This window comes from Rana temporaria, chromosome 4 (genome assembly GCF_905171775.1).
Source record: "Rana temporaria chromosome 4, aRanTem1.1, whole genome shotgun sequence".
NCBI lineage: Eukaryota > Metazoa > Chordata > Amphibia > Anura > Ranidae > Rana > Rana temporaria.
Genome location: NC_053492.1, coordinates 232,580,222 through 232,868,579, shown reverse-complemented (window position 1 = coordinate 232,868,579; position 288,358 = coordinate 232,580,222). Strand labels below are relative to the sequence as shown.

The 288,358-nt window shown below is 43.7% G+C and overlaps 1 protein-coding gene across 1 annotated transcript; it reads right to left on the bottom strand.

The window, feature by feature from the left end:
- Positions 1 to 63,307: 63,307 nt before the first annotated feature.
- MEI4 (meiotic double-stranded break formation protein 4) lies at positions 63,308 to 209,772 on the bottom strand. The gene is made up of 5 exons (XM_040349994.1): positions 209,658 to 209,772; positions 204,168 to 204,416; positions 175,667 to 176,217; positions 144,923 to 145,051; positions 63,308 to 64,461 (listed from the first exon to the last, which is right to left on the bottom strand). The coding sequence occupies exons 2-5, from the start codon at positions 204,400 to 204,402 to the stop codon at positions 64,213 to 64,215; spliced, it is 1,164 nt and encodes a 387-aa protein (XP_040205928.1). The 5' UTR covers positions 204,403 to 204,416; positions 209,658 to 209,772; the 3' UTR covers positions 63,308 to 64,212.
- Positions 209,773 to 288,358: the final 78,586 nt, after the last annotated feature.

Genomic DNA, 288,358 nt, shown 5'->3' with positions numbered 1-288,358 from the left:
CGGGCCGAATTCCAGCAAACATTTGCCCGCCGGGCCTTTTCCCAGCGGGCAAAAATTCCTGGACGTGTTTTAAAACCGTCCGCTGGAATCCTGCCCGCTCGGACATGTACGGTCGTCAGTACAGACCTACCGCCTTTAAATGGCAGGCCCGCCCACGTCTCCGCGTCATCACCGTGTCATCGTCGCGGCGACGACGCGGACACGCCCTGCGTATTGTTTACGCGCGGACTTCTGTACGATGGTGTGTACAACCATCGTACAGAAGCCCTCTGGCAGACATGTACGGTGAAAACGGTCCGACGGACCGCTTTCACCGTACATGTTTGTTCGTGTGTACCCGGCCTAAGAAATCCGCTGGTCTGTACAGACTCACCGGATCAATCCGTCCGAATCCATCCCTCGCATGCGTCGTAATGATTCGACGCATGCGTGGAAGTCCTTATATCACAGCGTCGCGCACATCGCCGCGTCATCATCGCGGCGACGGCGCGACACGTCACCGTGGAGGGAATTCCACGGGGATTTTGATCTCATGGTTAGTACAACCATGAGATCAAAATCCGCCAGAGGATTTATCCGCGGAAACGGACCTCTGGACCGTTTCCGCGGATCGATCCTCTCGTGTGTACTAGGCATTGGATTGTATTTTTTTTTTTTTTAATCTAGGATATTAGTCCTGTGCATGGCTGAAAAGTTTGTGATTTACTTTATATTACCACAGGCAAAATTGAGATGATGATGAATTTTCTCTATTTAATATTTTTCTCTTCTTTTTGATGTCATCTTAACCTCTTTTTGGAGCCTGTGATCTCTCCATTCTTGATTTTTTAGAATCCATTTCTGAAAAAGAAATACAGTATCATTATCTTGGCATGAACAATTTGCATTGATCAGTGTGAACCCATGTTTTTTTTCTTGTTCACTGTTGTTGTTCATTGTTCTTCACTGAATTTAGAGGTCTTTGGACTGCATCATTATTCCTTGAGCATCCAAAATTTCAAATGGAGCTTTTCTATTACTTTGTCATGGTCTTCTTTTTCTGAAAGATTTTATCAACACCTGTCCTCTCCAACTTTGTGGAGTGTGGAGGAACCATTCTTTCCTGGCCAGCCTCACGTCTGCACACAATGGGTTAACCCCTTCCTCCTGTCTTCCAGTACCACCTTAATTTAGCTGATAAATAGGGGGCCCCTCCACCCTTGCCCTTGTTCCTTTTTTTTGGTCGGACTCCAGGCCACCAGACTCGTTGAAAGAAAGAAGCTGCAGACAAGAAAAGAAAACCCCTGCCGAACCAACCCACCCAGGTTCAAGCCTCTCCTGGGACTGGAAGGTCCAGAACAATAAAGGTAGTACCTTTTTCTTACACTGGACGCTCTATGTGCAGGAGATATGCAGGCAGATTAAGGCTTAAAGAGCTTACCATTTCCTGGGCTGTGGTGCTGCTGTATTATCATGCTCTCTAAATATCCGTGCCTTAGGAGCACACTGGCTGCCTTCCCTGTGTTTTTCTGTTGGGTGGGTGTCAAATATAGCCTGAATATAAAACTTAGAGAGCCAGAGGATTCAGTGCTGTTTGCCACAGCTAGTGAGAAGAGTTTTTCTGATGTGTCTCCTTCACAGAGAGGGAGGGGTGGCTGGGCTGTGTCAGTGTGCACTAGGCTGTCTCCACTAAATGATTAACCTCTTTTGTTCACAACTGCTCAGATATTCTCACAAATCCACTGCCACCCCGAGAGATTCCTTTACCAATGCAAGGTAAAATTACTCAAAAAGCTTATTGGCTATATCCTGTCTTTCATCAATACAGCATGAGCTCACCACAGCCTCAAAATGCATGAAGATCGTCGGAAAGGTAGGAGGGGTCGCGGGGGCCACAAAACAAAAGAGTGCAACACCAGGAGGTGTTTTGTCTTTATAGGAGCAGAAGCTCTAAAACAAGACATTTGCGGAAGAAAAAGTCCTGCCACCGTTCAAAATCTCTGCATGCGTCTGGGTCACGCACAGGACATAGATCCCAATCAATGACCAGTCCAGGCCGCAAAGCTGATCAGATTGCGGTGGCGGCAGAAGCTAACATGACAAGAGGCCGTCCTGACGAGGGCCGCTGCTGGGCATGTTTAGCGCCATCTGTCCCTGGAAAACTCCGATGCGCAGATCCACAGATGATTCTATGTTTCCGGCATCACTGTCATGATGGCCTTGTAGCAGTATGAAAATCTTGCAAACTTTTTTCTCCTCTAGAGATTTGGTGAACATAAAGTGGATGAATTAAGTGGTCAACTTTGGAATTTATTAATTGCTTTGTTCAGTGTTTGGCCAAACAATACCTTCCCATTATAGGAAATGTGGAAGGCTTGTGTAGAGGTTCAGCCTGCCCTCCAGTGGCATAACCATAATGCTCTCATAGCATTGACTGAGTGCGCCAGCACTTGTAACAGGCCAAAAGCATCAGCCAAAAGTCAGTTGCTAGATTCAACTCTTTCTGGAAACTATGCCAAATCTTGTAGTTTCCAGTGTTGAATGCAATACCACTCCTGAAGTTTATATATAGCGAATTTAACTCTGTTGCTGATTGGTAGGCAAAACCTGTCACTGCATAGGTTCTGTGCAAGTCTGATGGCCAGATTGCCACAATTACTATGTTCCAGATGTGTTTCTGCATGAGTGTTTTTGATGCATTCTCAATGCGTTTTTGCCACTTTCCAGATGTGTTCCATACAGAAACAATGCAACATTCTACTTTTGTTGACTGCACTAGAATGTGATGTATTGGTGCGAAATAAGTAATTGGAATCAAAGTTTGCCACTGTCTATGCGTTTCTTGATGCAGAATAAAAAACACACTGGACTGCATCCGGTCAGAACAAGTCAATTTTTTCATCCATAGGATCTTTGGAGACAGCCGAGTTATAAAAAAGGCAAAGGCACTTGCTGTCCCAGACACTAGAGGGCAGCATCCACTCTGGAAGTGCAATGCATAAACATACATCAGTCATCCTATTTGGATAAAGTTCAGAGAACTTGTTGCTGTAAATTGGTCTTCTGACGAGGTCTCAGTCATCCTTCCTCAACTAGTGATTTACGCTCTTGCATTATGGGAAAAGACAATCCTCCATCATGAGCGAATTTTGGGAACACAGTGGCGTCGGCACCTTTGCAAGCAAAATAAAATATTCACTAAAGCAGCATTTTCAGTTGTTGTTCGAGTTATGTTTTTTTCCCCCCACCCTATATCAGCTAAATTAGATCCCATTGTGTGCTGACGTGAGGCTGGCCAGGAAAACGGAAAATTGTTATCTATACTTACTGTAATTTTCCTTTCCTGGCCTGTCCTCACGTCAGCACGTCTCTTTTCCCTCCCTATAAGCCTGTTGTCCGCCAGTTAAGTGGAACAAGGGCAAGGGAGGATGGGCCCCCTATTTATCAGCTAAATTAAGGTGGTACTGGAAGACCGGAGGAAGGGGTTAACCCATTGTGTGCTGAAATTACAGTAAGTATTGATAAAAAAAATTTGTTTTCCATGCAAGAAGCTGCATGTGGTAAAATGTGTTGTAACATCTGTAACTATTTTGTTTTTTCTATTGCCTCTTTGCGGCATTGATGAAAAAATGTATGCGAGAACACAATCGGTTATTTTACTTCTTATCATTTATTTAAAAGGAGAATTCTGTGTGGCTGAAGCTGTCATACTTCTGACACTCATCAAAGCATAAGGTACAGCATCAGCTCATGTATTCACTCTGTCTAGTAGCATTTTTGTGATTATACAATTAATTGTCCTGGTTATCCACAATACCTGTTGACTGTGGATAATATGACACATAAAAACTCTGTTGTACTCCAAATATTTTACACATTCCCTGCATGATTTTACTTGTAAAGTGTGATCCTCTATCACTGCCGATGGTTTGTTGGCATAACCCAGACTGGAAAAACATGATTTATTAACATTTTAGCAGTTGTTCATGCATTATATTTATAAACAGGTACAATTAGAGCATGTCTAAATGCAATTTTACAGTAGGTAATGGCCCTATGTTGCAATGTTGAACACTGGCCATCAGCTAGAGGATTTCTCTGTAAAGGAGATTTTTGAGCATTAGATTTGGGGTTCATCTGAGCTCAAATAAGACACAATGGAATTACATACTGTTCTTTTAGGCAATATTTGCCTACTTAGATGGCCTAGGCTTTCATGGCTGAATCTTGTAAATTCTACTTGCAAATGTTTTAGCAGAACAGGATGCAGAACCCCATTTAAGTCATGCCATAAAATCCTGTTTTTGCAAAGGAAGATTTTGAATCACCCTGAAAATCAAAAAGAGACAGGTCTCTTTTCTATTCTTTAGCAAATGATGGGACCTGTGTCTTCCTAACTGTATTAATTGATATGGTTCAGTTTGAATCACTGGTACTTCATGGAACTCTGTCTCTTTTACTAAGAGTTTACCTGTTGTGTTTCCTATACTCAGTTCATCATTGTCCTTTCTATGGGATGAAAATTGAACAATATTATAGGTAAGTAAATTATTCTCTGAAAGTTCAAAAATTAATTCACGTGTTTCTCTGTGCACTACAGATTTATTGGGAGTATCTCCAAAACCTATTTCCAGACTGGCAGGTAATTAGTAAGAGAATGCAAAACATATGAGCGGTCTCTATAGATCACTAGTGGATTTTGGTTCTCTGCCTTTTACGGCTTCAAGATTTTCTCTTTGCACTGAAAAATGTCCTAGTCATCTGTGTTGTATGGCAATACCACACTCTGGATACCAGATTGAATACCCCCTGTAATATTTGCCAGAAATACAGTAATACAGACCCATAGACAAAAACGTTATCAATGTTTTCTGCCTCTCTGCTCAAAAGAGGAAGGTGAGTCTTTTAGACATCACTTTCTCTTGACATTAAGTTCAACCTGCATCTGCTTAGATGATAAAGCCAATAATCATTCAGGAAATCTCTGATTTGAAACTTCTGGAATGTTTTTTTTTTCTCAAGAAGAAACTTCAAAGTAATATGAAGAGTTTTTAAAATGATTTTGTTAAATCCCACAATGTGCTCAGTTGCTTTCACTGCATAATGCACTCCTACTGGTGAAAAGGGGGGGGGGGAAATATACATGGTAGTAAATTCAACAGATTATAGTTTCAGAACACTTTTACCTATGATACCAGGTACATCCAAATGAATTAAAACAAAAGTGAAGTTTACATAGCGCTTTACAACTGGAGGGTAGACAGTACAAATACAATACACTTTAATGTGTATCTCATAATCAGAGATCCCTGCTCATTAGAGCTTACAATCTAAGAATTTATAAAAAAGTCCAAAAAATGCAATGTAAAATGTACTAATCTGTGCACCTCCAAGGAGAGTAAAAAGAAGAAGAAGAAGAAGAAGAAAAAAAGTCCCAACAATATCTCTATATATGTGCTTGGAAAGGAATTCTGGAATTTTCAGGGCGACACCCAAAGGAAGGTCGACACCAGAGGCTTGCCAAAATGCTAAAGACCCCATTATTCAGGGTGGTCAAAGCTTGCACTGTCAAACAACAATGATGAGTTTCATGGATGGAACAAACATCAACACAGGAACCTCTTGGTAATAATGGAGATGCATACAGCGATCAAATGGGTCCCAACTTGTTCTCAGCAGTATAATAAATGTAAAAAGAAATGTACTTTTGCGCTAGTAAGTGCTATATATTAAATCTAAGAGGTTGCTGCTTAACACCAACTGTTATTAGCAGATCTGAGTAAAAAGAAAAATATGTGAAGCGCTTTTCCAAAAGAACACTATGGGGCTGATTTACCAAGCCTTTGCTCCATGATTCATGGAACAAAGGCTGGAGCAACAGTCGTTTTGGCATTTACTAAAGGAATGCGCTGCCAAAGCAGCACAATTCCTCATTTACTATAATGCAGAGTGCACCCAGGAGGGGGCGCATGGTGCGCCCCTATGGAGCTAGCGCACAGCATTTAGAAATGTAAAATTAAAGTGTTTGGGAGTGAGTTTATTAGGGGGGGATGTGGGATGATGTGGGGAAGTGTAGTGACATGTGTTTGTTTAACATTTACGGGCCGAATTGAAAGTGACTTTTGTGAAAATGAGCGGCTGCGCCCGCTAGTACATTTAAACCTGTGGGAGGTTTATTTGTGTACTGCGCATGCGCGAGCGGCAAATTCGGACAATCACGCACGCCGCTTCACTACGCCAGCAAAATATTGGTAAATATTAGGGTTGTCCCGATACCGATACTAGTATCGGTATCGGGACCGATTCCGAGTATTTGCGGGAGTACTCGTACTCCCGCAAATACCCCCGATACCGAAATAGAATACTTGCCGCCGCCGTTACGCCGCATCCCGCCGCCGTTACGTCGCATCCCGCCGAATCCGCGCTGCCGCCGACTGTTTAACACGCGCAGGGAGTGGAATGATTGGCGCCGCGCAGCGTACAAACACTCCCCCTTGCTCGGGTGAACTGTCCAATCCCGAGCAAGGGGGAGTGTCTGTACGCAGCTCGGCACGAATCATTACAGCTGTAATGATTGGCACCGCGCCGCGTATAGACACTCCCCCTTGCTCGGGTGAACTGTCCAATCCCGAGCAAGGGGGAGTGTCTGTACCCAGCTCGGCACAAATCATTACAGCTGTAATGATTGGCACCGCGCCGCGTATAGACACTCCCCCTTGCTCGGGTGAACTGTCCAATCCCGAGCAAGGGGGAGTGTCTGTACGCAGCGCGGCACCAATCATTACACTACCCGCGCGTGTTAAACAGTCGGCGGCAGCAGCGGATGCAGGTAAGGGGGATATGGGGGGAGACAATGTCTGCATATGGGAGACAATGGCTGGATATGGGAGACAATGACTGTATATGGGGGGAGACAAAGGCTGGATATGGGGGGAGACAATGGCTGTATATGGGGGGAGACAATGGCTGTATATGGGGGGAGACAATGGCTGTATATGGGGGGAGACAATGGCTGGATATGGTGGGAGACATTGCTGCATGGGGGGAGACAGTGGCTGGATAATGGGGGGAGACAGTGGCTGGATAATGGGGGGAGACAGTGGCTGGATAATGGGGGGAGACAATGGTTGCATATGGGGGGAGACAATACCTGGATATGGGGGGACATGGCTGCATATGGGGGGAGACAGTGGCTGGATAATGGGGGGAGACAGTGGCTGGATAATTGGGGGAGACAGTGGCTGGATAATGGGGGGAGACAATGGCTGGATATGGTGGGAGACATTGCTGCATGGGGGGAGACAGTGGCTGGATAATGGGGGGAGACAGTGGCTGGATAATGGGGGGAGACAATGGTTGCATATGGGGGGAGACAATACCTGGATATGGGGGACATGGCTGCATATGGGGGGAGACAGTGGCTGGATAATGGGGGGAGACAGTGGCTGGATAATGGGGGGAGACAGTGGCTGGATAATGGGGGGAGACAGTGGCTGGATAATGGGGGGAGACAGTGGCTGGATAATGGGGGGAGACAATGGCTGGATATGGTGGGAGACATTGCTGTATGGGGGGAGACAGTGGCTGGATAATGTGGGGAGACAGTGGCTGGATAATGGGGGGAGACAATGGTTGCATATGGGGGGAGACAATGGCTGGATATGGGGGACATGGCTGCATATGGGGGGAGACAGTGGCTGGATAATGGGGGGAGACAGTGGCTGGATAATGGGGGGAGACAATGGTTGCATATGGGGGGAGACAATGGCTGCATCTGTGGGGGGACATGGCTGCATATGGAGACACATTTAAAAAAAAGTATCGGTATTCGGTATCGGCGACTACTAAAAAAAAGTATCGGTACTCGTACTCAGTCCTAAAAAAGTGGTATCGGGACAACCCTAGTAAATATCAAGCGGCATAGCTGACTTTGCGTGGCTTGAAGCGGCGCACGTGAATGCCCGAATAGTTTTTAGCTTACGCTGATCATGAAGGGGAACTCTGCGCCAAATTAAAAAAAAAAAGGCGTGGGTTCCCCTTCAGGAGGATACCAGGCTCTTAGGTTTGGTATGGATTGTAAGGGGGAACACCTACGCCAAAAAAACGGCATGGGGGTTCCCCCAAATCCATACCAAGCCCTTATCCGAGCACGCCGCCTGGCCGGACAGGAATGGGGGTGGGGACGAGCTAGCGCCCCCCATCCTGAGCCGTACCAGACCGCATTCCCTCAACAATACCCCAAAGCACTATTGTCCCCATGTCCCTCTACCAGACAACCTGGTTGTCGGGTTCTGCAAGCGGGGGGCTTATCGGAATCTGGGAGCCCCCTTTTATAAGGGCGCCCCCAGATGCCGGCCCCCCACCCTATGTGAATGAGTATGGGGTATATCGTACCCCTACCCATTCACCTGGGGGAAAAATGTTAAGTTAAAAAAAAACACTACACATATTTTTGAAGTAATTTATTAGTCAGCTGCAGGGTTTTCTGCCGGACCCCTCCTTTCTTCTTTAAGCTCTTTTAAAAGGGGGGGTAGGCTCAGACTTTGCCGCCTTATGTGGGGGGGAGCAGGACTTTACCTCCGCCTTCTGCCGCCCCCCCTCTTTAAGCTCTTTTACATGGGGGGTAGGCCCGCTCTTCTCCGCTGTCTTCTGCCGGGAGGGCGGTCTTCTCTGTTCTCTCTTCTGCCGAGCTCCACCACGGGAGCCCATTCTTCTCCGCTGTCTTCTCTGTTCCCTCTTCTGCCGGGCTCCACCGCGGGGGCCCGTTTTTCTCCTCCCCTGTCTTCTCTGTTCCCTCTTCTGCCGGGCTCCACCACGGGGGCCCGGTCTTCTCCGCTGTCTTGTTCCGTCTTCGCGATGTTGACACGACGAGCTCTCCCGCTGTAATGCCGTGTGAGCATTGTGCAACGACTTATATAGGCATGGGGTGTGGTCACCGGGTGATGCCACCCGGCAACCCCACCCTTTGTTACATCACATTCCCGGGCATGATGGGAATGTGATGTAACAAAGGATGGGGCCCCGGCAGAAGGCGGTGAGGGGGCCCGGCAGAAGACCCCCCAGATGACTAATAAATTACTTAAAAAATCTGTGTGGTGTGTTTTTTTAACTTAACATTTCCCCCCCAGGTGAATGGGTAGGGGTACGATGTACCCCATACTCATTCACATAGGGTGGGGGCCAGTATCTGGGGGCCACCTTATTAAAGGGGGCTCCCAGATTCCAATAAGCCCCCCGCCCGCAGACCCCGACAACCAACGGCCAGGGTTGTCGGGAAGAGGCCCTTGTCCCCATCAACATGGGCACAAGAGTGCTTTGGGGTGGGGGGCGCAAAGCACCTACCCCCCCATGTTGAGGGCATGTGGTCTGGTACAGCTCAGAAGGGGGGGGCACTCGCTCATCCACACCCCCATTCCTGTCCTGTCAGGCGGCGTGCTCGGATAAGGGTTTGGTATGGATCTTGGGGGAACCCCCATGCCGTTTTTTCAGCGTAGGTGTTCCCCCTTACAATCCATACCAAACCTAAGGGCCTGGTATGCTCCTGAAGGGGAACCCATGCCGTTTTTTTTAATTTGGTGCAGAGTTGCCCTTCATGATCAGTGTAACAAAAAACCATGCCGGTGTTTTATTTAACCACTTCCATACCACGCCTATTCTGAAACTTCTCTCCATGTAAAAATCATATTTTTTTACTAGAAAATTACTCAGAACCCCAAACATTATATATATATATATTTTTTAGAAGACACCCTAGGGAATAAAGTGGCGGTCATTGCAACGTTTTATCTCCAATGGTATTTGCGAAATGATTCTTAAAACGCCTTTTTTTGCCCAAAAAAACGGATTCATTAATTAAAAAATAACAAAACAGTAAAGTTAGCCCAATTTTTTGGGATAATGTGAAAGATGATGTTACACCGAGTAAATAGTTACCTAACTTGTCACGCTTTAATATTGCACACACTCATGGAATGACGCCAAACTTCGGGACATAAAAATCTCCATAGGCGACACTTGCATTTTTTTTACAGGTTACCAGTTTAGAGTTACAGAGGAGGTCTAGTGCTAAAATTATTGCTCCCGCTCTCACGCACGCGTCAATACCTCACATGTGTGGTTTGAACGGCGTTTACATATGTGGGCAGGACTTACATGTGCGTTCGCTTCTGAGTGCGAGCTACTAGGGACAGGGGCATTTTCATTTTTTTTTTTTTTTTTTTTATGTAATTTTTTTTTTGCCTTTTTTTTATCACTTTATTTCCTATTACAAGGAACGTAAACATCCCTTGTAATAGGAATAGTGTGTGATAGGTACTCTTTATGGAGAGAGGCAGGGTCAATAAGACCCCACATCTGTCCTCCAGGCTGGAAAGCATGAGATCGGGAAAAAACAAAAACAACTGATCTCATGCTTTCAGCCGCGATTGCAGCTTTGTTTATGTTTATAAATGCTCCTCATTCGGCGGCGGACGATTCATTCTCCAGGCCTCCGATGGCACGGGAGAGCCCGGAGAAGCACCGGATGGCGGTGAGAGGGGGGATGTCCCCTCCCGTCGCCTGTAAGAAAGATCAAGTGGTGGAACTGCCGCTATGATCGTTCTTATGGTGTGAACAATCACTGCCTGTAAAAAAGGATATCTGAATGATGCCTGTAGCTGCCTGTAGCTGCACTCATCATTCAGATATCCCCCACTGAAGTCCAGGATGTCACATGACATCCTACGGTACGAAAGTGGTTAAAATTTGCCTTGGAGTCAGGGCCGTTGCTACCACTAGGCAGCCGCCTAGGGCGCACTGGAGAGAGGCGGTGGCACTACTACCCAGGGCGCCCGGCCACCAGTGATCATACTCCCCTTTCAGCAACTAACTAACTCAACAGGCAGCCGCTCCACTATAGAGTCCCTCCGTACAGTGTTAGAGGCGCTGGCACAGCAGCGGTGGAGGAATGGAGGAAGGAAAGAAAACATCCACTGCGTGCCCCTGATCATCACAGTGCCACTGGCAGTTAGTGTGACTTGTCTGCGTACCTGCAGTCACATGGTTACCGTCCACCACCAGTCTGCCTCTGATGTAACGTTCCGCCACCGCTACAGCCAGCCAGCTCTGCCTCTGAGCCTCTGCCTTTCTGCCCAGTGCTGCCTGTGCCCATATGTCGCATGTCCCCCCCCCCTCCATCACAGAGGCCGCTTTCTCTCTCTCCTGTGTTTGTCCTATTGCGGCAGCCAGCGCAAGATTTACAGTACTCTGTCGCCAAGAACCAGAGCAATGAGATCACGCTGAAAGTACAATAACAGCGGCAGGTACTGTATGTCCCTTAGGTTGTGACCTGGGCCGCCATACCCATTTTAAGGCCAATTAATAGAAGATAAGCCAGCCAAGTGGGGTCTAGCAAAATTGACAAGTCAATTCCCATAGACTGCAATGGTATTTATGGTATAACTTTTGCCCATGTTAGGCTCTTTGTTTGCCCACCCGGACCAGGGGGTGTTTGTCCCATCTCTAATTTTGTAGCATGCTGTATGATGTGATTCATTTTGGACAGGGCTTTGCCTTATTTTCTGCTAGCTGCATTTCTGTTGATCTGAGCATGCCCAGGGACTTAGATTTTTTGATGTTGCTTTTTGTGTGTGAACAGCACTTGGATATTTCTGGGCATGCTGATAGAGCTTGTTTTGGGTTAGTAATTTAAAGACATCCTTAACAGGTGTAGCCACTTTAAAATTCAGTCTCTACATTGGGTGAACTTGCGTTTTCTGTGTTTCATGGGCTGTACATGTGTTTTCAATTGTCTCATTAGCACATAAGCCTATGTTATATAAAGCTTGCAGAGAGCATTTGTTACCTTGCCCTGAAAAGAGCCAAGAGTGTTTGTGGGGCTGGCTGGCAAGATTATATTTGTGTGTCCTTATTGAATGCCTATTTTATTTATGTCTGCAAAACAGATATGTTTTTGATCAAGGGTTTTTTGACTGGTTTATTTATTTATTTTGGGTGGGGGCTATCTTCGCCTGAAATATTTGTGAGGTTGTCAATGTATGTTGTTTTTAGGGTGTTCACTTTGATGTAATTGTCTGTGCTGCATTATTTTGCTAAATATTTTTTAAGATGTTGTGACTAATTAATGTTTCAATCCTTAAAGGGGTTGTAAAGACAAAAATATTTTCCTCTTAAATTAAAGTCTGACAGTAGCTGATAAAGTAAAAAGTAATGTTTTGCATTATAACTAGTTTGATACCTGTTGAAATCGAGCTGTTTTATTCACCTCCAGCACTCCTGAATCGTTATTCTCACTGAGTTCCTGGTTTGCGGTGCGCATTCATTCTTGCTACATCACGGCCTAATGGGAACTACAGTTCCCATTAGGGTTAGCCTCCATGCCTGTGAGGGATAAGAGAGCATCTTCACGCAGGGCTGTAGTCATAGGGAGGGGGTGAGCACATTCTGCTTTCCACCATGCAAAACGTCTCAGATGCTGGTGGAAAGCAAGAAGAGGAGTGACAGGAAATAGCATTTTCAAACCTGGATTACTGTATTTTGGAGGTCAAAAGGAAAAAATGCTCTAGCTTACAGCAATCAAATGATCTAATAAAAAACAACCTTCAGTGTTCCTTTAATAGATGTATTATATATATTATATACTAATCTTCTATTAATTTCCAAAGCATAAACCATATTCTGTTTACTGTCTCAAATTAACCTATGTTTATTTTTATTTTTTTATATTATTTATTTATTTTTGTTTGATCTTTGTTTGTTTTTGATTTCCGAGCTCTTTTTTCAAAGTCCTGTTTTGTTGACCAATAAAATTACTTTCAAATTTTGAAGTTTGTTTTTGCTACTTTTTCATGCTACAGATTTTGACAGCTGCAGCTGAAATGGGCTGATTGGCCAAACAAAACAGGTGTGATTGTCTTGAAGCTCCTTTCCTGGTGCCTTCATGATAGCCTTCATGCATGGATTTTGTGCTGCCATGGATGGGGAATAGCCCCAATCCAATACCAATGTGAAACATAGGCTTATACTCTGCAGGTCAGGGGAAAAGAGACCGTAAGATAGGTCTAGGCAATAAGCCTCGCCATTGCCTTAAAAATTATGAAGAAAACCTTTAAATTAAGGAAAGAGGAGAATCCAAAGAGGGAAAAAAGTAAAAGGAAACATGGAGGGGGAGAAAAGAAGTGTGAGAGAGAGAGAGAAGAAAGAGAGAAAGAATGTCGGCGGGACCGCACTGATCCCCAGAGGATCATAGTATCAGACAAAGATATCTTCCCGGGAATTACGGTTCTAGCAGATTAGTGTCAAAATCTGAGGGGAGAAAATTCTCCACCCAAGGAGTCCAGGTGTTGCGGTGTTGGGGGATTCGATCTAAGATCGTTGCTTCAATTTTACTATGGATCATTGCCTGGATCACTCTATTTTTTACTTCTGCTACGTGTAGTTTCGGGGTCTTCCAGGCTCTGGCTATTGTCTGTTTAGCTTTCCATAGTGCGCGCCATGACTCAGAGACCATAGTGTCGCTTTTTTTCACCATATCCCGTTTTTTGCGGTTCATTATAGGAATATATGCATCATATTGAGGCTTGGAATGCACGCCGCTCCGCCATGTTTACACATGCCGGAAGTCGATGTTTCCATCGCCGGGATGTGACGGTAGGTTGGATTCTCATTTTATTGGGACCAATATTGTTTCTGTCTATAAATTGGAGGGGGCTACAGTGGAGCGACACCCCAGACGAAGTGTTGGTACATGAAACGCGTCGGGTTGACTCCACTGCCGCCTCACCTGTGTATACATGCGTGTTATTTCAGCCTACATGTGAGTGTAACTGCTGTTTAAATAAATTTTTTATTGAATCATACAAGATTACGCCACTTTTCTCTCCTATCTCTTTACACTATTGATACCATCCGAGAGATAAGATCCGGGATTCTCCCTCCCATCATATGTCTTCCTACTTTTGAAGTAATATCCATCAGAGATCAGGATGTGTACATCAACATGATTCCTTCTTCCACGATTGGGAACCTTATCTTACAAGCTTGATTCGACTTTTGGAGGCATACGTCCCCATAAGTCCATTGGCTCCGGTAAGCCTTCATTTCCACTGGTGGCGGGTTACTATTATACACGGAGGAAATTAGCATTCCATATTTTGATCAACTTTCACTTATTCACTTGGTGGAATTTATCCATATGGACTTTATTCACATTTAATATTTTGTTGCACTTTATTTTCACTTTATATGTATTGATCTACCATATACTACATATTCAATGTGTATTGTTAAGATATATATTGTATAAGCGCTACACTTTCCTTTATATATTGTCTGTTTAGCAGCTGTGGTTAATTGAACGGGGAAGACGAGTTTGGGCCCTTGTATAATCTTGTCGTACATAATTTAAGAGAGCCAGAGATGGGTCAGGAAGAAGATTATCGTGGAGTAATGTGGAAGCCATTTGGAATATTATCATCCAAAATTGTTGTGCAATAGGGCAGGACCACCAGATGTGGGCATGTGTACCCCTCTCCCCACAGCCTCGGAAACATACAGATGGGTAAGATGGCAGAAATTTAGAAATCCTTGCGGGGACAAGGTACCACTGCATGAGAACCTTACAATTAGCCTCCAGAGACACTACATTTTGCGTTAGAAGATTTTGTGCTGGCCCATATGTTTGCCCAATCGTCTACATCCAGCGTTATTTGGAAGTCTTTGGACCACTGTACAGCATAAAGGGGAAGATCAGCCGGAGGGGAGGTGAGGTGGTTGTAGATACGTGAAATAATACCTGGGGCATGTGGGTCCGAGTTACAGATACTTTCATAGAAAGATAAACCGTCTAGAGAGGAACAAGCACCTATCACTGTACGGACAAAGTAAACTATTTGGAGGTAGTGGAAGCATTTATTAGGGGGCAGCTTAGCCTGAGCTTGGAGAACTGGAAAAGTTTTGAGGGTGGTGTTAGTAACTAAATCGCAGATTCGATGTAACCCAGCCTGCGACCAAAGCAGAAAGGAACTAGGTTCGGTAAAGGCAGGGTAGAAAAGTGGGTGGCCTATAAGGGAAAGTAGAGGGGTATGAGGAGATACCAATTTAAAAGGGCCGCGTAGACTATCCCACATCTTCAGCGAATGGCGTGTGACCGGATTAATTATAGGGCCTCGGGCTGATGGGGGTATCCACAATAAATTAAAAACTAATAGGGGGGGAAGATCAATTGCTTCCAAGCTGACCCATATTGGAGTGGATGCGTGAAGTAAGGTGATTTGGGCCAACTGAGCCACATGGTAGTAACAATCAAATTTAGGGAGCCCCAGGCCTCCACTAAGTTTATTGCGAAGGAGAATGGATCTAGACACCCTAGGTTTTATGGGACCCTATATGTATTTAAAGACCCGGGTCTGGATGATTCAATGAAAATAGGAGGGGGCAGCGATCGGGAGGACTCTATAAAGATACAAAAGCTTAGGAAGTAAGGACATTTTAATGGCTGCAACTCGTCCCAGCCAAGAAACACACAATGGTCTCCAGGTATCTAGTAGAGAGGATAAGTGCGATAGCATAGGGAGGTAATTGGTTCTGTAAAGAGATGCTGTATCACTGGTTAATTTTATGCCTAAGTATGATAATGATGTTGTGGACCAGAGAAAGGGAAAGCAACTTTGTAGATGGACAAATTCTTGGTGTGAGAGAGACACATTGAGAGCCCTGGACTTGGATTGGTTAACTTCTAAGCCTGTAATATTTGCAAATTTCTCCAAGACCTGGATAAGGTTCGGAAGAGTGATGTGGGAGGAAGTTACGAACAGGAGTGCATCATCTGCTAAACAGGCATGCAATTTCCAAACCTTTGATATCTGGGCTTGCCCTAATCAGGGCTGCTAGAGGTTCGATCGCTAAAGAGAATGTAGCGCCTGTGTACTTTCAGTCCAGGTGCTATTCTAAATTTAGAGGGGGGTGAGAGAGCTAGTTAGCTCTCATCCAGGTGATTTGTGCAAATTGGGCCTCTGTTCTAGCTGGGCTGTGCTGTCTGTTCATTCTGTGTTCCTGGGGTGCCTTTCCACCCCAGGGCGGCAGGTGGCGGCAGTGGAGTTCAGGCTGGAGTGCCTCTTGCCAGCAGCCAATCAGGAGGGGTTTTCCCTCGCGGGGCATGCTGGGGGAGGGTACTTATTGAGCAGACGCCACCAGGCGGGGTCTTGTTCCGGGTGTGGCGCCCACCTTCAGGGTGACCACACATTACGGGCCCCGGCGATATGGCCTACCAGGCCGGGGCGCACGTTCTACACGGTGTTCTTGGTTCCGGGACCATGTTGGCCCGGGACAACTAAAGCTATGGCGGGGCCCCAGTGGACGCACTGTGTCCCTCAAGTTCTGAGGAGAGATCCCAAGCGAGATAGCTGTTCGGTGAGGAGTCAGCCTGAGGGGAGCCAAGAGAGGCAGGCAATCCAACAGGAACTCGACAATTCATCGGGGATCAGGGTGACCGGACACTGAGGTTGGATTCCAGCAACCTGTCAGTCGGTGACCCAAAACAAGGAAAACTACCTGCGGGGGATTCAGGCACCAATATCACTAAGTAAGACTTGCTTCATTGTCTACATTCTAGAGAAAGGGCTTGTGGCAGAGGTTCCACTCTAATTCTCATTCCTACCAAGTCTGTGGCAGAGACTTGTTTCTTCTCAAGGTTCCGAGTGATACCCTGGCTGCCAGGTCGGTGTGAGAGGCCTGTCCAGGTACACTATACCCACTCCGACTGGAGTGGCGACAAAGTTAAAGTGTCGTTGGAAGCAGGATTGTTTCCGTTGCTGTTAGGCCTGAATCTGCAATTCTCCTCCTCACCCATATTTACCTATCTACCTCAAGTTCACTGTTTGCCGTGTTGGGCAAGAATAAAAGCACAAGAAAGACACCTGCTGTTTGGACATTCCATCATTGCTGCTCTCATCTATCTACCCCTAGACGCACATAGAGGTAACACACCATCCCATAATCTCCCTCCGGGGGTAGCGCTACACGAAGATTAAGAGAGATAGGGGGCATCCCTGTCTAGTCCCCCTTTCTATCTGGAATCTGTCTGAATGGAACCCAGAATACTTGACATAAGCCTGCGGCTGGTTATACAGAGAGCTCACCCATTGCAAAAAATGTGGACATAAACCCCTGAAGTTAAGGTAGGGCCAGGAAACCGTATCAAACGCTTTCCTGATGTCAAGGGACAGTAGGTGCATTGGAATCTTACGGGTTCTGGCTATATGTTGGAGTAGGACAACCCATCGAATGTTATCGCTGGCTTGTTGACGTGGTATCAAACCCACCTGATCTTTATTTACTAACCCCCCAATAATGGGATTTAGGCATAGTGCCATAATTTTGGCCAGGAGCTTGATGTCCAGATTGAGTAAGGAAATGGGCCTAAAATTGGACCAGAGGGAATAATCCTTGTTGGGCTTAGGTATCATAGCTATTATAGTTGTTAACGTGTCTCGACCAAAGGAATGATGTTGGAGTAAAGCATTAAACGATTTGGAGAGAAGTGGGGCTAAAATAACAGCAAATTTCTTGAAGTAAGTACTGGAGGGCCCATCGGGACCTGGCCGCTTATGAGATTTAAGAGTTTTGATAGCTAAAATGACCTCTTCAGCCGTGATGGGCTTCTCCAGGGATTCACGATTAGAGTAATTTAATATGGGTAAGGGAATATCCCGAAACAATGCTTCGGCATTGGAGGGGGAATAAGAGGATTTAACTTTGTATAGTTCTTCCAGCCTCTTACGAAATTCAGACAAAACTTTAACAGGATTACAAGTGTAGGTATTTTTGTCTATTCAAAGCCTGATGGGAACGTGATTCCGTTCCGGACGATGAAGGTGCATTGCCAGAAAAGTATCCGGTTTGTTGGCCTTAGTGTAAATGGTATGGTTAGATCTGCAGGTGGCCTTATCAGCTGATTCAGCCAACAGCAAGTCCAACTTAGCTTTTGACTTTTCCAAAGCTATTGTATGAGATTCAGTAGGAGAGGACTGAAATTGAAGGAAACATTGGTGGAAATCCTGTTCTAGTTTGGCTAGCTGAAGTTTTTTGTCACGTTTCAAATGAGTGGAAGAACAGGAGAGATATCAGGGGTGGAGTTATGTTGTAAGTAATCCGTAAGGGCAACTTGGATGTCAAGACAATATGACTGATTAGTGAGGTGGGCTTCATTTATGCACCAGTTACGATCTCTAGATTGTGGGATCAAGGAAGAGACAGTGGTAAGTACTGCACAGTGGTCCGACCAGTAAATAGGTTGGATAATAAAATTAAGCAATATTGGGGATAATGCAACCGAAACAAAAATATGATCAATCCTGGAAAAGGATTTGTGAGGGTATGAGTAAAATGTATAATTTTTCTTAGTCGGGTAGCATTCTCGCATTCTCGCCAGGTATTGAGCAGAGAGGCTTGTTGGAGGAGTTTCCGAAAACGTATGGAAGGAGGGTATTGGTCAGGGGCATACGGGGATTTGTCCAGATGAGGTTGTATCACTAAGTTAGAGTCGCCACATAAAAGTCACAGTGAGTGCGCAAAACCTGGAATAAATGCGAGAAAAAAGGGTTTGGGTTGTTGTTCGGGGCATAGTAAGAGACAAGGGTAGTTTCCACATCTTGAAGTAAGCCCACAAGTATGATATAGCGGCCTTCAGGGTCCCTAATTTCAGATGTCACCGAAAAGGGGAGAGTATGATGTAGGGCAATTAAAACACCTTGCTGCTTCGTGGAGGCAGAAGCAGTGAATGTTTTGTTATTTTTTAATTCATGAAACCGTTTTTTTTGGCAAAAAAAAAGGCGTTTGAAATTTTTTTGCGCAAATACCGTTGGAAATAAAACATTTTAATGACCGCCACTTTATTCCCTAGGGTGTCTGCTAAAAATGATATATATATAATGTTTGGGGGTCCTGAGTAATTTTCCAGAAACAAAATATAATTTTTACATGAAGGAGAGAAGTGCCAGAATAGGCACGGTATGGAAGTGGTTAAAGTGAAACAATAAAAGTGAAATATTCCTTTAAATTTCATACGGGAAGGGAGGGGTATAGTATGCCTGTGAAGTAGTGCATGTTTCCTGTGCTTAGAACTGTCCCTGTACAAGATGTAATTTCTGAAGGAAAAATTAATTTAAAAGTACTCATGGCTATAAAGAATACAGAGAACAGTCATTGCTCATAAAAAAAACAACAACAACGTAGGGGTCCCCCCAAATTCAATTACCAGGCCCTTCATGTCTGGTATGGATATTAAGGGGAACCCCACCGTCAAATAAAAAAAAAATGACGTGGAGTTCCCCCCAAATATCCATACCAGGCCCTTCAGGTCTGATATGGATTTTAAGGGGAACTCCACCCCAAATTTTTAAAAAAATAGCGTGGAGTTCGCCCAAAAATCCACACCAGACCCCTTATCCGAGCACGCAACCTGGCCGGCCGCAGAAATGAGGGGGGACGAGAGAACGCCCCCCCTCTCCTGAATCATACCAGGTCACATGCCCTCAACATGGGGAGGATGCTTTGGGGTCCCCCCAAAGCACCTTGTCCCCATGTTGATGGGGACAAGGGCCTCATCCCCACAACGCTGGCCAGTGGTTGTGGGGGTCTGTGGGCGCGGGGCTTATTGGAATCTGTAAGACCCCTTTAACAAAGGGGACCCCCAGATCCCGGCCCCCCCTGTGTGAAATGGTAATGGGGTACATTGTACCTCTACCATTTCACCCAAAAAAGTGTAAAAAATTAAAAAAATACAATTGTTGTTTTTTGACAATTCCTTTATTATGTCTTCTTTCCGTGCTTCTTCTTCTCCCATCTTCTTCTTCTTCTTCTTCTTTTCTGCATTCGTTCCGGTTTCTTCCTCCATCTTCTTCTTCCTCTGCTTCTTTCTTGGGTCTTCTCGTCCGCATCTTGCACCGGCTTCTTCGTCCATCGTCTTCTCCTTCCTTCTGTCTGACCATCACCTCGTGTTTCAGCATGAGAATGCATGGCCCCATGTTGCAAGGATCTGTACATAATTCCTGGAAACTCAAAACATCCCAGTTCTTGCATTGCCAGCATATTCACCAGACATGTCACCCATTGAGCATGTTTGGGATGCTGTGTGTTCCAGTTCCTGTCAATATCCAGCAACTTCGCACAGCCATTGAAGAGGAATGGACCAACATTCCACAGGCCACAATCAACAACCTGATCATCTCTATGTGAAGGAGAAGTGCTGCACTGGATAAGGGCAAATGGTGGTCGGACCCCCCCAAAACCCCCAATACTGTAAAACTGCAAATTTTTGAGTGACCTTTTATTGTGGCCAGCCTAAGGCACACCCGTGCAATAATCATGCTGTCTAATCAGCATCTTGATATGCCACACCTGTGATGTGCATGGATTATCTCGGCAAAGGAGAAGTACCGTATTTAACGGCATATAACACGCACAGGCGTATAACACGCACCCCAATTTTAAGAAGGGAGTTTAAGGAAAAAATGATTTCACAGCCCTTTTTACAGTACAGAGCCCACCTCCCCAGTACACAGCCCCCCCCCCATTCATTATACAGCCCCCCATCCAGTACACACCCCCCATCCATTATACAGCCCCCCTACCCAGTATACAGCTCCCGTCCATTATGCATTCCCCCATGCAGTAAACATCCCCCTATCCAGTACTCATCCCCCCATCCATTATACATTCCCCCACCCAGTACACAGCCCCCCATCCATGATACATCCCCCATTCAATTTAAAACATATTGTGCAAGAGAGACTTTTGCTTGACTTTGACAGGCTCAAATCAATATTGCATCCCACTAACTGGATGTTCTAGATTTCTCTAATTAAAGCATACAATTCATGTACAATTTCTGACACATATACCTAGTCTCTGATAGCATTGAGAACTCAGAATATAGATTTATAGATCTTACATTCCTACACCATGTTGATACAAAGTGCCATAGATGCCAGTCTGAAACAGATCTCTTTATACATGTGGTTTTAACCTGCCCTGATGTTCATATCTCTCAATGCATTAATATTTTCCCAATCAATGCATTGGGAGGGCTGACATTTGGGTTAGACTCCCCATATTTGCCTTTCTACATTAAAGCGGTTCTAAACCTGAAAAGCAAACATTTATTATTTTGCAGCCTATCAATTCTTAGATGTGATGGCTGTTTTGTTAGGCTTTCCCCTATTTTCACATGGTGATACGGGGCCATATTCTCAGTAGAGTTATGACGGAGTATCTCAGGAAACTCCGTCGTATCTCTCTTTTTTGACCCGCATATCTTCTTATCTCTAGAATCATTTTCGCATAGATACGCTGAAGATCCGACATGTGTAAGTCACTTACACTGTCGGATCATAAATGTAATTCCCCGCCGGCCGCTAGTTGGCGTTTACGTTCAGGACTCATTTGTTTATGCAAATGAGCCTGATACGCCGATTCTCGAACGAAATCATGTCGCGTAACCGTCGCTTACGTCGTTTGCGTAAGCGTAAGGTTACCCCTGCTATATGAGGGGTAACCTTACGCCAGTCCCACGTATGCCATGTTAAGTATGGCGTCGGGTCCGCGTCGTCTTTTCCCGTCGGGTACGTCGTTTTCCTAAGTCGTTCTTGAATACGACTTTACGTCAATGATGTACACGTCGGCGTCATTGACGTTTTCCGCTGAGAACTGGAGCATGCGCACTGGGCTATTTTTAGCCCGGCGCATGCGCAGTTCGATCGAAACGGGGGCGCGCTTAATTTAAATATAAGCCGCCCCCTTTGAAATACGCGGGGATACGCCCGGGCCTTTTACACTACGCCTCCGCAAACTACGGAGCTTGAGGAATACGGCACTTGCTCCAGTAAGTTGCGGCGGCGTAGTGTAAATAGCTTACGCGAGGCCGCCGCAGATTATTGGAGAATATGGCCCACGGCCAGTAAGTCTTCTGTTTTTCAAAAGAACAAACTATTGTTCAGATGTATGTAGCAGTTACACATGGGACAAACCATTTGCCACTGACAGGGGTACAATTTTCCACTTACTTACAGGGGTACAATGATCAGCTTTTGTTTATTTATGTAAAAGCTTTATCCCAAAAGGAAAAAAAAACTGTTTGGTGTAACTGCTTATAAAGTGTGAGCTGGAGTTTGGGTTCAATTTGTTTGTATATCTAAATCTTCTAGTGCATATAAGACTGCCCTCCCCCAGACTGACAATGCTACTATCCCTATGCCCCTGTGCTTTCTCAACCAGAGTGGATGCACTCTAATACAGAAGATGTGTTACTTGCCAGCTCATCAGGCAACAGAGAGGAAACAAGCCTAAGGCCCCGTACAGACGACCGAACATGTCTGCTGAAACTGGTCCGCGGACCAGTTTCAGCAGACATGTTCGGTCGTGTGTAGGCCCGAGCGGGCAGGATTCCAGCAAACATTTGCCCGCCGGGCCTTTTCTCAGCGGGCAAATATTTCTGGACTTGTTTTAAAACAGCCCGCTGAAATCCTGCCCGCTCGGACATGTTCGGTCGTCTGTACAGACCTACCGTACATGTCCGAGCGCCCGCCATCCATCGCATGCGTCGAATGACTTCGACGCATGCGTGGAAGCATTTAACTGGCAAGGCCGCCCACGTCGCCGCGTCATCGTCGCGGACACACCCGGCGTATTGTTTACGCGCGGATTTCTGTATGATGGTGAGTACAGCCACCATACAGAAATCCCCGGTCATACATGTACGGTGAAAACGGTCCGGCGGACCGGTTTCATCGTACATGTATGCTCGTCTGTACGCGGCCTAAAAGAAAACAAATGCAGCCACCACATCTAATGATTGGTAAACTGTAATATATTAAATCTTTTGGGTTTAATACTACATTGCACATTGCAGAAAAAATACTGGACGTTTTCACCAATTTTGTTCACTCCCTTTTATATATATGCACAGTTTAAAATATTTTCTTATATTAGTTAAGTATATTACTGTCATACTATCCTGTAAAATTAAAGGGGTTTAAAACCCTTGTGTTTTTTCACCTTAATGCATCCTATGCTATGCAACCTGTATGTTGAAGCTTTTCAGGAGTACGAGTCCTCATATATGTGTGAAAAAGTAAACAATTAGCCATAGCCAATATAAGAGGGTTACCAACTAACTTAGGCCAGCCATACATGGTGTGAAACTCGCTCGATTACCCCATCAACACAGATGTGATGTGGGAATCTTTCCCGGGGGGGGGGGGGCAGAGGAAGAAGCCCATGCCGGGAGAACACAGTAATTATAAATAGGGATAATTGCAATAGGATCTGGCAGGCTGGTTGTACCCAAGTTGATCAATCAATCAACTGCCCATCAACGGTTTGAATCTCAGCCGGTTCCTGCTGAACTGGCTGACATTCGAACCGTGTATGACCAGCCTTAGATGCAAGCTCATTATTTGTGCACCAGACTAGTAGTATGTTTTCGCAAGACCAGAGTATTTGTACAAGATTACTAGGAAGGAGACAGCCTCCAAATCAGTTGGGTTGTTCCTCTAATAGTAAGAGTTTTTACGTTGACTTAAACATACTGGCCCAGATTCTCGTAGGAGATATGACGGCGTATCTCTGAATCTGAGCCGTCGTATCTTGGCGCCTGATTCAAAGAATCAGATACGCCCAAATTTCACTAAGATACAACCAGCGTAAGTTTCTTACGCCGTTGTATCTTAACTGCATATTTACGCTAGCCGCTAGAGGCGTGTACGCTGATTTACGCCTAGAAATATGTAAATCAGCTAGATACGCCAATTCACGAACGTACGCCCGGCCGACACAGTACAGATATGCGGTTTACGTTAGGCTATTCCCGGCGTAAAGTTACCCCTGCTATATGAGGCGTACCAATGTTAAGTATGGACGTCGGGCCAGCGTCAAATTTTTCACGTTTTACGTTGTTTGCGTAAGTCGTTCGCGAATAGGGCTGGGCGTCATTTACACTCACGTCGAAAGCATTGGCTTCTTGCGGGTTAATTTGGAGCATGCGCACTGGGATACTTTCACGGACGGCGCATGCGCCGTTCGTAAAAAGCGTCATTTACGTGGGGTCACATTAAATTTACATAACACACGCCCACATCTTCCACATTTGAATTAGGCTGGCTTACGCTGGCGTATTTACGCTACACCGCCGCAACTTTGGTTTGAGAATACGGCACTTGCCTGTCAAAGTTGCGGAGGCGTAACGTAAATAGGATACGTTACGCCCGCACAAAGATGCGCGCTTCTACGTGAATCCGGGCCACTGTTACTTTTTCTTTAAATGTGATTGGGTTTCCTTGGTAAAATAATTTTTCATTGTATTCATAAATACAAGGCAAATTCCATTGTGAAGCCCTGTACACACAGGACAGAATCTCATCAGGAAAAAACCCTTGTTTTTCCTGACGAGATTCTTGGCAAGAATCTCTTGCCACCCAAGTGTACAGACACTCCTTTCAAAAGAACAGCGTTTTTTTGGAAAGGCAAGAACACGGTGATGTCATCGCGTACGATGCCATCGTCGCCATCTTGCTGCACCCTACCTATGCCTAGGAAGCTACCGCGCATGCGTCAAAGTCATTTCGAGCATGCGTGGGTTTCCACGGCGACAAGTATACACGATCTCGGGTTTCTCGGCAGGAAAACACTGCAGAGAAAATAGAGAGCAGGTTCTCTATTTTTCTCGTTGAGATTTTAGGCAGTTTTCTTGTCGAGAAACCTAAAAAGCCTGTAGCGTGTACGAGGCTTGAAGCAATAATTTCATTGCAAAGTATTTGTTTTAGTAAGTCAAATCATGTTTAAATTTATTTTTGCAAGGTGACCTAAACTATTTGCTATATATGTTTGAGCCCATAATCAACTTTAATAACCTTAGCAGGCATTGTCAATGGAAAAGGCTGCATACAATTCAGTAAACTTATATAAACCATATTTTCCGAATTACCAAATATAGCGGTGATACACTATGAATATGCAACATGTCAAATAATCCAAAGTAGCCACCAATGCAGCTACAATTTGATTTTTCTTTATTTGTACTTTATGAAAACAATACAATCCCCATAATTTTCACTGTGAATTTATTTTATTTATTTTTGGATAAATATACAGGTATTTATCAATAAATAGGAATTGTCCTCTCATATTTTCAGAAAAAACTTAATGTTTAAGTTTGGCCCATTCAAGGTTTATAGTGGCTCTTTCCCTTGCAGTTTGAGAAGAAGCGGGGAAACTTTTGCATAAATCAGTTTCTATCAACAAAAAAACGAAATCAAGAATATTTAAAAAGAACATGTCCCACGCAGAAAATCTTACCAGAGTCCTAACGTACAGTAAATGTTTGCTGGAGAGTTAATGACTGCACTGTACCTTAGCACCTTGTATAATGTTTGAAAAAAAAAAAAAAAAACTGTTACATACTGCTTCACTAAGATCCTGCTGTGCTGCTTGACCTTTATTCTGAAAGAACATAACTTGGGACTATCTGTTTCACTTGTCCTATCATTTGCTGAACAGAAATGTCAGTGGTTAGTGAATAATTTCCCCTATTATTTCCTGTCCATAATGGACCCTGACATTTTAGTAAATTAGTAAATGGTGACATTATTGTGGAATACATGCATTGCACTTCACAACTGTTCAAACATGACAATACTCTTAAATATAAGAAGCTAAAAACCAATAGATTTTTTTTGTCAGTTTACAATTTTTTTTTTTTTTGCTGTATTAAATTTGTAAATATATGAATAACCGATCATCGCTTCAAAATGCATGAAATGTATTGCACAAAAAGACTCCAGAACAAAATATTGTGTTTTGAATAGCTTTAAAATTTAGTTAAACACGAGGCTGGTGGGCGGAGCCTAGCGGGTAGGCAATGCTGAGCTAGAGCTCCGCTCTGTGACAGAGATTGACCCGCAAATAACGGAGGAACACCGTGGGCATAATCACCCAGAATACTGGGCAAAGCTTCAGGAAGGGTGAGAGAACATTTTTATACGCTATGGTGCTGAAAGGAACGAGAGGAAAGGGGAAATTTCTTCACAGCAGCAGCGCGCAGCATCCCCAGTCTCCTCAGCATCTCAAAATCACCTCAGAGAGAAAGGCACCAGCCCCCTCTGAGGGATTTACCTCAGTGAAGCAGAAAAAGGCCAGCATTAAAAGCGCAAAACAAATGGCTTCTCTCAATACTACTGTCTCAGATAGTGAGGAGGATGACAATGTGACAAACCCCACAGCAATATGTCACAGCACAGCGGTACCCACAAGTCTCCTGAGGCAATTTGAAAAGATGCTGCACAAGGCGCTCCAGACCACTTCAGATCAGATAACAAATAGCCTGACTAAAGAAATTAGGGAGCTTGGGGGCCGCACAGAAGTACTTGAGACTAAAATGGATGATTTAGAAGCTTACACTCAGGACTGTGTATCTGAAATTGACACCTTAAAAGAGGAAAACTTCATATTGCAAAATAGATTGGAGGAATTCGAAAACAGAGCCAGGAGATCAAATTTGAGGTTCAGGGGACTACCGGAATCTATCATTGACCTAAATGGTACAATGTTGGCACTGTGTCAGGAAATATTACCTGGGATACCAGCTGACAGGCTGGAAATGGACAGAGTTCACCGAGCACTAACGTCCAGGAAGGCTGATGGTCCCCCTAGGGACATCATAGCTAAATTTCATTTCTATCGAACAAAGGAGCTGATTCTGCAGACCACCAGAGAGAAGAGCAAGCTAACTTTTCAGGGGAATGAATATCAAATCTTTGCGGACATTTCGCAAATGACAATCAACAAAAGGAGAGAAATGAGACCCCTCCTATACGAATTGCAGCAACGCCAAATCAAATATCAATGGGGCTTCCCTTTCTCCCTGCGATTCACCTGTCAAGGCACAAAAATTGTGTGTAGAACACCAGCTCAGCTTCAACAGGCCCTGCTGGACTTCAAAATAATTGACAGACCTCCGTCGGCAACTGCAGCCCGCAGAAGATCAGCTTCCACTTCGCCACGGGACAACTCACCGCTTCAGAACCACAACAATGGCATCCAGCAATTACATAAGAGAGGCAGATTTGTGGAACAAGCACAGGAGCAAGAAGACACGATGGACTGAGCTCTGCAAGCAAGTCAGTCTTACCTACCTTTAGACTTCTAGTCTTTCACCCAAACCTTGGTTGTATGACTCAATGAGTTTACAAGTTTAAGTAGAAGTTCATGAGTTTCTAAGTTAGCAAATTTATTAGAGCAGAAGCTCCTTATTATCATTTTTAATTGAGTTAGTGCTTTCCCTTTTCTCTTTATTATCAATCTCCCCAGACTTTCCAGGCTCAGGGGCTATATATCTTGCCTCATATTCACTCAGCAACTCCTAATCCCTTTGCCGCGTGATTGGCACACTACCCCACCTACTGGGTGGCCAAGCCACCCTGGTACCCTAGATGTACCTAAAGCAATTCTCCATCATCCTTTTTCCACAACACTTTGCATACCAACAGTAAATGGGAATGCCGGCACTTAGGCCATTCTTCACAATAGGCCATCTGTTCGATAGCATCAGTCCATCGCCCCAACCATAATGTTTCTGATGTAGGATTCCTCCAGTACCCTTTATTCAAACACAGACACTTCTTGATGCTCCCCTTTATCACCTTATCACCTTGACTTGCAAATTACCCTCCATAGATAGACTAGTAGCCCCTACTTTTCCACGGAATCTCCTATAACGTTGCACTCACGGTTTCCATTAGGGATGCTTACCGGAAATTTTTAGGACGCGGGTCTCCCTCGATCGGAACCCACATGCGCCACACACGGCTCCCCTCTGACCCCCGCAGTTATTTGCGAGGGTCTGACGTGGGCCCAATTCTCCCTGACCGGGCACCTCCCCCCCGTTCACGGACCAGACTTACAAGTTTGTTCTACGTATTGATGCACATATGTTTATTTTATTTTAATGTGCTGTCTTTTTCTTTGGAAATTTTCGTTTTTAGGTCTCCCCCCCTCCCCCCCCCCTTATCCTCAGTCTGCATGGATTAGATCGGGAGATCGATGTACAGGACACCAAGGTAAGAACATTGAGATGGTTTGGCTATCATGGCTCCTTTGAATGTATTAACCTTAAATGTACAGGGCCTCAACATACCACAGAAACGGGTTAAGGCGTTTAGACACTTCCAAGCTAAGAAAGCACATATCATATGTTTACAGGAGACGCACTTCACTCCCAGTACGACCCCTAAATTCTTTCATGCCTCCTATCCACAGGTCTTTACCGCATCAGCTAGTTCCAAAAAAAGGGGCACCCTCATAGCCTTTCATAGATCAACGCCATTCACAATTAAGTCTGAAATCATAGACCCTGAAGGTCGTTACAACATCCTGACTGGCCACATCTTGGATAAGGCGGTAACAATTGTATCGTATTATGCCCCAAATTTAAATCCCTTGCCATTCATGTCGCATCTGCTGCAAGTGATAAACTCGCATAAATTCGGATCCCTTATTATTTGTGGGGACACTAATCATGTCCTTCTCCCTTTTTTGGATAAAACACCATTCTCCCCCGCGAAACAAGTCAAAAGAACCCTATCCACCTTGCTGGCTAAATATAATTTAGTGGACTCCTGGAGGGAAACGAACCCCACTAAACGCAAGTACACGTACTATTCGAGCCCCCATAAGTCGTCCAGCCGCATAGACCACATACTCCTGACGATAGGCATGCTGCCGGAGGTGTTGGATTCCGACATCGTGCCTATTCCATGGTCGGATCATAACGCGGTTCTCACTACATTAGCCTCCATAATCCCCAAAAAACAGGACCCAACATGGTATCTACCAGACAAAATTCTCAAACACCCCATGTACAGGACTATAGTTGAGCAAGAGTTAAGTGAATATATAACATTAAATAAGACCCCTGACGTCTCCCCGTTAACTCTCTGGGAAGCCCACAAGCCAGTGCTAAGAGGGAAAATACAGAAGCACGCTGGGACTTTTAAAAGAGAACGAAAGCAACTTTCCTATAAATTAGAAAAAGAACACGATTTGGCCTTTGAGGCCTTCCAATTCGATCACTCACCTAAAGCAAAAGCCCGACTAGATAAAGCTCGTATGGAATATGACCTATTCCTCTCGGACTCGGCGGACAGGGCGATACTCCGGACCAAGCACTTTTTTTACAAAAACGCAAATAAATCAGGAACTCTTCTTGCGAAGTCGCTCAACTCCATTAACAAAGCATATAAGCCTATCCAACTTAAAACGGCAAACGGTATAATCTCTAGTAACCCAGTCAAAATAGTACAAAAATTCAGCTCTCACCTTAAAAAACTGTACGCAGAAACTAACACATTTAGCAAACAGGACACGGAAGACTTCTTTTCTGATTTACATTTGCCACAACTAAACACGTCTCAAAGTGCTCTAATGGATGAACCGATCACGCAAGAAGACGTCCTACAGGCTGTCGCTGAACTAAAATTAAATAAAAGACCGGGTCCGGACGGGTTCACTGCCCGTTATTATAGATCATACAAAGACCTACTTTCTCCCATGATGGTGGAAGCCTTTAATGATCTACTAAATCGGAGGTCCTTTAGACAAGAGTCTCTCACGGCCACTATCTGCATGATTCCCAAACCGCACTCCGATTCCACCTGCTGCGACAATTACCGCCCTATATCCATGATAAACACAGACGTAAAATTACTAGGTAAGATCTTAGCCAATAGATTGAACAAAATCATAGGAACCCTGATACACCGTGACCAAGTGGGCTTCATGCCCAATAGGCAGGCAGGGGACAATATCAGAAGGGCATGCTTACTGGCAAATATAGCTAAAAAGAGGAAAATTCCAGCCTGCTTTCTTTCCCTAGACGTCAGGCAGGCCTTCGACTCAGTCTCATGGTCATATATGGAATTTACGCTGAAGAAATGGGGCTTTGGCCCCAACTTTACAAATTGGGTCCTGCAATTATACCAGAACCCTAGAGCGTACGTGAAATATGCGGGCTACAAATCTGAAACCTTTAATATACAGAGGGGAACCAGACAAGGCTGCCCACTTTCCCCATTATTATTCGCCCTCCTGATAGAACCCTTAGCCCAAAAGATTAGAGTGGATCCTAAAGTACTCGGTATCGAGTTGGGCGGCGTTACTCACAAACTTTGCCTCTATGCTGACGATATACTGTTGTTCCTCTCCTCTCCACAAGTAACGGGTCCAAACTTACTCCCAATCTTACACCAATTTGCGTCCATATCAGGCTTGGCAATAAACCCCAGGAAATGCTCGGCATTGAACATTTCTCTTTCTAGTACGGAACTGTTGGCAGCAAAAGTGGGCCTCCCTTTTGAGTGGCCAACTAGAAGCATTTCATACCTGGGAATACATTTGACTGCAGACATTTCAGATCTCTATGCGCATAACTATCCAGTCCTCCTGAAACATTTGACGACTTTATTAAAATCCTGGGCCCTACTCCCTCTTTCCTGGTTTGGAAGAATCGCGGCTGTGAAAATGACCTTACTACCCAAGCTCCTATACCTTTATAGAGTGCTCCCTATATCCATACCGGCCCACTACTTCAGGATAATACAAAGGAGAGTTTCATCCTTCATATGGGGTACCTCCAGGCCAAGGATCAAACCACAAATATTACATCGGCCAAAGTCAGCAGGAGGGCTAGGATATCCTAGCTTCGTAAATTATTACCGAGCAGCACAAATGGCCACAATAGTCAAATACCATGCTAAGCAAGAGGCGCCATTATGGGTGTCTATCGAGGCGATGGAATGCGACCCAATTTCAATTTCGAACCTATTGTGGATCACCCCTAAACAAAGAAAGCACATAACTAATCCCATCATGAAACATTCACTCTCCCTGTGGGACAAAATTAAAAATAAACACCGCTTGATGTCTCCTTCAGCCCCCCTGCTGTCTTTTATTAAAAACCCTGCTTTTTACCCAGCCTGGGTCTATCCTAACTCCTTTAAGGAATGGACGGATCGAGGCTGCATACGAAAATATCAATTCTTCGATTCAACAGTAGTGACCCCTTTCCCAACCTTAAACAAAACTCATGGCATACCCCCGAAGGAAATTTTTCGATACCTCCAGATAAAAAACTTCTTTCAACCCTCAGCCGATACGACAATAGTGTCAAACCAATTGTCCGCCTTTGAAACTATTTGTAACGGTAATCCTCATGCCAGAAAAGTAATTTCTATCTTATACTCCCAGCTACTCACGCACCCGAGGTCAGGGAAGTTGTCTTACATGAGTAAATGGGAAGATGATTTAGGCATTGAACTGGCACAAACAGAATGGGATCAAATATGGAACAATACCAAAACGGTATCCACTAATATAATAGCAGCAGAAACAAACTACAAAGTACTCTCCAGATGGTACTTAGTCCCGACCAGGGTGGCAAAATTCTCGCAGACATATTCTGATTTATGCTTTAGAGAATGCTCAGACAAAGGAACTTACTTCCATACCTGGTGGTCGTGTCCAAAAGTGCACGAGTTTTGGCTGGAAATTTTCAAATTAATCAAAGTCCTCACGAATAAAACAATCCCCATGGACCCCAAAATTGCCCTGCTCAATTTTAAGCCAGACGGTATTTCACATGCTCGATTCACTTTGACAAGGCAGCTTTTAACAGCAGCAAAACAAACCATTGCGAAAGCTTGGAAGTCCCCAAATGTGAATCTAAACGAAACTATCAACAGAATGAACACAGCTATGATATACGCCAAGATAACTGCGATAGAGATGGACACGATCGCCAGGTTTGAGGATACATGGAAGCCCTGGTTGGAATATGTCACGAAAAAAACGTTTAATGGTGATGTTTTGATGCCATGGTAGCCCAGCCATTACACAGGTATCCTGTCAGAAACTTCTGCTTTACTGAAATGTCCCCGATCTAGTCCTGCAGACTCCCTGACCCCACCCTTCCCTCTCCTTCCTCCCCCTTTCAGTTCTCCTTCTCCCTTTTATTTTATTTACTTATTTGTTTTCTGTTACTTATATTACTTTCGAATGTGTTTCACCTTATTGTGTAGTCTTTCTCATAGCACTAAGTAGCTAAATAATAAGCCATACCTCTTTGATCGACCTGAGGCTTTGGTCAAGATGGAAGTTCCATGAGACGCATAGAACCGAACCACAAAGACTAGCAACAATTGCTAACAATAACCAGAACGTTTTTGGACTATAAACTGTACTGTTTGTTCCCTCTTGATCCCTGTTTAGTTAATAGTTAAGCCATTGATGCTAGAGAAATGTAATGAGCTAAGTAAAGACACCACTCTTTATTAGTTAATTCACTTGTAAAAGCAGGACTTTCTTTTCGCCTAAGGTCGATTTTGTTTGATAACATGCTTGTACAAATGTCAACTACACAATAAAGATCTTTTGACAGGAAAAACTCACCAAGAGGTACTGCAGCTGCCTACAAAATTGCATTTAAACATCGGATGAAAATGGCACTGCGCTATTGTGAACCAAGCCTAACAGATTTGATATAGATAATGCTGGTAAAACATATACTTAACAGACTTGTAAAAAAGGATACTTTGTCTTGCAGCATGCACATTTGTAACCTTGTGAAGCACATTAATAAATATGCCTCAAGGGAAAAAAAAAAAAAAAAAATTAGTTAAACACAATGGCTGGTATTTAACATCTTCAGCTCCAGGAGGTTTACCCCCCTTCATGACCAGGCCATTTTTTGTGATACGGCACTGCGCTACTTTAACTAACAATTGCGCGGTTGCGCAACACAGTATACAAATATAATTGATGTCCTTTTTCCCCCACAAATAGTGCTTTTATTTGGTGCTATTTCATTACCTCTGCCATTTTTATTTTTTGCGGTATAAACCAAAAAATGCAGACAATTGATTTTACTAGTATTGGTGGCGATTAGAGAATCATAGTGGGACTGCAACATTGTGGCGTACAAATCGAACACTTATGCCGCGTACACACGATCGTTTTTCGGCATGAAAAAAAAACAACGTTTTTTAAATGATTCATTTTTCGTGTTGTTAAAAATGATCGTGTGTGGGCAAAAACGACGTTTTAAACCTGTGCATGCCCAGAAGCAAGTTATGAGATGGGAGCGCTCGTTCTGGTAAAACTACCATTCATAATGGAGTAAGCATATTCATCACGCTGTAACAGACAAAAAAGCAAACCGCGCTTTGTTCATCATTTTTCAAAAACGATGGTGTGTGGGACAACATCGTTTTTTTAATGATGAAGTTGGAAAAACTTCGTTTTTTGGACATGCTGAAAAATGACGTTTTTTTTTCATGCCAAAAAACGATCGTGTGTACGCAGCATAAATGACACTTTTTACACCTTTTTGGGGACTAGTGAAACTAATACAGTGATCAGTGCTAAATAATATGCACTTTAACTGTACTAATGACACTGGCAAGGAAGGGGTTAACATCAGGGTTAAATGTGTTCACTGGGAGTGTTTTCTAACTGTGGGGGGTGCTTGTACTGTAAGAAAACAGAGATCTGTGTTCCTGCTTAGCATAAACGCAAGATCTACAGTGGGACAAAAAAAGTATTTAGCCAACCACCAATGTGTCTTCCTCTGTCACAGAACGTCAATCTGCCTATCTTTACACAGGCTGACCACCATTCTGTCTGCCTCGGGAATGATCGACGAGTCCTGGCAAACGTCAGGCCTGCCGGATCCACGGATTGGCTCCTGCCATGTCCAATCACAGCGGGAGATGGTCGCCAGCAGAGCGCGTGCGCGCCCCCCAGACCCAGGAAACAAACTCATGTACAGGTATGTTATTTTGCACTGAAGGGCAGCCCTGCTGCAGTATATATGCATGGGGTGCATGATTAAATAATCCTACAATATTAATATTTATATACAGATAAAAACAATGAGATTGGAGAGTTTTGCTGCATTGGGTTCCAATGAAAAATACCTAGAAAGACATATTTACATACATAGATACGTAATAAACAAATTTGCTAATAGAATAAAATATATTATTCAAAAAAATGAAACTGACAAGTTAGCAAATGAACTACTGTATACTGCCAAGTTACCACATGCCAGGAGCTGAGAAATTGAATATGTTTGTATGGCTACCCACATCCATATTACCCATATGTGGACAAAGAACACTCATTTGTAATGAAAGGCACAATTATCTTTATTATTTGAATTGGAAAAGTATCCTATTTGTAGAAGTAGTGCACAAATATTAACATGGTGGACTCCAACAAATGCAGTTTGCCTGCAATGTCAGAGTTTCATGCTTGAAGGAATATTCTCATTATACATGAATTTTTTGCCAAAGATATGAAACTTGCAATTCCTTATCCCCTTGCACAATAGCCATTTACCTTGTGCCTACATACCCACTGGGTTCACATCTCCTTCTTGATTTATTTCCTTTATCTACATCTGACTTCTTACCCACTTTTGCACACTTTATACCAGAATTTCAACAAAATTTGACAAACAATAAAAGTACCTTTCTTATTCCACAATATACTTACATTTTCATGAGAGCACTACAGTCATTAAATACAGAATGGAAAGATTTATCTAATGTTTTCCTTTAAGTTCTTTATACTTTTTGTATGAAACTTCAGTGAAATTTCTTGCAGAAAGTAAAAGTTCCCTATGCTCTTTGATCAATTGCTACTAACGACCATAATTAACAAAAATTAAAACCTTAATATTAGTCATGGTAAATAAGCAGAGCTTAGTCACGGTTTATATACATTATACTGATGATAAAAGCAGCTAATTTAAACACCTACTGATTATGCACCTCCTCCATTATTTAATCCTTGCCTATGTTCCAGTTTTAGCTGGTACCATGACCGCTGCCCTAGGGTTCCTGTTCCAGGATGGCTTCTTTCTCCTGCAGCATCCTGTGGAGCCACTCTTGCATGTATGGACTCAAGTTATGTGTCACTATACCATGAACAATAATAGAAGCATACAGTCATGTAACCTAGGATGGCAAGTCCCTCCCCTACTTTTCATTCCTCTTCCCCCTTCCTTCTCTAAGCTAACAGGCTGGCTCAAGACTAGACTGTCCACTGTTAACTTTTTCTTTTAAAAAACAGTTGTTATGGGAAGCAGCACCGAGAGAGCAGGAGTCTGCAGCAATGAAAGCTGTAAATAGGTATGGGTGAACAGTTCGGTCTGAGCATCACTTTGGGCTGAACAGTTGCCCATTCATGCATTCACTGAACACCCAAATTTGCAGAGTGTTCCCCCCAACGAACACACTGCAATGCACTGGCACAGTGCAGCTTGCGCCCCGATTTGCCCAATCAGGGCACAGAGTATGCTGGTTGCTAAGAAGCAGGGCCAAGAAGCTGGCCACAGTGTCCTTTACAACTGATGAATCATCAGCTGTCAATGAGTTTCCCTGCTGACAGCTGAATAATAAATAAAAAAAAGGATGGTTAAAAAATAAAGAAAAACATGCGGTATGGATTTGGAGGGTAACCCCACAGCAAAAAAAATGACAAGAAAAAAATGGGCTGTGGTTGTCGGGGACTGCAGTAGGGGGGTGCTTATCAGAATCTGTAAGCCCCCTTTAACAAGGGGGCCCCCAGAACCCACCCCCCAAGTGAATGACTATCGGGTACATAGTACCCCTACCCATTCATCAAAAAAGTGGCAAAAAGTAATAAAAAGAGACACGTTTCTGACAAATACTTTATTAAAAAATAAATAAAAAATAATGTCCCTCAATGTAACTCCATCGTCAATCACACCGCCTGCCAACCCCCAAAAAAAACAAAAAACGCTCCGCCTCGAAGGTGCGTGAGACAAACTAAACTGAAGGACTATAAACTGGTAGAATTGTGTGCCTATAGCAAAACATGGATAGCATTGCTGTACTGGAAAGATATGGGACATGCAAGTAAGCATCTTTGCTCTCCACATAGACTAAAAAGTCACTTTGGTGGATGGAGGCTATGGCAGATCCAGTCCTCTTTGGGATTGGAAATGGTGAACAGGTTTGAGTAAAATAGTGCATAAATATTGTCCTTTCCTAAGACTAAGCGCTCATGGGAACAGTCAAGGTATGGTGAAACTATACAGTGTGGAGGGCGGGACTACAGTACACCTCCCTCTACCTGATATCACTAATGCCAGTGACGGCTGAAGATGCTACCGTTCTCCTGTCAAAAGACATGTGCAAAACATATAACAGCTAGTGAGAATCGATCGGGAGATACCAGAGCGGTTGTCCACTAACGAGGCTCATATTTAACAGCACTAGCTGGGAACGGGGCTGTATATACTGTAAGTATGGCAGGTTGCCTTGTTTGGCCACACCCTCAGATGATGTAGTTGATGATGAAACGCATCAGAGTTCGGCCAAACGACTGCCAATGTTTGGGACAAGCGCTTGAAAATGAGGTCTGCAGAGCGAGGTAGGAGATGCCGCTCTGGTATCTTATCCTTCCTGCTCTGGTATCTTATCCTTCCCGGACGTTCACGGATGCCAATGTGTTTTATTGCCTAAGAATTTTTTTACATTGTAAGTGCAATTCTTAAGGGGGGTTTGGTTTCTTTTTTAAATTAACGGTTTTAAATGGTATCACACTATGGATGTTATTCCTTTTTCCTCTGCATGAGAGTGTCAGTGTGATATCCAACCCAGTGGCAGTGTGAGGAGAGTTCCATCCATTCATTTAGTGACACCTGTGAGTGTTTGAAGCCGTTTTCTCAGTAAGAGCATTTTAAACAGGGGTGGTGCTTCCCCCAGAATTTTTCACGAGTGGAGGTGTTGGTGGTAGTTTATCATGGAGAATGGACTGAATGAGAACTACAACCAGATGGGACTTTTTTACACTTGCTTTGATCACGGGATTCATCTCCTGTCTGTCTTTTGAATTTTAACATCAAGTTTGCACTTGTATATTGTTTTATGTTCATTGTTTGTAGCGCTGCCTATAAGCTTGTTTTTTTATAAGGTTTGAGTAAAAACCTTGATATGCCACAGTTGAAATAATTCAAAGAGATCTGCCAGAGCATCATTAAAATCTGCTAGCTTGTGAAGATATGTAGGCAGGTTGGATGACATTAAATAGGGCGTAGGTAAAGAAGTAAACTATCTTGGGGTCCCTGGATGCCACATCTTTTACCCAAGCATGTGAAAAAAATGCTAACCAGGTGTCCTTACAGGCTAACAGACATTCCCCTACTTTGAAAAGTGGAGGCATTCTTTCATAATGAAGAGGACTTGACTGCAGTCTAAAGCTTGGTACACACGATCGGATTTTCTGCGGACAAAGTGTAGGACTTTTGTCCGAAGGGCGTTGGCCATGAACTTGTCTTGCATACAAACGGCAAAGAATTATCGGCCAACAAACACGAAACAACTTGGTTTTTCAGCTCTTTAGCGCCACCCTTTGGGCAACTTCTGTTAATTTTGTGTTATGGTTAGCATTGCTATTTTTTTCCGAAGGACTTCTGTACACATGATGGGATAATCCGAAAATTTTAAAGCATGCTATCCAACATTTGTTGTTGGGAAATCCAACAACAATTGTCCGATGGAGCATACAAACGGTCGGATTTTCCGACAAAAGCCTGTCATCACACAATTCCCATTGGAAAATCCAATCGTGTGTACAGGCCTTTAGAGGATTTGAGAACCTCTGATCCACCAAGCCTTTGATACAGCCAGTTGAACCAGTCAGACAGCCCACCACTAACCTATTTACCCATGTCATTGTGCTCCTTGATGGGAATTCATTGAACTTCTTGAACTGGATAAACATACACTTTGATTTTTGACTGGAACATTTATCTAGCTATGGGTCAGTACAGCATATTATATGTTGGGACTTACAATGTATTTACCATGGGTGATACTCTACAATTTGATTTCTGTAAAATTTCTGCTTTGCACTTTCCAGTATTTCTTTGCTATAGGTTTAGATGTGGACCAGCTATAGTCTAAAACCTAATAACGTGTATTATATTGTGGCTTGTCATTTGTTAGATGAGGTGGCTGCATTTTTTTTCCTCTCCAAAGTGAGGGAAACCCTGGTTGTTGTCACAGGGTCGCCAGAGTCGCCATGTCCCAATTGGAAGATTTTCCCTCTTTTACTGTTTTGGGGACAACCCATAATTTGGGATTTTCTTTCACTTTTTATGATAACAGCAAAGGTGAAATGGAGAGAGTGAAGATGTGTGAACAGACAGCAAAAAAAAACCCTGATAGATGTTCTATTCCTCCTCCACTCTGTCCAAAACAAAACAAAAAAAGTTTTGCCTTTAGTTGTACTTTAATTTACCCTGGAAGTTCACTTCCTGCCCTAAGATGACAACACTCACCCACTGAACTGTATTGAATGAAGGAGCAGCGTTGTTATCCTTGTACAGAAAGTTTCTAGATAGGGGAGGTGTTCTGTAGTCCACAGCAAGAACTGAAAACAATGCCAGCTAATAAGAGTCAACAGCGGCAGGGAAATATTTTTTGCACTTATTAAACAGAACCGAAGCAAACACTTGGTATATTTAACAAATAACAGACATTCATTGTAAGGGTTTATATGCAGTTTAATTTCAAATGCCTACACTGTAATTTATACAAAAAGGCACGCAACCTAATCACATTATGAATCCGGTGCTAACAATTTGTAAAGTCCCTCTAATATTAGATTTTCCTCAAAGAACTTCATGATTTAAATTTTCAGGTCTGTTTACATGCTGATATATTCTTTTGAGCCCAAAGTATTACTCAGAGTATATAACTAAGAATATTGACAGTCCGTTCATGGCAATTATTCAACCATGTTTAGCAGCAACAATCAAATCAGTGTTCATCACGCTTCAATAGGTAAAGTTCTCCCAGTTTGCATTCCAGACCTCCAACGTTTATAAATGTTGATCGTTCTTATGGTCTGCAGGGAAGTCTGTTAAAATACAAAGTATATCTACCATAGATTTTTTTTTTTTTTTATATCACGAGCATATAAAGATAACCACTGACAAATCATAAATGGAAAAGTTTGTGATTAAGAAATAAAACTGTGGAATATAACAACAATGATCAAGCAATGCATTACAATAAATAAATGTGAACTGTATATAATTGTAATTATTGTAAAGACAGAAGGAGAGCAGCGACATTTAAATGCAACATTATTAAGACATTTTATTCAATAAAAGACAATTGGTAACTCACAAGATGTATGAGATGTCAGCGCATGTGGGAATAATAATGTGGTTCATCCGCTCGTGGGAAAGACGCTCTCCTCACTGGTGAAGAGGCAGCTAATGGGTCCAGGGGCGCTGGCGGTTCCCAGCGCTTCCAGACACTCAGTACGGCTCACAGACAGTTCCGTACATCACTTTTGGTTGGAGAAAGAGCGGAGAGGAGCGTGCGTTTGGAGCTCCTTTATCAACAAATGCAGTTGGTGCAGCTCTAAAAATAAATCTAAAAGTCCATATAAAGTGCAATACACCTCCAGTGAGTGGTCTAGTTGATGACGGACAGATAACAGTATCAGTGACTCCACAGGTGCATAACACAACTCCACCACCACACAAAATGGCCTCTCACCTAACCAAGTGCACCCTTTAGTTATGGAGGGTCACATGCGCTTTTCATTATGGATGACAGTAGATAGGTCCAGGAGCAATCAGATGTCAGGGAGAAATCGTAAGGAACAATCCCAGGTCATGTAATGAATAAAACACAAGGCATAGTGCTCTCCGTTTGGACTGGTAATTTAATTCGATAACAGTAAAAATGAAACACTCACAAGCAAACGATTGGTGCTGATATGTACAGCATTGTATAGCAGACAGTGTGATGGCTGTGGATGACGTCACAACGCTTCTTCCATACTCGTTACGTCCCAAGTAGGCGGCGACTTCTTCAGCAGATACAGAAGCGAAGAGATCACCCGCTCTTATGTGCATAATTTGCCATAGAAACCCGTCGCGATGCTTCACCAGTAATCCAGCACACAGGGGGTATATAGACACTCATGTTTGGGACTGTTACATTGCGGTATCCAGCATACAGGGAATATGTGAACACTCGTGTCTGGGACTAGTTACATTGCAGTATCAAATACTGCAAAAAGAAGCAAAAAACGCTTGGGCTAAATAATTATTATGATACTTGATATTTAAAAAAAAAGTGAAAATCCTGTAACTGTGCAAATTGCTAATGATATGGATAATAATTTTAAATCACCTTAAAAATGTATCAATAAAAACTCTCTATAAAAATATAATATAAAAACCAAAATTGATTATAAAGTCAATTTAAGTAAAAGAAAAACGCAACATCAACTGCGGCCATCAATACATAAAACAAATTAACGATCAGTAATAAATCAATTGATATCAAAATCAATATTTAATCCTCCGGGGGCAAGCACCTGGGTTTCATGTATCCAGTAGGATTCGCGTTTACTTAGCTGACATATAAAATTACCCCCCTTCCAATGGCTAGTAACCCTTTCAATCCCCCAAAATTGCAAACTCTTGTTTTTTTTTGTTGGTGAGCTGATTTAAAATGTCTAGATACATTATGTGTAATAGAACCTTTTTTAATATTTCTGACGTGCTCATCTAATCTCATATGCAAAGGTCTAGATGTCCTCCCAATATATTGCAACCCACAACCACATTGCAACATATACACAACATTGACTGTGTCGCATGTGATGAGTTGCTTAATCTCATATTCTCTATTTGTGGCAAATGATAAAATTTTTTTACGTTTCTTAAGATTAGTTTTGGAATGTTTACAAGAAACACACCGTCCACAAGCGTAAAAACCTCCTAAAAACGTAAACAACTTATTTTCCCTAGCAACAGGGGGATTAAGAACGCTAGGTGCTAAACGATCCCTCAAAGAGGGTGCTTTTTTATAAATAAACTGCAGACGTGTAGGCAACACAGGTCCCAACACTTTATCATTTTTTCAAGATCAATTTTTATTAATGATTCTCTCGAACGCCTTAAATTGCACATTATAATCAAGGATCATCCTAAAATTATGATTATCTGTGCTGGGTTCTCTAATATGATCAGCAACCAATGTGTTTCTATCCATTATATTGACCCTGGAGATCTCTCCTTCAAGGTCACATTTAGCATAACCTTTTTCCTCAAACCTGTATAAAAGCACTTTAGACTGGCTGATAAAATCACCGTCCTCAGTGCAATTATGACGCAACCTAATGAACTGACCCCTGAGGATATTGCACAACCATGAACGATGGTGGCAACTCCCCAGGGGTATATAGGAGTTGCGATCAGTAGGCTTGAAGTAAATAATCAATTTAAAATGATCATCTGACTTATTAATTACTAGGTCTAAAAATACCACTTTGTCCTCATTGACATTCCAAGTAAGGGAAATATTTTGATCATTACTATTCAATGAGTGTATGAATGATAGAAGCGAAGATCTTTCCCCTTCCCAAATCAAAATAAGGTCATCAATAAATCTATGGTAGAAGACTAGTTCGGGGGGGTGATGGGCAAAAATGGCTAAAAATGGCTTCCTCCTCCCAGTGGGCCATAAAAATATTAGCCACACTGGGAGCAAACCGGGCGTCCATCGCTACCCCCCTAGTCTGCAAGTAGAATTCCTTATTGTACCAGAAATAATTCCTAGTGAGACAAAAATTTTGACAATTCAATATGAATTCCTGGTGTCTACCTGATAACGTGGAAGATAACAAAGCCCACTCAACAGATGACACGGCATCACTATGACCTATAATTGTATACAGTGAACTTACGTCCGCTGTAACTAATATAGTGGACGATGAACATTTCAGGGATTCTAGGATCTGTATGATGTGTTTAGTGTCTTTTAAGAAAGCTGGAGTTTGAATGATGAGAGGCTGAAGGAAAGAGTCAATGTATTGACCTAGCCTAGCAGATATAGAATCAATCCCATCAACAATGGGCCTACCTGGGGGGGTAGTACCATTCTTATGGATTTTCGGCAGAAAGTATATTACGGGGGTCCTAGTGGTGGTGGAGTTGTGTTATGCACCTGTGGAGTCACTGATACTGTTATCTGTCCGTCATCAACTAGACCACTCACTGGAGGTGTATTGTACTTTATATGGACTTTTAGATTTATTTTTAGCGCTGCACCATCTCCATTTGTTTATCTATAGGGAGTTTATGATTATTGACCCTGGTGTTCAGCTGCTATAAAAAGGGTTTGTTTATATTTTTGCGATGATTTAATTTATTTTATTTTGTCTCTACACAATATTCATATAATCTAGCAGCAATTATGGATGTGTTTCAATATATAGAAAAGCGTGAAATTAAGATTAATGAGGTATTCTCTAGGAATTCATCCACGGATCCTATTAATGACCTTTCACAGTCTTTTAAAAAATTAGGCTATATATTCGAAAAAAAGATCAAAACGTGGTGGGATATCACCTCATTTGAGCAATATTTATCTGCCAAATTAGTCCTCAGACGTCTGCTTGGGAATTATAGGCCAGACAGCCTAAAATCAATAGTGGGTAAATTATTGAAGGGAATGATTAGGGACTATATCCAAAGTCTTACTGAGGAGAAGAATATCATTAGTGGTAATCAGCAGGGGTTTATGAGAGGACGTTCCTGCCAGACCAATCTGCTATCATTCTATGAGAAAGTGAGATGCCATCTAGATAGGGGGATGCCTGTGGATGTGGTGTATCTAGACTTTGCAAAAGCATTTGATACCGTCCTCCATGAACGCTTAATTTACAAGCTGAGGTCTGAGGGCTTGAACCATAGGGTTTGTGCTTAGGTAAGAAACTGGTTACAGGGGTGGGTCCAAAGTGTAGTGATAAATAACATGTACACAGACTGATCTGGACTGGTAAGTGGGGTAACCCAAGCTTCTGTCTTGGGACCAATTCTATTGAACATATTCATAAATGATATAGAGTATGGGATAACTAGTTCAGTCTTAGTTTTTGCAGGTGAAACAAATATAAGCAGAGCAATAAACTCTCATCAGGACATAGACATTTTGCAGAAGGACCTGAATAAAATAAAAGAATGGGCAGACAAATGGCAAATGAGGTTTAATGTGGAGAAATGTAAAGTAATATACTTGGGGTGAAAAAAAAATGAAAAATATTCATTAGATGGAGAACAGCTGGGAGAATCAAGGATGAAGAAGGATCTGAGGGTGCTTATAGATGAGAGATTGAGCAACACCATGCAGTGCCAAGCTGCGGCTAACAAAGCAGGCAGAATATTAGCATGCATAAAACAATGGATATACTCCAGGGACAAAACTATAACTATCCTGCCACTCTATAAGACTCTGGTTAGGCCTCATCTGGAGTTTTCCGTTCCACCAGTCCCCTGAAGGGATGTGCTGGAGGTGGAGAGAGTCCAAAGAAGGGCAACAAACTTATAAGGGGACTAGAGGACCTCAATTATGGGGAACGACTGTAAACACTACATTTAGAAATAAACTATTCGGTCATAGGGATTGTAAAAGGAAATGGGGGACACATAATGAGACTGGAGGAGAAGCGGTTTAACCTTAAACTGCGTAGGGGGTTCTTCACTGTTAGGGCAAAAAGGATGTGGAACTCTCTTCCACAGTTGGTGGTGGCTGTGGGGAGTATGGATTATTTTAAACGACTCTTAGATGTTCATTTTAAAGGACACAACATACAGGTTTATGGGAAATCATTATAGACACTGATACACATACACCTACATGGGTTGAACTGGAGGGACAAATGTATTTTTTAAGCCTTACCGACTATGTACCTATGTAACTATGGATTTGGTTCCCTGTATAATGTGTATATTTCTATGATTGCTGTCTACTTTATTTTTGTGTGGTTGGAGAGACTTTCCTTGGCAAGAGGCAGTTTCCTGATCCATTTCCGGCAATTGGAATGCACTCTGACCAAGCCGTCCCATATTTAAGGAGCGTAGTTGCACGGTGGCCATGCCCCTGATGATGTAATTTGTTGATGAAACACATAGAGAAGAGTTGGAGACATGTGACGTCATTGCATATCGGAATGTGGTGGCCATCTTGTAGTTGGCAACGCTGGCTGGTAACGCCAATGTTTACACAGACATGCGGTTATAAATGCTATTTCAAGTAAGTGCAATACTTTTTTAACAATACATTTTGTTGGAAGTACTACACCATGAGAAGTATTTTTTTTTTACTTTCTCCTATACCCTTGACAAATTCTTGGAAAAGTTGATTGGCAGAATTAGTGTGTGCTCTGAGTGAGGGGTGGTAAATCATTCCTATCAGAGACCCTTTTCCAGGAGGTGTATCATATTGTTCATTTGACCTTCCTTTATGGGGGGCCCATGTCGGATGATAAGAGGTGGTGTGATCGGGGGACAGTGGAGGTCTCTTCCTTTCTTTGGAGCATCTAAATGTGTGTTTGCACACCTGTTCCTACTGATCAAATGTACCGTATTTGCCGGTGTATAAGGCGACTGGGCGTATAAGACGACTCCCTAATTTTACTTTTTTTTAAAAGATTTTTTGCATGTACTCACCATATTAGACGTCCCCCCTTCCGAGGCTTCCAACGCTTCATATTTCTTCCTTCTAGAGCCATATTCTTCTCCATTCTTGCTGGAGCTGGAGCCAATCACGGCAAGCGATGTATTATATTAATGAATACAAAGCCTGCTCGGATTGGCAGAGGCTGTTACTCAATTTCAAGCAGGCTCTGTATTAATTAGAATACATCGCTCTCCGGGATTGGTTAAGCGGTATATACTGTATGTAGCCGAAGCTACATACACTATTACTGCACATCCAGCAGGCATCCGAGCAGCTGACCCGGTGTATAAGACGACCCCTGCTTTTTGGACATTTTTTTTAAGTGTAAAAGGTAGTCTTATACGCCAGCAAATACAGTACATCTTTCTGGAATGGACTTTTTTTTATGAAAGACTTTTTATTGTCTGAATTTCATATTTTTAGTGCTGCGCTTATGATGTATGGTATCAGTACATTTATATTGTCGGCTAACAATATTGTGCTAGCAGCTGTTATTTGGTTATTTTATTGACTATTCTTTGTAGTGTAGCTGATTGTGTTTATTTTTACACATCAATTTTGCCGTTAAGAAAGTTTTGCTGATGGTTATGTCAGCTAGCACTTAAACATTTACCCGCTCCAGCATCAGCAGCTGTAATGATCAATCCTCTTTTGAAACTGTGCTATTTTTAATCAGGCTTGGAGTTCGGTGCACTGGTGCCTTTATCTTGGTGGTGTGTGCAGGCATAATCTTTCAGACAGTTGGTGTTGTCAGCAAGCATTGGCAGCAATCCACAGCCAAATACGAGCAGGGTAGGTCAAAATTAAGACTTCAAGAAGACTAAAGGTATAGTGGGTGGTCAGAATAAATCAGGATGCTATAGGCTTAGGTGGATGCTCTTTGAGGTGCAACCAACAGATACCCCCCCCCCCTCAATGCATTTGTTTCATGGAAAAAGTAAGTATCAAAGGGCCTTGAAATGGTGGCACATCAAGAATGATAGAATAAGCTAATAATGGTGGTAATGGTAGCAGGCCAGCAGTGGAGGAAGGAGATGGTAATGGCATCAAGAGAAGGTTATGGTGGTAAACCAACAGGGTGGAAGGAGCTGTTCTGTTTAATATTAGCAAAGATAGCAAAGGCAGCAGGCAACAGAGTTGGCAGGAGATGGTTATAGGAGCTAGCCAACTGTGGTGTTAGGAGATGGCCAGCAGTGATAGAAGGTGCTGGTAAGGGTGACAGGGGATAGTAATGGTGGCAGGCAAGTAGCGATGGCAGGAGATGGTGACATTTGAAGCCCAGATGCTGTGGCAGGAGCTGGTAATGGTGGCAGGCCAGCAGCAGTTAAAGGAGTTGGTAATAGTTGCAGACCAGTAGAAGTGACAAGAACTGGTAATGGTGGCAGCCCAACAGCAGTGGAAAGAACTGGTAATGGTGGCAGCCCAACATCAGTGGAAAGAACTGGTAATGGTGGCAGGTAAAGAGCAGTGAAAGGAGCAGAATTGGCAAGCCAGCAGAAGTGACAGAAGATAATGGTGAAGGGCCAGCTGTGGTGGAAAGAGATATTGGCAGGCCTAAAGTGCTGGAAATATATGGTGGCAGTGGAAGAAGCTAATAATCGTGGCACAAGATTATAATTGTGGCAGGCCAGAAGAGGTAGAAAGATAGATAGATAGATAGATGGATAGATAGATAGATAGAAAGATAGATAGATAGATAGATAGATAAAGGTAAAAGAGAATTGGGGGGGGGGACACCACTCCCTCTGAGGTGCTGGGATTTTAATTGGATGTATTAGCTGTGTCTCCCCCCCAATTCTTTAATTATTTCAATAGGGATTTGATTGTATTGGTCTGTTTTTAGACAGTATCCAACAATACATATAGATAGATAGAGGTAGTAGATAGTTATGGTTGCAAGATATTGTTATGCTGCCAGCAGCAGTTATTCGATTTGGTAATGGTGGCAAGCCAGCAATGGTGGAAGAAGCTGGCAATGGTGGCAAGTCAGCAGAGCTAACATGAGTTAGTAATGGTTTCAAGCCAACAGCGGTGGCAAGAAATGGTAATGCTGTATAGTATATTCATTTTTTTGTAGCTTAATTTAGCAAAATTTAGTTGTTGGCATCAGATTCAGGGGTTTTGTAACCATTGTTTATCCGGCATTCCTAGCTCCTCCTCTATAGCCAGTGCCCTCATGGAAAGCAGCTTTGTATGGGGGCACTGGTGCGGGCTCGCTGTCTGCAACTATAAAAACAGACAGTGTGACTCAAGAAATGCATTAAGGTAATAAATATTTAGGCTTTATAACCACTTTAAGAATGTGGTGCTTTGGTGTACAAAACCGTAACACTCTGATATATGGGGATGTGCTGCAAATAAAGGGTGGCTTTGCCTATAACAGGCTCAAGTTCACACTACTAACTGAGAAAAATTCGAACAAAATATGCCTCCCTCTACAAAATAAGACATATAATTCCAAACCACAACCCTAAAACACTAAATCACAACTTTTTAATTACAACTTTTAACGTTTAAAAAAAAACGTAATTGAAAGTAAAAACAAATTAAGACAATGTGAATCACTGACCTTCTAAGCCACCCAACCACAGTTCCAAGGGCAGGAGGTGCATGATTAGTAAATGGTTGCAATAGCGGTGAATGATCATATTAGTTTGACATTTTCTTGCACTGCAAATTACTTAAAATTTGGTAAACCCAAAGTTAAACCCTACTGGTCACAGAAGTTAGGAATAACACATCTATAAAGTTCTAGAATAAGAAATGAGTTAGCATCCTAGTTGTTTCTCTGTTCTGATTATGCTTTCAAAAACAAGACAAGATTATCTACCCAGTTAAGAAGGGACATCTGTCTTTCACGAGTGCTTGTATATTGATGCACTAATTGAGAAAAACAGGAACAGGAAAACAATGATTTCTATGTAAGGCTTCATTAAACAACTACATCACATCCACAATGAAAAGCAACAACAGAAGTGTGATTAGCAAGGGAGAGACAGAAAATATGTTCACATACCTTACTGTCACAGATGGCATTTATAAAACGTATGCATGCAATTTCTGCTCCCTGTCAAAATATCAAATGTCACTATTTCCCTAGAAAAACTGTACATAACATGCATTTGTATAATATAAATCATATTGCATTTATGTTCCAATGTTTTTATTAGAAAAGATAAAATGATATTAACAGACAAGAAGCGTATCTAGTCATTGTACAATCATAATAGCAAATGGGATTTCAATACCAGGGGCCCTGACGTCTAAAACTCCTAGTTGGAATATCATGAAAACATCGGTAAAAGAAAAACAAAAATAGAATACATAATCCAATAGAGATCACATAGACTAGCAACAAACAATTCTTTCCCTCGACTTCGGATTGATCATTGACCGACAATGATCGCACAATGCGGATAAGGCAGGAAAGAGGACGTCAAAGCCCAGCAAACCCTGCATGGGCTGAATCCGGTCATGTTAATAACAATATACAAAGGCAATAAGGACAAAGAAGTCCGAGAAAGAGAATAAGATATAAAGAAAAGAATTAGAAAGGAAAGAGAAAAAGAAGAGAAAAGTAAGAAGTGAAGGGGGAGGGGGGGGGAGGAACCACGGATCGGCATTTCCAAGCTACAGAACTGAAAATTATAACTAAGTCCCACGCACACTGGTATCATTAGTGAGGTAACCAATCCAAGGATCCCACACCTGATGAAAAAATTTAATTTCATCTTGTGTTAGGGCCGACAACCTCTCATTTAACATCAGCCAGGATAATTTGCCCTTAAGCTGTTCAAATGGGAGAGCAGCTGACCTCCAGTTTCTGGCAATGGTGATTTTGGCCGAAATAAAAATAAATGTCAGTAGTCGCCTGCCAGATTTAGGGGCCTCGACCCCCCCACTTCCCAGCAGCGCCTGCTTCGCTGACTTGGGCAGGTTTATCCGGGTGAGGGAGTAAATAAAGTTGTACACCCTGATCCAGAACCTCCTCACCTTGGGGCATGTCCACCAGATGTGATAAATAGTACCAAGCTGACCACATCCCCTAAAGCAGTACGGAGTAGCTCCTGGCACGAAAGTTGCCAGCCCAGCTGGCACCATGTACCAACGCAGCAAAACCTTATAATTGGCTTCTATTATAGAAGTATTGATGAGGGAACGGGAAGCCATCTCTGCCATTTCACACCAGTCTTCTAGTTCAATGGTTTCCTGCAAATCGGTTTCCCACTGGACCATATAGCTCAACTTACATACGACAATATAGAATATACAACAGATATGTGACCTTTAATCTTGTCGTACTGTCTACATAATTGTTCCATGGGTGTAGAGGTAGATAAATCGCCCTTACGGGCTAAAGTCCGTATGTAGTGGGTAAGCTGGGTGAACCTATAACCTTCTGTTGGAGGCATATGGTATTTGTCAATCATGGCCCTCTCGGACAACATACCCTTATGATCGTACAAGTCTGCTATCCGCATAAGACCTTTATTAGTCCACCAATTAAATGCTTGGGGGGTGAAAGTTTTGTTCTGCAAAAAAGGCGCCAACGGGGTATGGGGTGACCTAAATTTGTGAGTTCTGGAAAGTCTATCCCAGATGTCTAAAGACAATGACAAAGTAGGGCACAGGATGGCCGGCCTCTCCTTAGTTGGGAGCCACATAAGGTGAGAAATTGGACTGGGGCGACATGAGTGAGATTCCATGATCATCCAGATAGCCTGTGGCCTCTGGGAATGGAATCTCGATAATTGTGCCACCTGTGCGGCGTAAAAATATTTAAGCAAATCCGGTAGTCCGAGACCACCTTTTCGCCTCGGCGTATATAGAGTGCCCCTGTTCACCCTAGGTCTCTTGTCTCCGCAAATAAACTGTAAGACTCTGCGTTGGAACTGCTTGAGATCGTTACGGGGCAATGATATAGGTAATGTGCGGTAAAAGTACAATAATCGAGGTAGAACGTTCATCTTTGTAGAGTGTAATCTGCCAAACCACGATGGGGGGTGTAACTGCCACCTTGCTAAATCGTCTGTCAATCGTTTAAAGAGGCCTGGGTAGTTGCTTTTATATAGCTGGCTAATGGAGGAAGTCAAATGTAGGCCTAAATAGGGGAGAGCGTGCGGTTCCCATTTAAATTGAAAGTATTGTTCGAGTGTCGCCTGGATATTACTAGGTAACGATAAATTCAGAGCCCTAGATTTACCGTGGTTGATTTCTAATCCCGATATTTCAGAAAATGGTTGTAAAATAGCTAATAAATTGGGGAGGGAGGTAATCGGTGAGGACAAGGTCAGCAATAAATCGTCCGCGAAAAGCAAACACTTATGTTCATAGTCGCAACAGTTGATGCCCCGAATGTCGTCACTAGCACGTATTTTAATCGCTAACTGCTCGATCGCCAACGCGAATAACAGCGGCGACAGCGGACACCCCTGTCTCGTTCCTCGCCTAATCATCTGAGGTTGGGAAGAATATCGCTTAAGCATAAGTGAAGCACTCAGGGAATCATATAATGTACGGAGAAGATCCAAAAAGCGCCGTCCAAAACCAAAACGTTCTAAAACATTAAACAAATAGTCCCAGGAGATGGAATCAAATGCTTTACGGATATCTAATGAAAGCAACATCCCTCTCCTGACTCCCCCATTATCCCAATCAGATTGAAGCGCTGAAATAAGATTAATCAACCGTCGGGTTTGGTCAGAAGCCTGCCTATTAGGGATGAAACCTGCTTGGTCGGGGTGAATGTAGTTCTGAATCATCGTATTCAGTCTCTGGGCCAAATTTTTGGTGAGGATCTTTAAGTCCGTATTGATCAGGGAAATCGGGCGGTAATTGGCACAGTCTCCATGGTCCTTCCCTGGTTTTGGAATCATATGTATATATGCAGCGTTCTCATGGCAGGGGAGCTTAGTACCATTTCTCAAGGCGTTAAAATAAGAGCAAAGGTGGGGTGCTAAGACATCTAAATATTTCCTATAGTAGTGACCCGGGAAGCCGTCCGGCCCCGGTGCCTTAGTAGGATGTGTAGATTTTATTGCAGCTCGGATTTCAGGTTCCGTAAAGGCCCCATCCATCAGGTCCGCATGGGCTGGTGTCAATTTTGGCAACCGCAAGTCGTTAAAGAATGCCCCTTCTCTAGAACAGTCTGGAGCTTTTGGTGAGTCGTATAGCTTAGTATAAAATTCATAAAATTCACTAATTATTTTTTCGGGATTTTGGGTCGAAAGACCTGTAGACAATCTCAACTTCGGCAGTGTCGGTGAAAATGGCCGGGGAACCAGTTTTCTGGCTAACATAGTGGTCGGCTTATCCCCCATAGTATAGAACCTATTTTTCGACCAACTTATATGCTTTTCAGCCTGCGTAGTCAAACCGAGGTTGAGTTCCGGGGGTTCCTACGTTGTTCTTCCAGTAGTTCTTCTAATTGTGTTTCCAGCTGCTCAATCGTTCGTTCTCTGTCCCGCTTCGCCCTGGCCGCTACTTGAATACGTTTCCCCCGTATTGTAGCCTTATGGGCAACCCAGGTAATCGCAGGGGATGTGTCTGGTGTCTTATTAATCTTAAAATACTCTTCTATTTCTTTCCCGATTTCGGCATAGGTTATAGGATCATTCAATAGGCTCACGTTAAGTCGCCATGGGGAGGGCTTAGATTTAGCCCACAACCCAGTGGTGGAGATCTGAAGTGGGGAGTGGTCCGACCAGCATATTGCATTTATACAAAGTATACATGTATACTGAAAAAAAATATCACAGTTGAGAATCTGCTACACATCAAACACTACTAGCATCAGATATAAATTTAAACAAACAACTTGTCTGTTCAGAAAATTATTAGAAAGGAAATAAACAACTGTTTTATTGAAAACTCTTCAAAGTTTTTGATGACTAATTAGCAAGCCTCTTCTTAGACCCCATTCACACCTCCGCGACAAAACGCCTGACGCCGGACACTCGTGCCGCTGGAGGGGAGAATTCCCATTGCTGTCTATGAGATGGTTCACATCTCATAGACGCCGTACGCCTGCCGCCTGAAAAAAAGTCCTGGACCCTTTTTTTCAGGCGGCATTGGCGTTCGGCCATACAAAGCAATGGGAAGGCTTTGTTAAAAAAAAAAAGTTACACACTCGCGGCAAAATACGCCGCGTACGCGGCGTATCTTGTCGCGGAGGTGTGAATGCAGCCTAACTAAAGGAATGTTGTCTTACCAGGAGGTAAAACTGCTCTTTATTCTTTTAGCTATTTTTCCAAGTATATATACAGACATCACTTATAAATAAACAAGTCTGTTAAACGTTTACTAGGATTGTGCTATGACTAAGTTGTGATTCTTTTTCCCCAGTGACTGTCAAGAGCAATGATAATTAGTTTTTATTACTCATTAAGTTTAATCTTATCAAAGAGACTGCTAGACAACATATGCCTGTGGCACATACTTATATATGTATGATATAACTGAAGATATTGCTATCATCTTATTAATATAAGGGTTTACCGTGGGTTTGCAATTATCACCCATCTGTTGCTGCAGCTAAATAAGTGAGGTTCTTGTGTGATCTGTAAAGAGTCAGCAAGAGGCTACTTGGTTGTAATATTCATCAAGTGGCCATTAAAATAATTCTAACAATTCTTATCAACAGATGTAGCAGCCTATGCTGGCACAGTTCCACAACAGATCCTTCACATTAAATGTAATGGCACCAAATGTAACATTGTCTGCTTTTGGTAATGTTTTACATATTATAGCCCTATTGTAAAATTTTGAGATACAGAGTTACTCACAGGCAAGCCACTGATCTATGCTACCCTGGTCAGTAGTGTATTTAGGATTTGTGCTGCCCTAGGCCTGACTAAACTTGTGCACCCCCTAATTTAAATATAACCCACCCCGTCCTGTCAAGGTCACACCCCTTGCTGTTTAAGACCCGGCGTGAACATTTTGAGTGAGGACACTAGCTCTGAGGGCCTGGGGTGGCAATGAAGTCCCTTCATTTGCATAAATTTCCTCTCACTTCTTGTTTGGCTATGGGGCAGGAAGTAAAGGGAAATCTCTGCAATGGATGGTAAAAAAATAAACTGACCGGGCTATAACCCTCCCTTACTCTATCCAAAATGAAGAAAAAAAGTGTTCCTATAGTTCTACTACTTTGATAATTTTATGGAGAGGACTAAGAAGATATAACAAAGGCAACGGTGCAGCAGAAAATACATATCACAGTGAGGAAGGTTTGTGGTCCAGGATGATAGGACAGTCAAAATTAGAAGCAACCCCCCCCCCCCCACAGTTGCGGAATGCTGGCCACCCACCCCCTTTATGGGAATAATCTGCCCAGTCCGCCCCATAAGACTGGTGCTACACTAAAAATGTAGCACAAGCCGGCGGGGACTCTTTCCGTGCTGCCCCCCTGCAAAGTGCTGCCCTAGGCCTGGGCCTTGTTGGCCTAGGCCAGGATACAGCATTGACCCTGGTATGTTACTGTATATACTGAACATTTATAATGGGTAAGCTTTACAAAGCATAGGTGATGCAGCATTTTTGGCAGGGTTTGAGTACAACCTGAGATCAAAATATCATGCTTTGATACATAGATTGCTGGTAGCTATAAATATTTAATATCTTGGAAAAGAAAGATAAATGAGTGAATCTAAGGAAGTCTTATTATAGTTTAATCTTGGGGGCTTCTGAAAATTACAACATAATCTACAGCGTAGATTACTAAAATTATTTTAGCATTTTAAGCATTCTTCATAGCTTTTACAGTGGTGTTTCAGTAATTCAGATCTCAATGACCGGGTCACTTTTTGCGATTCGACACTGCGTCACTTTAACTGACAATTGCGCGGTCGTGCGACGTGTCTCCCAAACAAAATTGGCGTCCTTTTTTCCCCACAAATAGAGCTTTCTTTTGGTGGTATTTGATCACCTCTGCGGTTTTTATTTTTTGCGCTATAAACAAAAATAGAGCGACAATTTTGAAAGAAAATTTATATTTTTTACTTTTTGCTGTAATAAATATCCCCAAAAATATATAAAAAAAATATTTTTTTCCTCAGTTTAGGCCGATACGTATTCTTCTACATATTTAAAAAAAAAAAAAAAAAATCGCAATAAGCGTTTATTGATTGGTTTGCGCAAAAGTTATAGCGTCTACAAAATAGGGCATAGTTTTATGGCATTTTTATTAATATTTTTTTTTTACTAGTAATGGCGGCGATCAGTGATTTTTATCGGTACTGCGACCTTATTGCAGACACTTCGGACACTTTTGACCCATTTTTGGCATTTTTATAGCGATCAGTGCTATAAAAATGCATTGATTACTATAAAAATGATACTGGCAGGAATGGGGTTAACACTAGGGGGCGAGGAAGGGGTTAAGTATGTTCCCTGGGTGTGTTCTAACTGAAGGGGGGGTGGACTGACCTGGGGAAATTAGTGATCGCTGTTCATACATTGCATGAACAGACAATCAGGCATTTCTCCCCCTGACAGGACCGGGAGCTGTGTGTTTACACACACAGCTCCCGGTTCTCGCTCTGTAACGAGCGATCGCAGGTGCCTGGCGATGATCGTGCCCGCTGGGCACACGCGTCGGGACCGGGGGCGAGCACGCGCCCCTATTGGCTGATTCGCGAAATGACATAATATTACGTGATCTTGCGCAGCCGAGCCGACCTGCTGCCGTAAAACTGCGGCGGCTGGTCGGCAAGCGGTTAATGGATTCAATAAACAAACGACTTTCAGAATCACAATTCGTTATCACAAATATGTATACATAAATAACAAATTATCTGAAAATTAACCAATTAAACAATACAACAAATCGATTCCTTATAACGAATAGCTATTCTCTACAGAAATAACGAGTAACTTGAAAACAAATTATGTAAAATAACAAATATAACAGAACAAAACTATGTATTTTACATTGTTTCTGGAGGACCTATTAGTATGTCTTTTGGGAACACCACTCCCGTGTGCGTACAAGCTGTGATAGGACACAGAGGATCACTGGCAAAAAAATTCTGAGACAATCTGAGAGGCGTTTGTACCACGATTGCTGTGACCAATCACATTGCATCCTAAATGTAAACAATCTTTGTGATTTGCAGCCAGCTTTCCTGTTTTATGCACTGAACACAGAATTGAACACACAGTATAACAGTGCCCTGATTGTAAGCCAGCACCAGTACGTTGTCATCTTGTACCAGTGTCAGCCAGCACCAGGGTCCTGATCACCAGCCAGCACCAGTGCAACATCAACTAGTACCAGTGTTAACCAAAGAGAGTATTATTATTATTGTACAGGATTTATATAGCGCCAACAGTTTACGCAATGCTTTACAATATAAAAGGGAGACAATACAGTTATAATACAAAAAAATACAAGAGGATTAGGAGGGCCCTGCTCAGAAGAGCTTACAATCTAATAGGGTGGGGCAGGTGGTACAAAAGGTTGTAACTGTGGAGAATGAGCTGATGGAAGTGGTAAAAGATTAGTTGGAGACGTGATAAGCTTCCCTGAAGAGATGTGTTTTCAGGGATTGCCTGAAGGTAGCAAGAGTAGGGGATAGACGGACAGGTTGAGGTAGCAAGTTACAGAGTATCCCGTTTTCCAGCCAGCACCAGTACAGTGTTGAACACCAGTGTAAGCCAGCAAAAGTGTCCTGATCACCAGCCAGCACTAGTACAAGTGTCAGTCAAAACCAGTGTCTTGGCTTCAAGCCAGCACCTGTACCAGTGTTATCAGGTACTAGAACAGCCATTGCCAATATTGTACACTAGTAAAGAGGTGTTTAACTACTTAAGACCCGGACCAAAATGCAGCTAAAGGACCTTGCCCCTTTTTGCGATTCGGCACTGCGTCGCTTTAACTGACAATTGCGCGGTCGTGCTACGTGGCTCCCAAACAAAATTGGCATCATTTTTTCCCCACAAATAGAGCTTTCTTTTGGTGGTATTTGATCACCTCTGCGGTTTTTATTTTTTTGCGCTATAAACAAAAATAGAGCGACAATTTTGAAAAAAATTCAATATTTTTTACTTTTTGCTATAATAAATATCCCCCAAAAATATATAAAAAAAAATGTTCTCAGTTTAGGCCGATACGTATTCTTCTACCTATTTTTGGTAAAAAAAATCACAATAAGCGTTTATCGGTTGGTTTGCACAAAATTTATAGTGTTTACAAAATAGGGGATAGTTTTATTGCATTTTTATTAATTTTTTTTTTTTTACTACTAATGGCGGCGATCAGCGTTTTTTTTTTCGTGACTGCAACATTATGGCGGACACTTCGGACAATTTTGACACATTTTTGGGACCATTGTCATTTTCACAGCAAAAAATGCATTGTTTATTGTGAAAATTACAGTTGCAGTTTGGGAGTTAACCACAAGGGGGCGCTGATGGGGTTATGTGTTCCCTGAAGTGTGTTTACAACTGTAGGGGGGTGTGGCTGTAGGTGTGACGTCATCTATTGTGTCCCCCTATAAAAGGGATGACACGATCGATGCAGCCGCCACAGTAAAGAACGGGGAAGCCATGTTTACACACGGCTCTCCCCGTTCTTCAGCTCCGGGGACCGATTGCGGGTCTCCAGCGGCGATCGGGTCCGCTGGTCCCACGGCCCCGGTCACGGAGCTTCGGACCGGGTCACGGGCGCACGCCCCACAGCTGGGTACTAGTACAGGACGTACCTGTACGTGCATGTGCCCAGTCGTGCCATTCTGCCGACGTATATGTGCAGGAGGCGGTCCTTAAGTGGTTAACTGTCTCTGTATGATTAATGAGAGTAGCTGGGCCAGTCAGATTCTAAATTTGAACCAGTAGAAAGCAGCAATTCAGTCACAGCCACCTGTGATTCAGAGGATGAAGAGTTCAGAGTTATCTTGTGAGTGTAAGTGATGCAATTTTCATGCATGAGGGGAATTGATGTAACACATATCCACAACATGATGCATTAATATGTTTGCAAATCCCAAGTATACTACAGTATCTCATAAAAGTGAGTACACTCCTCACATTTTTGTAAATATTTTATTATATCTTTTCATGTGACAACACTGAAGAAATTACACTTTGCTACAAGGTAAAGTAGTGAGTGTACAGCTTGTATAACAGTGTAAAATTGCTGCCCCCTCAAAATAACTCAACACACAGCCATTAATGTCTAAATCGCTGGCAACAAAAGTGAGTACACCCCTAAGTAAAAATTTCCAAATTGGACCCAACGTGTCAATATTTTCAGCACTGCCTTAACCCTTTCCTTGCCATATAGTTCACCATGGCTTCACAGGTTGCCACTGGAATCCTCTTCCACTCCTCCATGACAACATCACAGAGCTGGTGGATGTTAGAGACCTTGTGCTCCTTCTGTTTGAGTATGCCCCTTAGATGCTCAATAGGGCTTAGATCTGGAGCCATATTTGGACTCCTTTAGCAAGGCAGTGGACATCTTTGAGGTGTGTCTGTTATCATGTTGGAATACTGCCTTGCGGCCCAGTCTCTGAAGGGAAGGGATCACGCTCTGCTTCAGTATGTCACAGTACATGTTGGCATTCATGGTTCCCTCAATGAACTGTAGCTCCCCAATGCCGGCAGCACTCATGCAGCCCCCAGACCATGACACTCACACCACCATGCTTGACAATAGGCAAGACACACTTGTCTTTTTACTCCTCACCTGGTTCCTGCCACACACGCTTGACACCATCTGAACCAAATACGTTTATCTTGGTCTCATCAGTCTACAGGACATAATTGCAGTAATCCATGTTCTTAGTCTGCTGGTCTTCAGCAAGCTGTTTGCTGGCTTTCTTGTGCATTATCTTTAGAAGAGACTTCCTTCTGGGACAACAGCAATGCAGACCAATTTGATGCAGTGTGCGGCATATAGACTGAGCACTGACAGGCTGGCCACCCACCCCTTCAACCTCTGCAGCGTTGCTGGCAGCACTCATATGTCTATTTCCCAAAGAATACCTCTGGATATGATGCTGAGCATGCCACTCAACTTCTTTGGTCAACCATGGCGAGGCCTGTTCTGGGTGAAACCTGTCAAGTTAAACTACTGTATGGTGTTGGCATATATGCTGCAGCTCAGTTTAAGGGTCTTGGCAATCATTTTATAGCCTAGGCCATCTTTATGTAGACTAAAGAGTGCTTGCCACACCTATAAATAATTAAATTAAATGAATCCATTTGTGATTACTCTGTGTCTGTGCCTAGACCTATAATTAATAGTTTGTGAACCTTTTCCAAAAAATATTAAATAAATATTAAATATATAACCCTGTTAACATGTGACTGATAAAACCCATAAATACCAATTGATGACTAAATTATTAAATAGTGACTTATAACTAATAAATTACTTTTAGTCACTAACAGTGACTTTTAATCCTCCTCTTGTGTGGCTATATGGTTCTGCACACACCAGATAGGTTGGACTCCTCTACCTTGTGGTAAGGTAGAGTCAACTGCACTTTTAGGTCTCTTGGGGGGACCTATCCCACCATGGCATCCACTGGGTAATCCCACTGTGATGTCTTGCCGCCTATTATGGTGTTCATGGACCAGAGTGTGCACGTATGTAATATATGAAAAGAGGATTCCTCATCGTGTAAGATCCTTAAGACTTTTGTTGAACATTTGCATCTTACTATTGAAAAGGTTATTGTTAAAATGCTGTAAAAAGCGACTCAAATAATTGTCCCCCATGCGACTATCAGCTAATGTAGGATAACCCTATCTGCAGATCAGCGTGTATTCCAACATCTGTCCTTGAAGTGACGTGTTAGGCTTGATGCGTTTTGTCATCTCTGTGCGACGTTATCAAAAGCAGGAAGTTCCCTGGCGTTCCAGTTGCTTAAATAGGATGGTCATAACAAGTTGCTTTCCTCCCGTTCTTCACCATTGGGCTCAGAACAACACCAGGGAGTTCATCCCATTGGATGGGTTTTCCAAGACTAACTTAATGACCCCCTTCTGTATTGTTATTCACTTGTGTTATGTCCCACAAGGAAATGGGCCCTAAAGAGGTCATCAGAGTTGGAGGGCCTACAACAAGAATTTATTGTTGAGGCCCTAGAACTTGCTATGAAAAGTAACTACTTCTGGCATGACAAATCTTACTATCGTCAACATAGTGTGGCAAACATATTTTTAAGCACGTGGGAGCATGAAGAAATCTATGTTAAACAAAGGCCAAATATAGCATTGTACAAAGGTATATTGATGATGTCATCATCCTGTGGAGGGGAACAGAGGAAGCCCTAAAAAAGTTTTTAGAGGAGATCAACCATAATTGTTACCACATTACCTTTTCTGGGGGATAGAATAAATAGTGGGTCTATTACCTAGATCTAGAAGTATATAAACATGAGAAACAATTATACAGTCGTACAGATCACAATGGGCATATACCTATACATAGCTGCCACCATCCCAGATGGCTAGGTGGTATACCCAAGGGCCAACTGATGTGAATACACAGAAACTGTAAGGATATAAATGAACATAAGAAACAGGCAGAAGTATTAATAAAGAGATTTGTGGACAAAGGCTACAAGGAAAATACAGTTAAATAAGTAGAAACGCTAGTTGAAGCAATGGATAGTAAGGATTTGCTAAAGGATAAACCAAAGAAAGCTAATTAATTCAGCATGGTGCTGGTAGCGGATTACCACAGGCAATATAAAGCATTTGAAAAAATAATATTCAAGCATTGGCCTATTCTCATTCAAGAGAAAGCTCTGGACAAAATATTAAATATAGAAGAGCACCCAATCTTAGGGACAAATTAGTAAAACAATTACCAGATCCTCCTAAAAGATTGTGTACTTTTCTGGACCATAAAGGGTTTTGCACTTGGGGAGATGTAAAATGCGTAGAACCATCAAAGACAGACAAAAAAAGAGCACACCGTTTACGTCATTTGTCACCAACACAGAGTACAAGATAAACAAGCTGATCAAATGTCAAAGCACACACGGTACCTACCTGTTGACCTGCCCATGTGGTTTGCAATATGTGGGCAGGACCACCAGGCAACTAAATGTAAGGATAAGGGAACATTTGAACAACATTAGAAAAGACTAAATACCACAGTTTGTCTCAACATTATAGAACTCATCATAATAAGGATCCCAGCTTAATTAAAGTTTGTGGGATAGACAAAATAGATGGATACACAAACTGGGTGGCCTGAATCCATCAGGTCTCAATATTGATATTGATATCAGTTGTTTGGTTTCTAATTTGTAATTGTATCATTGTAAAGAAGAGACCACAATGGAGGATTCAACCCCAGAGAGAGGGAGGGGGAAGGGGGGATCATCCAATATCCCCACCATATCTAAATGAACATCATCAGACACGCCTTAATCACAATTATATGCATACCACTTTATGTTTTTATTTTTATTATTTATTTTGTATTGATATTTTATTTTCATTTTATTTATTATTTATTTTCATCTTTATTATTTGTATTAATTATTATTTTCATTCTTATTTCCTTATTTTTTTATTATTATTATTTATTATTATTCATTTTTATTCAATTTTTTTTTAATTTTGTAATTTTATAATTTTTTATGCATAGTCTCATCCACAATATGTATTTCACTATAATTACATTTCACTAATTCAACTTTCACAATATACTGCAAAATATATATTAATCTAACCTCCTGCCGACTGCCCAAGTTTGATGGTGGCAGAATGGCTACCTTTGCGCGAATTGCCGTAGCTGTACGGTGGCCGCTTTAGGGGCAAAGGGGGTGCGCATGCCTGCCGGGTCACTAAGGAGCCGATGCGCGTGCCCGGCAACCGTGATGTCTGCTGGACACCCGCAATTTCTCCTGACAGAGCCAGAACGGGGATGTGTGTGTGTAAACACACACATCCCCATTCTGGCAGGGGAGAGGAGATAGATTGTGTGTTCCTAGTATATAGGAACAATGATTGGTCTCCTCCCCCAGGAAGTCCCTTCCCCCCACAGTTAGAACACACTGAAGGAACACATTTAGCCCCTTGATCGCTCCCTAGTGTTAACCCCTTCCCTGCCAGTGACATTTATACAATACTCAGTGTCTAATTTTAGCTCTGATCGCTGTAAAAATGTCAATGGTCCAAAAAAAGTGTCAAAAGTGTCCGATCTGCAGACAGCGTTATCCTACACTAGCCGATAGTCGCACGGGGGACGATTATTTGAGTCACTTTTTACAGCATGTTAACAAGGACATTTTTAATAGTAAGATGCCAATGTTCAATAAAATGTTTAAGGATCCTACATGATAAGGAGTCCTCTATTCATATCTTACATGCCTGCACACCCTGGTCCATGAACGCCATAGTAGGAGGCAAGACATCACAGCGGGATTACCCAGTGGATACCGTGGTGGGATAGGCCCCCCCCAAGACACCTAAAAGCGCAGTTTTTCTAAAAGGTAGAGGAGTCCACCCTCTCCGGTGAGTGCAGAACCATATAGCCTCACAAGAGGAGGATTAAAAGTCACGGAGCGCAAAAGCACATTAAGGCCCCTTTCACACTGGGAAACGCTGCTGTTCACGCTGCTGTAGCTCCAAAAATGCTGCTTGCAGGAATTTTTTTAACGCCCTGCCAGCGCATCGCCTCAGTGTGAAAGCCCTCGGGCTTTCACACTGAGACTGCAGGGGAGTCGTTTTTTAGGCACTTTACAGGTGGTATTTTTAGCCCAAAAGCACCTGGAAAACGCCCCAGTGTGAAAGGAGTCTTAAAGATTTAATTTGCACATGTAAAAACTCATGTCACTTTATCATTGCATCTAATGCCGCGTACACACGGTCGTTTTCGGCATGAAAAAAAATGGCATTTTTAAAAAAAAGCCGTCTGTCGGGTGCTGCTACCCAATCAGTGCTCAAGTCCCGACGCGTGTTCGTCACATCACGTGACTTCATCAGGGGATGTGATGAAGTCACGTGATGTGACGAACACGCGTCGGGACTTGAGCACTGATTAGGTAGCAGCACCCGACAGACGGCAGACGAGTGCGGTGCTCGTGGATATGAGACCGTGACAAGACTGCTTAATGTGAGTTTTTTAGCAGATGGTTTTATTCTCTTTTAATAAAAAGTTTGTTGTACGGAATTACGCGATGTGCCCCCTTTCTTCTCCCTCCCCCGCCCCTTACATTTTCGTCTGAGTGGTTGTTCCCACGGACATTGAAGGGAGTAAGCTGTGGCAGTGAGAAGTTCAGGGTCACGAGCTCGGCGCTCGTGGAGATAGGCACCTTTTTTCCATACACCGTGTAAGTTGTGTAAGTGTACATCTACTTACCCATTACAGAGACCCCTCTTTGTGTGGTATCAGGACTACGCTTCAGTATCTTTATTGTATCCCTTACATGTATGGTCCACTACGGAGACCCAGTAGGAAGACACCCATCCATTGAGAGGTTGAAGCATTGGTAATTGATTTGGCTTTATGTGACAGCCGTGAGGTAAGCTGCTAGGATCACTAACGGTGTGGGCTGCACGCTTTTGGATTTGTTTTTGATGCACATCTTCACCTACTTTGGCTTTGGAACTTTTCACTCTAGACCATTCAATCATTTATTTTTCATCAGCTTCACCTGGAACCCTGGTCTTCTGTTTGTATTAATCCGGGACTGTTATGTTTTATCACTGAAGAAATTTCTTTCACTTTGTTTATTTTAGTACAGCCCTGCTCAGGCTGTATGTTCACTTAATCACTGTTTCTAAGTTGCAATTTCACTGTGTTTGTACCATTACATTATCTTCCCGCTCCACGGGTTCATTTGTACCCCCACCCCTATATCCCCACTTATCCCTCCCCCTTCTCTCTTTCACAGCGCAGACATCACCACTTTTTGCATTATTACTTTTTGTCTAAACAGGATAGACACTTTTTTGTTTGCTGCAGTGTACACATTCACTTTGACCCCTCTCCCTCCGCTTCCACTCCCACTTATCCTACACAGCGCAGGAGTTTTCACTTATTATTGCACACCTGAGACCTTGTAACACTAATGAGTTACATGACACTGAGAGGGAAAATGGCTAATTGGGCCCAATTTGGACATTTTCACTTAGTGGTGTACTCACTTTTGTTGCCAGCGGTTTAGACATTAATGGCTGTGTGTTGAGTTATTTTGAGGGGACAGCAAATTTACACTGTTATACAAGCTGTACACTCACTTATTTACATTGTAGAAAAGTGTCATTTCCTCAGTGTTGTCACATAAAAAGATATAATAAAATAAATACAAAAATGTGATAAGTGTACTCACTTTTGTGAGATAATGTATATCCAAAGCCACTACCTTATCTAAGTTTTTGCTTAAAGTGGAACCCCAGTCAAAATTGAAATTTTACCCATGATTAGTACATTAAATATGTTTACCGTTGATATTACGAATTTCCAGGCTAGCTGATTATCAGATTAGATTTTCGAAGCTAGACATAGACAATCAGCTGCCGTCTATTCTTTACTAACAACAGTTTGTCTATTCAGCTGAATTTACCAGTTGTCATGCACTTCCTGAAACCATTGTCAGTCTTTCTTAGAGAAATCAAGACTAGCTTTTATTAAACCCACCCCTCACCTTCCCGCCCCCATCTATCCCAGCCTTCGACAGAGTGTGCAAAAGCACCTCCATTCTTCCTAGCAACCTTTTGGCTTGTTTGGCTTGGACCTTCAAGAGAAAGAGGGCAGGCATTGTAAGTCTTCAATGTCATACACACTACAAGATGTAATACAGTGCATTATACTCCAGACTTTGTGTTAGACATTACAAAATGTGATGCAATGCATTATACTGCTGACCTTGTGTTAGAACTACAAGATGTAATACAGGGGTTGATTTAATAAAACTGGAGTGCAAAATCTAGTGTAGCGCTGCATAGAAACCAATTGGCTTCCAGGTTTTTTTTTTATTGTCAAGTGCATTCAAAGAATGAATCATGCATAATTTTCTGTTTACTGCATGTTACATGCACAGTCAAAGGTAGAATCATGTGGTGTTAGAAATTACAGTCAAAGGAGGAATTATGTGGGTCTTTTTGTGTGTTATACGCACGGTAAAATAATTATGTGAGGTTTTATGCTTACTGTGCATTACACACACACAGTAAAAGGAAGAATCATGCGGTGTTTGGAATCATGTTGTTTTCTGCTTACTGTGCATTGCAAGTGCAGGCAAAGGGTCCTCTAGATCTCTACCAAGCGTGAATGAGTAGGGGGTATGTAGTACCCCTTGATGTTAACATGTTCAGCTTGCCTGCTGAACTGGCCTAGCCATGGGCAGCTTTACAAAAAACTATTCTGAGAAAGAAGAGACAGTTAAAAAAAAAATAGGAATGCTGAAAATAATTTTGAAGGTTTAGTGTATAGATTACATTTTTGGCGTGCATTTTTGTAAATGCCTTTTTTATTTTGGGAAAAAAAGATCAAATTGTGGTTTCTCTCAAAAAAAAAAGACAATACATAAAACATCCTATTCTTCAAATGGAAATTAAAATCATATAAAAAATACAGTATTTAAAAGTGGAGACTATATCACTTTTATAAATAACTTCTTCCAACAAATGGTGGACACAAAAATTAGCTGTCTTCAGTGCCTCTACATGAAAATAGAGTTGTTAGCCTCCACAGGATAATACTTAGCAATGGAAAACTATCAGAAATCTGAAGTACTGTGTGGTAAAGGCTATTTACAACCAGTTTTGTTCCATCATTAAAGGTTTCAGAATGCAGTATTTCCTGTTCTTTTATATGCTGAAGAAGATTTTCCAACAAAGAACATACCAATGGGATGTTCTCATACTTGGTAATGTCGTAATTTTCCTGACCCTGTATCAATAAAGTAAAAAGAAAAATTAATAAGTTAGAAAACATAAAAGAGATCTAAACTCAATAACTAAAATTCCATGTAAGTTTTAACATGTTAATGTAATTTCAAAAGTGTTTTTTAGACTTATTTAGTCTGTAACATTCCATTACTGTAAATGGTGATAATGCGTTAAAGGTCCTTGTTTAGGCACTCTCCGTTATGGGTTGACAACTGTCCCACAAATGTTTTCCTCCATTGTCACCCTGTTACAAGTATTTTAGATAGAAACTAAAGTGACCAAAGCTACACACATTAAACCAGCATGTTCCACCAATGTCACCTTCAGGAAGTGAGTACTGAGCAACAATGCGCAGCCACTGATGAAAAGCGTGCACGTGGACAGGAAGTAGCTGCAATGAGGCTGGAAGAAAACAGCAGTGCTGAGATGCAAATAAACAAAGGTTAAAAAAGATTCAATATACTAAAGATTAATTCCAAATTCCAAGTCCACTCAGTACTCCATACTCTATGTCCTTTATTAGCAACTCACCAAAGAGATACATGCCTCTCTAACTAAAGATCAGCATTACACAAATGTTCTTTTTCCCCAGGTCACTGTGCAGATTCTCACCCAGACATTAAAGTAATGTCTGGATGACAATTATCATTGAAAGTGAACGTAAATGAAAATCCCACCTTTTTGGTTGTCCCCAGATAAGTAATACAGGGGAAATCTTCCAATGGGGATGGGTCGCTCCAATGGTTCCCCTTATTTTGCAAGGTTTTCCTCTTACTTTCTGTTTGTCTATGGGCCAGGAAGTGAAGGTATATCTCCACAAGAGTACACAGATGGTGAAAGAAAATCTAACAGGGGTTATAATCCTCCCCTACTCTATCAAAAAAAAGTTTTAGTTCTACTTTAACCATACAAAAGATGTTTATTGTCCACAAAATATACTACTCGCAAGATCAAAATATAAAGTAGTCATGTAAACCACTCTCTGAATTCCTCCACACACCACAGCATTGTAGAGCCAGCACCTATCGCTGGCTCTGCAATATCGCTGTATCTAATACAATACTCATGATCAATGAGCTTAATGAGAATCTGTACATGTCCACCACCAGGCCATGCATCAATGACTTTCATCCAATCAGGGACTTTTTCAAGTGTTTTGTGGGCAATAAAAGTGTTATATCTTACTGAATTACACTATTGAGCTGCTTCTTTTCTTTTGTATGTTTAATGTCTGAATGAGAATCTGCACTGTGACCTGGGGTAAAGGAAAATTTGCTACCAAGGAGAGCTGACAGCTTATATTTAAGTGTGTAATGCCAATCTTTAATTAAAGAGGCATGCATCTCTGGTACAGTAAGTTGCTAATAAAGGTTATGGAGCAGTGCGGACACTGACAAATGTAAAGATTGTACTTTGAAGAAATCACAAGGAACATTTTATTTATTGAATTGAACATTATCAATGTTGTTTTGTAGAATAAATGTTTATTAATTTCACTTGAATTTATTGCACAAGTTCGCTAGTATGAAAGCACTGGTGATTTGTAATTAATTTTTAGCATATTGAATCTTAGTGTTTTTGAATTTATATAGTGCTGCAAATAATTGCTTGATATATGATGTATGGGGTTGCTGGTGTTTATTGCAGCTGCAGCGAATCTGTGAATATTGTTTGCACAGTTTGGTATATTGATCCATAAGAGTAAGGAAAGAGTATTTAAAAAAAGGTGTACACTACCTATTGAAAAAAAGTTGCAATTGTTTGAGATAAAAATGTCAAGCAAGGCAAATTACTTCTAGATAGAGTCTAGATCAGTGGTTTTCAACCTTCCTCGTGCCCTGACCCCTTGATAAATCTTCTCAACTCGTGGGAACCCCTAACAGTAAAATTACTTTTATAGTGTGGGTCGTCGGCACCCAAGGCAAGACAAGTAATTTGCGCCCCTAACCCACAGACATTTAGAGCTCCCTGAGTCCCTTCCACTCGTACAGTATTAAAACCCCTTATGGTACATTTTAGGATGTACCACTCTTTCTCTTTGTTCTCCTTTTGTTCCCTTTTATCTCTCTCTATGCAAACTTCTTATATTTTTCCCCCCATCCCTCCATTTAGCCGTCTTTCTTGTTCTTTCTCTTATTCTTTCTCTCCCTTTTTTCTTTGTTCCTCTCCTTCTTTTCCTCTCCCTTCCATGTATTCTCTATTTTAATTCTTCTCTTACTCCTTGGTGGGGGTGGGGGGAGTTGGGATCAGTGGCAGTGCTGGGGGTAGTTCTGATCAGCCAACTTCGGTGCTCTTGATGAAGGTCATCTGCTGATCTGGGAACTGTAGTGGGGACGTTTAATGGCAACTTTAATCACAGGTAGTATTACTCACTGTGTCTCCGACTTTGTGGAGTCTCGTAGCAGTGCCACCTATGCCGAAATCAGGAGATGGGGTCTCCTCCAACCCCTCCTACTTCACATTCCTCTCCAGCCTCTGTCCCACAGCCATGCCGTGTACTGAATGGGCGGCTGCGAAGAGGCCGAGTGGGCAGCCGGGGGCTCCAAGGACAGCCCTGCTGGACAACTGCAAAAATGCTGGGAGAGCGGTGGGGATTCAGGAACAGCCCAGGATTCGGTGACCCCTGGCAAATTGTCATTCGACCCCCGAGGGGGTCCCGACCCCAGGTTCAGAACCACTGGTCTAGATCTACTTTATGCTATAACAAAATAAATAACTTATTATTAAGTACAAATCACATAAAAGACCACAGAGGTACAGGTGTAGCATGGTAATACACATATCTGATACACATTGAGGGTCATTTACTAAAGAAACAGAGCATGTTCTCTTTTCAAGGTAAAAGTTTACTTAGTTTAGTAAATGAGATGAGCTCACATCAATCACCCAATCATGCGCAAGCAGAAAATGTAATTTTTGTACTTCGGGTTTAATATTTCTGATCCATGAATATACTGCTGCCTTCAGGAGAATTGGACACTAGGACAGTAGTCCCTAATGGCCATAACCCCTCTTTTAAATATCCTGCTCAGTTGCTGCTAACCAGCCCAATGCACAATGCCAATGACCAGCATAAGAGGAAAGGAAGCTGTGTCTCTTAACAGACTTCAAGAAAAGGATTTTATGGTAAGAAAAAAAAAAATTATTCACTAAGGCACTTAAAAGTGTTTAACCGGTTAAAGATCAGGTCCTGTAGATTAACCTCGGCAGAATGGCACCGAAAGGCAAATCAACGTATATTTACGTCAGTTTGATTTTGCCACTGTGCGCGAGCTCCGTGACTGTGTCCGCGGACTCAATGTCCGCCGGTGTCCCGCAAACGGGTTACAGAGCTGAAGAACAGGGAGATGCCAGTATAAACACAGTTCTCAGTACTGCCTCTCATCGGGAGCAGTGATCAGTGATGTGTCACTCGTAGCCATGCCCCCTAACAGTTAGAATCACTCCCTAGGACACACTTAACCTCTTCTTAGCCCCCTAGTAGTTAACCCATTCAGTGCATTTTTATAGCCCTGATCACTGTATAAATGTGAATGGTCCCAAAATAGTGCCAAGTGTCCGATGTGTCCCCATAATGTTGCAGTCATGATAAAAATCACTAATCACCGCCATTACCAGTAAAAAAAAAAATATTAATAAAAATGCCATAAAACTATCGCCTATTTTGTAGACGCTATAACTTCTGCGCAAACCAATAAACGCTTATTGCGATTTTTTTACTAAAAAAAGTAGAAGAATATGTATCGTCGTAAATTGAGGAAAAACTGCAGAGGTGATCAAATACCACCAAAAGAAAGCTCTATTTGTGGGAAAAAATGACGTCAATTTTGCTTGGGAGCCACGTAAGCAATTGTCAGTTAAAACTATGCAGTGTCGAATTGCAAAAAGTGGCCTGGTCATTTGGCAGCCAAATAGTCTGGGGCTGAAGTGGTTAAAGTAAGCATTAAAGCAAACCCTGACTGCCCCATACACATGCACACAGGATGCTTAGGAGCTGGGCATAAGAAAGACCAAAATCCAAACTTAAGTAGCAGGTAGAAACCACCTTGGGCAAAAAGGAAATTCTTGGTCTTTGAACTACAGTACCTTATTCCTGTGAAACACCAACAAGGGTTCCTTACAGACAACAGGTTTTTGAGACAACACAAAAACCCACCTTGTGGGATAGGGAAAATATATCAATAATACTGATGGCCATAACAGGAGGTTTGTGCAGTGCTGACAAAACCAAACTCTGATCCCAAGGCTAAAGTTGCGATAACTAGAGGACCTATCTGACTTATTGTACATATCAACAAATGTATAGTTGGAAAGAAATAATTAAGGGAGACAACTGGCCCTTGATAGTTTTTTGATCCATACCTGAAGAAATTAAATAATTATGCCAATAGAAAAGGAGTGAGGGTGGAAACCCCTGGTCTCACACAAGTAAGTAGGGGATCTCAGAATTGAGATTCCCCTGTGCTTCAGCATCTAGGCTTCAACAATCATACCATTAAATTTAGCAGTCAATAAGTAGCTTGTGAAATCGGTCCTTGGGACAAAATATCGGTCCAGCAAGGGGAATAGAAGGTGAGTAGAAAAATCATGTCAGTATACCAAATCCTCCTAGTACAATCTGGGACTATGATAAACTACCAGCATGCCCTCTACTACCACTCAATGAAGTAGCTGATGGTGGAGTCTCAAAAGGAAGGACGTTACAAATAAGGGAGAACTGATCCCATAACATCACTGTGCACTGTCACTGCCAGCTGATCTACTGATCCACTGACCTGTTCACTGCTTGTCCAGCTTTCTGCACAGATAGAATGCCAGAAGATCTGTATTCAGTGTATCAACAACAAATCTCTAGATATACCTCCTAATGGAGGAAACACTCTTCAGAATCCAGGCATTGGTGGCTTTGGAAATCTACTTTCCAATTTTCCACACTGGGAAAATGCACCACTAATAGAATTGGTAGGTTTAGTTTTGCTTGATACCTAATGTATGGCACTACTACCTCCATCTCTCCAAATGCTTCATGATGTATGTGCATTGAATGATCTCATGGATTTAGCCAGAGAATCCAATCCTTGCTCGGATGACCACACATCAGAGGGTCGGGTGACTCCATTTAAATCTAAATCAGATTTTTAGCCAGTGGGGTCGAGGGGCAAGGATTTGGATTTGTTTCAGAAGCTTGTGGGGAGGGATTTGACTAACCTGGTATGTAGTCACCGTAAAAGTCACACACAAGATAATCTAACAGACACTGAAAAAACTTTGAATGAAGACACTAATATCATAAGTAAAAATGAGGATAAAATTGTGCTCTTGGTCATTTTTGATTCTACCACCTATAAAGAGGAAGCTGTACGTCAACTGTCTGATACAGTTACTTATTTCAAGCTAAGGGGTGATCTTGATCCCACTATGTCTTTAGAACAGGGACTTTTTGGACAGAGCAGTGGCAATAGGCATTTTTTCACAAAAAGAGAGAGATACATTCATTCCCGATTTCCCCATTATGCCTGTGTTTCATTTTCTCCCAAAAGTGCATAAAGGGCTAAATCTATTAACAGGGAGACCTATAGTAGCTGGTATCAATTCTTTGATCGATCAACAGCTACAGCCACTAGTTGTCGAATTACCAGGTTTTCTTAGGGACACCAATCAGCTTTTGAATAAACTACAAAACTTTCAATGGAATCAGGGATATCAATGCATCACATGTCATGTCAGCAGCCTTTATTCATCCATTCCTCATGCCTTAGGGCTACAAGCGTTTTCCTTTTGTTTGTCCCGATCAGGTCGGTTTTCCCTTGCTCTCCATGATTTCATTCTTATGTGTCTTAAATATCTACTCACCCACATTTTTTTTTTTCGTTTAACAGGGACTAATATTTCCAAAGATGCAGGGCCTCTATGGGAGCCAAGTTTTCCCCATCCTTAGCCAACCTGTATATGGGATGGTGGGAGAAGTCTTGCATTTTTGGACATGATAGCCCCCGCAGGAAAGATACCATTGTTTACAGTCGCTATATAGACGACTTTCTCTTTATGGTGTCAGGACATGAGATTGAATTAGCGAGACGTATATGCAGTAGAGATTAAAACTTTAGAAATGAGGCATTGGACATGGCATCGACATTTAAAGAAAGGGGTTATCCTACATCAGTCATTATTAGAGCTTTTCACATTGCAGAGAACACTCCTCCAAACAATTTACTCATTGAAAAAGTTTCAAAGGGTGGTTCAAATGGGTCAAGGTGTTCTTGTTTTTCCAATTCTCCTGTCTTCTCAACCCCATACAGCATGGAGTTTGAGAAGATTAGGGGGACTGTTAAAAAGTATCTTCCCATTTTGTCCAATCATCCTGTGTACTCTAAGATCCTGTCCAATGGTATTAGAGCTGTCTCCAGGAGAGCGCCCACTTTAGGCCAATTTCTGTCCCCAAGTCTGTATACTAGCCAGAAATCTACCACACATTGGTTACAGTTCAAGGGCACTTTTGCCTGTAGTGTCAAGAGTTGTTGTTCTTATTGTTTATTCATGAAGAGAGGCGAGGAGGTACTCTCAGTTAGTACAGGCAAATCTTTAAAAATGTCATCTTTTGTCAATTGCAATACACGTTTTGTAGTTTATGTCATTACATGTACATCCTGTCCTACAATACAATATGTAGGCCGTATGACACGTAGATTGAGGGACTGTCTCCATGACCATCTATATGACATCGAGAAAAATCACTCCACAAATATAGCCAGACATTGGAATGACCACCATCATAAAGATACTTCCAGTCTGGCCATTCAGGGCATGGAGAAGATCACTATGCCATTACGCAAAGACATATTCAGATTACTATGTCTATTACTATTACGTCCCGCCCACATATGAAAATAGTGTTCAAACCACACATATGAGGCATCCCCGTGAACGTTCGAACGAACATGTTACCAGTAAAAAAATTGAAATCGCTGCCTATGGGGATTTTTAAGTAGCGAAGTTTGGCGCCATTCAACAAGTGAGTGAGTGAGTGAGAGACTTGTAAAGCGCAACACATGCGAACTGAATTGCCTCTGGGCGCTGTATCCATTTCATGGGTAAGGAACCCCTTGACCTCAGAAGAGATGGGTTTTAATCTTTCTCCTGAAGGCCAAGTGGTCCGACTCCAGTCGGATGGTGGTTGGTAGTGCATTCCACAGGCGGGGTCCTTGGACTGCAAAACAAGAGTGTGCAATTTTGAAGCGTGACATGTTAGGTATCTATTTACTCTGCATAACTTTGTCTTTCACATTATGCAAAAAAATTGGGCTAACGTTACTGTTTTTTTTTTCTAAAGCATGAAACGTTTTAAAAATTGCTGCGCTAATACTGTGTTAGATAAAAAGTTCCAACAACTGCCATTGTATACTCTAGGGTCTCTGCTAAAAAAAACATATACCGTATATACTCGAGTATAAGCCGAGGCACCTAATTTTACCACAAAAAATGGGAAAACTTATTGACTCGAGTATAAGCCTAGGGTGTCCATCTGCATGGACACCCTAGCGTAAGAATGTCTAATCTGTAATTTGATGCCTTTTGGAGATTTTTTCATCTTTCCTTGGCTGCGTTATGCACATTAATACAAATTTTTACCTGGGGTGCCCAAACTTTCAATCCCCACTGTGTATATATATATAAATATATTTCAATTCATTATGGCACTACCATGGCATTGACCAATTGGGTCAAGACTGGGAGACCTTACAGCTGTAGCAGAAGGAAAGGAGAACAGATTGAAGTTCCAGAAAGTTGATTGAAAGCTACATTTCCTCTGGTTTCCAATAGCCCTGCATCATTAGAACTCTTCCCCAGCCCAGTATGTTTGTCATGACTATTTTCCAATTAATAGGAATCATGAATTACAAGTGGTTGTCCTCTATGTAAGGCTCCATTCGTGCTTGTACAACTCCAAAGTTGCGCCGACTTTGGAGTGCAACTTTAATGAACTTTAGATAGATGCAACTTTGATACGACTTTGGCTTTGACCGGTGATAATGGACAGCTGTTGCATTATAGAACACTCAGGTGCGACTTTCATGCAACCTCCATGGCCTTCAAGTTGCATGAAAGTTGGACCAAAGTTGTGCATGAACTACTTTGAAGTAGCTGAAACTTTAAGTTGCAGATATATGAATGGTTATCATTGGAAAACATGGGGAATGTGTATATGTGTTTAATAAGTGAAAAATAATTGTCTCGTGTCTTCTATACACTTCATGTGGTAATCTCAAAAAACCCTCCTAGTTCTTATAGTAAACTACAGAATAATTAGACTTTATGTTGCAGAGATTTGGGAGCAGGACCTAACAAAAATGTTAGGTGTTTTCAGACCAAAATAGGACTGAGTTGAGTACAGATCATTGGGTACTTTTCTGTCGTACTTGTAGATTCTCTAAAAAGATAAAAAATATGTGCCCTTATGGCAGAGATGTACTGCATTTGTTTTGTTTTTTTTTGTTTTAACTTACAATACGCTTTAAAGGGTTTGTAAAGGTAAAAGTTTTTTCACCTTAATGAATTCTATGCATTAAGGTGAAAAAACTTCTGACCTTACCGGCCTCCCCAGCCCCCCAGTTTACTTACCTGACCCCTCGAAAGTCCCGCGCCATGAACGCGCTGGCATCTTGGCCGGCTTCCCGGCTCATTCATTGGTCGATTGAAGCAGCGCAGACATTGGCTTGCGCTGCTGTCAATCTCAACTAATAACGCGGTGCGCCGGGGGGCGGGGCCGAGTGATACAGTCGGCGGCTATGGCCGTCGGCTGTATCACGGAAGCGCGCCCGCAAGGACTCCACGCAATGCAAGCTCCCAGTTCTTGCGGGTACGATCAGAGACAGCCGCCGAGGGACCCCAGAAGACATGGACCGGGGGCCACTCTGTGCAAAACGAGCTGCGCTGCACAGTGGAGGTTTAAAAAATAAAAAACTTTCCTTTTAGTGTTCCTTTAAATTGAGAAATATGTGAATCCACTGTAGGAAAAGAAGACCACTCCTTTGGGAAGTCCTCGTGTGTGTGCGGCATTAGAGACCATTCCCTTTTGTATGGGCAGGTTAGCCACCTATTGGAGATTGCCCAGAGTCCACTAATCACTAAGCAATGGCAGAGCAGAGATTCTGCCCCAAAGGCTTACTCTGTAGAAAGGTCTTTTTGGATTTTGTGAGGTTCTGCATTCCTGAGTCCAACTTTAAAGGGAAATAAAGCACGTGTGACACCTGCAAACAGATTGTGACACAAATTATTATTATAGTCACAACATAAAACCTCCATTTCAGAGGGGAAGGCATCTGTCGTGAGCCAATTAGTCTCTGGCACTCCACAAGGTTCAAGGGAAGCCTTGAACACTGGTGAAGTGGTGGTCAGATTGGTAACAGATGTGCAGTTTTCACAAAACAAGCTTTTTATGTCATAGTTAAGCCTAAGGCCCCTTTCACACGGGGCGGATCAGTAATGATCCGCCTCCGTATGTCCGTAAGCTCAGCGGGGATCGCTCCATTGATCCCCGCTGAGCCGGCGGATGACAGGGCGGTCTCCGCACACTGTGCAGGGACCGCCCTATCTTTTCTCCGCTCTCCCCTATGGGGGGAGCAGATGAACACGGACCGTATGTCCGTGTTCATTCGATCCGATTCGCAAGAAAAAATAGGATCTTCTTCCGTCTGCAAAATCGGATGTTTGCGTAGGCGGACGATTAAGGGTGTCAGCGGATGTTCATCCGCTGACACCCGCAATCACATAGGGACCAATGTATGTCCCTTTTTCATCCGCAAACGGATAGATGAAAAAGCAGACATATGGTCTGCACGTGTGAAAGGGGCCTTACACAGTAGCAAGGATTCAGCAAGGAAGGGTTGCTCACAAGGTTCACCTTGGTCCCTAGGGGCTGAGTTTCAGTTTTTTCTTCGGCATAGTGTCTCATGCTCCTGTAGGTGGCTGTAATACCCATGGTTAATGAATATGTCTCCAAATGGACCATAAAGAATACCCTCTTTTCAATTATCCCTACACATGATTGGATATTCCAAATGAATACAGCCTCAAGTTATTTACTAAGCTAAATGAACAGTTTCCACTCCTTATAAGTAAAACAACCCCACCTGCATGCACTAAAGACCTAATTTTCAATGGACATATTGATTATACTTTTTGCTTTTTTGGTTTGCTAAAATCAAAAAGTGCAGGGAGAATGTTATTTTGTTAACAATAAAACCCAAATGTGTAGGTAGGAATCAAAGGTTAGGCACTTTGGGCCAGATTCAGGTACAATTACGTTGCTCCCGAGCGGCGTAACGTATCTGATTTACGTTACACCGCCGCAGATTTACAGCGTAAGTGCCTGATTCACAAAGCTCTTACCTGTAAACTTGCGGCGGTGTAACGTAAATCCGCTCGGCGCAAGCCCGCCTAATTCTAATGGGGCGGGCACCATTTAAATTAGGCGCGTTCCCGCGCCGAACGTTCTGCGCATGCTCCGTGTTAAAATTTCCCGACGTGCTTTGTGCAAAATTACGGCGCCCCGACATTTTTTTTGAACACCGACGTGTGTTACAGCGTTTCGTATTCCCGGATGTCTTACGCAAAAAAAAAAAAATTCGAAATTCGACGCGGGAACGACGGCCATACTTTAACATGGCTGATCTAAAGATAAGCCATGTTAAAGCAGGTGTAACTTTGCGACGAGAAAAACCGACTAGCGACGACGTACGAGATTGCGACGAACGCGCGGATCTTCGTGGATCGCCGTAACTAGTCATTTGCATATTCTACGCCGACCACAATGGAATCGCCACCTATCGTCCGGCCTAGAATTGCATCCTAAGATCCGACGGTGTAAGTCAATTACACCTGTCGGATCAGCCGCATAGTTAGGACGGGCGGATCACAGAGATACGACGGCGTATCAGGAGATACGCCGTCGTATCTCTTCTGTGAATCTGGCCCTTTGTGCTGTAAGATGAGTAAGCAAACTGAACAAGAAAGGATGAATATCAAATTGCATCTTCAGATGTACACAAGAATACTATTTCTGAAAGACTTATAAAAGAGGATATGAGAAAGTCAACATGGCAGTTTTCAATCATACTATGTTCAAGAGCAAAATGTTTCCATGTTATCAGTCTCAGATCATTAAAAACGGAAATTAGAACATTATAAGGTTAAAAAAAATCCACAATGGCTGCAGAACAATGCAGAATTATTAAATTAGAACTTGATGAATGCTGTGTTATAAGAGGCACAATCCTCTAGCACGTTTTCATGGTAATTTACGCAGAAAATTAAGACCGTCAGAACACAAGTGAAGGGTGATATTTCATTTACACCAATAGCTAAATTACAAGGTTCCTAACACCAAGACAGTAGTTTCTAACAGACCAAACACAGAACATGCTTCTATACAGTAGCTGTAGATACATACTTGATAAACAATTATATACAGACTTTTGCATATATATTTATTATACATACAGTATAAATAACATTGGTGTGGAATGTGCTAGAATTTATAAAAGTACAACCTAAAATTAAATAAAGTACTAGAATACCCAGCTGTGCCAAAATGTATTTATATTACCAATGTTCAATATAGGAACTTCAAGATTGCTAAAGTTAAAATTAGGCATATAAGGTCAATACTATTTTAAATTGCTGAAAAACAATGATACTCAATAACTATGGTGTCCATAGATGACACTTTAAAACTCTTTACAGACCATCAATTTAAAAAGCCACCTATGAATGAAAGCCCAAGAATTATTGATCTCCCTTGGTCAATGCCTAATACATGTGGCAAAATTACTGTTTTTTTATGAGCACCTGATGCATGTTGTATGTTGTATAGGCCCCATTCATATCTATGCGACTTGTCATGCGACTTTGGATCCCAACAAAGCGACGACAAGCGAGCACCCCCTCCTGAACCATACCAAGCTACATGCCCTCAACATGAGGGAGGTGCTTTGGGGGGCTCTTCCCCACAACCCTCGGTGGTAGTTGTAGGGGTCTGGAGGTGGAGGGGGCCCGGATCCTGCCCCCCCATGTAACAGTCTTGGGTACAAACCCCTACCCATTCACCAATTCCTTCATTAAAAAAAATTATCCCCAGAAGTAGACTCAACGTCAATCAAGCCGCCCATCGCACTCTCACATCTGAAGAAAGGCTGCCTGCTCTGCCGTGTGACAGCATTGTGGGGGGACACCACAACGTTTTTTTCCATTGCCGGCATTCTTTTTTCTACATTCAGCTGTCAGTGGGGAAACCCGCTGACAGTTAATGAGTCATCAGCTGTTAAGGACGCGGCAGCCGGATTCCCATAACCAGCTTTTCTTCACAGAAAATTAAAATCGGCCAATCAATTTTCGACCGATTCGAATTCCAAACGCTCTGAAAATTTTGAATTTGTTAGGAAATGAAGAAACTAAACAAAACATTTTCCTGTTCTACACAAGTCACACTCATCCAAAGTCGCAAGAAAATTACATTGAAGTTGCATCAAAGTCCCATTAGGTTGCACTGTAAAGTCACAATGGAAATCACACGATTTTTAAGCCTCACAAATGTGAATGGAGCCTTAATGAATTTTTTTTTAATTCTTTATATTTGAAGCAGGGTTAAGATTAAAGAAAACTTGTATAATCTTATTAATAAACAATTTATGGGAGATAGTACAAGTGTACATTCCTCAGTAACATGTCTTGAATTGCCAAATACAGTATGAGCATCTCTTGGAACTGACTACCATGTTTTCTATTTTTACTTTCAATGATTTTTATTGCTAAGGTGATACAGATACTAACTGTACCATGGAGAAGAGAGTGGTAAACAAAGAAAGAAAACAAGAAAAAGGAAAAAAAGAGTAGAGAGAAAGTGACAGAAACCCAGAGAGAAGGGTACAGCGTGAAGCGTACACTTCTATATTTCCGGCAGTAAGCCGTCAGTACCTGAGGCCTTCCCATGAGGAGATTCCGAAACTGCCTTAATTAAATCCTCTAGAGCTAGTGGGGAAATAAATATTTTTCTGTCATCTAGAAATTGAGGATATTTTTAGGGGGGTTACAAAATCTCTAAGCTGGTCCATTTTATAGGAGACTTTGCTCTAATATAAATCACCATAAAAGGCGCAAAAAGAGGATGCAATATCCTCTTGGTTATGGGGGAGGTCTCCTGTTGACATAGGTACAGGTGTGACATAATTAGGATGAGTCTGATGCCACGTACACACGACCGTTTTTCTGGTTGTAAAAAATTATGTTTTTAATGGTCTAGAAAAAAACGCTAGTTAAAACGGCCTTGCCTACACACGATCGTGAACAAAAAATGCTCTAGCAATGCGCAGTGATGTACAATACATACAACGGCACTATAAAGGGGAAGTTCCATTCAGATGGCGACACCCTTGGGGCTGCTTTTGCTGATTTAGTGTAAGTAAAAGACGATTTGCGCTGTTCAGTCTGTTACAGCGTGATGAATGTGCTTACTCCATTACGAACGCTAGTTTTACCAGAACGAGCGCTCCCATCTCATAAAAATACTCTGGAGCCCACACACGATCGTTTTTAATGACAAAAAAAAACTTAATTTTTTATAACCTGAAAAACGATCATGTGTACGCGGCATGAGATTTAGCAATTACTGCCAGCATTTTCACATTCCTTTCTCCTTCCTCATAATACCTAAACTTTGTACAAAATTTAGCTTATTTAGCTTTTTCCAAAATTGTCCTTTTATATAATAATTGTGTGTCTTTTCAGACAGAGTGATTTTTTGGCGTAGGGTTCTGAATAAATTATTTTTGTTGCACCTCTCCTGCAAGACGAGTCTCCCACTCCACACTAGATTTTTTTAAACCTACTACTAATAGCTTGTATCAGTAATCCTCTTAGGAAGTCATAGTAGCCCATAGCACTTGAGAGGTGGCAGATTCGGCATTATAAAAGGAAAAAAAAAATCAACAAGAGACTGATGTATAGAGTCATCCTGTGGCAGCACATGCAGCCATAAGGCATTCACACACCAATTAGATTTAGTACGTGGCTGAATTTTTATTAGAGACAGTAAAATCAGTGAGTGGTCTGAAATATTCCTTGCAAGGTATTGGATATCGGAAACAATTGGTAGGATTAGAGCCGTACCCAGAACTAAAGCAAACCTGGATAATGATCTAAAAGTAGAAGAACAATATGAATAGGCATTGGTCATGAGATTAAAAACCTTCCATATATCATATACACCTAATTCCTGCAAGAAGTGTCTAGCAAAGGGAGTCTCCACCCATGAGCCTGTGGAAAAATGTCATGAAAGGATTCCCCCCTTTGGTGGCGCCTTTCGGTCCCGTGGATCGCAGTACCAGTGTACGCCAGCAGGTGTCCTTTGACACTCAGGATCTATAGTGAGAGGACTCATCTGCTGGTGGCACTGTTGGATCCTTGGGCTGTAGTACCAGTGTCCACCAGCGGGTGTATCCCAGCAGTGTGGAGCAAACAGCACCTCCTGCAGTCAGGTGTCACCTGAGCCTAATTACAGGCATACACATAAATACCCGGCAAGCCCTCACATGCTTGCCTTGGTACCGTCCTCGTGCCCTGACCTGCGATCCTGCTATCTGATCCTGTACCTACCTGAGCCTGTATCTGATCCCGATCCCGAGCCTATCCTGGACCTGTCCCTCCTGTTACCATGCATCCCTGCCTTGCCGTCTGATCCGTCCATCCTCTCCCTGTCCTGTGTTCCTTACCCATCTGCTGACCCTGGCCTGGCTTACATCTGCGATTCTGTCTGTCTGCTGGTCCTCTGTCCATGACCCTGGCATTGCTAACGTGTATGATTCTGGTACTCCCCTTTTGCTGTATATAACTATTTGTTGTCTGTGGGTTTCGTGGCCCGATTTTTTACTTCTGGGGTCCCTCAGCGGCTCTTGCGGTTCCTCCCCACATCAGATATCCCCCTAGGAGAGGCACTCTCAAGGGGGGGTTACCTTGTGGGAGCGCTCCCGAGACCAGTATTTGCATCCATAGACACGAATGCTGGACTCGGCCCCGGTGCCCGCATCATTGGATTTGATTGAAAGCCGTGGGAGCCAATGGCTGCATCAAGAGCCGGGATCCCATGCAGAGAGGGACCGCACGTCTCCGCCGAGTGAATTCCAGGGCACAGGGGGCACAGGTAAGTAAAAACGGGGGGGGGGGGGTATGCTGGGAGGCCGGTGACTGTCAGAAGTTTTTTCACCTTAATGCATAGGATGCATTAAGGTGAAAAAACACAATGGTTTACAACCCCTTTAAAGGCACAAGAAGACTGAAGCACAAATTGCACAAAGAACATGCTCTAAATTTTCTCGCCTTTTTTCACATTGACGTTTTTCCCGCTGTAAAAAACGGTCGTGTGTAGGCTCTAATGACGGGAAAAAAACGTGCATGTTATGAGACGGGAGCACTCGTTCTGGTAAAACTAGCGTTTGTAATGGAGATAGCACACTCGTCACGCTGTAACAGACTGAAAAGCGTGAATCGTCTCTCACCAAAATTTTACTTACGCAAAAGCAGCCCAAAGGGATCGTGTGTAAGGCAGGCTTGACAAGAATGACATTGAGAAAAACGCTGTTTTTCTAAGACATTACAAATGGTCGTGTGTACGTGGCTTTAGATGTTGCCATAGTGTTTGACAAGGGTTAACCCCTGCTAATAAATGCTCTCTTTTGACCTCCCATTACTATTGAGGTTGTTGCCCTGAGGTGAGCAGATTAAGGGGTCACCGGGTTAAGCCTACAGTAGAGAGGATCACAAGTTATTCACTTTCATTGGGATCTGATCACTTTGGACTTGCTTACATATTATATATAATGCTTACCTGTTATTGGATAAGGACATGCACTGTTTAGGACTGGAGATTAACTGTTTATTGCTTGATGCACATTCCTCCACTTTACACAACTTGGATTGTTGGTATTTTCATTTTACACTTGTCTTATATTAGTGATTTTTACACAATTCGTTTTGTGGGTAGCACTGTACTTTTTTTGTTATTTGTACCATTCAGAGTATGAACCAATCACAATTACAAAAATGTGAGTGGTGTACTCGCTTTTGTGAGACCCTGTATATATCAATTTATACAGGGAGTGCAGAATTATTAGGCAAATGAGTATTTTGACCACATCATCCTCTTTATGCATGTTGTCTTACTCCAAGCTGTATAGGCTCGAAAGCCTACTACCAATTAAGCATATTAGGTGATGTGCATCTCTGTAATGAGAAGGGGTGTGGTCTAATGACATCAACACCCTATATCAGGTGTGCATAATTATTAGGCAACTTCCTTTCCTTTGGCAAAATGGGTCAAAAGAAGGACTTGACAGGCTCAGAAAAGTCAAAAATAGTGAGATATCTTGCAGAGGGATGCAGCACTCTTAAAATTGCAAAGCTTCTGAAGCGTGATCATCGAACAATCAAGCGTTTCATTCAAAATAGTCAACAGGGTCGCAAAGAAGCGTGTGGAAAAACCAAGGCGCAAAATAACTGCCCATGAACTGAGAAAAGTCAAGCGTGCAGCTGCCAAGATGCCACTTGCCACCAGTTTGGCCATATTTCAGAGCTGCAACATCACTGGAGTGCCCAAAAGCACAAGGTGTGCAATACTCAGAGACATGGCCAAGGTAAGAAAGGCTGAAAGACGACCACCACTGAACAAGACACACAAGCTGAAATGTCAAGACTGGGCCAAGAAATATCTCAAGACTGATTTTTCTAAGGTTTTATGGACTGATGAAATGAGAGTGAGTCTTGATGGGCCAGATGGATGGGCCCGTGGCTGGATTGGTAAAGGGCAAAGAGCTCCAGTCCGACTCAGACGCCAGCAAGGTGGAGGTGGAGTACTGGTTTGGGCTGGTATCATCAAAGATGAGCTTGTGGGGCCTTTTCGGGTTGAGGATGGAGTCAAGCTCAACTCCCAGTCCTACTGCCAGTTTCTGGAAGACACCTTCTTCAAGCAGTGGTACAGGAAGAAGTCTGCATCCTTCAAGAAAAACATGATTTTCATGCAGGACAATGCTCCAGCACACGCGTCCAAGTACTCCACAGCGTGGCTGGCAAGAAAGGGTATAAAAGAAGAAAAACTAATGACATGGCCTCCTTGTTCACCTGATCTGAACCCCATTGAGAACCTGTGGTCCATCATCAAATGTGAGATTTACAAGGAGGGAAAACAGTACACCTCTCTGAACAGTGTCTGGGAGGCTGTGGTTGCTGCTGCACGCAATGTTGATGGTGAACAGATCAAAACACTGACAGAATCCATGGATGGCAGGCTTTTGGAGTGTCCTTCCAAAGAAAGGTGGCTATATTGGTCACTGATTTGTTTTTGTATGTCAGAAATGTATATTTGTGAACGTTGAGATGTTATATTGGTTTCACTGGTAAAAATAAATAATTGAAATGGGTATATATTTGTTTTTTGTTAAGTTGCCTAATAATTATGCACAGTAATAGTCACCTGCACACACAGATATCCCCCTAAAATAGCTAAAACTAAAAACAAACTAAAAACTACTTCCAAAAATATTCAGCTTTGATATTAACCACTAGCCGACTAGTGTTGAGCAGAATATGCCATATTCGATTTCGCGATATATCTCGAATATATATTCGAATATTCGAGATATATTCGCTAAATTCGAATATTCGTGATATTTTATCGAAATTAATTGAATGCGATTTTTCGCTATTGCGAATGCGAAAATAATTGCGATTTTTTAATAACTGCGGTAGGAGCGCTCTGATTGGCTTAGAATATTCGTGATATTTTATCGAAATATCGCAACATGCGAATGCGATATTTATTGCGCAATTTCGAGATATGCTGGAGGAGCGCTCTGATTGGCTCAGAATATTCGTGATATTTTATCGAAATATCGCAACATGCGAATGCGATATTTATTGCGCAATTTCGAGATATGCTGGAGGAGCGCTCTGATTGGCTCAGAATATTCGTGATATTTTATCGAAATATCGCAACATGCGAATGCGATATTTATTGCGCAATTTCGAGATATGCTGGAGGAGCGCTCTGATTGGCTCAGAATATTCCTGATATTTTATCGAAATATCGCAACATGCGAATGCGATATTTATTGCGCAATTTCGAGATATGCTGGAGGAGCGCTCTGATTGGCTCAGAATATTCCTGATATTTTATCGAAATATCGCAACATGCGAATGCGAAATTTATTGCAGATATTTTGAAAACTGCTGTAGCAGCACTCTGAAATCGAATATGTATGATATTTTAACCAAAATACATATTGCGATTGCGATTTTTCGATCGCGCATGCGCAATTGCGCGAACAACACGCGACCATTTCCTGGAGCCTTGCCAGTTTCCCAATATTACAGCAACATGGTGGGAAGCAATTTCTCAAAGTCTGAGGAAAAGTTGCTGATTTGTGTAAGTATTTTGACCACTGTTATTTCATCATCTTCAACTGCATTTAAGTCTAGTTTAAAAGTTAGTATATATGATCAGATATTAGTATTTAACCAAAAATGTGTCTCCTGCTTTTACAAAACTACAAGTCCCAGCATGCCTGGACAGCTGCAGACACCCTGGTTGTCAAATGTGTATTTAGGCACTTTTCCTTGTTATTTAGCATAATGAATTTAAAATTTTTTTGGACATAGGACGTATGCGAACGTCCTGACTTCAGTGTCCTCAAGGCCCAAGGACGTTCGAATACATATTGCCCTTTAGATGTTGCAGAACTACAACTTCCAGCATGCCTGGGAATGCTGGCACTTCTAGTATTGTAAGTTCTGCAGGCCCACATTTTTCAGGCCTTTATGCACGGGTCTCTAAACTGTGGCACCCTAGATGCAGCAAAAGTAAAATTCTTAGCATGCACTGAAAGACCGTGGCTGATGGGAGTAGTAGTTTTGCAACAGCTGGAGGTGGACTGGTCTTGAAACCCAGAGTTAGGTAACAAACCCGTAGTGTTTTGCAACCATTCTGCCTCCAGCTGGTTATTTTCTGTTGAAAAGCCTGTGGCGTGCAAAACACAACCCAAAAACTCCACCCGGTGCAAGGAAAAATTTGCACACACCTAAAGAGTGACATCACAAAAAACTGCGACGGTTGCATACGTCAGTGGTCCTCCGAAAAGGTCCCGTCTCTGACCCCCCGGGGCGTTAGGCTCCTAGGCTTCTGACAGGGAAAAGAGTTACTGTGGTCCATACAGCAGAAGCCATATGGACCCATCTCGGTCCAAGCAGCGCAATCAACACGCGAACAACACGCGACCATTTCCTGGAGCCTTGCCAGTTTCCAACTTATGATCGCAGCGCAATCACACAGCAACATGGTTGGAAGCAATTTCACTAAGTCTGAGGAAAAGTTGCTGATTTGTGTAAGTATTTTGACCACTGTTATTTCATCATCTTCAACTGCATTTAAGTCTAGTTTAAAAGTTAGTATATATGATCAGATATTAGTATTTAACCAAAAATGTGTCTCCTGCTTTTACAAAACTACAAGTCCCAGCCCAGCCCAGCATTTAAGTCTAGTTTAAAAGTTAGTATATATGATCATATATTAGTATTTCACAAAAAATGTGTCTCCTGCTTTTACAAAACTACAAGTCCCAGCATGCCTGGACAGCTGCAGACACCCTGGTTGGCAAATGTGTATATTGGCACTTTTCCTTGTTATTTAGCATAATGAATTTAAAATTTTTTTGGACATAGGACGTATGCGAACGTCCTGACTTCAGTGTCCTCAAGGCCCAAGGACGTTCGAATACATATTGCCCTTTAGATGTTGCAGAACTACAACTTCCAGCATGCCTGGGAATGCTGGCACTTCTAGTATTGTAAGTTCTGCAGGCCCCCATTTTTCAGGCCTTTATGCACGGGTCTCTAAACTGTGGCACCCTAAATGCAGCAAAAGTAAAATTCTTAGCATGCACTGACAGACCGTGGCTGATGGGAGTAGTAGTTTTGCAACAGCTGGAGGTGGACTGGTCTTGAAACCCAGAGTTAGGTAACAAACCCGTAGTGTTTTGCAACCATTCTGCCTCCAGCTGGTTATTTTCTGTTGAAAAGCCTGTGGCGTGCAAAACACAACCCAAAAACTCCACCCGGTGCAAGGAAAAATTTGCACACACCTAAAGAGTGACATCACAAAAAACTGCGACGGTTGCATACGTCAGTGGTCCTCCGAAAAGGTCCCGTCTCTGACCCCCCGGGGCGTTAGGCTCCTAGGCTTCTGACAGGGAAAAGAGTTACTGTGGTCCATACAGCAGAAGCCATATGGACCCATCTCGGTCCAAGCAGCGCAATCAACACGCGAACAACACGCGACCATTTCCTGGAGCCTTGCCAGTTTCCAACTTATGATCGCAGCGCAATCACACAGCAACATGGTTGGAAGCAATTTCACTAAGTCTGAGGAAAAGTTGCTGATTTGTGTAAGTATTTTGACCACTGTTATTTCATCATCTTCAACTGCATTTAAGTCTAGTTTAAAAGTTAGTATATATGATCAGATATTAGTATTTAACCAAAAATGTGTCTCCTGCTTTTACAAAACTACAAGTCCCAGCCCAGCCCAGCATTTAAGTCTAGTTTAAAAGTTAGTATATATGATCATATATTAGTATTTCACAAAAAATGTGTCTCCTGCTTTTACAAAACTACAAGTCCCAGCATGCCTGGACAGCTGCAGACACCCTGGTTGGCAAATGTGTATATTGGCACTTTTCCTTGTTATTTAGCATAATGAATTTAAAATTTTTTTGGACATAGGACGTATGCGAACGTCCTGACTTCAGTGTCCTCAAGGCCCAAGGACGTTCGAATACATATTGCCCTTTAGATGTTGCAGAACTACAACTTCCAGCATGCCTGGGAATGCTGGCACTTCTAGTATTGTAAGTTCTGCAGGCCCCCATTTTTCAGGCCTTTATGCACGGGTCTCTAAACTGTGGCACCCTAAATGCAGCAAAAGTAAAATTCTTAGCATGCACTGACAGACCGTGGCTGATGGGAGTAGTAGTTTTGCAACAGCTGGAGGTGGACTGGTCTTGAAACCCAGAGTTAAGTAACAAACACGTAGTGTTTTGCAACCATTCTGCCTCCAGCTGTTTTTTTCCTGTTGAAAAGCCTGTGGCGTGCAAAACACAACCCAAAAACTCCACCCGGATGCAGTGAAAAATGTGCACACACCTAAAGAGTGACATCACAAAAAACTGCGACTGGTACATACGTCAGTGGTCCTCCGAAAAAGGTCCCGTCTCTGACCCCCCGGGGCGTTAGGCTCCTGACAGGGAAAAGAGTTAGCAACGCATATCTCCCCTATACGTGTATCCTGTGTTGTTAATAATATATTCATAATTATGCAAATGATAATGGCTGCTATATTTATGCAAAAAAGGTGGCGACCGAAATGGCAGGATATAAAATCTTTCATGTTACCCCTGTCATTGATTAATAAGGCGAGAATGCTTCCAATTGTTGAATAGCATACATTTACGTCATATATCCATAAGGCTGTCAACAGAAGTATTACAATATACTTTGTTCTTCATCTTGCAGAAGTTCCTGGAAACAGGATATGATGACCTGCGGCGGCAGCCACAGAAAAGGGCTGTGGTCAGCGCCCTAATCGCTGACTTTGGCGGCCAACATGACCACAAGGCCATTGTTAAGAAGTGGTCTGACCTCAAGAGGCGCCAAATGGGTAATGTCAGACGTCTTCGGGCTAAATATCATCCAGGTAAGTTATTGTTGACAGTTATGTTTTTTTTTAAAAAAGTGTATTTTGTGCGTGAACTCGAAAGAGAGAGGAGCCGGCCTGCAGGAGTTGGGAGGCCTCCCCCAGAGGCAATCTGTCACCTTTCTCCATGCCCCGGTTGGCAATGGCGGGTGTGAGGGGGTCCTCCCAACCCAACCTCGCATAGCACACCCACCAGTGGCGGGGCTGAGACCACCAAACTCAATTCACAGGTAGCCGAGAGCGGGATCCGAACCCCTAGCTGCAGAGGTGAATCAGTTGTCAGTGCAGTGGCAATCGCGTGGAGCCACCGCAGCTCCTTTGGTGACAGTTATGTAAGGTCATATGTAATTCATGTAAGGTCAGATGTTGTTAACCAAGATGCCATGTTGTGCTAACATATATCACCACCGGCCAAGGTATTCATAGTACTGTTGAAAAAAGACATGGGGCAGCAGACAGGAACACAGAAGTTATGTGGGAACATAATTTTCCCATTGCTTTGCATGGGACTTTAAAGAAAAACCCCGACCATGGCAAGTGGGGGTGGGTAAGGTTTAAACCACCTATCCTATGTTTGTGGCTGACATATAAGTAACCTGTGTGCCAAGTTTCATATAAATATCTTTAGCCGTTTGTACGTGATGCTGGAACATACATACATACATACATACATACATACATTTATGCACACACACACGTTGAGTTTTATATATATAGATTACCACTAAATTCCTGTGTTAGGAGTGGGGTTGTTATAGTAATCCCGTGTGCTCCATCAGGCCCTTTTTTTAACATGAGATGGTCTGAACAAAACAAAGGAGACAAAAACAGCTCATTTTAACATGGTTGCATCCCAGCTCACGCTCAGTCCCCTGTAGTGCCCACAAGACCCTTTAATATAACATTGTCCCATTGGTTAACTGTCTATATAAATCAATTTGTATTCATATACAATACAGCACAGTACACAGAATTTGCATACGTCATTAGAAAACATTTTTATAATATATGAACATTGTGTTATTATAGGAGCTCCAATGCCAGTTGTCCGCGCCAAGCGCAGAAGGCGCCAGGCCGATGAGGAGGAGGAGGAGGATGCGGCAGAGGAGGATGCGGCAGAGGAGGACATGGATGAGGAGGAGCAGCCAGGGCCCTCCCACTCCCCAACCCCAGCTCCTGTTGAGGAGCAAGCTGAGGAGCTTCCCCCCCCCACCACCCCAACTTCTCAAGCAGAAGAGCAGGAGGAAGAGAGCGGTCCTGTGAGCCTCATTCAGGAAGGTAAATATGTGCACAATGATTAATAACATTTCAACAACAAAATGTAGATATAAAAATGGACAACATATAAAGCGCACCTGTCAGATTGTATAACCATAATATGGTATTGATGCTAGAAGTATACAGGTAGTGCATAATTATTAGGCAAGTTGTATTTTTTGAGGATTCATTTTATTATTGAACAACAACCATGTTCTCAATGAACCCCAAAAACTCATTAATATCAAAGCTGAATTTTTTTGGAAGTAGTTTTTAGTTTGTTTTTAGTGTTAGTTATTTTCGGGGGATATCTGTGTGTGCAGGTGACTACTATTACTGTGCAGAATTATTAGGCAACTTAACCAAAAAATAAATAGATAGCCATTTCAATGATTTATTTTTAACAGTGAAACCAATATAACATCTCAACATTCACAAATACACATTTCTGACATTTAAAAACAAAACAAAAACAAATCAGTGACCAATATAGCCACCTTTCTTTGCAAGGACACTCAAAAGCCTGACATCCATGGATTCTGTCAGTGTTTTGATCTGTTCACCATCAACATTGCGTGCAGCAGCAACCACAGCCTGCCAGACACTGTTCAGAGAGGTGTACTGTTTTCCCTCCTTGTAAATCCCACATTTGATGATGGACCACAGGTTCTCAATGGGGTTCAGATCAGGTGAACAAGGAGGCCATGTCATTACTTTTTTTTATTTAATACCCTTTCTTGCCAGCCACGCTGTGGAGTACTTTGACACGTGTGATGGAGCATTGTCCTGCATGAAAATCATGTTTTTCTTGAAGGATGGTGACTTTTTCCTGTACCACTGCTTGAAGAAGGTCTCTTCCATAATCTGGCAGTAGGACTGGGAGTTGAGCTTGACTCCATCCTCAATCCGAAAAGGCCCCACAAGCTCATCTTTGATGATACCAGCCCAAACCAGTACTCCACCACCACCTTGCTGGCGTCTGAGTCGGACTGGAGCTCCCTGCCCTTTACCAATCCAGCCACGGGCTCTTCCATCTGGCCCATCAAGACTCACTCTCATTTCAGCAGTCCATAAAACCTTAGAAAAATCTTTCTTGAGATATTTATTGGCACAGTCTTGACGTTGCAGCTTGTGTGTCTTGTTCAGTGGTCATCGTCTTTCAGCCTTTCTTACCTTGGCCATGTCTCTGGGTATTGCACACCTTGTGCTTTTGGGCACCCCAGTGATGTTGCAGCTCTGAAATATGGCCAATCTTGTGGCAAGTGGCATCTTGGCAGCTGCACGCTTAACTTTTCTCAGTTCATGGGCAGTTATTTTGCACCTTTGTTTTTCCACACGCTTCTTTTGTTTGATGATCACGCTTCAGAAGCTTTGCAACTTTAAGAGTGCTGCATCCCTCTGCTAGATATCTCTCTATTTTGGACTTTTCAGAGTCTGTCAAATCCTTCTTTTGGCCAATTTTGCCAAAGAAAAGGAAATTGACTAATAATTATGCACACCTGATATAGAGTGTTGATGTCATTAGACCACACACCTTCTCATTACAGAGATGTACATTACCTAATATGCCTAATCTGTAGTAGGCTTTCGAGCCTATACAGCTTGGAGTAAGACAACATGCATAAAGAGGATGATGTGGTCCAAATACTCATTTGCCTAATAATTCTGCACTCCCGGGATGTGTTAGACACATAACAAGTGTATACACATGATAATGATTGATTAATAAGCAAAAAAAAATATTTATTTATTTGGTAACGTTATTTGAAATCCAAATGTTTTTTTATTATATCCTAAAAGCATCAAGAGATCTGAAGAGGCAAAATATACTCATTGAAAAGACGCACCAGAAGATCCTTCAGAACCAGCGTAAGATGAGCTACCTCAACCAACAAAATGCTCTGCTAGAGCAGCAGCTATCGGGTCAGATTGCGGAAATGCACCGCATTCAAAAACGGATTGAGAGCTATATTTAAATTTATTTTTGTATTAAAAAAACTTATTTTTTGGAAATGTTTCATTTCTTTTTGAGATAGAGTTGTAGGTTTTTCAACACATCTAACTTCACATCAAACAAATCAACATCAACACATTTAACTTCATAATAAGCAAAAACATTTTATACTATTATTTTATTTAACATTAACCTAGGACAAACTAAAGCACACGACACAGACACGACGAACACAAAATAAACTGTTGAAAAATGAACATAACAAAAGCAACAATATATATATATATATATATACAAAGAGAGAGAGAGGGAGAGCAAGAAAGAGAGAGAATGCAGATGAGCTCTTGCAGTCAGCCCAATGGTTGCAGTATAAATGCCGCAAAACAGGGTTTAACATAAGGTTCATTGTTATAGTTACACTTGCTGTTTAGATCCGGTCTGGTAGTCCGGTCTGGTAGCTTGTAGCGGAGGCTGTTGGTGGATCCGCTGTGCCAGAAAGGTCATGAAGCTTTACTCAGCATGGAGGCAGCAGCAGGAGTATTAAAATATAATATAACTAGACAATGCATTTCCTGAGGAAAATGCGAGTGGGAATGCTGAATAGCTTAATTGGTGAGCCCCTTGCCAAAGACATTCACCATAACCACTACACTATCTTTAGGACACACAGCTTCTTTCTCTATCTGCAAAGTATAGAGTATGCTGACTTCCTGGTCGCCCCTCCCCCCTCAATAGGTTTCCCCTCCCCCCCAGGTCAGTGAGGAGGAATATTGCACTGAGGTCAGGAAAGTTATTTATGGAAAGAAATAACATTACAAACGCTTTTAATTCACAGATCTAATACATGATTTAAGCCTCCAAACAAAGCTTAATAAATCCTCAAACGTACATGCAATTGATACAACGACTACACCGTTTGAAATACACGGCCCTTGTAAACGCATCGATATGAAATTTATGTAGATAAACTTAAAAATGTGGCCATTTCTGCGATTTAGAAAAGAGCGTCTTTGTGAGTTCTGCAGCAACATTTTTTAGATAATTTCACATGAGAGTCTATGAGACATAATTTCTGGCTGTTGCTCCAATAATTAAAACTAAAATACGTATCGCAGAATTGGTCACATTGCCATAAACCAGACAAGCATAGCTACGTTTTGATCTAAAAATTGTGTATGAAAAGTAGATCTTGTGGGCGTGAGACCAATTTGTTTCCCCTTTTTGTAAAGATATTTTTAATTACAAAGATCTCCAATGTTAAGGTCACCTGACAGACTCTAAATCCCCTCCATAGGATTACATTATAACCTATTGCATTTTTGTGAAAAATTCGCAAAACGTAAATTGCGTTTTCACCAAAAAATTGTAAACGATAACGATTTGAAAAGTCATAGCCGGATAGCTAAATATTTTGTGACCGCTTTAAAGTTTTTTCAGTGTCTGTAAGTGAAAGTATGAAGTAGCTGAAACTTTTGGCATGGCATGTGAATTCAAAGGGGAAAAGGATGTTCTCATTGACTTCAATGTTTAAAAAAAGGGTCTAAAAGCTTAAAATTTATAAAAGTGTAAAAAGTAGAAAAAAACTTGAAGAAGTCCCATCATTAGCTGAACGAGACGAACATTTTTACAGTTGAATGGTCTCAATAGTTGAAAGTATGCCGAAGTTACGCAGAACCAAAAAACTTAAGGAATAATAAGATTACTAAATTTACGGATATCAATACTGGAAATGTTTATTAAAGCATTCACACTAATTAAGATTAATACATTTACGGGTATCCATACTAGGAATGCTTATTAAAGCATTCCCACTAAGTATCACACAGGCATGATTTACAAGCAGTAGTGGTAATAGTAATACATAGCATAAAAACACTTGGGGAATACTTTACAGCATCAGTAGTGGTCATAGTAGTCAATAGTGTACCAAAAAATTGGGACACAGGTGTCTTGACTGAGCTGTAATAGTAGTAGTAGACATTGACAATACAGTGTCAAATCACTCGGGCAAGAGGTGCCATGATGAACAGCAGTCTTAATAAGAGTATATAGGGTGTGAAATAACTGCTGACATAGGTGTCTTGACTGGGCAGCAGAAGCAGCAGTAGTAGTATTAACAGTAGTAGTTGATACAGAGTCATATCACATGGGCAGGAGGTGCCATCATGAACAGCAGTAGGAATAGGAGTATATAGAGTGTCAAATAACTGCTGACATAGGTGTATTGACTGGGCAGCAGCAGCAGAAGCAGCAGTAGTATTAACAGTAGTAGTTGATACAGAGTCATATCACATGGGCAGGAGGTGCCATGATGAACAGCAGTAGGAATAGGAGTATATAGAGTGTCAAATAACTGCTGACATAGGTGTCTTGACTGGGCAGCAGCAGCAGAAGCAGCAGTAGTATTAACAGTAGTAGTTGATACAGAGTCATATCACATGGGCAGGAGGTGCCATCATGAACAGCAGTAGGAATAGGAGTATATAGAGTGTCAAATAACTGCTGACATAGGTGTCTTGACTGGGCAGCAGCAGCAGCAGAAGCAGCAGCAGTAGTATTAACAGTAGTAGTTGATACAGAGTCATATCACATGGGCAGGAGGTGCCATGATGAACAGCAGTAGGAATAGGAGTATATAGAGTGTCAAATAACTGCTGACATAGGTGTCTTGACTGGGCAGCAGCAGCAGAAGCAGCAGTAGTATTAACAGTAGTAGTTGATACAGAGTCATATCACATGGGCAGGAGGTGCCATCATGAACAGCAGTAGGAATAGGAGTATATAGAGTGTCAAATAACTGCTGACATAGGTGTATTGACTGGGCAGCAGCAGCAGAAGCAGCAGTAGTATTAACAGTAGTAGTTGATACAGAGTCATATCACATGGGCAGGAGGTGCCATGATGAACAGCAGTAGGAATAGGAGTATATAGAGTGTCAAATAACTGCTGACATAGGTGTCTTGACTGGGCAGCAGCAGCAGAAGCAGCAGTAGTATTAACAGTAGTAGTTGATACAGAGTCATATCACATGGGCAGGAGGTGCCATCATGAACAGCAGTAGGAATAGGAGTATATAGAGTGTCAAATAACTGCTGACATAGGTGTCTTGACTGGGCAGCAGCAGCAGAAGCAGCAGTAGTATTAACAGTAGTAGTTGATACAGAGTCATATCACATGGGCAGGAGGTGCCATGATGAACAGCAGTAGGAATAGGAGTATATAGAGTGTCAAATAACTGCTGACATAGGTGTCTTGACTGGGCAGCAGCAGCAGAAGCAGCAGTAGTATTAACAGTAGTAGTTGATACAGAGTCATATCACATGGGCAGGAGGTGCCATCATGAACAGCAGTAGGAATAGGAGTATATAGAGTGTCAAATAACTGCTGACATAGGTGTATTGACTGGGCAGCAGCAGCAGAAGCAGCAGTAGTATTAACAGTAGTAGTTGATACAGAGTCATATCACATGGGCAGGAGGTGCCATGATGAACAGCAGTAGGAATAGGAGTATATAGAGTGTCAAATAACTGCTGACATAGGTGTCTTGACTGGGCAGCAGCAGCAGAAGCAGCAGTAGTATTAACAGTAGTAGTTGATACAGAGTCATATCACATGGGCAGGAGGTGCCATCATGAACAGCAGTAGGAATAGGAGTATATAGAGTGTCAAATAACTGCTGACATAGGTGTCTTGACTGGGCAGCAGCAGCAGAAGCAGCAGTAGTATTAACAGTAGTAGTTGATACAGAGTCATATCACATGGGCAGGAGGTGCCATGATGAACAGCAGTAGGAATAGGAGTATATAGAGTGTCAAATAACTGCTGACATAGGTGTCTTGACTGGGCAGCAGCAGCAGAAGCAGCAGTAGTATTAACAGTAGTAGTTGATACAGAGTCATATCACATGGGCAGGAGGTGCCATCATGAACAGCAGTAGGAATAGGAGTATATAGAGTGTCAAATAACTGCTGACATAGGTGTATTGACTGGGCAGCAGCAGCAGAAGCAGCAGTAGTATTAACAGTAGTAGTTGATACAGAGTCATATCACATGGGCAGGAGGTGCCATGATGAACAGCAGTAGGAATAGGAGTATATAGAGTGTCAAATAACTGCTGACATAGGTGTCTTGACTGGGCAGCAGCAGCAGCAGAAGCAGCAGTAGTAGTATTAACAGTAGTAGTTGATACAGAGTCATATCACATGGGCAGGAGTTGCCATGATGTACAGCAGTCTTAATAAGAGTATATAGGGTGTGAAATAACTGCTGACATAATTGTCTTGACTGATCCAAAGGAGTCATGGGAGAAAATCATGTGGTCAGATGAGACTATAATATAATTTTTTGATCATAATTTCACTAACCGTGTTCGGAGGAAGAATAATGATGAGTACCATGCCAAGAACGCCATCCCTAATGTGAAGCATGGGGGTGGTAGCATCATGCTTTGGTGGTGTTTTTCTGCACATGGGACAGGGTGACTGCACTGTATTAAGGAGAGGATGACCGGGGCCATGTATTGCAAGATTTTGGGCAACAACCTCCTTCCCTGAGTTAGAGCTTTGAAGATGGGTCGAGGCTGGGTCTTCCAACATGAGAATGACCCAAAGCACACAGCCAGGATAACCAAGGATTGGCTCTGTAAGGAGCATATCAAGGTTCTGGCGTGGCCTAGCCAGTCTCCAGACCTAAACCCAATAGAGAATCTTTTGAGGGAGCTCAAACTCCGTGTTTCTCAGCGATAGCCCAGAAACATGACTGATGTAGAGAAGATCTGTGTGGAGGAGTGGGCCAAAATCCCTCCTCCAGTGTGTGCAAAGCTGGTGTAAAACTACAAGAAATTTTTGACCGCTGTAATTGCAAAGAAAGCCTACTGTACCAAATATTAACATTGATTTTCTCTGATGTTGAAATAGTTATATTCAGCACTGTAAATACATCAGGTCCGGGGCTTCATCAGGGAATGCATGGCAAGGGACCCTTCAGCGCCCTGAACCGACGACGGGTGCCAGAAAGTCACCGCCGATCCAGGACTCATTCATCTTTATGAATGTGAGTCTGTCCACGGACTCTGTGGACAGACGGGTCCTCTTGTCCGTGACCACCCCACCTGCCGCGCTGAATGTCCGCTCAGATAGTACGCTGGAGGGGGGGCAAGACAATAACTCCAGCGCATACTGAGCGAGCTCGCGGCAGGTGTCCAATCTGGCAACCCAGTACTCCATGGGGTCGTCGGTGCTCATACTGTCAGAAGCACCGACGGACGCCATGTAGTCTGCCACCATGTGGGCCAGCCGCTGGTGGTGACTGCTGCTGCTGCTGCTGGTGGTGGTACTGGGTTGCTCGGTTTGGAAGAACATCCTCATCTCTTCCATTAGGTCCCCTGCTCGGCTGCAGCTGGGTGCAGCCACCTGCTGGGTGAGATGAGGGGGGACAACTGGAGGCCGGGGAGTTGCCTGCTCCAACCGTCTGACAATGGCTGCCTGCAGTTCCTCCATCCGGTGCTGCCTCCGGCTGGCTGGGATGAACTGCTCCAGTTTCCCCTTGCACCTGGGATCCAAAAGGGTGGCCATCCAGAAATCATCCCTCGTCTTGATGGTCTTAACCCGGGGGTCCCTCCTGAGGCATCTGAGCATGTGGGCAGCCATGGGGAAGAGCACAGCCCGCTGTGACTCCTCAATGCTGGCCAGGTGAATGAGGTGCGACTCTTCTTCCCTGAGGCGCTGCTGGTCAAACTCAGACATGCCCAACCCCCGGACTATCGGTGCCCCCAACACCGGCTCTCCCTCCTGACCAGGCCCTGACTCCGGGACGACACCAGCAACCACCTCCTCCTCCTCTTCATCATCATCCTCCTCCTCCTCCTCCTCCTCCTGGTCCTGGCCCTGGTCTCGGTGGAGCATTGCTGACTCCTCCTGCTCCACCAAGGCACTCTCCCCAGCCTCGAGCAGGCGATCTAGTGTCCTCTCCAGCATGAACAGTATTGGCAGCACGCTATTGAGGCCAATTTGCTCACTGCTGACCATCTTGGTCGCCTGCTCGAAGGAGGACAACACTTGGCAGACCTGGTTTATCTGCCCCCACTGCGCACAGGCGATGAAAGGGAGTTGTGGTGAAGCCCTCTGAGTGCCTAGTTCCATCAGGTACTCCCTCACCGCCCTTTGCTGCTCCCACAACCTCTTCAGCATGTGGAGGGTGGAGTTCCACCGCGTCACACTGTCCACAATCAGCCTGTGAAGGGGCAGATTGTACTTCCGCTGCAATTTGGACAGGGACGCGGTAGCGGTTGGGGAGCGCCTGAAGTGGCTGGCAATCCTACGCGCCTTTGCCACAATGTCACTCAACCCTGGATAAGTGCGCAGGAACTTCTGCACCACCAGGTTGAGGACATGTGCCAGACAGGGCACGTGCGTCAGACTGCCAGCATGGAGGGCGGCGAGTAGGTTGCTGCCGTTATCGCAGACAACCATACCTGGCTGGAGCCTTCGGGGTGTCAGCCACTTCTGGACCTGAGCTTGAAGTGCTTTCAGCACTTCTTCTGCAGTGTGTCTCCGGTCCCCTAAACTAACAAGCTGGAGCACGGCCTGACAGCGCACGTGCCCCACACTTGAGTAGCTACGGGGGCGCTTGCTGGGAGGCTCAGCAGCTGCGGAGACAGTGGCTTGAGGGAGACCAGCAGTTCTCCCCTGGACACCCCGGGGCGGCACCACAAGATCGGTTGCCGACGATCCCTCACCGACGCCTCGGAGGGAAACCCAATGGGCCGTGAAGCTGATGTAGCGTCCCTGCCCATGCCTGCTGGTCCAGCCATCCATTGTCAGATGAACCCTGTCGCTGACAGCGTGATCCAGCGACAGGGTTACATTCTGAACAATGTGCTGGTGTAGGGCAGGGACACCAGTCCTGGCAAAGAAATGGCGGCTGGGGACACGCCATTGGGGTTGGGCCTGCTCCAACATCTGCCTGAAGGGGTTGCTGTCAACTATGTTGAAGGGCAGCAGATGTTGGGCAATAACCCTTGCCAGGAGCCCATTGAGGGAACGCACACGTCGGTCTCCAGGGGGGAAGGGAGTGGTGCGGTCAAAGGCGTCTGAAATCGACGCCTGGCGCCGGACGGCAGTGCGGGACACAGACGTGGAGGGTGCTGTGGAAGTAGAGGTCTGGCTGCCGGTACCAGTACCTCTACTAGAGGGAGCGGGGGGGCATGACCTGCTGGAAACAGATGAAGATGTGGCAGGGGCTGCTGTACCCTGCTCACTTGTGGTGGTGGCGCTGCTACCACCACCACGCTTCATCTCCTCATACAACGCCCAGTGGTTTATCCTGAGGTGCTGGTTCAGGGCTGTGGTACCCACCCGAGCCAAACACTTCCCTCTCTTCACCCTCACTTTACAAATCCGGCAGATGGCCACGGTAGGGTTGTCTGCCACCAGGGTAAAGAAATTCCAGACAGGTGACTTCAGCACCGCCCTCCTGTCAGATGGGGTGACGCTTACTTGCACCTGCTGGGATTCGGTGCGCACAGGTGGAGCTGCCTGCTGCTGCTGCTGCTGCTGCTGCTCCTCCTCCTGACACCTCCTGCTGCCATCACCAGTGGAGACCCTGACGATGGTCTCCCTGGTGGTGACCTGGCGCACCGTTTCACCAGGGTGCCTACCTTCCCCGTCGTCACTGACGTAGTGAGCCGACGCGTCAGATGGCAACCATGATGGGTCACCCTCTTCGCCCCCAGAGATGTCAGACCAAGGGCTGAGATGTGTTGGTCTGAGGGAACCACGTGACATGGAGCCTCTAGCCTGGCTCCGCTGTCCCCTCACCCACGCCTGGGTCTGACTAGGTGCTGCTGTTTCCTGCACCAAAACAGCAGCACCAGTTTGAAGGGATGTCTCTGGGATACTGCCAGCAGGTATCCCATCCTCCTCATCCATCCCTTCAAAAAGGTCCTGACCATCAGGACAGAGCTGGAGGTCTGCCTGATGCATGGCCTCCCCCAAGAGATCCCTATCACTGTCGCTGTCGAACAGTAAGATGCTGGACTCTTGGGGGCTGGGGGGGGGTAGTACAGGCAACGGTGTAATGGTGGTACTACTGTGAGTCGGGACCGACGACTCAGTGGCACTGCTGTGCCCCATGTAGTCCACCACTACTTGAGCCTGAGATGGCAATATCGGGCGGCTGCCCGATGGGAAGAACTCCCGGATCAGGCGTACTCCCCTTGCACCCGATCCTCTACCACTAGTAGGGGCACGAGAGGTACCCCGTGCTGGCAGCGATCCAGCACTGGGAGTAACTCCCCTACCCCTACTGCCACGGCCACGGATGCCGCTCATAATTGCTGATATGTGTGTGGGGGGGTTAAACTTTATTGGGGGGGAAAATGTGAACAAAATGTGTTTTTGTGTTTTTTTTACAAGACAGGCACGCAGACAAAGACGTACACAGACAGCTACTAAACTATAAGAAAAGTAGTACACCAGACAAGGACTACAAAATTAAAGAAAAAAAAAAAAAGCACAAAACAAACACTAACTTTTTTTTTTTTTTTTTTTTTAAACACAAAACACAGACACTAAACACACACTAAGCTAAGCTAGATGAAATAAATGTACACTAACAGTGTGTACACTTACTACACAAAATTTAACTAAACTGAACACAAAACTTAGCTTTTATAAAAGCTCTTTAGGGAAAACTAAACAAAATTTGAACTGAGATGCCTATCAAATATCACTGAACAGTGAACCTGCAAGATCTGACAGTAACACAAGATGAACAAAACTTAGCTTTTAGAAAAGCTCTTTTATAAAGCTCAGATCAATATGTGTTCTGAAATCTCTTGCAAATATAACTGAACAGGGAGGATTGCAGGATCAAACAGTAACACAAATGAAAAAAACAGCACAAAACAGCACAAAACGTAGCTTTGAAAAAAGCTCTTGGGTCTATTGCTTTGAAAAAAGCAGTTGATATACTGGAAAAGATCCACTGGAATCACTAAATAGCAATGCTGGTGATGATCTAAATCAATCAAGAACAAAGACACAGGAAACCAGGAAACCAGGAACACAGAAACAGCCTCCACACTCTATAGCAAGCTTCTGAATCTGCAATGAAATGGTGCTGGGAGTGAGCTTATATAATGTCCATGCAGGCAGGTTCCTATTGGTTGCTAACCTGTGACGAGTGTGGAAGGAGAACTCTGATTGGCTCTGATGCAAAAGGGCGGAGCAAATAATCGCGCAATATTCCTATTGCCGAATATTCGCATTGCGAATATTCGGCAATATAAAATGATCGCTTCAGCTACTCGGCCCAATGGCTCTAATCATACCAGCAATGCTTTCAGACGTCTATGGAGATCACTAGGATGTGATCTGTTTTAAAAATGAAACTGTAAAAATCGCTCTGATGCGGAAGATCGGGGCGAGGAAAATAATCGCGCGATATTGCGTTTGCCGAATAATCGCATTGCGATCTTTCTGGAAAATTCAATGAACGCTTCAGCTACTCGGCCCAGGGTCTCTAATGATACCAGCAATGCTTTTAGACGTCGATGGAGATATCTAGGATGTGATCTGATTCAAAAAAAAAATTGTAAAAAATCGAATATTCGGAATTGCGAATATTCACCGCGAATTTCGAAATATAGCGCGATTTCTCGAATATGCTATATTCGAGTCGAATATTCGCAATGCGAATATTCGTGAGCAACACTATAGCCGACCAGCCACCGTCATTATACGGCGGCAGGTCAGCTCTCCTAGGCGAAAGCCCGTAGCTATACGTCCTATCGTATAGCCGCCACTAGGGGGCGCGTGCGCGCCGCCGGAGGCGCGCGCCCCCCGCTCGCCCCCGACTCCCGTGCGTGTGCCCGGCGGGCGCGATCGCCGCCGGGCACACGCGATCGCTCGTTACAGAGTGGGGACCGGGAGCTGTGTGTGTAAACACACAGCTCTCGGTCCTGTCAGTGGGGGAAATGCTGATTTTCTGTTCATACAATGTATGAACAGAAGATCAGTGTTTCCCCTAGTGAGGCCACCCCCCACCCCACAGTAAGAACACACAAGGGACATACTTAACCCCTTCCCCGCCCCCTAGTGTTAACCCCTTCACTGCCAGTGGCATTTTTATAGTAATCTAATGCATTTTTATAGCACTGATCGCTATAAAAATGCCAATGGTCCCAAAAATTTGTCAAAGGTGTCCGAAGTGTCCGCCATAATGTCGCAGTAACGAAAAAAAATCGCCGATCACCGCCATTACTAGTAAAAAAAATATATTATTAAAAATGCCATAAAAATACCCCCTATTTTGTAAACGCTATAACTTTTGCGCAAACCAATCAATAAACGCTTATTGCGATTTTTTTTACGAAAAATATGTAGAAGAATACGTATCGGCCTAAACTAAGGAAAAATTTTTTTTTTATATATTTTTGGGGGATATTTATTACAGCAAAATGTAAAAAATATTATTTTTTTTTCAAAATTGTCGCTCTATTTTTGTTTATGGCGCAAAAAATAAAAACCGCAGAGGTGATCAAATACCACCAAAAGAAAGCTCTATTTGTGGGAAAAAAAGGACGCCAATTTTGTTTGGGAGCCACGTCGCACAACCGCGCAATTGTCAGTTAAAGCGTCGCAGTCCCGAATCGCAAAAAGTGCTCTGGTCTTTGACCAGCAATATGGTCCGGGGGTTAAGTAGTTAATGAGTTTTTTGGGTTCATTGAGAACATGGTTGTTGTTCAATAATAAAATTAATCCTCAAAAATACAACTTGCCTAATAATTCTGCACTCCCTGTATACACAGATGTTATTATGTTATTTGCATAGAGTAAGAATATGTAGGTTTGTATAGACATTTCTCACAGACAGCTGGGTTCACGTACAGTGGAACCTTGGATTACGAGCATAATCCGTTCCAGGAGAATGCCTGTAATCCAAAGCACTCGCATATCGGCGAGGTTCCCAATAGAAGTCAATAAAAACAAAGATAATTTGTTCCACATTGACTTCTATTGCATGCAATACCGCATGTGGCCAGAGGTGGGGGGTGCCAGAGAGACTCGGAAATACTCGGAGACCGTTCTGCTGCACTCAGAAACCATCAGAATGGCTCGGAAACACTCAGGAACAGAGTATTTCTGAGTATTTCCACGTGATTCAGAGTATTTACGAACGTCTCCGAGTATCACGGGCGCCTCTGGCCAAATGCGATACTGGACACCGCAGAGGCTTGAATCCTGCTAGTTTTGCGAGACAGCACTCTCAAACCAAGGTAGGATTTAAAAAAATATAGTTCATATTGTGAAACGCTCTTTACCGCATCACTCGCAATCCGAGGTTCCACTGTATTTTATAATCCAAGTATACAATTTTACAGTCACTCCTTTGTCTAAGTTTGTGTTTACTTCCTTATATAAATAAATCAGATTTATTTGACAACTTTGATCTTTCATGAATTTACGCTGACTATTGCTTAAAGGGGTTGTAAAGGTTTGTTTTTTATTTTCTAAATAGGTTCCTTTAAGCTAGTGCATTGTTGATCTACTTACCTTTTCCTTCGATTTCCCTTCTAAATGTTTTTTTTCTTTGTTTCCTTTGTCTGAATTTCTCACTTCCTGTTCCTCCTTACTGAGGAGAAACAGGAAGTGAAAAATTCAGACAAAGAAAAAAAACATTTAGAAGGGAAATCGACGGAAAAAGTAAGTGAACCAACAATGCACTAGCTTAAAGGAACCTATTTAGAAAATAAAAAACAAACCTTTCCAACCCTTAAAGGCTATAGGTTCACACCTATGCGTTTTTTCAGTCCCTTTAACATGGTTTTCTATGGTATAGTTTCACATCTATGCGCTTTTCGTCTGGTGGATTTTAGGGAAGGGCCAGGGACTTTTTTTCCCACAGCAGATTGCGTTTTGCATGTGATAGACTTCAATGGATCCACACCAAAAAGTGTTGCATTTTTGATGCGTTTATACATGTGCTTTGCATTTTTTTTCTCCATAACAAACGGTGAATAGCCGGTTGTTAAGGAACAGGCGCCTGCCGCATCCTGAACGACCGATGAGTTATCAGCTGTCAGCAGGGTTCTTGTAGTATGTGAATAGTAACATTCGACAGGTGGCTATCTTGCTACTGAAAAAAAAGAAGAATTAAAACTTGTTAATAAAAATACTTTCTTAACCCGATTTTACTTTTCTGTACTAACTTAGAACAAGCTGCCAATTTACAAACTGTGCACATCACTTGAAGGCGGGCCCTCAATCTGGCTTCCTCTGGTCAAGAGTACCCAATTCCAATACTAATCCAAAATATGTTTTTTTTTTTTTTAATCTGTGTAAATAAAACTTGTGAAAAATCCCCTATAATTTAAAGCTTTGCACAAATCCATATAAAACACTGACACTCCATATCACAACCAAAGACTGCATTCCGCTTTACTAGTGTCGCATCAGAGATTCTTTGAAATGTCAACATACTTTTATTTTCAAACATCAAATCCAGAGAGATAAAGAACCCATCTCTGATTAAATGAAAAAAGATAATTTGGAATGACAGTCACTTTATTCATTATGCAAATATATTGTATAAAACTTTGGAAAGTTTAGCCAAAAGGGTATTAGGAAATTGGAGAGGCAGTTTAGTATGCAGCACCTGTTTAAGAGCTTACATACTGAGTAAAAGTGTATAATCCCATTACAAGTTTGGAGATTTTAATTTAAACAAAAATCATTACTGAAGCCTAAGTTTACTAAAACTTAATATGATGGAAATTGGAAATTATTTAAGGTAAACACAAAATCTTTTCTAATTATGTCAGAATGATATGCAATGGTTTAATTTTGCATCATACACATCCCATATATTGTCATAGTTTCATAGTTGGTAAGGATGAATAAAGACATCAGTCCAACCTGTGAGAGTGAGGCCTCGTACACACGACTGAGGAACTCGTCGTAAATGAAACATTGTTTTTCTCGACGAGTTCCTTGTTAGGCTTGTCGAGAATCTTGACAAGCTTTCTTTGCGTACACACTGTCAAGACAAAATCTCGTCATTCTCAAACGCGGTGATGTTCAACGCGTACGACGGCACTATAAAGGGGAAGTTCCATTACATTGGCACCACCCTTGGGGCTGCTTTTACTAATCTCGTGTTGCCGCGTGTTAGTAAAAGTTTGGCGAGTGACGATTCGCGCTTTTCAGTCTTTGTGCTTTCAGATCATTTTCTGCGGTTCAGTTTGTGCTTGTGGGTTTGTATCTTGTCTTTCAGGGCTTGTGGTCAGGTCGTATTTGTTTTACAGTGCGTTCCTGTCCCCTCGTTTCTGGTTTTCAGGTCGTTCTTCATAGGACTTGCTGTTCTTCAGTGCGTTCTGTTTAGTTTGTTCGTTCTGATTAGTCGTTCGTTTCTAGCCATGTTGCAGGCACCTGCTCGTCGTCGAGTTTGTGTTATGCAGTCAGTGTGTGTTGGTCTTATTGTTTTAGACCTAGACGAGGCCATGAACAGGGTGAGGAGGCGTTCATGGACCAAGAATTGATTGCTCCGTTGGAACCAATTCTCTCATATGCCTCTGCTGCGGGAGATCCAGGAGAATAATCCTGATGATTACAGGAATTTCCTTAGGATGTCTCACCCCGTTTTCCAGCACCTCTTGGCTTTGGTGTCGCCATATATCACCAGGCAAGACACCGTTAAGCGGGAAGCCATCAGCGCTGAGCAGAGGCTAGTTGCCACGTTACGCTATCTGGCAACTGGGAGAAGCCTTCAGGAGTTGAAGTTCACGACGGGCATCTCAATCCAGGCTCTGGGCCTCATAATTCCAGATACCTGTTCTGCTATCATACAGGTGCTGCAGGACGACTATATGAGGGTAAGTTTTCTCCTTTGATATCACATTTAATGTACCATAAATGAAGGTGAGAAAGTAAAAAACAGACTGCAGCACTCACTGATATTCACAGATAAATATAAAAAAATGGAAAAAAAGTATTGCGCTTTCAGGAAATGTTCTAACACTGTTATACTATAATAGTGTATAACAAACAAAATAAAGAAATAAATAACGTTCTATAAACGAAAAATATCAAAGTCCACCAAAAGTGTGCAAAATCTTCATGCAGCCGCTGTGCACCAAACACCAAGTGATTATAAAAGCGCTTACCAAATGCTTAGACCCCACAACTCAAGAGGTTAAAAAGGGGCGTATTTTGGAAATGTTGGGGAGGCTAAGGTGGCATGATTTGGACAGGGATTGGATGTGGGCCTGAAAGGACAGTTCAGAGTCTAAGGTTACCCATAGCACTCTGGCATGTGAGGACGGACTGATAGATGTGCCATTGATCTTGACAGAGAAGTCAGGGGAAGGGGCACATGTGGGAGGAATTATTAAGAGCTCAGTTTTAGATGATATGTCTGTTAGTAAATCAGTGATGCGTGAGGAGATTGATGGGGTGAGCTGAGGGGCAGAGAGATAGATTTGGGTGTCATCAGCATATAAATTGTAGTGGAAGCCATTGTAGGCCTTAAGTTGACCCATGGAGGACGTGTAGATCGAAATAGTAGAGGTCCAAGGACAGAACCTTGGGGGACCACAACAGTGAGAGGGGGAAGTGGAGTTGTAAGTGACACTGAAGGTGCGATGAAATAGGTAAGATTCGAACCAACGGAAAGCGCAGCCATGAAGACCAAGCAAACTGAGTTTTTTGAGGAGGAGCGGGTGGTCAACTGTATCAAAGGCATCATAAAGGTCCAAGAGAAAGACAATGGAATAATGACCACTGGTTTTGGCTATTACCAAGTCTTTTGTGAGTTTCAGGATGGCAGTTTCTGTGGAGTAGGGATGAACTTCGTATTCGAGTCGAACTCATGTTCGACTCGAACATCGTATGTTCGATCGTTCGTCGTATTACGTTTTGGGCCGTTCGCGCCAAATTCGAGTGGCGTGTCACGGCCCATAATTCACTGCAGCATCGCAGTGCATTGCTGGCTGATGATTGACCAAGCATGCACTATGACCCGCATGCTTGGCCAATCACAGCGCACAAAAAACGGAGAGCCATAATTGGTCAAAGCCAGGGTGGCTTTGGCCAATTATGGCTCAGGGGGTTTAGTACAGGCCCCACACTATATAATGCTGCCTGGAAGTCGGCCTTGTGTAGTGTGTTGGTGGATTACAGAGAGAGACAGAGAGAGAATGTCATTTTTTGGAGTTAGACAGAGCAGGCAGGCAGGCAGGCTAGTCAGTTAGAGTTACAGTGTGTAGAGGATATATATGTATCCCAGGTTTTGTATATATATTTATACACTGTATTGAGTTTAGCTAGATCCGCTCTTCCTAATTTACTGACAGGCAGGCAGGTGATTGTGCTAGCTGCAGTATTTTCACGTGGTGTACTGTCTGTGTCCTCTGTACAGTGTGCACCTAAAGCTACATCAATAGATTTGCTGGTGTTTCTCATATTAACTCCTAAAGGCAGTAGAGCTGCACAATTCTGGGAAAAATAAGAATCACAATTATTTTGCTTAGAATGAAGATCACGATTCTCAAAAAAATGCATGGTGCTTTTGTTAGCATGCATTTTTGTGATTTATTTTTTATTTTCATTTACATGCACAGAGTATGTGCCTTGCTGCAGAACAGCCTATCAATTTTAGAATGAACTTCCTGCCACCCCTCAATAGCACCAAAGTGCATGGGCCTTTTTTTATTTTATTTTTTAATGTCGCTGCATCAAAATGCATGGTGCTTTTGTTGGCATGCATTTTTATTTTTTGTGATATTTTTTTTATTTACACGCATTATATATATATATATATATATATATATATATATATATATATATATATATATATATATATATATATATATATATATATATATACATACATATATATACATATACACACACACACAGTATATATATATATTTATATAATGTGTGTAAATAAAAAAAAATCCCAAAAATAAAAAACACAGGGCCATATTCTCAAAGAATTTACGCCGGCGTATCAGCAGATACGCCGACGTAAGTCCGATTCTAAGGCCGTCCTATGTTTAAGTGTATTCTCAAACTGAGATACACTTAAACATGCCTAAGATACAACGGCCTGCGCTGTTGTATCTTAGGCTGCAATATCTATGCTGACCGCTAGGTGGCGTTTCCTTTGCGGTCAGCGTAGAATATGCAAATGACTAGTCACGCCGATTCTCTAACGTGCGCTTGCCCGTCGTAGTGATTTTACGTTGTTTCTGTAAGCGATACGCGGCGTAAAGATAAACATGCCCCCTATGTGACGCCATTTACGTTACCGTCAAAACAAATGACGTCCGTGAGACGTCATTTAGCGCAATGCACGTTGGGTAATTTACCCAACGAAGCATGCGCATTACGATCGGCGCGGGAGCGCGCCTAATTTAAATGATCCACGCCCCCTACCAGGATCATTTGAATTAGGAGTGCTTGCGCGGGTGGACTTTACGCTACGCCGCCGCAAGTTTACAGGTAAGTGGTTTGGGAATCAGGCACTTGCCAGTTAAACTTGCGGCGGAGTAACGTAAAGGACATACGTTACGCCGCCGGAGATCTCTAAGAATATGGCCCACAGTCAGGAGGCCGAGGGGCACCAAAAAAAACAAATTTTCAAAAAATCATTGTCATTGGGACAGAAAGTCAGGTGCAATCTTCTGAACAGATGTGCACAGACAGCAAAACAAATGTTACAGGGGTGATAACCGCTCTCTATGTTTTCCAAAAAGCTTAAAAAATTTATTTTTTGGCTGAGGTTACACTTTAAAAAAGTACCAGTTCAAAATTACAAACAGATTATACTTGTGACGGTATCGGTATGATATCCCCGTCAACGTTCCCTTCTTCCCATAACGAAAATCACCCCAATATTCCACGAGGAGGGATATCCCTGGAATCGCCCAGAAAGCCACACATGCCAAGCTTACTGCTAGAACAAGACACTTTAATCACACAAAAACTCAGCTTATATGTGGTTACAACTGTTACAATGACAAATCTCCGCCCCCCCTTACACAGTGGGGGGTCTTCAATACAGCTCCTTTGAAATAAAGATATTTCTTTGAACTAGTCAGTATCTTGCCGGTTCGGCACCGCATATAGAGAGATAATTATCACAATGAAGCAATCAGCATAATTAACATGAGCCACTTATCTAATCACAGTAACCAGTAAACACAGGGCTAGAACAATTAACATTTGAAACAGGGCTAGCTGCAGAAGAGTAAATACAATTAACAGCCTTAAACAAGCAGGGAGGATTAAACTGAAGCATATAGGTAAAAAGTCCATCACAATGGCCCCCCTTCTTCTCCCTGCTCCGGAAAACCCGGTTGGACCTTTCCTGGTCTAGTAGGGTTGACGGGTTCAGAGCTTTTAGTCCGAGGTTAACTCCCTTGACAACCGCTTCAGACTCAGGTATGTCACCGGGTCGTCGGATCACACGCCGGTCAGTCCAAGTCTGTGTGTGATCTGCAAAGTCACCAGAAGTCAGTGTGAAGACAGCGAATAGGTCTGTGCGCCGCCGTCTAGGTGTCCCGCTATGGGAGGGGGCAGGGTATGGCTCTGAAGTGACAATCACAGGAGATTCATAAAAAGAAAAAAGTTATATTTGTTGAAATGCTGTAGCACTGGTGCTCAGAGTTCGGGGGGAGGGGAATCAGAGCCCCATAAGATCAGCCACCCCCTGCTCCCTCCGCAGCCGCCGGTTCTCCTCTTGGAGCTTCTCCAGCTCCATCTCCAGTTCATGGAGCCTGGGGGGGTCAGCCTGCTGTGACCTCAGGTGGTTGTTCTCCTCCTCCATGCGGCTTATGCATTCCTCCAGCTCTATGTACTCACGGATCAGCTCCTGCTTGCTCATGTCCTGCAGGCTCTCCACGTGGTCCTTCATCATCAGGAACTGGGTGGTGGTGTAAGGGGCCACCGGTGGGCCCTTGGCGAACATCTCGGCCCGCATCTGGGACGCCCGCTGCGACTCCCTCTCCTCCAGTCGCTTCTTCTCCTCCCAGGTCAGCTTGTTATACGGCTTCCAGGACCTCTTCTTCTTGGGGGGTAGCTGGCGGTGCCTCTTTCTGCCCAGCTCCCTCCAGGGCCCCTCCGTCTCATGGCTGTCGCCCATGACCAGCTGACAATGGTGTTCCCTGTTGTCCGTAATACCCGATTGTACCGTGAGGACTTCGTAAACGGTGTCCGATGGTTCTTCCGGACCCAGCTCCTGGAGATCCCAAGCCGAATCTACACAATGGGCTGCTGCTGGTGGGCGGTACCCAGGTTGAGACCAATTTGACCTGGTGTTGTCGTTCATGGGGCAATTCTGCTTGAAGTGACCCAGCTGTTTGCACCGGAAGCAGCGTTGTTCGTTGTCCTCCTGGCGTGGGTAGCGAGGGCTAGATGTCACCGGTCTGTTAGGAGGTTGGTATCTAGCGGCTGGTGGGTGTGAGGGCGCCGTTGGTCGTGGAGGTTGTACCCGTGGTGTGACCTGGTTCGTCTTGCGAGTATCCGCATATTCATCCGCCAACTTCGCGGCCTCTGGTAGAGTCATGGGCCTGCGATCTCTCACCCAATCTTTGACATCCGTCTGGATGTGATTGTAAAATTGCTCCAGGAGCATTAGTTGCAAAATGTCCTCTGCGGTGGTGGCCTGGCTGCTGTTAACCCAGTTAGAGGCCGACCGAGATAACTGGCATGCCCATTCTGCGTAAGAGTCTTTCGTGGTTTTGCGTGAGTCCCTGAACTTCTGTCGGTGGGACTCTGGGGTTACTGCATAACGAGCTAGGAGCACTTCTTTAACCCGTGCGTAGCTATGGATATCCTGATCTGGCACGGTCCGGAAAGCATCAGAAGCTTTGCCTGACAGTTTGCCTGACAATATTGCAACCCAGTCTCCTCTAGCTATTCGGTGCAGGTTACATTGTCGCTCAAAGTCTGCCAGGTAGTTATCAATCTCACAGTCCTTTTCATCAAAAGCTTTAAAAGCGCTAAACGGGATCTTCCTTGTGTCTGCTGTGCTGTACTCACTGTTCGGAGGATGTGCGGCTGCTTGTTGGACTGCTGCCAGTTTTAACTGTAGCTCTGCGTCTCTTATTTGTTTATCCTTCTGTAGCTCTGCGTTTACTAACAGGTCCATCACTTTCAGCACCACATCCGGCGTTGGGTTCGTGCCGAACCACGCTAGCTTCTCTCTCATTAGCTTGTTGGCTGGCGATTCCTCCTCCTGAATCACTGGTGTCTCCATCTCTTGTACTGCTGGCGTTGCTGCAATCCCGTCCTCCTGGTCTATCTCCATTGATTCTGCTATGATGACCCGCTTGGTTTTGTTGCTAGCAATCCTTCCACGAACTTCCAGTAGTTCTTCCAGTGTCTGCTTGGAATCCGGGTGTAAAGGAGAGTAGAAGGGAAAATCCCACTGCTACCAACCAATTGTGACGGTATCGGTATGATATCCCCGTCAACGTTCCCTTCTTCCCATAACGAAAATCACCCCAATATTCCACGAGGAGGGATATCCCTGGAATCGCCCAGAAAGCCACACATGCCAAGCTTACTGCTAGAACAAGACACTTTAATCACACAAAAACTCAGCTTATATGTGGTTACAACTGTTACAATGACAAATCTCCGCCCCCCCTTACACAGTGGGGGGTCTTCAATACAGCTCCTTTGAAATAAAGATATTTCTTTGAACTAGTCAGTATCTAGCCGGTTCGGCACCGCATATAGAGAGATAATTATCACAATGAAGCAATCAGCATAATTAACATGAGCCACTTATCTAATCACAGTAACCAGTAAACACAGGGCTAGAACAATTAACATTTGAAACAGGGCTAGCTGCAGAAGAGTAAATACAATTAACAGCCTTAAACAAGCAGGGAGGATTAAACTGAAGCATATAGGTAAAAAGTCCATCACAATACTTAACAACAAACCTACAGTCCCTGTCTTATTTGCACCGCCTGTATACTGCTGTTAAAAGTATATAGGGCCAAAGGGGCTGGTAATGACCTGGGGGGAGGGGGGCGGGGAAACCCATGCTATTTTTCTCAATGATTTGAACCGAACAGGGGGGGGGTGTTCGGCTCATCCCTACTGTGGAGTGCTGTGGGCGAAATCCAGACTGAAGGGGATCAAGAAGGTTATTGTCAATGAGGTAGTCTCAGTCGGTTCAAGGAGTTTGGAGGCAAAAGGGAGTAAAGAGATAGGTTGTTAAGATTGGTGGGTTCTAGTGAGGGCTATTTTGGTATGGGAGTGACTAGCGCATGTTTTAGAGGGTTGGGGAAGATGCCAGTAAAGAGTGAGAGGTTGAAGATATGAATTAAAGAGTGTAGGAAAGAGCCAGATGGTGACCGTAGTATTTCAGAAGGAACAGGGTTACAGGAACAGCAGGAGGTTAAGTGGGCGGTAGAAAAAAGTTTAGTTACTTCCTCTATAGTAGCTGGGTTAAAAGAAGGAAGTATTGATTGTGCAGAAGGACAGGGAGTGTAAAGTGGGGAGATATATGTAGCTCACAATCTTATTTTTGAAGTGATTGTGAATCCCCTGGGCAGTGAGTAAGTTAGTGGGTGGAGGTAATGGAGGACGAAGTAGAGTGTCAGGCCCCGTACTCACGACCGAACATGTCTGCTGAAACTGGTCCGCAGACCAGTTTCAGCAGACATGTTTGGCCGTGTGTAGGCCCGAGCGGACCATTTTCGGGCGGATCGGACAGGTTTCCAGCGGACAACTGTTTCCTGGACTTGCTTTAAAACAGTCCGCTGGAAACCTGTCCCCCCGACATGTACGGTCGTCTGTACAGACCTACCGTACATGTCCGGCCGCCCGCCATCCCTCGCATGCGTCGAATGACTTTGACGCATGCGTGGAAGCTTTTTAAAGGCAGGCCGCCCACGTCGCCGCGTCATTGTCGCGGCGACACCGCGTCATCGACGCGGCGACACCGCGGACACGCCCCGCGTATTGTTTACGCGCGGACCTCTGTTCGATGGTGTGTACAGCCATCGAACAGAAGTCCCCGGGCAGACATGTCCGATGAAAACGGTCCGCGGACCGGTTTCATCGGACATGTCTGCTCGTGAGTACTCGGCCGTAAAGGTAGAAAAGAGTTGACGGGGACTTTGTGAGAGGGTGTTAATGAGATTAAAAAAGTAGGTCTGTTTGGCAGTGTGAAGGCAGGAATGGTATTTTTGGAGGGCAGATTTATATTGGCTGAAATCTTGATGTGACTTAGTCTCACGCCACAGACGCTCAAGAGCGCAGCTACGTTTTTTGAGGCTTCTGGTATTGTCTGTCTGCCAGGGTTGTAGCAGTTGGCCTGATTCTGTGTGTAGTGTGGGGGGCGAAGGTATCCGGGGTGGATGACAGTGAACTATTGTAGACAGAAGTGGCCAAGTTGGGGCAGGACAAGGATGAGATTTTGTCGTAGAGACAATCTGTAGCAGAAAAAAAGAAGAGAAGGGTTAAAATGGCAAATATTTCTACAGATAATAGTTTGGTAGTTGGAAGACAAGGAGGAAAAAGATAAGGAGAGCATGAAACTAATAAGGTGGTGATCAGAGAGAGGAAATTAATATTGGAGAGGTTGTGCGGAGTGCATAGGTAGGAGAATATGAGGTCAAGGCAGTTGCCAACAGAGTGAGTAGAAGCGTGTGTCAATTGTTTTAGGTCAAAAGAGGAGGTTAGGCTCAGCAGCTTAGAAGTAACAGGAGTGTTAAGATTAACAGGGATATTGAAGTCACCAAGAGTGATTGTTGGAAATTCAGAAGAGAGAAAGTAGGGTAGTCGGGCAGAGAAGCTGTCAAGGAAGCTTGATACCGGTCCAGGGGCCAATAGATCACAGCAATTCTCAATGAAATTGGAGAAAGTAGACGAATACAGTGGGCTTCAAATGAGGAGAGGGAGAGAGAGAGAGGGGTGGATGAAGAACCTGAAAAGTGCATTGAGGGGATAGGCGGATAGGAGAATATGGGCCTGTGTATTTCAAGTCTGTTTTAATCCATGCCATGAAAAAAAAATAAAGTGTAAAACTGACAAATATATCTTGAGTTTGTTTTAATTTTAGCCCAAAGAGAAATCTATTTACTGTGTGCTGCTAATCCATTTGTTTTTTCTTTTTGAAAAAATGTTTGAACATTACAAATACAGCTCCAAGGATCAGGCAATCAAAGAGAACATATAAAGAAAAAGAAGGCATTGATTCATTTTTCAACCTCATCAGCTGAGGTTCACTAGCTAAATTTCTTGTGGGATGCAGAAATTAGAATAACAGTATTCCTTCTCTTGTAACACATTCAAGAACTGAACAGTATAAAGAACTACGCAACCTCTACAACAAACTACAATCACTAACTAGCTTCTGTATCAAATGCTGAGAGGCAACAGATAAATTTCATTTCAATAACAGGGACATCCATTATTCATTTAATACCCTAGCTGAAAGCTAGTTTCAACCCTAGGGGAGGAGAGAAAAAACTACAGAATAAAATGGGCAAACTCCATTCTTACTTCACAGCATTTTCAAAGGAGAGCAAATTTTTATTTTAAGAGTAGTGGTTATTAAAGCCATCTGTGGGGAACAGAACTGCCCGCAGCTATACTAAAGCACAAAAAGCACAGATGGAATAACAGGTTTTGAAAATACATCTAATTTAGACTATAAGCATCTGAACTGGACCACTGGAGGTTAGTACACTTTTAATGATGAAAGGTGTCTCAGTTTATGCATTTTTAGTGAAATCAACCAATTTTAAATTACGTGTCAAATAGGAGTGAGTAAAATGCACTCCAGTCTGTATAGTAATGCACGCAATGCTTTTGATACTTTTGACTACACAATAGTTCAAACAAGAATTTATATGAAAGTAAATTTGATCAAGTAATTAGTGGGCTGGGGAATTTACATTACTCCCCTCAGTAAGCATATTCCTAGAGGAACTTCTTGGGACAACCTAAGCAAAGATATGATCTGGCACTCTAGTTAATCATCAAAGTTGCCTAAAGTTAGTACAGTATACTGAACAACAGCATAAGAAGTATCATTCATAGGCTGTATACAAAGATAAAACAAAATCCATCACTTACACGCTTTTTTGTCATTCCACAGGAAAATAAATTTATAGCTAGATTCACATAGAGTTAGGTCGGCGTATCTATACGCCGACCTAAGTTTAAGTGAATTCTCAAACAGAGATACACTTAAACCTATCTAAGATACGACGGCTTGCGCCGTCATATCTTGGGGTGCAATATTTAGGCTGGCCACTAGGTGGCGCTTCCATTGCGGTCGGCGTAGAATATGTAAATCACTAGATACGCCTATTCACGAACGTACGCCCGGCCGACGCAGTACAGATACGCCGTTTACGTAACGCATTATCAGGCCTAAAGTTATTCCATCAAATAGTTGGAATAGTAATGTTAAAGTATAGCCGCTGTTCCTGCATCGAAATTAGAAAATTTTACGTTGTTTGCGCAAGTCGTCCGTGAATAGGGATTTATGTCATTTACGTCCACGTCTAAACCAATAGGCCCGTGCGGCGTACGTTGCCGCAATGCACACTGGGATATGTAGGTGGACAGCGCATGCGCCGTTCCAAAAAAACGTCAATCATGTCAGGTCAAGCCCCCTTAACATAAAACACGCCCCCTCAGCTAAATTTGAATTAGGCGCCATTACGCCCGCCCGATTTACGCTACGCCGCCGTAACTTAGCAGGCAAGTACTTTGTGAATCATGTACTTGCCTCGCTAACTTACGGCGGCGTAGTGTAAACACGATACGCTACGCCGCCGCAAAGTTAGGACACCCTCTCTGAATCTAGCTAATAATATTTATGTTTTATGTTAGTATTCACTATTCACTGGTTTACACATCAGATGGCACTTGTTTTACTGAGCTTTATGAAGTGGTGCTTTTTTGATCCCCTTTGAACAAAAAGAAAAAAGGGTAAAATCACAGCAAACCAAAAAGTGCATTGAGGTACAGCTAATTGTCCATCCTCTAAAGAGGAAGGATCTCAATCCCTGAACCCCCTATGCGCAAGGCTCCTGACAGGTGCAAGAGACACTTTGGTCTACCTGGGCCAAAGCTACATAGACCCTGCCTTTTAGGAACCAGTTGAAGTCAGTCCATCAAGTACTTGTCCCTCCTGGAGAAAGACCCCCCCCCCAGTTGGGAAGAGGAAGAAGACCCAAAGGCTACAGATCTTCTCCCCGACATGAGGGCAGGGCCTGATATCCTGCACCATCCATCTCTCTCTAAAAAAAAAAAAAAACACACACACACACATGAAATGCAACTGCCCGTGGATAAATAAGTGCAAAACAATTTAGCAAATGTGCAAAGTGCAGATACACAAGGCAGGCCTTAATGCTGACACCCCTTGGACTAGCCATAAGGCCTGTCTAAAAGGCATATCCAAAAAAATCAGTTAGTGACATATCTGAGAACCAGTAAAAACTCAGTGGGGTCCCATACATAATCATTTTCTGGCACCCCTGGAAGGCCAGCCGCAGAAAGCACATCACCCAGAGCTCCTTGTGCTTCATTGCCAGACAAATGCAGCCCCATTAGCAAAAGCATTAGCACTTGAGACCTGCCTTCAACCGAGGACAAGTCTGGTGCACTAGGCCACATTCAACCCAGGAGGATATGGATTCCTCCCTCTGTTCCCACCTCATTACATCGGGAAAAAAATAGCCGGTGCCTCCATCCAACAAGGGGTACCAGATTTCTTCACACTTGATCTTAGCCAAAAAGCAATGAAAGACAAAAAGTAAAAATAAATAACCCTATGAAGAGTTGGGAAAATGTATAGATTACGGGACATTTTCAAAATTAATTTAAAAAAATCTATTTACATTTAGCCAGAAATTGACCAATGGGTCACTGAGTAACCAGTGCACAACTTTGTACAATACATCCTGGCACGTAGCAGAAAAAATAAATGTAGACAGTTCAGGTACTATCAACCAACCTACTTCAGTGGCTCTAGTTCCCATTTTTTTTTTGACAGATAAGTCCCTGTAATTGCTGCTATCTTCATCTTTTGAATGGTGAAAAGTTTACCATGTGTTGGTAAAGTTTTGATTGATTTTCTGTTTCACAAATACATATGTAGCACTACCCCCGTAGGAGCTGCTGGTTTAAATTTGGGCCTTGGTTCCTCGTCGTCTAGGGGTTTAGAGTCTGTAAAAAAAGTTCAATGTCCACAAGTTATAGCTCCCTTTCTTTCACTTTATTTTCAACCAACTTGTAGAAGTAGAGGGAAGAAGGATCAGGCGCACAAGGCAGATCACTGGGGAATTTCTAAACTTCAAAGTCACACTCACCACTTTCTCTTGAGTTGGTATTGCTCCCCACTACTTGTACTATGGGTGCCAGCATTTTGCTTGAATGTTAGTATCCTAACATACTTTTTCTTACATCTTTCCAGAATACAAATCCCCCTGAAGAAGACCAATTTGTGGTCGAAACGCGTTGGGGTATTCTTATGGAAGCTACTTTATCAATGGCACTATATATTATTCCATTGTATCATTTAATATTTAATTATTGTTGAGATAGGTCTCAAACTGTCTGTAACCTGAATGTATTTAATATTACAACTATCTGCATCTGCATTACCCGTGATACAGAAACCTAGTAAAGATCTCTTTCATACATTTCCATGTCTTTGAATTTAATATACTTTACACAGTATGTCGCTTAAAAGCCCCCAGGGGGAATTTCTCAATTTTTGTCACTTTATTTTCAACCAACTTGTAGAAGTAGAGGGATGAAGGATCAGAGGAAGGTTCAGGCGCACAAGGCAGATCACTGGGACATTTCTAAACTTCAAAGTCACACTCACCACTTTCTCTTGAGTTGGTATTGCTCACCCGGATAGGCCCCTCTCACCTGGCCTAGCAGCTGGGATGATGCACGGACAAGAATAATCTCAGTCTCTGCCACAGACTGGTTGTAAGTTCAGATGAGGGATTCCAGAATCCTCTGCCACATGATTTGGTACCGGGAGATCCAGCTTTACAGTTCTAGAGCCTTTAAGCCAACCCGGCACACTGTAAGGTATTGTAGGCTACGGTGCATTCTTCAATAAGTTACCAGGCCTCTCCCAAAGTACCAACCTTCCGCTTGGTCCTTTCTGGGACAGGTCCTCCCCTGGCTTCCTCCCTCCATTGAGTGGCTTCCTCCCGCAGGACAGACAGCACAGGATCACCTCCAAAGCGAAAGACCCAGTCAGGATAACTGGGCCTACCAGGCAGAAATGCAGCCTCGGGCTAGCATGGCCCCAAGGCTAAATAATCACACAACACATACCTCATGCCAGGAGGGCCATAAGCGAAGAACGCCCCCGTAAAATGGTGTCTGCCCCTTAAGTATCCTTCCCCAGCATGCCCAGTGGGGAGACCACTACCACTGGGCTGTTCCTGAGGAAAGACACCCAATATACCATGGCTTGCTTTAGTTCCAACATTGGCCTGTGGTGGTATCGCCACCTACAGGCAAACAAAGGGAAATCCCTCCAGCACAGCCATAGCCGGAACAGAGGCTGATTTAGCCTTAATTAACAAAGTCTGAGCCAAACTATCATCTCAGACACCCTTTAAATTTGACATAGAGCCTGTCATCAGGAGCAGGATGCTACATATACAAGGACTTTTCAGAGTTTTGGACAATTGTGCGGTTGTCTGCCAATAACAGGCTAAGAGACTCAACGGTCAAGAGACTGTGGAATGCAATGATAATGACACATGCTGAGATCAGTAGTGGTAGCTGATCAGACCCACTTGTGACTAGCTATATTGCATCATGGTGTCAGTGACACTAAAGCAGCTGTAATTTGACATTTGTAAACAGTTACTAATGCAGTAGGCTTTGTATGATAGCTTTGTGATGTCTGTTAAGGAGCATAGGCTCTCCCCACCATTAGGAGGCACAGTTCTAAGGGACTAAGGGCCAAAAAATAATATTTGCTGAGATATTGTCAATGCTGATTGGAGGGAAAAAGTATACTTTTATTTGCAATAACATTGATTACAAATCTTATACTCTACGCTGAAAGCTAGATATAACCCCAGGATAAAGAGCAAAACTACAGATTAAAATGGTCAAACTCCATTTTCATTTCTCTTGAGAATAAAATACTCCAGCACTAGCTATTGGAATATTAGAGCGGGGTTCCACCCAAAAGCGGAACTTCCGCTCATCTTATCCCCCCCCCCCCCGGTGCCACAATTGGCACCTTTCAGGGGGAGGGAGGACAGGATACCTTTTTTGACAGGTATCCTTTCCCCACTTCCGGGAGTCCGTGTCGACAGATGATGGAAACATCAGCTGCAGGTGCCGTCATCGATGGTCTCCAGGACAGGTAAGTGGCCTATTATTTTTTTGGGATTAGAGGAAGATTACTGAGCAAATCTCTGATTCCAGAGGCATTGCCATTGGGGTCCTGATGGCATAAGAGTGGTGAACCTGTCAGGTAATCTCAGAATAGATTTTACATACTGTAGGTGGAAAGTGAACTGGTAAATGTATTTTACCAGTTCATTAGGGAATCCATAATCTGTGTCACATATCTGATTGCCTCAGAAAGGCCTATTTGCTGTTTATTCAACTGGTTCACTAATCACAAACTACGATGACATGTACAGAACATATAAAAATGTACTGGTATTCTTGCTACCTTCCATGTTCTACTATATTGGCCTCTTTTAATGTTGCCTCCAAATCATCTCTTTTCATTTTTGCAGTTGTTTGGCTCTTTCCAAAACATGACTTCAAGCCAGTGTATATTTTGCATTGAACAGGTTATGAATACCAAGAATGTGGTTTATTAGTTATAATGACTCATTCTTATGTACACTGGCCCAGATTCACAAAGCAGATGCGCCGACTTAACTCGAGATGCGCGGCGCAATTGAAAAATGCGCCGCGCGTATCTTTGCGCCGTATCCACAAAACGAGATACGCCTGAAATCCATTTTTTTCTGTCCTACCTAATAGAATTACACCGGCGCTTCTTCGCGCGCAAAATACGCTAGACACGCCGCTGTTTTGCTAGGCAAAGATGCAAATGAGGGAGATAAGGCGATCCACAAAATTAAGTGTGTGCGGCGTAGATTACACCCTGTGCGCTTCTGCTAGTTTCATTGTGTAAAATTACACTTTATAAAAGCAGCCCTAACTTTGCACCAGCCGTGTAAAGGTCAGCTAAAGCAACACCATTAAGGAAGAGCTGAGCACACACACTTGCAAGACAACAATCTGTATGCCAAAATGCCAGGGGCATCCATGCTCATAACTATACTAGTGACTTTAGTAACCGAGGGTACCCCCTCTTCTGAGGGAACAGCAGCCAGGAGACGCCTTGCAGAATGCATCTTTGCACAGTAAACACACACATTAATCATGTCACAATGAGAATGCACACATGCACACCCACTGTGGTCCCTAGCACAGACACATCACATGCACATCTAATTGGATTAGATCCAAGTACCCCCAATGGTACTTGGGAGCAGTAACGCCACGCCACGGCTCCAATTATGTCACTGTGCATTCATACACCATTCACATGGACCTGGGATCATTTCTCCCTGGTCCTGGGGATCCCTACTCCACCAAAACTGAGGGTGACACCCCTTATTTAATCAGGAATGCCACCCCCACATTCATACATCATTCACACACATAAAACAAATCATAAGTACAGTATAATAAAAAAAAAAAATACAAAAGTACCCCAAAAAATAACGGTGGCGGCGAGAGCTACGCCTGGGCCGCCCACGGCCACGGCCACGGCCAACCAGGGGAGACTCCTGGGGGGGGTGAGCAGGGGAAGGAGGAGACTCATGGGGGGGTGAGCAGGGGAAGGAGGAGCCTCCCCTGGTGACTGTCCTCCTGCTGGCCTGCCCTCCAAGGCCACTGCTATCCTGTTCAGACTGATTGTGAGGGCAGCCGTATTGGCCTGGACAGCCCGGGTATTGTCCTGGACAGCCTGGGTCAGGGCACTCACCTCCTGGGCCACGCCTGTTGTTGCGGTCTGCAGCTCACAAATGCATGTGATGACCGCCAAGGAGTTTGTGGCCACATCAGTGAGTGACTCCTTAATTGAGCCCAGGCTGTCCTCCATCTGGGTCAAAGTCCGGTTGATCTGACCCAGATGGCGTGTCTGAAGGGCATTGTACCTCTGCAGATTGGCCGGCAGACACTCGGCCACCCCCCTGGTCTTCTGGGTAGCCCTCCTGCCTGCAGCTGAGTCTTGTGGCCTGGGAGGTGGGGAGAGAGAGACCATTGTGGGGAGGCCTGTTGGGGGAGGAGTGGGAGGGGCTACCCCTGATGGTGGCCTGACTGCTGCCAGCCTCAGGGGTAGCCTCAGGGGGAAACACATCCAAGGCCAAAAGGACTTCCCTGGCAATGTCCATATCTTCATCCTCAGCCTCCCCCCCCTCATCCTCCTCCCCCTCAACCTCCTCATGAGGGGAGAGGTGTGGCCACTCCCCTCCCCTGGGGACTCCTGCCCTTCTTGGGGCTCTTCTGCAGCCTGTTGTACTGGGGATGGTGCAGCCTGGCCTGATGGCCCAGAAACCTCCTGGCCTGATGGCCCAGCAATCTCCTGGCCATCTGTGGAGGACACAAAACAATCACAGGTTGGAAGATCCACACACTTGGCACATCTTCCCTTCCCCCACCCACACATGCTAATCACCAGATAGAAAAACCCAAAAATTACCTGTCCTCACAGGAGAATCAGATTGAAAGCCAGGCAGGCCCACCACCTGCTGGCTATGGAAACACCGGGCCACTGCCCATTCCTCCTCGGTCAGCCTGACGGAGCAGGGTGGGCCTCCTCCAGTGCCCGTGGCATGGACATTTATTTTGGCCATCTTGTCCCGGACCAGGCTCCTAAGTTTGTTGATCTTCTTTTGAATCCCTTCGGGGGTCCTCGTCTCCCCCCCCCCCCCTGCCGCATTGATCTGATCAGTAATTTTTTTAATGATCTCCTTCCTCCTGGCCGGGGGGTGTTCCGGCTCTCAGGGCCATGCAAATAACGCCCGTAACGGGTGATGGCCCTAGCAAGTATCTGCTTCTCTGTGTTGGAAAAATTAAGCTTCCTGCGCTTCGGTGCCATAACACCCAACACTCAGCACCAACAACAAACAAACACAAATACTCACACAACAAACACACACAAAAATCAAACCACACAAGCAGACAGCTAATACAAATTCAAAAACAAACACCGAAAAAACAAACAGAAAATACACTCAGAAAAAAACAATCAGAAAAAACAAACAGAAAATACACTTAGAAAAAAAACACAGCTACTACACTCTACTACTCCTCCAAATCTTTTAACTAACACTAAACTCACCAACACACACCAACAGACGACAGAGCAGAAGCAACTTGCTCTAGGAAAGGGGAACACAGGGATGTAGTTTTGCAAGGGAAGTGTGTTTGTCTGGGGCTATTTATACACAGGGCGATTCTCAAACTAAGTACGCTTGGCCTTTTACCTATCTCACTGATTGCGTCGAGCCGAGTTCTGCACATGCCCAGTGAGGTGCAGATTCGTGCGCGCATGCGCAGTACGGCCGGCCCTTCATTTGCATGGGGTCACGGCTCATTACAATGGAGCACGCCCACTTCCTTCCCACTTGCAATAACCCCGCCTTACGCCTCGGGATTTAAGTTACGCTTGCGCAATTTTGGGCGCAAATGCGCTGTGGATACGGCACTTACGACACAAAATTAAGCGCCGTAACTTAAATGACATACGCTTGGAGTAACTTAATTTGCGCCGCTCTACGTGAATCTGGGCCACTGTTCCCATATATTGCTATACTTTTAAAACACATCTTAATAAATCTACAGTTTGTAAATGGCTTTGTTTTTTCTCTAATATGACAGCAAACAAGCAGAAAAATTGTATTAAATTTGACCTGACAGTTATACCTATAGATTAGAAATCAAATAAAGAAAAGGGAAAATGTATGCATGAGTGGATACATGATACATTTCTTCAAACTTGCAAAGCTTATCAGGAATGAACACAAGGATTTTTAATGAACACAATCCACAAAGGAGCTTACTCCAGTATTTTGAATGAAGGCATTAGTATTACATCAAATTACACTATTACTGAATTTCGTTTGACCAATTTATGATATTCCTATGCATTACAGACTTGAATCTGCCAAATTTGTCTGATGCAGTATTTCTACCCCCTTTAGACACTGCAATAAAATTTGTTATAAACAGAATGACCAAAGCAATTTCCCTAAGCTAAAGTAGTCACCTGTCAGCTTTTGTTCACAGCTGTATAACCATAATTACTTGGTTCAGTAAAAAACAACACTGAATTTATATTTTCACTAATGAGCTTCACTGAAGGCAGGTGAAATTGCATGCTGCAGTAAAAGTAATGAATTATGAATTCCTTTAACCTGCTAGTCACAGCATTTACCATTTCGGTTCAGGAGGAACTTGCACCTGTGCATTGTATACTTTTCCACATTGCCCGGAAACCTCAAAGTAAGTGGATTGGGGCCTTGAATACAATGGATTTTGTTATGTGTGGACCTGACGCATACACATATGTGCCGCAGGGAATTCTGTGTACCAGATACTTGCGGCACATCTTTGGATGTGCAGAGGGGCGGGGAGCAGTTCTCACCTAGGGGAGAATTGCAAAGTTGCAGCAAAAATAAAGTGGTTTAAAAATAAACCATGTGTAATAGAAGAAAGGGGTAGGAGACAGGTAAGCCCAACATGCCATTTAAGGTGAAGATCCGCTTTAGGTAGTTTAGGAAGCTTTTAGCCCCCGGTCACAATGGTGCGACGTGTCATGCAATTTGACTGTTTCAAATCACATGACAAGTCACACCCTGTTGTCTGCATTGAAAGCAGTTAAATTGGTGCAACTCCAACTGCACTACTTTTTGGAAGTTCATGTGCAACTTGCATAGACATCTGTACATTAAGTGCTTCTACTTATTAAATCACAGTGTTGCAGTCTTCCTTGATTTAGATATCCGCAAATCAAAGACACCTCCTCCATATAGTTTTCAAATGGCCATGTGTTTTGTTTGTAAATATAACATCAGATACTGTATCGGTGCTGAATTAGTTAAAGCTGGGGTTCCACAGCAGATCGTTTTATTTTTTATTTTTTGGCTGCATTCAATGTATTTGTAGATCACCAATTAGTACTCACGTGTTTGGTGACTTCAAACCTCCCCTGTCTGTTTTCAGGCAAAAGATGTACTTTTAAAATCAGCTCTAGAAAGTTTCCATTTTGCTTGTGGGCATTGTGAAGCCCACAAGCACTGAGTTCCTGGAAGTCCAGATAAGGACCCCCCCTGTACTGCGCAGGCGCGTCACGAACCTCAACGGAGTTTCCAAAAGTTGCCGAACATGTGGAGCTGCGAGTTAGCTCTACACGGCGCCTGCGCACCGACTAGGAGCTGTGTAGAGCTGACTCGCAGCTCTACGTGTTCGGCTACTTTCGGAAACTCTGTTGAGGGGTGCCTTTTTCGGAAGGACATAATACATCTGGGCGAACTCCCAGATTACATTGTGCCTCAGGCTAGAAACACCTACTCCCGCGGGAGTGAGTACCCGGAAGCCGAATCTGAACCAGCCAAAATACGGTATGTACAACATAAAAAAAAAAGAAAAAGTAGCTACTGTAGATGTTAGTAGTGTAAGGAGTGTGCTCCTATATAGATGTTATTTTGGGTGAACCTCCGCTTTAATCTCAGCCACTTCCAACGCGTTTCATCACTTCTGACTTTGTCACAGGGGGATTTTATACTTACAACCAGAACGCATGAATTGTTTTAATATATGTGAGTGGCTTTTCAGCTTTTAAATGAATATTGTGGCATGGTTATTGTACCATTGGATTTTTTTTATCTTCTTATATTGTTTCTGACCATTTAATAACATCTATAAGGAGGCAAGAGCTAGTGTATCAAGTTGTTTTGCCAACCATGACAATGGGAGGCATGTACATTTAGTGAGTTCTTGTCTGATGGGAATAGGGATCAGCTGTACACTTTAGGAGACTTCTTTAATTTGAGGATATCTAAGCCCAGGTTTACACTGGGCTGTGGGAGTGAAGCCATGCGAGTTCAGCTGAACTCGCACAATTTCAGCCCTGGTTCACACTGGGTACGTTTTGGAACGATTTGAGATGCGATTTGACATGTCAAATCGCATCTCAAATCGGCGGCAATTGTCGGCAATGGCACTGTCCTAATCAGTGCGACGCCGCATCTGCGATTTCAAAAAGTAGTTCCTGTACTACTTTTTGCGATTTCGGGCCGCGATTTACATTAAATTGCGGCCGAAATCACGGCAAAATCGCGGCAAAATCGCAGCCGCGAAATCGTGGTAAAATCGTGCATTTTACCGCGATTTTGAATTCGCAGCAGTGCGAACCTAGGCTCACTCCCATTTGTCAGTCCCGATTTCCGACGCAATTTCAGAGACATCTGTGCAGGTTTCAATGTAATTTGCGGCCTAAAATCGCAAAAAAGTAGTACAGGAACTACTTTTTGAAATCGGTGCAGCGCCGCAGATGCGGCGTAACACCGATTAGGACGGTGCCATTGCCGACAATTTCCGGCAAATGCCGCGATTTGCAATGCGATTTGACATGACAAATCGCATCTCAAATCGTACCAATGTGAACCAGAGCTAAATCAAGGAAGACTGCATCACTGTGATTTAATAAGTAGAAGCACTTTGTGAGTTTCACTAGCATCCAGTTTAGTTTAGTTTATTTAGTTTGTGAATTTAGTTTATGGACGTTATGTTTGGATTTTTGTGATCATGTTTAAATTACAATTTTGGGGAAAATCATTATTTGATACCGTGCAGATTTTGTAAGTTTGTCCACCTACAAAGAAATTAAGGCCCAGATTCACAGCAGAGATACGACGGAGTATCTCAGATACTCCGTCGTATCTCTCAGAGTATCTATGCGACTGATTCATAGAATCAGTTACGCATAGATAGCCCTTAGATCCGACAGGTGTAATTGTTTTACACTGTCGGATCTTAGGATGCAATACCGCGACCGCCGCTGGGGGGAGTTTGCGTCGTAAACCAGCGTCAGGTATGCAAATTAGTAGTTACGGCGATCCACGACGGTTTTTCACGTTCGCTACGTCGCTGCTAGTCTAGTTTCCCGTCGCAAAGTTAGTCGTCGTTTTTGCTGCCCTAACTTTACACAGCACACGTATGTGCTGTATAAAGTATGGCCGTCGTTCCCGCGTCGAAATTTTAAATTTTTTTGCCCTTGCGTAAGACGTCCAGGAGTACGCTACGCACGTCGCCGTTCGAAAAAATTATGTCACATCGCGCAAAGCACGGCGGGAATTTCAAAAAAGGAGCATACGCAGTAGGTCTGGGACGGGAGCGCGCCTAATTTAAATGGCACACTCCCCTTTGAATTACGCGGGCTTATGCCGGAGGCCGTCAGCGTAAGTTTTCATGCAAGTGCTTTGAGAATCAGGCACTTGCGATGAAAACTTGCGGCGGTGTAACGTATCTACGATACGTTACGCTCCCGCGATTCTACGTGAATCTGGGCCTAAGGGTCTATAATTGTTATCATATGTGTATTTTAAATGATTGAGACGGAATATCAACCAAAAATCAAGAAAAAACACAGGATACAAATATTGTAAATTGAGTTGCAGTTCTGTGAGTTAAATAAGTATTTGATTTCCAAGCAAAACCTGACTTGGTACTTGGTAGAAAAACCCTTGTTGGCAAGCACAGAGCTAAGACATTTCTTGTAGTTGATTACCAGGTTTGCACACATTTCAGGAGGGATTTTGGTCCACTCTTCTTTACAGATCATCTTTAAATCCTTAAAGCGAAGTTTCACCCAAAAATGGAACTTTCCGCTTTTTGGAATCCTCCCCCCGTTCGGTGTCACATTTGGCACCTTTCAGGGGGGAGGAGGGAGAATATACCTTTGTAATACAGGTACAGTATTTTCTCCCACTTCTGGGCATAGATCACCACAGTGATCTACGCCACGTCCGGCGCCTACTCTGCCCCACCCCCCCCACTTCTGCCCGGGACAGGTAAGTGTCCATATATTAAAAGCCAGCAGGTGCAGTATTTGTAACTGCTGACTTTTAATGATTTTTTTTTTTGTGGCACTCCGCTTTAAGGTTTCTTGGCTGTCTCTTGGCAACTCAAAGCGGAAGATTTCCACCTCCAAGTTTGACTGTAGGGATGGTGTTCTAAGGGTCATAGTCAGCATTTTTCCCCTCCAAACATGGCGAGTCTAGTTAATACCAAAGAGCTCAATTTTGGTCTCATCTGACCACAGCACTTTCGCACAATTCTTCTCTGAATCATTTAGATGTTCAGTGGCAAACTTCAGAAGGGCCTGTACATGTGCCTTCTTGAGGATGTAGACCTTGCGGGAGCTGCAGGATTTCAATCCATGGTGTTGTATTGTGTTATTAATGGTTTGTTTAACCCTCCTGGCGGTATCCCCGAGCGTGACTCTGGGTTGATTTTTTTGGCTAAAATCGGTAACCCCGAGTCACGCTCGGGGTAGCTGTGCAGAGCCTGCAGCGCGCGCTGGCTTACATTCTTCTGGAACCAGCGATGTCACCGCGCTGTGTGAGCGAGCGGGACCTCGCTCGATTCACACAGCGTCCTCCTGTGCCGCCGATCTCCGTTCACTGCGACGTTACGATGCACGGGAGCGGAGATCGGCGCCAAATTCAAAAAAGTAAACAAACACTATACATACAGTATACTGTAATCTTATAGATTACAGTACTGTATGTAAAAAAAACACACCCCCTTTGTCCCTAGTGGTCTGTCCTGTGTCATGCATGTTCTTTTATATACTGTAGATTGTCCATAGCAACCAAAAGTGTCCCTTTATGTCAAAAATGGTTTTAGATCAGCTAGAAAACAGCGATAATAAATTATAATCACTTGCAGAATTGTGCGATAGCGATTTGTGGGGAAATTCATCATAAAAAAAAAAAAAAATGACAGCAACAATTCTGCAACTGAGCAAATTTCAGTGATTTTGAGTTGATTACATTATTGAATCATTTTTATTAGAATTATATTATTATTTGTTATAATTATTTATAATTATTTATTATATTATAATTTTGTTTTTAAAAAAATGTCATACCCGGGATGCCTATTAAACTCTGGTTTGGTCAGATTTAAGTGAGTTATTCCTAAGAATTACAGGCCTACAGTACAAATCACCTTTTTTCCTTGCAAATAATGGTACCGCTTTCAGCATGTTTTTTCTGAAAGAATCATACCGCCAGGGAGGTTAATGACTGTGATCCCAACTGCCTTGAGTTTATTCACAAGCTCCCTCTGTGTATTTCTGAGGTGATCCCCCACTTTTCTTATGATCATCCTTACCCCATGAGACACAATTTTGCATTGTCTCCTTCTCACCAAGCTTCTTGCTGATGGTCTTGTAGCCCTGATGGCCTTTTTCAGTTAAACAGTCTTGTCTCAACATCCTTTGACAGCCCTTTGGTCTTGCCCATGATGTCAAGGTTTAAGCCCAGGTTCATACTGGGCTACGGGAGTGAAGCCGTGGGAGTTCAGCTGAACTCGCACGATTTCACTCCCGTTTGTCAGTCCCGATTTTGGCCACGATTATAGAGACATCTGTGCAGGGTTTGAGTTATCATTAGGAGGACCTTCTTAAATTGCCAGGACTGATCTGTGTACCACATGAGCATATATTGTAGCCAGTCTGTGGGAGCCAGAAATATTGTTGGTTGGGGGGGGGGGGATCAAATACTTATTTTACTCACTGAACTGCAAACTAAAGTGGAGTTCCACCCACATTTTTCACTCCTCACCATGCAGTACTAATGCACATCCTAAAAAATTATTGGCAATTTATTTATATTTTTTTTCTGTTCACTTACCTCATTTATGCCTATATCTAATTTCACTTCCTCCTTTAGCCGCTACGGTGTGGTACGTAATTTCTGGTTTTGCATTGGCTCCTGTGAGATCTTGGTCAGCTTGGCATGGCACTGCTCCCGAAACATTTAACATTGGCATCTATGGAGAATCTTGGTCAGCTTGGCATGGCACGGCTCCAGTAACATATAACATTGGTGTCTATGGAAAATCTTGGTGAGTTTGGCATGGCAGGCTGACCAAGATTGCACCGCACTACAAATGCACGAGATCAGCAGATGCATGCTGGGTAGCCAGCATGCACAGAATCCAGGAAGAAGTACACTGTGGCTTCAGATGCCCACACTGGAGATGGATGCAGTGTGCAGGGAATTCACAAAGTAAGAAAACTAAGCTGCACAAATAGAAAACTGGGCAGCGTTTACAGCATACCTTTGTTACATTGCACAAGGCATGAGTATTCTAGGGATATTTTTATCTTAAAAGTCATATTTCATCCGAAACTCCGCTTTAATTTATAACATTTGTATCAGGTTTTTTTTTGTCTGGATTTTTGGTTGATATTCGGTCTCCATAATTTAAAATACATGAAAACAATTATAGACCCTTCATTTCTTTGTAAGTGGGCAAACGCATACAATCTGCAGAGGATCAACCAATTATTTTCCCCACTGTATGTATGTACAGTATATATCACAGCACTACTTTCAAAGTGAATCATTTAAAATTGAGATTTTTTTTTGTATATGTTTGTATTGTGGCAGCAGTGAAAATAATATTAATTTTATTTAAAATTTTATTTCGAATTTTAGAACACATGGATAAAATTAAGATATAATATAACAGATTGGTAATATGTTTCTCTATAACGTGAAGTTTCATTCTTCACATTTACTGTATATCTTTTAACCTATTTTGGCACTTCTCTCCTTCATGTAAAAATCTATTTTTTTTTGCTAGAAAATTAATCAGAACCCCCAAACATTATATATATTTTTTTTAGCAGACACCCTATGGAATAAAATGGCGGTCATTGCAACTTTTTTTCTCGCACGGTATTTGCGCAAACATTTTTCAAACGCCTTTTTTGGGGGGAAAAAAACGGTTTCATGAATTAAAAAAATAGCAAAACAGTAAAGTTAGCCCAATTTTTTTGTATAATGTGAAAAATGATGTTACGCCGAGTAAATAGATACCTAACATGTCACGCTTTAAAATTGTGCACACTCATGGAATGGCGCCAAACTTCAGTACTTAAAAATTTCCATAGGTGACGTTTTAATTTTTTTTACAGGTTACTATTTTTGAGTTACAGAGGAGGTCTAGTGCTAGAATTGTTGCACACGCTCTAACGCACGCGACGATACCTCACATGTGGGGTTTGAACGGCGTTTACTTATGTGGGCGGGACTTGCATGCGTGTTCGCTTCTGCATGCGAGATAACGGGGACAACGTTTTGAATTTTTTTTTTTACACTTTTTTTTATTTTTATTTTTTTATCACTTTTATTCCTATTACAAGGAATGTAAACATCCCTTGTAATAGGAATCAGTGTGACAGGTCCTCTTTATGGAGAGATGTGGGGTCAATAAGACCCCACATCTCTCCTCCAGGCTTACAAGCATGAAAGCGGTAAAAAAAAAAAAATCACTGATCACATGCTGACAGCCGTGATTGCGGCTTTTTTTACTTCCGGGTACCGGGCGTGACCTCATAACGTCTTTCCCTGGGTCTCCGACGGTCATAGACATGACTGGTGACTATCTGGTCACTAGTCATCTCTATGCTTTCCAGCAGCGCCGACCGATTCGCTCTCAGGGCCCCCGATGGCACGGGAGAGCCCGGAGAAGCACCGAATAGCGGCGGGAGGGGGGACGTTCCCTCCCGTTGCCTATAAGAACGATCAAGCGGCGGAAACGCCGCTTTGATTATTCTTATTGTGCACAGAATCGGCAGCTGAAGACGGCAATATCTGAAGGATGCCTGTAGCGGCAGGCATCATTCAGATATCACCACACAAAGCCGAGGACGTCCCAGGGACGTCCTCGGTCGTCAAGAGGTTAGTGACTGTCTAGCAATAGATAGACAATTTGAGCATTATTCAACATGTGAATCAGCATCTTTTCCCACACACTATAGTGTCAAAAGTATTGGGACGCCTGCCTTTACATGTACTTGAACTTTAATGGCGTCTTAGTCCATAGGGTTAAATATTGAGTTGGCCCACCCTTAGCAGATTTAACAGCTTCAATTCTTCTGGGAAGGCAGTCCATAAGGTTTAGGAGTGTGTTAATGGGAATGTTTGATCATTCTCCAAGAAGCATATTAGCAAGGTCAGGCACTGATGTGGAGGCCTGGCTCGCATTCTTTGCTCTAATTCATACCAAATGTGTTCTATTGGGTTGAGAGCAGCCCTGCACCCCAAACTCGCTTATCCATGTCTTTATGGACCTTGGTTTGTGCACTGGTCCAAATCATTTGGTGGTGGTGGTGGTGGTGGTGGGGGGTTATAGTGTGGGGTTTGTTTTTTAGAGTTTAAGCTTGGCCCCTTAGTTCCAGTGAAGGGAACTCTCAGGCCCCATACACACGGGAGGATTTATCCGCGGATACGGTCCAGCGGACCGTTTCCGCGGATAAATCCTCTCGAGGATTTCAGCAGATTTCTCTGCGATGGAGTGTACTCACCATCGCATTGAAATCCGCGCCGAAATCCTCTGGCGATGACGTGTCGCGCCGTCGCCGCGATTATGACGCGGCGACGTGCGCGACGCTGTCATATAAGGAATTCCACGCATGCGTCGAATCATTACGACGCATGCGGGGGATCCCTTCAGACGGATGGATCCGGTGAGTCTGTACAGACCAGCGGATCCATCTGTTGGGATGGACTCCAGCAGATGGATATGTTCTGCATGTCAGCAAATATCCGATCTGCTGGAATCCATCCCAGGGGAGATATATCCGCGGAAAAAGATCCGCTGGCGTGTACACACCATAGGATCTATCCGCTGAAACCCATTTGCTGGGATTTATCTGCGGATGGATTCTATGGTGTGTACGGGGCCTTAGGCCTCGTACACACGACCGAACATGTCCGCTGAAATTGGTCCGCGGACCAGTTTCAGCGGACATGTTCGGTCGTGTGTACGGCCTATCCGACCGTTTTCCAGCGGACATTTGTCCAGCCGACCGTTTTCCAGCGGACAAAAATTTCTTAGCATGCTAAGAAACATGTCCGCTGGAAACCTGTCCGTCGGACATGTTCGGTCGTCTGTACGACTCACCGGACATGTCCGCTCGGCCGAAAGCCCTCGCATGCGTCGAAGTGATTAGACGCATGCGTGGAAGCATTGACCTTCCAGGGTCTCGCACGTCGCCGCGTCATCGTCGCGGCGACGGCACGGCTACGTCACCGCGTATCCTGTCCGCGCGGATTTCTGTTTGATGGTGTGTACAACCATCAGACAGAAATCTCCGAGCGGACATGTCCAATGAAAACGGTCCGGCGGACCGTTTTCATCGGACTGTCCGCTCGTCTGTACGGGGCCTTAAGGTGTAGGTATACCAAGACATTTTGGGAAATTTCATGCTCCCAACTTTGTTGGAACAGTTTGGGGATTGCCCCTTTCTGTTCCAACATGACTGCGCACCAAGCAAAGTCCATAAAGACATGGATGAGCGAGTTTGCTAGCGGAAGAACTCCCATAGACACACTCCTAAACCTTGTGGACAGTCTTCCAAGAAGAGCTGAAGCTATTATACCTGCAACGGGTGTGCAAACTCAATATTGAACCCCACGGACTAATGCCACGTACAGACGATCGAACATTCCGACAACAAAACCGTGGATTTTTTTCCGACGAATGTTAGCTCAAACTTGTCTTGCATATACACGGTCACACAAATGTTGTCAGAAATTCCAAACGTCAAGAACGCGGTGACGTACAAGACGTACAACGAGCCAAGAAAAATTAAGTTCAATAGCCAGTGCGGCTCTTCAGCTCGATTCCGACCATGCGTGGAATTTTGTGCGTCAGAATGTGTACACACGGTCAGAAAATTTGAGAACCAGCTCTAAAACATTTGTTGTCGGAAATTCCGACAGTAAATGTCCGATGGAGCATACACACGGTCGGATTTTCTGACAACAAGCTCACATCGAACATTTGTTGTCGGAAATTCCAACTGTGTATGTAGCATAAGACTGGAATGCCATTAAAGTTTATGTGCTTGTAAAGGCAGGTGTCCCAATACTTTTGACAATATAGAGTATTTTACAGAATTGCAGTGATCTGTACAAAATATGCACTTAATCCCTGAGTTTACAATTTGCAAAAAAAAAAAAATCATTCTAATGATTGTTAAATTCTGATACTACTATCACTAGACTGGTCCTCCATTTTTTTTTTTTACAGCTGAACCACTCCATCAGCAGTGTGACAAACACTAGAGTATCATCAGACTGGATGCTAACTTCCCATCCCCCCAATTTATCAAATCGGTAACAGAAGTTACAATGACCCCAATAGTCAGAAAGCCTAATCTCTCAGTACGCTGTGTGGTTATTAAAATACAGGTTAGCAGCACAAGTTACACAACTGTGTATTAAAAAAACGTGTTAAAACCTGCATATATTTGCTCCAAACTTTCACAGGTATTTTTAGTTTATCATTCTGCATGCTGCCCTCTATGTTTTCTATTGGACACTGCGTCATTCACAATGCTATGCTGTACGTTTTCTAAAACACACTTTTTCATTCTGCACTTTGCACTACACTTTTAATAAACCGACACTTACCTGCCCCACAGTCCAGCGATGTGGCCACCCGGAGGTTCGCTCCTCTCCCCCTCCTCTCCTTGGCACTGACATAGTAACTGTGGGCACCCGGCCGTGACAGCTTTCAGCTTCATGGCTGGGCGCACGCATGCGTGAATTGCTCTATTGGCCAGCCAATCTTCTGGGACCTGTGTTGTGTCCCAGAAGATCGCTGGCAAGGAGGGGCCGCCTAGGGTGAAAGGAGGAGTTGCCTAGGCGGCCAAAAAGAGGAAGAAGGAAGTGGGACCCACTAAAAATAGAGTACACCCCCCTCAAAAAAATTACATTCCAAATGTGGAAAGTCAGGGGGTGAGGAGTGCTTAAAGCGGAAGTTCCACTTTTGGGTGGAACTCCGCTTTAAGTAATGTCCAACTGTAATGTTAGGTAACTAGTAAAAGGAGGTGCAGAAGTTAGCAGTGGTGGAAGAGGGGTGCAAAGGTGAGTGTTGGATGAGGAATGCAGAGTCAAAGGCCTGTACAGATCAGTTAAAAAAAATCGGAGAAGAGTACTAATCATATCAAAAGATCATAAAGATCATATAAAAAAAATAGCTCATGCCATGCAATTACAAGAAATACTGCAGTTTTTACAAACAGAAATAATACAAGCTGCCATTTTTCCAACATCAATCTATCCTTTTAGGCCCCGTACACACGAGAGGATATCCGCTGGAAACGGTCCGCCGGACCGTTTCCAGCGGATAAATCCTTTGGCGGATTTGGATCTGATGGCTGTACACACCATCAGATCGAAATCCGCGCGGAATACATCCGCGGTGACGTGTCGCGCCGTCGCCGCGACGCTGGAAGGTAAATACTTCCACGCATGCGTCGAATCATTACGACGCATGCGAGGGAGGGGAGCGGACGGACTGATCCGGTGAGTCTGTACAGACGACCGGATCAGTCCGCTGGACTGGATTCCAGCGGATAGATTTTGTAGCATGCTACAAAATTTGTATCCGCTGGGAATCCGTTGGCTGGATTTTTATCCGCCGGGAAATGTCCGCTCGGACGTACACACGACCGGATCTATCTGCTGGAACTGATCCGCGGATCAATCCCAGCGGATAGATCCGGTCGTCTGTACGAGGCCTTAAAGTGTATCAATATCTGTTCTTGGTGCAGCATTTTTCCTGCCGTGCTAATGCTATTACTAATGCCGTGTACACACGATCATTTTTCGGCTTGTAAAAAACAAAGCTTTTCAAAAATGTAATTTAAAATGATCGTGTGTGGGCTTTACATCATTTTTCGGGTTCTGAAAAACGACCCAAAAAAAATTCGAACATGCTCTATTTTTTAACGACGTTTTGAACTGTGTCGTTTTTCGGGTTGTAAAAAATGATCGTGTGTGGGCTTTAACGACGTGAAAAACCCACGCATGCTCAGAAGCAAGTTATGAGACGGGAGCGCTCGTTCTGGTAAAACTACCGTTCGTAATGGAGTAAGCACATTCATCACGCTGTAACAAACAGAAAAGCGCGAATCGTCTTTTACCAACACAAAATCAGCTAAAGCAGCCCAAAGGGTGGCGTCATCCGAATGGAACTTCCCCTTTATAGTGCCTTCCTACGTGTTGTACGTCACCGCGCTTTGCTAGAGAATTTTTTTCAAACGATCGTGTATGGGCAACGTTGTTTTTTCTAGAGGCTGAAAAACATTGTTTTTTACAAGCCGAAAAATTATCGTGTGTACGCGGCATAAGGCTTTAGTGTGACCTAAAGATAGAATAACCCCTTCATGACCAGGCCATTTTTTTTTTTGCTACGCAGCACTGCGTTATTTACACTGACAATTGTGTGGTCATGCAATGCTATACATACAGTAAATTACCATATTTTTCGGACTATAAGACGCACTTTTTTCCCCAAAAAATATGGTGGAAAATGTGTCTGCGTCTTATAGACCGGATTTGCACCAGGCACCGCCCCCTGCCGCCACTGTCAACGCCCCCACCACTGCCAGCAACTCCCCCAGCTCAGTGCTGTGTTATGGGCTATAGAAAAAGCCCCCCACCCGCACAAATGCAGCCCCCGTCGGCCGGCTCGATATAGCGGACCTTGCAGGGGTGGACTGACACAAGCCCAGCGACGAGCGCCCTGTGATCGGCCGGGCGGCCGACATGGGCGTCTGTGTTTGGCTCCAGCGGCGAATGTGGAGGCGAGGTTGGTCTGTGTGGTCTGTGAGTAATCAAGCTGCATGCTGCACGTGTGAGTACCGCTTCTCTGCCTGGCGTGCTGTGTCTCCTGAGGGCTCCCTCTGTCACTGTCAGCCCCTCTCCCATTATGGTATATCAGTCAGCCCACCTCTGTCTGCTGCTCTCCCACTCTGTCAGTCAGACCCCTTCTCTTTCAGCCCACCTCCCCCTGTCTGTCAGTGCCCCCCTCTTTATCAGCCCCCCTTTCTATGAGCCCACCCCTTTCTGTCAGTGCCCCCCATTTCTATCAGCCCCCCCCCTTATTATCAGCGCTCCCTCCCTGTCAGTCAGCCCCCTTTCTCTACCTCCCTCTCTGTCAGCACCCCCTCCCCCTCTATCAGCACCCACTCCCCCTCTGTTAGCCCCCCTCTCTATCAGCACCCCTCCTTCAGCCCACCCCTCTCTGTCAGCCACAGTAGGGTGCATGGTGCCAGCCAACCACTGACCCACAGCAGGGTGCCAGCCAGCTACCTACAGCGACATACCCACAGCAGGGCCAGGGTGCCAGCCAGCCACCCAGGGTGACCCATCCACACCAGCAAACCAGCCAGCCACACACAGGAGCCAGCCCGACATATCCTGACACTTGCTGAGAAGATAGAGCAGCATGAGCGATGGCACAGGTAAGGCTGCAATATTGGCACAGGTTGGGCTGCATTATTGACAATGGTCTGGCTGCATTTCTTTGGCAATGGTCTGGCTGCATTTCCTTGGCAATGGTCTGGCTGCATTTCTTTGGCAATGGTCTGGCTGCATTTCTTTGGCAGTGGTCTGGCTGCATTTCATGGGCACTGGTAAATATTTTGGTACACCATTTGGTTAAGAATATTATTATTTTCTTGTTTTCCTCCTCTAAAACCTAGGTGCATCTTATGGTCAGGTGTGTCTTATAGAGCGAAAAATACTGTACATTTGTCAGTTTTTTTTCCCACAAATAGAGCTTTGTTTAGGTTATGTTTAATCACCTCTGGGTTTTAAATTTTTTGCGCTATAAACAAAAAATTGTGACAATTTTGAAAAAAAAATATATTTTTTCATTTCTGCTATACAACATGTCCAAAAAAAATATTTTAAAAATCGAATTATGGTACATATTTTTATTTTTTATACTAGTAATAGCACTAGTAATGGCAGCAATCTATAGCAAGACTGCGATATTGCAGTGGAAAATCTGACACAGATACTTTTACACTTTGTGTGAACCAGTGATTCTAATACAGTGATCAGTGCTAAAAAAAATGCGCCGTCACTGTACTAAAGACACTGGCTGGGCAGGGGTTAAACATCCAGGTGATCAAAGGGTCAACTGTGTGCTTAATCAGTGTTTTTGTCTGTACTATGTGCTGCTTTCACTAAGGGATGCGTTAGATTTTTTTTTCTTTGCAGTGAAACAAAATCCAGCACACCTCCATTGACAGGACAGAGTTCTGCCTTGTTTACATAGACAGAGCCTCATCCAGTCTGTCTCCTCGCCGATCAACGGGTGATGACAGGCATCCATTGACCGTCACCCGCTGATCGGCTACTGCTGTGGATAATCACTGTAAAAGCGGCACCTCCCCCCCACTCGAAAGAGCAGAATCGCATATATATATATATATATATATATATATACAGTACAGACCAAAAGTTTGGACACACCTTCTCATTCAAAGAGTTTTCTTTATTTTCATGACTATGAAAATTGTAGATTCACACTGAAGGCATCGAAACTATGAATTAACACATGTGGACTTATACATAACAAAAAAGTGTGGAACAACTGAAAATATATTTCATATTCTAGGTTCTTCAAAGTAGCCACCTTTTGCTTTGATTACTGCTTTGCACACTCTTAGCATTCTCAAGAGGTAGTCATCTGGCGCAGCACCCCATCCTTCTTGGTCAAATAGCCCTTACACAGCCTGGAGGTGTGTTTGGGGTCATTGTCCTGTTGAAAAATAAATGATGGTTCAACTAAACGCAAACTGGATGGAATAGCATGCCGCTGCAAGATGCTGTGGTAGCCATGCTGGTTCAATATGCCTTCAATTTTGAATAAATCCCCAACAGTGTCACCAGCAAAGCACCCCCACACCATCACACCTCCTCCTCCATGCTTCACGGTGGGAACCATGCATGTAGAGTCCATTCGTTCACCTTTTCTGTGTCGCACAAAGACACGGGGGTTGGAACAAAAGATCTCAAGTTTGGACTCATCAGACCAAAGCACAGATTTCCACTGGTCTAATGTCTATTCCTTGTGTTCTTTAGCCCAAACAAGTCTCTTCTGCTTGTTGCCTTTCTTTAGCAGTGGTTTCCTAGCAGATATTCTACCATGAAGGCCTGATTCACACAGTCTCCTCTTAACAGTTTTAGAGATGTGTCTGCTGCAAAAGGTGGCTACTTTAAAGAACCTAGAATATGAAATATATTTTCAGTTGTTTCACACTTTTTTGTTATGTATAATTCCACATGTGTTAATTCATAGTTTTGATGCCTTCAGTGTGAATCTACAATTTTCATAGTCATGAAAATAAAGAAAACTCTTTGAATGAGAAGGTGTGTCCAAACTTTTGGTCTGTACTGTATATTGTGTAAGCGGTTAGCTCGGTAGCGGGGTGTGTGGCCCCCTGGACGGGTTCACTACACACGGAACGATACAGAGAAACAGCCGAAGATGGATGAAAACAAAGAATTTGGTTTATTCTTCCATCTTGCTGGAAACAAGTGCAATCATCCAAACAGCATAAACAAAATCAAACATAAAATAAACCCTGGTCACTTGGGGCGTCTACCTTCACCACACAGGAACCTATGTATGGAGTCTGGCACAGCCTACTGCTGAGCAGACACTGCTGATCATACAGCAGAAAACAAAAGTCTTTTTGATTTTTATCACACAGGAAAATCAATAGCACCTCACCTCTTCAGAAGTATTTCTGGTCACTGCTCTCCTTCACTCAGAAAGCCTCAGGATGCAGCCATCAGTAGTTATCCTCTGGATTACTTATATAGGCCTTAATTGCCTCATTCTGAACAGCTGAAGTTTTCCAACGCCCTTAAACCTTTCTGGCTACTTCTGCAGCCGACACCCGATAATAATTGGTGTATTGTCTAAACAGGGCAGAAATGTATCTCCCATCTGTGACAACACCCACAGATTTACCTGCCTTTCTGTCACAATATATAATATATATATATATATATAATTTATTAGAAGGCCAATATGGTGGCCTGAGCTTATGGGAGGAGCCCGGAGGGTATTTAAGCAGCCCACTCACACATGCTCTTTTTTGGCCGACTCTTCCCAGCTCACCTCATGTCCGTGAGTCTGCGCATTCAATCGCAAGTGCATTGCGGCTTTTCCCTTCATGGTCTTCGTCGGCGGTTCCCGCTTACTATCATGTGCAATCTTGCAATTTGTTATGCTTTCTATCCTGCATCCCTTTTGTAAAAAAACTGCCTCTGAGTTATTGTTGCTCATGTTCCAATATCATTCGGCACAGGCTTGGTACATTTGTAACTTCCTCCTGCCAAACATACGATTCATTTGTAAATCCAAGCCTCCGAGCCACTGTCGGTCGTTGTCTGATATAACTTGCCATAGGCTTCGCTGGTTATAAAATTCACTGTCCATGGAGTTGCTGTCTCATCCATTTGTAAATTAGCATGTATTGTTTGTATGTGTTCTTTGGCAGATTGAGGTGGTAATTAGACCCACCTGGTGCCTTGTCTGCACTTGATTAGCCTGGGGGGATGGGTGGTTGGTAGGTGTTCGGTTTCAATGCAAGGGGTAGCATACACTCTACAACCAATTCGTATCAGATTCGTTCAATATTCCTTACTACCGATTCGTATCGGATTCATTTCCTGCATTTTATAACCGATTTGTATGAGATACATTGCAAACTTTTTACCGTTGCCATTTATTGTTTCCCCCATGCCGTGTGTTTTAGTTCCCGCAGCGGAACTTACAAATTGTTTGTACAAAGTTATTTTCTCTCATTTATTTACCAAAGTTATTGTCTGTGCGTCATGCATGGTGCCACACCACACTCTTCGGATGTGTTGCACACCCGCTTCAGTCCAAAGCATACCCAGTCACACGTTCACTGTCCCAGGCAGGATTCGTTACCTTGTTTGTCATGTCAAATTTGTGGCCACTCGTGGTGTCACCCGTACCATATGTTCGGTTCCCGCAGTGGAGCTTACAAATTATTTGTACGCACTTCTCGCGTTCTATTTTCTACACCAAACCTCAATGTTTTGCCTCATGCACGGCATCACGCTACACCCTCCCGATATGTTTCACTCCAGCCACAGTCCGTTGCAAACTCGCTCACATGGCCCACTGTCGTAAGTAAGATTTGTTATTACATTCATTATGTCCTATCAATTTTCTACTATTCGGTGTCTCCCATATCGTTCGTCAGTGGCCCCTACGGAGCCTACAAATCTAACGGACGTTGTCCTTCTACCTTATACTGCTCGCTTAAAGGTACAAACAAACCAGGTGTTTCTATCCTTTCTCAGTAACCCAGCTCTTATTAATTGAGACCTTGCAACCATGCAAATCATCTCAGCAGCCTACATTATTATTGAGTTACTCCTGTTAGAGCAGTGGTTCTCAACCTGGGGGTCGGGACCCCCTTGGGGGTCGAATGACAATTTGCCAGGTGTCACGATTCTTGGGCTGTTCCTGAAGCCCACACTACTCTCCCAGACTTTTCACGTCCATCCAGCAGGGCTGTCTCCCTGGAGCTTATGGAAGCCCAGCTGGGCTGTTACTGGAGCCTGTGGCCACCCACTCGGCCTCGTCACAATCTGTTCCCGGCATGGGTGGGGGGCAGAGACGAGTGGTCAGCTGACTGGTGAGGAATGTGAAGTGGAAAGGGCTGGAGGAGACCCCATCTTCTGATTTCGGAATAGGTGTCACTGCTGTGAGACACCACAGAGCTGGAGACACAGTGAAGCCGGAGACACAGTGAGTACCACTACCTATGATTAGAGTTGCCATTAAAAGTCCCCACTACAGTTCTCAGATTACCTTGATCAAGAGCACCTAAGTTGGCTGATCAGAAATCCCCCTAGCACTGCCACTCATCCCAACTCCCTGCCAGCGCTGCCACTTATCCCAACTCTCCGCCAGCACTGCCACTCATCCCAACTCCCCGCCAGCGCTGCCACTAATACCATACCACCCATCAAGGAGTAATAGAAGGAATAAAAATAAAGAATACATGGAAGGGAGAGTAAAAGAGGGGGAGGAACAAAGAAAAAGGGAGAGAAAGAATAAGAGAAAGAACAAGAACAAGAACAAGAAAGACGGTTAGAGAGGGATGGAAAAAAAAACAAGAAATTTAGATAGAGATAAAGTGAAAGAAAAGAGAACAAAGAGAGTGGTACACCCTAAAATGTACCATAAGGAGTTTTAATACTGTATGAGTAGTATGGACTCGGGTAGCACTAAATGTCCATGGGGTAGGGGCGCAAATTGCTTGTCTTGCCTTGGGTGCTGACAACCCACGCTATGAAAATATTTTTACTGTTAGGGGTCCCCACAACTTGGGAAATTTTATGAAGGGGTCACAGGACTAGAAAGGTTGAGAAACGCTGTGTTAGAGGGTCACTGGTTGTTCCCAATACTGCATTGTATTGTTTTTCTTAATAATTTTCTCTTTCTATTTTATATGTATTTAGATGTTATTTCTTTGTGAAACACAACATTTTGTACTTTTATATTAAGTTGCCTACAAAGTCCATTTTTCCCTCAATTCCCCCGGAATTGTTTTCTATTCACATAATACTGGGACGCGGCATATTGGTCTATTAAGGATGTTGATTACCATCCAAGGGCAACATTAATCAATCTCTTTATAGAAAATTTACAGTCAGCGGCTCTGGCAGTCAGACACTGCTCCGACGCCACCCGACTCGCTTTCGAACCACTACACTCTCACAGTCTGCAAACGCAACAAGCCAGCCCCGGGGTTGACATCAACCTGTTTAAGACTAACAATGCCTGACGCCCAGTGACGGTGCTTGACCGACTACTGCTCCATCTACCCAGCCAATCTGATGGTAGCTCATTGCTACCCTTTCTAAACCAGGTCCCTGAGTGGCAGCCAGTTTGTCAAGCATGTCATAATCCTCGTAAGCAACTTGGGTTTCAAACCCCAGTGCGTTCTCTGGACATTCTTTCCGAATTAGAGCAGCCTTAGCTGCCTCCCAACAGGGAGTACCAGACCACGTAATCAACATAATAGGCTGATGGAAGTCTCCTTGTTTTGCCACATACATCCCAAATCCTCAGGAATAAATGGCACAAGCCTTTACCAAGCTGGCTCAATAAATACAGAAATCGATAAAAGCTATTTCCCTATCTGTGTCTTTTGCCCCCTTTTTTTGGCATACTGACCAGACCACCAAGGCACACTTCAGGTCTATTTATGTTGCAAGTCTTGTTGTGTGTTTATGTGATCCACATCTCTCTCGGTCAGAGGGCCACGACCATAAAATAGAAGGCCAATATGGTGGCCTGAGTTTATGGGAGGAGCCCGGAGGGTATTTAAGCAGCCCACTCACAAATGCTCTTTGTCTGTTCAGTGTGCGGTACTACACGTCACTGGGCCGACTCTTCCCAGCTCACCTTATGTCTGTGAGTCTGCGCATTCAATCGCATTCGAAAACCCTCCCGCCCTTCCCTTTTTCAGGGCACTTCTCAGCATATCCTTCTTCAATTAACTACCCATTACTTTTCTTGGCATACTGACCAGACCACCAAGGCACACTTCAGGTCTATTTATGTTGTAAGTCTTGTCGCGTGTTTATGTGATCCACATCTCTCTCGGTCAGAGGGCCACAACCATAAATACTGGTAATCATGATTCTGCACAGAGCGACCACCCTGTACCAGTAAAGCTACAAAAAACTATATTCAAAACAAATGTATCAGTTTGAGATGGAGTGGAGCAAGTTTTGATCCTCCCCAATGAATGCAAAACATTGTATAATCGGACAATGCAGAGATTGTGACATCACCATCCCACCTCTTTACCTCATTCAAACTGAGAATGCTTTATATCCAATGAGAAAATGCAGAATTTCACTAAGCAGCAGGGCAGCTACTCACCATAACACAGACTAGCAGTGACTACTACAGCGATTTCCAGCTTCCACAAGGGATCAGCCAGATATGGCACATGTATGTTTACATTGGCCCAAATAGGACCATTGTAAGTATGCAAAAATATACATAGCTAACCTTTAAATTAAAAACAAAACAAAATAATAATAATAATAATAATAATAATAATAATAATAATAATAATAATAACAATAACCGTATTACCGTATCTAAAACTAAATATTAATAAAAAAAAACATTGCTATATTGCATCTTATAATCCTTAGATGGGAATGGGATGGCTGCATTATTTTTTCTTCTGCTTTTTTTTCTAATATTTTCACATAGTTATCCGGCCAGTACCACACTTTCTACCTTAGGGTGGCTACATTGATTTCTCCACTGTATCATTGAAGAAGCAATGTAGCAACCCTCAGACAGCAACATTATCACCAGAGAGGGTACTATGATTAAGCATTGACACTCAATGCGAAACGCGTCAGCTGTTTATCCCACTGTGTGCTGATACCTGTAGTGTATTTTTTCCTGTACCCAATAAAGGGCACGTCTTTTTTAAGTTACTGGAGTGCGGCTGTCCATATCCTTGTTGTTTTTGCACATCCTGTGCATTGCCAGCACCCATCTGCTTCTGAGTGGACATCAATTACCCTAGTGAGCTCACCTGGAGCGGCAGCTCTCTTACCTCTGAATCTTGGCTAGCTGTCCTGGGGTTTTGTTAATGATGGATGTCATTTTATAAGTGAGGGGTATGGGTTTCACCCCCAATTGGTCTGCATCATTTTTGATGCGTGGAAGCATTGAACTGGCAGGGCCGCCCACGTCACCGCGTGATCGTCGCGGCGACGGCGCGGCCACGCCCCGCGTATTGTTTACGCGCGGTTTTCTGTATGATGGTGAGTACAGCCACCATACAGAAATCCCCGGGCAGACATGTACGGTGAAAACGGTCCGGCGGACCGGTTTCATCGTACATGTATGCTCGTCTGTACACGGCCTAAGTCTCTGCCACAGACCCTCCCAATGGTTGAAGAAAAAAAAAGTGGTCTAGAATCCTCTCTATTAGATTCAACACCCGGATCTCCTTCAGGTAGTTTTGGTTAGGTTACCAACTGATAGGCGACCAACGTCCAGCCTCTCAGTACCCGGTTTTCCTGGTCCCCTATGGATGTTCAGGCCCCTCTTGGAACACCAGCCTCTCTTGGCACTCCTCAGGCAGACTCTCCACCGGACAGCTTCCTCCAACAGGACGGACAGCTCCGTCCCGGGATGCCATTTGCTGGGGTGCCGTGGAATGGCCACCCTGAAGGTGGGCGCCACATGGGAGGAAGACCCAAGAAGATGGCATCTTCCCCATAAATACCCCTCCCCAGCATGCACAGCGAGGAAACCTCCTCCCGATAGGCTGCTGGGAAGAAGAATCCAAACCCTTGACTCCACTGCTGCCACCTGTTGGCCTGGGGTGTGATCAGCACCCCAGAAACGACAGCACAAACCCACAGCACAGCCAAAGCTGGGACAGAGGCTCCAAATTTAAACAGATTAACCTGGTCAGAGTCACTTAACTTTCTGACCCCCTCTAAATTTACACTAGCAGCGGTTCTGAAAAGTAACCAGGCTCTACATCTACAATAACGTTTTTAGGATTATTTTTTGTATGGCAAGTCTTTTATATTTTGGGGACCATCTGATATTGATACCTGGATGGGGATTCCATATGCCCTAAGAGACTTCTGGGACACTTAAAATAAACAAAAACAAATCTCCTGCGCTCCGGTATTTTCGGAAGGTGCTATGGGGTGGTGTAGTTCAATTAAAAGATATCTTCCAGAGTCTTGCAGCCCTCCTCAGAATTGTGGGAATTCATGAAACTGAGAAACACTGCAGACTACCAAGCTCTGAAGAAAGGGGTATGCACCCGAAACACGTCAGCTCTAACATCGATTGTAGATTCAAGTGATTATCGTGTTCTGCTGATGTTGCTGGATTTCTGCTGTCTTTTAAGGCCTGGTTTTAAACTCCACATTGTCGGTGCGCCCTCCGTTCTTTTCTCTTTTCTTGGGACACTTAAAATGTCACTGACCTTCTGTGATAGAAGGTCTGTGCAATCTGGTAAGCGGCCATTTTGCCTATGGTGGAGGGGATTATCACTAGATTTTATAGTTAGGTCGCGTACACACGATCGGTCCATCCGATGAGAATGGTCCGACGGCCCGTTTTCATCGGTTCACCGCTGAAGTGGCCTGATGGTCTGATGTGCATACACACCATCGTTCCAAAAACCGATCGGGTCAGAACGCGGTGACGTAAAACACAACAACGCACTGAAAAAAACGAAGTTCAATGCTTCCAAGCATGTGTCGACTTGATTCTGAGAATGCGCAGGTTTTGAACCAATGCTTTTGTGTACTAACCATCGGTTTGGACCTATCGGTCAGCGGTCCATCGGTTCGATTTTAAAGCAAGTTCTCTAACTTTTGTCCGAAGGACAAAAGACCGATGGGCCGTACACACGGTCGGTTTGGACCGATGAAACTGAACTTCAGTCCGTTTTCATCGGTTTGAACCGACCGTGTGTACGCGGCCTCAAAGGAGGCAGATGGTGCAGATGCTATTACAGAACCTTTTTCCACTTGTGGGACTGTTTTTTCCTTATTGGTGTCTGACTCAATACTTCTTAGCACAACTCTTTGTACGAACATTAGAATACTCAATTTTGGATAAAATGTAAAAGATAAAATTACAGCAAGTAAATAGATACTTAACATGTCATGCTTTAAATGTGCGTATACCCCTGGAATGGCGCCAAACAAAAGTACCTAATATTCTCCATAGGCAACGCTTTAAACATTTTTACAGGTTACCAGTTTAGAGTTACAGAGGAGGTCTGGTACTGGAATTATTGCTCCTGATCTGAGGTTAACGACCACATGTGTGGTGCAATTACCGTTAACATATGTGTGCGGGGTTTGCTTATGCATTCGCATTTGCGAATGGACCAAAGGAATGTTATTATGAACAACATCCCTTGTGACAGGTCCTCTTTTTTGGAGAGATCTGGGGTCTATTAGACCCCAAATCTCTCCTCTTGCCTCCAATGCAGTCGATCAGATACAGATTGGTCTGACTGGCTGCTTTCCTGGCCGCTAATGGCCAGGGAAACAGAGAGGCAGAACTGGAAGTGGCAACATACTTCCCAATTTCCAGGGTCACAGAGAGGGAGGAACAACCTCAATTCCTCTCTGTGCTGTGCAGCCATCGCCAATGAGAGCCTAGGAAGGGCAGCGATGGCGGGGAAAACCCCCTTTCCCCTATTCAGCTACTCTAATCTGCCTAAAAGGGAATCGCCATCTGAAAATTCTGATAGTGGGAGGATGCCTTTAATTGTAGGCATCGTCCCAGTATAAACGCTGCAACCCAAGGACTTCATATGACGGCCTATAGTCCGTAAGTATTTAAGCTCTTTACATAAACCATTAACACTTTAAGTCCTAACTTTAGCTTACATGTTTTAAGCATTTACAGTTTTTTGTTTTCCTTTTGGGATAACGGTTTTAACTATGAATGAAAGCTAGCTATTGTAAGCTCTGCTCTCAATGTTAAATGATTTGCTTCAGCCCTCTAACTACCACTTGTGTTGAACAATTTGGTCTGTTAAAAGGAAATGAATAATAGTAAACTTACTGGCAGAATTAACAGTTGAAAAAAGACTGAAAAAAAGTAAAGTAAAGCAGCCTCCACATCTAAAAAGATAGGTAGACTGCAATACTGTGTATTACATTGTTGAATGAAAGTAGAAGTGAAATATCTGAGCACAGGTGAATCTATGCATATATTAGCTAATGACACTATGCCAAGATGCTCAGGAAAACAAATATATACAGTATAGTTATATACCAAGCAGCTAAACACAATCCTACGGCTTCCTTTCCACTGGCATTTTTACAGCCACTTTTCTGAGCGTTTTTTACAGCTTAAAAACGCCTGTCCATATTATTCTATGGCATCATGCCCACATAGGCGTTTTTGAGCTGCAAATGGCATAGGCGTTTTTGAGTTGTAAAAAAAAAACGCGGGACCAGGGCGTTCTGTGGCTCCAGCAATAGAGCTGTAAAAATGCCAGACATTAAAAAACACTCAAAAATGCGCTAAAACGCGCAAAAACGCTCAAAAAAGGCTACCGATGCGTTTTTTGAGCACCAGCTCACAAAAAAATATATATATATATATTTTTTTTTTTAACAAAATAAACATGGACAGCCGTTTTTAAGCTGTAAAAAGGCTAAAAAAAGTGGCTGTAAAAACACCAGTGGAAATGAAGTGGAAAAATAGAGTAACAAACCTGGTGTTGGAGGAGTTCATCAACAAAATTCTTGATTTCAGAAAAAAGGAGATGTATTAAGGGTCCATTAACCTTGGAACATTTCCCCAGCTGATACAGACAATCTAACATAGCTTGCTGATTCTGAAACTAAAATAAATTAGTTATCAGTTAAATGGAAGGCATAGGAACATAAAATATATATATATTATATTACAATCAACATATAATCAAGACTTATCTAATAAAATGAGCTTCAGGGTAATCCATCTTAGCAACATGTATCTGATTAGTTTGAAGCAGGAGAAGGGAGGGGACAGGGGTGTCTACTCCTGGCTGTGTCTAAGGGTATTGATGATGTTACATGTCAATAGTATATGGTCTTCCATGGCCCTCCTTTCTTTGCTTGTGCAGACTTAGTTGCGGGAGGTAAGCCTTGCCATTGCTTGTGATGGTGATCTGCCATGCACACATGGGCACAAACTCTTGACCCAGACCACCCAGCTCAGATGTTATTAAACCATCCTCCTACGTTAGCATAATTTGGCCACATCCATCATTTGGTGTGGTGCATTTCACATGCCACTATTATATCCACCTCTTTGCTCTGCCCTGTCCCAACCCTAATAAAAGGAAGGAATATTCAGTGAGGTGTCCCTGGATTTAATTTAGAAAATTCGTTCACCTTACATTATGCAGGTAATAATTTTTTTTAAGTTGGTAATTTTATGGGGGGTTAGGTACACCCTGCTTGGGTCTAGAAAATGGTTTCTCAGGAAACAAACACTTTCATGTAGGGTGGCATTCCCCTAACTCAAAAGTGGGGATTCAGGGTGCTCCAGAGGGCTTTAAAAAATGATTTGTCTTTTTTTACCAAAACCACTTTGCAAAATCCCTCTGGCACACAGCACTGGTGCACACAGGAGAAGTGATGGGACTGGCAGCGATGTTAGGCTGAATGAGGGTACACTAAAAGAAAAGTCTAAGTGTTTCTTAATATGTAAGCATGCTGTGCAGTGCATAGTTGCATACTTGCATATGATTGCAGAAACCCACCAACCACGATGAAGATTTTGTTCCATTTTACCCGCTTGTAGACTGGACTGTCTAGGCCATTTTTCTGTGTTCAGCGATGTAACATTTTCAGTGACAATTACTCAGTAATGCAATACTGTACCTATATTAATTTTATATATATTTTTTTTGAGACAGATAGAGCTTTCTTTTTTTTTTTCATCACGACTGTTTTTTTTTTTTTTTTTTTTACTTTTACTTTAACCGGTTCCCAACCGGCTCAAGCAGATATACTGTGGCAGAATGGCTCTCCGGGGCGAAATCCCGTATATATACAGCACAGAGATTTTTGTGTGTAAACATGCAAATCCCTGGGCGGCGGAGAGAAGACAGATCATGTGTTTCTACAAAGTAGAAAACGCAACCTGTCATCTCTCCTAGTCACTCCCCTCCCCACACAGTTAAAACACAGTTAGGGAACACACATTTAACCCCTTGATCGCCTCCTGTTAACCCCTTCCCTGCTAGCGACATTTATACAGTAATCAGTGCACATTTATAGCAATGATCGCTCTATAAATTCCAATGGTCCCAAAAATGTGTCAAAAGTGTCCGATCTGTCTGTCTCAATGTCGCAATACTGCCATTACTAGTAAAAATAAATAAATAATAAAAACCCCATAAAAATGCCATAAATCTTTCCCATAGTTTGTAGACGCTATAACTTTTGCACAAACCAATCAATATATGCTTATTGCGATTTTTATTTTTTTACCAAAAATATGTAGAAGAGTACATATCGGCCTAAACTAATGAAGAAATTTGTTTTTTAAAAACATATTTGAGGGTATTTATTATAGTAAAAAATATTGTTTTTTTTTCAAACTTTTTGCTTTTTTTGTTTATAGCGCACAAAATAAAAACCGCAGAGGTGATCAAATACCACCAAAAGAAAGCTCTATTTGTGGGGAAAAAGTTTTCAATTGTTTTGGATACAGCATTGCATGACCGCGCAATTGTCAGTTAAAGGGACGCAGTGCCAAAATGTAAAAAGTGCTCTGGTCGGGAAGGGGGTACAATCTCCCGGGCTGAAGTGGTTAAAAGAATAATGATCAAATATTTTGAGAAAAAAAACAAAATGTTTTTTCTTAGTTTCAGTTATTAAAATTTGCAAATAAATAATCTTCTGTCTGAAAGTTAAAGTCTACAAACCTGGGGGGGCCTCTCCCGTCACCGATAAAAGCTATCTTGCGGTGCCGCAGAGACCACTTTTATCTTGAAGTGGATCACCCGCTCTTAAAGTGTATACCAGGGTTATGGTAGCTAGCTGCTACCATAAACGGTATTCCTCTTCAAAGTAGCGACGTAAAACGACAGCGGGCAGTCCAGAAGTGGTTAACAATACATTTGTTTTAAAGCGATCCAGACGTTTTCCCTCATATGAAGCATACGGTATCTCACAGAAGTGCGTACACCCCTTGTTCATATACAGTATCTCACACCCCTCACATTTTCGTAAATCATTTATTATATAACTCAACACACAGCCATTAATGTCTAAACCACTGGCAACAAAAGTGAGTACACCCCTAAGTGAAAATGTCCAAACTGAGCCCAATCAGCCATTTTTCCTCCCCAATGTCATGTGACTTGTTAGTGTTACAAGGTCTCAGGTGTGAATGGGCAGCAGGTGTGTCAAATTTGGTGTTATCGCTCTCACTCTCTCATACTGGTCATACTGGTTTCATTTCAACATGGCACCTCATGGCAAGGAATTATCTGAGGATCTGAAAAAAAGAATTGCTGCTCTACATAAAGATGGTCTTGGCTATAAGAAGATTGCCAAGACCCTGAAACTGAGCAGCAACACAGTGGCCAAGACCATACATCGATTTAAGAGGACAGGTTCCACTCAGAACAGGCCTTGCCATGGTCGACCAAAGAAGTTGAGTGCACATGCTCAGCTTCATATCCAGAGGTTGTCTTTGGGAAATAGATGTATGAGTGCTGCCAGCATTGCTGCAGAGGTTGAAGGGGTGGGGGGTCAGCCTGTCAGTGCTCAGACCATACACCACACACTGCATCTAATTGGTCTGCATGGCTGTCGTCCCAGAAGGAAGCCTCTTCTAAAGATGATGCACAAGAAGGCCCGCAGTTTGCTGAAGACAAGCAGACTAAGGACATGAATTACTGGAGCCATGTCCTGTGGTCTGATGAGACCAAAATAAACTTATTTGGTTCAGATTTGTCAAGCGTGTGTGGTGGCAACCAGGTGAGGAGTACAAAGACAAGTGTGTCTTGCCTACAGTCAAGCATGGTGGTGGGAGTGTCATGGTCTGGGGCTGCATGAGTGCTGCCGGCACTGGGGAGCTACAGTTTATTGAGGTAACCATAAATGCCAACATGTACTGTGACATACTGAAGCAGAGCATGATCTGCTCCCTTCAGAGAGAGGGGCAGTATTGCAACACGATAACGACCCCAAACACACCTCCAAGACGACCACTGCCTTGCTAAAGAAGCTGAGGGTAAAGGTGATGGACGGGCCAAGCATGTCTCCAGACCTAAACCCTATTAAGCATCTGTGGGGCATCCTCAAAACGGAAGGTGGAGGAGCACAAGGTCTCTAACATCCAACAGCTCCGTGATGTAAATATGGAGGAGTGGAAGAGGACTACAATGGCAACCTGTCAAGCTCTGGTGAACTCCATGCCCAAGAGGTTTAGGGTAGTGCTGGAAAATAAAGGTGGCCACACAAAATATTGACACTTTGGCCCAATTTGGACATTTTCACTTCGGGGTGTACTCACTATTGTTGCCAGCGGTTTAGACATTAATGGCTGTGTGTTGAGTTATTTTGAGGGGATAGAAAATTTACACTGTTATACAAGCTGTACACTCACTACTTTACATTGTAGCAAAGTGACATTTCTTCAGTGTTGTCACATGAAAAGATATAATAAAATATTTACGAAAATGTGAGATACTGTATATGAACAATTCCATTTTTAGCTATGATTATCTGAATTTAATTATTTAACATGTCATAGCCGAACATATTCATATGCATTTTATTTGTTTATTGATAGCTCAATTAATATAAATCTGATTACCTAGTAATTGTACAGTATTAAGAGCAGCTGCCCCAGTTATGCTAATCTGAAGTGAGCCTGTATCCTACCAGAGCATTACAGTGTTTTGAAGGCTCGCATTTGATGATCTATGTGTAATTACCCTTAAAATTGACAATAAACAAATATGCAAAACAGAACATCTACTAAGAGATTTTGTTTAAATCAATCTGAACAAACTAGTACCTGCATTGCATAAAATGTATGTAATTATAGCTTTCATATCCCATCCATTTTATTTAAAGAAGAACTTTGGGCAAACATCTTCATGCAAACTTCAATGCATATACAGTATGTAAACCCCAACAAAAAACTGAGGAGTGAGCAACAGCACAGCAAAACAGAACTGTTGACATCCCCACAAAAAAACACTTCAGTTAAAGTACACGCATACATTTAGAAAGCAGCTTGAGGAACATTATCCACAATGCTGGGCCTACTACTGGTCCAGGCTTTACCCATTACAGTGGGCATACCCCAAAGGGGTCCTCTAGGTCTTGGAACCATAGAAATGAACCATGCCCCTTGACCTGTATAGCACTCTGCGGCTAACTACACAGGTTGCACTTTGTGCCAAGGTGAGCATCTATAACAGGATCCAGTGCCCAAAGCCAACATTATAGAACAGCTCCACAAAGTGATGTCTGGGTACAGTCCCCCCGATCCAGAAACTCTTTGATTTCCCAGGGTAATAAGCACCCAGATCTTGATAGAAATGTGAGAAACAAGTCAATGACATAAGAACACTAACAAAAAAATAGATTCATAGAGTGGGTGGGGTTATACAAGTGTGCAATAGGGGCGGCCCTAGAATGTTTTTGCCAGTGTCTGAACACTTTAAGATATCCTGCATATAACACATGATCTACAAATACAAGTCCTCTGTCCTGTACTGTATGTTTTACAGCTATGCTGACAGCATTTGTGTCCCAGCAAAAACTGAGGAGTTGTCCTTCCCCTTGTTACCACCTACACAAATGCCCACAGAAATTACATAGGTTTTTTAGCCCCTACGATGACCTCACAGGAGCTAAACCAGGCCATACATATTTGTTTTTTGTTTAACCAATAGGTTGAGCAAAAAAGAATATGATTCCCCCATCCACACAGTCAATTTGGATGGGGGAATCACTCATGCAGCACTATTGTGTCCTGCCGGCGGGAGCCAAATACAGTGATCATTGTTGCCGGCTATAGACATCAGCAGAGTGCAATGATCAGTGTTACTGGCTATAGCCATCAGCACTGGTCAGGTGAAACAAACCTGAACAATAGGTTGAACAAAAAAGAATATGATTCCCTTATCCACACATTCGATTTGGATGGGGGAATCACTCATGCAGCGCTATTGTGTCCTGCCGGCGGGAGCGTATAATGATCAGTGTTACTAGTGTAGCGCCTGGTTACTTCCAAGTACCGGTGCTTTGTTAAATTTAGTGGGGGATCAGAGAGTTAAGTAGCTCTGATATAGTTAATCTATTCAAATTGGGTCTCTGTCTCAGCTTGGCTGTGCTGTGGGCTTATTCTGTTGTTCCTGGGGTGCTGTTCCCCAGGACGACAGGGGGCAGCAGTGGAGTCAAGGTTTAGGTGCTTTCCCAGCAGCCTATCAGGAGGGTTTCTCCTCGCTGTGCATGCTGGGGGAGGGTATTTATGAGACAGACGCCATCGGTCTGGGTTTCTTTTTCTTCGAGTGCGGCACCCACCTTTAGGGTGACTGCATCAGGGCGCCCCAACGGCCTGGCCTATGAGGCTAGGGTGCACGTGCCACGCTGTGTTCCTGGACCATGTTGGCCTGGAACATTTAAAGCTGTGGCGGGTCCCCAGTAATCGACTGGGTCCCCAATCCTGAGAAGATCCCACGCGAGATAGCTGTTCAGTGGGGAGTCCATCCGAGGAGAGCCAAAAGAGGCTGGCAATCCAATAGGTTCTTGACAATCAACCGGGTATAAAGGGAACCAAATACTGAAAGGATGGACGTTGGTCACCTGTCTGTCGGTCACCTGTAAACTACCTGAAGGAGATCCAGGCCAAAGTCTTTTACGGAGGATTACCTCCGCTACCTCAATCCTAAGGAAGATCTGTGGCAGAGACTTTTCCTCTAAGTTCTGAGTAATACTCTGGCTGCCAGGTCAGTGAGAGAGGCCTCGAAAAACCAAGTTGAGAAGTTTTATTCCGCCATTGAAGCAAGGAATTGTCGTGGTGTTGGACTGTGCTAGTAAGGAGAGAGTTACCGTCGGGCGCACGTGCTGCGGAGTGACGTGTGCCTGCAACGTGCAAGAAAAATAACTCATATAGGAGGAGTTACCCACCCCTGCGTGAGACGTAGGACGAGTTTGGCGCCAAAGGGCAGAGTGATTGCCCGCCCACGAGAGAGAGTCGTGCAAGCATGTCTGTGCCCCCGACGTTTGGGAAATTGAGACCCCCGATGTCTATGCTGGGAGTCAATCCATTGCCTGCCACCACCGGAGTCCCCCTGACCAATACCGGAATTCGAATGAGGACCCAGGGGAGGTTTGTGCTGTTCTCTAGTGGTGGCGCTGAGGGCCTTGGACTGTCCTGCCCCCAATGTGCGGAGCTAGCTGTCCGGATCCTGCCCTTTGCTCAGTGCAAGAAGTGCTGGGAATATTTGTTCCATGTGGAGCAACCAACGGAGTCTCCTTGAGAGTATCGAGTGGATTAGGTCACCGAAGCGGTGCTTGCGGAGGAAGAGGTCCCATGGCCTACACCTGCTTCTACTGCCATTACCGTGACTGATCCTGAAGTTGTGACTGTTTCGTCCACCGCTGCAATCACAATGTCGTAAACTGCTACTCCGATGGTGTCGCCAGAGGTAAGCGACACCGAAAACAAAGAGAATGTACCTACCCTAAAGGTGGATGCTGCTACCGAAACAGTGTGTATGGCGGTGGTTTCCGCTTGGCTCACCTCTGAGAAAATGGGCCCCATCAAGGTTTCCCATGGCTGTGGACGAGGCCTACCGATGTGTGGACATGACAAGGGTTTCAGGGAGAGCATTGCCCCTGGTTAAGACAAATCCAAGTCCAAGGACAGTACCCTTACTAAAGAGCGTGTCTGTTTACCTGCTGAAGAGTACCACACTTCTGAGATTGACTCTTCCTTCGATGTGGGGGATAATCAATGGTTTGAGCCGGAGCTGCCCGAGTCACAGTGGGGCAGAAACTCCCGTGCTTCCAAACCCCACAAACACAAAAGACGCTCCCGGGATAGCGCACCACAGGCAGATATCCCGCAGCTAACTTGGGGAGTTGCGGTGCTAAGTACCAGTGTTACCAGAGAGACTGTTCCCATACCCGCTGCATTGCCTGTTTCAAAAAGAGCACCTGATGCCATTGTCATGTCAGGACTTGGACACCCTCGTACCATACTGAAACTGGCTCGCCTTCAGCGCAAAGTAATGAAGAGGGTGGCCCAGGACTACGGGTGGGAATTTCCTTATGTGCCCCCAGCTCTCATGACACAAATTGAAGAAATGAGAGAGGAGAGGTGCAAGGATGCAATTTGGGAATATTTGGAAGTACCGAAGGCCGATCGCGGCACTGAGTATGCTTTCATCTGTATCAGCCACCGGTTTGAAGGTTGCCGAAAGGAATGGAGCCCTGGCCGGTACATTTACAGTGACAGAGTGGTCATCAAAAGCCCCGGAAAAGTGGATCGTGTTTATTCAATTACCACAATGAATAACGAAGGGGACATCATCACTTTGCCTGACCCAAGATTTTACCTGTAGAACCCGTACCTACAGTGTAATTTATTTGTCGTTGCTGCTATTGAGGAAATCATGGACGGGAGCAATCACCCTTTTCGTTTTTTGTTTTTTTAATTTTCTTCCGGATCCACATTTGGCCGTATTTGCAGAACTTCGGGGGGATATGATAAGTTAGTAAGATTAGGGTCCCGGCGGTTTCATCACGGCAAGAAAAAGGAAAGAAGAAGAAAGTTATTTTTTTTCCTCTCTGATTGCTCTAATTTGAGCATGGACTGCCTTATGTTGGTAGAACCAGCGCACTGACCTCTAGGGGCAGTGTTCTGCAACTTCTACCACTGCAGAAAGAGTAACTTGTATATATTTTCTCCTAAGCCCTTGCAGTTTGAGAAAATCTTAGCACTTATTTTGATGTCTCTTTGGGAGGAAAAGGAGGCCTTGCCTTAGTTGGCAGAGGTGCAGCTTCAATTTCACCCTCAGTGACTTTAGATGTATACTGATGTATATTTTGTGTATGTTCTTCCATTTTGTTTTTTTCAGGTTATTGATCATCTATCAAAACTGTCGGAGATTAGGGCAGGATAGATAGTCAGGAATGTGTAATATCATAATGCATCATTGTGAATAATTGTACAAAGGAATGTTTTATATTTTTATAATTTTCTATCTTTTCTATCTCTTCCTTTCCTGTTATAGCAGATACAGGACATGTGTTCAGGCTTGAACACCAGTTGTTGGGACACTGAGGACAGTGTCTATTCAAGTGGGGGGAGTGTGTAGCGCCTGGTTACTTCCAAGTACCGGTGCTCTGTTAAATTTAGTGGGGGATCAGAGAGGTAAGTAGCTCTGATCCAGTTAATTTATTCAAATTGTGTCTCTGTCTCAGATTGACTGTGCTGTGGGCTTATTCTGTTGTTCCTGGGGTGTTGTTCCCACCCCAGGATGATAGGTGGCAGCAGGGGAGTCAAGGTTTGGGTGCTTTTTCCCGGCAGCCTATCAGGAGGGTTTCTCCTCACTGTGCATGCTGGGGGAGGGTATTTATGAGACAGACGCCATTGGTCTGGGTTTCTTTTTCTTCGAGTGCGGCAACCCACCTTTAGGGTGACTGAATCACGGCTCCCCAGCGAAATGGCCTACCAGGCCAGGGTGCACGTGCCTGTGATTAGCCCTGTGCTTCCAGGCAGGATCGGGCATGTAGGGACTAGGATCCTGAACATGCCCGAGCTCATTCCTAGTGATAGATATGCATATATTATGTTTATAGTTTCCGCTACAAAAAGGAACGCCCATTTCTTAGAGTTTAGCTCTGGGGATTGGGTTTTATTGTACCTAGTGGCTTATTTACTAAATCACTGCTCGGCTATCATTACCATGACACTTCACCTGCCATGAGTCCTTTCTCAGGACCCCCACCAATGTACACACCTTTCCCATCTCATCAGGGTATTCAAGAATGCTGAGCAACCAAACCCATGTCGTCCACCCTCATCTGTAATCTTCCCTATCTGAATCACCCATAGATGTCAGCAGAGAACCAAGCCATTCTTCCCTGCATTCCTCTTACCTGGTTTATGAAAACTTGTAGTTTTGTTTGCTGCTTTTAATTTGTTATTTATATGCCTGTTTTATTTTTATATTGTAGTTTAATCTGATTGATACCTTTGCTGTAGTCAGGTATATCCAACTTCCTATGTAAAAGGAAAAGAGGGGTGCACCGACCTAGTGCATTACCAATGGCTAGGTTTAATTAAAATTGTATAAAAAGTCATGAATACTCACAAACTAAGTAAAAAACAAGCATAAACATCATTCCATCAAAGGGATAGATGCCTCCGAAAAGTCTCCTACTGGAACCAAACAGCCAGAGAGTCCAGACGACATAGATTACAGCTTTGGCTTAGGCCCCGTACACACGACCGAGTTTCTTGGCAGAATTCAGCCAGAAACTCGATCGGAGCCGTATTCTGCCGAGAAACCCGGTCGTGTGTACACTTTTGGCCGAGGAAGCCGACGAGGAACTCGTCGAGCCAAATAGAGAACATGTTCTCTATTTCCTCGTTAGTCAATGGGGAAACTTGGCTCGCTGAGATCCTCGTCGGCTTCACAAGGAACTCGACGAGCAAAACGATGTGTTTTGCCCGTCGAGTTCCTCGGACGTGTGTACGGGGCCTTACATGTTGCGAGGGCTTCCTGCTGCTTGTCATGTATTATCCCCACTAAAGACAGGTTTTCATCATGACATGGTCAAACTGCTTAAATTTTACCATTTCAAATTCCTCTTTGTGTCCTCTGCTCCAGCCATCTTGTCTGCACACAGCCTGCAAAACCAGAATGTGTCCATGTAAGATGAATGCCCAGTGGCGGCCCGTTAATAATAAAAATATATATAAAAAAAGGGCCCTTAACCTCCCTGGCGGTATGATTATTTCAGAAAAAAGGTGCTGAAAGCGGTACCATTATTTGCAAGGAAATTTGGCATTTTATATTGTAGGCCTGTAATTCTTAGGAATAACTCACTCAAATCTGTCCAAACAAGAGTCTAGTAGGCATCCCGGGTATGAATTTTTTTAAAAACAAAATTATAAATTATAATATAATAAATAATTATAAATAATTATAACAAATAATAATATAATTATAATAAAAATTATTCAATAATGTAATCAACTCAAAATCACTGAAATTTGCTCAGTTGCAGAATTGTCGCTGTCATTACTTTTATTTTTTTATGATGAATTTCCCCACAAATCGCTTTAGCACAATTCTGCAAGTGATTATAATTTATTATCGCTGTTTTCTAGCTGCTCTAAAACCATTTTTGACATAAAGGGACACTTTTGGTTGCTATGGACAATCTACAGTTTGCAGGCAGAAAGAACAGTTTTTATTATATAAAAGTACATGTAGGGCATTGGACAGACCACTAGGGGCAAGGGGTGTGTGTATTTTTTACATACAATAATGTAATCTATAAGATTACAGTATACTGTATGTAAGGTGTTTGTTTACCTTTGAATTTGGCGCCGTTCTCCGCCCCTGTGCGTCGTAACGTCGCAGGGAACGGAGATCGGCGGCACACAGAGGCACTGTGTGAATTGAGCGAGGTCCCGCTCGCTCACACAGCGCGGCGGCATCGCTGGATCCAGGGACAAGGTAAGTAAACCAAGCCTGTGGATTCAGCGAGGCGAGCCCGAGTCTGACTCGGGGTTATCGATCGTAGCCAAAAAATCTCACCCCGAGTCAGACTCGGGAATACCGCCAGGGGGGTTAAGTGCACTGTGTTCGGGCACAGGACACAGTGCTCTATGGGAAGCATGATGTCTATGCAATCACAAGATTGCAGATGAGACAGTTCATTTGGCCACAGAGCAGCAGCATCCATCCCCAGCTTGATACTTTATTCACTATCTGATCTAGTTCTGATCAGCACTAGTCCACTCCATGCAGTATTCATGGGACATCATTTCAATGACAGTACTATGCTTTCTTACCTGTCAGTAAGTTAATTACAGGGGACAGAGTGGGTGGATTCTATAAGAGGTGGGGCTTATGAGAAGTGGGATGGGTCAAAAGGGAAGGGCGGGTCTGGCACCCCTCATACTAAAAAGTCCACAGCCGCCACTGTGAATGACAGTATACTTTTCACAAAACCTGTTTAATCTAATCAAACCAATTTCTGACTTTTTTTGTAAATGAAGTAGAGGAGATGAATGAGAGGTTACCACCAACACAAAATCACCACACACAATTTAATGACACCCATTCAATGGGGGCATCTCAGCAGGATGTTGGAGACACTTTTAAGTTTGTGCTTTTCAGAACGCAATTGGTTTAATTTTTTTTTCTCCAAGCAATACATGTAAGCCCAATATATATCATGCGCAGCAGTACTACGCAGTAGTTGGTTGTTAATGTCCACTACATGGATAAAGTAAAGTTGTGAAGATCTGATAATTATATACAATTCTAAGGAGGGTGGCTGATGTCACTCTCTGCACAAATGTTTGACAGAGGAATACTTGAAATTTTTGTGATTTATGCAAGGGATTTTTTTGTGACTTATGTTATCACACCTGCAATACTAAGTCAAAAATAGTGTTGTATACTTGAAACTGAATAACTTTCTCAAAAATCCAAAGGAAAAAAAAAGTTTTTTTATTTTACATGCAAGAATCAAGGTTTTGTATTTTGCAGACCTAAGGTCTTCTTTCTTTGGTTACCGAGTTTTTTACGTGTTTACATAAAGTAAACATACAAATAAATCCAATATAATTGGAGTAACCATGTTCATAATTATACAGTGGTAATTACAAATTTATAACATGGCAAAAAAAAAGATTAGATAAAAGGTATTTTGTCACAGAACCTGTCCTTCCTTGGAAAGGAAGTAGTCCGCAAAATATTCACGTATTTGGAGGACATGATAATACTGTGACGAGTGCTAGTATGATGACTTTGGGGTTCATTTGGGATATGTTCTGGAGATTTCCTGGACACATTCTCCTTTTTCCTCAAAAAGTTATGTAGCGCACGCCAAAACTACACTGACTGCATGCTCAACATCCAGGCGCACTGATATTAACCACTTCAGCCCCGGGGGATTTGGCTGCCAAATGACGGGCCGCTTTTTGTGATTCGGCACTGTTTCGCTTTAACTGACAATTGCGCGTTCGTGCGACGTGGCTCCCAAAAAAAAACAAATAAACAGAGAAAGAATGACAATTTCGAAAAAAAAACTAAAATGTTTTATAATAAATATCCCCCAAAATATAAAAAAATATATATTTTCCTCAGTTTAGGCCGATACGTATTCTTCTACATATTTTTGGCTAAAAATAAAAAACGCAATAAGCGTATATTGATTGGTTTGTGCAAAAGTTATAGTGCCTACAAAATAGGGGATGGTTTTATGGCATTTTTATTATTTTTTTTTATACTAGTAATGGCAGCGATCTGCGATTTTTCTCGTGACGGCGATATTGCAGCGGACACATCAGACACTTTTGACGCTATTTTGCAACCATTGTCATTTATACAGCAATCAGTGCTATAAAAATGCACTGATTACTGTGTAAATGACACTGGCAGGGAAGGGGTTAACCACTAGGGGGCGAGGAAGGGATTAAGTGTGTCCTAGGGAGTGATTCTTAATGTGTGGGGGCTGGGCTTACTGTTACACGACACTGATCGCTGCTCCCGATGACAGGGAGCTACTTATAAAAATGTGTTTAATCGGTTTTATTTGTTTTCGGAATTAGTTTTGTTTACTCATATTTTCAAATTTGAAATCAGATTGATTCGAAAAGTTTTTGAATCAAATTTGAAAAGTTCTCGAATTCAAATGGTTTTACAATTTTCAAATGGAATAAATAAGAATAGAAAATAAAGGAATAGAATATAAAACTATATAATAGAATAGAAAAGAACAGAACAGAAAAATAAAAGAATAGAGTAAAACAGGACAAAATAGGATAGAAAATACAAACAGAATCGAATGAAATAGAATAGAAAATAAATAAAAAAAAGGAATAGCATTAAATATAAAGATTGTAACCACATTCTGCAATTCAAATAGAATAGAATAGCATTAAACAAACAATAGAATCAAATAGAAATAGCATAACCATTTTTTAACATTCAAATAGAATCAATTTGAATTTGAATAGAAAAAAGTAGAATAGAATACAAAATAACACAATAGTGTAGAAAAAAACAGAATAGAATATATATATATATATATATATATATATATATATATATATATATATATATATATATATATATATATATATATATATATATATATAACCATCTTCCTATTCAAATCTATTTTTTTCTATTCTGTTCAAATTTGAACTGATTCTATTAAAATTTTGGGAAATGTTTATATCATTTATATTCTATTGTTTTTTTAATTGCATTATTTTTCTATTTGTTTATTCTATTTTCTATTCAATTCTTTTCAAATGTATTCTATTCGAAATTTGAATTTTGGTAGATAGTTATGTTCTTTCTATTCTATTCTGTTGTTTTTTTTCTATACTATTCTGTTAGATTCTATTCTATTCTTTTCTATTGTATTCAAGTTTGAATTGATTCTATTTGAATTTTGGTAAATGGTTATATTCTATTCTTTTTTTTTGTTTATAATTTTCTTTTATAGTCTATTCTATTCTTTTTCTATTCTTTTATTTTCTTATGTATTCAAATTTGTTCTATTTGAAATCTGAATTTCAGAAGATGGTTATATTATTTCTATGTGCAGCTTGTCCCCTACACTCTGTACTATCCGGAGATGAATTGGGAACACTGGAAGGTGATGAGAATCAGGAGGAGACAGGATTAACCACTTCCAGACCGCTGTACGTCTTTATACGGCCTAACTTTAAAGATGGATATCTCGGTAACGGCAGCAGCTGCTGCCACAACCGAGGTATCTATCTTTAGTGTCAGCGGTCCGGTACACGATAACGGCGGTCTCCGCGGCGGATTCGCCGCGAGATCGCCATTATCGGTTATCGGAGCTGTCCCGCGCCCTCCGCCGCTTACCGGAGCCGTCGGTAGCGGCGGAGGAGATCGCGACCGTTCGGCAGCTGTGCGGGGTTGCGAGTGAAGGAAAAATCTCCTTCACCCGTCCCCATAGCTCTGCTGGGCGGAAGTGACGTCAAAACGTCAGTCCCGCCCAGCCTCTTAAAGAAACATTTTTTTTTTTGTCATTTGAAAAAATTAAATTTTCCAATTTTTTTTTTTTTTTGCATTTAAGCCTAAATATGAGATCTGAGGTCTTTTTGTCCCCAGATCTCATATTTAAGAGGACCTGTCATGCTTTTTTCTATTACAAGGGATGTTTACATTCCTTGTAATAGGAATAAAAGTGATCATTTTATTTTTTATTTTTTTTCCAGTGTAAAAAATAAGAAAAAAAAAAAAATGTTTAAAGCGCCCCGTCCCGACGAGCTCGTGCGCAGAAGCGAACGCATACGCGAGTAGCGCCCGCATATGAAAACGGTGTTCAAACGACACAAGTGAGGTATCGCCGCGATCATTAGAGCGAGAGCAATAATTATAGCCCTAGACCTACTCTGTAACTCAAAAAATGCAACCTATAGAATTTTTTAAACGTCGCCTATCGAGATTTTTAAGGGTAAAAGTTTGACGCCATGCCACGAGCGGGCGCAATTTGTAAGCGTGACATGTTGGGTACCATTTTACTCGGCGTAACATTATCTTTCACAATATATAAAAAAATTGGGCCAAATTATTTGCTGTCTTATTTTTTAATTCAAAAAAGTGGTTTTTTTCCAAAAAAAGTGCGCTTGTAGGACCGCTGCGCAAATATGGTGTGACAAAAAGTATTGCAATGATCGCCATTTTATTCTCTAGGGTATTAGAAAAAAATAAATATATAATGTTTGTGGGTTTTAAGTAATTTTCTAGCAAAAAAAACTGTTTTAGTCTTGTAAACACCAAATCTGAAAAACACCCAAAGTAGAGAAGTGGTTAAACAGCCTTGATACACAATGCAGAGGACTAACCCCTTAGGTTCCACTGCAAGTATAACAAGCATGATTTACTGCAAATAGAGACTGGATTTACCGTTGTAGATTTAGTACACACTGGTATTTTTTTTTTGTTCAACCCAGCAAGGCTGAATGAAAAAAATGACAGCTCAGGAAGAGCCGATATACTAACTATTCAATGTTAGTACAGCGATATCCCCTGCTGTGTAATTGCGTTCTGACAGGGGGATGGCCCAGATGGCTGGGAGCACTGATCGCATCATATTCGGCTGGCTTCTGTCGGACCGGCTGCAGTACACACGGGCCGAAAGTTGACCAGTTTCTATTGAACCGGCTGATGCTGGCAACCATCGGCCTGTGTGTACTAGGCTTTATCAATGCACTTCATTTTGTTGCAATTAGCTGTAATAATTATCCCTTTAGGTATACAGGATCTTTGAAAGTCTTATCAAAGATTAATTTCTATTACAGGAGAAGCTTGTTCTCTATACCTGATCAATGCACTAGTGTACACACATAGGTTTTCAGGCCCATTATGATTTTGATTACTTTGGGGCTCCTATTTCAGCTACAGAGTTGGAGCAAAGCTCTGACCCTGCCTCTGGCTTTCTCTAGCATTCTTGACATATTGGTCAGCATGAATGGGGTATAGTTAAAATGTGATGCCCTGGTGTTAGCTAAAACTGTATTGTATTATACATACGTTGATGCCCTGGTATTAGCCAAAATTGTAAAAGCTGCCATCAGGCTCACATTAAAAGGTTTTAGGAAAACATGCCTTTAGTAATGGGCAAACACTACAATTTTTTGAGCTTGAGAAAACAGATTTGCTAAATGACAATGCAGACATAGTAGTTGTTATTGAGAAAATTAACAATGCCTTATGGAAATATAACTAATTAAGTTGAGGTTCTTTTGGGCTAAGAAAATAATTTCTTTAGAAAATAAACATTATAAAAACAATGCTATTGTTCATTATTGCAAAGCTTTATTTTACTAGCATTTCCAGAGATACTGTTATGATTAAAAAATAAACAAACATGAATTAGCTTTCATGGCTTCATTATCTACATATTCACTCAACATGACTGGCCTTTTTGTGAAGGAAAAAAAAAACGTTGAATTGGATTTTTTTTAAATAAATTGCAGATGCGCATTTGGGTCTATTGGTAGCTGGATCAAAATTAATGGGCTGCAAATTACACACTAGGGTTGGATCTTAAAGCTGGGGTTCACCCTAAAAAAAAATTCTAACATTACATTCAGCTCACTACCGACACAGTATGTAGATCTTTTTTTTTTTTTTGCTGTACATACCTCGTATAGCTATTTTCTTAGCCGACTTCCGGGTAGTGAATCCCGCGGGAGTGGGCGTTCCAATGCAGCAGTTAGTGATTGACGTGATGACAAAAACTACCCCCCATCGCATAAGGAGCGTCAAGAGTTGCCGAACGTCGAGTCGGCGCTATACGTCACCTGCACACCGACGTTCGGCTTCTTTCGGCAACTCGTGAAGCTCCTTATGCGACGGGTGGGGGAGTTTTTGTCATCACGTCAATCACTAACTGCTGCATTGGAATGCCCATCCCGCGGGATTCACTACCCGGAAGCTGGCTAAGAAAATAGCTATACGAGGTATGTACAGCAAAAAAAAAAAGATCTACATACTGTCAATGTCGGTAGTGAGCTGAATGTAATGTTAGAATTTTTTTTTAGGGTGAACCCCCTGCTTTAAAGGGTCACTAAAGGAATTTTTTTTTTAGCTAAATAGCTTCCATTACCTTACTGCAGTCCTGGTTTCATGTCCTCATTGTTCGTTTTTGCTCTAATCCTTCTCTGTTCTGAACACTTCCTGGTTGTCTGTTTCCTGATGAAAAAAGTCATGGGAGCTTTCTCTCTGTGGTCACTAATCAAGGAGGTGTGATTACTGTGTGTCTAAAACCCCTCAACACCAATCAGTTTCGTTTTCCAAACCATCACTGCCCTGTATTGGCTCTGTTCAGCAGAGAAGCAGGAAACATGCAAAAACGAAACTGAAACTACAGGTACATTATATGATTAATTTGTATCTATTTTTAATCATTTTTAAAAGGAATCAGTTGACTATTATGTCTCTATACCCTGTAAACAGTCATTTCCGCAAAAAAAAAAAAAAACATTTTCCTTTGCGACTCCTTTAAGTCTCGTACACACGATCGGATTTTTCGACAACAAATGTGTGATGGCAGGGTTTTGTCGGTAAAAACGGCCATTTGTTTGCTCCACCGGAAAACAAATGTTTTATAGCATGCTTTAAAATTGTCCAACAACCAATGTGTGATGTTGGATTATCCGATCGTGTGTACACAAGTCTGTCGGAAAAAATATCCAAAGTACAAACACCCATGCTCAGAAGCAATGCTAACCATAGCACAAAATTAGCAGAAGTTGCCCAAAAGGTGGCGCTAAAGAGCTGAAAAAACACGTAGTTTCATATTTGGCTGAGAAAGTTTTCCATCTGTATGCATACTAAGTTCACGGCCAATGCCCTTCGGACAAAATTCCACAGATTTCTCCGATGGAAAACCGATCGTGTGTAAGAGACTTTAGAGTTGATTCTTTTGCCTGAAGTGGAGCAGATTTAATTAATTAGATACCGTCTCGGTAAAGCGAACCTGGGGGGGGTGGAACATTTTAGACTTATAAAGCCCATGTCTTTGCATAAATATGAACATAGGGTGCATACGTGCAGCTCCCAAGATGGCTGACTGACCTTGGTGCTCCATTCTACTTCGGCATTCTGTGCCCCCTGTAGCATCTAGTAGCCTCCGCTACCATCATGCCCTGAAGCCTGAGGTTGGGGAGACCCTGCAGTATCCCCCCATGCCAGGTGGTCTCTGCGGGCGCAGTTTTCGTCCAGTGCTGAGATGGCCGAGGCTTGCAAGATGGTGTCCGCAATGCAGCCATGTGCACATGTGGCCACCTGAATCTGCATGTGTTTTTTCTTGAGGGTTATTGGGCCTATCATGCCCCTAGACTTTGATGGACAGACATCCTGCTACATAGAATTGATGATATGAGCATGCACACTTGATATATCCTATTGTTGTATATTACTCAATACTGTTTTTGTATATTTTGTGTAAATATGCATGTTGCCTTATTTAGTTGGCCCTCTTCATTTGTCTGGGTCCTGAAGCCAAATAACTGTCAAAATGTGTTGACCTTACAGGAACTAGGAAAGCCCACCTCATCTATACTGGACTGTTAGTCTGTATATGTAAGGTTCAGTTTCCCTAAAATATATGGGACACAATATTTATTGTATTGTATTTATTTATTGTATTTATTGTATTTATTGTAATTATTGTATAAAGAGTATATTCTATCTTATTTTTGCTGTCTCCAATGCTATAGTCTATAATCATTGGCAACAGGAGATTCGTTCTGGGATCAATCGCAGATCCGCTTCTGACCAGTCCAGTCTTGGGGCACATGTGAGTAATTTTGCGGTGGCAGCCTCCCTGGCATCCACAGAATCGCTCATTGAACAGACTCTGGATGACCAGCTACTATCTATCGCCCATGGAAGCAAGCCCTGCTGAAACACACATTACAGTGCTGAATGAGGACCCCTTCCCCGAGAAGAAGCTCAATACCACAGTCATGTTTGTGAATTTTTCTTAAATGCTAGACCACGGGCTCACTCATACAGCCTCTAAAATTACCAGGGACATCAACGCTGACCTCCAAAACCTGGGCTCTCATATGGAGGCTATAGATCTGAAACTAGATGTCACGGTTTCCCAGGCTAACCAAAACACTGATCATTTTCAAGACCTCCAGGAACAGCTCGAAATAGCCCCAGCTAAAACTGATGACCTTAAAAATCAACTGAGACGCTGTAACCCAGAATAAAGGAGGTTTGCCTGAGCCTATAAAAGATGTACCCTCAGCAGTACACTCGTTTATTCAAGAACTCATTCCTGATATTTCGTCACACCAGTTAGAATTGGACCAAGCCCACAGGACCTTGAGTCCTCCATGACTAGATGGCCTTCCAAGGTATGTGGTGGTTACGCCTCACTTCTAGGGGCTCAGGGCTGCTAAAACGCCCTACACCTCCAAGCCCATTGACTCCGGTCTGGCAAAAGTCCAAATCCAAGCGCTCCAGGGACTCTCTGCCTCCTTGATATAGGATTGCTCCTTTGCCCCAGCTCTTATTTACCAACCAGCTCTGGTTTTGGGGGCTTCTTGAGTTATCCATATAAACTACTTGAAGCTGAGTGTATTTTCAGCCAATTGCCTACAGTGCATTGAAAAAGTATTCATACCCCTTTTGTCATGTTACAGTCAAAAATGCAAATGTATTTTATTGGGATTTTATGTGATAGACCAACACAAAGTGGCACATAATTGTGACGTGGAAGAAAAATGATAAATAGTTTTAATTTTTTTTTTTACAAATAAATATGTCAAAAGTGTGAGTCAATACTTTGTAAAATCACCTTTCCCTGCAATTACAGCTGCAAGTCTTTTTGGGGATGTCTCTACCAGCTTTGCACACCTAGAGAGTGATATGTTTGCCCATTCTTCTTTGCAAAATAGCTCAAGCTCTGTCAGGCCCCGTACACACGACCGAGTTTCTTGGCAGAATTCAGCCAGAAACTCGATCGGAGCTGGATTCTGCCGAGAAACTCGGTCGTGTGTACACTTTTCAGCGAGGAAGCCGACGAGGAACTCGTCGGGCCGAATAGAGATGTTCTCTATTTCCTCGTTGTTCAATGAGGAAAGTCAGCCCGCCGAGATCCTCGGCGGCTTCAACACTGAACTCGACGAGGAACTCGATGTGTTTGGCACGTCGAGTTCCTCGGACGTGTATACGGGGCCTCAGATTGTCTGGTAGAGAATTTGTGAACAGCAATTTTCAAGTCTTAGCACAGATTCTCAATTGGATTTTGGTCTGGACTTTGACTTGGCCATTTGAACACATGAATATGCTTTCATCAAAACCATTCCATTGTATCTCTGGCTGTATGTTTAGGGTCGTTGTGCTGCTGGAAGGTGAACCTCTGCCACAGTCTCAAGTCTTTTTCAGACTTTTGCAGGTTTTCTTCTAAGATTGCCCTGTTTTTGGCTCAATCCATCTTCCCATCATCTCTGACCAGCCTCTCTGTCCCTGCTGAAAGGCAACCCCACAACATGATGCCACCACCGTGTTTCACAGTGGGGATTGGTGTGTTCAGGGTGATGTGCGGTGTCATTTTTACACCACACATAGCGTTTTGCTTTTAGGCCAAAAAGTTAGATTTTGGTCTCATTTGACCAGAGCACCTTCTTTTACATGTTTGCTGTGTCACCCACATGCCCTTTTACAAACTGCAAACTGGACTTTGTATGTCTTTATTTAAACAATGGCTTTCTTCTTGCCACTCTTCCAAAAAGGCCAGATTTGTGGATTTCACCACTAATAGTTGTCCTGTGGACAGATTCTCCCACCTGAGCTGTGGATCTCTGCAGCATCTCCAGAGTTACCATAGGCCTTTGGCTGCTTCTCTGACCTACCAGTTTAGGTGGACTGCCATGTCTTGGTAGGTTTGCAGTTGTGCCGTACACTTTCCATTTTTGGATGATGGATTCAACAGTGCTCTGTGAGATGTTCTGTTTTTAATATAACCTAACCCTGCTTTAAACATCTCCACAACTGTATCCCTGACCTGTCTGGTGTGTTCCTTGTACCCCCCTACTTATTAATTTCTAATGTCTTTTCTTTTCTAGTTGCCTTCTCAGGGTCAACCACCCCCACTGATGGGTCGTCAGGGGAAAGTGGCCGAAGTCCATTACCTCCATAGGAACTGGAAAAGTGGCTGTAGATTCATAGAATATTGTACCTATATGCTCCTTGGCTAGAGGTGATGCCACTAACCCTCACCTGTGTATTATTTCACATAATACCAAGGAACTCCCCAAACATCGCAAAATATTCCAATATTGTCACACCCACAAGAGAGGTGTTTTTTTTCTTATAAGAGACACATTTCTCGAGACAGTACAGCCCTGACCAAATGTTTTGGGAATAACAAAAATATAAATTTTCACAAAGTCTGCTGCTTCAGTGTTTTTGGATCTTTTTGTCAGATCTAACTATGGTATACTGAATTGTCAGATCTTACTATGGTATACTGAATTATAATTACAAGCATTTCATAAGTCGCAAAGGCTTTTACTGACAATTACAGTAAGTTTATACAAAGAGTTAATATTTGCAGTGTTGCCTTTTTTTTCCCCCCAAGACTTCTGCAATTCACCTGACATGTTGTCAATCAACTTCTGGGCCACTTTGGGCCAATCAACTTTAGGCCGATATATATTCTTCTACATATTTTTGGCAAAAAAAAAGAAAAAAAAAAAATCGCAAAAAGGTTATATTGATTGATTTGCGCAAAAGTTATAGGGCCAGATCCTCAAAAGAGATACTCCGACTTAAGTGCTGTTCAGTCTGTGTGTAACTTTGGAAACGATCCTCAAAAGGCTTTTTCCAAAGTTACACAGAAGATCCGGCATGTGTAATTGATTTACACTGCCTAATTTTAGGATGCAGTACCGCATCCGCCGCTGGGGGCATTTCGAGTCGAAATGCCGTTGCTAGTATGCAAATTAGCACTTAAGGCGATCCACAAAGCTTTCTAGCTTCTTTTTTGCGCCGTAAGTGTTATTTTGCAAGTGTAAAATTAGGGCTCGTTTTACAAAGTGTAAAGTTAGTCACACCTTGTAAAGGCCCATTGCAGCGACGGCATTTGGTATGCTTTCCCGAGGGAGAACTCCACGTCAATTTGTAAAAAACAAAACCGGCATGGGTTCCCCCCCAGGAGCATACCAGGCCCTTAGGTCTGGTATGGGTTGTAAGGGGACCCCCCCTACGCCGAAAAATTGACGTAGGGGGTCCCCCTACAATCCATACCAGACCCGTATCCAAAGCACGCTACCCGGCCGGCCAGGAAGGGAGTGGGGACGAGCGAGCGCCCCCCCCCTCCTGAGCCGTGCCAGGCCGCGTGCCCTCAACATGGGGGGGTTGGGTGCTCTGGGGCAGGGGGGCGCACTGCGGGCCCCCCCACCCCAGAGCACCCTGTCCCCATGTTGATGAGGACAGGACCTCTTCCCGACAACCCTTGCCATTGGTTGTCGGGGTCTGCGGGCGGAGGCTTATCGGAATCTGGGAGTCCCCTTTAAAAAGGGGGCCCCCAGATACCGGCCCCCCACCCTAAGTGAATGGATATGGGGTACATCGTACCCCTATCCATTCACCTGGAGGCAAAAAGTAAAAGTTAATAAACACACAACACAAGGCTTTTTAAAATATTTTATTATTCTGCTCCGGACGCCCCCCCTGTCTTCGTTATTAGCTCAATTACCAGGGGGGGCTTCTTCTTCCACTCTCCGGGGGTCTTCTCCGCTCTCCGGGGGTCTTCCGCTCTCCGGGGGGGCTTCTCCGGACTCCGGGGGGGCTTCTCCCATCTTCTCCCCTCTTCCGCTCTTGACTCGGCGAACCCCGGTTCTTCTGCAGCTCTCCGGTGCCTTCTTCTTCAGCGCTGGCTGCCTGCTATGTTTGTGTGTTAGCTCGATTTCAAACAGGCAGCCGGCGCGGTCTTCTGTGACGTCAGGGTCTTCTGGTCTTCTGTTCTTCCGATGTTGCCTCGTCGCCTGTTGTCGCTGTAATGATGGAAGCGCGCCTTGCATCACATTTATATAGGCATCACCGTCCCATCATGCTCCGGCAGGTACCCACGTGGTGGGTGCACGTGGGTAGGCACCCACCACGTGGGTACCTACCGGAGCATGATGGGACAGTGATGCCTATATAAATGGGATGCAAGGCGCGCTTCCATCATTACAGCGACAACAGGCGACGAGACAACATCGGAAGAACAGAAGACCAGAAGACCCTGACGCCACAGAAGACCGCGCCGGCTGCCTGTTTGAAATCGAGCTAACACACAAACATAGCAGGCAGCCAGCGCTGAAGAAGAAGGCACCGGAGAGCTGCAGAAGAACCGGGGTTCGCCGAGTCAAGAGCGGAAGAGGGGAGAAGATGGAAGAAACCCCCCGGAGTCCGGAGAAGCCCCCCCGGAGTCCGGAGAAGCCCCCCCGGAGAGCGGAAGACCCCCGGAGAGTGGAAGAAGACCCCCGGAGAGCGGAAGAAGAAGCCCCCCCTGGTAATTGAGCTAATAACGAAGACAGGGGGGGCGTCCGGAGCAGAATAATAAAATATTTTAAAAAGCCTTGTGTTGTGTGTTTATTAACTTTTACTTTTTGCCTCCAGGTGAATGGATAGGGGTACGATGTACCCCATATCCATTCACTTAGGGTGGGGGGCCGGTATCTGGGGGCCCCCTTTTTAAAGGGGACTCCCAGATTCCGATAAGCCTCCGCCCGCAGACCCCGACAACCAATGGCAAGGGTTGTCGGGAAGAGGTCCTGTCCTCATCAACATGGGGACAGGGTGCTCTGGGGTGGGGGGGCCCGCAGTGCGCCCCCCTGCCCCAGAGCACCCAACCCCCCCATGTTGAGGGCACGCGGCCTGGCACGGCTCAGGAGGGGGGGGGGGGCGCTCGCTCGTCCCCACTCCCTTCCTGGCCGGCCGGGTACCGTGCTTTGGATACGGGTCTGGTATGGATTGTAGGGGGACCCCCTACGTCAATTTTTCGGCGTGGGGGGGGTCTCCTTACAACCCATGCCAGACCTAAGGACCTGGTATGCTCCTGGGGGGGGAACCCATGCCGGTTTTTTCTTTGAAAATTGGCATGGAGTTCTCCCTCAGGAATGCATGCCGCTGTCATTTTTTTTTTCCCCGACGCAACTTTAAGCCGTCGCGATCCTCAAAACTCGGCGTAACGTAACTTCGCGCATGCGCAGTACGGCCGACGCGCATGCGCAGTACGGCCGGCGCGGGAGCGCGCCTCATTTAAATGGGACTCGCCCCATTTGAATAGGAACGCCTTGCGCCGGCGGAATTTTAGTTACACAGCCTGAAATTTCTAGATAAGTGCTTTGTGGATCAGGCACTTAGGTAGAAACTTTAAGCCAGTGTAACTTAAATTGGATTTTTTAAGTTACGTCAGGTTTTTGTGGATCTGGCCCATAGTGTCTACAAAATAGTGGATAGTTTTATGCCATTTCGTTTAGTATTTTTTTTTTTACTAGTAATGGTGGTTATCTTTGTTTTTTTTATCGTGACTGCGACACATCGGACACTTTGCAACCATTGTCATTTATACAGCGTTTAGTGCTATACAAATGCACTGATTACAATGTAAATGACACTGGCAACGAAGGGGTTAAACACTAGGGGGCGATCAAGGGGTTAAATGTGTCCTAGGGAGTGATTCTAACTGTGGGGGGCTGGGCTACCACTGACACGACAGCGATCACTGCTCCCAATGACAGGGAGTAGTAGATCCCTGTCATGTCACTAGGCAGAACAGGGAAATGGCACCTCCCTGTTCTGTCTCTCCGTGTCATGATCTCGGGCCGCCAGCGAACATCGAGACCATAACCCCTTCCAACATCTCCATATCTACCTAGGAACATTCTTTTACTGATTTACATATACTCATCTACCCATTGACATCCACTCTTAACATTCCCCTTTTCTTAACATATTCACCTTCATTAATCTTTCACTTTTTAACTTTCCAATCAATATCCATTTGCAAAGCTTGAGGAAAGAGCATGAATGCTCCGAATGCAAAGCATCACCTGCTGATCCTGTATCCGAAAGTGATGTCACTCCAGCTATCTGGAAATACTGTGAGCCAACAGTGCAGACGGATTGTGGCCAGACAACTGATCACCATCATCAGCCAGTGATACCAAGCATCACCCATTTAGGTCACCGGGTGGAACCCGGCCTCAGCTATTTAACAGCTGTCACCGGCGGGAGAAGCGTCACTCGGTGGCAGCCTCCCATGGAGGCGGAACTGTTGCAGCCTTTTTTTTTCCTTTTCGGACATTAGGCAATGTGGATTTATATCGCTGGACATTTTGATTTTTTAATTTTCTAATAAAGGACTTGTCCCAAGCTGTCTCTTGTCTTTTTTAGCCTTTTTTTGTGAAATGGTAGGGGTACAATGTACCTTGTTACCAATTTACATAGGGGGGCCAGGATCTGGGGGTCACCTTGTTAAAGGCTCGCCCGCAGACCCCCACAACCGCCGGGCAAGGGTTTTGGAGTTCAGCTAACAAATACATTTTTAATAGTGAATATCAGAGTTATAATGTTATGCATTACTCATGCTCTAATTAATATAATAATCCTATAATTCTACACCACGATAAAGGGCATTGAATTTGTGTTTCACAGGATCATCATGTTTACATGTGCTCTGTATATTTGTCAGTTGCCAAGTTACTTTCTGTGACTTCTATTTTATCTCATTCTCTGTCAAACCCACAAAGCACTTTGCTAAGCAACCAGCTCCTGTGCAGTTTAAGGAAAACAGAAAAATATAAAGTCCAGAGAAACAAAGCTAATAAGGGGGCTGGAGGTCCTCAGTTATCAGGAATGACTACAAGCATTCAACTTATTTTCCCTGGAGAAGTGGCACTTAAAGAGGGGGTTCACCCTAATAAAAAAATTATTTTTTTCTAGCATTAAATTAGGCATAGTAGCGCGAGCTACAGTATGCCTGTATTTTTTTTTTTAGCCCCGTACTCACTGTGCAATCGTATAGAGAAGATTCCGACTCCCCGCGGGGAATGGGCGTTCCTATCCAGAGGGAGCATGATTGACGGCCGGCTATGGCGCGTCACGCTTCTCCGGAAATAGCCGAAATAGGACTTGGCGCTTCACGGCGCCTGCGCATAGACTGTGCGCAGGCGCCGTGAAGAGCCGAGACCTACTCCGGCTATCTTCGGGGAGCGTGACGTGCCATAGCCGGCCGTCATCAATCATCATTCAAGCATGCCCCTTTATCTCCCCAGTGGGCAGCATTCAGTATAGGTGATGGTGCATATGACCTATGGGGGTCATGATTTACATATGAATGAGCCTTTATTTACATATCAATGCCTCTGGTCGTTGATATTTACATATGAATGCTGCCACTATTTGCATATGAATGCTGGTTATTTACATGTAAACACAGGGTCTGCAGGTGAGTCATCCGTACAAAACAATAGGGCAGAGCTGGGCAGAATTAGTAACAGCACTTCACACTGAGATATTGGGACACAGCACAGGTCTAAAACTTCAAGGGACAAGGGAATTTAAGCCAGGATAGTTGGCAAGTATGAAGCAGCTGCTTTGGGCCCCACAACAGTGACAGGGCCCAGGGCATCATGCAGATATCTCCACTTAAAGTCCAGAACATCATATGACGGTATTGTTTAGGAGGTGGTTTAGCTGCAATAAGCAGCAGACAGGGTGTTTACATATCATGGTCGCAACGTTTCACGCCCACAGCAAAGTCTACCCAATATGTAATGATCAGTGGGTGGCAAGCCCACTGAATGCGGCACACTCTGGCAAAGAAGGAAGTGCCACAAATGCACCGCAATTGAGTGCAAAACACAGTTGCAGCACGTTTTTCAGCAAAAATGAGGTTAAAACAGGAGATACAGAGACATCACATTTCTTCTTCGCAGCACATCTAAATCTACCCTATACACATTATAAAAAAAAAAGAAAACAAGTATTTACTTACATTTTTACCATGTATGTTATAAATCAACACAACATACAGTGGGAAAAGTACTGATGTAACCCATAGAAATTAAGTTAGTTTCTATAGGATAAGCCTGATGACAGCTGAACTACCTTTGATTTCTATGCTTTATGTACATGAAAGTAAAAGTGGTTGTAAACCCTCACATATACCCAGTGAAGTGAATAGCCTCAGATGATACACAGAGATAAAACAAATCTCCCTGTGTAAGTTTTACTTGTATATCTGTAGTCTTCCCCTTTCTACACCCTTTCAAAAGTGCAGATCTTGTTAAAAATCTTTTTTCATCTTTCAGCAGTACATAGGGTTGGGTGGGGAGACTGTACTTACACTGTGTGAGAACTGATTGGAGGAAAAGGACACACCCGCCACATAGACAGAAGAATGAAGGAACGTGCAGAGCTGTATTCTGAATAGACAAGCTCCCTGCTTATCTCCCTCCCTGACACAAATTTTCAGCTCATCTTACCTCATGTGTCAGAGAACTTCTCAGAAGTAACTTAAGCTGATAAAAGAGGAATGAAGCCACAGAGAGAAATGGCACTTAGAGCTTTAAAAATATACAAGTAAACACTACAGATATATGTCCATTAACTTGGCATCAACACATCAGGTAAGTCACATGAGCAGTGACGCAAAGCGCCATGTGGAATTTTGTGACGTCAGTTCCGGTGGTGTTTTATGGAAGTGCAGTGAGGAGGCGAGTGTGTCACTACTCCCATTGCTTTTTACTGCAGTTTTTACCTTTACTTGATGTAAGCAGCTTCTTTTACAAAATAAATTTACTTTTCGCTTGGCAATATTGCATTATGGCTGTTCTTTGTTTCTTTTGAGCGCCATTTATACATGAAGTATAATTCCTTGGATCGAGCTGTTTCCTCTATATTCGGCATTACCCAAGAGGTTTTGATGCCAAGTTTTGGACGTAGTTCTTTGTCTTCGCCTGGGACCTGAATGCCTTTACAGATTCATCAGCAGGATTCCTTATCTGACTATGTAAGGAGCCTTTTTTGACCCTTGGGTCATTGTTGAAGGTGAGCGACCAATTCATAAATTTAACAGTCGATTTTTGGATTGATGTTTTGTCCATTTTCTCTTCTATAAAGTTATTCCAATGAGATTTTTACCTTTTATATGAGCTGACTCCTACCATTGGGCTTTATTTGGACTTTAATTCAAATGTATTTATTTGTATGTTTGGATACTCATATTCATTCTTTGAGTATATTACTTTATGGCACATTATTGAATAAGCGCACTATTCTCATCTTTTTCTTTTACATTTATTACGCAGTGTTTTTTGAGTACACTACTAAGTGGTTGCAGATAATTTACGGTCACTATACATGTACTATATATATTTTCTTCTGAGTTTATTTTTACTATATTCACTGGAGGCTGATGGTTTATATTTGCTTAAAAATTAGAACATAGTAGCGCGCACATTCTTTCCCTTATAACACTACAGATATATGTGCTTAGTTAAAATTTCATGAATGGGATTTACAAACACTTTAATGTATTTTGTCTAATATGTGAAAATGTATAACAGTAGTAGCGCCATTGTCTTCAGGTGAGGGAAGGGAGTTACCGCTCCAGGTGGATGTGTTTAAATGATCTATGTCCTCTCAGGAGATCAAGGGTGCAGGCAATGCACAAGGCAATTAGTAGAAAAGAAGGTATGGACAGCCGCACTCCAAAAAAACCTTGATGGTTGTCTTTATTTTAAAAGGATAAATGCACTACAAATCACAGCAAAAAGATACAGGGATAGACAGCTGATGCGTTTCACACGATCAACTAGTGCTTAACTAAGCACTAGTTGATAGGCGCTGACGCGTTTCGCACTATCAACTAGTGCTTAGTTAAGCACTAGTTGATCGTGTGAAACGCATCAGCTGTCTATCCCTGTATCTTTTTGCTGTGATTTGTAGTGCATTTATCCTTTTAAAATAAAGACAACCATCAAGGTTTTTTTGGAGTGCGGCTGTCCATACCTTCTTTTCTACTGATTGTCTTCAGGTGAACTAGCACAAAGAACAGGTAAACAGAACAGAATATTACAAAATGGCTCAGATTAACCTGATCTGGGGCCAGCTTCCAAGTTGTACAAAAAAAAATCCTTACCTATATGGCTTTAGCTTAAAGGGGTTGTAAAGCTTTGTGTTTTTTCACCTTAATGCATCCTATGCATTAAGGTGGAAAAACACCTTGCACTCTCCGGCCCCCCAGCCCCGTTTTACTTACCTGAGCCCCGAATCTCTGTGAGCGCAATGCTTTCCCCCAGCTTGAGGAGGCTCTTCATTGGATGATTGATAGCAGCACAGCCATTGGCTCCAGCTACTGTTAATCATATCAATGATGCGGCGTGCTGGGGGCAGGGCCGAGTGATACAGTCAGCGGCCATAGCAGCCGAGTGTATCACACGGGAGCGTGCCCGCAAGCTACCCCCTTGGGAGAGCGCTTCCCAGAGGGGGTTAGCTCTTGCAGAAAGGAGCCAATACAGCCGCCGTGGGACCCCAAAACAGGAGGACTGGGGCCACTCTGTGCAAAACAAACTGCACAGTGGATGTAAGTATAACATGTTTGTTATTTAAAAATAAAAAATAAAAAAACTAACCCATACAACCCTTTTAACATATGTATCGTTTCCAACTAGAAGTGTATTCAACACCTCACAAAACAAGAGCTCAACCTGTACTTATGTTTAACAAATGTTAGTATGACTGTATATGCCCAAGTATGAAGTTTCTATGAAAATAAAATGTTTTAAAGAGCTGTGGTGCAGTCCTAAACTCAGAGCTAAGTATACTGGTGCATTGTGATGGCAACAATGAAAGATATACAGTACATATGAAAAATATTTTCATATGATTCCTATCATATATGTTAATTAATAGATCTAGGGCCAGATCCACGTACCTTGGCGCATGTTTCTGTCGGGCGTAGCGTATCTCTGATACACTATGCCGCCGTAACTTACATTTTTTTGAATCCTCAAAGAATGCGCGCCGTAAGTTACGGCGGCGTAGTGTAAATTTGGCGGCGTAAGGGCGCGCAATTCAAATGGATGTGATGGGGCCCGACGTAAATGACGTTTTTTTCAACTGCGCATGTGCCGTCCGTGGGGGTATCCCAGTGCGCATGCTCGAAATTAAACCGGAACAAGCCAATGTTTACAATGGTGACGTGATTCTATGCAAAGCCCTATTCGCGAACGACTTACGCAAACGACGTAACATTTTCAAAATTAGACGCGGGAACAACGGCCATACTTAACATAGGATACGCCTCATATAGCAGCAGTAACTATACACCGGAAAAAGCCAAACGCAAACAACGTAAAAAAAATGCCCCGGCCGGACGTTTTTTCGTGGATCGCCGTATCTAGCTAATTTGCATACTCGAAGCGGAATTTGACGGAAACGCCACCTAGCGGCCAGCGTAAATATGCACCTACGATCCGACGGCGTACTAAGACGTACGCCTGTCGGATCGATCCCTCATTCAGTCGTATCTTGTTTTGTGGATACAAAACAAAGATACGCCGCGTAATTTCAAAGTTCCTGCGTCATATCAATAGATACGCCGGCGTAATTCGTTTGTGGATCTGGCCCAAAGTATTTCTGGCATATTTAAAACTATACAATCAAACCAATATTATTAACACTTACCCTGTTTATTTGGCTGTTTGTTAAGATAATCTGGAGTATACTTTTTTCAAAAGTTTCTAACCTCTTCATGCACTCTCTGAGAATATTCTTGGATAAGTGTGAATCAGAGATGAGGTTTGTCACAGTTCTAATGGCTTCAGTTTGAAATTTTGAGACAGATGGATTTGGATTTTTATACAAACTAAGTAAACCATTCAGCAGTCCAGACACAGACTCTGGTACTATACCACTATCATTCCCAAACTCTGTCAAATTTGTTAGATGGCCTCCTACTGTTGCCAGTTTTCGCAGTCCAAGAAGATGATTAAGAAAGTCGATCTGACTAGACAGCTGTCCTTTACCAACTGTAATGCATTTTTTAATTGGAAGAGGATTTGAAGGCGAAGCAAAACTTGACAGACTTGTTAAGGGTAAGTCACAGTTGTTAGAACTTTGACAAACTGTCAGTTTATCTACTCCATCTTCATTAGAAATATCACACCCAGAATCATCTTCTAATTGACTCGTTGATCGGGAATCTTCAAGTGGCTCTGATGCCAAGCCAATGTATTCTGTAAAATAAATAAAATCATATGCATGTAATGAAGAACACTTATTATAACTCTCCGTTTATACATGCCAACCTTAGCTACAGACATGAAAACACAAAACTCTAAGCTTCCAATAAAGCTCTATCAAAATAATCATGCTTATTGTTCTTTTAACTAATCATAGGTTAAAGAAAATATAGTACTACAGCGCTACTACTTCTATAAATCAAAAGAAAAAACTACTCACAACAAAATATCCAAATAATACAGCTGCAGACACAAAGGTGTACAAAAGCAATAGTGATAATTATAACATGAGGTGTTGCGCTTATATTAACTTTGTTACTGTGGGTACAATAGTGCCAATAGATACCTGGTACACACCCTAATTAATCAGGAGGTATCAGGAGGGGAGGAGCCTAGTGACGTGATCGACGGGAGATCCGTCTGCTTGAGGAGATCGCAAACACTGAGCGGCATCTGTTTGAATTGAAGCTGAGCTTTCTTTTGATCTGGCGTTTCGTGAGTGCAATCGCTGCATTGCTAAGTTTATTTACATTTATTTATACGTTTTGCACTATGGCTGTTTCTTTTCTCTCCTGGCATGAGCTGTCTTACCCTGAATGAATAGAAGATTGAGGGGGTGAAGTGAATTGAATTAAGCACAGCAAAGGACTAGTTCCCTCATTCTATACAAAGCTAATGTGGAGTTTTCTTGCACTGGAATTTTTTTCATGCTGCCAACTAGTGGAACACTATTGTTTTATATTTAGGAACACGTTAGTGTGCATCTTGAACTCTTATTTTGTTGTTTTTCCTTCATTAATCTAGCACATTGATTGATACCTCCTGATTAATTAGGGTGTGTACCAGGTATCTATTGGCACTATTGTACCCACAGTAACAAAGTTAATATAAGCGCAACACCTCATGTTATAATAATCATAGGTTAAACTTCCAGCTACAAAAACATTCTATATATAAAAAGGCATTTTATCATTAAAAGGGTTAGTAAAAGTTATTTATTTATTTTTTAAATAACATACATGTCATACTTACCTCCACTGTGCAGTTTGTTTTGCACAGAGTGGCCCCGATCCTCATCTTCTGGGGTCCCTCGGCGGCTGTCTCGGCTTCTCCCCGCAAGAGCTAACCCCCTTTCTGGGAAGTGCTCTCCCAAGGGGGTTAGCTTGCGGGCACACTCCCGTGATACAGTGAGCGGTCATAGCCGCCAAGTGTATCAATCGGCCCCACCCCCGGCATGCTGCGTCATTGATTTGATTGACAGTTGCGGGAGCCAATGGCTGCTCTGTTATCAATCATCCAATGAAGAGCCGAGAACAGCCGAGAAGACCACGCCGAGAAGCCAGCATGTTCACAACGCAGGACTTTCGAGGGCTCGGGTAAGTAAACAGGGGGGCTGGGAGGCTTGTAAACATCGGATGTTTTTCCATAGCATGCATTAAGGTGAAAAAACGGGAAGCTTTACAACCCCTTTAACTTATTTTGTTTTCACCAACTACTTTGTATTGAGGGGCAGAATAACAGCCAGGCAACTGAACTGATTCTACTCGATAAAAAAAAGTAAAGAAAAAACTAAACGTAATGTATCAATACTTTGTAAAGGATGAGGTTTTGCTTAAATATACAAACAGTACATTTATTAACAAGAATCAATTAGGAGAACCAATCCTACATCTAGAGCAAATCCTGCATTTTATCGCAATTTACTGGACAGGATCATATCTCACTGTACAGCAGCACAGCGCACCATGCTGCTGTACAGTGACACAAATAAAGTGTCCCTTTTGTACATTTCAGATAAAGTTTGTAGAAATAAAAAGAAAAGAAAAAAGAGATATGTGATGCACTGAATTTCGCACAACACCACTCCTACTGCTGCCTCAGTGTAGTCAGAACTAATAGCTGCCGGACATTAAACCACTATGGTTTAAATCTGCAGTAGCGGTATGTTTAGTGTGACAGTCCTCCTAGTAACAAAGATCTCAAGCTGGTCAACATTTCTCTAAGACCCCTTTCACACTGGGGCCACACCACGAATTTTGCAACAAATTATCGGATTACTTCATTAACAAAATTGAAAAAAATCTGTGAAATTATTCAGCAAAATAGATCCCCCATCGACTCCCCTTTAAACCAAGAAGCTAATATCCACACAAATATGCCGCAATCAACTAAATTCACTCTTAACCCCATCTCCATCGACACCGCTAAAAAAATCATTAGTACTCTGCGAGACAGCACAGTGCCTAATGATATTATCCCCACCAAACTGCTGAAGGAATGTGCCGATATTGTGGCACCGGCGATCACGTACCTCATAAACCAGTCATTCAAGGAAGGCATGGAGCCAACCTTGCTGAAACAAGGCATAATTAAACCAATTCTAAAAAAAAACACCCTTGACCCCAAAGACCCAAACAATCGTCGACCCATAACAGCCCTAAATGTCTTCTCCAAGGTTATGGAGAAAGAAGTTGTACAACAGCTACAACAGCATTTAGACACCCACAAATTACTCGATCTATTCCAATTGGGTTTCCGGCCTGGTCACGGAACTGAAACAGCACTTTTCAAAATATGGGATGACGCTCTCGAAGCAGCAGACAAAGTAGAATCTTGTCTTCTGATACTGTTGAACCTAAGCGCAGCATTTGATACTGTAGACCGCAAATTATTGCTGACTCGCCTAGCTGAAGTAGCTAGAGTCACTGTCTCGGATTTACCCTGGTTCTCCTCCTTCTTGGAAAACCGATCTCAAATAGTGAAACTGGGTCTTTTCACTTCTGAAAAACGCACAGTGTCATGCGGAATCCCTCAGGGATCCCCCTTGTCGCCCATACTATTCAATATCTATGTCCGCCCTCTTTTTGAAATCATCAGTAACCAGAAGTTACTCTGCCACTCCTACGCGCATGACACGCAACTATATTTTCGCATCTGCAACAATAAGGATCATTATCTCGGACTAGAGAAATGTCTGACTTTGATAGAAAATTGGATGACGGAGAGTTACCTTAAACTAAACGGCTCAAAAACAGAACTTCTCCTGTTTCACGCCAACCAAAAGAGACTTCCCGCACCAATATGGACCATCACCCCTAGCACCAAAGTCATAAGTCTCTGAGTCATTTTTGACACCCACATGACAATATATGCACAAATAGGGTCAGTAGTCAGCGGATCGCATCATCTGCTGCGCCTACTACGATGTAGACTCATTCCCTTTATCCCGAAAGACATAGCAGTCGTGGTGGGTACAATTATCAACTCCAGACTCAACTATGCAAATGCCCTCTACCTCGGACTCCCAAAATACCAAATCACTGGTCTGCAAGTCGTTGAAAATACGGCTGCTCGACTCGTGACTGGGAAAAAAACATGGGTATCAATCTCACCTTCACTGAGATCCCTTCATTGGTTGCCAGTAAAAGACAGAATCACTTTTAAGGCATTCTGTCTGACACATAAGTGTGTTCAAGGAAATGCCCCCCAATATCTATGCGAAAAATTAAAATGTCAAAACCTCAATCGCGTTCTGCGATCCACCAACCAAAATCTACTCCATATACCCAAAGCCAGATACAAGTCCAAAGGAGAACGCAAATTTGGAATCCAAGGACCTAGACTATGGAACGCTCTACCAACCAGCATCCGGTTGGAGGTGAATCACCTGGCCTTCAGAAAAAAACTCAAAACCCATCTTTTCTGAGGGCAAAAGTACAGTAGGAAAAGGATACTAAGTGCCCAGAGGCGATTCAGTTCGCATGTGTTGCGCTATATAAGTTTCTCACTCACGTTAGCGGTAAAGCGCTGCTAGTTTTAGCGGCGCTTTACCATTGTTTTAGCTTTTCGGCTGCCAAGTGTGGCGCTTTAAACCTCCACTAGTGGCCAACCAAAGGGTTACAAGCGCCAGTGTTGCCGAAGTGCTTTGCAGGCTTGTTGGCAGCGCTGCCCATTCATTTAAATGGGCAGGGAGTTTTACACCACTCCTAAACTGCCCCAAAGATGCTGCTTGCAGAACTTTTTTTCCCGTCCTTCAAGTGCACCGTCCCAATGTGTGAAAGCACTCAGGCTTTCACACTAGGGAGGCTTGAGAGGCGTTTTGCAGGTGCTATTTTTAGCGCTAAAATGCCTGAAAAGCACCTTCAGCGTGAAAGGGGTCTTAAGCAATGCATGACCTTATATCACTGAAGTCTAGATGCCCATATCAAATTTAGCAACTGGAGCATTATTCACTTTACAATGCCTCAATGGCTAATTGAAACACCTATATTATAGAATATAAATGATAAACTTTTTTTTTTAACGACATACATATGTAAGTTTTTCTGACACCAAGAGAAAAATGGTGACAGGGGAGGGATCTCCCCTGTCACCTCTTTGACAATGATCAGCTCTGCAGTTTTTATTTTTTGCACAATAAACGAAAAAAACAAAAACAAAAACAATATTTTTTACTTTCTACCATAAAACTTTCCCAATAAAAAATAAAAAATTTAAATTTCTTTATCAATTTAGCTCAATATTTTTTTTTCTGCTACTTATTTTTGGTAAAAAAAATCCCAATAAGCGTAAATGGATTGGTTTGTGCAAAAGTTAAAGTGTCTACAAACTATGAGATAGATTTACTGTATGGACGATTTTTAGTGGGACTATGACATTGTGGCAGACAAATCTGACACCAAGTGACATTTCTTGGGGACCAGTGACACCACTATAGTGATCAGTGCTAAATAAAAAATGCACTGACACTGTATAAATGACACTGACAGCGAAGGGGTTAAATCCAGGGGTGATCAAGGGGTTAAGCGTGTTACCGATGAGTGATTTCTTACTGTGTGGGGGGTGGATACATTTGAGGAAAGGAGAGATCCATGTTTCAGCTCAGCTGAAATGCAAAATCTCTCTTTTACACTCTGACAGAACAGCAGTCTGCCTTGTTTACATAGGCAGACCGCTGTTGTTTCTTTCTTCCGAACGATCATTGGATCCCGTCGACCATCGCAGCCACCGGACCTGACGATTGGCTCCCGCTATGTCCAATCACAACGGGAGCGGTGCTCCGGTGGTGGCCCATGGATCTCGTGCACAAAATCACATACCTGTACGTGGTTTTGCGCAGCCGTGCCACCCTGCCGCAGTATATATGGGATGGGCTGTCCAGAACTGGTTAAAGTAAAAATGTCACAGTAACTGTATTGCTCCCTCACATTCCTGCATATATCTTGATCCAGTACTGTGCCTGTCTGCAGCGGCCATCTCCTGTCTCTCTGTTCACAGAGGAAGCAGTGGGGCCGCTCTACACAATACTATTGAGCAGAGCAGGTAAGCATGACGTGCTGTTAAAAAAAAAAATATCTTTAGCCTCCATTCAGTCTGGTGCAGCTTTTGCACTGCTGATTTTACTGTGGCTTTCAACTTCTTAAAACAAAAGTCTATCAAAGTTGTGACGAACGTGTGTATCAGATCCCTGCCCTCCTCCCTAACTCATGGCCAATCTCACACCACGTTGTCACTTACGTAACAATGTCACTCTCAGCTGCATCCTGCACAAATATTTTCCAGCTTGCAGGACTCAATCTATGTGCCAGCAGCCTGAGAGTGATTGTCTCTGGGCTAATTAAGCAATTAACCCTTACCCTTCAAACTCCAAATTGCCACCAGATAGCTTTTGGGCCTATCAACTCTTCACACTATTACCAAGAACAACTGTAAAAAGTAAAACATCTGTAACACACACTGTCACCACAGACAGGTATGTTCATAGGATTTATCCTATACAGTAGCACTCTTCAAGAGACATGTTCTTTTTTAGCTTGCATTAAGAGCTTAGAGACAAGGTTAAGCGCTTAAGCCCTGGACCATTTTGGTGGTTGAAGACCGGGACACTTTTTGCGATTCGGCACTGCGTCGCTTTAACTGACATGTGCGCGGCCGTGCGATGTGGCTCCCAAACAAAATTGACGTCCTTTTTTCCCCACAAATAGAGCTTTCTTTTAGTGGTATTTGATCACCTCTGCAATTTTTATTTTTTTGCGCTATAAACAAAAATAGAGCGACAATTTTGAAAAATGCAATATCTATTACTTTTTGCTATAATAAATATAAGCGTTTATTAATTGGTTTGCACAAAAGTTATAGCTTCTACAAAATAGGGGACTGTTTTATGGCATTTTTATTAGTTTTGGCGTACACGTTAGACACCATTTTGGGACAAATGTCATTTTTACAGCGATTAGTTATAAAAATGCACTGGTTACTGTAAAAATTACACTGGTAATGAAGGGGTTAACCACTAGGTGGTGCTGCAGGGCTTAAGTGTTCCTTAAGAAGTGATTCTTACTGTCTGGGGGTGTGGCTACACGTGACACGTCACTGATGACCGTTCCCGATCACGCGGAACGGTCATCAGTGACAGTGTCACTAGGCAGAATAGGGGAATGACTTGTTTACAAAGGCATTCCCCCGTTCTGCTCTTGCCGACCGCAGACGCGGGACTCCCGGGAACATCGAGTTCCCAGGACCCGCGGTCGCACTCGAGAGGCACGCGGCATGTGGGCGCGCCCGCTGGGCGGCAGATTTAAATGGACGTACCTGTACGCCAATTTGCCTGCCCGTACCATTCTGCCGACGTACATCGACGTGCGGCGGTCGGCAAGTGGTTAAAGTAGAAGGCAAGCTCTGCAAAGGACAAAGCTGACAATGGCTGGGAAATGAATGGGGAGTGATGTCACCCATAGACTTTCTATGGGGCTTCTATTGTCAACTGCCTCCTTTGCACTCGCCTCCACAGCAAAGCCACAGCTGACAGCTCAGCGTGGGATTTAGTTGGATCGGCTTAAAAAATAAAAATAAAGTATGTATACCGATTTCTTTAAATAACCCCCCATATTTAACATTTCTGCTATATGTCTGTTTATAAAAAAGAAAAAGGAAAAAGGGGAGGTGGAGGTGTGGCCGTCAGAGGTGCCAAAAGGGTTTACTTTAGGCAACAATGAATGATTGATAATTATTGTGATACAAAATTATTTATTGATAGTATCAAAAGATAAAATATTAAGAGAAAGTACAGCAATAGGGGAACTATATGGAAACAAGGTTAATCTAATATAAACAAATGATTACCTTCTAAGTAGTTCACAAACAGGACAAACAAATAAGACACAGACATATAAAACCGCACGGTCCGGACAATAGTGTGTTCAGCCTGTAATAATGTCAGCACGAATTTCAAAAGTTTAATTGATGGTAGTAAGTTGAGGCAATTGATTCATCTGGGGAATAAATACTATCCCTGATGATCCCCTCTAAATAGACCAATAGGTGCTGGCTACTTAACTGGCTGGACACCGTGCGAGTGGAAAGAATTTGGGGAGGGGGAGATTGGGGAGCGGAATGAACCAAACTAATGTAAGCTTTCTGTGGGGTCAAATATTCATGTGAATATTCAAAAAAGTGAAAAAAGGAAAAATAAAAAATAAAAAATGTTTCGGTATGTTCCGTACAGAAAGTTTGACGATAGTCCTGATATTAGTTGGTTAGTCAGAAGGAGGACACTTAAGCACAGCAGGTTAGTAGTACTAATCATATTAGTTGGTGATAGAAGCAAAGTTCAAATGAATCTGTTGATTAGTATCAATGTATAAAATTCAATCAACTTGGGATTCAATAATCATGCATGAACAGAGCGATTTGATTAAGGTTTAGCAGGAACACTTCATTTGTTGTGCAAGACTGAAGTATAGGCTATGCATCACATTTAGGAATTTGGGACAGGACACCATTAATCACAGCTGTTTAGGTTGACCAGTGGATTACTTATTGATACGTTTCACAGTATTGTTGCGTGTACGTTACCACATGGTTGTCAGCTCCTGCTGTTCAGCTGGATCATCCGCACTTATGAGTTACAATGAACTGCTCCTTGCATAGTTCTTTGAGTGGGGTAGAATAGTAATTCCTCTGTGTCCGTTGTCCATGAGTGTTGCAGATCCTGCGTAAGTGACCCGCAGAGCTATATGTGCCTATGTGTTTGCACGGCCGTCCTCCTCGTTCAGTCATTCATTTGGAGCGTCAGCGTGTATAGCCGACGCTAGAATCTCCTCCGTCCGGTGCACTCGTAAGTTGCATCACGTGACCGCGCCGGGTGATGACGTCAAAGCGTTTCGCCTGGCTCAGTGGCGTAGCTTCATCTCGGACGTCTGTTTATAAGTCTATAACTTTGTAATTACTTATGATAAAAAATGTATACATATATTGTTTTTTGAGGGACAAACAGAGTATTCTCATGGCCATAAAGTCCTCTGAGAATTTCTTAAATTTTCATTTTAAAGGGGAAGAAAAAAAAAAAAAAGAGTAAAAATCTGGAAAGAAAAATTTATTTTTTCAAGTTTGATAAGTAATATTATGAAGTACCATTAATGTGAGGAAAACATACATTTTATTACGCTGCTTGTTCTATTTACTGCAACATTACAATTCAATTTTTGGTACAAAGCATATTAAAAGTTATTTACAAAAGAAATAACAATTTTTTATTTTTATTTTTTGCATACATTTCATGTTTTCCATAAAGCATTAGTAATTTATAGTTCTTACTGAGTTAAAATAAAACAGATATACCCTATACCACATATTTTTAACAGTAAATCCTTAAAGATGACAATGTTTATACTGTATGCTTTATAAAACAAAATTTCCAGCAAATACCGTAATTAAAAATAAACATGGAACAGAAGATGAAACTGTTAAATACTGATTATACAGCTTAAAATTAAAGGGTTAAGTAGTAAAGAAAAAAAGGAGCATATCCTGGTAAATTAAGAGTTAGTTCCCTGTGCACACAATAAATTCTTTCCTCTGTCAACTGCAACTCTCTCACTCACAAATCTGTCTGACAGGGAGTGCAGGAGATAAGATAGCTACTATGTTACTTGTTTGTTGTTGTTTTGGCTTAAAATTTTATATTGAATTCTCACTGAGATTGTAAGAGAGTGATCATTCAGTGAGGAAGGCTTCTGACTAGCTCCCAGTCATAGGGAGCACAGTAGCTGAGCAGAAGGAGATTAGAAAAGATAAGAAAGAGCAGGGTGTACAAGACATGTCCTGTTTGTAGGACCCCGAAGGTAGGCAACTGGTTAAAGAGGAAGTAAACCCTAATGGGTTTACTTCCTCTTTGTTTCCCTGCAAAGGTAATAAATGATGGGCTAGTATGCATCGCAGAAGTGCAGGCAGGCAGAAGTGCAGAATTATATATATATATATAAAACATAACATTTATAATGAAATAACGACAAATGTCTTTTCTGTGCTCACATCATTATCAGTTTTATTCAACCCCCAAGTGACATTTAATCTTAGTACAACATCCTTTTACAGTTATAACAGCTTTTAAACGTGAAGCATAGTTTGACACAAGTGTCTTGCAGCGATCTACGGGTATCTTCGCCCATTCGTCATGGGCAAAAGCTTCCAGTTCAGTCACATTCTTAGGCTTGCGCACTGCAACTGCTTCTTTAAGTCCCATCAGAGGTTCTCAATCGGATTTAAGTCTGGTGACTGCGATGGCCACTCCAAAATGTTCCAGCCTTTAATCTGCAACCATGCTCTAGTGGACTTGGAGGTATGCTTGGGATCATTGTCCTGTTGAAAGGCCCAATGTCTCCCAAGCCTCAGGTTTGTGACGGACTGCATCTTATTGTCATCCAATATCTCCTGGTATTGAAGAGAATTCATGGTACCTTGCACACGCTGAAGCTTCCCTGTACCTGCAGAAGCAAAACAGCCCCAAAACATGATTGACCCCCCGCCATGCTTCACAGTAGGCAAGGTGTTCTTTTCATCATAGGCCTTGTTCTTCCTCCTCCAAACATAGTGTTGATCCATGGGCCCAAACAATTCTAATTTTGTTTCATCAGTCCACAGAACACAATCCCAAAACTTCTGTGGTTTGTCCACATGACTTTTGGCATACTGCAGTCGACTCTTCTTATTCTTTGGAGACAGCAAGGGGGTGCGCCTGGGAGTTCTGGCATGGAGGCCTTCATTACGCAGTGTGCGCCGTATTGTCTGAGCTCTGAGCAGAAACTTCAGTACCCACATCTGACAAATCTTTTCTCAGTTCCTCAGCAGTCACACAGGGACTTTTCTCCACTCTACGCTTCAGGTAGCGCAAAGCAGTCGAAGTCAGCATCTTCTTTCTGCCACGACCAGGTAGCGTTTCAACAGTGCCCTTTGCCTTGAATTTGCGAATGATGCTTCCTATGGTGTCTCTTGGTATGTTTAACATCTTTGCAATCTTCTTATAGCCATTGCCCTTCCTGTGAAGAGTAATCACCTCTTCTCTTGTCTTCCTGGACCATTCTCTTGACTTCACCATGTTTGTAACCACACCAGTAAATGTCTAGAAGGAACTGAGTATCACAGTCATTTTAAAGCTGCCTAATTGGTGCTTATTAGGCGTTATTGCTGCTCCCTGACATCCACAGGTGTTTTCAATACCTGATTGAAGAACAGAGGTTCATTGAAGTGTTTTCAGAGTGGTAGTCTATAAGGAGTTGAAGAATTGTGTAAATGAAGAATTCACAAAAGAAACATTGACTACTGTATTACAAAACCAATTGATGTCATTTTAGTTGCATATGGTTCTTTAACCACTTCCCGCCCGGCCTATGGCCGATTTACGTCCGGGAAGTGGTTCTGAAATCCTGACAGGACGTCCATGGACACCCTGCATCTCCGATCTCGGTAAAGAGCCTCCGGCGGAGACTCTTTACCACGTGATCAGCCGTGTCCAATCACGGCTGATCACAATGTAAACAGGAAGAGCCGTTGATGGCTCTTCCTCACTCGCGTCTGACAGACGCGAGTATAGGAGAGCCGATCGGCGGCTCTCCTGACAGGGGGGTTCGCACTGATTGTTTATCAGCGCAGCCCCCCTCGGATCGCCACACTGGACCACCAGGGAAGCCCACAAATGGGCACTGACTGGCAACATGGGTAGATCAGTGCTGCCTCACAATGTCCATCAGTGCCACCCCAAGTGTCCATCAGTGCCACCCCACAGTGTCCATCAGTGCCACCCCACAGTGCCCATCCATGCCCAGTGCCCACCTATCAGTGCCCATCTGTGCCACCCATAAGTATCCATCAGTGCCACCCATAAGTGCCGCCCATGAGTGCCCATCTGTGCCGCCTATGAGTGCCCAGTGCCGCCCATGAGTGCCCATCAGTGCCGCCTATGTGTGCCCATCAGTGCCGCCTATGTGTGCCCATCAGTGCCGCCTATGTGTGCCCATCAGTGCCTCATACCAGCGCCGCCAATCAGTGCCACCTCATCTGTGCCCGTCAGTACTACCTCATCGATGTCCATCAGTGCCATCTCATCGGTGCCCATCAGTGCCCGTGATTGAAAGAGAAAACTTACTTATTTACAAAAAAATTAAGAGAAAAAAATTAAAACGTAATTTTTTTGTAGTTGTTGCGCAAAAAAAAAAAAAAAAAAATCGCAGAGGTGATCAAATACCACCAAAAGAAAGCTCTATTTGTGGGGAAAAAAGGACGCCAATTTTGTTTGGGAGCCACGTCGCACAACCGCGCAATTGCCATTCAAAGTGCGACAGTGCTGAAAGCTGAAAATTGGCTTGGGCGGGAAGGTGCATGGTATGGAAGTGGTTAAGAAGTCCTTGTAGGATTTCATTCTGAATACAATTACAAATGTACACTAAATTCCCTAAAACCCTTTACAGCATTGGGGGGTTGAATAATTTTGAACAAAACTGTAGATCTATCTATCTATCTATCTATCTATCTATCTATCTATCTATCTGTGTGATCCTGCACAGGAGAGCCGCCCTGTGGCAATGAAGGGAATGAGGGAAGAAAATATTTCATCTTTTGTGGATTGACCCATTTATCATAAATTGCCCATTCTTTTTTTTTCTTTTTCGGGTGAACTGGTAATTACTTTTTTGATATGGCAGATCTATTTTTATCTAAATGTGCATGGTGACTTGGTGAGATAAAGAGGGAAAATGCTGGGGGCTGTTTCGCACAGCAGAAGTAAGCGTATCACACGCAGGCATACGCAAGCATCATAATTTCATGGATTGAGTGCTGTGCGAGCCTTCGATAGAGTGACTGCCTGAATTTTTTGCCATGGCTCCCTTTCACCTTATTTCCATCAAAGCTACAGGTGAGGGTATTCTCCAGTTTGGTACTCAGAGAGTAGGATGCGGAATATAGGGAAAGAGTGTCTGAGAAGGAAAATGGAGAAACCTTGGTAGAAAAGTGTGTGACCTACGGAAACACCTGATCATCCACCTGAAGCTAAGCCCCAAGTGGTTGAATTTTAGTACTAAGATTGAAACGTTTACACTATAAAGTGACTGCATTTCAAGTACAGCTCCGGTTTTTGCAGTAATGGTCAAAGATATAAAAAAAATATAAAATGGAGTTGGGACTTTGTATGAGGCACGTGGCTTAGACCGGAAATGGAAGATTGGGACTTTAAATGAGATGCGATTATAGCTATATGCGATTAACTATAGATAGGGGCAGGTCTAGGTTGCCATCTGCTCCCTGTCTATTGATTGGCACACCTGTGCTCCTCCTTTGGAGGCCTTAAAAATTATAGTTAGGACTGCAGTTACACAGAGTGCCGTGACGCTTGGCCTGCAGCTTCCCAGGTATTTGCAAATTCCTGCAACTAAACCTCTGTTTTAATTACGTACAGTTAGACAGATTAATTTGGTTTAGTGCTTCTTGGGCTGGTATTTTTGAGCCTGGTCATTATGGAAACAATTTTTTATTTTCTATATTTATACTTAATCGCATATTGCTATAATCGCATCTCATTTAAAGTCCCAATCTTCCATGGTCAAAGACATAGGGTGACCCTGGCTTACCTGTCCACAACACTGAACCTTATAAAGGGTCCAGGCTTTTCCTGTCATGGTAGGCATACCCCCAAAGGGGTCTTCATTGTTTGGGTTCCATAGGGATGGACCACAGCCCTTTGCCCAAGCATCCTGCAGCTAACTACATGTTTTGCCCAAAGTGCCAAGGTGAGTGCTGATGCAGAGTCCAGTACCTAAAGCAATATTACAGGCTTGGGGTCTGAGTATGGCTCCCAAGGTTTTATATTTCATTCTTTTTCTTTTGTCATCTGTCTTCTAGCTCATGAGATTATGGAAAACTGGTTTTATAATACCTAGCATAAATGTATTTTCCTGTCTCTTCGCCATTGCAGCACTGACGAGTTTGGCTCTGCCTACTTTGTCTAAGCAACCCTCCAGCAGTGTCTCATACTGTTCAATTAGGGTAGATATATTTTAGACATTCCTGTACCATGTACATTAAAAAGCTACATTGTTATTGTTGTTTTTTTCTTGAAAGATTTCAAATGGGTATTGATCGTAAAACGTAATAAGACAAAGGACCTTTCTGTTTGAATCACCTTAAGCTTTGATCCTTTAATGCTGTTGTAATTTTTCAGGTTAGTTTCATTACAGTGTTTGATGCATTGTTTATTTACATATAAATGCCAGTTCATTATTGATTAAACATCAACAATGTATGTAATTATCTTATTATCTGTATTAATGATGGTGAATTCATATTCTCCACTTTGCTTCTTGGTTTAAAATATTTGCTTTTTTCACACACATTCAAAGCAGAGAAGGGGGAAGCGCTAAACCTGCAATTTTTTTTTAAGCGCACAAATTGGCAACTCAGATGTAAAACACTGCAATTTGCTTTAGACTTCGGGGGCGACTCTGCAAGTTGTCCTGAGGACGACTTCAGAGGCGATTTGCAAAACGACTTCTGTATAGAAGTCAATGCAGGTCGCCCCGAGCCGCCCCCGAAGTCGTACAGGAACCTTTTTCTAATAGGAGTACTTGCGTCGCTCCTATTAGAACGGTTCCATTGCATTGAATGGGACGCGACACGTCAGGCGGCTGAGCCGCCTGTCGTGTCGCCCCAGTGTGAACCGGGTCTTAGATGGCGATTCCCCTATTTGTTTTGTTATTTAATCATAGAGTCTTCACTCTTTCAATCTTGGGATTGCAGCCACAAGTTTTAAGCAGATCATAGGAGTTTTCATCTTGGACTCCATATTGGACTTTTTTGTCATTTTCTGTTTAGACCTAGCCCTATGTTTAACCCCTTACGCGCCATGTATACTTCCCTAACACACATTCAAAATATCGAACAAAATACATTCCTTGCTAATACAAAACATTTGTTACTGTGTTAACAACAGGTCAAAGACAGGCATAAAAATGTAAAACACTCCAAAGCTTTTAGAACGACGTGCTGTTTTTTTGATAATTTTTAGATAACTGATTGAAAGGATTCATACTGAACCATACTCAGAATTTTATTCTGTCCTTTCTTTTGAAAATGTACCTTTCAAACTTCATTGCTGAGAATCTGTACTTTTTACTGGGAATACTAAAAACTCTGTAAGTGAAATTACTTTTAATAGAAAGCATGACCTTCAGTTACTCCTAAAGTTATTCAGAAACTGGAGCAATTCAAAACAACATGCAATAGCGAATGTCCTTCTGTTCATAACTCAGATTCAGTTTTCAGTGTTGGAATAAATATACAGTATTCCCACATTTGCCTTGTGATACTAATGAAGAAACATTTTTAACTACTTTAATACCAGGCACTTATACACCTTCCTGCCCAAGCCAATTTTCAACTTTCAGTGCTGTTGCAATTTGAATGACAATTGCGCGGTCATACTACATTGTACCCAAACAAATTTTTTATAATTTTGTTCCCACAAATAGAGCTTTATTTTGGTAGTATTTGATAACCTCTGCGATATTTATTTTTTACGCAACAAATAAAAAAAATGAGACCGAAAATTTAGAAAAATAAATGTTTTCTTTGTTTCTGTATTTTTTTTGTAAATAAGTACGTTTTCTTATTCAATGATGGGCACTGATATGGCTGCACTGACAGGCACTGATAAGGCGGCACCGATGAGGTGGCACTGATGATGGTCACTGATAGGCGGCACTGGTATGCTGCACTGATGGGCTCTCTTAGGCGGCACTGATTGGCACTCATAGGCTGCACTGACTGGCACATATAGGTGGCACTGATGGGTACTTATGGGTGGCACGGATGGGCACTGATAGGTGGGCACTGATGGTATGGATGGACACTGAAAGGTGGCATTGATTGACACTGATGGGTGGCATTGTTTGGCATCACTTGTTTGATCTAGACTATAATGTTGCCAGTCAGTGCCCATTTGTGGGCACTGATTGGCATCTATTGTGCATGTTTTTTCATATGTGGATGGCCATGGGGTACATACCTGGCCATCCACATGTTGGGGGCTGCCTTCCCTGGTGGTCCAGTGTGGGCATCCGTGGGGGGGCTGCGCTGATAAACAATCAGCGCAGACCCCCCTGTCAGGAGAGTCGCTGATCGGCTATCCTCTACTTACGTCTGTCAGACGCGAGTGAAGAAAAGCCGATCAGCGGCTCTTCCTGTTTACATTGTGATTAGCCATGATTGGACATGGCTGATCACGTGGTAAAGAGCCTCCGTCGGAATGACACACCGCACCACCGATCGCCGCAATGCGCGTCCCCAAGGGCGCACGGTGGCTGTTATCCTGCTTGACGTCATATGACGTCCAGTCAGGATAACTGAACCACCACCCGGCTGTTATTTTGCTATAGGCCGGACGTAAAGTGGTTAACCAGTTTCATACCAGGCCATAGTAAAATGACGCCGGCAGGAACACTCTCCTATCCCGGGTGGACATCATATGACATCCGCCGCTTCTCGCCTCTACTGCAGGCCCCCGCAGCACGGTGATTAGGGATGACGCATGTCGATCGAGACACAGCCCATCCCCGATCAGTGTTAAGAGCCAATAAAAATGTCTCTCTACTATGTGACCGGCTGTGTCCAATCACAGCCAGTCACAGAATGTAAACAAACCATGGTAACGAGCTGTTACCCGGTTCTCCTCCTCACAAACCGATCTTGTGTGAGGAGGAGATTATGGTAACAGCTTGTTACCACCTACAGTGCACACCAATCACACTGTTTGCTCCCCCAGTAATAAAGAGGACCTGTCACCAGCCCATCAAAGTACCTGTCACCAGCCCATTAGAGTACCTGTCACCAGCCCATCGAAGTGCCTGTCACCAGCCCATCAGAGTACCCGATTACCTGTCACCATTTCATCAGAGTACCAGAGTACCTGTCACCAGTCCATCAGAGTACCTGAGTACCTTCAAAAATATGATAGGTAGGAATGAAATTAGTAATTTATGCTCCTAGAACACCTGAAGGTACTACTTCAATGTTGGGCCTCTGTATGTGGCCAGCCTGTGTAAAAGTCTCACACATGTGGTATCGTCATACTCAGGAGGAGTAGCAGAATGTATTTTAGGGTGTCATTTTTGCTCGAAATATCTTATAAAATGACCACTTTGTGTAAAAAAAAAAAAAAGGTTTTAATTTTCTTTCCACGTTTTTTGAAGTCTTGTGGAAAAAAATTAACTGTTCAAAAGACTCCTAATGCCTCATAGAATATACATTGGGGTGCTCCAGAACCTCTAAAAGTGTAATAGGTCATTAGGAAATTGGATGTGTAATTTATGCTCTTAGAACGCCCGACGATGCTGCCTGCATGTTGGACCTATGTGGCCAGGCTGTGAAAAAGTCACACACATGTGGTATTGCCATACTCGGGAGTAGCAGAATATATTTTGGGGTGTAATTGGAAGTATGCATATGCTGTGTGTGAGAAATAACTTGTTATTATGACAATTTTGTGTAAAAAATAAATAAATAAAAAAGTTCTTAATTTTCGGGAAAAAATTACAACTTCAAAAAACTTGCCATACCTCTTACTAAATACCTTATAGACTGTCTACTTTTCAAAAAGAGGGTCATTTGGGGATCATACGTACTTTCCTGACATTTCAGGGCCTCAAGAAATGAGTAATGCTGGCCATACACTATACAAAAAATCTGCAAAATCCATTTTCGAAAAACGAACATTCGGTTGTGAGAGCAAATGATAGTGTCATCATGTAATTACCGATAAATCGTTCAGTGGACATAAATGAATACATTTTTTGTTGACGTTCAAACAGGAAACAGATTAACCTTTCAATTTATTATTAGTTCGGCAGAAAATTTCCAAACTTGTCCTTTGTTTTTTCAGCTCAAAAACATCCCAACCATTACCGATTTTGTGCCCATTAACTGGCCGGAAAACGAATGAACTGGCCAAATGGACGATTTTCGGACGATTGTTCTTATAGTGTATGACCAGCAATAGGCCATCAGTGCATCAGTTGTGATCAATTTTCAATGATTAGCACCATAGCTTGTAGACTCTAACATTCACATAGACCAAATAATATACACTTATTTGGGTTATTTTTACCAAAGATATATAGCAGTATAAATTTTGGCCCAATTGTTTGAACAAAAATTACTTCTTTGCGAAATGTTATCATAAAAAACTAAAAGAGAAGTGTTTTTCTTTCAAAATTTTTGCTCCTTTTTTCACTTATGTCGCAAAAAAAAAAAAAAAAAAAAAAAAAAAAAGGTGATTAAATACCACGAAAATAAAGCTCTATTTGTGTGAAAAAAAATGATCAAAAGTGTTGCATGCCTGAGTAATTGGCATTCAAATTGGCATTGGCATTGACAAAAAAAGTCCGATGGAGGCTACACAAGGCCGTACTTTCCGAGAAAAAAAGCCAGTCAGACTTTTTTTCCTCAAAGTCCGGCCGTGTGTACGAGGCATAAAGGCAAAATTGATTTTTTTTCCATTTTGGATAGAGTAAAGCCATGTACACACGATCGATTTGTCCGATAAAAAAAGACAGATGGACTGTTTTCATCGGACAAACCGATCATGTGTGGGTCCCATCAGTTTTTTTTTCCATTGGTGTAAAAAAATAGAACATGTTTTAAATGTATCCTATGTATAAAAAAACGATAGGAAATTCCAATCTCCAATCGTCTGTGTGGAACTCCATTGGAGAAAATTCCACGCATGCTCAGAATCAAGTCGACGCATGCTCAGAAGCACTGAACTTAATTTTTTGGGCTTGTCGTAGTGTTTTACGTCACCGTGTTTTGGCACAATCGGAATTTAGTCTGATAGTGTGTATGCAAGACTGATGAAAGTCAGCTTCATCGGGATATCTGACAAAAAAATCCATCGATTTGAGTCCATCAGAAATCCGATTGTGTGCACACGGCTAAGGAGGAGGTCATAAACCCTGTCAGGATTTTTTGGGATCTATGTACCACTGGGGATATTTCCTTTCCCTTTCTGTCTCATAGCCAAAATAGAAAGTGATAGGAAATCCCTCCAAAGTTAAGGAAACACCTGGTTGTCACCAGTACTTGAAGATTTCTTCTATAATGCCTTTCTAGGGACAACCCAAAAATGGGGATTTTCCTTTCACTTTCACTTTTGATTAGAACAGTAAGATGGAAAAAGAAAGCTCTATTGAAGAACTGGAGGAAGTGATTTTAGCGTCAAGCCTGGGCAAAAGTCCAGGACCTGACGGTTTCACAAATTTGTATTATAGGAAGTTTGCCCCAATCCTGTTAGCTCTGCTTAGGAGATATTTCAATGAAGTCTCAGTCTAAACCCTTGCCGGCAGAGGCTCTGCTGGCACATGTGACAGTTCTCCCAAAAGAAGGGAAAGATCCCAGAGTTGTTCCAGCTACAGGCCCATCTCCCTCTTGAACTCCGACGTGAAGCTTCTGTCCAAAATACTGGCCCTGAGGCTACAGGAACACGTAGTTAATTGATCCATTTAGACCAAACAGGATTTATGAAGGGTCAAGAGGCGAGGGACAATACCATTCGTGCCCTCCATGTTATAATGGACCAAACCAGAAGTCGAGTGTAGTAATCTCAATGGATGCAGAAAAAGCATTCGACAGAGTGGGCTGGAGGTTCATGGTCGGAGTTCTGAGGGAGATGGGTCTGAAAGAAAGGATGATGGGATGGATGATGGCATTGTATGCAAATCCCAGAGCAAGGGTAAAAGTAAACGGAAGACTATCAGACTATTTTGAGATAGGGAATGGGACTAGGCAGGGGTGTCCCCTGTCCCCACTGTTATTTGCTCTGGTGCTGGAGCCCTTTTTATGTATAATTAGGGGATATAGGAAGATCAAGGGGGTAGAAATTGGATCTACGGAACATAAGATATCAGCGTATGCAGATGATTTATTACTGTACCTTTCCTCACCTCAGGAATCCATGATGGAATTAATGAAGGAGATAGAGAAATTTTGTTTATTATCAAATTTCAAAATAAATATTGAAAAGTCAGTAGTCATGCCAATTCATGTATCCCTGAGGTCCATACGTACATACGCGCTATCGTATCTTGGGACCTTTATAACGCCAGGTGTAAAACAGTTATATGATCTAAATAACGGTCCATTGTATGTTTTTTCGATAATACAAAGTTTGAAGAAATGGAGAGGCCACACGCTGACGTGGTTTGAGAGGGTAAATGCGCTTAAAATTAATATAATCCCTAGGCTTATACATGTCTTGCACGCCATTCCGATAACTCTGCCACAGAATTTTTTTAAGCAAATAAGGAGTGCCCTCACGACTTTTGTATGGGGAGATAAACACCCCAGACTGGGATATGAGATGCTGAGGAGACCAAAGGGGGAGGGAGGGGTAGGCCTCCTGGATATAGGGATTTACTACAGAGCCATGGCCCTGGTTCGGATTATGAACTGGTGCCATGATACAGATAGTAAAGGATGGGTACAAGTGGAGAAAACGTTGGCAGGAAGGGATTTGGCAGGGGCACCATGGATCCCAGTCGCTTATAGGGGATTGTCGGAATATGTATCACCATTGACCAAAACAACACTTACAATATGGGACAGAATGAATAAGATTGGAAGATTCGCCCCCCGATATCACCCTTGACACCCCTGGAAGGTTTTCCCTGGTTTCCCCCAGGGGAGGAAAGAGGTAGTTTAGGGTGTTGGGGTAGGGAGGAGAAAGGAAACTGTGCAGGAGTGGCACCACAAGGGAAACTTCTTCCATTGGGGGACTTAGTAAAGAATATGGGGGAGGTAGTAATGGCGGAATGGAAATATGGTCAGTGGGAGGGACTGGTTTAAAAAATGGAAACATCAGATTAGACCCGCAAATCCATTGAACACATTTGAGGAGTGGTGTGTTAATTTATCAGAGCCGGGCCATACAGGGAGTGCAGAATTATTAGGCAAATGAGTATTTTGACCACATCATCCTCTTTATGCATGTTGTCTTACTCCAAGCTGTATAGGCTCGAAAGCCTACTACCAATTAAGCATATTAGGTGATGTGCATCTCTGTAATGAGAAGGGGTGTGGTCTAATGACATCAACACCCTATATCAGGTGTGCATAATTATTAGGCAACTTCCTTTCCTTTGGCAAAATGGGTCAAAAGAAGGACTTGACAGGCTCAGAAAAGTCAAAAATAGTGAGATATCTTGCAGAGGGATGCAGCACTCTTAAAATTGCAAAGCTTCTGAAGCGTGATCATCGAACAATCAAGCGTTTCATTCAAAATAGTCAACAGGGTCGCAAGAAGCGTGTGGAAAAACCAAGGCGCAAAATAACTGCCCATGAACTGAGAAAAGTCAAGCGTGCAGCTGCCAAGATGCCACTTGCCACCAGTTTGGCCATATTTCAGAGCTGCAACATCACTGGAGTGCCCAAAAGCACAAGGTGTGCAATACTCAGAGACATGGCCAAGGTAAGAAAGGCTGAAAGATGACCACCACTGAACAAGACACACAAGCTGAAACGTCAAGACTGGGCCAAGAAATATCTCAAGAATGATTTTTCTAAGGTTTTATGCACTGATGAAATGAGAGTGAGTCTTGATGGGCCAGATGGATGGGCCCGTGGCTGGAATGGTAAAGGGCAGAGAGCTCCAGTCCGACTCAGACGCCAGCAAGGTGGAGGTGGAGTACTGGTTTGGGCTGGTATCATCAAAGATGAGCTTGTGGGGCCTTTTCGGGTTGAGGATGGAGTCAAGCTCAACTCCCAGTCCTACTGCCAGTTTCTGGAAGACACCTTCAAGCAGTGGTACAGGAAGAAGTCTGCATCCTTCAAGAAAAACATGATTTTCATGCAGGACAATGCTCCATCACACGCGTCCAAGTACTCCACAGCGTGGCTGGCAAGAAAGGGTATAAAAGAAGAAAAACTAATGACATGGCCTCCTTGTTCACCTGATCTGAACCCCATTGAGAACCTGTGGTCCATCATCAAATGTGAGATTTACAAGGAGGGAAAACAGTACACCTCTCTGAACAGTGTCTGGGAGGCTGTGGTTGCTGCTGCACGCAATGTTGATGGTGAACAGATCAAAACACTGACAGAATCCATGGATGGCAGGCTTTTGAGTGTCCTTGCAAAGAAAGGTGGCTATATTGGTCACTGATTTGTTTTTGTTTTGTTTTTGAATGTCAGAAATGTATATTTGTGAATGTTGAGATGTTATATTGGTTTCACTGGTAAAAATAAATAATTGAAATGGGTATATATTTTTTTTTTGTTAAGTTGCCCAATAATTATGCACAGTAATAGTCACCTGCACACACAGATATCCCCCTAAAATAGCTAAAACTTAAAACAAACTAAAAACGACTTCCAAAAATATTCAGCTTTGATATTAATGAGTTTTTTGGGTTCATTGAGAATATGGTTGTTGTTCAAAAATAAAATTAATACTCAAAAATACAACTTGCCTAATAATTCTGCACTCCCTGTATGTTATCTCAAATGTATAAGTTGGTGTTGAGTGCTCACGGTCATACGGCTCCCAACTACATTCGTAAATGGGAAAAGGAATTGTGCCATAATTTTGACAGAACAAGTGGATAGATTGATGAAGACAACACACCATTCCTCAATTACTGTATTTATTGACGTATAACACTCACTTTTTTACCCTGAAATTAGAGGGTAAACTGTGCCTGCGTGTTATACGCAGGGGGCTGTGGAATGTTTTTTTTCCTGAAACTTTCCTCTTAAAGTTAGGGTGTTATACGCCTGTGCGTGTTATATGTCGATAAATACGGTAGTTCTTATATACAAGAGATGTCCTATACATTTCTTACGAGATGGTACTGAACTCTGACCCGCCTGGGGCAGATGTACCCATCCGCAGATATTAACTGTTGGAGGGGATGCAACCAGAAGGGGTCATTTTTACATTTATGGTGGCATTGTCCCAGGATTAAGAAATTTTGGGAGGAGATAACACCTTGGATAAAAAAGTTAACACTTAAATGTGTACATACAGTGAGAGATCAACAGGATACATTTAAGAATATATGGGCAGGATGGTTATACTACTCCTCCGAAATAGTGACAGGCTGACCTTGGGGCTGGGGGGGGGGGGGAGCCAAGCCAAGCCAGGTTTTTTTTTGGGGGGGGGGGGGTTTGCTTTGTTTAGTTGTTGTTTCTCTCTCTCCTTCTTTTGGGAGATTGGAGGATAATGTGTGTATGTGAGTGTTTCCCGCCACCCAAGGGTGCTCTGGAGGGAAGAAATGGAGTGAAAGGGTAAAACAGGAGGATAGATTCAGAGAAATCCAAGGGGAAAGGGGAACGAGTGTTATATGTTAAAAGGATTTTATAGGGGTAAATTGTAAGCATTGTATTTGTTTGTCCCTGTTTATTGTTTTTGTTTATATATATATATTCGATTGTAAATGAGATTTGTTATACTAAAGGAAAAAAAGTGATTATAAAAAAAAAAGAACAGTAAGGCCCCTTTCACACAATCGTTCCAATCAGGTCTGCCTGTCAGGTTTTCAGGCGGACCTTATCGGACCCTCCATTCACCCCTATGGATTGGTGGGTGTTAAAAGACTTGTGTCCATTTTCACCAGCCTACCTCTGATCTGATCTAATCTGCTCTGCTAAAAGCAAGTGATTTGTTCACCTCTGTGTAGGCGGATCGTATCGGAGGGCAGTTGTGTGTAAACTGACAGTGGAGTCTATTTATAGAGCAGAGTGGCTCTGTCAGTGTTCGCTCTGCATAAACTGAGTAGACATGGATGACTCATCTGCCCTCTCTATTCTGTTGTATTGGGGTGTTCTTCCAACCCAGATGCTGCAGGTGCTCTTTCCCAGTAGCCAATCAGGAGGGTTTGGCCTTGCTGTGCGTGCTGGGGAGGGGTATTTATGGGGAAGACGCCATTGGTTCTGGGTCTTCTTCTTCGAGTGTGGCACCCACCTTTAGGGTGACCACATCACGGCACCCTGGCGTTATGGCCTACCTGGCCGGGGAGTGTGTGCCACGCAGTGTTCCTGGACCATGTTGGCCCGGAGCATCTGAACAGTGACCCAGCGAGCGACTGGGTTCCCACCTTTGAGGATCCCAAGCTGTATTTGCTGTTTGGTGGTGAGTCCGTCTGAGGAGCGCCATTGAGAGGCTGGCGGTCCAAAAGGGCCTCGACAAACCACCGGGGATGGAGGTAGCCGGACACTAAGGGATTGATCACCTGTCAGTCGGTACCTGGGCAACAAGTTGAAGGAGATCCAGGCGTAACTCATTTAAGGAGGATCATCTCCGTAACCACAAATCAGCGAGGGCCTGTGACAGAGGTACCTCTTTGATGTTCACCAAGGAGGGTCTGTGGCAGAGACTTTTCCTGAAGTTCAAGTTCACCAAGAAGGGTCTGTGGCAGGGACTTTATCCTACAAATGTTCAAGTGATTCTCCGGCTGCCAGGTCAGTGAGAGAGGCCTTTCCGGGTACACTAAACCCACTTACATGGGAGTGGCGCAAAGAAGTATTACATTCGGGAGCAGGACTGTTTCCCTACCATCACGCCTGAATCTGCTGCTCTCTTTTCTTCTTCAACTTTACTTTCCTCACCACAAGTTTATTGTTTTTACCCGGCTGGGTAATAAAGAGCACAGAAAAGAGCACCTGTTGTGGACATTCCTTTACTTCAACTAAATGCAATACACATCATTCACCCCTAGGAATTCGGAGGAGCCAAGAGGTAAATGTGCCACCAAAAACAACCAGCAGCTCCTCCGGGGGTAAAGCTACACACATATTAATTTTCACAAACGCTGCTTCCTCAGTTTTTATGATGGCAATTTGCATATACTTCAGAATGTTATGAAGAGTGATCAGGGTAATTGCAAAGTACCTCTTTGAAATGAAAATGAACTTAATCCAGACCATGACACTGCCTCCACCATGCTTGACTGTAGACAAGACACACTTTTCTTTATACTCCTCACCAGGTGAGCACTGACAGGCTGACCCCTCCACCCCTTCAACCTTTGCAGCAATGCTGGCAGCACTCATATTATGTCTATTACGTCTATTTCCCAAAGACAACCTCTAGATACGACAATGAGCATGTGCACTCAACTTCTTTGGTCGACCAAGGCGAGTCCTGTTCTGAGTGGAACCTGTCCTGTTAAACCGCTATATGGTCTTGGCCACCGTGCTGCAAATCAGTACATAGGCTCTTGGTAATCTTTTTATAGCCAGGGCCATCTTTATGTAGAACAACAATTATTTTTTTCAGATCCCTCAGAGAGTTCTTTGCCATGAGGTGCTGTGTTGAACTTCCAGTGACCAATATGAGAGACTGAGAGCGATAACACCAAATTTAACACACCTGCTCCCCATTCACACCTGAGACCTTATAACACTAACGAGTCACATAACACCGGGGAGGGAAAATGGCTAATTGGGCCCAATTTGGACATTTTAACTTAAAAGGGGTTGTAAAGGTACAATTTTTTTTCCCTAAATAGCTTCCTTTACCTTAGTTCAGTCCTCCTTCACTTACCTCATCCCTCGATTTTGCTTTAAAATGTCCTTATTTCTTCTGAAAAATCCTCACTTCCTGTTCTTCTGTTGTGGAGTGTTGTGCTTGCCCCCTCCCTTGGACTACAGGAGAGTCAGGACGCTATCTATGTTGCAGATAGAGAAAAGAAGCTGTGTGTTAGTGAGCGTCCTGACTCTCCTGTAGTTCAAGGGAGGGGGCGAGTACGACACTCAACACCAGGGAGAAAGCCTTGCATTACTGTGTGGAGTTAGAGACAGAAGACCAGGAAGTGAGGGTTTCTCAGAAGAAATAAGGACATTTAAAAGCAAAATGGAAGGATGAGGTAAGTGAAGGAGGACTGCACTAAGGTAAAGGAAGCTATTTAGGATTGTTTTTTTACCTTTACAACCTCTTTAACCACTTCCCGCCCGGCCTATAGCCGATTTACGTCCGGGAAGTGGTTTTGAAATCCTGACTGGACGTCCATGGACGTCCGATCGGTGATGCGTGGTGTCAGTCTGACACCCTGCATCTCCGATCTCGGTAAAGAGCCTCCGGCTGAGGCTCTTTACCACGTGATCAGCCGTGTCCAATCACAACTGATCACGATGTAAATAGGAAGAGCCGTTGATGGCTCTTCCTCACTCGCGTCTGACAGACGCGAGTAAAGGAGAGCCGATGGGCGGCTCTCCTGACAGGGGGGGTTCGCGCTGATTGTTTATCAGCGCAGCCCCCCCTCGGATCGCCACACTGGACCACCAGGGAAGCCCACCCTGGACTACCAGGGAAGGGCAAACAAAAAAAAAGTATTGAAAAAAAAATAAAAAAGCTTTAAAAAATAAAAAAAGATACCAATCAGTGCCCACAAATGGGCACTGACTGGCAACATGGGTAAATCAGTGCTGCCCCACAGTGTCCATCAGTGCCACCCCACAGTGACCATCCATGCCCAGTGCCCATCTGTGCCACCCATAAGTATCCATCAGTGCCACCCATAAGTGCCGCCCATGAGTGCCCATCAGTGCCGCCCATCAGTGCCGCCCATGAGTGCCCATCAGTGCCGCCCATGAGTGCCCATCAGTGCCGCATACCAGCGCCGCCAATCACTGCCACCTCATCTGTGCCCGTCAGTACTACCTCATCGATGTCCATCAGTGCCATCTCATCGGTGCCCATCAGTGCCGCCATATCAGTGCCCGTAATTGAAAGAGAAAACTTACTTATTTACAAAAAAATTAACAGAAAAAAATAAAAACTTAATTATTTTTCAAAAATTTCAGTCTTTTTTTAGTTGTTGCACCAAAAAAAAAAATCGCAGAGGTGATCAAATACCACCAAAAAGAAAGCTCTATTTGTGGGGAAAAAAGGACGCCAATTTTGTTTGGGAGCCACGTCGCACGACCGCGCAATTGCCATTCAAAGTGCGACAGTGCTGAAAGCTGAAAATTGGCTTGGGCAGGAAGGTGCGTAAGTGCCTGGTATGGAAGTGGTTAAGGGGTGCATTCACTTTTGTTGGCAGCTGTTTAGACATTAATGGTTTTGTGTTGAGTTATTTTGAGGAAACAGCAAATGTACACTGTTATACAAGCTGTACAATCACTACTTTACATTGTAGCAACGTGTAATTTCTTCAGTGTTGTCACATGAAAAGATATAATAAAATAATTACAAAACTGTGAGGCCCCGTACACACGAACGAGTTTCTTGGCAGAATTCAGCCAGAAACTCGGTCGGAAGCTGAATTCCGCCGAGAAACCCGGCCGTGTGTACACTTTCGGCCGAGGAAGCCGACGAGGACCTCGGCGAGGAAATAGAGAACATGTTCTCTATTTCCTCGTTGTTCCATGGGAGAACTCGGCCCGCCGAGCTCCTTGGCGGCTCCAGGACTGAACACGCCGAGGAACTTGATGTGTTTGGCACGTCGAGTTCCTCGGCCGTGTGTACGGGGCCTGAGGGGTGTACTCACTTTTGTGACATACTGTATCTTCAAAGCAGGTCCGGTGTGATTTGCAGAAAAACACTGTGTGCATTTTAGTCCTTTTCAGGTCTGATTTTAGCCCAAAATTCGGGCTGAAATCAGACCTGAAACTATGATCCAGCACGCACCGGACCCCTGCTGTGAGCCGGATGCGGCTCATATGTGAACCGAGCTTGAAACCTTTACCTAAAATTAAACCCCTAGCCCTTGGGTCTAATGCCCCGTACACACGGTCAGAATTTCCAACAAGAAAAGTCCGATGTGAGCTTTTGATTCGAAATTATGACCGTGTGTAGGCTCAATCTGACTTTTCCTGTCGGAATTTCCGCCAACAAAAATTAGCTGGTTCTCAATTTTTCAGATGGAAAAAATTCCAATCGGAAATTCCGATCATCTGTAGCAATTCCGACGTGCAAAATTCTGATGCATGCTCGGAAACAATTCAACGAATGCTCAGAAGCATTGAACTTAATTTTCTCGGCTCGTCGTAGTGTTGTACGGAAAATCTGATCGTGTGCACACGGCATAACTTAGTTCTTTACCCTCTACAGCACATCAAATTACCTACTCAAACAACCATCATATTCAGATATTCAGTAACAGCAATCTCTATATTTCAGGGTTTCTTTGAACAGAACCTACATCTGGATGTGTACTATTATATTACTAGCTAATGAGTTCCTAAGAGTGAAGTGGGAAAAATACATTTTATTCATATTTTCCAGTGACCCAGAGTCAGCTGATAGCTGGCTTTTGCCCACTATGAGCTGTTTGGGCAGAGCCGCTCCAAGTTCAGGAAGGATCCTGACAATATTGTTGGGATCCAAGCACCTGCCTGAATGACAGCTGGTTCTGTCCTTCAGGGTACAGGGAGAGACAAACCCAGTCATGCCTGCCCCATCTCCAGCCTAAATCTTCAGTAGTTCTGGAGCAGCAGAGCAGGGTCAGTGACTGACAGTCAATATGCTCTACTGCAAGCAGATAGAGATCAGTAATCAGCTGTCAGGTTATCATTCATCTCTCGGTCAGAGTAGGCATGGGACAGCTATTGCCTTGAGAGGAGCATTTTTTTTTATTTTTATGTAACCTATAATTCACCTTTAACGTTCTCTAAAGAATTCTCACCGTGTTCAAAGTTTGATTTGCTATGAATTTTGTGTAAAAGACGCTCTTGCCGCAAACTGAGAACTTCAGCTTCCAATTCCAAAACTTTATTCTTCATCTTGGCATCGTGACTAGAAACATGTTTGGCCAGTTCTTCAGCATACCTTCTGCTACTTTTCCCATTTGGTTTACATCGAATGATGGCAACTGCCAAAGCTACTTTTGCGACCATTTCGGACCATTTCTCATTTTCCATTCTATGATACAGTACTATGAAAAAAAAAAAAAAAGATGATGTTTAATTATCTGTGATTTGATGTACACTCAGGATTTCTTCACTATGAATGATTGATTCTAACTTCCAGCTGATCAGAAGAAACGTCAATGTATCTGAAAAGCCTGCTTGTTCTTCGTACAACAAGCTGGTGCTGGAGGCACTAGACATGGTTCTCTCACTTTAGTCTTTTACTAGAAGCATGCAAGAAAAAAAAAGGCATGGCTACTGTAACTTTACAATATGTGCATGGAATCTGCAAAATATACACTGTATATATTTTAAATAAATACAGATAGGAAAACTAGACTTTTTTTTGCTATTGTGATCCGACTTCCTATTAGAGGGTTGCTGCATTTGTTGGCTCATTCATTTCCTATGGTACCACTGTATGTAGGAACCTAACCACCCTCTCTTGCTTGCTCCTGAGATGGGACTTTGGGATCTGAAGCATGCATAGAGCATTGCACATGACCACAACTAAGGTGCACCGCTTGCTTCAAACAAATGATCTCCTATTGGGTGAATTTCCCTTCAATCCATCTGACAGGGTTTTTTTAACCCACTGTGACAGCCATTCAGTACGACAGTACCAAAATGCTACTCTCAGCAGTGGGCTAGTTCACACATTGGCACTGATCTAAGTTAGTCTGCACAGATCAAAGCAAATCCAATTCTAGGGCACATATAATATCATGGCCTGTTAACGCCACTAAATTTTGGTGAGCTGCAATGTGTTGCATTCAATACAGACACTGCATTTTATGCAGCACCCTTCACTGCACAGCAGAGAAAAAAAATGTACACTGTATTGTACAGTATTTCTAACATTACAGATTTTTTATCATGCAGGCTGGTGTAAACAAACCCTGAGGCTGGGTTCACACTTATGCAAATTGAATGCAGGTTTCCCTGCATCCAGTTCGCATGACAGGAGAGTGTGACAGGCTCACAATGGAGCATCTCCGGGGTGGCCGTGGTCCGCATTTACAAAGGCTTGTTTGCATCTTTGGTTGATATTCAGGTGTGAATTCAGGCAAAAATTCGGACCAGATTCGCACCTTAACCAGTGAACAGGAACACAACAGACCCCCTGCTGTGAGCCGCGGCCGCAGCATGTGTAGACCCAGCCTAAAAGATAGGCGTTCTTTTAGGACTCTCAGGCCTCTTGTGGTAAAATCTTATTCCCCAAGTCTGCATGCCTGGTGTAATAATTAAGAGGGGGTACCAACCTTCCTACTAACATTTCTTTTATTGATTTTATATTTTTGTGAAAATGCAGGCAAAAGAATGGGAACATCCTTCTCTAGAGGACTGAGGCCCCGTACACACGACCGAGGAACTCGTCGGGCGAGACACATCGTTTTCCTCGTCGAGTTCCTTGTTAGGCTTGTAGAGGAACTCGACAAGCTTGCTTTGCTTACACACTGTCAAGACAAAATCTCCTCGTTCTCAAACGCAGTGATGTACAACACATACAACGGCAGGGGAAATTCGATTCCACTGGCACAACCCTGGGGGTTGCTTTTGCTAATCGCATGTGTTTGCGTGTTAAGTAAAAGTTTGGTAAGAGACGATTTGCACTTTTCAGTCTGTTACAGCGTGAAAAATGTGTTATCTCCATTACAAACGCTACTTTTACTCCCGTCTTATACTTTATTCTGAGCAAGCGCGGGTTTCTTAGCATACACACGCTTGAGTTTCTCGTCGAAAGCCAGCCCGACGAGGAACACGACAAGCAAATTGAGACCCCCATCGAAGAAAAAGAGAACTTGCTCTCTTTTTTGCTCTCTTTTTTTCTCGACAGTTTCCTCGATGAAAAACGTGCACACGACCGGTTTCCTCTGCAAAAAAGCTCTCCCACCAAGTTTCTTGATGGATTCTGCCGAGGAAACCGGTTCTGTGTACGAGGCCTAAGTGTGTAGGAATACAGCAGGATCTAGAATGGAAAAATCCAATATCTGTCGTCTCTACAGATCACAACTTTCTGTGTACACTTTCATTCTTTTTTGTTCTCAACAATCCCGTATTATCTTTCACTGCTAGTAATAATAATAATAGGTTTTATACTGAGCACTAATGCATTCAAAAATGGTGATGGATTGTCTAGGCCCTGTTGGATTGCCTGCCTCTCTGGCTCTCCTCAGACTGACTCCCCACCGAACAGCACAACTCGCTTGGGATCTCTTCTCAGAATTTGGGGACCCAGCCGATTGCTGGGGCCCCACCATAGCTTCAGTTGCTCCGGGCCATCAGGGTCCCGGAACTAAGAACACCGCGTAGCACGTGCTCCCCGGCCTGGTAGGCCATATCGTCGGGGCCCGTGATGTGTGGTCACCCTGAAGGTGGGTGCCACACCCGGAACCAGAAGAAAAACGAACCCTGCCAGAATGACGTCTGCTCCTAAAGTACCCTCCCCCAGCATGCCCCGCGAGGGAAAACCCCTCCTGATTGGCTGCTGGCAAGAGGCACTCCCACCTAGACTCTACTGGCGCCACCTGTCGCCCCGGGGTGGAAAAGCACCTCAGGAACACAGAATGAACACACAATAGTGCAGCTGAAACAGAGGCTTAATTTACACAAATTACCTGGATGAGAGTTAACTAACTCTCTCATCCCCCTCTAAATTTAGGATAGCACCTGTACTGAAAGTACACAGGCGCTACACCTGTTTGTTATAAAATTTTGCAAATAATGTGCGCTGATAAGGCTGCAGAGATGGGCACTGATAATCAGTGTAAATGCCCCCCTTGTCACAGGATTACTGGTTATTGGCTTTCTTTTTGTAGACAGTGACAGCTCTGAGGAAAGGAAATGCAGATGGACTGGACGACCGCGCTGTAACCATCATTTGGCTATAGTGTGGTCAGCAGGTGGTTAATAAATAGTGCCCTCAGTCACTCACTTACAGATCCAAAAGAGTTTCCCATTTCCTCCCTCATTCCAAATCAGCACACTGTATATCACAACTTAGGCCCCTTTCACACTGGGGTGGGAGCAGCCAATTTTGCGGCGCTATTCGGCCGCTAGCAGGGTGGATTTACCCCCCCACTAGCGGCCGAGAAAGGGTTAAAACTGCCCGCAATGCATTGCTGGCGGTATGGCTGCGGTGTCCCATTGATTTCGAATTTGGCAGGAGCGGTGAAAGAGCAGTATACACACTGCTCCAAAGATGCGGCTAGCAGGACTTTTTTTACCGTCCTGCTAGCGCACTGGTTTGCAGGCGCTATTTTTAGTGCAATAGCGCCTGCACACTGCCCCAGTGTGAAAGGGGTCTTAGAGTGTTAAAGAAGAACTCTGGGAAAAATTTATATTTTCCCATGCTGTGGGGCTATGCCCACGCTGCATGGTTTAACTGCTCGCCTACTTGCAGAGCGGAGATATACTTACCTAATCCACAATCCTCCAAGTGCAAGACCGGTCCCTGCCTCCATTACTTTCTTTCCTGGTGACACTGGTCATCAGAAAAGAGAAGGCGATTCAGACAGCAATAAAAAACTGACAGGAGTTCTAGAACTTCCAGGCTCCATCCGTAACAATAAAAAAAGGTTTTGGTTTTCGACTACGTTAACCACTTCAGCTCTGGAAAATGTTATCTCATTCGACCAGGCCATTTTTTGCTATTCAGCACTGTGCTATTTTAACTGGTAATTGTGCGGTCATGCAACACTGTACACAAATTAAATTCATATTTTTTCCACACAAATAGAGTTTTCTCTCGGTGGCAGTTGATCACCACTGGGTTTTAACTTTTTTGCGATATAAACAAAAAAAAAAACAGCATTTTTTTTTAAAAACAATACTTTTTACTTTCTGCTATAAAATATATCCAAATAAAAAAATGTAATTTCTTCATAAATTTTGCCCAAAATGTATTCTTTTATAAATCCCCAATACATGTATATTGACTGGTTTACGTGAAAGTTATAGCGTCTACAAAACTATGGTATACATTTTGTTTTTTTTATTTTTTAATACTACTAATGGCGGTGATCTGAGACTAATAATGGGACTGCGATTGTGCTGAGACAATCGGACACTAATTGATGCTGGAGGGGAACTGACTAAGGCCCCTTTCACACTGGGGCGGGAGGCGCGGTGGCGGTATAGCGGCGCTAAAAATATACTGGCGCTATACTGTCGGAAATTGCCGCAGGATTCGGCCGCTAGCGGTGCAGTATTAACACCCACTAGCGGTCGATAAAGGGCAACTCGTGACGCGGCCGTAGGAAGCTTTTCTCATCACGTCAATCACTTAGCCTGTGAATAGGAACGCCCACTCCTGCGGGATTCACTACCCGGAAGCCGGGGTGAAAAATAGCGATAAAACGGTATGCACGAAAAAAAAAAAAGATCAGCATACTGTCAGTGTCAGAAGTCAGCTCAATATAATGTTAGAATTTTTTTTTTAGGGTGAACCCCCGCTTTAATTAGCCACAGAACCTGTGTAATTCATACGTTTAGTTTTAAAGGTATGAGGTGGCAACCCTACACATGTCCCAGAATATTGCCCAGCCATTCAGGACACGCATGCGTAGTGCACACCCGGCTGTGAAGCCACAAGCTGTCACACCCGGGTGCCTACACTAGTGCCAGCGCCAGGGAGAGACGAAGGAGAGAAAGGAGGCTTCGGGTGGTCACATTGCTGGATCATGGGACATGTGTGTGTTTATTAAGTCACTAGCTGCTGACTTTTACTAAACACAAATGTCTGGAACTCTCTGCTTTAAGTGGTGGACATGCTTTGGAGAATAAGCATATCATTTAGTGTCATATCAGTAAGTGTCACACATTGTCCATTTCTAAGATAAAGCAATGCAGTGACCTATAACAAGGCCTCTTTCTTACCCTGTCTGACGACTGGGCTGTACTGAACTCCTCACATACTGCTCCACTATCTCTCTTCTATACACAGCACCATGAGGAGAATTTATCCAAACTGGAGCACACAGAATAATCTGGAGCAGCAGCTGTACCGTGTACTGTAAACCAATCAGCTTCTAACGTCAGCTTGTTCAGCTAAGCTTTGGGAATGAAAGCAGCTAATTGGTTGCCATACACAGCTGTTCCAGTTTTGATAACTCCCCCTCACTGTCCCTATATAAGAAGGCGCCTGCCTGACTGGGCTGTACTCATCTCCTCACTCAGTGTCACAGTTCTATATGTTCTGCTCAGCCCCTCACATACTGCACATATAGGAAAGGATAACCTGAGTCTTCCGGCGCCCCTCTGCTTACCTTGTCTGACTGGCACTCCTAAAATACTGCTCTGCCACTACACTTTTTTGTAGTCAGAGTCCGTATACAATACAAGGAGCTCCCCCCTCGCACGGTCTGACAGAACTGCACTGACTCTCTTCACACAATGTTTTTACAGCCAAACTATCAAGATCAAACCATTTTACAGCAAGGAGTGGGGGCACAGCACAGAACATACCATGTAGGGCTGTTTCTTCCTCATAATGATGTAGTCCGAGCACAGAAACTAGCAGTTTTGGAACTAGCTCCCAGTCACTTGTATTACCAATCCTCTATGTCTGAGAGAATCCATGAGGGTTCCATCAAAGGAATGTGACTGCGCTGTACCATATGAAATCAGAGCTCCCAATTGTCTCTGATTTGAGGGGACTGTCCCTGATTGGGAACAATGTCCCTCTGTTCTCCTCATTTGTCCCTCAATCTATATAATTGTATATAAAATGCACTTTTTATCTTTCAAAAAGTGTTTCCCAGTGCTAAACCTTTCATCCAAATTCTAAAGTGCTGCATTTGTACATTTCAAAAGCCAATATAAAGGTGTAGTACTGGTAAAAAAAATCACTTGTAGGTTTAACTAATCATTTGTTTGTACAATTCTCCTTTTAAGGGGGCGTGTCATGTGACCTATGCCTACATACCTTTGGCAATAGGTGTCCCTCTGTGCAGCGGTGGCTAGTGCTTCATTTTCTTGGGGGGGCAGCCCCCACCCAGCCTGCCAATCACTCCCGCACCCTGTTGCTTGATCGATTTCCGCTTCCCCTCTCCGTCAATCGATCGCTGCTTTGTTCGCCTGCCAGCCCTGTACTTACCCCATCCAGGTTGCGGCTCCCCCCCCTGCGTTTCCTCCGAGTCCTAGTGGTCGCTTCTCCTCGCGGCCAATCGGGTCTTAGGACTCCCAGCCAATCGGATCTCAGGACCCACTTCCTGATTGGCTGTGAGGAGAAACAGGAAGACATTAGCAAACATTAAAGCGGTTGTATACCCGATGACACTTTTACAACCGGAAAGGCAAAAGGCATAATGAGCTAGTACTAGCTCATTATGAAATACTTACCTTAGAACGAGGCGTATCACGGTCCCAGTGCTGTGAGTGGCTGGAGCCGCGGGAAAATTCTTTCCTGCAAGATCCGGCGTCTGCGGCTCATGGCAAGGGGACCGTACAGGTTTAGGAGATATTCTTTTTACCTACAGGTAAGCATTATTATAGCCTTATTTTTATATTTTACTGTAGGTAAAAGTTAAAAAAATTACTATTCAACCGCTTTAATTAGTACTCTGCGCCCCAAGCCCACCCTTTTTGAAGCCAATTAGAGCCTCAGGCTCTAATCTTGCGCTTAAAAAAAAAAAACATTAAAATCCATACGTCCGGCGCCCTTAGCGTTGCCACATCATCCCTTTAACCACTTAAGACCCGGACCATTATGCAGGTTAAGGACCTTGCCCCTTTTTGCGTTTTGGCACTGCGTCGCTTTAACTGACAATTGCGCGGTCGTGCGACGTGGCTCCCAAACAACATTGGTGTCCTTTTTTCCCCACAAATAGAGCTTTCTTTTGGTGGTATTTGATCACCTCTGCGGTTTTTATTTTTTGCGCTATAAACAAAAATAGAGCGACAATTTTGAAAAAAATGCAATATTTTTTGCTATAATAAATATCCCCAAAAAAGATATAAAAAAATCAAAAATGTCCTCAGTTTAGGCCTATACAAAAAAAACTAGAGCCTCAGGCTCTAATCTTGTGCTATAAAACAAAAACAAAAAAAACATTAAAATCCATACGTCCGGCGCCCTTAGAGTTGCCACATCATCCCTTTAACCACTTAAGACCCGGACCATTATGCAGGTTAAGGACCTTGCCCCTTTTTGCGATTTTTGTTAAAAAAACTATTTTTGTTAAAAAAAAATCTCAATAAGCGTTTATCAATTGGTTTGCGCAAAATGTATAGCGTTTACAAAATAGGGGATAGTTTTATGGCATTTTTATTAATATATTTTTTTTACTACTAATGGCAGCGATCAGCGATTTTTTTGGTGACTGCAACATTATGGCGGACATATTGGACAATTTTGACACATTTTAAGTCAGTGCATTTTAAAAATGCACTGATTACTGTGAAAATGACAATTGCCGTTTAGGAGTTAACCACTAGGGGGCGCGGAAGGGGTTAAGTGTGACCTCATATGTGTTTCTAACTGTAGGGGGGCGGGGATGGACGTGTGACATCAGTGATCGTCTTATCAGGGAACAGACGATCACTGACATTGCCACAATGAAGAACGGGGAAGGTGTGTTTACACACACAGCTCTCCCCGTTCTTCAGCTCCTGAGACCGATCGCGGGACACCGGCGGCGATCGGGTCCCGCGGGCACGGAGCTTCGGACCGGGTTGCAAAAGCGCCGCCGGTGGAGCGCTCACGACCCCATGGCTGGGCACTTAAAGAGGAAGTACAGGTACGTGCTTGTGTCCAGCCGTTCCCTTCTGCCGACGTATATCGTGGTGAAGAGGTCCTTAAGTGGTTAATCTAGGACACACATTAATTACACAGGTTCTGTGGCTGATTAAGGTAGTAATTAAACTCACTTGGTGCCTTACCTGCATTAATTTAGCCTCAGACCCTGTGTGATTAACACAGGCTGGGAGGCATGGGTACCACTCATTAGGGTGAATGGGACAGCACTGTCATTGCATATACATGAAGCTTCAGCTGTACCCCACCATTTTTTAAAGTGAGAACTGAGTGATCATGTGACTGCTAATCACTCAGTTCTTGGTCTTCTAGAGATAGGTGACAATGTTCATTGTAGTGCTGGGCTGGAGAGGGGGTGGGCACAACTGGTTTCAGCTCTCAGCCACATGCTGAGAGGCAGAGCCAGCTGTCAATCAGGCATCAGAGTGGATCCCAACAATATTTGTATTGATTCTTTCAAAGCCTGGAAAAGCTCTGTGACATCAACCAACAGCAGGCAATAGCCATATTAGCTGACTAAGTCACTGGAGTGCAAGAATAAGCATACTCCTATGACCCACATAAGAAGTACGACCAAAAAAAGCTTTAGCCATACTTTTCTTTTAGGCGCTAAAGCAGGTGTGAGAGAGCGACATAAACCTCTTTGCTGCCAGTCAAATGCCTCTGAAAAGAGATCTACTCTAGATCATTTTTTAGAGGAGCTGTGAGCACTGTTGCACACTGTAGCCCCTACATTATTAAATAAGACTTACAAATTGGCAGCCTGTCAAACAATCTTATTTTTGGTCTGCTTTAACCCCTTGCTGTCCGCCCAACAACAGTTTTACTGTTACAGGGCGACAGCTTTGCACCAGATCACGTATATATACACTGTACGTGATTTGGCTCTTCCGGGTAGGGGGCACGCAAGTGCGGCGCCTCGCTCCTTCTTTGTTTATACACTGCAGGAGCTGATCAGCGGGTACCGTAGACCTGATGTCTGCCGCCCCCTGACGAATATTCGTTACATAGGCAAAACAGAAGTCTGCCTATGTAAACAAGTCCGATTGTGGTTCTGTCAGTAGGGAAGGCATGGATCAAATCAGGGACACAATCTATGCCTTCTAGTAAAAGCACATCCCGTAGTACACAGAAACACTGCTTAGTCACACAGTTAACCCTTTGATCACCCCTGATGTTAACCCCTTCCCGGTCAGTGTCATTAGTACAAAGACAGTGCATATTTTTAGCACTGATCACTGTAATATTGTCACTGGTCCCCAAAAAGTGTCAATTAGTGTCAGTCGGTCTGTCGCAGTATTGCTCTTCGTCACCATTACTATAAGGTGACCAGATTTTTAAAATTAAATTCAGGGACATTTTTTTTTTTTACTAGTAATGGCGCCAATCAGCGACTCTCTGACCGCCACCTCTCAAGTTTCACTCTCCGGCCCCCCGCCAGTCCCGGATTTACTCCCTTTGCCGCCCCAAGGCCAGGTTCTTCAATGATGCCCCCCACCCTCCCCCTTAAAAAAAAACTGAAATTCCCCCAACCCGTGCCCATCATTGCCGCCTCACCGTGCCCTCCTTGCAGCCTCACCATCACTGCCGCCTTACTGTGCCCTCATTGCAGCCTCCCTCACCATGATTGCTGCATTACTGTGCCCTCATTGTAGCCCACCACACCATCATTACAGCCCCCCTCACCATCATTACAGCCCCCTCACCATCATTGCAGCCTTACTGTGCCAAACAATGTAGCCTCACCAGTCAGTGTGTTCATTATGCAGATCGAACATCTCCTGCTCCTGCTGAAGAAATATTCCCTCTGCTCCGACCAGCACATGATTATCAGAAAGGGGCACAGATAATGGAAAAAAATACACCCCCTAAGCTAGTGGGAGTGGGTATGTAATTTAGATTTTTTTTTTTTCATTCTGCACTGATTGTCTTTGAAATTGCCCCAGACCCTGTTCAAATCCAATCCGGGGACAGATTTGGGGTGGGGACAGTGTCCTCAATCCGGGGACTGTCCCCTGAAACCGGGGATGTCTGTTCACCCTACATTACTAGTAAAATAATGAAATAAATAAATAATAATATCCCATAGTTTGCCGACGCTATAACTGTTGCGCAAACCAATTATTTATTTTTACCAAAAATATGTAGCAAAATACTTAGTGGCCCAAATTTATGAAGAAATTTGATATATTTTTTTTACTATTTATTGAATATGTTTTATAACAGTTTTTTGTTTTCAAAATTGTTTGTCTTTTTGTTTATAGCACAAAAAATAAAAAGCACAGGGATGATCAAATACCACCAAAAGAAAGCTCTATTTGTGGGGAATAAAAGAACATACATTTTGTTTGGGTACAGCATTGCATGGCCGTGCAATTGTCCGTTAAAGTAACGCAGTGCTGTATCACAAAAAAATGGCCCGGGAAAGGGGGTAAATCTTCCGGAGGTCAAGTGGTTAAGGTCAGTCGTGAACAGTCGGTTTGAATGGTAGTTTAAAAGGCCTTCCAACAGCACTACTGACACTCTGCGTCCAGGGCCGATGACTTGCATGTGATTGCTGAATAAGAAATTGCATGCGAGTGGCCTCAATTAGCTGCGGGAGTCAGAGACCTCCCATTGCTTTCAATGGGGCTACCTCTCGCAGATAATCTCTGGGAACCCACACTGGGGTTTTGAAAATCCGATCGTGTGTACGAGGCTTTAGGGCCAGTTCACACCCTAAAACACAGTCCAGATGTGTTCCAGGTGCTTTTCTGCATGTGCGTTTTTGAAGCTTTCCAGTGGGTTCTTGATGTGTTTTTGGTGCAATTTTGATGCAGTCCAGTGCATTTCCCCCCCTCTTTTTTCTTAACTTTAAATAAGCACATGTGTGTTCCAGTGTGTTTTTGGTGCATTTAGGTGTTTTCCAGTGTAGGTGAAATGCAGCATGTTCTACTTTTTTGTTCTTGAACTGGAACACAGTGGAACTGCAAGCATTGGTGTGAACTATGCCATTAAAAACCATATAACTTACTTTTCATGCGTTTTTGATGCAGAAATAAAACACACTGGACTGCATGTTATGTGAACTGGCGTGAAACTTTAGGCTAGGAATAAAAATGGGCAGACAGGCAAGATTTTTAATGTAGAAGTGACATGTTGTGTCTCTTCTGCATTAAAGCTATTTACCTGCCTGTCCACCGTTGTTCAGTAAGCTGCACAAGTGTAGCTCAATACACAAATTCGGCAATGTCTAATCTTAGAGCCGGAAGCTGGCCACCAAAAGATGTTGGCGGCCAACGGAGAGTTTGGGGGATGGCACATCGCTAAATTCAAGGTGAGTATGGGGGGACTCTGTTGGGGGCACCATATGTAAGGGGGACTCTGATGGGGACACCAGATGTAAGGGGGACTCTATTGGGAACACTAGATGTAAGAGAGCACTCTGATGGGGATGACAGGTGTAAGGGAGAACTCTGATGGGGACACCTTATGCAATGTGGTATTATTTATTTTACTTTAAATATACTGTAGATGTGATTAGCCTATTTTAATGTTATATTAGAGAGGAATTCGGACCCCCTTGAATTTTAATTTATTACTGCTGCCCTAGGTGGACATTTTTGCATTGCAGAAATGTGCGCAGAAGTGTATGCATTCCTGCAATGCACAAATACACACAGGCCTTTTGCAGGTGTGCAGTTGTGCCATTAAAGGGTCACTAAAGGGAAAAAATGTTTTTGCTGAAATGACTGTTTACAGGGTATAGAGACATAAAAGTTAACTGATTCATTTTAAAAAGGATTACAAATAGATAAAAAATCAATCATATAATGTGCCTGTAGGTTAGTTTCACTTTTAAACTGTTTTCATGTTCCTGTGAACTAGAGACACACAGAACAAAAACAAGCAAATCCAGGGCAGTGTTTTCTTTTTAAAATGAATCTGATTGGTTCTGTTAAGTTTTAGACACACAGTAATGACAGCTTAGACCTACAGTGAAAAGCTCCCAGTATGATGGTTATAAGGAAATAGACAACCAGGAAGTGTGGAGATCAGAGCAGAATTACAGCCACTTCAAAGCAAAAACGAACAATAAGGACATGAAACCAGTACTGCAGTAAGGTAAAGGAAGCTATTTAGCTAAAAAAAAAAAATCCTTTAGTGATCCTTTAAGTCTTCTTGGTACAACCACACACCTTGCTTATGCCTCTCTTTACCTGTGGCAAAACATATGGTAATAAAATACCATTATATACCATTTTGGTGCAGCACAGTTTGTGCATAGCATACTAGCTCATCATGAATTACTTACCTGAGATCGAAGCCCCTGAATCGACTCTTGCTCCTCTCCTGGTATCGTAGCTCCGGCACTGTGATTTGCCCAAACCGCGATGACGTCACTCCTGCGCATGCACGCGGGAGCTGTCAGTGACGGCATGATCACCTTCACTTACGGCACGCTCAGTGCGCCTGTGCCGTTGTCTAGAGGTAAGCCTTAATATAGGCTTACCTGTAGGTTAACGTGGTCTGTGAGGCCGCGTACACACGGTCAGACAAAACCGATGAGAATGGACCGAGGTTCAGTTTCATCGGTCCAAACCGACCGTGTGTATAGCCCATTGGTCTATTGTCCTTCGGTCCAAAATTTTAAAACATGCTTTAAAATCGACCCGATGGACCACTGCCCGATCGGTCCAAACCGATGTTTAGTACAGAAAGCATTGGTTCATAACCCGCGCATGCTCAGAATCAAGTCGACGCATGCTTGGAAGCCTTGAACTTTGTTTTATTCAGCACGTCGTGTGTTTGACGTCACCACGTTCTGACCCGATCGGTTTTTGGAACGATGGTGTGTACGCACATCAGACCATCAGGCCACTTCAGCGGTGAACCGATGGAAATGGCCCGTCGGACCATTCTCATCGGTTTGGAACGACCGTGTGTACGCGGCCTAAGGGTTTACAACCACTTTAACCACTTCCATACCAGGTACTTACGCAGCTTCCCGCCCAAGCCAATTTTCAGCTTTCAGCACTGTCGCACTTTGAATGGCAATTGCGCGGTCATGCTACACTGTACCCAAACAAAATTGGCGTCCTTTTTTCCCCACAAATAGAGCTTTCTTTTGGTGGTATTCGATCACCTCTGCGATTTTTTTTTTTTTGCGCAACAACTAAAAAAAGGCTGAAAATTTGGAAAAAAATTACGTTTTTATTTTTTTCTGTTAATTTTTTTGTAAATAAGTTTTCTCTTTCAATTACGGGCACTGATATGGCGGCACTAATGGGCACCGATGAGATGGCACTGATGGACATCGATGAGGTAGTACTGACGGGCACAGATGAGGTGGCACTGATTGGCGGCGCTGGTATGCGACACTGATGGGCACACATAGGCGGCACTGATGGGCACACATAGGCGGCACTGATGGGCACACATAGGTGGCACTGATGGGCACACATAGGCGGCACTGATGGGCACACATAGGCAGCACTGATGGGCACTCATGGGCGGCACTGGGCACTCATAGGCGGCACAGATGGGCACTCATGGGTGGCACTGATGGATACTTATGGGTGTCACAGATGGGCACTGATAGGTGGGCACTGGGCATGGATGGGCACTGTGGGGTGGCACTGATGGACACTGGGGTGGCACTGATGGACACTGGGGTGGCGCTGATGGACACTGGGGTGGCGCTGATGGACACTGGGGTGGCAGCACTGATTTTTGCCAGGTTGCCAGTCAGTACCCATTTGTGGGCACTGACTGGCATCTTTTTTCTTTATGCTTTTTTTTTTATTTATTTTTCTGGCATTTTTTTTTTTTTTTCTTCTGGCATTTTTTTTTTTTTGCCCACCCTGGTGCTCCAGGGTGGGCATCCCTGGTGGTCCAGTGTGGCGATCCGAGGGGGGGCTGCGCTGATAAACAATCAGCGCTAACCCCCCCTGTCAGGAGAGCCGCCGATCGGCTATCCTCTACTCGCGTCTGTCAGACGCGAGTGAGGAAGAGCCATCGACGGCTCTTCCTGTTTACTTCGTGATCAGCCGCGGTTGGACACGGCTGATCACGTGGTAAAGAGTCTCCGCCGGAGGCTCTTTACCGAGATCGGAGATGCAGGGTGTCAGACTGACACCCCGCATCACCGATCGCGGCGATGCGCGCCCCCACGGGCGCGCGCGGCATGAAATCCTGCAGGACGTTCTAGAACGTCCTGTCAGGATTTCATAACCACTTCCCGGACGTAAATCGGCCATAGGCCGGGCGGGAAGTGGTTAAGGAAGATCTCTACATGGAGCAACCACCAGGGGTTGAGCAAGGAGACAACCTTGGGTGTGAACTAGATATGTGCATTCCCGTTCGTACGAATGTTATTTTCGTACGAAAATGTTAATTTTCGTACCCGCAGAATAATGTGTACATACAAAAAAATTAAAGCACCAAAATACGAAAACGACAGGATTACGAATGAGCCGCATAACGAACAACCGCAAATACGAACGAACGATCCGACGAAAATACGACAAAACGAAAACAGCAAAAGAACGAAAATGATATTTTGTTTGAATCCTTGTTCTGTTCGTATTTTGATTTTCAGTCGTATGTTCATATGACATCTAACAAAAGATTTTCATTCTGTATTTTGTTTGAATCCTTTTTCTGTTTGTATGTTCATACGACATCTATAACAAAAGATTTGTATTCTGTATTCTGAATTCCTTTTTTCTGTTCGTAATTTGGTTTCAAAATACAGAATACAAATCTTTTGTTATAGATGTAATTTTCGTTTTTTTGAATGGGCAGTGAGTGTAGTTAGTTAGTGAAGCAGCTTCTCTTTTGTGCTGAGTACAGTAGTACAGTAAAGCCAAATAAACTTTTCTGTGGATTTTCGTCTGAAGGGAGATCAGTTGGCCAGACTTTGAACCTGGAACCCAAAAATGGTTTTCTGATGGAGTTTAAAAACGAACGAACGTTCGGTAAAACGATCGTTTTTATGTTTGTTGTTAAAAAAGTCTGACCAAGTGTATGGGGCTTAACAATAGTTAATATGGATGAGCCGCTTGTTGAAAGTGCCGCGAATCCCACGATATATTTACGAAAGTACAAAACGACGAAAATTCACGAAAATTATTGTCTAACAAGTAACGAACATGAATTAAACAGAATAACGAATCATCCCGCATGTACGAAAATAAAACGGTAACCAAAATACGAAACGATCGGAATACGAAAAAATCGCGTCATACGAAAAACGAACGGGAACGAACAGGAAAACGGGCGTCTTACGAAAAACGAACGGAAACGAACCCACGGAACGATATGAAACGGAACAAAAAAAAAGAAAAAATTTCTGTGCACATGTCTAGTGTGAACTTCAGAAGAGCATTTAAGGTCTTAAGCAGTCTGCAAGGATGTGGAATGAGAAAGTGAACAAAGTACTTACTAGAGAGTGATTCTAAAGAAGTAAAGCAGTCTCTACTCCAAGAATCAAGAAGACAGAAGGCTATACATCCTTATCTATGTTGATGACATTATAACCTGTTTTGAACAAGAAGGGGATTATAATCAGATAGTTCACAAGCTGAAAGAAAACGTTTAAATGAAATAGCTTGGGAACACTCGCTACTATCTGGGAATCCAAACAGAAAGAGAAGAAGATGGAAGTTATCGTCTTAACCAATTCCAGAAAATCTCCAAAATCTTGGAACAATTCCATATGCAAGACGCCAAGGAAGTGTACACTCCTATGGAACCAGGCTATCTACAGAGCAATGAAGCAAAAAACTTGCTACCCAACAATGACATGTATTGCACAGCAATTCATAAGATGCTATATGTTGCCACTGTGACAAGACCAGACATAGCCGCAGCAGGGGGCAAACTATGCAGGAAATTTTCAGCTCCCTGTCAGCGTGACTGGAATGCAGTAAAGAGAGTGATGCAGTACCTCAAAGAAACTAATCAGATGAAGTTACGGTTGCCAGCAACATCAAATTTAACACTGGTCGTATATGTGGATGCTGATTGGGTCGGGGATTCATCTTCCAGTATGGGGAAGGAACCATAAGTTGGTCTAGTCGAAAGCAAGTAACTGTCACTCTAACTTCATCTGAAGGAGAGTTCATTGCAGCAGCACTTGCATGTCAAGAAGCAATATGGATTTGTCAACTTTTTGAGGACATTGGGATAGACATGTCAAAACCAATTTCCATTTTTGAAGACAATCAGGGTTATAAAAAACGTACGCAATCAGAAAGGGTCAATCCCAGCACCAAACACATTGATGTCAAGTATCACCTACTGAGGGAAAATCAAGAGCAAGGTATATTGACATTCAATACTGCCCATCAGAGGAGATGACTGCTGATGCACTCACCAAACCTTTGTTGAAGGGACGTCATAATTATTTCCAGAAGAGGCTGAATATAAATTGACAAAGCACATACTGTTGAGAAGGGGTGTTGGAAGAACAACAGCATGATTGATAATAAATTGACAATACTGTATGCATTATACCTATCTATCCAGCAGGTGACACTACAGTGTTATAGTGTGTTATTCTATGGTAATGTGACGACAGAATGTTCTGTCTATGTTCAGTGCATGTACTTGTATGCTCCTTGTTCCTGTTCTCTTCCTGTTCTATGATAAAAGGCATGTATTATATTTATCCATAAAAGTAAAGACATTTTCTGTATCCAAGAAGCTTCCAAAGCATGATTCCAATACTCAGCTTACATAGGGTGGGCTCTGGACACTTCAAGTTTAGTGCAGGGTACAACACAGGACACTCTCTGGTTATAACTGAACTTTTTAGGGTGACACCCTTTGTGGCTAGTGGTAGGTGAACATACAGCTCAGGCAGCTCCAATGCATCATAAGCCAGCAACTCTGGAACAATCTCTGCAAGGGTTAACAAGGACAGTCACTAGGATGTCTCTCTCTCACTCTCTATCTCTTAAGCCTTTTCTCATGGTGTACTTGGGTGTCTTCTTCCAGTACCAGCCAGATTCTGTACTGTGAGCCACCAGGCTAGATCCTCAGTGGACTTCCTACAAACTGCTTCCAGCAATTTCAGACATAGTTCACTCAGCTGAAACCTCCTACAGACCTCAGGTAAGTGACCCGGGGGCCACAACCCTCCATGCTGGGTCTTCTCCACCAGGACAAGAACCCTGCTGTTCCAGGACCCAGCCTTTTTATACACACCTCAGCCCCCTACTGACCATTCTTCTCCCCATGGATTGGCTGAGGCTGTATGAATATGGATGTTCAGGGTCCATCTCTTCCAACCCACTAAATTCTAGAACAACCAGCAGATCCCAGAATATCCAAAAGCAATCAAACCTTGCTCCGCTGGCTATAGAGGAGCCAAAAAGGCAATCCAACTAGCAACCTAACTAAGAGGGTGTTACAAAAATAGCAAGGAAAGTATTTATGACCCATCACATTGAGCAAGTGTAGATTATACCTACAATGAGTTTTACTGGTGAATGTGTGGAGAACATGCAATAAATATCAAATTAATGTTTTTTTTAGATCTAGGTCTTAAATTGGCTAGGATTTTTAATTCTAGTTTACAAGTTGTGGGGATTGAGTTATCCTGCAAAATACAGTATATTGTAACACTAGTCAATATCGGTCAACCACCGACATAGGCGCTGTTCTTTACAAGGTTGTAAATTTCTGGCATAAGTAATTCACTGCCAGATTTAATGGGTGGCTACTTTTACGAATTACAAGGAAAAATCAATGATCCTCCGGTATTTAAAGTTTATTAGATATCACTTGATGGTATGAGTTTAGTTATCCTATATGCTTACATACGTATATAGGCCTTCCTACAGGGGAAATCACTTTTATTAACATCCTTTTTACAGGATTGCTTGTCCCTTGTGCACATTAAATAAAATTCTTGGGAAAGAGCCAAAACCATTTGTCAGACCTGGTATTGCACTTATTTCTCTTATGTCTGTGTTTTACACACTTGATAGACATTCATTCAAATGCATTCACATCCCTCCAGGGAGGTCACATTGTGCTCCTTGCTTTGACATTCACTTCAATGTGTTAGAGCAGAATAGGTCTAGAGGTATACCAGTACTTCACTTTCTGCGTTGTATTTGTTTCATTTGCACAAATCTTTTTTAGGCAGAAATTATACACTTTGATCTAGATGAAGACTTTTGACTGATAACAGCATGACAGGTTATGCAAAACTTGGGATTATGTATAAATAAAATGACCTTAGCATCCAGACAGCAGATCAGCAGCCACTACTAAAAAATGATGGATGTTGCATGAATGATTTCCTAAATTATGATTTTATACATGATGCCATAAATTCCTAAATTACTTTTCAAATACAGATTTTAAAGCCATTTGAATAGAAGAGTATGAAGGGAGATCATGCTTTGTTTCACACAGAAATATGATTCATCCCTTTATGTTTGCAAAGAAAGAGATATTCTTTATGCAGATACTGTTTGCCCTGTTGTACTTTTTTTTTAGATGGGGCCACTGATTAATTAGATAATAAATGAGGGCAAATGAAGCGCTACTAATTATTTTACCTGTAAAACTGGGAGGAAAGGCACAACTACACATTTTACTGCAATATGTTTTTGCATTTAACACTTTAATCACTTATATCCCTATGCCATTTTAAAACAACACTGGGCTAGAAGTTTTGAGTCTCATTGCCTTTTTAAAAATAGCATGTCATTTAAAGCAGAAGTCAAGTTTGATGCTATAACTACCAGCTATCAACTCTTCTGAATAATACTTACATGAGAAAAAATTATGATGTCATCTCTGACATCATCGTTATTTTATCTTAGGGGCTATCCTGAAGCAGCAACAGAGGTGATTATTTGTTGCTGATAAAATTAAGCAACATATCTCCATATACAGTATCTCACAAAAGTGAGTACACCCTTCACATTTTTGTAAATATTTTATTATATCTTTTCATGTGACAACACTTAAGAAATGACACTTTGCTGTAAAGTAGTGAGTGTACAGCTTGTATAACAGTGTCAATTTGCTGACCCCTCTAATTAACTCAACACACAGCCATTGATGTCTAAACCGCTGGCAAAAAGGTGAGTACACCCCTAAGTGAAAATGTCCAAATTGGCCCCAATTAGCCATTTGCCCTCCCTGGTGTCATGTTACACATTAATGTTACAAGGTCTCAGGTGTGAATGGGGAGCAGGTGTGTTAAATTTGGGTTTTGGCTTTCACTCCCTCATACTGGAAACTGGAAGTTCAACATGGCACCTCATGGCAAAGAACTCTGAGGATCTAGGAAAAATAATTGTTACTCTACATAAAGATGACCTAGGCTATAAGATGATTACCAAGACCCTGAAACGGAGCTGCAGCACGGTGGCCAAGACCATATAGTGGTTTAACAGGACAGGTTCTACTCAGAACAGGCCTTGCCATGGTCTACCAAAGAAATTGAGTGCACGTGCTCAGCGCCCTATCCAGAGGTTGTCTTTGGGAAATAGACGTACGAGTGCTGCCAGCATTGCTGCACAGGTTGAAGGGGTGGGGGGGTCAGTCTCTTAGTGCTATTTAATTTATTCTTTTCTTCAGTCTTCACAATGAAATTGGGGGCTTCAGTAACCAAAACTGCAATGTTTATGCTCATGACATGTCACAGGAAGCACCCTCATGGCTAACAGAGGACAGAATTAGAATTAGACTTGGAAAACGTAACATTAATAAGTCATCGGGACCAGATGGCTTGCATCCAAGGGTCCTTAAGGAACTCTGTCAAGTGATTGCCAAATCATTGTTCCTAATTTTTATGAACAGTCTACTGACTGGAATGGTACCATCTGATTGGAGAAAAGCCAATGTAGCACCAATATTTAAAAAAGGGCCAAGTTACATCCCTGGGAATTACAGACCAGTTAGCCTAACATCAATTGTATGCAAGCTCTTGGAGGGGGTGATAAGGGACTATATAAAAGATTTTAGTAATGACAACGGTATCATTAGCCATAATCAGCATGGATTCATTAAGAATCGTTCTTGCCAAACCAATATATTAACCTTCTATGAGGAGGTGCAGCTGCCATCTAGATAAAGGAAGGCCCGTAGGCGTGGTGTATCTGGATTTTGCAAAAGCATTTGAAACAGTTCCCCATAAACGTTTACTGTACAAAGTAAGGTCCGTTGGCATGGACCATAGGATGAGTATGTGGATTAAAAACTGGCTACAGAGGCGGGTTCAGAGGGTAGTGATAAATGGGGAGTACTCATAATGGTCCGGGTGGAAAGTGGGGTCCCCCAGGGTCCTGTCCTAGGACCAATCCTTTTTAATTTATTAATAAACGACCTGGAGGATGGGATAAACAGCTCAATCTCTGTAATTGTGGATGATACTAAGCTAAACAGGGCATTAACGTCTACGCAGGATGTGGAAACCTTGAAAGAAGATCTGAACAAATTAATGGGTTGGGCAACTACATGGCAAATGAGGTTTAATATAGAAAAATGTAAAATAATGCATTTGGGTGGCAAAAATATGAATACAATCTAATCACTAGGAGGAGAACCTCTGGGGGAATCTAGAATGGAAAAGGACCTGGGGGTCCTAGTAAAGGACAGGCTCAGCAATGACGTGCAATGCTAAGCTGCTGCGAGCAAAGCAAACAGAATATTGGCATGCATTAAAAAGGGGATTAACTCCAGAGATGAAACAATAATTCTCCCCCTCTACAAGACTCTGGTCCGGCCGCACCTGGAGTTTGCTGTCCAGTTCTGGGCACCAGTCTTCAGGAAGGATGTGCTTGAACTGGAGAGAGTCCAGAGAAGGGCAACAAAACTAATAAAGGGACTGGAGGACCTTAGTTATGAGGATAGGTTACGAGCACTGAACTTGTTCTCTCTGGAGAGGCGACGATTGAGAGGGAATATGATTTCAATGTACAAATACCATACTGGTGACACCACAATAGGGATAAAACGTTACCGCAAAAGGGAATTTAATACGACACACGGCGATTCACTAAAACTAGAAGAAAAGTTGTTTAACCTCAAACTACATAGAGGGTTCTTTACTGTAAGAGCGGTTAGGATGTGGAATTCTCTTCCACAGGTGCTGGTTTCAGCAAGGAGCATAGATAATTTCAAAAAACATTTAGATATGCACCCGAATGACCACAACATACAGGGATATACAATGTAATACTGACATATAATCACACACATAGGTAGGACTTGTTTTTTTTTTTTCAACCTTGCCTACTATGTAACTATGTAAGTGACTGTATACCTCATGAAATATGAACAAAGCATATCCCTCTATAGTACTGTGTGTACTTGTCTCAATCCAGGAAACTAATATAGAGATTTACTAAACTGGAGCACTCAGAATCTGGTGCAGCTGTGCATATTAACCAAACAACCAGTGACGGCTTGTCCACTCGCCCCCCATACATGCGTCCGGCCCTCTGATCTACACGCAGGGTGCCGTAAGCATGAATTCTACTGGAGGTGTTTAAGCACGTGATTAGAACCAGAGGCTCTAATAGGATTCAAGAAAGGGTGAGCTCGGGGGGGAGGGGAGCATTGTGCTCCGGGTAAGTAAACTGGGGGGCTGGAAACTATCGGATGTTTGGAAGGGGAAACTGGACAGCAGCACCAGATTCTGAGTGCATAGTTTAGTAAATCTTCTCAATCATGTCATTTCTGTCTGCTGTCTCTGCTATCTGCGTGAATTACTTATGTTAAGTTTTCCTGACACCAAGAGAAAAAAAGGTGACAGAGGAGGAAACTCTAGCTGATTGACATCCTCAGCTCTGTTTCTGTGTGTTGTGTGAAAGAGGAGTGTCTCTTCCCTTCAATCAGTTCTTGGAGCTCTCCTCACTGAGCTCTGCAGTGTGAAATGTTAGTTCTCTATCCCCTTTTTCTGACAGCTCAGTCAAGCTTTATAAATTCTAGACTTTGAACAGATGTAGAGAAGAGGAGACTACAGCTAAACAGGTACAAGTTATATAGGATGATTCATTTAATCTCTGTGTATCATCTGAGGCCAGTCACTTCACAAGGTATATGTAAGGATTCATAACCACTTTAACCAGTTCCTGACCCCCGCATGTACATATACGTCCACAATATGGCACGTACAGGCACATGGGCGTACACGTACGTCCTCGCCTATTAGTGGGTGGGGGGTCCGATCGGGACCCCCCCCCGCTACATGCGGAGGTCGGGTCCGCTCGGGGAGCGATCCGGGACCACGGCGCGGCTATTTGTTTATAGCTGCTCCGTCGCGATCGCTCCCCGGAGCTGAAGAACGGGGAGAGCCGTATGTAAACACGGCTTCCCCGTCCTTCACTATGGCGGCGCATCGATCGCGTCATTCCCTTTATAGGGAAGACACGATCGATGACGTCATTCCTACAGCCACACCCCCCTACAGTTGTAAACACATACTAGGTGCACCCTAACTCCTACAGCGCCCCCTGTGGTTAACTCCCAAACTGCAACTGTCATTTTCACAATAAAGAATGCAATTTAAATGCATTTTTTGCTGTGAAAATGACAATGGTCCCAAAAATGTGTCAAAAGTGTCCGCCATAATGTCGCAGTCACGAAAAAAATTGCTGATCGCCGCCATTAGTAGTAAAAAAAAAAAATTAATAAAAATGCAATAAAACTATCCCCTATTTTGTAAACACTATAAATTTTGCGCAAACCAATCGATAAACGCTTATTGCGATTTTTTTTACTAAAAATAGGTAGAAGAATACGTATCGGGCTAAACTGAGGAAAAAAAATGTTTTTATATATGTTTTTGGGGGATATTTATTACAGCAAAAAGTAAAAAATATTGCATTTTTTTCAAAATTGTCGCTCTATTTTTGTTTATAGCGCAAAAACTAAAAACCGCAGATGTGATCAAATACCACCAAAAGAAAGCTCTATTTGTGGGGGGAAAAAGGACGCCAATTTTGTTTGGGAGCCACGTCGCACGACCGTGCAATTGTCTGTTAAAGCGACGCAGTCCCGAACTGTAAAAACACCTTGGGTCTTTAGGCTGCCTAAAGGTCCGGGGCTTAACTGGTTAAATACTCACCTGGCTTGTTTTTTGCACCACTGATCTTAGCTGTAGTGAAGCAAAAAAGTGATGCAAGAAGAACCTACAGTACACAGAAGTAGGAGTTAGTGTGAGGAACAGTGGAAACATAAAAAAATGGAAATGGCTCTGGAGTTAAGTAGCTGCAAAAAAATACATAAATATCTGAACAACTTGTGAAAGGTCCCACTCAATTTAAAAAAAGTAGAAAATCTGAGTTTTAAATATTTGGCCTTTTAATCTGCAAATGATTCCACAGAATCCAAAATAAGATAAACAGAGTAAACGTTTTGACTTTAGCATAGTTGCTGTTGTTACTAGATATCATCATAAATAGCTCAAAACAGAACTTTTTTTTACATTATTTTGAGAATCATGCAGATTTGGTACAGCTCATTAAAGGAGCCACCTGAGTCACAAATGAGACATAAGCAGTAAGGCCCCTTTCACACGGGGCGGATCAGTAATGATCCGCCCTGTGAACCTCCGCTTGTTCAGCGGGGATTGCTCCGTTGATCCCCGCTGAGCCGGCGGATTACAGGGCGGTCCCTGCACACTGTGCAGGGACCGCTCTGTCTTTTCTCTGCTCTCCCCTATGGGGGGATCGGATGAACACGGACCGTCTGTCTGTGTTCATCCGATCCGCCAGACGGATGGAAAAGTAGGTTTTTCCTCCGTCACACTTTGGCGGATCGGAGCGGGTCGGATGTCAGCGGGCATGTCACCGCTGACATCCGTGGCTCCATAGAGGAGCACGGAGCGCCCGTTCAGGTCTGCCTGAAAAACTAGCAGGCGAACCTGAACGGTCCGCCCGTGTGAAAGAGCCCTAAGGCTCTTTACACACGGGCAATCTGATCAGCCTCGCCTGTGAATTTTCAGGCAGACCTGATCTCCAGGCTCTTCTATGGCGTGGCATACAGTATATCAGCCGACACATGTCAGCTGACACCCGCCACCATCCGATTCAATCCTGTCCGCCAAAAACAGATGGATGGGGGACCTATTTCCCATCCGTCTGGTGGATTGGATCGATCCATCCGATTGCCCCATAGATGAGAGCAGGCTGTGTCTGTTTCCACTCTGCATATCGAAGCAGACACAAACCTGTTATTCACCTGCTCAGTTGGAATCAGCAGAGAGATCCCTGCTGAGCAAGTGGATCCTGCTTTATGAAGGCGCCTGTGTGAAAGGGGCCTAAGAGTTTCACACAGGCTGCATTTGATGGGGGGGGGGACAGGCTGCATTTGATGGGGGGACAGAGGCTGCATTTGATGGGGGGGGACAGAGGCTGCATTTGATGGGGGGGACAGGCTGCATTTGATGGGGGGGACAGAGGCCGCATTTGATGGTGGGACAGAGGCTGCATTTGATGGGGGGGACAGAGGCTGCATTTGATGGGGCACAGGCTGCATTTGATGGGGGGGACAGAGGCTGCATTTGATGGGGCACAGGCTGCATGTAAGGAGGGACTCCGCGGTGGGCATCTGATGGCAGGCGACACACTCAGGACTCCCACTGATTCTGCATTATGGTGAGTTGAATGATTTCATTTTATATTACAATGTAATAATAAAAATAATGCGCTTCAATAATCCTGACACCATAACAACCATGGTGCCGGGTTGATTGAAGTATCTTTATCTGCTGATTGTTAAACTTTCTAGAACACACAGATTTCTATTGTTGTGTAGGATCTGGGACATTTCCACCAAGTGGGAGAGGTCAAAAAGCAAGGGTGGGGTCTGGCGCCCCCCCATCCTAAAACCTCACCAGCCGGCACTGAGTGGTGTATAAGGCCAGTTACACACGAGGTGGACTGCGTCGCTACAGAGTCCGCCTGCTCCCGCCAGCTCAGCGGGAGATCAGTCCGCAGATCTCCGCTGAGCTGGCAGATGACAAGCTCTTCTCTGCTCACTGAGCGGGGAGGGACTTGTGCAGCGCCGCTGATTCCTATGGAGCGATCTCATGAAAACGGACAGCATGTCCGTTTTCATCAGATCTCACCCGATCCGCCATGGATGGATATGGACGTATCGCCATACGTCTGATTTTGGCAGATCGGGTCGGATGTCAGCGGACATGTCTCCACTGACATCCGATGCTCCATATGCACCTGAACGGTCCGTCCGTGTGATTAGGGCCTTAGTCTAATAACATTTCTGACATGTTCAACAGATATTTTTTTGCACTTAGATATCAAATATAACAAAATACTTTCAGTGGTATATTTATAAAAAGCCAAATTACTTCTGCTTTGTGCAGGATCATCTTACTATAGTTGCTAATGGGCAGGGGCTCATTTTAAATTCATGCAGTCTGCTCAGCTCTCCAAATAACTGGAGAGTAAATAAAAATAGTAAAGAGAAACCTAAAGTGTATTCTAGTGAGTATGCATTTTCAGTTATTGCAACGGTCCCCTACAGGTTCTTTTCCATACTAACATGATTGTATAGAAGTAAAATAATTGTATATACTTGCCGTGAGAAGACGTGAAGCACAATTATTCTACAGAACTGCAATGACGAAAGTAAAATCTGCATTTTTAATTAATATGTGTGACTTCCCCATGTGCATATCTTATTCCAAACTGAATAAATGTTTCTAAATATTAACACACATCGATTACGTTATTTACATAAAGCAGATTACATACGCATTCATATCTAAATAATTGTAAAGACCATGGATTCTTGTAGCATACAAATTAGTACCAAAACAGGTTTACATACTAATTAATGTTAGATGTTGAATATGAATGTTTCCTTATACCGGTTGCCAGATGCCAAGCACATAAGATACTAAAACAAAATATTCCAGAGTGGCAGAAAATGGAGAGATTTACCACACAACTATTTATACAACATAAAACAGTAACCCCATCATTGACTACGATAGCTAATTGTTTAAAAAAAAAAAAAAACACATGTAACCCACCTTTGTAGTGGCGGTTATGAGAGATGGTCTTCCTCAAACAGGATATTGCGCTAAACCTGTAGGTAAACAAGAGAACAAGAACCTTTGCTTAGTGGAAAAGTGGGTTTGAAAATAAAGTTGGCAGTACACCTAGGACAGGACCTCTGCGAACAGAGGGGATTCCCATCCAAAGTCATTTGGAACAGAAGAACTACTGCAACCAGCATATAACATTAACCATAAGTTTATAGATGCACACCAATATAGAAATAATACAAGCTTTATATAAGAAGTGATTATTAATAGTACATACATACAATGTACAAAAAGGTATTATCAGCAAAGGGTCCAATAGGTGCCCTGGTGGAATTGGGCACATAGATATACCGCCAGATGAATGTTGCAGAAAAACCCTGTTGCAAGGGCCCCTGGGGATGATGCAGCATCTATCTTTGTGTCAGGCCCCGTACACACGACCGAGTTTCTCGGCAGAATTCAGCCAGAAACTCGGTCGGAGCTGGATTCTGGCGAGAAACTCGGTCGTGTGTACACTTTTAAGCGAGGAAGCCGACGAGGAACTCGTCGGGCCGAAAAGAGAACATGTTCTCTATTTTCTCGTTAGTCAATGGGAAAAGTCGGCCCGCCGAGTTCCTCGGCGGCTTCCACACTGAACTCGACGAGGAACTCGATGTGTTTGGCATGTCGAGTTCCTCGGTCGTGTGTACGGGGCCTCAGAGACCTGAAGCCAACATCTGTGGTCATGGGGAGATCTTCCGACTGTTGTCGAACCAGCCTGGAACAGAGCTTCTCTCCAGCAGGAACTGTGGTGTGGAGCTGTAACTTAAAGAGGTTGTAAAGGTTAGTTTTTTTTCCAATAAAAATAACAAACATGTTAAAATGACCTGCTCTGTGCAAGGGTTTTGAACTGAGCGGCCCCATTCCTCCTCTCCTGCGGTGCCCTGCTGGCATTCCTGGCTCCTCCCCTTCACCGATAGCCACCACGGAAAGCCGCTTTCCATGGGGGCACCCATACAGGCACATTCCTGATTCCCACTGCTGCGTCCATTGACACAGACAGCGGGATTCAGCCCTGCCACCACTCTCTTGTCACTGTATTTGATTGACAGCAGCTGGAGTCAATGGTTCCTGCCGCTATCAATTTGTCCAATGAGAAGAGAGACAGCAGCTGGAGCTGCTGGGCTCTTGCTCATCTCTGGATCGGATCAGGCTTAGGTAAGAAAAAAAAAAGGGGGGGGGGTCTGGGAGCAGCTGAAGCAAAAATCTTGAGACTTTACTTCTCTGCAGGATGTGGAAACCTTGCAACTACATGGCAAATGAGGTTCAATGTAGAAAAATGTAAAATAATGCATTTGGCTGTCAAAAATAGAAATGCAATTTATACACTGGGGGAGAACCTCCGGGGGAATCTATGATGGAAAAGGATCTGGGGGTCCTAGTAGATGATAGGCTCAGAAATTGCATGCAATGCCGAGCTGCTGCTAACAAATCAAACAGAATATTGACATGCATTAAAAAGGGGATTAACTCCAGAGATAAAGCAATAATTCAGCCGCTCTACAAGATTTTTAGAGTATGCTGTCCAGTTCTGGGCACCAGTCCTCAGGAAGGATGTACTAAAATGGAGAGAGTACAAAGCAGGGCAACAAAGCTAATAAAGGGTTTGGAGGATATTAGTTTTGAGGAAAGGTTGCGAGCACTGAACTTATTCTCTCTGGAGAAGAGACGCTTGAGAAGGGATATGATTTAAATTTGCAAATACCAACCATACTGGTGACCCCACAATAGGGATAAAACTTTTTCAAAGAAAGGAGTTTAACAAGACGTGTTGTAACTCATTAAAATGAGAAGAAAAGAGGTTTAACCTTAAACTACGTAGAGGGTTCTTTACTGTAAGAGCGGCAAGTATGTGGAATTCCCTTCCACAGGTGGTGGTCTCAGCGGGGGGGGGGGGCAATCGATGGTCTCAAGAGACTATTAGATAACCACCTGAAGGACCACAACATACAGGCATACTGACATATAATCATACACATAGGTTGGACTTTTTTCAACCTCACCTACTATGTAACTATGTAACAATGTAATGTCAATGTCAGCCTATCTACTCTGCACTTTAGACTCTCCCTAATAGTTTCTAATCTGCCATACAACCAGACCTCTAAGCTAATGATCCAAAAGTGGCCACTGCATGCCTAACTCTGTCACATGGATTTAAATACAGTATACATTTAGAAGCTGTAGCTAACCTATTAGATAATAAGAATAATGGCATAATAATCCTTTCTGGCTTGGGGTTTAGCAGCATGGACAGGACACGTGGCTGAATTTTTTTTCTTCTTCTCTTCACTTCAACCTTCCAGAAGTTTAAAGCCACCAACCCAGGGACAGGAATTGCATACATAATATATTTGCAGGCATTTACAAATTCAGACAGCAGAGGGCAGCAGATCCCTATACACAGACAAGTTGAGAGAGGGGTAGGGAGTTCAGAACACCTGTTACTGAAGACTCAATGGCACAACAATAGACTCCTGTACAGGAAAAGGGCCTTTAGGCTCAATTCAACAACCTGTGTCTTTTTAGTAGCAGCCATCTCTGTTACCAACCATATCTTTCCCAGTAGCAGCAGCATCTCTGATGCCATCTCAATGCTTTCCCAGACTCCCCACGAGTTCCTCTTCAATAAGACATCAAGTGGAAAGTTTAGTCCAGAGTCCCAAACAACTGGACACTACAGACAGGCACACTTTTTCTGCTCTAAGCACATGCACAGGCCTCTAAGGCTTAGGCTGGATAGCTGAACTGCTCCTCACTTACCCTCCCATGGGCGCAGTTTTGAAGGAAGAGAAAGATCACATGGCCCTCCCTAAATATTTATACTCTCCCCAGCATGCACCAGTGGCATTAAACCTCCTAGTTGTTGGCTAGGGGAACCATAAATATTCATAACAGTTTTGCTGTAACTCCCCACACTATTGGCTTGGAGCACCAGTAACATCCTACTGGCAATAGAGAGGAACAAAAGCTCCACTGAGGATAATGGAAAACCAAATGAGCAAATAAACTACGGTATTATCAGTCTGGGACGATTATTACACAGCATGATTAAATATGATTAGTAGTCCCTATTATAGAAAAATAATGGTTACGTTCACCTCTAATCCATCCTAATTAAAAGAAATCGCTAAGGTGCTTTCAAAATCGCATTCATCTACTGAAAAGCAATAATGTGAAGTGGTTCTTACACCTGTTCAAATGAAAAACAAATCTAGAGCTACCTGCACCTAATTCAGGCAAACAATTGTACCATTATTTTCAACATTATCAACATGTGCAGCAAATTCAGGTATTACTTATACTGCCACTTAGAGAACCTGCTGCTGTGGCAATTACAGATTGTTAAAGATTTACCACCAGTTCTCAGATTAGGAAACTGGAGGAAATTAAAACTAGCTCTGAGCTGGCATATTGAGGTATCCTACTACTATGAGTAGAACATATCTGTGCTAGAAATCTGTCATTTAAATGACAGCTTCCTTCACAGTCTTGAATCCCAGGCCCCATTCATTTAAAAGCTACATGTAAACAAAAGGGTTAGGGATAATGATGAGGTCATTACCCAAATATGGCAATCCCCATATCTGGGAAATTACTTATCACTGGGTGGGCAGAGTCTGATATGGGAAACTGCAAGACCAGTTCCCCATCAGGTCCGCTTTATAGTTGATTGACAGAACTTGGGCAATGGGCAGTTTTGAAAAAGCTGCTGTTGGGCCGAACAGCAACTATGGATCCACCCATTGCCATGCACTGTCAATTAAATGTAACGATCTGATAGGGAACTAGTCTCTCAATTGTCCATCACGATTCATTCTTTCCTAGTAGAAAACTCAGCTATGGGCCTGTCAGTGTAATGCATGCAATGGCTGGGGAGAGAGGACACTAAAGAAGGAGTATCTGGTGTGAACACTTCAACTTGCAGGCACTGACAAATTCATGTACCTGCCTCCGACAGGTATACAGTACGAATCAGGCACAAACAATGACATTTTCTATGCTGCACCCCAACAGAATTCAAAGGGTGTCCGGGACACACTTTGTTTTTTTTTTTTTTTAACAAGGTTGGTCTTTATTAATTCAAAATAAGTAGAAAAGTACAAAGTAACAGAGTACATTGCAATAATAACAAAAAGGTACAGTACCGAACCATTACAAAGCCATAGCAAATCATGTAGGAAGCACATCAGTAAACCTGAGAGAGACAACATATCTTCAATGCAGCGTGAAGCCTAGAGGGGGTGGGGGAAGGGGAACAGGGGGGGGGAGAGAAAGGAAGGGGGGGAGGGAGGGAGGGAGAGAGAATGGGGGGGAGGGAAAAAGAGGGGGGGTGGGAAGAGGGGGCAGAAGGGCCCACCACTAGACTAGGATCACAGTGCCTAACACTATCAGAGAGGGTCCGTCCACGGTCCCCACACACGTTTGAACTTCAGAGGACATCCCCTGTTCAAATACGTCATTTTATATAGAGGTAGGGCAGCATTAACAGCATCCATCCACATTCCCAGAGTGGGAGGGGCCCTAGAAGTCCATTTGACCAAAATTGCCTTTTTAGTGTAAAAGAACAGTAACAACATTAGCAGCTTGGTGAACTTAGGTCTCTGCTCATCATCCTGTACCCCCAGCAGAGCCAGCTCCGGAGAGACCGGAAGACTCAGGTGGAGGCGGACATTAACGGTCTCAAAGACTGCGGACCAAAAGTCTGCAAGCTTGGGGCAGGTCCAAAACATGTGGATATAAGTACCCTCAGAGGTACAGCAGCGTGGACAGTTCGAAGAGCGTTGCGGATACATCCCATGCAGTCTCTGAGGTGTAAAGTATACCCTGTGCAAGAACTTAGTTTGTATCAACTTATCCCTAGAGGAGATCACCAATTTGTAGCTATCCTCAAAGCATTCCTCCCATGCCTCCCTATCCAGGGATGGGACATCTCCCACCCATTTCCTCCAAAGGAACTCTATCTTAGGAGAGCCTTTAGTGAGAAGCGTAAAGTACAAGATGGACAGGGTCTTTGCCAGAGAACCCTGGGCCAGCAAGTCCTCAACAGCATCTGCCTGAAGTATAGGTGGAGCGGGAAACTGAGCCCGGAAGGCATACCGCAGCTGAAAGTAGCGGAATAGCATCCAGGGCAGAAGGCCACACCGGCTCCTCAGCTCCTGAAAGGACAACAGAGACCCACCCAAGACAATATCCCGCAATAGTTTGACACCCCAGCGGGCCCACAGCTGCGGGTCCGGCATGGAGCGAAAGTGTCTAAGCGCAGGGTTCCCCCACAAGGGGGTGAAAGGAGACCAGTGACCCGGGGACAAAAAACGGCGCCTAGCCACACCCCATACCCGAAGTGTATATAAAAGGGGGGAGTGTAATGGCGCTTGCCAGTGGAAAACTAAAATATGATAAATATCAAATACCGCACAGCAACGTATGGATATTGACCAATGAATTCAATAAAATATGTTCCACTCTGAAAGAGGAAGGCCATAATTATCTATAAAATGTTGTTCAGGAAGGGGACCTGAACGTGAAAAAAAGCGCCCTATACGGTACAACCCCTTATCATGCCACCATTTGAAGGAATCCTTGTCAATTTTAGAAATAAAGGATGGATCTTGAAATATACTCGATAAAGGTCGACCCTTAGAGATTAGAGAAGGATTGTTTTTAAGTGAGTCCCATAAAACTAAAGTTTGAGATAGAGTCGGCGATAATATAGAAGGTCTATTTTTGGTAGAACTCCACATTAAATTCTCTATCGTAAGATACGGCGAAGCCTGTTCTTCAATTTCAATCCAATCTGGACGGTCATGCTTGAGATAAATTTCTGATAATTGTGCTAATCTCGCTGATTGATAGTACCAAAACAAATTTGGAACCCCCAGTCCACCTTGTTCAGGTAAATTAAAAAGAGTACGAGATGGAAGGCGAGGACCTTTTTTGTTCCAAATAAACTTTGTAATCTTACCTTGAAAGGACTTTAAGTGACCTTTTATTATTGGTATAGGTAACGATCGAAAAAGATATAAAAGCCTAGGGAGAAGAGTCATCTTGACCGAATTAATTCTACCTATCCAGCTTATATTCTGAGCACCCCAGTCATTTAGATCCTTCTCAAGTTTCCTATACATATGGGGATAATTGGCCAAATATAAATTCTGAATATTGGGGGTCAAATTAATACCCAGATACTTGATACAAGAGGTGTCCCATTTAAATCTATATTTGTCTTTCAATAGAGAAACTGTGGATTCAGAGAGCGATATATTAAGGGCTCTAGATTTGGTTAAATTCACAGCAAGTCCCGAAACCATAGAGAATTTATCCAGAAGAGAATATACTTCGGGCAAGGATGTTTCAGGGGTGGTCAAAAAAAGTAAAAGGTCGTCCGCAAACAAGGCGCATTTATGTTCCCTTTTGGCACAACTAACTCCCCTGATATTTGAGTTTTCACGAATAGCTATAGCCAGAGATTCAATAACAATTGCAAATATCAGAGGAGATAGAGGACATCTTTCAGAGAGAATAAGATTTTCTCAATTGAGTGACCACGCTCACAGTCTATGGAATAGTGATTTGATCTCTGGACTTTTGACCCCTTATGAAACTAAATGTGACCAGGATTTACTCAGAAAAGGTAATATCTCAGTTATTTATAAATCGCTTGCCGTAAATGACACCAAATTACCTCATATGCTCGCTTGGGAAAGAGAACTTAATGATGAATGGGACTTCACAGACTGGTGTAAAAATTATACCAGATCTGTTAAAGGCTTTATGAATATATCTCTTATTGAAGCTAATGTAAAAATTTATACTAGGTGGTATTTGGTCCCTCTTAAACTGGTCTCCATGTATCCGTCATCTTCACCATTATGTTTTAGGGATTGCCAAGGATTGGGATCTATGATACATATTTGGTGGGAATGTCCTAAGATAAGGGGATATTGGAATAAGGTGTTTACTATTGTCAGACGAGTCACGGGCTGTAACTTCAATCAATCTCCTACAATTGCTTTACTTAATGGGATGTTACCTCAAATTTCCAAGGTCACCAGACAGCTCATCCTATTTATTATGACTGGAGCCAGAATCACTATCGCAGCTGCATGGAAAAAACCAAATGTTTCCATCTTATGCATGAAAAGAAAAGTTTCATGGATTATGGAACAAGAAAAGAGGGTATGTTCCCTGTTAGATAAATCTACTCATTTCTATGACATTTGGGAACCTTGGTTGAAATACATGGGGATATCTTATACCCCATGAATTTACTGATGATAATTGTGACTCCAGATTGCAGTGAAATGTTGGCGGGCAGGTTGAATATTTCTCTTTATCTTCTTGTTTCTTTCACTCCTCTTTCTTACTTTCATTCTTCTTTCTTCTTCTAGTCTTTAATTCTTCTTTTTTTTTTTATTTGTCCTACGAGGATGATTTCCTTAGGATAAAACATCCTCAGTACGTTTTGTTTTGAAAAGTTATGTTTATATGAACATGATTGTAAAATTCCTTTTTTCCTTTTGGGAATTTCGGTTGGTTGAAGACTTTAAGAATATGTTTGTTTTTTTGTTTTTTTTTTGGATGCCAGATTATTACAATTTTAATACTTGGAGGGAGGAGAGATTGAAAGGATTGGTGTATGCATTATATCCTATAATATATTAGGTGTTCATGATATATCTGGGGATTCCTTGATATATGAAGACACTTTTTTTGAATATAATTTATTGTTTTAGGTAACTAAAGTCTTTTTCAATATTTATATTCCCATTCTCATTTCACATGGTACTGAGTCTATAGACTTGTTGGGTGTAGAAGGATAATAATGAAGTGGGAATATTAGATATGAATTGTATTTTAATGATTATATTTATGTATGCTAATGATATACCTTCCAATATTTTAATGTACTTGTATCTTCTACTTTTATTGAAAATAAACTTAAAATTTGAATGAAAAAAAAAAAATATGTTCCACTCTTGGTTTTCTCAGAGACCCTTCACAACATCTACAACTAGGATGTGAAGGGAGGAAATGGTGAGATTAATGAAATATCTTGAAGACTGAACTGACAATGGGTCATAAGCTGTTATAAAGATTTCAATACATAATAAACTCCAGTGCCTTCACCGAATATAAAAAAATGTGATAACAGTGAATAATGATCATAAAATATCCAAAAAACCCAAGGATAAACCTGGATGTGTTTAAAAATCACAAAAATGTGCAACAAAAATTGTGCAAAGTGAATACAGATAATGATAATGTTCAAGCATAAATAAGAATAAATAATGATGTTCAAGGTAAGTTCCGGCGCTTGATAAAATGTGATAAATAAATTAATTAATAATGTTCAGGTAGATAATAGTGTTCAAAGGAAATTCCAGTGTATAAATATATAGTTAATAAGGTGCTTGATTTCTCCCAAACAGTGCAAAAGTGCTTTAAACTGAAGATGGTACTGCAATCCACCACACGATCTTCCAGTGTAGCTGTGCAGACCCCAGACAAAGGAATTGTTAGCCTCTCACCTCAAAACAGGTTAAACCAGCCTGTTAGATGTGGGTAAAACCCAGCAGCAATATGAATCCTGGGACAGCTCAGATCGCTCCAATCCTCCTCCACTCCTTCATCCAGACACTCTCAATAAAAGCAAAGTGCAGACTCCATAGTGTGATAATATTAGGTACAGGTTTAATAAAAATTAGTAACACTCACATTAAAAGTAGCTGTGAACAGCATGCAATAGTTCCAGCGAATGTAAATGGGCAGCAGATCTCCGCTCTCGGCCGCGAGCGGAGATGACGTCACCAACGGCACTTCTCCTTCACCTGACGCGTTGCGTAGCAGAACAACGCTACTTAATCATAGGTATACCGCCGGAACTTACCTTGAACATCATTATTTATTCTTATTTATGCTTGAACATTATCATTATCTGTATTCACTTTGCACAATTTTTGTTGCACATTTTTGTGATTTTTAAACACATCCAGGTTTATCCTTGGGTTTTTTGGATATTTTATGATCATTATTCACTGTTATCACATTTTTTTATATTCGGTGAAGGCACTGGAGTTTATTATGTATTGAAATCTTTATAACAGCTTATGACCCATTGTCAGTTCAGTCTTCAAGATATTTCATTAATCTCACCATTTCCTCCCTTCACATCCTAGTTGTGGATGTTGTGAAGGGTCTCTGAGGAAACCAGGAGTGGAACATATTTTATTGGATCTATTGGTCACTATCCATACGTTGCTGTGCGGTATTTGATATTTATCATATTTTAGTTTTCCACTGGCAAGCGCCATTACACTCCCCCCTTTTATATGCTATTTGGTGCGTGAGCACTGTTTTGGTAGTGGCTGCTGCTTTTATAGTTCATTATTGTTATTTTATAATACTTGGTGTAGTTGCCCATGGTTAGTCTGGTTTTGCGCATTAGTTCCCCCCTTTATACATACCCAAAGTGTAGTTTTTGACGGAACCGGCAGCAGGGGGTACGCAGAGGCCCTCCTATAAACCAGATTGCTTAGCTCAGTGAGGGATCCGACAACTGCCGCCTCCAGGCAAACAGCCGCATTAGCCCTAGACTGCTCAAACCACCACCGCACCATGACCAGCACAGCCGCCCAGTAGTAGACCAGCAGGTTGGGCAGGGCCAATCCCCCACAACCAACAGGCAGCTGAAGAGTGGACCTGGCCAACCGAGGGGGAGAACCCCGCCACAAAAAGGAGCCAATGCAGCTATCCAAGTCCCTAAAAAAAGATGGAGATATCCACACAGGGCAGTTCCTAAATATATAATTAAATGTGGGCAGATAGATCATTTTTAAAACGTTAATGCGCCCCAGAAGATTTAACGGCAGATTACGCCAGCGCGAGCAGTGATCCTTAAGTCGATCAACCACCGGTCTCAGGTTGAGGCGATCAAAGGACTGAAGGTCACGGGAGAACTCGTCAACCCACTGTAGTGCCGACGGTGGGGCTACCTCTTTAGCCTTCACATCTATCGGGAAAAGAACAGATTTGGACCAGTTAATACGTATCCCAGAATACTTACCGAACTCGTCAAACATCTCCAAGGCCGCCGTCAAGGAATCAGCAGGGTCGTGGAGATATAGAAGAGTGTCGTCCGCATATAAAGATATCTTCTCCTCCGGAGGGCCAACCTGAAGTCCAACTATACGGTCCGACTCCCTGATCAACACCGCCAAGGGCTCTAGAGCCAAGGCGAACAGGCTGGGCGACAAAGGGCACCCCTGGCGGACTCCCTCAGAGCTCCCTCAGAGACTGCATGGACCTTCGCTTACGCACTGCAACCCGAGCCATAAAATCACCCCTTAACCAGGACTTAAAGGCATCCCATTCAACCAGGGGTCCCGCAGAGCCCTCATTGTCCAACCAGAACGCACACATGGCCTCCGGCATCTCCTCCTGAATCTCAGGGTCCATGATCCAGTACCTGGACAGCCTCAACAGCCGCACCCCCACCTCCTGGGAAAGCCGGACGGTAACAGATAGTGGGGCATGATCCGAAATACCTCTAGAGAGGATCTCAGCATCGACCACCCTCCGTAACAGACCGGGGGAGGCAAACGCCAGGTCAATGCGGGACATGGTCCGAAAAGTGCTCGAGAGACAGGTGTACCCCCTAGTAGAGGGATGCACATGACGCCAGATATCCGTCATATGAAAGGCAGATGCCCAATTAGCGAGTCCATGCTGCCGAGGGCCAGAGGCGTGTAGCCTGTCCAGGTCCCTGGACACAACCAATTAAAATCTCCCGTGATAAGCACATTATCCACATTATACATAGTAACCTGTTGCATAAGGGAGTGGAGGACATCCAAGTCCGCAGGGGGGGCGGGGGGGCAAGTACACCCCCACCAGCACAAAAGGAATCTCCGAGACCAAGGCATGCAGGAGCACATATCTGCCTCCCGGGTCCAATTTCACATCCAAAAGCTGAAAGGGCAGGGATCTATGCACAAGAATGCTGACGCCCCTGGCGTAGTTAGAGTATGGCGCATGATAGTGTGCACCGACCCATGCCCTCTTCAGACTCAGGATCTTCGAACCCATCAGGTGCATCTCCTGCAGGATACACACCTGGGGGTGAAGCTTCCTCAGATAGTTAAGTACCAAAGAACGTTTCACTGCTGAATTGAGGCCCCTCACATTCCATGAAACCACCCGACAGTTAGCCATAAGGAGGGCTAGTTAACATGACAGAGCCGTCCCCCCTGCTGCAAAGGTCGGAGCCAGCACACCAGGGGAAAGTCAAATCCTCCGTTCCCGGCCCGCCCGAACCGACCAGTCCAGCAGACCCAGAGCAGCACCGTACCAACCAAGCACATAAAGCAGCACAGTAATAAAACACAGTCCCAGACCAACCAAAATAAAACATACAAAAAGAAAAGAAAAAAGAGAACCAAACAGCCGAACATCGGCGGGAACCCACCCACCCCCCCCCCCCCCATGTACCTCGGAACTGTGAGGAGCACTTAAACCCCCAAAAAAACATAGTACAGGAGCCTAAAACAAAGGCTGGGGGCGCGTAGCCAGTGTCAGACGTAAAAACACCTCCCTCCACCCGAGGGTCGAGGGGGAAGATGGAACACTAGTCTCTTCCCGCCAACACTGGAGTGATGTAGAACAAATGATAAATCATCCATTTCTCCTGCTGTTGCAGGGGTACAATATTAGAACTGTTGCAAACCAGTTACTGGCGGGGATAGCGGGCAGTCTCAGCAGGGTAAACAGGGTATAACATAGGAGCAGGGGATGAGGGCACTTAGCAGCAGCCCAGGTGGACCAAAGGCCTCAGCCCAACACAGCAGCACCCACCCAACACTCTGAGGACCCAGTGGAGCAGGGGCAAACAACAGGCATAGTTCAGGCATTAGCCAGGGCCACAGGAACAGGGCAAAAGTGAGATGAATGGTAGTAAGTTCCCAACACAGCAACAAAGCCCCTGCGCCAAACAGTTCCTCCAGGGGGGGTCATAGAAGCTTACCCGATACTGATGAGAGCCCATGTATAGTCCCACCATTCCACCAGAGAGTACGAAACAAGGCTTCCGATGGATCAGCTTAATCAAGGTAGAGTATCAGCCCAAGCAGAGGCATCCTTCGGAGAGGTAAAACAATGCACCATCCACCTCTCCATCCACCACCCGCAGCTTAGCCGGGAACAGGACGCTATATTTAATACCCCTGCGGCGAAGAGTAGCCTTGACTGCATCAAAGGAACGGCACTGTCTCTGGGTCTCCACAGTGTAGTCAGGGAACAGCAGCAGCTTCACATTGCGGTACGGCAGGTCACCAGCGGCGCGGGAGGCTCGCAGCAGCTCATCCCGGTCTCTAAAGTTCAGCAACCGAAGTATAAATATTCGAGGGGGCGACCCCTCAGGACCAGGCTTAGGGGGAACTCGGTGAGCGCTCTCCACCGCAAAGTACGAGGACAGCTGGGCCGCAGGCAGCAAGGAGCGGAGGAGCTCTTCTGCGAATTGGGCTGGGGCACGACCTTCCACCCCCTCCGGTAAGCCCACTATCCAGATGTTATTGCAGCGGCTCCTATTTTCGGCGTCCTCCGCACGATATTCAAGCGCCTTAACCCTCGATTGCAGGGCCCTAATGGCTGTGTGTGGGGAACATGGGCAAAAATGGGCACGCTCCCGACTCACAGATAAATGAACTCCACTTTAGTCCCCTTTCACACTTATACGACTTGTACCATGATTATGGACGGCAAAATCTTATGACAAGTCATTCTCCATGATTTTCAATGACTACCATTCATATTGGAATGACTTTAAGTCGTGCCGACTTCAAAGTAGTTCCTGCACTACTGAAGTCGGATCAAAGTCGGATTCCGACTTTGGCATGCGACTTGTACACGACTTGTGCATGAAGGGGAACTCCACGCATTTTGAAAAAATTGGCATGGGTTCCCCCTTCATGAGCATACTGGGCCCATACGTCTGGTATGGATTTTAAGGGGAACCGCCATGCTGAAAAAAACGGTGTGGGGGTCCTGCGTCCCCCACCCCAAAGCACCTTGCCCCCATGTTGATGAGGACAAGGGCCTCTTCCCGACAACCCTGGCTGTTGGTTGTCGGGGTCTGTGGGCGGGGGGCTTATCAGAATCTGGGAGCCCCCTTTAATAAGGGGGCCCCCAGATCCCTACCCCCCACCCTATGTGAATAAGTATGGGGTACCCCTACCCAATTACCTGGGGGGGAAAGTGTCAAGAAAAAAAACACACTACACAGGTTTTTAAAGTAATTTCTTAGGCAGCTCCGGGGGTCTTCTTCCAACTTCGGGGGTCTTCTTCCAACTTCGAGGGTTTTCTTCCGACTCCAGGGGTCTCTTCTGACTCACTGCTCTCTTCTCCCGCTCTCCGGTGCCTTCTCCACGCTCTCCGGTGCTTTCTGCCTTCTGCCGGGCTTCGCTATCTCCCTGTAGCTCTTTTACTAGTGGCGGCCCGGTCTTTCTCGTCGGCTTCTCCCCTCTTCTCTTGTCCCGATGTTGACACGATGCTGTCTCCCGCTGTAATGCCGTGTGTGCGGTGCAAAACCATTTATATAGGCATGGGGCGTGGTCACCGAGTGATGTCACCCGGTGACCCCGCCTCATAGGACGTTACAGTCCCATCATTCCACAGGACTGTGACGTCCTATAGGGCGGGTGACAGTTACAGTCCCATCATTCCATGGGACTGTGACGTCCTATGGTGCCACGCCGGTTACCACACCCCATGCCTATATAAATGGTTGCCCACCGCACACATGGCATTACAGCGGGAGAGATCGTTGTGTCAACATCGGGACAAGAGATGAGGGAAGAAGCCAATGGGGAAGACTGAGCCGCCGCTAGTAAAAGAGCTGCAAGAAGATAGCAGAGCCCGGCAGAAGGCAGAAAGCACCAGGGAGAGCGGAGAAGGCATCGGAGAACGAAAAAAAAGAGCGGAGAGTCGAAAGAGACCCCTGGAGTCGGAAGAAGACCCCCGAAGTCGGAAGAATTGACCCCAGAAGTCGGAAGAGGACCCCCGGAGCTGCCTAATAAATTACTTTAAAAACCTGTGTAGTGTTTTTTTTCCTTGACACTTCCCCCCCCCAGGTGAATGGGTAGGTCTACGATGTACCCCATACTCATTCACATAGGGTGGGGGGCCGGGATCTGGGGGCCCCCTTATTAAAGGGGGCTCCCAGATTCCGATAAGCCCCCACCTGCAAACCCCGACAACCAACGGCCAGGGTTGTCGGGAAGGGGCCCTTGTCCTCATTAACATGGTGGCAAGGTGCTTTGGGGTGAGGGGGCACAGGGCAGTCGGCAACTGGTTAAAGGGGTTGTAAAGGTTTGTTTTTTATTTTCTAAATAGGTTCCTTTAAGCTAGTGCATTGCTGGTTCACTTACCCTTTCCTTTGATTTCCCTTCTTAATAAATGTTTTCTTTGTCTGAATTTCTCACTTCCTGTTCCTCCTCAGTAATCTTGCCCCCATCATCTGAGACGTTCTGGCTGGGGGTTAGTCAGCATGCTCGCCCCCTCCCTTGGGACTACATCCCTGCGAAATTCTCTGCGAACACACTCTGTGAACACAGCATCTCCCCGCAGGGATGTAGTCCCAAGGGAGGGGACGAGCACGCTGACTAACCCCCAGCCAGAATGGCTAGGATGATGGGGGCAAACTTACTGAGGAGGAACAGGAAGTGAGAAATTCAGACAAAGAAAAAAAACATTTAGAAGGGAAATCGAAGGAAAAGATAAGTGAACCAACAATGCACTAGCTTAACCTCCCTGGCGGTATGATTATGCCAGATTTTTTATGCTGAAAGCGGTACAATTGTTTTGCATGGAAATTTGGCGTTTTATGATGTAGGCCTGTAATTCTTAGGCCTCGTACACACGACTAGGGATGAGCTTTGTGTTCGACTCGAACGTATGTTCGACTCGAACATCGCCTGTTCGTACGTTCGACGAATTTCGAACAAAACGGGTCGTTCGCGCCAAATTCGAGTGATGCACGTCGGCCCATAATTCACTGCGGCGTTGCGTGCTGATGATTGGTCAAGCATGCACCATGACCCTGCATGCTTGGCCAAACACAGCGCGCAAAAAACGAAGAACCATAATTGGCCAAAGCCAGGGTGGTTTAGTACACGCCCCACACTATATAAGGCAGCCTGTAAGGCGGCCGCGTGTAGTGTGTTCCGGCTTTATTAAAGAGAAGTCAGTCAGACAGTTAGAGAGAGATAGATAGATAGAGACACAGTGTCTTTTCTACTAGATAGATAGGTAGATAGAGCAGGAAGGCTAGTGAGTTTAGTTAAATTTACAGTGTGTAGAGGATATATATACATCCTAGCGTTGTACATATATTTATACACTGTATAGCTTAGCTAGATCAGCTATTCCTATTGTTAGGCAGTAGATTGTGCTAGATGCAGTGCTCTAAGGCCGCGTACAGACGAGCATACATGTACGATGAAACCGGTCCGCCGGACCGTTTTCACCGTACATGTCTGCCCAGGGATTTCTGTATGGTGGCTGTACTCACCATCATACAGAAATCCGCGCGTAAACAATACGCGGGGCGTGTCCGTGCCGTCGCCGCGACAATGACGCGGCGACGTGGGCGGCCCTGCCAGTTCAATGCTTCCAAGCATGCGTCAAAGTCATTCGACGCATTCGAGGGATGGCGGGCGCTCGGACATGTACTGTAGGTCTGTACAGACGACCGAACATGTCCGAGCGGGCAGGATTTCAGCGGGCTGTTTTAAAACAAGTCCAGAAATATTTGCCCGCTGGAAAAAGGCCCGGCGGGCAAATGTATGCTGGAATCCTGTCCGCTCGGGCCTACACACGACCGAACATGTCTGCTGAAACTGGTCCGCGGACCAGTTTCAGCAGACATGTTCAGTCGTGTGTACGGCCCATAACGTGTTGTATTGCCTGCATAGTGTTTAGTTTACACCTAAACTTAGTACTCAGTGTTAGTGGAAGTGTGCTATTTAATTGCACATACACGCAGTTGCTGTTACTGTACGTGTGCTATTTGCCCATAAACGCAGTCGCTGTTAATGCACGCGGGCTATTTAATTGCACATAAACTCTTACTGCACGTGAGCTGTTTTTTAGCCCATAAATGCAGTCGATCTTACTGCACGTTTGCTGTGTTTTTGCCCATAAACGCAGTCGCTGTTAGTGCACGTTTGCTGTGTTTTTGCCCATAAACGCAGTCGCTGTTAGTGCACGTTTGCTGTGTTTTTGGCCATAAACGCAGTCGCTCTTACTGCACGTTTGCTGTGTTTTTGCCCATAAACGCAGTCACTGTTAGTGCACGTTTGCTGTGTTTTTTCCCATAAACGCAGTCGCTGTTAGTGAACTTTTGCTGTGTTTTTGCCCATAAACGCAGTTGCTGTTAGTGCATGTTTGCTGTGTTTTTGCCCATAAACGCAGTCGATCTTACTGCACGTTTGCTGTGTTTTTGCCCATAAACACAGTCGATCTTACTGTACGTTTGCTGTGTTTTGCCCATAAACGCAGTTGCTGTTAGTGCACGTTTGCTGTGTTTTTGCCCATAAACGCAGTCGACCCTACTGCACGTTTGCTGTGTTTTTTCCCATAAACGCAGTCGATCTTACTGCACGTTTGCTGTGTTTTTGCCCATAAACGCAGTCGATCTTACTGCATGTTTGCTGTGTTTTTGCCCATAAACACAGTCGATCTTACTGCACGTTTGCTGTGTTTTTGCCCATAAACGCAGTCGATCTTACTGCACGTTTGCTGTGTTTTTGCCCATAAACGCAGTCGCTCTTACGGCCCATAACGTGTTGTATTGCCTGCATAGTGTTTAGTTTACACCTAAACTTAGTACTCAGTGTTAGTGGAAGTGTGCTATTTAATTGCACATACACGCAGTTGCTGTTACTGTACGTGTGCTATTTGCCCATAAACGCAGTCGCTGTTAATGCACGCGGGCTATTTAATTGCACATAAACTCGTTATACCCATAAACGCAGTCGATCTTACTGCATGTTTGCTGTGTTTTTGCCCATAAACGCAGTCGATCTTACTGCACGTTTGCTGTGTTTTTGCCCATAAACGCAGTCGATCTTACTGCACGTTTGCTGTGTTTTTGCCCATAAACGCAGTCGCTCTTACTGCACGTGTGCTGTTTATTTCTGATTTTGTCCTGTGCAGGCTATTAAAATGTCTGGACAGACAACAAAGAGAGGCAGAGAGTCACAAGGGCAAGCAGACTCTGCATCTAGAGGCAACGCTGGTGGTGGACACGGTGCGCCCTCTTCAGGACGTGGCCGTCTGACACGCTCGTCCTTTTTCGGGAGCTGGCCGTGTTGAGCCTCAACATGCAGAGAAATTAGTAGAGTGGATGACCAAGCCGTCCTCATCCTCCTCATCCTCTCTCACCCAGGCTGAGCTTAGTTTATCTGGCAAAGCAGCTGCCAAGGCGTCCTCTTCCCTCTGCACAATGGCATCACACAATTCTTCCCAAGTCCCACCATGTCCTCCTGCGGAGTCCCCCGAACTGTTTCAACACAGTGTCGGGTACATGCTGCATGAAGATGCGCAGCGTTTTGAAGGCTCCGAAGACGGAACACAGATAGAGGAAGGCATTGATGTGAGCCCAGAGAGAGCAGGTGCCTGAGAGGGACAGCAATCTGGCAGTCATGTTCCCCCAGCTGCAGCATACTGCCAGGTTTTCGACAGTGATGAGGAGGGAGGGGATGATGAGATCACTGACTCTACGTGGGTGCCTGATAGGAGAGAGGAGGAGGAGGAGGAACAGGCACAGGCACAGGCACATCTCCAAAGAGGCAGGATGCCCTCCAGGAGACAGCTTAAGGGCAGCACACCAACTGCATTACATCGCAGAGCTACGCCTGTGCAGGGCGCTGCTGTGTCACAACGGTACTGCAAGAGTTCTTTGGTGTGGGCCTTTTTTGAGACATGTGCATCAGATCGCACCGTTGCTATTTTCAACATATGTCTCAAGCATATCTCGAGTGGCCAAAACATCACCCGCTTGGGCACCACATGCTTGACCAGACATATGTCTACCTGCCGTGCAGTTCGTTGGCAAGCATACCTGAAAGACCCACACCAAAGAACAAAGCGGACCTCCCCTTGCCCCTCATCAGCTGGAAGCTCCAACCCCACTAGACCCTCAGTCCTCTCTGAAGCCTGCACTGATAGGACTGAAGGTGTAGAAATAGGTGTGTCACAACCTAGTAGTACATGCAGGAAATATACTGATGGTAGCAGACAAATTTCCCTGCCCCAGCTGCTGCAGCGCCGAAAAAAGTACGCTCCCAGCCATCCACATGCCCAGCGGTTGAATGCTAGCTTAGGCAAAATTGCTAGCACTTCAACTGCTACCTTTTCAGTTGGTAGATTCTGCCCCCTTCCGTGAGTTTGTGGAATGTGCGGTACCTCAGTGGCAAGTACCCAAACGCCACTTTTTCTCACGGAAGGCGATTCCTGCTCTCTACCGGCATGTGGAAGGCAATGTCCATGCCTCGCTGGCGGTCAGTGGTAAGGTGCATCTTATATCTTGCTGGCAGCTGGGAAGGACGCAGGGCAAGGTACAGTAGTGTTGGAGGTTGTTCCGCCACCACGCCTCCAAAACACTACTACTGGTTGTGACACACCTCTCTCCTCCACCCCTTCTTCTTCTTCCTCTGTGGCCTCTTCCTGTGCTGATGTTGCCTCTGAACCAGCCGTGCTCCGTAGGCGTACGAGCGGCTACGCAGGAATGCAGGCAAAGAGATGCCATGCGGTCCTAGAGCTGGTGTGCTTGGGAGACAGGAACCACAATGGGGCAGAGGTTCTGTCAGCTCTACAGGGGCAGGCTCAGAGGTGGTTGACGCCACGCCAGCTTAAGCCAGGAATGGTGGTTAGCGACAATGGCACCAACCTACTCTCTGCTCTGCGACAGGGAAAACTGACCCATGTGCCCTGTTTTGCTCATGTTCTGAATTTGGTGGTGCAGCGGTTCTTGGGCAGGTACCCGGGCTTACAGGATGTCCTGAAGCAGGCCAGGAAGGTCTGTGTGCATTTCCGAAGGTCATACAATGCCACTGCTAGGCTGACAGACCTCCAAAAGGAGTACAACCTGCCCAAGAACCGCCAAATCTGTGACATGCCCACCAGATGGAACTCTACATTGGCCATGCTGCAGCGGCTGCACACGCAGCAGAGGGCCATCAATGAGTACCTGTGCCAATATGGCAGCAGAACTGGGTCAGGGGGGCTTGTTTTTTTTCCCCACGCCAGTGGGCCTTGATCAGGGATGCATGCACTGTCCTGTCACCATTTGAGGAGGCCACGAGGATGGTGAGCAGTGACAGTGCATGCATCAGTGAGACTGTCCCTCTTATTCACCTGTTGGAGCACACGCTACGTGGAATAATGGTCAGGGCCCTTGAGGCAGAACTGAGGGAGGAAGAGGAGGACTTCCTTACCTCTCAAGGCCCCCTTTATCCAGACAGTGGTCCTGGATGCCCACATAGCACACAGGAAGAGGACGAGGAGGACGAGGTGGAGGAGGAGGAGGAGGATGATTGTATCAGCAGCATGGAGGTGGAGCCTAGCACTCAGCAGCAGCAGTCTTCAAGATATCACTTACAGTCCCAAGGAACCCGTGGACTTTTACGTGGCTGGGATGAGATGGCTGCGGATCCTGTCGTCCTCAGTGACCCAGAGGACTGTGCCCCGAATGCCTCAGCAAACCTACGCTGCATGGCCTCCCTGATCCTGCAAAGCCTGCGTAAGGATCCTTGTGTTCGTGGTTTCAAGGAGAGGGATCATTACTGGCTGGCAACTCTCCTTGATCCACGTTACAAGAGTAAGGTTGCGGAGCTTATCTTGCCGTCGCAGAGGGAGCAGAAGATGAAATATCTTCGGGGAGGCCTTGCAGAAGGGTCTGTGCAACGCGTTCCCAGAACCTGGGGGATTACCAAATCCTGTTCCTGGACAACGTGTTGCTGAGGCTTCGGTGAGTCACAGAAGGAGTGGTGGAGAAGGTGGCCGTCTGACCGATGCATTCAGACAATTTTTTAGTCCGCAGCCCCAAGGTATGACCGGTTCCAGCAACCATCGCCAGCGTTTGGTTTACATGGTGCGTGAATGCCTAGGGGCAAGATCAGACTTGGACACCTTCCCCACCGAAAATCCTCTGGCTTACTGGGTGTTGAGGATGGATCACTGGCCAGAGCTTGCAGAGTATGCAATTGAGCTACTGACTTGCCCTGCATCCAGCGTTCTTTCAGAACGCACATTCAGTGCTGCTGGAGGCTTTGTGACCGATCACAGGGTGCGCCTCTCCACCGACTCCGTCGATCAACTAACCTTCATAAAAATGAATCAGGCTTGGATCAACACCAGCTACCAAGCACCTGATGCAGATGTAACTGAATAATTTTTTTGAAATGACAGATCCCTTGGAGACTGCCTATGCTGATGCTGAGTGACTGTCCTGTTATGCTGCTGACTGAATATCCTTTTCCTCCTCACTGATCTTGCTGATAGCTAGTAAGAACATTTTTGTTTCTGGGCTATGCCACCAGTGCCTAAGGCCCAATTTTTCTGCCCCTGTTTATCAGGGGCGTCTAATAACAATTTTTAATGCAATACTTTGCATGTGGCTGTTTGCTGCGCTCCAATTACAGTATCTGAGGGGTCGCAGTGTTGTGTTGTGCCTAAGGCCCAAGTTTTCTGCCCCTATTTAACAGGGGCGTCTAATAACAATTTTTGATGCAATACTTTGCATGTGGCTCTTTGCTGCGCTCCAATTACAGTATCTGAGGGGTTGCAGTGTTGTGTTGTGCCTAAGGCCCAATTTTTCTGCCCCTGTTTAACAGGGGCGTCTAATACCAATTTTTGATGCAATACTTTGCATGTGGCTCTTTGCTGCGCTCCAATTACAGTATCTGAGGGGTTGCAGTGTTGTGTTGTGCCTAAGGTCCAAGTTTTCTGCCCCTGTTCTAGTACTTTTCTTTGTTTGATTCTTTTCCAATTTTAGTTCATTCTAGCTTACTCCTACGTTATCATAGTGTCATGTTTATTTTCCTGTACTAAACACTCATCATTGTCAATGTAAACACCACAAATCTAGATTTGTTCTTTTAGGCAGCATTGATATAATAAAAAGCCACACATTGTTGAGTATCCAAAAATATTTATTGTATCACACTTAAAAAAAATTATTTTCATTTTTTTCAAAAAATATCTTAATATAATTTGTTTCATTTTTTTTTGTCAAGAAATATATTTTTGCTTTTAAATACTTGTCTACATATATATATATATATATATATATATATATATATATATATATATATATATATATATTTTATATACATTTTTTTTAAACCCTCCCCAGAGTATCAATTAGATTCTTGAGGTTTTGGTCCACCTTTCGATTGTTCTTTATGATCTTCTCGAGGGCGAGGTTTGTGTCCTCTATTTCTGCCCTGCAGGACATGATCTCCCCAATTAGCACCTGGGCACTGTAGGTGTCTAATCCGCCCCCACTAGCTCGAACACTTCCTGAAATTTGGAAAAAAAACATGTATTAAAATTATGCAGGCCTACATGTATTACCTGAAGCTGTGCTGTATGACACTAACCTGATGTGGTGGCATTTTGCACTTCCTGCACATCCGGCGAGGGTGGGGCTTGGCTCTGTGTGGGGTTGGTTGGCTCCACTGCTGCAGCTTGATTGCGGCCTATGAGATTGTAAAGAAAGGGATAGATGAATCAAAAAGATTAGAGGCCTGAAAGAGGAATATCAATCATTCTTTTTAAAAAGTGTGGTACAATTGTCTGTTTTTACAATCCTTCTAAGCTTAACACAGGATTTTATCCATTGCCAAAGCTGCTGCATTTCTCTATCTTTGGACAAGTTTCCTACATGGAAAAACAACAAGTATACACTGGATCACCTCTGTGTGACACCCTAACTAGGTTGTTCTTGTGACCAACACTCAGTGCCGATCCTGACCTCCCTGGGGCCCGAAGCAAAATGACATGGCACATTAAAAATGAGAAGCGGGGGGCGCTGACGACAGTGACATGTCACATTAAAGAAAGTTGAGAAGTGGGGGGGGGTGTTCTTCTGCCGGAAATGACATCTTTCATTAAATTGAGAAGCAAGGGGTGCTGACTTCTTGCCTCTTCTCCCATGCAGCCAGCGAGTTGAGAAGCGGGGTGAGGAGGCGAAAATTACTTCTTACCAGGCGGGGCCTCTAGTTATTTGGGGGGCCCTTCGCAGCTTTGCAGGGCCCTAAACGGCTTGCATAGTGAGTCCATATGTGTAATCAACTGCTGTGCTGAGCATACTCTCCTTTTACTATATATTGACTTAAGTTGGATTATTTAAATCTAGTTATTAATCTACATTAAATAAAAAATTGGTCTCACATAAAAAGATCTTAAATAGAATGACCAACCAATTATTATGCCCACAAACATGAACCTTGAGACATATATTCTTGAACTGTATATATACACAACCTGCAATAAAAAGCACATGCCGCAAAATAAAAACAAATATTCAGAGTACACATGAAAATTACTTACGTCTTCTGAGGACTCTTCGAATTCTCTCCAGCTGCTCCGTCTCTCGGATTTTCAAATCAGACCATCTCTTGCGCAACTGCTCCCTGGACCTCTGCACCCCGAATTTTGCATGGATAGTCCTCCGTACCTTCTCCATGATCTGGGCATTGAGTTTATTGGGGTTCTTGTAAGGCCCTTTTTTGCCATCGTAGTCCTCCTTTTTAAGAATAGCCACCATCTCAGCCATCTCGTCGAAGCTCATGTTGGTGGCTTTGTACCTCCTTCTCCTCCTGGTGTGTGCCTGGCCTCTCTCCTGCCTGGTTGCAGCTTGCTGTCTCTCCTCCATCATGTCTTCAGACTCTTCACCACCTTGCATTGAGCGACTAAAAAGGGGCGTGGCAATCACTAGAACGATCGTCATGGGCGGGGAAACGTGCAGAGCTTCTCACATGCGCAGTGTATAAAGGGATATTGCGTGAATGAGAACGTCGTTCACAGTCGGTAGAAAACGTTGGAAAAAACGTTTGTGCAATACGACGATACGAAACTTGATTTTTGGACTTTATGATCAGTGGATGAGTTTGTGGGTTAGATATGGGGAGAAAGCTAAGGCTTGACTGACATTAGTTTTTTTTGCTAAATTTTGACTTGCAGAAATAATGGAGGCCTTCAGAGAACAGGAGTTCTTCACAGAATTTGTTCAAAGGGGGCCCCGGATGGCAACCCCCCTTTTTTCTAGAATTTGTCTTTCCCCCAAAAAAATTGTAATGGCCCCCCCACCCCTAAAATAATTGACATATTGTTGCCACACAGCACGTGCGCTTTGGGGGGCCAAGCCTGTATGGCCACAGGCTCACAGGCCACCACTGGAACGTCAATGGCCTTATCACCAGGCACAAGTGTCATGTAGTTTGTTGAGGGTCTCTTTAGGAAATTGTACAATATGCAGCAACAAAGTATGACATGGTTCAGATTCTACGTAACAAACCTACAGTCCTTGTCTTGTTTGCACCGCCTGTATACTGCTGTTCAAAGTATAAAGGGCCAAAGAGTCTTGTCAGGGCCGATCCTCCCTATAGGCTCACTATGCAAGCCGCTTAGGGCCACGCAAAGCTGCAAAGGGCCCCCCAAATTACTAGAGGCCCCGCCTGGTGGGAAGTCATTTTTGCCCCCTCACCCCGCTTCTCAACTCGCTGGCTGAGTCATTTCCAACAGCAGAACACCCCCTCCCCACGCTTCTCAACTTTCTTTAATATGACATGTCACTTTCATCAGCGCCCCCTGCTTCTCATTTTTAATTGCCATGTCATTTTGCTTAGGGCCACAGGGAGGTCAGGATCGGCACTGGGTCTTGTAATGACCTGGGGGGTGTGGTGGCGGGGAAACTCATGCTATTTTTTTCAATGATTTTTATCCATATTGCAGGGACCAAACATTACATTAAAGCCGCATGCAGTATTAAATTACTTTTTTCTGAGAGTAATCTAATGTTGTGCAGGGACATTTCTAAACACGTGCCACTACTATAGACACCCAGCAGGTACGATATTTAAAGGATTTTTTTTTTCACTTTAAGCATCATTAAAAATCGCTTCTTCAGAAAAAACTACAGTTTTTAAAACTTTTTTTTCCATTGATACATGTTCCCTGGGGCAAGACCCGGGTTCTCAAAGACGTTTTCCAACAATAACTTGAATATTGGGCTTTAAAATTAGCACTTTTGAATTCGAACGTTCAAGTCCCATAGACTTCAATGGGGTTCTAAATGTTCGCGCGAATGGTCGGTCTGTTCGAACGTTCTGGTGCGAACCGAACACGGTTATGTTCGGCTCATCCCTACACACGACCGAGAATCTCGTCGTAAAAGAAACTTAATTTTCCTTCGAAGAGGTTCTTGTCAAGCTTGACGAGATTATTGTCAAGCTTTCCTTGCATACACACTGTCGAGACAAAATCTCGTCGTTCTCAAAGCGGTGACGTACAACGCGTACGACGGCACTATAAAGGGGAAGTTCGATTCCACTGGCGCCACCCTTGAGGCTGCTTTTGCTAATCTTGTGTTACCACGTGTTAAGTAAAAGTTTGGTGAGAGAAGATTCGTGCTTTTCAGTCTGTTACAGCATGCGTGGGTTTTTAAGCATTCACACGAACGTGTTTCTCGTCGTAAACCAGCCTGATGAGAACCACGACAAGAAAATTGAGACTCCTGACGAGAAAAAAGAGAGCATGTTCTCTTTTTTTCTTGTCGAGATCCACAACAGTTTTCTCTACGAAAAACATACACACGACCGTTTTTCTCTGCAAAAAAGCTCCGCCAGCATTTTTCTTGATGGTTTTTGACAAGGAAAACGGTCGTGTGTACGAGGTATTAGGAATAACTCAGTAAATCTGTCCAAACAAGAGTCTAGTAGACATCCCTGGTATGATAAAGTTTGAAACACAAAATCATAAATTATAATATAATAAATAACTATAAATAATTATAACAAATAATAATAATAAAAAATAATCAATAATGTAATCAAATCAAAAACACTGAAATTTGCTCAGTTGCAGAATTGTCGCTGTCATTACTTTCTGAAGACGAAATTCCCCACAAATCACTATCGCTCAATTCTGCAAGTGATTCTAATTTATTATCGCTGTTTTCTAGCTGGACATAAAGGGACACTTTTTGGTTGCTATGGACAACCTCCAGTTTCCATGCAGAAAAAATAGTCTTTATTATATAAAAGTGCATGCAGGACACTGGACAGACCACTAGGAACAAAGGGGATGTGTAATTATTTTATACAGTACTGTAATCTGTAATCTGTAAGATTACAGTATTCTGTATGTATTGTGTGTTTTAACTTTTTTGAATTTGGCACCGATCTCCGCTCCTGTGCGTCGCAACATCGCAGGGAACGGAGCTCTGCGGCACTCGGGCACTGTGTGAATCGAGCGAGGAGACAGCTCGTTCACACAGCAGGGAGACATTGCAGGATCCAGGGGACAAGGTAAGTAACTTTGCCTGGATCCTGCAATGTGATCCCAAGTCTGGCTTGGGGATACCGCTAATGGTACTGAAATTCCACCCCGAGCCAGACCCGGGAATACCACTAGGCAGGTTAAAGGAACCTATTTAGAAAATTGAAAAACTAACCTTTACAACCCCTTTAACCCCCCTGGCGGTTTTCCCGAGTCTCGGGGTGGAATTTTAGGACCAAAAGCGGTAACCCCGAGCCAGACTCGGGCCGCCTCGCAGAGTTTACAGGCACAAGTTACTTACCTTGTCTCTGGATCCTGCGATGTCGCCCCGCTGTGTGATCGTGTGGTGTCCTCCTCGCTTGATTCACAGTGCCGAGTGCTGCCGAGCTCCGTTCCCTGCGACGTTACGACGTACGGGCAGAGATCGGCACCAAATTTAAAAAAGTAAATAAACACAATACATACAGTACTGTAATCTATAAGATTACAGTATACTGTATGTAAAAAATACACACCCCCTTTGTCCCTAGTGGTCTGCCCAGTGTCCTACATGCACTTTTATATAATAAAAACTGTTCTTTCTGCCTGGAAACTGAAGATTGTCCATAGCAACCAAAAGGTGTCCCTTTATGTCAAAAGTGGTTTTAGACCAGCTAAAAAACAGCGATAATAAATTAGAATCACTTGCAGAATTGAGTGATAGTGATTTTTGGGGAAATTCGTCATCAAAAAATTAAAAGTAATATATTTTATTATTATTATATTATTTGTTTAATTATTTATTGTATTATAATTTATAATTTTGTGTTTCAAATTTTATTATACCCGGGATGTCTACTAGACTCTTGTTTGGACAGATTTAAGTGAGTTATTTCTAAGAATTACAGGCCTACAATATAAAACGCCAAATTTCCATGCAAAATAATGGTACCGCTTTCAGCACCTAAAATCTGAATTAATCATACCGCCAGGGAGGTTAACAGATACGTACGTAAGTCATTTATTCTTAATGGCACCCGATTAATTTTGAGTGCGCTAAACCAGTGTGGCTTGATTTAAAAAAAGGTTTACAGACTTCTTACCCCATGTTTCTAGCAGATAGGGCAGCATATCGAAATGAATGGGCTGCTACTATTGACATGCAAAAGCAAACATGAAAAAAAAGGAGGGGAACAGAGTCTTAAAGAATATATAAATCCAACATTTCATATTCCTGATATGTGCCTGCTGTACCATGTACTTGTGTAGCGCCCTGCTCCCAAATGACTGGGCGCTATGTTAAATTTAGTGGGTGTCTGAGCTGATAATGTGGCTCAGACTGTATGATTTGTTCTAAATTAGCCTCTGTCCTGGCAGTGGCTGTGCCTGATAGCATTTCCCCACTGTTGCCTGTAGGTGGCGATAACCCCACTGGTCAGTGTTGGAACACGGGTAAGCCATAGGTCATTGAGTGTCTTTTCTCGGGAGCAGCCCAGTGGGAGTGGTGCCCCGCTGTGCATGCTGGGAAGGGATACTTAAGGGGCAGACACCATGTTTTGGGGTCTTCGCCTCGTGGCCCTCCTGGCACGAGGCATGTGTTGTGTGATTTCCAGCCCCAGGACCACGTTGGCCCGAGGCTGCAACTCTACTAGTAGGCCCAGCTAGCTGGCTGGGGCCTACGAATCAAGAGGGATCCTAAGCCGTCTAAGTGAAGGAAGCTACCCTTAATGAAGGAAACCGGGGGAGGACCTGCCCTGGAGGAGACCAAGCAGAAGGCTTATGTCTCGTAATAGGCCTGGTGACTTTGTTAAGGAGGGATCCACAATTCAAGTTGTCCTACAGTTCGCCGGGTCGGCTTAAAGGCTCTTTAACTGTACGGCTGGAAGTTCGAGTATTACATCCTATGGCAGAGAATTCCGGACTATTCAATTTGTTCTCCATCGGTCTGTGGCAGAGACTGCTAGCGATTAGCGAACTGGTTCGTGCATCTGTGAAGGATATGCTTCAGTTTAAATTCTCCCTGCTCGTTATGCTGTGTGTGTGTTAGAGGTAAAAAGGATTCATGTGTTACAGGCTGTTGAAATGTTAATGTCCCTCCCCCAGCCAGCCCTATGTTAAAGGGTAATTGATCTATTGTGTTGTGTGAAGAAGCCCTGTGTTTACTGTTTACTATGATTAGAAGGGGCTCATGTTAATTATTCTGATTGCTTCATTGTGGTAATTACCTCTTCTATATGCGGGGCCAAGCTGTCTAGATAACGTATTCTGTTACAACTAGTAATTACCTTCACTGATGTCATTAGCTAAAGAAATGTGTTTACAGGGTCGGCTCCGAAGTGTCTGCCTATAATCTGTATGGAAGCCCCCACTGTGAGGGGGGGCGGAGATTGTGATTGTAACAGTTTTGTAATGACATATAAGCTGTGTTTTGTACCATTAAAGCTCTCTTGTTCCAGCAGTAAGCTCTGACTCATGTGTGGCTTATTGGGTGATCCCAGGAATATTCCTCCTAGTGGAATATTGGGGTGATTTGCTTTTATGGGAAGAAGGGAATGCTTGACGGGGATATTCTAATACCGTCACAGCATCATTCCGGCTTCTAGGCCAGGTGAGAGGGGTCTATCCGGGTGAGCAATAGCCACTCATGAGGGAGTGGTGAATGACTTTGGAGTTGAGGGGTTTTCCCCAGTGATCTGTACTGTGTACCTTCCCTTCCCTTCCCTTCCCCTTCATCCTTCTACCTTCTTCAGTTCAAGCAAAAGAAAATAAAACCTGACAGTTAGAGGTTTTACATCTTGTGTGGACATTGGAATTATTTTGGACTTCCTTCCCCTAGATGACAAGTGTTGAGGTAACGTGCAGGCCCAAAACTATCCAACAGCTCCTACGGGGGTAGTGCTACACTTGCATTAAAAAGTATTCAGTTTTTGTATTGTTTCCTTTGTGTGAAATCCCTTGTGTTTCTGCTAGTCCCTCTGCTTTCCTATTAAAAACGTATCACACTAGGCAGGAGAGCACACCATTGTCAGTTCTCTAGCTGTGCTGGGAACTCAGTCTTCTCTCCTCCAAGGATCAGGCTTCTCGCGACACACACCCCCTTCACAAGCTTTCACTGGGAAATGTGTGCTGCTGTTTCTCCTATTCCAGCTCTTATGCAGCTGAGTACAGTTGATATGTGATCACTTACAAAAAAGGGAAAAAAAGGTATTAATGTTTTTACATCGATAAACAAATGTTTTGCCTTTCATTTCTATTTTAAATGCATAGGGTTGTTTTATAAGGAAAGGGTTTACAACCACTTGAGGTGATAGTAAATTAGTTGCACAGGCAATATGTCGCTGAATAACTCTAAATCTGTGGAGTAAATGCTAAATCTTGTAATTTTGCAGACATAAATTCTTCACCACTGTGCAATACCAATTCATTCTCTGTAAAATCCCACATCCTTTGCAAACAGAAAATTCACCAGAAAGAGATTACCTTTTTATTACAAAAAGGTCTAATGGCACTTGTACATATTCCTCCTTAACTCTGATCTTCTGTGGTTATATCTGCCTCTCATAACCATGCCAATAAATAAGAAGCTCAGATAAAATCCATCTTTATAATATTTATTTAAAACCAATATAAATCCACTTATTTAAACGTGCTAAAACCGCACCAGTATATCTCATAAGCGTAAATCCAGATCTGCCCCATGAATGTGATTGAAATTGAACATTACCTAGTTTGTGACCAGCATAAGAGAAGATAATCCACATCCACAAATGAATGCTCAAGCATCAAAATCACAAAATGATTCTTTAAACGCCAATGCAATGAGGCCGGAAAACAACACACAGATTTCAAAATCCATTCTAGCTCTGTATCTACTGCAACACCTTGTCCTTTAGCAAGCCATCACTCCTATGTGATCCACACTCTCCAGAAAATTAATTTAGCCCGTTGAGTGCAGCACTGTAACTCCTACCCTTCTATAAAGCAAAATCATGAATACTTAATATAATATATAATCTCAGCAAATCAATTAATAAAGTACTCTGTGATAAAAGTGTAAACGCCTCACTTTTCTGTCCATAAAAATAAAAAAATCCACTCTAACATACATACTGTAGTTTGTAAACTCAGCCTTCTGTGCCCAAAACTGCCTATGATGAACTTTTCTGCTTTTACTTCTTTGGCCCCTGAGGAAGTCCAAGGACATAATGTGTAGTGCAGAGCCAAGGTGATGTCATCACATGTCTGGAAGGAGACAAAGTGCACACAGCAGTGACATCTTTGCCTAGAGTTAGAGCCAGTGACAGGAATGCATTTGTGAACAAACATGGTGCACTGGATAATGTGAGCTTTTTAGTTGTTCGTGTCAGGGCCTGGACATGAACCTGGGACCTCTTCTGTGTCTGGTGATGATGCTTCTCGATAGGGATGTCCCGATACCGATACCAGTATCGGTACCGATACTGAGCATTTCCCCGAGTACTTGTACTCGGGGGAAATGCTCCAATGCCTCACCCGATACCTGGGCAGGCAGGGGAGTTGCAAGTCTTTTCCCCATGCTCCGTGCAGTCTTTCCTCCCCTCCCGTGCTCTGCGCAGTCTTTCCTCCCCTTCTGTGCTCTGTGCAGTCTTTCCTCCCCTGTGCTCTGTGCAGTCTTTCCTCCCCCCGTGCTCCGTGCAGTCTTTCCTCCCCCCGTGCTCCGTGCAGTCTTTCCTCCCCTCCCGTGCTCCGTGCAGTCTTTCTTCCCCCCGTGCTCCGTGCAGTCTTTCCTCCCCCCCTGCTCCGTGCCGCTCTACTCTCCCCCTGTCAGTGCCGCTTTTCTCCCCCCGTCCGTGCAGCTCTTTTCTCCCCCCCGTCCGTGTCGCTCTTCTCTCCCCCCGTCCGTGCTGCTCTTCTCTCCCCCCATCCGTGCTGCTCTTCTCTCCCCCCCCCCCATCCGTGCCGCTCTTCTCTTCCCCCCATCCGTGACGCTCTTCTCTCCCCCCGTCCGTGCCGCTCTCCCCCCTCAATTTGTGAGGATGGAGAGCGGAGGTAGGAGCCGCTAAACCCGGCTCCTACCTTTTCGAATGGACAGAGTCAGTGATCACTGACTCTGTCCATTCACATAACTGAGCATCGTAACCTGTGTTTACGATGCTTCAGTTTATGAATGGAGAGGAGCTTCCCTCCATTCATTTCAACTGAGGCTGCAGAGAAAGGGACTGGGGAATCTGTGTCCTTAGGGCCATATCCACAAAAGAGATACTCCGGCGTAAGCCGTCGTATCTCTGGTTCTAACTTTAGAACTGATCCTCAGAAGCAGTTTTCCTAAGTTAGGCAGAAGATCCGACATCTGTAAGGGACTTACACTGCCGGATCTTAGGATGCAGTACCGCATCCGCCACTGGGGGCATTTCGAGTCGAAATGCCTCTGTTAGTATGCAAATTAGCACTTAGGGCGATCCTCAAAGCTTTTGTACCTAGTTTTTTCGCCGTAAGTGTTAGTTTGCCTGGTGTAAAATTAGGGCTGGTTCTACAAAGTGTAAAGTTAGTCACACCTTGTAAAGGCCCATTCAAGCGACGGCATTTGGTATGCATTCCCGAGGGAGAACTCCATGCCAATTTTTAATGAAAAAAACGGCATGGGTTCCCCCTCAGGAGCATACCAGGCCCTTAGGTCTGTTATGGGTTGTAAGGAGACCCCCCTCCGCCGCAAAATTGACGTAGGGGGTCCCCCTACAATCCATACCAGACCCGTATCCAAAGCACGCTACCCGGCCAGCCAGGAAGGGAGTGGGGACGAGCGAGCGCCCCCCCCCCTCCTGAGCCGTGCCAGGCCGCATGCCCTCAACATGGGGGGGTTGGGTGCTCTGGGGCAGGGGGGCGCACTGCGGGCCCCCCCACCCCAGAGCACCCTGTCCCCATGTTGATGAGGACAGGACCTCTTCCCGACAACCCTTGCCATTGGTTGTCGGGGTCTGCGGGCGGAGGCTTATCGGAATCTGGGAGTCCCCTTTAATAAGGGGGCCCCCAGATACCGGCCCCCCACCCTAAGTGAATGGATATGGGGTACATCGTACCCCTATCCATTCACCTGTAGGCAAAAAGTAAAAGTTAATAAACACACAACACAAGGCTTTTTAAAATATTTTATTATTCTGCTCCGGACGCCCCCCCTGTCTTCGTTATTAGCTCAATTACCAGGGGGGGCTTCTTCTTCCGCTCTCCGGGGGTCTTCTCCGCTCTCCGGGGGTGTTCCGCTCTCCGGGGGGGGCTTCTCCGGACTCCGGGGGGCTTCTTCCATCTTCTCCCCTCTTCCGCTCTTGACTCGGCGAACCCCGGTTCTTCTGCAGCTCTCCGGTGCCTTCTTCTTCAGCGCTGGCTGCCTGCTATGTTTGTGTGTTAGCTCGATTTCAAACAGGCAGCCGGCGCGGTCTTCTGTGACGTCAGGGTCTTCTGGTCTTCTGTTCTTCCTATGTTGCCTCGTCGCCTGTTGTCGCTGTAATGATGGAAGCGCGCCTTGCATCACATTTATATAGGCATCACCGTCCCATCATGCTCCGGTAGGTACCCACGTGGTGGGTGCACGTGGGTAGGCACCCACCACGTGGGTACCTGCCGGAGCATGATGGGACGGTGATGCCTATATAAATGTGATGCAAGGCGCGCTTCCATCATTACAGCGACAACAGGCGACGAGGCAACATAGGAAGAACAGAAGACCAGAAGACCCTGACGTCACAGAAGACCGCGCCGGCTGCCTGTTTGAAATTGAGCTAACACAGCGCTGAAGAAGAAGGCACCGGAGAGCTGCAGAAGAACCGGGGTTCGCCGAGTCAAGAGCGGAAGAGGGGAGAAGATGGAAGAAGCCCCCCGGAGTCCGGAGAAGCCCCCCCCGGAGAGCGGAACACCCCCGGAGAGCGGAGAAGACCCCCGGAGAGCGGAAGAAGAAGCCCCCCCTGGTAATTGAGCTAATAACGAAGACAGGGGGGGCGTCCGGAGCAGAATAATAAAATATTTTAAAAAGCCTTGTGTTGTGTGTTTATTAACTTTTACTTTTTGCCTACAGGTGAATGGATAGGGGTACGATGTACCCCATATCCATTCACTTAGGGTGGGGGGCCGGTATCTGGGGGCCCCCTTATTAAAGGGGACTCCCAGATTCCGATAAGCCTCCGCCCGCAGACCCCGACAACCAATGGCAAGGGTTGTCGGGAAGAGGTCCTGTCCTCATCAACATGGGGACAGGGTGCTCTGGGGTGGGGGGGCCCGCAGTGCGCCCCCCTGCCCCAGAGCACCCAACCCCCCCATGTTGAGGGCACGCGGCCTGGCACGGCTCAGGAGGGGGGGGGGCGCTCGCTCGTCCCCACTCCCTTCCTGGCTGGCCGGGTAGCGTGCTTTGGATACGGGTCTGGTATGGATTGTAGGGGGACCCCCTACGTCAATTTTGCGGCGGAGGGGGGTCTCCTTACAACCCATAACAGACCTAAGGGCCTGGTATGCTCCTGAGGGGGAACCCATGCCGTTTTTTTCATTGAAAATTGGCATGGAGTTCTCCCTCAGGAATGCATGCCGAGCGACGCTGTCATTTTTTTTTATAATTATTTGTTTTCCCGGCGCGTCTTTTTTTCACCCGTCGTAACTTTAGTGTCCCGTCGCAATCCACAAAGCCGCCCGGCGTCAATTACGTTCGCGCGATGCACGTCGGGAAAATGACGTCACACGCATGCGCAGTACGGCCGGCGCGGGAGCGCGCCTCATTTAAATTGTAAACGCCCCCCGGAGAGGAGAAACGCCTTACGACGGCGGCACTTAACTTACACTGCTTGAAATTTTTACGTAAGTGCTTTGAGGATCAGGCACTTAGGTAAAAACTTTAAGTCAGTGTAACTTAACTGCTGAAAGTTAAGTTACGCCGCCTGGCTGAGGATTTGGCCCTTAGTCCCTTTCTCTGTCTTAAAGGGGAGATTTCAGAGGTCTGTTAAGACCCCTGATATCTCACCAAAGACCCCCAACAGGACTGATAAAAAAAAATTGCAATAAATATTTAAAAATAAAATAAAAAATAAAAAAAATAAAAAAAAAAACACTGACAATTCACTCCCCCCCCCCAAAAAAAAAAACAAACAAAAAAAAACAATGCCTATTGGGTGCCTACTTCACAGTGCCTAATGGATCCCATTACAGTATATGACTGCCGTCTTAAACTACAAATCCCAGGATTCTTAGTATAGAAGCCAAAAGGCTAAGGCTAAGGCATTAAGCTCTCCCCCTGCTGGCCTTAGGAGAATGGTGGAGCATCACATTAGTATCTGAGTATGGACTGATAAGAATAAAATGCAAGGCCTCCTTCTCCATATTGCCGAAGCCCAGCACCTAGCTACAACTACCTTTTCATTGGTAATTTAAGATAGTTATCACTGGTTGTCTCATTAGGAAAGCTACATGGTAGGATGAAACAAGGCTTTTAATTATCTCCCTTTGACCTTGCTTATTACCAAACTGTAAAATGTGCTTTTATACTTCAGTAAGCATGGTAGCACTTTATTGTATGCCAGTTTATTTTCAGAATGAGCTACTGAGTTTTGCCCAGTCATTTTTAGATAGTGTCTAATCAGATTTTAATTTAATAAATGAATATTTTATAATCTGTGTCATTACATAATTTAATATGGCACCTAAAATAAAAATTCTTAATTGAACAGATGAGTGTTCCATAATAACCAGTTTTAATTGGATGTTTTTTTCTCCTCCAGATAGCAGAGTATATTAATAATATTAGTCTAGCATCTTTTTAATTGTATTTTTCAGCACATTATTACAATAAATTTGAAACCAATTTCCATTCGTTTTTTTTTATTTCTGAAGTAATCAAATTATTTTGGATCTCAATCCTAGGCTAACTGTTTGTAGTGCTCCTGGATGTATACATTGGGGGATATTTACTACAACTGGTTCACACAGAATCTGGTGCAGCTATGCATAGTAACCAATCAACTTCTAACTTCAGCTTGTTCAATTAAGCTGATTGGTTACTATGCACAGCTGCGCCAGTTTCTGTGTGCACACGTTTTAGTAAATCTTCCCCATTGACTTATTCTTATGCCGCGTACACACGATCGGAATTTCCGAAGGAATTTTGGCTCAAACTTGTGTTGCATACATACAGTCACACACAATTCCGACCGCCAAGAATGCGGTGACATACAACACTATGACGAGCAGAGAAAAAGTTCAATGATTCCGAACATGCGTCGACTTGATTCCGAGTATGCGTGTTTTTTTGTGCATCGGAATTGCATACAGACGATCGGAATTTCCGACAATAACTTTTCCCGTCTGAAAATTTGAGAACCAGCTCTCAAATTTTTGCTGTCAGAAATTCAAACAGAAAAAGTCCAATGAGGCCTGCACACAGTCGGAAAAGCTCACATTAAACTTTTCTTGTCGGAAATTCCGATCGCGTGTACGCGGCATAAGACTTACTGTAGTTCATGCAAGAACCATAGAACTAAGGCTTGAATTTTTTTCTCTTTCAAGATGCCAAATGCCAGATATTGAAGAGTGCACTGAGCTACATGGCTTAAAGGGGTTGTAAAGGTAATTTATTTTCCCCCAATATAGCTTCCTTTACCTAGTGCAGTCCTCCTTCACTTACCTCATCCTTCCATTTTGCTTTTAAAATGTCATTATTTCTTCTGAGAAATCCTCACTTCCTGTTCTTCTGTCTGTAACTACACACAGTAATGCAGGGCTTTCTCCCTAGTGTGGAGAAAGCCTCTTGAGGGGGAGGGGGCGTGCAGGAGTGTCAGGACGCCCACTAACACACAGCTCCTTTCTCTATCTGCAAAGTAGAGAGTGTCCTGACTTGCCTGCTCGCCCCCTCCCCCCTCAAGAGGCTTTCTCCACACCAGGGAGAAAGCCTCACATTACGGTGTGTAGTTACAGACAGAAGAACAGGAAGTGAGGATTTCTCAGAAGAAATAAGGACATTTAAAAGCAAAATCGAAGGATAAGGTAAGTGAAGGAGGACTGCACTAAGGTAAGGGAAGCTATTTAGGGGAAAAAATAATTGCCTTTTCAACCACTTTAATATAAACATAGACACTCAGCAAAGTACATGATGCATTCCACCCTCATTATAAAATTCTGTAGTGGAACTTGTGTTTCTGTGCCTCTTATCTCAAACATATACCCAGATGCTTCTCCTCCTGGAGGAGGTTTTAATATGTAGACTGACCAATGTCTTCGTAGGCCTCATTTACACAGGCTTACTGATCCATACACATATAAGAAAGGTCTTATTCACCCATGCAAGATGCACAGGTGTTCATTGCACGGACTTCAGCGGATCTCCAAGCGCATCCTGGAGTGCACATTAAATAATATGTAAACCCAACATTTCATATTCTTGATATGTATAAGCTGTACCATGGACTTGTATGAGAAAGTATCCTGTTCGCTTTGTATTTCTTCATTTGTGTGGAATCCCTGGTGTGCCTGCCAGTTCCTATTAAAAACTGACCACACTAAGCAGGAGAACACACTGTGGTCAGTTCTCTAGCTATGCCTGCTTGTCTCCAATTATTAGACTTGTCCTGACACCCTCCGGCACAGCATAGCCTTTCACTGGGAAGATTAGTGTTCTGCTTCTTCTCCCCCAGTCTCTATGCACCTGAGAACATAGGGAATGTGATCACTTATAGAAAAGGAAAAAAATGTATTTATACATGTTTTGTTAATATCTATACACAAATGTTTTTCTTTTTTTTCTTTTTTACTGAATGGTTTGTTTTACAAGGTGTTTGAAAAAACTGATTGCGTTTGCCCTTGGATGGCAATCAAGCATCCTTAAATAATATAGTGCCACATCCTAATTATATTGAAGAGAGGGGGGGTTGAAAGAATGGACTTTATAGGCACTTGTATATAAAAATACAAAAATTTAATAGTACATAGAAAATAAATACAAATAAAGAAAAATTAGGGGGGCGTGGCTTGGCGCGCAGAGTGGATGGCCGCAGAGTAGAGGAGCTCCGACATCCAGGGAGATAAAGCAAAGTTTCAACCTGCTTACCTGCTGGAAAATGCCCACACCGATAAGGAAGGGACATCACAACCGATCACTGCGATCGATGGGCACCCCAAAAAGCAAGCTATCGTCGGCTAACTTGGTGAGATTCAGCTACAGCGGAGCGGGCAAGAGTCCCAAGATGGCGCCGTCTCGGAGCCCGGAACATGGAGACGACAGAGAGGACGATGAACTATCGCTTCCAGCCTCTGAGTCCTCATCGAGAGGTAATATACCCAACGACCACCCGCTGAACTACGCGATTATGACTGACATCGCAGCCGACATAAAGAACTCTTTTGCACTAGCCATCACAGACATCAAGTCAGAACTAATGAGGCTCTCGGAGCAAATGGCGGTACACGACAGAGCAGGCAAAAGGAGAGACAGGGCCCTGATCAGGCTGGACGACATAGCGACGACCCACTCTTCCCACCTCATAAATATGAACAGACAATTAGAGGATTTGGACAATCGGGGAAGAAGAAACAATATTAGGGTGAGAGGGGTCCCCGAGTCCATCACCCCTGATCAGATTAAACCCACCCTCACCTCCATTTTCAACAACCTCATGGATAGGCCTGAAGCCTCGCCCATTGAATTCGACAGGGCCCACAGAGCCCTCAAGCCCAAAGCCCCTGATGATAACCCCCCGAGGGACATTATCTGCTGCCTCCCAAACTACACCCTAAAGGAGGATATACTACAGAAAGCATGGCAGAATGATCAGATCGCTTTTAATGAAGCCCCGATCCAACTTTTTCAGGACCTGTCCCCTATAACTCTAAAGAATAGAAGAGCCCTGCGCCCGCTACTAGATGTTCTGAGGGGGAAGGGAATCACATACCGATGGAAATTCCCGTTCGCGTTGCAAACCACATACAATGGCAGGCAACACATGCTTAGAACACCGGATGAACTCCTGAAATTCTGTGAAGGCCTGCAAATCGCCCCGGTCGACCTGCCTGACTGGTACATAGACTTTCGTCTACCGCCAGAAATTAATAATCATCCACCCAAACAGGGCCCATCCCCTGCTAAATCTCCCTACAGACAGGGAGCCTCCAGAAGGAACGCAGGCTGGAATGAATACAACTCCCCGGCTGCTAAGAGCCCCAAGATGTGATAGAAGGTTAGTCAACACCTAGAGCAAGATTTGACTCTTTCTTTCCCCTGACTTCACCACGATGTCGTCCATCTTAGTTACACGGATATGCCTTTGTGTTTTATTTTTCTTTTATTTTTACTTATTTTTTTCTAAATCTACTCAACGCTTACAATTGTACCTTTGGAACCCCGTGTTGTCCACGGAAGACTGTTCTGTCTCCCTCCACTTGAGAGCAGTGACCTGCTGGTAACAAATACTCTACATGATAGTCTCTACTTTAGACTTCCATACAAACTGAAAGATATTTGATTGCCAGCTTGCTGAGTCCAGCCCTCGTTTTAAGTATCTTTTCTTAAGTACTCCAGATGCTCTATTACCTCCCTCCTATGGTTATAACTGGAACTCACTTCACCGCAGAGGATTTTTATATACATGCAGAATTTAAAGTAAATTTTTGATGGTTTCTACATAAGCAAAATACCTATCTCTTACGACCGACACGCGCTGCCAAGCACAGGACAGCTCAGATTCGATCAAGCTAAAACTTTTGGCACGATCCTTTCTCTCAGGTTAAGGGCTGTCTAAAGGGAGGTCAATTTTACACTATAACCCCCAAGCTAGAAGTATTGGCACCCTTATGTTCTCTTTGGGTCAGAAATGTGATCACTGTTTTGAATGATTCCTATTTAATTATTGCTTACTTAGTTCAGCATGTACTTTTTCTGTTCTGAGTTATCGCCCTTTAACAGACCCTCTACCTGCTGTTCCATGCCACTTCAGGAAGTCATCAACCCCTTCTGGCTGAACATGATCCTCTGCGGTCAACGTTGATGGACCCCGGATAAGCAATGCCTGGTATAGTACCCGGGACACGCCTAACCTACACATGTACTATTAGACCTTCTTCCAGAACACGGTCCCTGCACTGTACGGGTTATAGTCTGTCTTGGTTGGCGCCGAGACTTTGGCCCGGAGCCAACCAACTATTTTAATTCCATATCAGACATAACCACTAAAGTCTCACTCTAGAGTTAGAAGGTCCACGCTTAAATGGGAGATATTTTGTTTGTACAGTTAAAGGAATCTGGCTACCCTGGCAATCCTCATAATTGCTGTATGGACTTTATAGATCTACCACTGGTTAACCACCGAGGGAGCAGACGGGAAAAATTTAATACAAGGTTACCTGGGAGTGGAGACCCAGAGGCAGTGATTCTATCCCTGGCTCTGGTTGCTCTCTTTTCCCAGCAGCAGACATAGGGCAATTTCCCATCTGCAGACTCGTGGGGAAATGTTATTCATGTTTTAGTTCCTAATGTTATTTACAAACGTTTTAACTCACATAACCATTTCAGGTTGTAACTCATGTATGCTTTAATATCTTTTTTCAAATGTTCTCCCTGGTAACTAATGTTCCTCGTTACATGTTATAGTAGTCTATATAGACCCACACCCATCCACCTTGACACCTCCCACTTTCCCCCCCTAGAGACACCAGAGGTGTTCACTTTGTAACACCTGTTATTTCTGCGCTTCTACAAGCGATATCCAGAATAAGGTCTTGTCCTACACTTACTCCCCCTCTTTCATTACCCCCCACCTCTACCTTCCACTCAGCCCACCCCCCACCCACCCCCCCTCCCCACCCTCCCCCCCCACTCCCCTCCCACTCATCCCCCCCAACTCCCTTTCTGGCCACCCGTACTGCTAACTGACTACAACGTCTACACCCCTTACCCCAACATGTCATACTCTCACTTAGGCAGATCGCCGACGGTGATCTCACATAATATAAACGGCCTCAACATCCCCGAGAAACGAACAAAACTTCTACGAGAACTTAAAAAGGTGAACCCCTTAGTAACTTTCCTACAAGAAACGCATTTCAAAGGTCCAAACACCCCTAAACTCACTGACAACTTCTTCACTAAAGTATATCACGCAACAAATCCCCTAGCAAAAACCAAAGGAGTTTCTATCCTTCTAAGCAAACATGCCCCCTTTGAACTGACCGGTCAATTAGCCGACCCAGACGGCCGATATATTTTCCTGAAAGGCTCATGGGCAGGGACTCCGGTTACGTTAGCAAACGTATATTTTCCAAACTCCGCACACATCACATTTTGCACCAAAATTGTATCAGAATTGAAATGGTTTGCAGAAGGCTGTATCATCCTAGGTGGGGATTTCAACATCCCCCTTACCCCCTCGCATGATACCTCCAATGGCCACTCCCATGTCCCGTATAAATCACTGAGGAGGATTAAGATTCTACTAGAATCACTTAAACTAGTGGACACCTGGAGACTCCTACACCCCACGGACAAGGATTTTTCCTTTTTCTCCCCTCCCCACAAAAAATATTCCAGGTTAGACCTGATTTTTATCTCCCAAAGGAACCTAACCGAGTTGTCAAAGGCGGACATAGGCATCATCGCACTCTCAGACCACGCCCCAGTAGCTGTGACATTATCCCTGGGTTCCAAACAGAAATCCCCGTTCAACTGGAGACTCAATGCATCCTTGTTGACTGACCCAACTGTCCATGACAGCATTCGAGAATCTATTCAAACATACTTTAGTCTAAACAAGGACTCTGACACCAACCCACTCAATAACTGGGAGGCACACAAAAGTGTTGTGAGGGGAGAGTTAATTAAATGGGGCGCGAGACGGAAAAGGGAGAGAGCAGAGGAGATCACTCGACTCTCAAATATCATTGCCAAACTCGAGACACTACACAAGAAATCACTCTCGGAAGGAATAATGGCTGACCTGACCAGACATAGGAAATCCCTCACACAACTATTGAACTTCCAAACTCAAAAATCCCTATTTTTCAAAAGGAACATATTTTATGAAAAAGGTGACAAAGGAGGGAAACAACTCGCCAGGGCCCTTAGAGATGCTACTTTAGCAAACCAAATATACTCAATTCGAAATAGCGCAGGCACCCTGGAACATTCCTCGGAGAAAATAGCTTCAATTTTCCATGACTTCTATGCAGGCTTATATGATCTCCCACCACAACACAAACCACACTACATACACTCATCCAAGGAAGAAATGATTCTTAAATTCTTGACGGACAGCAAACTCCCAACACTTCCTTCAGAGGAGGTCTCCATCCTAAACGAGCCCATCACAGCTAATGAAGTCCAAAAGACAATCAAAGAACTGAAAGCAGGGAAAAGCCCTGGTCCTGACGGTTACACGTCTCAATACTACAAAACATTCTCCCTTGTCCTCACTGACCCACTACTTAAAGCCCTTAATCACCTTGCACAACAACCACATGACTCCAACTCCTTACTTTCAGCCCACATTGCCGTAGTCCCAAAGCCGGATAAAGACCACACAGACTACGTAAATTACAGGCCCATCTCCCTCCTAAATCTGGATATAAAAATCCTGGCAAAAATTCTAGCAAATAGGATTAAACCCCTCCTATCGAAAATCATTGGCCCTGAGCAAGTAGGCTTTATGCCTGGTAGGGAGGCCAGGGACAACATAACCAAGTCACTGAACCTAATCCATCACGCTAACATCTCCAAAATCGAGGGCCTTCTCCTGTCCACAGACGCGGAGAAGGCCTTCGATAGGATATCATGGGACTACCTTTTTGCAGTGTGTTCCCACATTGGTCTCAGGGGAAATATCGCGGGTTGGATTAAGGCCCTCTATCAAAACCCGACTGCACGAATTAAGATCAATTCCACCTTATCTGATCCTATTAATATTCGCAACGGCACCCGACAGGGCTGCCCCCTGTCCCCTTTACTTTTTATTTTGTCACTAGAACCACTCATTAGGACTATAAACTTATCCCCAGACATCAAGGGTTTCACGGTTAAAGATAGGGAATTCAAATTAGCGGCCTATGCCGATGATCTTTTATTTTTTATTACCCAGCCACACATTTCCATGCCTAATTTATCTAAATTATTCAAAACATTCGGTTTCATATCAAACTTCAAGATTAACCCGGCCAAATCTGAAGCGCTCAACCTTACCCTACCACCTGATAAACTTAAACTACTTAAGGAAAATTTTAAATTTAAATGGGAAAAAGAATCCCTGAAGTACCTGGGAATCAGACTCACCCCTAACCTAAACTCTCTATTTCAAACTAACTTTGTACCCTTGTTAAACTCGATCTCAGGAGACCTCAGGAGATGGAACTCCGGATTTTTCTCCTGGTTCGGTAGGGCCGCCATCTTAAAGATGGTAGTTCTCCCAAGACTATTGTATCTCTTCAACGCTCTCCCAATCCACATACCAAATTCCTTCTTTTCCAAACTCCAATCAGTGCAAAGGGGATTCCTCTGGTCGCACAGGAAATCCAGAATCTCAATAAATTCTCAAACTCCCCAAAAATAGAGGCGGCCTGAGCTTACCAGATTACAAAAAATACCACTACGCCTCCCACATTACAAGGATAATAGATTGGCACTGTAATGGCCCTAATAAGGACTGGGTACAACTGGAATTATCATACTCCTCACGTTCCCTTCTGTACTACCCTTGGACCCTTCATTCCAAATCCTCTAAAAATTCCACCAATCCACTCATAGCCAACACGTTAAAAATATGGCACAAATTAGCTGGACCCTACAACCTAGCCACAATTCCAGGCCCTCTGACACCGATCACTGGAAACCCAGACTTCCCCCCAGGACAGAACCAAAAGTCCCTACCACTCCCTAAACCCACCAAAAAATTCCTAGTCACACATTGTATGTCTGGCAATGCGATCAAAACTCTGACATCTCTTAGGACCGAATTTGGCGACAAAAGCATAAACCCCTGGTTCTACCTACAACTTAAGGACTTACTAGTAAATAGCAAACATAAAACTTCCTTCTCTCAAAACCTGACACCCATGGAAGACATCTGCCGTAGGAGGTCGCCAGTACTCAAAACCACCTCCCTGGCATACAAATGGCTAGTCGCCCATGAATCCGCAGAAGCTGCCAAACACAAGGAGAGATGGGAAGGTGACTTAGGCCGGCAATTTAACGATCGCCAATGGGAAAGGGCCTGCATATTTGCACATAAATGTTCACTAAGTACCAAACATCAAGAAACCTCTTATAAAGTACTTACACAATGGTATATTACCCCTGTGAAAGCCCATAAATGGTCACCGACGATCTCTGACACCTGTTGGCGCTGTAAATCAGACTTGGGCACATTCCTGCATATTTGGTGGGAATGCCCCCAAATTCGCACTTTCTGGGAAGATGTTTCTACCTGGATCAAGCACATAACTGAAACTACAATCACTTTGGATGCTGCAGCCTGCCTACTTCATGTCAACTCCTTCTCCATACGGAGGTATAAAAAATCATTAACGAGGCACCTGCTTACAGCGGCAAAGTCATTGATCCCCCTGCTCTGGAAAACAGACAGGGCCCCAGGAGTCAGAGATTGGTTAGACAAGGTGAGCTATATTCACAAAATGGAGGAACTAGTTGCAATGAAAAATGAACACAGCTCCACCTTCATTGAAAATTGGTCACCTTGGGTTACATTCACTCTCTCAAAAGAATATAAGTCCCTTTCCTCTCACTAGATTTACCATTCCATGGATCTAACACTCAATAACCTTATACTTTAACTTCTGTGACCTATACCCCTTTTAGGGGAGACTACTTCCTCATGACATTGTCTAACGATACTCCTCTCAAGCCTTCAGCCCACACACTTCAGACAAAGTGCCGTGTCCTCATGCCTCTAGATCAAATCCCCACCACTCGCCCCCCCCCTCCTCTCCCTCCCTTACCCCCCCTACTTTTTTTCCCTCCCCACCCCTTCTCCCCCCACCTTCTCTCTTTCCTTCTTTCCTTATGCCATATCAAATAAGATTATCCAATCTTCCCATATTAGATATATGTTCATTTATATATCAAACCAATTGTATACAATTATTTATGCTATATAAGCATGTTATTATATCCTATTTTCTGTATAATCATACTTCTGCTTCAATAAACCTTGATTGCAAATAAAGAAAAATTAAGTTAAAGTTGGACACAGTATAGGTTATTGAAATACAAAGGAGGTGGGCTGTGCTGAATAATTCTCTTGGTATGGAAACTCTGAAGGCCTTCAATTGGCACGTTGGTCCACTCTTTGTTCAATCCTTAAACCGTGTATAAATGTTCCAGATAGTGCTCTACTAGTTTCACGGATAGATTCCGCTTCATCGGGAGCTTGGAACTGCAACATAGGAAATAAATGAATCATAAATTGCATCAATTACCAAATGTTAAACCAGAGCACTGAATGTCCTGAAACCAGAAGATCTGGACCGGACACACAGTGTTCCACGTAAAATTTACTCACCATATAAAATGGTTGATGGTTCAAAAATGAGGAGCTCTATGTACAGGGGTACCGACCTGCGGAGGAAACCACCTCCTGAATGACCCGGCCGGGTCAGAACATGGATATGGGAACCTAGGTGGCAAGCGCCAGTGGCACCCGGCGGACCAATCCTGGGTTAACCTAGGGGGGACCACTGGTACTGTAGGGAAGGAAAAAAATACCCAAAGTAGTACTCATGATGAAAATATATATACACACTGGCAAGAAAATCTTTGCATGAGACTATGCAGCAAACAAGAATCAAAAAATCAAAAATCAAAATTGATGGTCAAAATATACTGGTGGATAATTAGGTTAATGCAATAAATAAAAATGGAATTAGATTTAAATTGTTAAACTATTCCGGTTGATATCTAATATCTGTACAACTGGTTCTTAATGGGAAGGGTCTTAATGGGGGGGGGCAGCAAAAAATCCCCTTAAGCCAAAGAGGCTAATAATAACAATGTAAGGAGCTGCAAATTTATACTGATGTGCCATGATGTGAATTTAAATTTTGACACCAGGCTAGCATTGTCAGCTAAAGCTTAGAGGGCAGGGGGAGAAAGAGCTAATTCAACCAGAAGAAGACCAAACCAAGTTGAATAGAAAAGATAAACAAGGATTTACCTGAAAGGGATATACAGCACTATAAGCCGCTGCAGTGGAACAAGGCACACAATAGCAGCGTAACCGGAGCCAATCTATAAACCAATAATGATGAATCACAGATTAAAAGGTGAGCCTAAACCATCAGGGCTCTATAAGGACCAGATAGTGGAGCTAAAGTCTAAAAATATATCTTACCAGTGTGTATGGGTTGCTGGAGAATTAAAGTATCCAGACCACCGCAGCAGCGAGTATGACTGCAAATCAGCTCCACACTGAATGAGGTGTGTGCTGCCTCGTTTTATAGGGACCCCCGAGCGCTGTGCGTCAGACCGCCGTCTGACGTCATGCGTTCCAGCCAATGTAGGCCTATCGCGCATGCGCCGCGAGGCGCTAGCGCTTCTGGGAGTTGTAGTGAAACGCTCCAGAGCACTAATGGGCGAGTATGGCCTAATCGGGCCGCTCGATCGGCGGAGCGGTCCGTGGTGCCACTATGCCTAAAGCCTGACACCGGTCCAGAGGACCGGTGGAGGCTCGGCAAGTGGCTCGGGTGGCCGCTAGGTTAGGGGAAGGTCCAGGTGTCGGCGGTGCTGCCAAGGAAACCAAATGTGGGATCCTCCTCAAGGCCGGCCTCCATATTAAGCTCCTCAAAAAGAACTAAGTTATCTTGTAACAATGGGCATTATCAAAATCATTCCAAAAGAGGAATCAAAAGAAATACATAACATATTGAATTGGATGTAGTATTTGATAGCATTTAATAGTGTTGAGCAGAATATGCCATATTCGATTTCGCGATATATCTCGAATATATATTCGAATATTCGAGATATATTCGCTAAATTCGAATATTCGTGATATTTTATCGAAATGAAATTATTGCGATTTTTCGCTATTGCGAATGCGAAAATAATTGCGATTTTTTGATAACTGCGGTAGGAGCACTCTGATTGGCTCAGAATATTCGTGATATTTTATCGAAATATCGCAACATGCGAATGCGATATTTATTGCGCAATTTCGAGAAATGCTGGAGGAGCGCTCTGATTGGCTCAGAATATTCGTGATATTTTATCGAAATATCGCAACATGCGAATGCGATATTTATTGCGCAATTTCGACAAATGCTGTAGGAGCACTCTGATTGGCTCAGAATATTCGTGATATTTTACAATACAAAATAATTGCGAATATTCGGCAAATGCGGAAGGAGCACTCTGATTGGCTCAGAATATTCTTGATATTTTACAATACAAAATAATTGCGAATATTCGGCAAATGCAGAAGGAGCACTCTGATTGGCTCAGAATATTCTTGATATTTTACAATACAAAATAATTGCGAATATTCGGCAAATGCAGAAGGAGCACTCTGATTGGCTCAGAATATTCTTGATATTTTACAATACAAAATAATTGCGAATATTCGGCAAATGCAGAAGGAGCACTCTGATTGGCTCAGAATATTCTTGATATTTTACAATACAAAATAATTGCGAATATTCGGCAAATGCAGAAGGAGCACTCTGATTGGCTCAGAATATTCTTGATATTTTACAATAGAAAATAAAAAGTGTTTTGCATTGGTGGTGATTCTTTACTCTATCCATCTGTCACAGCCGTTTGTCAATCAAACACCTTAAAGATTGAACACGTTCATGCTGCATGCTTTGGACTTTTTTTCACTTCACATATCAAAGACATTTTTATGAAAGATTATTTTTCTATTATTGGGACTATATTTCTTTATATATTTGTTTCACTGTGTATTTCACAAGTTATTTGCGCTTGCTTATTTTATAATTTGCCCACATGTCTTGTCACTAGACATATTTTTTATTCTTGTAGAGCGACTCCATTTTCTGTCTTGTATTAATTTATGTTGTATAACATTTTTGAGTTGCTGCTGTATTCTCCCCTTTTTTAAGGTATGCGCAATTTTTTCCTTCTTACAAAAAATAATAATATCAAACATACAAATATTCATAACATACACATACACAAAGCCCCCCCCTTTTGCATCAGAGACAATCAGAGTTCTCCTACCACAGTTATCGAAAATTCGCAATTATTTTCGCATTCGCAATAGCGAAAAATCGCAATATTTTTTTTTTCAATTTGGCAACATAAAAGGATCGCCTCAGCTTAGCTACTCTGCCCAGGGTCTCTAATCATACCAGCAATGCTTTTAGACGTCGATAGGATGTGATCTGTTTTAAAAATCAAATTGAAAAAATGCGAATATTCGGAATTGCGAATATTCACCGCGAAATTCGAAATATAGCGCGATTTCTCGAATATGCTATATTCGAGCCGAATATTCGCAATGCGAATATTCGTGAGCAACACTAGCATTTAAAGCAAAGTAAAAATTAATCTTTAAACCAAGATTTTTACTCTGAAAACTCTGAACATTAAGACACTACTATACATATGTGTGTCAATTCAGTGACAGATTAATTGGTTAATCAGCGATTATGGTTGCTTGTGTACAATAAAAGTGGATGCTGTGTAAAATTCCCATATATGGGGTCAAATCTAGAGTATGTTAAATCAAAATTGTGAATCTCAGAGAGAGGGGATTTGTGACAGATACTGTAGTTTGAAAGAGAAAGGAAGGGCCCGAGATGTTTAAATAAGGATTTTTAGTGATAATGCTACAGCGATGTTACACTGCAAATTCAATTATATATAAACAGAACTGTACATTGTTCTAAATCCAAAAGAGGTCATTGCACTCATGGGGTATGGACAAATGTCAGACCACCCATCCTGAGAAGTCTCTTGCACTGGCTTTATAAAAAACATTTATACGAATGCATTTCATTAATGCCTGGGGGCACAGTGGCCCCCAGACGCTCTATCCAGAAGCTCTATCCAGAACGTTTCCTTTTGGAGTATACGCTGATCCCAGTTTCCCCCTCTGGGATCTTCAGGAATAACATCTAGGACCATGAATTTTACTTGAGATACATCAAATTTATGGTATAAGCCTAGATGTCTACTCACAGGGGTTGTCATTTTGGCATATTGCGAATAGTATATGTGATCGTAAAGTCGTTTTTTAAATTCTCTAAATGTCTTCCCGACATAAAAAGCTCCGCAGTTGCATAGCATCAAATAAACTACGCCTTTGGTGCAACATGATGCTTGAAAAAGGGGTTTGAAGGTTTCCCCGTTGGGCAGCTTGAATTTGTTACCCTCCAAGATCCAAGGGCAATATGAGCATTGCCCACATTTGGTAAGGCCTCTGGTAATGCCCACAGCGGGAAGCTTTGGTTTATATTCACTTGCTGTCAGTTTTCTGCCCAAAGAGGGACACCTACGAAAGACCATTTCTGGTGCATGTCTAACGTATTTACCCAAAATTGGATCCTCAGAGAGGATATGCCAGTGTGACTCCAGGCAATTGCGTAATGCCCCGTGCTGAGCAGCAAATTTGGTAATGAATTTAGTTGTTAATGGTTTCTCATCTTGTTTAGGGGGTGGATAAAGTAATGATCTTCTATTTTTCTTAAGGGCTTGGTTATATGCTTTCCTCAGTAGTGTTTTGGTATAGCCACGCTGGAGCAATCTAGTACGCAATTCTCTGGCTTGATTTTTAAAGTCAACGTCAAAAGTGCAGTTTCTCCGTAATCGGAGGTATTGTGCATATGGGATGCTGTGCACCAAGGTTTTTGGGTGCGCACTGTCCGCATGCAGTAGAGTGTTCCCTGCAGTATCCTTTCTGAACAATTTAGTGCTGACATTGTCGTATGGATCCCTGAAGACTAGCACATCAAGAAAAGATATGGAATTCAGGTCCCAGTTGTACGTAAATTTAAGATTAAACTGATTAGTGTTTAAAACATTAAGGAATTCCTCCAGTAACTGTGGCGTGCCTGTCCAGATGACAAAGACATCATCAATATATCTATACCAGCAGGCCAGCTGGCATAGATATTGTTGATATGCTTCATTCGCAAAAATTTCACGCTCCCACCCCCCCAAGTACAAGTTGGCGTAAGCCGGGGCACAACAAGTGCCCATGGCTACTCCTTGTACCTGGAGGTAGTGGGAGCCGTGAAAAGAAAAATAGTTATGACTTAGTATGTAGGATAGAAAGGAAATGATAAGTCTTTGAAATTTCCACTCCCTGTGGTCGATCTCCATAAGGAACGTTTCTACTATCTTGAGGCCTTTGTCATGTGGAATGCTGGAGTAGAGTGCCTCCACATCTATTGTGACAAAGATGGCATCATCGGGAATGGTAAGTCCATCTAGTTTTCTCAATAAGTCAATTGTATCCTTGACATAGGAGGGGAGGCTAATAACATGTGGCATAAGGAAAAAAATCAACGAATCGGCTCGCATTTTCTGTAATAGATCCTATGCCGGAAATAATAGGGCGCCCTGGAGGAGTTTGTTTGTTTTTGTGGATCTTTGGGATGGAATAAAAAATGGGTTCCCTTGGAAAAGGTATATTGAGGAACTCGTAGGTTGACTTATCAATCAAGGCTTCAGAGAATGCTGAATAAATCAACATTTTGAATTCTAGTTTAAACTGATCGATCAATTCTTGATCAATCAATTTATACCATTCCCCATTGTCCAAAATGTCATAGCACATTTTCTCGTATTGACCGCAGGTCTGCAGAACAATGTTGCCTCCTTTGTCGGAGGACTTAATGATTGTATCCGTTCGTGTCTGCAGATTTTTAAGTGCATTTAGAAGATTTTGTGGCAAATTGGGGGGTGGGGATATTGAGGGTAACTTCTTAATCTCTCTGACCGTGGCCATAAGGAAGGCTGCTATCTGAGGGTGAGTGTTTAAGTCTGGAAAATGATCAGACTTCTTTTTTAACTTTTGAGTTTTCTTACTATATGCCTGAGCTGGTTCCTCTCTGGGTGTCGGGTTAGAGGTCTCACTCTCGTCCAGAAGGAGAATGAGATCTCTAAGGGCTCTGAATTCTTTCATAGAGTATTTTTTAATTTTTTCTGACAATTCTTTTTCCTCTCTTTGTCTCCTCTTGTCGGGATCAAAAATAAATTTATACGTCAATTTTCGCGCAAACAAATAGAGATCTTTAATCACCTCATACTTATCAAGATTAGAATTAGGGCAAAAACTAAGGCCCAGTTTGAGCACGGTTAATTCGTCTTCAGATAATGGATAGGGGGTTAAATTGATGACACTTAGTTCATCACACTGAGCTAGTTCGAGGACATCTCCCCTAAAGGGATTTCTACAGAATGGGGATTTGCTTTATTTGTGTTAGATGATCTTACTAGTTGTATGTTATTGGCCGCTGGGCCACTAGAGCCTCCCTCAGCTCCACGGGAGATGTCTGAAGTCATGGGGGGCACTTGCGAATTTGATTGAATATGTAGTTGCTGCATCGCTTGTGCTGCAATTGGCCCCATATAGGCGTACTGTGAGAGATCAAAAATTTATTTCCTATGTTGCAGTTCCAAGCTCCCGATGAAGCGGAATCTATCCGTGAAACTAGTAGAGCACTATCTGGAACATTTATACACGGTTTAAGGATTGAACAAAGAGTGGACCAACGTGCCAATTGAAGGCCTTCAGAGTTTCCATACCAAGAGAATTATTCAGCACGGCCCACCTCCTTTGTATTTCAATAACCTATACTGTGTCCAACTTTAACTTAATTTTTCTTTATTTGTATTTATTTTCTATGTACTATTAAATTTTTGTATTTTTATATACAAGTGCCTATAAAGTCCATTCTTTCAACCCCCCCTCTCTTCAATTGTTTTACAAGGTGATCGTTTACAATGTGGGTTAAATGCAGGGATGAGAATGTAGTCTGTGTTCTGCTTAGTATTTTGGACCCGCGCATAACTACACTCTGGGATGCATTTGAAGATTATTGCAGTTCCCAGCAGCTGGCTGCCAATCATTGAACACAGCTGTGCGGAACATTTGTGCACCCCAGGCGGGTGAAAATGGCCGTTCACATAGGTGTATGAATAGGTATGCCTGTGTAAATATGGCCATACACAAGCAATGATGATATGTGTGCTTTCAGTAATAATATAATATACTTAATGTGCATGAAAACCATGACAATGAACTGCCATTGATAGCATTTTGCTATGCCTGTTGTGAGGGGGTTAGCCCATCAGCGGGTGTGTGTGACCCCCTGGACGGGTTCAGCACACAAAAACAATTAGGCACAGCAGACGATGATAGGAGGAAAACAAAAAGGTGCAGATTTTATTTGAACTATGTGCAAAACAAATGTGACAGAAACAAAAGGAATACAAAAATAAGTCCTGATCACTTGGTCACTTGACCGCTTACTCAACACATCGGTGTCCCTAACTAACGCCTGGGTACAGCCTAGTGCTGCCCCAGTCCTTAACTCCCTGCTGGTTAGAGTTTTGGTAATAGTAGCCACACAGGCTTTGTCTCACCACACAAAGATCACTCCCCAGACTATTCACACAGGTCTGGTTCCAGGTTAGAGCATATCTCTTAGCATGCTGGGAGTTTTTGTAGAGGACCTAACGAGCCCGGCTGATACAGCTGGGCTCATCAAGTCCTCCCAGCAGGACTCCCAGCACTCCCCCTAGAGGTACAAACTGGCATAAAGCCTGAACCTAGGAGAAATATATACAGCATCTTGGATGCAACCAGGGGATTTAACCTGCCTACTGTCACACTGTTTAATAAGTACAAAAATGACCCAATGTTCCTGCCAGAAATTGTTTAAGTTGATAAGCATTTTTTCCAGTTCTCTGTGAACTACAGAACACCTCCTACCTATGTTAACCACTTAAGGACCCCTATCGACTATATACGTCAGCAGAATGGCACGGCTGGGCACAGGCACGTACAGGTACGTCGCCTTTACGAGCCCAGCCATAGGTCGTGCTCGCGCCGCGGTTGTGCGCACGTGACTGGGTCCGAAGCTCCGTGACCGCGCCCGTGGGACCCGCGTGCCCGATCGCCGCCGGTGTCCCGCGATCGGTCACAGGAGCTGAAGAACGGGAGAGGTGTGTGTAAACACATCTTCCCCGTACTTCACTGTGGCAGTGACACTGATCGTCTGTTCCCTGATATCGCAAAAACTGGCCAGGTCCTTTACCTGCATAATGGTCCAGGTCTTAAGTGGTTAAGATGACTACTAGTGAAGGTGCACTCAAACTTCCTGTGCTAGGGTGACAATGCTGCTTCTCCAAAGATACCGTATGACGAGTGAGCATAGTTACCCTACAATAGGAAGTGTTACTGTCACAATTGCTAAAAAAGAAAATTAATGCAGTCACCTCATCTAAGGACTGGTAAAACAATAATATAAAAAAAATGTTCTTGGGTTTGGATATGGAGTCTCTCTGCGGGTCAAAAGACTGTAACAGGTATATGCTACATGCTCCTGGAACTAAGGGCCAGATTCACAAAATAGATACGACGGCGTATCTCCTGATACGCCGTCGTACCTCTGAGATACGATTGTCGTATCTATGCGGCTGATTCATAGAATCAGTTACGCATAGATAGCCCTAAGACTCGACAGGTGTAATTGACTTACACCGTCGGATCTTAGGCTGCAATTCTAGGCCGGCCGCTAGGTGGCGATTCCATTGAATAGAATATGCAAATGACTAGTTACGCCGATTCACGAACGTCTGCTTTGCCCGTCGCTCTAAATTTACGTTGTTTCCGTAGAGATACGCGGCGTAAAACTAAGGGTGCCCTCTAGGTGGCCTAGCCAATGTTAAGTATGGCCGTCGTTCCCACGTCGAAATTTTTAATTTCACGTCGTTTACGTAAGTCATCCGTGAATGGCGCTGGACGCCATTTACGTTAACGTCGAAACCAATGACGTCATTGCGACGTCATTTAGCACAATGCACGTCGGGTAATTTTACGGACGGAGCATGCGCAGTACATTCGGCGCAGAAACGTGCCTAATTTAAATGGTGCCCGCCCCATTTAAATTAGGCGGGCTTGCGCCGAGCGGATTTACGTTACACCGCCGCAAGTTTACAGGTAAGTGCTTTGTGAATCAGGCACTTACGCTGTAAACTTGCGGCGGTGTAACGTAAATGAATGAATGAATGAATGAATGAATGAATGAAAAACTTATAAAGCGCGGCGCATGCGAACTGAATCGCTTCTGGGCGCTAGTTGTTCGTGTCTCATGACATCAAAAGAGCAGAGTTTTGATCTGTCTTCTGAAAGTCAGGTGGTTTTCCTCCAACCGAATGCTGGTTGGTAAAGCGTTCCATAGTCTAGGACCCTGAAAAGCAAACCTTCTTTCTCCTTTGGACTTGTATTTGGTTTTTGGTACCCTGACCAAATTTTGGTCGGTGGATCGCAGAACGCGATTAGAATTGTGCAGTTCTATCTTGTCGCAAAGATATTGCGGAGCCTTCCCATGGATGCACTTATGTGTCAGGCAGAGTGCTTTAAATGCAATTCTGTCTTTTACTGGCAGCCAGTGAAGGGTTCTCAACGAAGGTGAGATTGATTCCCATTTTTTTTCCCAGTCACCAGTCTGGCGGCCGTATTCTGAACGACTTGCAGATGGGAGATTTGGTACTTTGGGAGTCCGAGGTAAAGGGCCTTTGCATAGTCCAGTCTGGAATTCACGATTGTTCCCACCACGACTGCTACGTCTTCTTTGGGGATAAATGGAATAAGTCTGCGTAATAGGTGCAACAGATGGTGCGCTCCGCTGACTACTGACCCTATTTGTGCGTCCATTGTCATGAAGGTGTCGAAGATGACCCCGAGACTTTTGACTTTGGAGCTAGGGGTGATGGTTTGGCCCAGAATGGGCGGGGGTGTCCAGGTTGTTGCCAGTTGACTCTTTCGGCTGGCGTGAAACATAAGGAGTTCTGTTTTTGAACTGTTGAGTTTAAGATAACTCTTTGTCATCCAGTTTTCTATCAAAGAGAGACATTTCTCTAAACTGGGATGATGATCCTTTTTGTTGCAGATGCGAAAATACAGTTGCGTATCGTCTGCATAAGAGTGATAGAGTAGTTCTTGGCTACTGATAATATCAAAGAGAGGGCGAAGATAGATGTTGAAAAGCACCGGTGACAGGGGGGATCCTTGGGGGACTCCACATGACACCGTGCGCTTCTCCGACGTGAAAGAACCCAATTTAACTGTTTGTGATCGGTTTTCAAGAAAGGAAGAAAACCATGGTAAATCACCTTCTGCGACTTCTGCTACCTCAGCCAGTCGCATGAGTAACAGTTTGTGCTCTACTGTGTCAAAGGCTGCGCTTAGGTCCAGCAGAACCAGGAGACAAGATTCTCCTTCGTCTGCGGCCTCGAGGGCATCGTCCCATATTTTGAGTAAGGCCATTTCTGTCCCGTGTCCGGGACGGAAGCCTGATTGTAATGGATCCAGTAGATTGTGGGTATCTAGATGCTGTTGCAGCTGTTGTACCACTACTTTCCCCATTACCTTGGAGAGAACGTTTAGGCCTGTTATGGGACGGCGGTGAGTTGGGTCCTTGGGATCCAGGTTAGGTTTTTTCAAGATGGGCTGGATTGTGCCCTCTTTCAACAGGGATGGCACTGTGCCTTCCTTAAATGACTGGTTTATAAGCTGTGTGATGGGTGGTGCCAGGATGTCGGCACATTCCTTCAGCAGTTTGGTGGGGATGATATCATTGGGCGATGTGCTGTTCCGCAAAGCACCAATGATATTTTTTGTGGTATCGATGGAGATCGGTTCCAGAGTGAACTTTGTTGATTGTAGAGCGTTTCTGTGGGTGTTTTGTGGTTGATTGACGGTGGGGTTGAGGGGGGTATTGTTTTGCAAGATGCTTTCCCGGATTCTTTCAATTTTGTTGATGAAGAAATCCGATAGTTCATTACAGAACTCTTGGGTGTCTGAGTTGGGGACTTCAAGACATCCTGGATTCATGGTCTGGGTGACCATCTTGAAGAGTTCGCGGGGGCGGTTTAGGGCACTGTTAATCGCCATAGAAAAATGATGTTTCTTGGCTTTGAAGATTTCTTTATGATATCGTGTTGTTATTGCCTTGTAGATGATGAGGTTATCCTCTGCAGGGCTTCTTTTCCAGGCGGCTTCCGCCCTTCTGCGCTCTTGCTTCAGAAGCGACAGCTGGTTGTTGAACCAGCCAGACTTTCTTTTTCGGATGCAGGCTTTGCGTTTCGGTGCTACTAAATCGGCTGACTGTAGCAGGGCTGCGTTTATGGCATCCAGTGTATCTGCGGCTGTTTGATGTGGATGGATTGTTTTGATTCTGTTTCCCAAGGTAGATTTAAAGAGTTCCGAATGGAGCTTCTTCTGAGATCTAGCCCAGTGTATTGTCACCGGCTTGGGTGCTTTTATCACTGGGGGAATTTTGGAGATTATGAAATTGATTGCATGGTGGTCTGTCCATGGCAATGGTTCATTTTCTAAAATGCTTATTTTCAGATTTTGTCTGAAAATTAGGTCGAGTGTGTGACCTGAAGCATGTGTTGGCCCGCATATAAGTTGCTGTAGCCCTAATCCCTCCAGGTGATCGATGCAGGCGTCCGCAATGGGATCCTGTGCGGAGTTGGCCCACAGATTAAAGTCCCCGAGCAGCAAAAGGTGTTTGCTGTTAAGGGTATAAGTGGATATAAACTCCGTTAAAGATGGCAAAAACTGCGATTTTGGCCCAGGTGGCCTATAGCAGAGGAGAATGTGAACAGTCTCCTGGGGGGAAGTTTTAAGTTGAAGAGTAAGGGTTTCCATAAATGGAAGAGGATTTTGAAGGGCTGGCTTAGTGATTGCAATGTGATTCTTGTGGATCACCGCCAGTCCTCCTCCTCTTTGCCCTATTCTGTTTTCCGTTATAATGCGATAGTTTTCTGGCACCAATTCTCCGAGAATGGTGTTGCAGTCGCCTGAGAGCCAGCTTTCTGTAATAAAGAGGCAGTCTAGATCGTTTTGTAGTAAGAAATCGTGGATTTCTAATCGGTGTTTTACTGCCGATCTTGTGTTGATCAAAGCACATGATATGTGCTTGAGCTGGGTTAAATAGTTTACATTTTTGATGGTCGATCGTCGATCGAATCTCAAAAGTTGCTCTATTTTTAAGGCCTTTTTGGTGACGGCTGGTACAGTAGGTGAACTCGATATTGTGTCAATCTCGCTCCCTTTCTCGGCGAGATTGAGCACCTACGAGCCCCATCGCGGGAGCCAGCGCCGAGCTGGCTTGCCGCGATGGAGACAGAGCCGTCATAGAAGCGACGGGAGATCCGACTTGGATTCCCGCCAATTCTACACGTGTGCAGCGTTTGTTATGAATCCTGAGGGGGAAGTCCCCGCCGGATTTTAACTAAAAATCCGGCATGGGTTCCCCACTCAGGAGCATGCCGGGCCCTTAGGTCTGTTATGGGTTGTAAGGAGAGCCCCCCTACGCCGAAAAAAACGGCGTAGGGGGTCCCCCTACAATCCATACCAGACCCGTATCCAAAGCACGCTATCCGGCCGGCCAGGAAGGGAGTGGGGACGAGCGAGCGCCCCCCCCCCCCCTGAGCCGTACCAGGCTGCATGCCCTCAACATGGGGGGGTTGGGTGCTCTGGGGCAGGGGGGCGCACTGCGGCCCCCCCCACCTCAGAGCACCCTGTCCCCATGTTGATGAGGACAGGGCCCCTTCCCGACAACCCTGGCCGTTGGTTGTCGGGGTATGCGGGCGGGAGGCTTATCGGAATCTGGGAGCCCCCTTTAATAAGGGGGCCCCCAGATACCGGCCCCCCACCCTAAGTGAATGGATATGGGGTACATCGTACCCCTAACCATTCACCTGGAGGAAAAATGTCAAAGTTAATAAACACACCACACAAGGGTTTTTAAAATAATTTATTTTTCTGCTCCGGAGGCCCCCCTGTCTTCTTTATTAGCTCTAATACCAGGGGGGGCTTCTTCTTTGACGTCTTCGGGTGGGTGGGGGCCGCCGTCTGGTTCTCTTCCACCGCCGGGGGGGTCGCTTTGAAAAAAGCCCCCACCCCCCGGCGGGTTTCCTCCGGCGTCTTCGGCGGGGGGGCTTCTTCTTCCGCTATCCCGACGGGTCTTCTCCGCTATCCGGGGGGTCTTCTCAACTCTCCGGGGGTCTCCTTCTATGTTCGCCGCTCTCCGCTGTTGACTCGGCGCACCCCGGTTCTTCCTCCAGCTGTCCGGTGCCTTCTCCTTCAGCGCTGAACGTCTATCTTCTTCTTCCGTGCTGTGAAGTATTCTTCTTCTTCCGGGCTGTGACGTCATCTTCTTCACTTCTCCAGCTGTTGACACGCCGGCTCTTCTCGCTGAAATGACGGATGCGCGCCTTGCATCGGACCTATATAGGCCTCACAGTCCCATCATGCTCTGGTACCTACCCATGTGATACCTACCCACGTGGGTAAGTATCACATGGGTAGGTACCAGAGCATGATGGGACTGTGAGGCCTATATAGGTCCGATGCAAGGCACGCATCCGTCATTTCAGCGAGAAGAGCCGGCGTGTCAACAGCTGGAGAAGTGAAGAAGATGACGTCACAGCCCGGAAGAAGAAGAATACTTCACAGCACGGAAGAAGAAGATAGACGTTCAGCGCTGAAGGAGAAGGCACCGGACAGCTGGAGGAAGAACCGGGGTGCGCCGAGTCAACAGCGGAGAGCGGAGAACATAGAAGCATAGAAGGAGACCCCCGGAGAGTTGAGAAGACCCCCCGGATAGCGGAGAAGACCCGTCGGGATAGCGGAAGAAGAAGCCCCCCCGCCGAAGACGCCGGAGGAAACCCGCCGGGGGGTGGGGGCTTTTTTAAAAGCGACCCCCCCGGCGGTGGAAGAGAACCAGACGGCGGCCCCCACCCACCCGAAGACGTCAAAGAAGAAGCCCCCCTGGTATTAGAGCTAATAAAGAAGACAGGGGGGGGCCTCCGGAGCAGAAAATAAATTATTTTAAAAACCCTTGTGTGGTGTGTTTATTAACTTTGACATTTTTCCTCCAGGTGAATGGTTAGGGGTACGATGTACCCCATATCCATTCACTTAGGGTGGGGGGCCGGTATCTGGGGGCCCCCTTATTAAAGGGGGCTCCCAGATTCCGATAAGCCTCCCGCCCGCATACCCCGACAACCAACGGCCAGGGTTGTCGGGAAGGGGCCCTGTCCTCATCAACATGGGGACAGGGTGCTCTGAGGTGGGGGGGGCCGCAGTGCGCCCCCCTGCCCCAGAGCACCCAACCCCCCCATGTTGAGGGCATGCAGCCTGGTACGGCTCAGGGGGGGGGGGGGCGCTCGCTCGTCCCCACTCCCTTCCTGGCCGGCCGGGTAGCGTGCTTTGGATACGGGTCTGGTATGGATTGTAGGGGGACCCCCTACGCCGTTTTTTTTGGCGTAGGGGGGCTCTCCTTACAACCCATAACAGACCTAAGGGCCCGGTATGCTCCTGAGGGGGGAACCCATGCCGGATTTTTAGTTAAAATCCGGCGGGGACTTCCCCCTCAGGATTCATAACAAACGCCGCACA

Excerpts from the sequence above, each read along its gene's own strand:
- MEI4 (XM_040349994.1), bottom strand. The coding sequence starts at position 204,402 with ATGGAAAATGAGAAATGGTCCGAAATGGTCGCAAAAGTAGCTTTGGCA. Across the intron at positions 145,052-175,666 it reads CAAACAGCCAAATAAACAGG|TTTCAGAATCAGCAAGCTAT; the intron begins GTAAGTGTTAAT and ends AATTTATTTTAG. Across the intron at positions 64,462-144,922 it reads ATGAACTCCTCCAACACCAG|GGTCAGGAAAATTACGACAT; the intron begins GTTTGTTACTCT and ends TTATTGATACAG.